At 41.4% G+C, this 288,358-nt stretch overlaps 1 protein-coding gene across 1 annotated transcript; it reads left to right on the top strand.

The window, feature by feature from the left end:
• Nucleotides 1-71,671: 71,671 nt before the first annotated feature.
• Nucleotides 71,672-284,755, top strand: FBN2 (fibrillin 2). Its single transcript, XM_075272282.1, has 65 exons — nt 71,672-72,243; nt 75,874-75,956; nt 88,483-88,581; nt 89,580-89,675; nt 94,277-94,372; nt 112,842-113,039; nt 121,559-121,684; nt 144,238-144,363; nt 159,293-159,445; nt 160,651-160,842; nt 164,838-164,975; nt 167,305-167,424; nt 168,798-168,923; nt 172,769-172,891; nt 172,993-173,115; nt 173,537-173,689; nt 174,057-174,110; nt 176,487-176,612; nt 180,687-180,812; nt 186,898-187,017; nt 189,734-189,871; nt 190,968-191,018; nt 192,805-192,930; nt 193,206-193,433; nt 193,602-193,727; nt 193,822-193,950; nt 194,494-194,619; nt 195,230-195,355; nt 195,686-195,808; nt 197,828-197,953; nt 203,303-203,428; nt 206,214-206,336; nt 206,595-206,717; nt 209,114-209,239; nt 209,585-209,707; nt 212,493-212,615; nt 214,971-215,132; nt 215,773-215,841; nt 217,072-217,197; nt 217,705-217,830; nt 218,620-218,772; nt 230,182-230,250; nt 230,338-230,463; nt 231,782-231,907; nt 234,274-234,399; nt 234,693-234,809; nt 237,017-237,145; nt 239,239-239,358; nt 256,478-256,603; nt 258,226-258,372; nt 259,624-259,689; nt 260,065-260,190; nt 264,145-264,264; nt 265,286-265,408; nt 265,496-265,627; nt 266,286-266,411; nt 271,116-271,322; nt 272,266-272,391; nt 274,771-274,893; nt 277,401-277,517; nt 278,222-278,350; nt 279,879-279,998; nt 282,089-282,317; nt 282,979-283,150; nt 284,188-284,755. Exons 1-65 carry the CDS (start codon nt 72,038-72,040, stop codon nt 284,557-284,559), a joined length of 8,637 nt encoding a protein of 2,878 aa, XP_075128383.1. The 5' UTR covers nt 71,672-72,037; the 3' UTR covers nt 284,560-284,755.
• The last annotated feature ends 3,603 nt before the right edge of the window (nt 284,756-288,358 follow it).

Raw genomic sequence — 288,358 nt, 5'->3', positions numbered from 1 at the left:
TTCCTTTGTAGATCCCCCTTGTATAAATATATTGAGGGTAAGGACACATGTTTTTATGAACACTTTGAAACGAAAACTAGGAGTGGATTGAATAAAGAGGAGATGTACCATCTGTCCTTTACAGGTTCTCACTCTTTATGATCCACACCTGGTTTTGGCTTCATAAACTATATGAAAAGAACTAAACATTTGTCCTTACCCTAGAAGACTATAAGTACCTGTGATAAGTGGCAGCCCTTGCTGACTGATGCTACTCAATCTCCAAAATTTTATTGACAGCAATGACTTACTTGTGGTATTGCTGAAAAATACAATGAAATGTTGTGACTTAAATTTCCAATTTACCTGAAATCTGACATTTTACCCATTAGTATAACTTCTGTAGTATATACAAGAACTCATAGCTGGTGATAGCTTTGTGAGTTTTGTTAAAGACCTCCATTCTCCAATATCATTAGCACAGACAGGACATGGGTGCAGAGTATTACCAATGTCAAGCTCAATGAGTTTGCACTTTAATTTAAAACTTTTATGCACTTTTGCAACAATTTTTTAAAATAAAAATTGTATGTATTTTGGGATAGATTACATATTTGTAATTGTTTTTTAATGAAAGATTTTGCATTGTTCTTGCTTTTACGCTGCGTATGTGTAAGCACTACAATACAGGCTGTAGAGCGCCATTTATTATCCAGTCCATCAGACTGAGTGCATAATTGCCTATCCTTTAGGGTCTTCTCTGACTTTTCCAGAAAGATCTCTCTTGGTCATAGATCAGCCTAAAAGTTGCTGTCAGTCTGAATGTTAACTCATAAATGGAATTCTACAGTTTGTATTGTAAAGCACATAGAGGCAACCTATAGAAACCTAGAAAAGCTACATTTTTAATTAAACTCAATTACAAAACTTTTTAGTCTGAAGCACAAAAACCTCCATAGGCCAATTCTTCTCCTGCACAGTATTATTTACTGACGGCTGACTTTTGGTGAACTATATAGAGATCAAATAATACAACCACATAGTGTTAAAATAATATCACTATGACGTGCCCATATAACTCAATAGCTAGATAGTATGTTAATATTAATGCCCAATCTAGCTATGGAATGTATCTGCAGTTTCAGTGCACTTGCCTTTCTATAAGTTTGGGCACAAAGTGTGGCATCATTGGTACATACATGATGGGCCACAGCATAAAATATTGTTGTGGTCGAGGAGTCATTAACAATATAGCATATGAGCATGGTTAAGATGGGGATGAGCCAAGTACAATAACCAGCACATGCTGCAAAAAATTGAAGCCAGAATGATAAAGTGGATTAAATTTATTCAGTGTCTCCTGAGACTGATTCAGAAAACTTCACTTATATATAGTACCGGCAGTAATCCAATGGGGCCAAAATAATTACTATGTCAGTGTGATGGATCTTGCCCGAGAAAGACTTGATCGGTACTGTAGTAGGGAGAGAGCATCTTAGAGCGTCGTTGAGAGGGAAACGAATTGTCACTGTTGGCTACATGACAGTCGACCTATGTTTCTTGCACACTATCTTTTTGTCAGTCTATTGTTCTGATTTAGGTGATACATTTTGAAAATTACACCTAAGTAATAATTTTATTTTCATTTGTGCCTTATATTCATATAGGTAAAAATATTACCGTATATACTCGAGTATAAGCCGAATTTTTCAGCACAGTTTTTGTGCTGAAAAAGCCCCTCTCGGCTTATACTCGAGTCAAGCAAAAAAGAAAAAAAAAATTATGACCAGCCGCAATAGTAATGTATATAATCTCCCATAAAATAGTGAAAAAAAAAGCTTTAAAAAAATATAATAAAAAATATAGTAAATAAAAGTTTCCCTCCTTTCCCTAGAATACATATAAAAGTATAAAATGACTGTGAAACACAAACACATTAGGTGTCCCTGTGTCTGAAAGTGCCCGGTCTACTGAATATAGGGTAACTGCAGTGCTCCTGTTCCGTCGGGAAAGGGTTAATAGGAGAACTGCAGATACCCTATAGTCAGCCAGGCTGAATTCCAAGTGGGGGAGAAAAAAAAACAGTCCTCAAGCTCAGGGAAGGGGCAGACAGACAACCAAAACACCCCCTCCCCTTTCCCAGCACCCAGCATCTACTGCACCCAAAATCTCCAACCATTTTAATTTTTGAAATTTTCCAGTAGCTGCTGCATTTTCCCCCCTCGGCTTATACTCGAGTCAATAAGTTTTCCTAGTTTTTTGTGGTAAAATTAGGGGCCTCGGCTTATATTCGGGTCGGCTTACACTCGAGTATATACGGTATATACTATACATTATAATGCAGATACAGCAATGAGAGGAGTATTGGATAAAAGTACCTGGAGTATCTGGCAGAGACTTTGAACGTTTTGAACAATTAAACTTTATATTATTTAAGGTAAGGTTTCTGCTATTCCATTATATCAGGATTTCCATTATTGTTGGCAGGACATTCTAAAAATGTGCTACATTTAGTACGGAAGCATATGCCAGCGCTACATTTTCTACACGACACCACAGACTTGCTGTAAAATGCAAACACAAAACTGAAACTTATTAGAAACTAAATGGTGCTCCGTGTCTGGTCATAGTTTGCTAGGGCCTGCAATTTAAATTATACACAGTGATGTGCAAAAGTTTTAAGCAAGCGTGGAAAAACACTTTAAAAAATAGAATTGTTAATGGAAAAAACTAAATGAATGAACAAAAGAGAAATCTAAATCACATCAATATTTGGTGTGACCACCCTTTGGCCTCAGAACAGCATCAATTCTTCTAGGCACTTGGGGACTTCCAGAATGGTGCTTATACACATTAAAAAGCAGTTACTTCCAGGAAAGATGCAGACCCCATAGATTACAGTATAATGGGTCTGTGTGGTTTCCGCTCGGTGTCCACATGAAACACGCGGAGAGAAAAGTACTGCAATTACTTTTCTCTCCGCATGTTTCATGCAGACATTGAGCGGAGACGACATGGACCCCATTATAGTCTATGGAATCCGCGGGTTTCCCAAGTGATTTCTTACATCTTAGAAATACCACAGTTCTTGTATGAGGTCTTCTGCCTCTTCATGTAATCTCAGACAGACTTGATGGTATTGAGCTCTGAACTTTGTGAGGGCCATATCATCTCTTCCAGGACTCCTCCTTTTTCATAATGGAGTCCCTCTAATGCGCTCTAACCCACCCCTCCTACCCGATTAGTCTGACACCTTGAGGGACTCCATTGTACTTGACATTGATGCAACTTCTTGTAGCACAAGGGGAGGAGCTGTGCCACCATTTATAAACCAAACTAAGGGAGGGTTCACACGGTGTAACGTGCCGTGTGATGTGGCACGTCTACGCCGCGGGAGCCTTTGCGGCCCGTACACGCTCCCATTGATTTCAATGGGAGCGGGGATCGTATGCGCCGCGCTAGTTTGCGGCCGCAAAATCACGGCCACAAACTAGCGCAGCGCATTCGATCCCCGCTCCCATTGAAATCAATGGGAGTTTGTACGGCCCGCAAAGGCTCCCGCAGCGTAGACGTGCCACATCACGTGGTACGTTACACCATGTGAACCCTCCCTTATGCTTTTTTGGTGTTGTGACTGATCAAAACACGAGGAGGTAAGAGGCTAATCAGCTTTTCTTACCCCACTGTTTGATTTACAATACTACACCATATTGGCGCTCGGTTCTCTTCCTTTTTTATTTTCCTCCTTTTTCATGGTCACACCAAGTATTGATTTGATTTTGATTTTTCTTTTGTTTATTCATTTAATTGTATTAGTTAACAAAATTAAACACATTTACATTTCTGTTTTTGAAAGCATTTTTAACACATGCCTGAAGCTTTTGCACAACGCTGTACATAATGTATAATTTAACCTCTTTTATAATGTTATTAGAATAACCAGATTAGAGCCCTTATTATATAAAATAGACAATAAAGGCTATAGACAGAGTTTAAGATGTATTTTTGACATAATTATTTTTGTAACAAATTTTCAATGTTTTGGCTTATGTAGCTTCTATGTTACAGGACATAGCAATCTGCAGACTTCTATTCACTAGCAATCGGTCAGATTGGCTGTCTGATGGCTCAGTTTCCAGCTAAGCTTTGATTCTTCATAAATCAGCTTTGAATATCATTCAGGAGAAGGAAGAGGGGGCTGGAGACCAAGTCATCTGATAAGTTTGCTAGTGAACGTCATTCTGTAAAAAGTAGGATCTGAAACAGAATTTGTAATAAAACCTAATTACAAACATTTTTTTTAACCCATGTAACCCCTGCTAGGGGTAAAGTAACAGCAGTAGGCAACACTGTACAGACACCCTGGATTACCTATCTCAACCCCACCTGCTTCTCTGTGCCCCTGCCACCTAGGGGAGGAGCTGCAGAGGATTGGGGGAGAAGGGGATTGTGGGTCAAGGAAAAGCAGGAAGGAGATGAGGGGACCGCATGGCTGGGAGAGCAGAGTCCAGCACCTGCAGACACAGGGCAGAGCTCCAGGGACAGTCCTGCCAGCACAGCACCTAAGACCAGGAGAGGAGGTCACCCTGCAGCTAGACAGCTCTACAACTTGGCTCTGGAGAGACCCCTTGTCTCATCACACAGGCGGACCCTGCCCCACTCCACCAGGACTTGATTGCTGCAGAGCCCATCAGAGTTCTGGAAATGGATGCACCTATGTGTCTGGGAGTTGTGAGTAAAACATAGAAAGGTTTCCTCAAAAAAACGGGCCTATAAAGCAAACACCAACTATATACAGGGCCGCGTGAAAAACCAATACACTGTATATATGTAAAAATTACTAAATATTTTATTATAAATCATACATAAAAAACATAGTAATCAGCAGATGAAGATGGAAAAATGAGTACACAGACATACACCATGAACAACCAAGGACAACACTAATAGATAGGAGAAATGTGCAGAATATACTGAAGGGTATAGAATACATAAATATTCATATTCATATATTGATAATATGTCAATCAAATAAATAATGCCAAAATAGCATCAACAATACCCTTACAATAATATAAAGGTGCAACTCCTAAACTAAAAGACTGCAGGAACCAACAGGAACAAATGATTAGTTAAAGTTGCACAACCAAAAGGAGGGCAACCATACCAACAGCAGAATACAATATAATTAAGTATCCCAATACTGATAAATGTTAATCTACAGAGGGTTTATACTTGTCAAGGATGATACCGATTTAAAGTAATCATAAAAGGACCAACACCAAAAACAATCCTACACAGCCAATGCTGGGGGGAGGGGCTAAAATAGCCTATTAAGTGAGATACATTGGAGAGGTCCAAATAAATACAACAATATCCTATGACAAGAGAAAATATACCTCCAGCGCATGAAGATGTAATCAATTCAAGGATATAAGAATAATAAACAGTATGCACCAACAATGAGCAAATAGATGGAAATATGTCAGCTGTGGTTATAAGTATAGAGAAGTCCTGTTACCTGAAGACATGTTGTCCAGGGTGTTCTAGTGAATACAGAGCCCTTTGGCCACGCCTCAACGCGTTTCGCCTACTGCTAGGCTTCCTCAGGAGGCATAAAGGGAGTTGTAAGAGTAGCCACTGCTGAACTGTGTTATAGAGTTGTTGTGGGAACTATTTCTGAGGACAGTAATCCTAAGTGCACCAACGGTTCCAGGAAGCGCGCCAACACCCGCGCCAACAGGGCCCCAACTGATGGACTGAGTTATTTATGTTGCTGCAGCTTTATTAGGGGAGATTTGGTACATGCAGCTAGCTATGTGGAGTGTGTGAGCCAACTCATGTGTGAGAGAATTATGTACTATGTGTGGGTCATTGTACATTAACCCTGTGTTCCCCAGAGTTTAGAGTATTAGGGGATCCATTTATACTATTATATCTGCCAGGCCTGGCATGCATTTATAGCTCATGGTTACAAAGGAGCAGCCGCTGGATTGTTTATATGTTATGTTATATGCTATCTTACCTTTCTACTTTTGCAATTTGCTCTCCTGAGCACATTCCTATTTAATTCTATCCCAATAAATATTCCCCAGTTGTTCTACCCCTATTTCTGTGAGTGTGCACTGAGCTTAGGCAGGGGTTTCCCGAGTCAACCCCTGGCAGAAGAGGACAAACCTCCTGCCTTCCTACAGAGCTCCAAGAAAGATTCGGGTGGAGGCACTGCGCCATAGCGAATTTAAAGAAACACACGCTCTTCCTATAGAGTGAGGTATGAAGGGGTGTTATACCCAAAAGTACTTTGCAAGTGTCTATAGCCTCAGGACTGGGAGTTGAGGTCTGGTTGCTGAGGCCTGTGTGCTAGTGTGTAGATATGACGTCTAGGTTCTGGACAGTAGTAATGGGGGAGTGCTAGTATAATGTGGGATCCAGGAGATGTCATCTAGCTGTCCATATCTTCTGGTATAAATTCATATACAGTTCTCATACGTCAAAGATTATTGGGAAACTTTTTGGCAGAATGATCTGTATAGTAAGGGTCCATGAAAATAAGGTATGCTGTCCACAATCTCTCCCTGCAGACAAATATAGAAAGGAGCAAGTGTAAATACTGTACTAAATAGTCAAAAAATAAAAAATTTAAGAAGGGGTTGTCCAAATCAGACAACCATTGTAAGAAGTATAATATTAAAAAAAAGTATTATTAGGTAAGAGATTTAATAGAAAAAATGTAATTTTAACCAAGGGCAAAATTGGTATGACCTTCAAGTGGCTAAACAGCCAAAACTTAACCCCTTCCCGACATGCGCCGTAATAGTACGGCGCATGTCGGGTCTGTAACTATGGCGACCGCCCGGGAGCCGGGCGGCCGCCATAGCCGCCGGGTGTCTACTGCTTTAAGCAGTAGACAACCGGCTCTAAAGCCTCCGATCGGTCCCCGGACCGATCAGAGGCATTAACCCCTCCGGCGCCGCGGTCAGAGGTGCCGGAGGAGCCATTTTCCCGGCGGCGCATGGGCGCCGCCATTTTGGCCGGGATCGCCGGCTCCTGGAGCATGCTCCAGGGCTGACGTCCCGTTGCCATGACAGCCGGGAGCCTTGTACAGGCTCCCAGGCTTGTCTGCAAATCCTCTCGTTTGCAGGCTGGTCTATGCAGCCTGCAAAAGAAAGGATGCTTTTTTGCAAATCATTGCAATGCATTAGCATTGTAATGCATTGCATTAATGATCAGACCCCCTGGGGTTCAACACCCCTAGGGGTCTAATAAATGCAAAAAAAAAATAAAAAAAAAGTTAAAAAAATATAAAAAAATATAAAAAGAATTAAAAGTTCAAATCACCCCCCTTTCCCTAGAACACATATAAAAGTAGTTAAAAACTGTGAAACATATACATGTTAGGTATCCCCGCGTCCAAAATCGCCCGCTCTACAAATCTATAAAAATATTTTTCCTGTTCGGTAAATGCCGTAGCGGGAAAAATAGTCGAAAGTGCCAAACCGCCGTTTTTTCACTGTTTTGATTCTGATAAAAATTTGAATAAAAAGTGATCAAAGCAATAACATTTCCCGAAAATGGTAGAACTAAAAAGTACACCCGGTCCCACAAAAAAAGACGCCCTATGCATCCCCGTACACTTACGTATAAAAAAGTTACGGCCGTCGGAATATGGCGACTTTTAGAAAAAATTTTTTTTAACACAGTTTTGGAATTTTTTTTAGGGGTCAAAATGTAAATAAAACCATATAAATTTGGTATCCCTGGAACCGTACCGAAACACAGAATATAGGAGACATGTCATTTTGGCTGCACAGTGAACGCCGTAAAACCAAAGCCCATAAGAAAGTCGCAGAAATGCATTTTTTCTTCAAATCCACCCCATTCTGAATTTTTGTCCTGCTTCCCAGTACATTATATAGAATAATTAATGGTAGTATCATGAAGAAAAATTTGTCCCGCAAAAATTAAGACCTCATATGGCTCTGGGAGCGGAGAAATAAAAAAGTTATGGGGTTTAGAAGGAGGGGAGTCAAAAACGAAAAACGAAAATCAAAAAATGCCATCGGCGGGAAGGGGTTAAAGACTTGCAGACATTTGTCATAGTCTACAGCCTGCGAATGAACAGTAAATGATCTGACCTAGATAGGACATGTGCTGTAGTTTACAATGCATTCATACTGGGAAATGGCACCAATATAAGTATAGAGGGAAATTAGAAAAGGACATATTTAGGATTTTTATGGGGTTACTTTTTCCAGCTAACTATAGGTCTGTGCTCTATAGTTTAGGCTCATTTAAAATATTGGAGGAGCCCAAACGAATCATTGTATGATGTAAAAATTCATGATTAGATGATTTTGTCAAAGCCAGGAAAAGATGGTAAATACTTTCACACACCATATAAAACATAATCTATGCTCGCAAAGTCACTTGAGCACATACAGTCTGTCTGCTAACCAGAAGCTATGTCTACAATGGACCTCGGCACCATATCTCTGACTACTTTCTCTCTAGTGTTCACACATTGGAGTCCAAGGTCTCGCTTATAACCTAGGCTTCTGCTACCTGACCATGCTAGAAGACATAGGCATCAGCACCATTCTAGTGTATACAACAAAGACCTGTCCTTTTAATGTAGACTCTGTTCTCAAAAAGCAAAAATGTCTCAAGAACACTGTTCCCAATAACGTGCGCGCATGGGCGGCCGCTCACCTATTGCAGCCGCCCCGCTCAGCCAGAATTAATGGCCATGCACTCAACTCAGATCTGCGTCCGGAGGACGCGACTAAAACAAGTAGCTGTCACAGGTCAGCTCCTTGCTTTGCCGCTAGTCGCTGTGTAGACGCGATGTGATGACGTCACATCGCGCCTACAACTGTATACGAGAGAGAGAGGCGCGGAGAGAGCGGCGGGGGAGCGAGAAGGAAAGTGTAATGTGTACACTGAGGTGGAACGTGAAACTGGGGCAGATGAAGGAGGGGGGACATGAATATGGGGGCAGAGATGGGGGACTTGAATCTGGGGGTAGAGATGGGGGGACATGAATCTGGGGGCAGAGATGGGGGGGACATGAATCTGGGGGCAGAGATGGGGGGACATGAATCTGGGGGCAGAGATGGGGGGACATGAATCTGGGGACAGAGGTGGAGGGACATGAATCTGGGGGCAGAGATGGAGGGGGGACATGAATATGGGGGCAGAGATGGGGGACTTGAATCTGGGGGTAGAGATGGGGGGATATGAATCTGGGGGCAGAGATGGGGGGGACATGAATCTGGGGCAGAGATGGGGGGGACATGAATCTGGGGGCAGAGATGGGGGGACATGAATCTGGGGGCAGAGATGGGGGGGACATGAATCGGGGGCAGAGATGGGGGGATATGAATATGGGGGCAGAGATGGAGGGGGGACATGAAACTGGGGGCAGATGAAGGGTGTATATGAAACTGGGGGAGAGATAGAGGGGGGGACATAATTTACGGTTGACTGTAGGAGGATTATACTGTGCGGGAAAAATGAATGAGAATAGGCAGAGTCAACATAAAAGTAGGCGGAGCTAAATTTGCCACGGCGCGTTCCACTTTTCAAAAGTTGAGAGGTATGCACTCAGGAGGACAGGCAGCAACCAACGGTTGTTTAATATGGCACCCGCCATATTGCTGTCTGTCCTCCTGAGTGCCGGGTCGGCCCGTCACTTTCCTCAGCACCAATCTGTGTGTGGGGGAGGGGGTGACTAAGGAAGGATCATTATACTATCTATACAATAGATTAGCGTTTTCTTCTTTACTACTGGAGGTACTGTTTGGCCATCAAGTCGCCCATCATTGACGGAGCCTTGCCCAGCTCACTAGCTGTTCCGTTCAGCAGCTTCCAGGCCTTAGAGGGAACATTGCTCAAGACACTTGCTTATTTCGAGGAAACAGCCACTCTTCAGAGTCAAAGCCCTACCCTACTAAAAACCATCCAGAAAGATCTGACGTTCTCCTGAAATATAAAAACATGCAGAAGTAACGCATATCATATGGAGGAACCAGAGGTGTAACTTGAAACTTCTGAGCCCCGATGCAGAATATGTAATTAGTGCTGTCTATAATATTGGCATCCTCTTATGTTGTAGAGAGACCTCTGGGCCCCCTGGGACTCTGAGGCACATTATCAATTGCTACCTCTGCACCCCTATAGCTATGCCCCTGGTGGTAATAAACATTAAAGTAACTATATTTTAAATTAACCTATATTCCCTACTCTCCAAATTTTGGCAACTTCTGCTGGAACATCTAGACCACATCCTAATAACCACTTTTCCTTGCATGTGCTGAAGTGGGTATTTGTTTCACATTGTTTTCTCGTCCTGAGTTTTGCACCAGGATTGGTAAAGCATGTGCCCACACAGACTCTGGTAAGGGCCTTGAACTGCTCAAGGTTGCAGGATTGATGGGTTTTCCAGGTCTGATGAAGCAACTAAGCCAAATATTTTCTAGAAGCAGAGCAATCCTGGACCATTTCCTAATGAAAGAAACTGTACTGTGAATTTAGGAAAGCCATGGGGAATACTGATGTATTCAGGGACTGTAGGAGAGCCAGCCAAAAGTTCATTGCCAGGTTAAGTTAAAGGGGTTGTCCAGTTTCAGCAAATACTTGTTTGTATAATGTGAAGTCATTGTAATTCACTGTGTTTTTTAGACCTCTGTTTGCTGTTATTTATTGTTTAACTCTAGTGGATAAAGATTAGTAATCGGTTATGTGAGAGACACACAGGTGTATGGCTCACAACAAGACAGATGTATGGTTACTGAACTGTGACTGTAACAAGTCATGCACCTGTATGCCCATCACGTGACCATAGACTGATTTTAATACACTAGTTGGAAACAATGAATGAATGACAGCAAGCAGGATACAGACTACAGGATATAGAAAGCATAGTGGTAAATTGCAAAACTTCATTAAATTATAAAGCTTCATTATACATACAATAACATTTATTTCCTGAATAGAGATGAGCGAACACTAAAGTGTCCGAGGTTCGAAATCCGATTCGAACAGCCGCACACTGTTCGAACGGATTTCGAACCCCATTATAGTCTATGGGGGGAAATGCTCGTTTCAGGGGTAGGCAACATTCGATAAAATCATACTTACCAAGTCCACGAGTGACGGTCGGGCTGGATTCTGCTTGAAGTCTTCTCCCGGAGCAGGGTCCCCGCATTCTCTTCCGGGTGGAATTCACTCTGCCTAGGCACCTGGCTTAGGCAGAGCCGACTGCGCATGCGCGTGCGGCTCTGCCCAGGCCACCCGGAAGAAGACGCGGGGACGCAGCGCAGAGAAGACTTCGGAAAGGTAAGAGAAGAAAGAGCGTTGATTGGCAGAATGTATAGCATTCTGACAATCAACGCTGGTTCTGCATCAAACATTAAACTTCGAACAGCTAGTAGTGTTCGATGGAGTACGAGTATTTTGAATACCGTAGTATTCGATTGAACACCTACTCGATCAAACACTACTCGCTCATCTCTATTCCTGAAACCCCTTTAACGGGAGTCAGTCTTGAAACCTGTTGAACTTATTGATACTATAACCAATTTGCTGTGTGCCCTTTGTTAGAAGCTGGTCCATTGCCTTTAGTAATCACCAGTTCTGCGACTTTAAGAAACTTGGGAGGGGCCCTGTAGTAAGGGTCAGAGGTCTCACATAAAACCTATCCTCTTAAAACCTGCTCTGGGGATAGAGAGTGATGTAATTGTTAAGAAATGGATTAAATTCACCCACAATGCATACTTTATGGATAGATCTCTTACATTATGCATTTAGTATACAGCTCATTCATAGATTTCAGGTAATAAATATTAAATATGAGTAAAAAATTCTGCTACAATTCCGTGATCCTATGTGTTATGCACATCTTTTCCAACATAGAATCTATAGGCGTCTATGTAACGTTTTCATGTAAATATGTGACATTGGAAATATGTTCTTCTAGAGAGATTGAGATCATCCCTTGGGAGTTGTTTCACTTATATACTAAATATGATGTTTTTAATTTAAAAAAAACCCTGTAATTTGTAAGTTTCACACCTCTTATGGTCTAGCAGATTGAGATGGTTTCATAAGTTTTACATTAGGGAAGGGTTTCCTGTGTAACAGTAGACTTGGTAGGGTAGTGAGAGTGACATGACATCGGTTCTGTAACATGGGCCTCGGATACTTTAGCGCTCTCTGGGACAATCTGATGACATCACAGACACATGAATCATGAAGCACAGTCTCTGTGTGCCCAGTTCTTGCTCAGCTCATGCACACTTCCAGTTGGTTCCTCCTGGATTCCATATCCTTCTATAATTTCTTAATGAGATGCAGGTGATTTCCACTTTTCAAGCTTGTAACAGTTATTCAGGAATCCTTTTTTTCTTAAAAGCCATGTGTGCTTTTTCCACGCTCCATGACAGAGACTCAAATAAAGTTTGCCCCATTCTGGCTCATAGGAATTTAGGATTTTATGTACTGTAATATTTCAATGATAATGCTGTACCTACAGATTACCCCATTAAATTTGATTTCTGTATAACACCTAATAGATCACGTAAAACCAATTTTTAGAATGTAAAACCTTCTAAATCATATGGAAAGAGCGTTATGATGATATTGAAGAAGAAAACAATTTTTGTTCTTCTTTTGATCTATTAAAAAGTTCCATGTCTGGAATGTTGTGTTAATTAAAGGATGCATACAGCAAAATGCAATACAATGAATTCTTTGTCTCTCTTGTGGTTGAAGCGTACTGACTATACATCACTGCTCCAGTTCTTTAGATGTTCTCTCTGTCCTCAGACTTTGAATTTCATTATACTTGGATTCTTCTTAAAATCCCAGTCCCATAAATAACTGAGAACATATCTTACAATAAAGTAGCCTAGCTATAGGGGTTAGAGTGGTCATATTAGAAGCTAGGAACCAATGCCTGAGGACAGGAGAGGCAAAAGTCACATTGTAACAATAATTCAGTTGTATCAACTTTACAAAAAGACCATCATAAAAAATACAATTGTGAAAACAATCCACATCAGTCTATTGAATCAAATGAAATAATGCCATGAAAGAGTTGGCTTCCGCTATACTCCACTTTCTAAAGGCAATATTGCATTATACCATATAGCTGTTGTGTTGTAAGGGGCTCAGTAAGCTCATATTATGCCAGGTGCAGTGGCTGGTATGGCAATAACACATGGGAGGCACTTTTCAGTTTAACTGGTTAACATTATTACCAAGACACATAAGACTGACCCCCACAATCACAGGCTTCAAGGAGGCCCTGAAGACTCACCTATTTAGGAAGGTCTACAGCCTCCAATAACACTACTGTCACCACACCACCATCTGTATGGCCTCTCCCCTCATCGTCTGTCTCTATCCCTCTTCTCTCATAGACTGCAAGCCCTTGCGGACAGGGACCTCCATCCCACTGTGTCAGTTGGTCACTGTTAGTATTATATTTGTTTTGTATATTTTGTGTACTGTATGTAAACCCTGAAATGTAAAGCACCGTGGAATTAATATAATAATGTACAGCACCATGGAATTAATGGTGCTATATAAATAAACAATAATATGTTGGCTCTTCATACAAAGTATCAGCTGAACCAGTGTTCCCTCGTTGACTGGTAAGAGAAGCCTCACTTGAGCATTATCACTGTCTTCTATGTTTCATTATTGCTATTGTTTTCGTCCCAAACAACTTGGTTTTTATATACCATGTGGCATCCAAAGTGCCTGACATAGGTGGTGAAACTTATTCAGAGTCCATAACTAATTGTGCTCTGCTAGGACCTAGGGGGCATCGCCCTCAGAGACAATCTTAATTCATACTGGCCAGAGTATGTCACCTGACTGACCAGTTATATCACAAAGCAACTTTCCAGGTTCCTATCTACTGCAAACCTATGGCTTCCCCCTGCAAATGAGGACTTTGCTGTCTCAACCTTCCCTTCTCCATAGACTGCATTGTAAACTGACACTACTTTTGTAGCAAAAATTATGAAAAACAGACACATTTCCCCCTTTCTTTTTCAGTTACATTTCCGAGGATATACTGTATATACTCGAGTATAAGCCGAGTTTTTCAGCACAGTTATTGTGCTGAAAAAGCCCACCTCGGCTTATACTCGCGTCAAGCAAAAAAAAAAAATATATATATATATATAGATATGGGGGTGTGTCTATGGCCAGCCACAATAGTAATGTATAGAATCTCCCATAAAATAGTGAAAAAAAAGAAGCTTAAAAAAATATAATAAAAAAATAGAATAAATAAAAGTTCAAAATCCCTCCTTTCCTTAGAATACATATAAAAGTAGAAAATTACTGTGAAACACATACACATTAGGTATCCCTGTGTCTGAAAGTGCCCGGTCTACTGAATATAGGGTATCTACAGTGTTACTGTTCCGTCAGGAAAGGGTTAATAGGAGCCCTGCAGATACCCTATATTCAGCCAGGCTAAATTCCAAGTGGGGGAAAAAAAAAACAGTCCTCAAGCTCAGGGAAGGGGCAGACAGACAACCAAAACACCCCCTCCCCTTTCCCAGCACCCAGCAACTACTGCATCCAAAAACTCTGACCATTTTAGTTTTTGAAATTTTCCAGTAGCTGCTGCATTTCCCCCCTAGGCTTATACTCGAGTCAACAAGTTTTCCCAGGTTTTTGTGGTAAAATTACGGGCCTCGGCTTATATTCGGTTCAGCTTATACTCGAGTATATACGGTATTTCATTTTACAATATAACAAGCACACTTCTACTACCTCCAAGAAGGAGTGAATCTGACAGAAAGGAGCCTTTCTGCATTCCTGGACCTTAGAGAAGGCCTCTGATCAAGTGTAGTGCTGCATGCTTTCCAGGCCACGTGTCTTTCAGGTCTGCGTCTGGCTATCGGATACTGCGGCCCAGTAACCGTGAGTAACTACATACACCCCAAATTAGTCACCCACCGGGATCCAACCGGTGGAGATCCATCTTCTGTAACTATAATCTCGATTGTGTAAACTAGACTAAAAAAATCTGAGTATTATACATGAGAAACTGAATCACTGTGAGATATTGCTGCACTTTATGAAAGTCCTCAGTAAAGAAACTTTTGGGTAACAAAGGGCTGTGTCTTTTGCTATTCTATTTTTAAAAATTGACTTGTTGTGTCCCATGAGAGGTGCCCACAGTCAGGACCACCACTACAGCTACTATGACCATTCCAATACCTCAGCTATCAGAGGGACTACTGCCCCATTAGGTCCTACTATAACACCTGCATCCTCTGGGATACCACAGTATGATATATTAGAAGTAGTATTAGATCAGATGAACTCCAACAATACTAGATATAGACTTTATATAGGTTTCTTATGGTTTACTACTTTAAAACAGCATAAAAATTGCTTCCCACTGCTCACTGGCATATTCTAAAACCCTTAACTTTTTAAGATTGAGATTTTGCTGTGGCTTTTTGAGCCAAAGCCATGAATGTCTACAAAAGGAATGGGAAATATATAGGAAGTTCTTATACTGTACTTCTCCCTTCTACTCAATCCACTCCTGACTTTCACTCCAAAAAACACAGCAAAATCTGCAACAAAAAAAGCTGCATTTCCACAACGTGGGGCTTCAACCTAAGAGCTTTTATACAATATAGACCTAGCGGTAATTTTAACAATCAGAGTTTTCTCTAATCAGAGGCATTTCATCCTCCTAAGGCCCCGAATCTCTCTTTAAAGTCTCTGCCTGTTCTCGTCTCTGCGCCACCCTCCGCTCGCACGCTGCGGCAAGGGAGGAGTATTCAGTTTGATTCTTTGCTTAGTGTTTTTCATTGAGCAGTGTTCACACTGTCCTATTCCATCACCTTGGTAATTGATTCTCCACCACACCCGTCTGCCTTCACCTTCATTTCCCTCTGCTCCTCTAATAGTTAAGTTTAGCCTTGCCCTGTGATTGACAGCCTATCCATCTATCAACTCCAGGGCGGGTTCTTCCTCGCTATTTATTCTTGGCTCACATTCACACTGGTGCTTGCTATTGCCTTGTGCTTGCTGGCGTTTCTCTTGTAGTTTAGTTACTTGTATTCTTATCCTTGACCTCTGGCTTTTCCTATTGACTATACTTTTGGACTTCGATTTGGCACTGCATTGCTTGACTGTTACTGAACCCTGGCTAGCTGACCTCCCTTTGTTGTTGTTTGTCTTGTCTGCATTTTGTGTGTCACATATACAGGAAGGGATCGTCTCCAATTTGCCACCTATTACGTAGGATAGGACCAGGTAAGCAGGAAGGAACAGTGTGTGTGTGTGGGGGGTTCAGCTTAGGACTCACTGTCTCTTGTGCCCCTTCCCAGGGTTTCCAGCAGTTACTGGGGAATTGCTGTCCTAACAATTCCCTAAGACTCTCTTTGATGACTCCCATGATGTGAAGGGACCCAGGTCTGTCATCGGAATATGTGGCTTGCCTGTGAAAGACAATAGTAGTAGTTTAATACTGTAATTTTATCATAGCCTGCAATACAGTAGCATTCAAAATAAAGGTTGAAAGAGTGCACTAAAATCTAACTTTTATTGGTAAAATTAAAAGCCTAATAACCACACGATAAAATGGTCAAACATGTATAGGGCAATTGGGATCTGTGTGTGAATGCTGTCTGAATTGCTCAAACAAACAAATTGGTGTGAATCCCCGATTAGTTAGGTTGGGTCCCTCCGGACTTCTACCTCAGTGATAATTCTTTCTGCAGAACCTAAACTGAGGGGAACTCCTACACCTCCTTCAAAGGATTCTCACACAGTCAAAAATAAAGCATTCCTATACTGGATCCGCACTAAAGCAATTGAACCAGAGATGGTAATTAACTGGTTAACCTCACACACACACACACATACACATCCATCAACACATAATATACTAGCATGTACGGCCTATTGGAAACTGCCTGACACGTTTCACAGGTTCTTGCCGGTTCTTCATAGGCTACAAAATTCCCTAAATGACCTAATACAGTGTTACCCAACTAATGGGTTAACACTGCAGTAGCAGGTACACTCCTAGTAGCATTCAAGTGTCCGGCCAACTGTGATATATAGCCGCAAAGTGCCGGCGCTCGATCCCCTCTTGATATAAGAGGAGATCCGCCCTCAGCCGTGTCATAGGTGGGCGTGTCTTTCCGCATGGACACACCCATCCTCCGATGCAATCCTATCAGTGGTGCTCACGGGCAGCAGACCCCTCCTAGACTCTGCCCCCTCTATGACGCTGCCACTGCCAGATGACAGGGAAAAGAAAAACAGAGTTCCCTGTCAATACACAGAATGCCTCTCACTCCCGGCATTAACACAAAGATTTCGATTGCGGACCTATCTCCCTCCAAGTAAGTAATTAACTCATGACAGTGTCAACAACAACACTATTGGAACTCCACATGAAACAAAGTCACCTGATAAGGGCCACAATGACAATAGGAAGTCATATTAAAGAACTATTGCACAAAGGGGTTAACACCTATATTTCCCATGACATTCGTATCAGATAGGGATAAACCCCCTCCCCCCCCTCTAGAGCCTACCACACTGGGGGCACATAACCATACCTACAGTAAGACAAAAGATATTAACTCCTCACCAGCCACTAAAAGGGGCAATGAAGGACAGAGAACAAAATAGATCACCAGTCACAGAAATGAGGTATAGGAAATGAACTCATTCATTCCTCTTGGAGACACTGTGTCAAAGACAAAGGTCCAACGGGCCTCCCTTTGGAGGACCTTACGATCAAAGTCCCCCCCTCTCACTTGACGTGTGACCAATTCAATAGCTTGGAAACACAAATTGCCACTGTCCCCACCATGTCTCTCCCAGATATGTCGTGCTACCGATGTATCTTCCTTCCTAGCTATGTCATTAACATGTTCTCTAATCCTCCTGCGGAACTCCCTCATGGTTTTACCCACATATTGGAGTCCGCAGGAGCAAGTGATGACATAGACAAGGCCTTGAGACCGGCAATTAATGAACTGACTCACTTTGAATTTTTTCCCGGAGTTGGTACAAGTAATTTCCTTGGCTTTTTTGATGAAGTTACAGGCCTTACATGACCCATACAGTAGCATTGTAGTCTCTGAGACAAGCAATACAGGTTGAAGCCCATTAAGAAGAAAGCCCATTAAGAATAAAAAATAAAGAAATAAATATAGTTTTAGGAAGTATTACAAAAAATTGTAAAAAGGTAAATTAGAATCACCCTCCTTTTCCCAAAATCTCAAATAAAATAAACATAACCAAACAAAGAAATTAGGGATCTCTGCATCAGAAAAATATTTATCTCACACATCAAACACCATAGCAGTTAAAAAAAACAAAACAAGAACAATGGTAGCCAAATTGCCTTTTTTTTTTCATTTTGCCTCCCCAAAGAACAAAGACAAAGGACAAAGAATGATCAAAACATCAGGAATTCCCAAAAATAATATAAATAAAAATTACATCTTACACAGCTCTGTACATGGAAAAAAAAGGTACGGGTGCCAGAATATGTCAACTATGTAACTGTGAATATGTGAACTCCTCCCGCTTTCTCAAACTCAACATGGAGAAAACGGAGTTCATCATCTTCACCCCACCTCGTTTGGCCCCTCCACCTGACCCATCTATCAAAGTTAACGGAACCACAATTACCCCTGTCCCACGAGCCCGTTGCCTTGGGTTACCCTGGACTCTGACCTATCCTTCAAGTTACACGTTCAAACCCTTCACTTCCTGCTGCCTCCAACTCAAGAACATCCATCGAATCCGCTCCTTCCTCACCCCTGAAACCACTAAGACGCCCGTATAGGCCCTCATATTCTCCCGCTTAGATTACTGCTACACCCTTCTCCATGGACTCCTAGGTAACACCCTCGCCCCCCTCCAGTCCACCTTAAACTGCGCTGCTCGTTTAATCCACCTCACCCCCCGATCTTCATCGGCTGCTCCCCTCTGCCAGTCCCTCCACTGGCTACCCATAGCCCAGCGAATTGAGTTCAAGCTATTAACGTTAACATTCAAAGTGATCCACAACCTGGCCCCTCCATATATCTCCGAACTAATCTCCCGCTATCTGCCCACATGTAACCTCAGATCCTCCAATGACACAACCGTCTCCAAGATTTCTCCCGTGCATCCCCCATACTCTGGAACTCCTTACCAAGACACATAAGACTGACCCCCACAATCACAGGATTCAAGAAGGCCCTGAAGACTCACCTATTCAGGAAGGCCTACAACCTCCAATAACACTATCACCGCACCACCACCTGAACTGTCTCCCCCTCTCCTTCTGTCTCTACCCTCCTTCCCTCATAGATTGTAAACCCTCGCGGGCAGGGCCCTCTACCCCACTGTGCCAGTCGGTCATTGTTAGTATTATATCTACCTGTATATTTTGTGTATTGTATATAAAGCACCATGGAATTAATGGTGCTATATAAACAACAATAATAACTAAAATAATTTTTCAAGGTTTTAGAGTCTTCTAAAAGTTTTTAAACTTGACAAAAACTATATAAATTTTGTATTGCTGTGACTGGGATGACTCAAAGAAAAAAGCCCAGTAAACACCATAAAAACAAACCTATAATTTCTCTAATTCCACTCCATTAAGAATTTTTTTTTAGCTTCCCAATATATCATTTGAAATATTAAACGCTGCCATCGCAAAGTACAATTTGTCCTCCAGAAAATAAGCCCTCATACACCTCTTTGAATGTAAAAAGAACTATGGCTAAATAAAGACTGGGGGTGTAAAGCAAAAATCAAAAAAAGGAAAGAAAGAAACAAAGAAAGAAAAATAGATACAATGGGAAGGTAAAGAAATTATTCACATTCTGATATTGATGGCCTACCCTTACTTTAGGTCATCTATATTAGATATGTGAGGATCCAACAGTCAAGACTACTGCATATCCACTGTTCAGGGATAGCATGGTTCCCACTAATGTTTTGTAGTGGTAAACAACTATATCTGATCCTATGGTTAAAGGATAAATATGGTTCGTTGCATAATCCCTTTAAATCAATGGGACTGCAGTATGTCCATTTTTGACAAGTATTTCAAAACAGAAAATGCACCAAATCCATGGCAAAAAACACCATGTTTACATACCCTTGCAGGCATATAATAATTTTATTAGCTCTTTTTTTTTTACATATTAGGGTAGCCCAGAGACATTTAGTAGTGTGCAGGTGGCAGTACCTGGGTAACACAATGCTACACCTGCCAGTTAGGAGAACGGGTTACAGCGTTCCCCTGAAATATGACATTTTAAACAGTTCATCCAGTTCTTCATCCTGATGCATTGCAAGCTGTAAGTGATGGGGTATAATGTAGGATCAGCTCCAGGCTGGGCTTTGTACCCTGCCAAGAACAAGATCTCCTTAGTCATATACTCCATCACAGCAGCCAGGAATACTGCAGCATTAGCACTGAAGTGTTTGGCACAATTCCCTTTCCTGAGAGCGCTGTGAATATAGCCAACTGGAAACTTCAGGCCAGCTCTGGATGTTCTGCTCCCCCTGCTTTTTTCCTGTGTCCTCTACAAGACATGTTTACAACTAACAGAATGGATACTATTCAAGAGTAACTAAGAATTAGGGGAATAGATTAGGTAGCTGCTATTTATACCCAGTGCTGCTCTCTGGTGGACATCCAAGCTAGCTTGGATGGTTATATTTGGATGGTGCTGTTTACTGATTGGTGGAAATCTAAGCCAGCTTTATGACATCAGCACCTCATGGTTGGTTCTATCTGGGTGGTGCCTTTTCTGATTGATGGAAATCTAAGCAAGCTTTGTGACATCATGTTTGGTTCTATTTGGGATGTGACCTTTTCTGATTGGTAGAAATCCAAGCCAGATTGAGGACACAACCCTCAGAATATTCCCTCATTAGCTGTTCAGTTAATTTAAAGGGGTATCCCCACGTCGCATACTCACCAGTCTTCACTGCTGTAAAATCTTCTTTCTTCCTGGTTTCTTGCATCATTTGGTGGGCGGGGTTTCATGCAACCTGTCGATTAGCTCCGCCCCCAAATTAGCATGTAGCTCCACCCACCGCATGGCGTGATCCTATGGGGCAGCTGAAGGGCTTGTGATGTCATCAAAGGTCCTCAAACATCCTCAAACAACACAATATGCAAAATACTGCCTGTCTCTGCCATAATGAACACAATTGAATTAGCTAACCTGATAAATGGGAGAACAGAAGATGAGTCCAGAAATGAAAGCAGCTCCTCTCCTCTATCTGAGAGCAGGAAGGTAGGTCACATGTGTGGTGCAGACACAGGAATAGCTAGAAACACAGGCTCGCTCCCGTGCACTTAGCCCCTCCTCCCTCCCCCCTGAGAGCAGGCAGATACATCACTTGACTTTTGAGCAGATATGTCAAGGGCTGTGTCAACAATGAATTGAATACAGTAAGATAGTTGACAAACAAAGCAGTTTTGCTGAAGCAGTGTATTTAGGAAAAGTCTTACATCCACATTAACAAGCAGTATAGATAGGATCCTTGTGACAACCCCTTTCATGTGCAAGTAATATTGCCCTCTGATGGAGATTCCATCCTACTCACCCTGTAAGGATAGGTCAGCAATATCATTATCCTGGATAACTCCATTAAGACCTACTGTAGTCTGATAGCTCTACCTATTTTGGTACACCAAACATACAAACCCTCGGCGATGTAGGGCATATAGGAGGTTATGTGGAGTTTATGTGTGCTAGAATGGAAATGGTGTAGATTTCCTGTATCACTCACAGCAGAAAACTGGTGTGAGTTGTAATAAATCAGTTGATCCAAATGATCCCATGCAGGCCCTCCATGCTCTACCCATATTTCCAGAATATGGTGAGCGAGGCAGTGAATGGGAGATGTGGCACACATTTGGTACCAGAAAGGGCCCTGTGCCAAATGTGTAGCACAATATCACCTACCTACACCAGAAATCTGGTGTAAATAAATTCCCCTCAATGTACTTAAGAAAAAATACCAGTACAGAAATGGCTGTCAAATGGCCATTTTTGATGTTCATGTAAGGCTGAATTCACACGGAGTAAACTGGCGCGCAATCTGGCACGTATACACGTGTCAGAGTTTGCACACTCAAAAAGACCCCATTGGTGGGGGGCCACACGGTGGCTCAGTGGTTAGCACTGTAGCCCTGCAGCGCTGGAGTCCTGGTGCTCAAATCCCACCATGGGCAAAAAACCATCTGCAATGAGTTTGTATGTTCTCCCCGTGTTTGCATGGATTTCCATCCCATATTCCAAAAAAAGACATACTGATAGGGAAAAATGTACATTGTGAGCTCTATGTGGGGCTCACAGTCTGCATTTAAAAAAAAAAAAAGATCCCATTGATTTCAATGGAAATTACGATCGTATAACGCACATTATTTTGCGGGCGCAAAATTATGCACCGTATACGATCGTAACCCCCATTGAAATCAATGGGATCTTTTTTGAGCACGCAAACTCTGACATGTGTATACGTGCCAGACTGCGCGCCAGTTTGCTCCGTGTGAATTCAGCCTAAGGCCTCAAAAAGTCCATGTAAGACAATGTGCAATTTTATTTCCACCTCTAGATGTCTAGTATACAAAACTAGATTTTTTTTTATATGTGCAATAAAGGTAGCTTAGCCAAATAAGTGTGTAAATAATATGTACAGTATATCTAGTGATGCCTAGTACTTTTAAGTTTCTAGATTAGATCTCCTATCTAAAGTGTGTAATGGATATTTTTTCACTGTTGTGTGCATGTAGCTTTACACTAAGAGTCTATTCGCACAGAGGAAAATGACGCTTAATTTGATGCTGAATTTTCCACGCTGAAAAAAAATTATTTCAATGGGTTCTGCTAGCTTTTTTTCCGCTAGCAGAAAAAAAAATCTAACAGCATCCATTGAAGTCAAAAAGAGGCTTTTTTTTCAGCAACAAATAAAGCGCTATTTTCCTCAGTGTGAATGAACCCTTAGGCTGCGGTCACCCTAACGTTGGGTGACTTTGGGAATTCCATCCACCATTACACTTAAAATACGCAAGCAGGACTTGTCTTTCCACTGATTTCTGGCAGAAACCCAGCAGGACCCCATTATAGGTAAACACATAGAAGAAAAGGATCCATAACTTCCCGGCTCCATAAAATATAGCTTTTATTCCAAAATCATTTTAAAAGGAAGGTATTGACAAAAAAGTGGACAGGTATGAAAAAACAAAAAAAGGTGATTAAAACCAACAGCTGACGCGTTTCGAGACTACATGTCTCTCAGTCATAGCCTCTGGTGCGGTGTTCTGGAGAGTTAGTGGAAAAATCTCAGTTTAAATATCTTCTTGCTGCACCTGCAAGTCATCACTCAATCAACAAATAAAATACGGATACAAAGCATGTTCAAAATTCATAGACAAAACACATGTAATTGCTTTCCCTTTATAAGTATTAATAAATATAGTATAGGCCGAAAGCACACCAAAAGAGAATGAAAAAAATACTATATCTCTACACATTCCGGGTTTCCAAATCCCTGTAAATAACATATTCAGGTAGAGACTCACAAAAAACGAAATTAACCCAATAGAACAATATTCTATACTAAGATAGAATAGTCTGTCACCTTTTTTGAATGGATAGAACTACCGATATTCAAAGACAGTTTTAATATTCCCCATTCTAACATCCATTGCTCGGGTACTTAAAAATCATCCGCAGCAAGGTCCCATTCATAAATTTATTCCGGACCACGTGACCACAGTCAACCAATAAAAGCTCTGACACTAAATGGGATGGAAAAGTCATTCACAAATCTTTAACCCAGGTCACGTGATGCAGATTGACCAATAGAAATCGCCCTATATTATTAAAGTGCCTTGCCGATATGAGTGTTATAATTATGAACAATAGGTGATATTCCCACAAGTCTGAGTTACGTATAAACGTCAGCTCAGACAATTAGATGTGAAGACTAGAGATGAGCGAGTAGTACTCGATCGAGTAGTTATTCGATCGAATACTACGGTATTCGAAATACTCGTTCTCGATCGAGTACCACTCGCTATTCGAATGTAAAAGTTCGATGCAGAACCAGCATTGATTGGCCAAATGCTATACAGTCTGCCAATCAACGCTGGTTCTTCTCCTACCTTTAGAAGTCTTCTCCGTGCAGCTTCCCCGTGGCGTCTTCCGGCTCTGAATTCACTCTGCCAGGCATCGGGCCTGGGCAGAGCCGACTGCGCATGTCCGCTTGTAGTGCAGGCATGCGCAGTCGGCTCTGCCCAGGCCCGATGCCTGGCAGAGTGAATTCAGAGCCGGAAGATGCCGCGGGGACGCTGCACGGAGAAGATTTCTCGGAGGATCCAGCCCGACCCTCACTCGTGGACTTGGTAAGTATAATTTGATCGAATGTTGCCTATCCCTGAAACAAGCATTTTCCCCCCATAGACTATAATAGGGTTCGATATTCGATTCGAGTAGTCGAATATTGAGGGGCTACTCGAAACGAATATCGAACCTCGAACATTTTACTGTTCGCTCATCTCTAGTGAAGATGTAAACTTATGGGATAGTCACTATACAAGGAGATAACCACCATGGGAAATGAACAAGACAGAAAGGAAACAGGTAAGATAATTAATAAATAAATGCCAGGTCTGTTTTCATGCTCATGCCTTGGGGGTAACGAGTATTAAAACGCATGATCCATACGACTTTGATTAGTGCCAAAGTTGGATCATGCACCTTGAAGACTCCTGGTATTGTTGGTGAGTTGCAGCCATTCAAAGTTTTTTGGACCCCATTATAGTCTGGCTTCCATTCGTTTCCACGGGTAACCACTTTTTAAGCAAATAGGGTTTCTGTTTTTCGGGACCCCAAGCAGTCCCAAAGAACGGAATCCCAAACACAAGTGTGAACCTAGCGTAACAATGATAAGGAGTATATCTGGGATACTTTTAACTTCATCTTAAGATATTAGGAAAGCAGTATCTCATAAAATCCCAAATTTCATTGTTAAGACCAAAGAGGCCTTATTTGTATCCTTACCCAACTTTATAAAAGTAGTTTATAAGACAAGTCTACTTTTTCACATATACAGTATTCAGCTCTAGTTAGAAATAAATGACTGGTTGATGTCATGGTGGATGGTGACTTCTATATTCCCCTTCTCGCCTGCATCAAGAATAGGTATCCCATCAGACCTGTCTGAAGCATGCTCAGCTGCTTCAGTAACGTCCATAGACATGAACATAGAGAGCCGTGTGGCCGCTTCCCCATGCCCTGTCCACCTGGCTGCAGCAGATGGTATCTATCAGACATTTATGGCATATTCTGTGACTATGCCATAACTGCGTGAGTTAAGAATACCCATTTAAAATATAAAATACCAATTTTTTTTAAGCATGCACTTTATAGTCTTTTTTACACACATACTTTACTGGTTAAAGATTCCTATATCATAATTTAACGCATATGTTATCAATAGATCTTTCTGATCTCTTTTATCAGAACAGAAATGTTGTGTCTGTTAAAGATGTGGGATCACCATCATGGAATGTAAATGTTTGCCTTTGCACAAATAAATTTCTTTAGTAATGGTAGATTACTATAGAACTACAGACAGACTAAATATTTATCTGTGATTGAACCCATTTCTGCATGCAAACTAAGAAGCATTAATGACTGCAATATCACAAGTCAGCACTACTGTAATAACAATGACTGTTAAGATTCCATTTCCTACCGTACAATGGTATCCTTTCTCATTTTCTACTCCCCACCTTCCAAAAACAATAACTTTTTTTAGTTTTCTGTTCACAAGTTTATTTCTTGCAGGGAAATTGTACTTTATAATGGCACCATTTATTATTCTGTGTAATGTACTAGGAAACTGGGCAAAAAATTAAGAATGGGGTGGAAATGGGAAAAAAACACAATTGCAATTTTCTTTCACTGTGGTGGTAGCTAAATCTCATAAAAAATAAATCTTTTATAGTAATAAAAATGTTTGCTGCGCTGATTTGTCTTTGAGAGATGTAACACTAGATGACCCTATTCATTTTAATGTGGATGTCAGCCAGTCTGTCCAGAATCGTGGTGGAAATGCCTATCAGCATAGGGTAAGGCTTGGTTCACATGTCATTATGCCATCTGTCCGTTTGAATTCAGTTTGAGACTTTAAAACGGTCTGATGCACATACTGATTGCATACTAACACCCAGTGGCGTAACTACCGCCATAGCAGCAGAGTCAGCTGCCACAGGGCCTGGGACATTAAGGGCCAGGTGACAGCCACTACCATTATACTCAGGGGTCTTTTCGGACCCCTGAGTATAATGCTTGGCGGACCGAGAGAGGTAAGAAACATAAAAAACACTGTTACTTACCTCTCCACGATCCTGCCAGGCCTCCTTCCTGATGTCCTTTCTGACGTCTCTGACGTCACATGAATCCGGCCTGCGTCCCGAGTCATGTGACGTCCGACGTCATTGAAGAAGGACAGCAGCAGAGAAGACAGCGTAGGAGCCGGGTGAGAGGTAAGAAACAGTAGTTTTTTATGTTTTTATTCCCCCGGGTCTCCGATTATTATACTCTCTAGAGTATAATAATTGTTTATGGGTGTCCACAGTGTGACATAATACTGGGTGCAGGGGCCACTATTAGGGATAATACTGTGTGCAGGAGCCACTATGGGGGATAATACTGTGTGCAGGGGCCACTATGGGGGATAATACTGTGTGCAGGGGCCACTATGGGCTATAATACTGTGTTCAGGGGCCACTATGGGGGATAATACTGTGTGCAGGAGCCACTATGGGGGATAATACTGTGTGCAGGGGCCACTATGGGGGATAATACTGTGTGCAGGAGCCACTATGGGGGATAATACTGTGTGCAGGAGCCACTATGGGCTATAATACTGTGTGCAGGGGCCACTATGGGGGATAATACTGTGTGAAGGGGCCACTATGGGGGATAATACTGTGTGCAGAGGTCACTATGGGGATAATACTGTGTGCAGGGGCCACTATGGGGTATAATACTGTGTGAAGGGGCCACTATGGGGGATAATACTGTGTGAAGGGGCCACTATAGGGGATAATACTGTGTGAAGGGGCCACTATGGGGTACAATACTGTGTGCAGGAGCCACTATGTGGGATAATACTGTGTGAAGGGGCCACTATGGGGTACAATACTGTGTGCAGGGGCCACTATGGGGGATAATACTGTGTGCAGGGGCCACTATGGGGGATAATACTGTGTGAAGGGGCCACTATGGGGGATAATACTGTGTGAAGGGGCCACTATGGGGTACAATACTGTGTGCAGGGGCCACTATGGGGTACAATACTGTGTGCAGGGGCCACTATGGGGGATAATACTGTGTGAAGGGGCCACTATGGGGTACAATACTGTGTGCAGGAGCCACTATGGGGGATAATACTGTGTGCAGGGGCCACTATGGGGGATAATACTGTGTGCAGGGGTCACTATGGGGGATAATACTGTGTGCAGGGGTCACTATGGGGGATAATACTGTGTGCAGGGGCCACTATTGGGTATAATACTGTGTGCAGGGGCCACTATGGGGGATAATACTCTGTGCAGGGGCCACTATGGGGTATAATACTGTGTGAAGGGGCCACTATGGGGGATAATACTGTGTGAAGGGGCCACTATGGGGCATAATAGAATGCGCAGGAATGTGTAGGAGGGGGTCGGTCGAGGTCTTTGGCGTTGGTGTCGGTCGGGGAAGGGGGGGGGGCCATGTCAAAAGTTCGCCACGGGGCCCTGCCATTCCTACGCCACTGGTCTATGGGCTCCGTGTGCTTAACTGCACAGTGCTTGCATTAGCGTTGGTATTCCGTTTGGGGGGGTCTCCATGCGGACGGAATACAAGCGCTAGTGTGAACTAACCCTGATGTGTGAACCACACATAAGTTCAGGAGCGCATATCACCTCAGACAGACCTCTAATTTTCATGATGTACCTCCTGCTTCTGATCTAAAGGCTGTCAAGCTGTGAGAGTAGGATGTGCTCCTGGGATGCCCGACTATGATGGTGGTGTGAGAACTCACCAACTTAGGGGGCATTTACACGGAGTAATGCGGCATTGATTCTGACACGATAACTCGTGTCAGAATCAGCGCTGCAAAACAGAATCCTATTGACTTCAATGGGTTTCGGTTACTGCGCGTAACACATTGAAATCAATAGGAGGCTTTTTAACCCATTGATTTCAAAGTGTTACGCACATTAAACGAAATCCATTGAAGACAATGGGATTCTGTTTTGCAGCGCTGATTCTTACACAAGTTATCGTGTCAGAATCAACGCCGCGTTACTCCGTGTGAATGCCCCCTTACTTGCAGTGAAGAGACTTCTGATCTCAACACCTTTTAGATCTTTTCTTCATGCTGCCATTTTGTCTATGTCATATTTGATGGGTAAAAGTTCTGGAAGAATTCTATATGACTTTATGTGTTTAGTTCATCTTCTGGAGGTGGAAAGTTAGGAGATAGATGCTCCTCCATTTGCTTCACTCCTCATTGTCTAAGACTGCTGGATACTGGAGTCAATGCCAGCCAAGGTGGTCTTATCCCATAATCTTGGTGCAAGAAAGGGCCTTGCTCCAAATGTGGACCACAATATCACCCCTCTGTGGAAGTAAACTGGCCTAGTGGGGTTGATAAATTTCACCCATTGTGTACATTTGACTTGTTGATTCATGCAACTGCTGCACTACAGTACCATACACAGCACAGATTGGATTTGCGTTGGACACAAAGAATTTGTGTTTTTTTTTCCTGCAGCTCCTGAATGCTGCTACAGCTTGAGACTGAACCTGATTCTTCTTCTCCCGTCCTAAGTAAACTATTGCCCAGAACTCTCATACTGTATTATCTGTGTATTATTTAATATCTGTGTGATCCTCCCTCTAATGTCTCATTACAAAATGGACACCTTCTCCATACTGAGCCATCAGTGACCTTAGATCAATAGTAACTCATGATGGGCTGGATGAAAGGCATTATGGGTGAGCATGCTTGATCTCTAAAGGAGCGTTCACACTACCGTCATTGTCCGACAGGTAGTGTCCGCTTCTAGTGTCCGTTCAAAATCTCGCACGGACATTAGGAGCGGACACTAGCTGTGTCCGTGACACTAGCTGTGTCCGTGACACTTGTCATTCATTTAAATGGCGATCGGGTGCGTTCTTTTGCACTCCATGCCCTTCCTTCACTGTCCGCATGTAAAGATGTCTGACTTTTCAAGCAGACAGAAAAACCCGGACATCTTTACAAGCGGACAGTGAAGGACAGGCACGGAGTGCAAAAGAACGCACCGATCTCCATTTAAATGAATGACAAGTGTCACAGACACAGCTGGTGTCCGCTCCTAACGTCCGTGCAAGATTTTGAATGGACACTAGGAGCGGACACTACCTATCGGACACTGACAGTAGTGTGAACGCCCCCTTAGGTCATGTGATTATTTTCTCAATTATTTTCCAATCTCACTTGGCAGATGCTATATTAGTTGAGTCATTCCAACTAAACCACAACATTATCAAATCTAAAAAGTGAAAAATTTGGAACAAAATCTGTTTCAAAATAAACTAGTTTGCTCCTTTCTAGTGAACAGCCTTTCTGTTGGGTTTTTAATCCCTAAGTACATCATTTTTTTTAAATGTAGATTGTGAGCCCCATCTAGGGATCACAATGTACTTTTTTTTTTCTCCTATCAGTATGTCTTTAAAGAATGGGAATAAATCCATGCAAAAACAGGGAGAACATACAAACTCCTTGCAGATGTTGTTCCTGGCAGGATTCAAGCCCAGGACTCCAGAGCTGTAAGGCTGCAGTGCTAACCCCTGAGCCACCGAGTTGCACCCCTAAGTACATAATTTGAACAATAAGAGAAAATGACTAGAAACCATTTTAGTCCAGTAAAAATATACCTTTATCATATCAAAGCGACCTGAAATTTTAGTCCACCCAATACATTGAAACTGACCTTTCCTATGGGGCCTGCAATTCAGTCTCACCCCAAGCTTTGTAACATTCATAGTATATACAGACCCTTTCTTAATGAGCATTGCAGTTTTCTACCATCCTCTTGCTTTTCTGTCTGGCTCCAACACGTCTTTTCCAATGCATCCTAGTGATGTTGACATCCAGTTGGTGAATCATTGTCTCCCTTTACTATTTACAGAACCTAGGAGTTTCCAAGCTGACTTGGTCTGATCTTTAGCTGTCTCTGCTCTGTGTCTGACTTCATGAACTTTTCTTTTCCACTCTAAGATTCTTATTTTCATTACTTTAATACTGGACTCATAGTGCAGACACCTGCTATTGATCTTAAAGACAAGAGAAAATCATATAATTCTTATTCAATACAATATATATATATATATATATATATATATATATATATATATCACTCTTGAATATTTTTCTCAAATATTGTAATTGCAGCCCAGACATATATACAGGGATATTTCCAACATAGACATTTATGACATATCCACAGGATATGTACATTTTACATATGTACAGTCTATGGGAAAAAATGGGAATGTTGCTCCGGTTTCCATGGAAAGCAAAGTTCGACACATTGGATCCTCCAAGTTGAGGAAGTAGCAGGACAAGGAGCACGAGGAGGTTTTTGAATTTAATTCAATGGAATTTTCCTGCGTGGTATTTGACCGATACGAGTATTCGATCAAATCCTATCCGCTCATCTCTAATTGTGGTCCCTGTTCCTCCCATGCAGACTTCTTTACCTTCAACCTACTGCCTTAGTTTCCTTTAGGGCTTGTGATCCTTTGCCATTTCTTAACAGACCAGCATGGGTGTGCATCCAACATTCCCTGTCTAACCATAGCTATCACTATAAATGCTCTCTGCTACCAGCTCTGATCATTCACCTGACCACTGACTCCACAAGTATGCTGCAAGTGCTGGCACGACCCAGGTTCCTGACATTTCTTTTGTCGGATCACTTGGTACCCTGTATCTTTGACCTGGCAGGTCACATGTCACTAACACCAGGACTACTCCTAGAAGTATGGACCTGGTGGTTCTCCTACAGAAAGTCCAGATCCCTGAATGGTGTGGTAAAAGATAAAAACCATGGAAAACACTTAGGCTACTTTTAAGAGTATCTAAGCCAAACTGGTTTGAGTACGGACTGGGCCAACACCTGCTGATTATGGTAAAATCTCTGGTAGATGTAGAGATGTTTGAGATGAGAATATCCCTTTATGTAAGTTAGGCTGTGACTCATATATCCATCTAATCACAAGGATAATGAGAAACACAATGATATGGTGGAGCAAATGTTAAGAATTCTGAATTAAAGGTCATCCACATTTCAGCTTATATTAACCTCATTCAGTTGTGTCACCCTTGCTAAACGTAACTTTTCTTATTATGAATACTTAGCAGGGAATGCACTGCTTTAGGGGCTCACGTTTCTATTTCTTTTTATTGTGTTCACATGCAGCTTTTATAGTAGTACATGTTAATTTTTTTCACCCAAGTCTCAGAGGGGGGTGTGACTAGCATTTCCTCTTTTGTCCCAAGACTTGCAAGAATGCACAGCACATCTGTATAGAATTAGGATGGTATTTCTTCCTGTTATGTAGTCTTTTGGAGGGCTACACAGTCAAATCTTGTAATCTACACTTGCTTTTTGGCATCTTTTTAATGCAGAAAGTTGAAATATGCTGCAGATATTAAACAGCTAGGACATTCTACAGAGTGTACAAGGTATACTTCAATGTTATAAGTTTACTTACTAATATTCTCATGTCTATAGTGGGTGCCCAGAATTTCCCGTTTGTTGTTTTATCCTCAAGGCTTTATAATGTTTATGGTTTGACTAATAACTACTTTTTTTGTCCTCTTCCTCTTTTCTATTCAGGTCTTCTTAACATTAAAACATGTAGGCCAAATGTATCATACACTAGTTATATATAGAAACCTCTTAGAAAGATTTCCTCTTTAAGGAGACCACCCACCCAGATCTTATTTCCTGTGACAGATTTTCAGTTCCATCATATCTATTATGAATACTGCTTATCTTCATTGAAGGAACAATGCCCCTAGAAGACCAATTTTTAATGCAGTTTTTAGAATTTGTCTCAAATATGTTTCACTTTAGTTCTGGCGGGTTCACACCTGCGCTGGTTTCTGCTTTGCAGGTTTCCGTCTTCTGCCCAAGAAAATGGACAGGAGACGGAAACTGGCAGTCAGTTTTCAAACCCATTCACTTGTGTGCGGTTAAAAAAAATACGGTTTCGCCGTGCAGAATACGGAAACCCACAAAACGGAGACCGAGCGCAGGTGTGAACCTGCACTTACACGTATTGTGAGTAGTATGTAGAGATGGGTGATCTCTGAAGATGGATGATCTTTGAAATGCTAGCCTGGTTTTGGAGAAGGTGCTTAACTGTGTTATTTTTTGTTTTATACAGATATTATTATATTGCCTATTATATTGAAAAAGCAATTGTTTTATATAAAAATGAGCCTATTTTGGGGACTTATTGTGCAACGGCCTTATTACTTTGAAGAAAAATGTGTGACATTGCGCCTGGTTGAAACGTAATGAAGAAAAACTGGCTTTCCAAAAATAAACCATCAAATATTATCCCTTTAATATGTTGGTATTGGAAGGAGCAATGGTGGGTTTTTGTTTTATTTTGTTGCTATAAATACTATTTAAAAAAAAAACAAAAAAACAAGAAGATGAGAATTAGCACTAAAAAGTTGTCCTTGTCAGGGATTTCTCTAATAACGACAGTTATGCTTGCGGCCACAAGAAAAATGGCCGCTTACATAGTATTGTAAGCGGCCATTTTCTCGTGGCCGGTGGGCATGCGCAGTCGGCTTTGCCCTAGGCCCGAGGCCTAGAAGTTAGAAGTCACCACCGGAAGAAGACGCGGTGAAGAGCTTGTTCCAGGAGAAGAGGCGGCACTGGAGAGTTCTCTGGCAGCATTGGGGATGCTGTTTGAGCGCTGAGGCCCACCCCAGTGCTGAGAGAGAACTAATTTACATACCGACAAAAAGTTGGATTTTAGGCGAACGACGACGCAGAGAAGACAATGAAAGGTAGGAGAAGAATAGCCTTTCTTAAAGCTATTCCGACGTGTTAATGATAAAAAAAAGTGATTGAATGATAGGATCCCTTTAAGCTGGTTGCATGCGACTGTGAATGAACAGCACGGGTGGCGCACGGGCGACACATGGATATCATCTATGTTCCACCCATGTACCGGCCATGTTTCTGTGGCCCCTTTCATTCAATGAATAAGAGCCACGGAAACACAAAATCGGACAGGAATAGGATCTGTTCCATATTTGGTAGTCCAGACTGTCGTTTCACACACTGGACCATGTAATTCATGTTCATGTGTACGGGCCCATAGAAATGAATGGGATCAGTGTGTTATCTGGGAATAACCTGGATAGTACACTGACCATTCATACGTTCATGTGCAACTGGCTTTAGAGAGGAATGAGAGTGTCAATGAAATGTAGTTCATACCTTGTTTACTGCTGCTGATTATATCATACTGAAATGTTGCGGTTACTCTTTTTTCACTACTGAAAAATTACTTTTGCCAAATTGTTATGATCCTTATGTATTACATAACACATAGCTCCCAACCTTCCTGGATTCCACGGGACAGTCCCGATTTCAGACTGCTGCCCCCTGGTCCCAGGCAGCTTACCGCATGTCCCGCTATGCCCCTGAAGTGTGTCTTCATTAATAAACTTTGCCAGATCACCACTGGCTGCTATCCCCAGTGTAAAAGTTAATACTGCACTCCTGTAAAGACTTGCTGACATCAGGCGGTCACACGATTGGGTAGGTGTGTCTGTGCTTGTAATGCAATCCTTCACATGAAGAAGAGGAAAATGGAGAAATGTCAGGTGCCTGGTGTGAGGGGGCAGGGAGAGATGCGAGATGCAGAGTGTTATTAAAGGGGGGAGGGGTTATTAAACTGGGGACAGAAATGGGGGGTATTAAGCTGGTGGTAGATGAAGGGGTAAGACACTGAACTGGTGGTAAATGAAGGGAAGGCATTAAACTGGTGGAAAATGGAGGGGGTGGGGACATTAAATAGGAAGAGATTGAGAGGGACATTACACTGTGGACAGCTGGAGGGGGACATTAAAAAATATGGGTCACTGGATGGAAACATTAAGCTGGGGGCAATTGGAAAGGGACATTAAACTAGGGAAAACATGTCCACCTCTGGTTGCCCCCAGCTTAACGTCACCCTCAAGCTTACCCTACAGTTTAATGTCCCCTTCCAGCTACCCCAGTTTAATCTCCCCCCTTGTTGCCCCCAGTTTAATGTTCCACTCAGTTGACATTGATTTGTCCTCGGCCAACTCCCCCATTGTTTAATGTCCCCCTCCAGCTGCCCCAGTTTAATGCCCCTCTTCCTACTTTCCCTCACTTTAAACTGGGGCACGAGGAGAGGGACTTCTTACTGTGGGGAAATTGGGGAATGTGGGGGAATATAATGTTAGAGTGACTGTAGGCGCATTATACTGTGTGGGGGCACATGTAAAAATGGATGAGAATGGGTCAACATAGAAGTGGGTGAAGCTAAATTTGCTGCAGCGCACAGAAAACATTTGCAAAGAAAATGCTGCAATTTCAAAAATTGTCACATTTTTCAAAATTGCAGCATGTCAATTATACCTACAGAAATGCTGGCGGACTTTCTGTGAAAAGTTCTGCTGAAAAATCTGTTTCAGTCTCTCAGTGCTTTTTATCTGTGGTTTGCTATATGGGGTCTTATCCTACAATTGCGTTATTAACTGTGTTTCTGTAAAGCCGGGTTCATAAGATTCCTTTTTTTCTAAAAACATGCATGCATTATTTAAAAATTGCAAACATTTTTCAATAATCAAAAGCCTTCCTTCCTTCCTTCCTTCCTTCCTTCCTTCCTTCCTTCCTTCCTCCCTCCCTCCCTTCCTTCCTTCCTTCCTTCCCAGCAAAAACACACCATGTGAACCCAGCCTGAGATATCTGCCATAACATTACATCTGCTATGGTCAGGTGAGCATTAGCAACTACAACAACATGATCTGACTACTGCCAGACTTGTTCTATATTTTATAGCCAAAAGAAGATCTGTTCCTTACAGAAATGAAATTTGTCATTTTTAGGATAGAAAGAATCAATGGCTGTGACAGTCTCAGAGATGTTACTGTACAAATAATCTGAGCAGAGATGTCAGGAGTCAAGGCCAGGATCTCACATGCTTCCATTTAGAGCAGCCCTTTCGGAAACTGACAGAAACAGCAGATTGTCAGTCCAGGCGAGCACACTACACAGTGCGTGACTTTAGACTAATGTGGATGTTTATTGGTCGCTGCAGGGAATGTCTCATGTATTTCATTTTAGTCTCATTTATTCGCTGTAATTATGTAGAAGAGAAATAATGTGCTCGCTGTTCTGTCTAAATCTTGGAGAGATTTATTTAGGATTTCAAAAAAAGGAGACCATCTTATATTGTCTGCCTATTGACTGTTTATCATATAGGCTGTAGGAAGTGATGGAGTACAATACCCTCTCCCAGACACTAGGGTATAACAGAGGAGATGGTATGTTAAAAGTGTTGCTATTCTTCCTTATGTTAGGTTCACACTAGCATTCGTGTTTCCGCTCTTTAGGTCCACATGGAGACCAGAAAAAGGAAACCCTATCCGTTTAAAAAGCGGTTACACGCAGAAACCCACAGACCCCATATATTATTAAGGGGTCCATCTGGTTTCTGCACAGTTTTCCTCACAAGACTTTTTAAGCGGAATGTGGAACGGAGTCTTGGACAGAGACTTGAATACTAGTGTGAACCTATAGCGTTACCTGGGTAATTCAATAGAGCTGTTGTGTTCTTTTGAGCTTCTATTCCTTTGGCTCTCCACACTTTGCTGCAGCAAATCAGTGGTTAATTCTGTAATTTCTGATCTCTGTTGCTACTCAGCTGTTGTAGATTAATTTGTCAAGCTAGCTATATATAGTCTAAGCCTAAATTCACATGAACATAGATGAAAATTTTCATTAAGAACGTCCATTTTTCTTAGCTGCTTTTCACCATTTTCATGGATCCTTCATATATGCAGCGTATTGAGGGATCCGTGAAAAAAGACAGCATAATCCATATTTTGATGGTCTGTTACAAAAGACCGTCAAGGTATCTGACATGTGACATTAAGGGGCCATGTGAAGGTTCTTTAAAAAAAAAATGGCCGATATTCACTGTTGTGGAAATATAGGGTAAGACTAAGGCCCCACTTTGCAGAAATAAATATTTTTTCGCTGCTATGGAAATGCAGAAGTTTTTTTTGCAAATGTTGCCAACCATTTGTTTCAGTGTGTATTTGAGATCTTGTTCCTGACTTTGACTCGTCTTAGGCTCTCCTACTGTTTATTACAGATCTACACTTGATACTTCTTGTACTTTGTTTTTTAGTCCTGCCTTGCCATCCTGACTCTCATTACTGATTCCTAGCTAGTCTATTACTATGTTTTCCTATTACACTGGGCTATTGTCACAGAATCTGAGAGTATTAGTGGGACCACAACCTTTGGACTCTTGGAGAATCCCTTTAGACTCCCCACGCACCTTGGTTTAGCCAGCACCAGTTGAGTTTTGGCAATCCTTACATGACTAAAATGTGAGCTAAAGAGTTATCAACTTATTGTATGTTTGTTTCCAGTGGGTAAACTGGAATGGTTTGAGAGTGTTATAGTTACATAAGAATAATAATTATTTATTAACATTATTGAAAATCTAATCTAAATAATGTCATTTCTATTTAGGGAACTCTAATCTAATGTCATCTTTTTCTGACAACGTCTGAAATGTCATATACAGTACTATACATTCATTTATTCATAGTGGCTAATGCTCCTGAAAAATGGCAGGGAAGGGGCATGGACAACCAGAAAGGGGCAGGGATTGGTTAAAGTTAACTTCCATAATGAACAGAGTATGGGCATCTCTGTGTGTGAAAGGGGTATTCCCAGTTGGGTTGTGAGTGGGCCTGTAGAGGGGTTAGTCTCCCAGATTTTCTTTGGCAACCATGCCTTTAAAGGGGCTCTAATCAGCAAAATCATGCTGCTAGAGCCCCACATATGCGTGCATAGCCTTTAAAAAGGCTATTCAGGCATCGGTAATGTTATATTAAACTACCCCCCCGTTAAAAAAAAATAACCCAAAAAAGAATGTGCTCTACTTACGGATCGTGCACGCTGGGCGGGCATTCAGGGTGTGTCTTCATCTTCTTCCCCGCCTCTTCTTCCTCCGATGTCCTCCGGTCCTGTCCTCCTCCGGCGCTCGCTCGCGGACACTGATATGAAAAAACGGCCTGGGCGCATGTGCAGTAGCATGTGGCTTCTACTACGGCTACTGCGCATGCGCCCCGGCTATCACTGTCCGTTCGCGAGCGCTGGAGGAAGACGGGACCGGAGGACATCGGAGGAAGAAGAGGCGGGGATGAAGATGAAGACACACCCTGAATGCCCGCCCAGCGTGCACGTTCGGTAAGTAGAGCACATTCTTTTTTAGGTGAATTTTAAAACGAATTGAATTGATGAATTTTAAAACGGGGGGGGGGGGTAGTTTAATATAACATTTACGGTGCCTGAATAGCCTTTTTAAAGGCTATGCATGCATATGTGGGGCTCTATCAGCATGATTTTGCTGATAGAGCCCCTTTAATGGTCTTTTAACCAAAATTCCTTACTCATTCTCTCTAAGGACTTTGTTTTTGATTCAGTTGGTTCAGAACTATGATACTCTTAGGTCAGGTCGACCAAGTTTAAAAACTACAGCTTAAAACATTTTTGATGTCAACACTATAGTGGAATGTGATGGATCAGGCCACAGGACATGCCTGACAGTGGTGGTAGCTGTGGCAGCATGACTGGCTGTATGACCCCCCCCCCCCCTTTAAATAACAGAGATTTTTTTCAGATTAAGGTGGGCTGCCAGACTATTAATTTGGTGAACAACAAAAAAAATTACTTAAGAAAAACTGATATTTTTTAATATTGGCAGGCTCCATACTGTATTGGGTGAACAAAAGAAAAAAAACCTTAAATAAAGATTTTTTCAGATTAGAACAAGTGGAATCAGTGTTTTGGTGTAAGAACAGCAGGTTGTATGTTTTTAACAAAGCGAAGATTTTTCATTGGCAGGACTTTGTCAGTAAAAACTAAATTAAGCAATCTATGGACAGATCAAGCTGCTCTATTGCAAAACAGACTTAAAGGGATCCTATCATTCAAACGCCTTTTTTTCTCAGTAGCACGTAGGAATAACCTTAAGAAAGGCTACTCTTCTCCTACCTTTCGTTGTCTTTCTCCGCTTGAAATCCTGGTTTTTGTCGGTATGCAAATGTGTTCTCTCGCAGCACTGGTGGTGGGTCCCAGTGCTCAAACCTCACTGGGGGCGTCCCCAATGCTGCGAGAGAACTCTCTCCAGTACCGCCTCCATCTTCGTCAACAACAGCCTCTTCACGTGTCTTCTTCCAGCGTGCAGGGGGTCAAAATTCAACGCATGTGCAAGTCGGCTCTGCCAGCGGGCCTTGGGCAGAGCCGACTTCACATGTGGGCGGCCATAGAACTACATGATACTAGTACTGCACATGCTCACCAAAAAAAAATGGCCGCTCGCATGTGAAGTCGGCTGTTTGAGCACTGGGGTCCGCCCCCAGTGCTGCGAGAGAACTCATCTGCATACCGACAAAAACTGGGATTTCAAGCGAATGGTAGGACAAAGAAGACGAAAGATAGGATAAGAATAGCCTTTCGACGTGTTACTAAGTGAAAAAGCTGTTTGAATAATAGGATCCCTTTAAAAAAAATTAGACTAATGACAATAAAAAGGGTAACTGTCCTTTCTCTATCTGTATTATTTATGATTTCTATCAGTAATGTGCCTGTAATTGATCTGACTAAACTTTGTTGTTATTCTCCTACTGCCAAGATTGTCTAGCTTTGCTGCAAGCTTTGTGCACTGTATTATCCCATACTTCCGTTATCACTGATATGACTTATGTTCAATCCTACACAACCTGATATACTGTATACGACATCAGCGCTGTAAGATGTGCACCTACTACTAACTATTGACTGAGAGGCTGTCAGGTGGCACCAGAACGTCAGTAACTCACAAGACACACGTCTCTTCTGTATTTTTTACTGTGCAATACATTTGGCAGAGGCCATTTTAATTTACTTGAGGAATGGGTTTACCCATCTCTAGTACATCTCCATTTCTGCTGTAGAAGGCAACAAACCATTACCACCATATAATGATGAAGTGAGAAATACTTAGTCACAACTCATTTTGCATTACTGTCCAACAGGGAAGTTGTTTCCCTTTACTACCAAAGCTTCCATTTTTGGTGTCTAGATGTTCCAGCATGGCTCTCCTCCTCAGGCGCCCACTCACCGCACTGGACTCCAGTAATGTATGCGGAATTTTAATAAATGAATGTTGGTATGTTTTGTAACTTAATGGAGAAAACAGGAAACAGTGAAAATAAGTACTAATCTTTTTTCAATGCTACCACATATGGTGGAATTGATAGATTTTATTTGCTGTGACTGTAAAGGCAAGTTAAGTTCTGTGTTATAAGTAATAAGAGACTTTATAGATTGAAAACCTTGTAGTTCTACACACAATTTCATAATAATAAGCATAATAATTCCTAAGCCGCAATGTGTTTTTCCTATGGCTTGTGAGAATAAATACAGAAACTCATTGTACAGCCATGTGTTTTCCAAAAGGTAATGAGAAACATACTGACAAAAATACATTACTGTTCAATGGGGATCTCTAAAAACTATCTGTGTGTGCAATTTGCCACACATGGGGCGCCATATTCCCATGAGGTATTCGATTAAACCCACAAGCTGCCTGCACAAAAGTAAAAAAAATCTAAAGGGTAACAAATAATCCCATTCACACTGTAATATCATTGAACTTTAAAGTAGCAGGAACTTCACATGGTTTTTATCAGATCTAAAAAAAAAAAAAAGCACTATTGTAATACAGTTAAAAAGCAAAAAAGAAATGGTGTTCAGTAGTGAAATATGTACGGATTAAATACTCAGAGAAAGGTGAAATAAGGCCTCTCATAAAGTTTGATTACCTGAACATGAAAAAAAACTATGTGTTTTCCAGTAACTTTCCAAGTGAATGGGATTCTGGCTAATCCCATCTACACATTGCAGAAAAAATCTGCAGCGAAAAAACTCCATTTTGAGGTTAAAGGACAGACACCTGATGGACACCATTATAGTTAATTAGGTCCATTGAGCTCCATGGGGGTTATTTATCATCTTCTCCTCTTTTGTCCATATTTTTCATAAGTGCACCTTTTTTTCAGTTTACTGTATTGTCTATTTATGATATAGGCACATCTCCTTTTTAATGCTGTGCATGTGTTAGTTTAGAGGCGCCTTAATAAGCTATGTGTACTTTACCCTTTTGTAAAAACTTTTTTGCTAAAAAAAAAAAAAAAAAAAGGGTGCAATTGCCCCTCTTAATACTGTCTGACCTGTTGGACTTTTTTATTCTACATTTCTGTCTTATTTGCTCCTTTGTAAAACGGCTCAAGTCATAAATATAGCGTAAACTGGATCTCAATTTAGATCCCTTTTCCCAACAAAAAAGCAAAAGTGGTGAGGGAAACATAACTTCTTGAAAAAAAGATGCAAATACTTTATAAATAAAGGGCAGAGAAAGACTACAAGACGTGGTACACTAAAAAAGAAGGAATTAGCTTCATAAATGTGCCTCCGCACATGACCGCTGTCGTAGTGCTCCTTCTATCCTCCAAAGACCAGAACAATGGATAGGCTGACACTAGTATAACTATTAGGAAATCTGGCCCAGTGTCTAACTGCTTGCTCTCCTTTGGAGAATCCCAATGACTTAAAGTTGAAGAACTCTTTTGGGAACTTATTAACCCCTTAGCGACCCTTGACGTAACTGTACGTCATGGGTCGCATGGGGATGTATGGAGCGAGCTCACACGCTGAGCTCGCTCCATACACGGCAGATGCCGGCTGTATAATACAGCCAGGACCTGCCACTAACAGCAGCGGTCGGTGCCCGAGCCGATCGCTGCTGTTAACCCTTTACACACTGCGGTCAAACATGAACGCAGTGTGTAAACGGCGCCGGCGGCATGGGCGCTGCCATGTTTCGCCGATCGCCGCCCTCCTGAACGTCACAAGAGGGCGGTGATCGGTTGCTATGACAGCCGGAAGCCTATTGAAGGCTTCCAGGCTTGTCTCTGCACTAGATCTATTAGACGATGCCAGAGGCATCGTCTAATAGAAGTGCTGCGATTTTCCTATTCACTGCAATACTGTAGTATTGCAGTGAATAGTATGAGCGATCAGACTCCCTAGGTTTCAAGGTACCTAAGGGGTCTGATCATAAATGTAACAGAAGAAAAAAAAAAGTTTTTAAAAGTATTAAAAAAATAAAAAAAATATAAAAGTTCAAATCACCCCCCTTTCCCTAGATCAGCTATAAAAGTAATTAAAGAACATTAAACATAAACATATTAGGTATCCCTGCGCTCCAAAATGCCTGAACTATTAGAATATTAAAACATTTATCCCGTACTGCGAACGGCGTAGCGGCAAAAAAAATGAAAACAGCCAAAAAGCGTTTTTTTCAACACTTTGCCTCCTATAAAAAATTGAATAAAAAGTGATCAAACCATCGGATCTTTCCCCAAATGGTATCAATAGAAACGTCATCTTGTCCCGCATAAAAAGACACCACAACCAGCTCCATACATGGAAATATGAAAAAGTTACAGGTGTTAGAACATGATGACACAAATTTTTTTTTCTATTTTGCAAAGTTTATCATTTTTTTAAAAGTATCAAAAAATTTCAAATACTATATAAATTTGGTATCACCACGTTTGTACTGACACGTAGAACACAGGTAACATGTCATTTGTACCAAACAGTGAATGCTGTAAAAATTAAACCCATAAGAAAATGGCACAAATGCATTTTTTCTCCAATTGCGCCTCATTCTGAATTTTTTTCCAGCTTCCCAGTACATTGCACAGCATATTGAATGGTGCCATTACAAAGTACAATTTGTCCCGCAAACAATAAGCTATCATGTGACTCTGTGAACTGAAAAATGAAAAAGTTATGGCTCTTGAAATGTGAGGAGGGAAAAACGAAAATGCGAAACCAAAAAATGGCCTGGTCCTTAAGGGGTTAATACTGCTTTGTGACAAGTGACACTCTCTGCAACATTTACGTGACAAGATTCCAGTATTGCATTTTCCCATGACTCTAGAAAACCCCACTGCCAAAGCTAAAGATTGTAGGAAACAATTCATAAAAGAAAAATCATCCATAGCAGCGAACGTCTTGAATATTGTCCTAGCATCCAGAGGTATGTGACCAATCTGTCAATGTCTTTTGTTAATCTTCTTCCAATTTAGAACATTTTTGTTTGTGAAAAACATTTGTAAATATTATGTATCTAGAACCACAAAAATTATCAGGCTGACTTCTCGTCATGTGGAGATCATTTACCTTATCCTGATGCTGAGAGTAATTCGTTTTATCATACTGTGTTGAGTTTATACAAGTGAACATTTGTGTGAGATATGAGCAGTCCTCGCATCCACATATTGTGCTAATATAAGAATTCTGCTTAGTCAATTATTTACATTGGAAAATTCTGGCATGCGTTCACAGAAATTAATGTTCATTTCATGTATAATTAGAAAATGAGGTTACAAGCCGAGGCCTAGTACAACTATGTGATTGTGTAAATATATTGGTACATAACATCTGAAGGAGATATGAATTATCCCAGCTGCGCTCTTACAATAGAACATGTTGCATGCACTTTATTTCTTACTGGTATTCATTAGAATCAAAACAAACCCAATACCCCACATTATCTTAAAACCACTAAAGGCCCCACGTTGTGAAACGCAGCTTTTTTCGTTACAGATTTTGCTGCGGTTTTTAAGCCAAAGCCAAGAATGGCTTCAAAAGGAATGGGAATGATGTAAGAAGTACTTATATTTCTGCCTTCTGCTCAATCTAGACCTTTTTGGCCCAAAAAACAACAGCAAAATCTGCAACAAAAAAAGCTGTGTTTCCATAACATGGAGCCTCGGCCTAACACTCCATGACAAATATACCCTTCCTAAGAAATGGGCAGTTAATGCTCATTTACATATATCTTCCTCATGGTTATTGTGGGATGCTGCCAATGGGAGTTAGGTGCATATACAGCGTGTTATTTTGCGGGCGCAAAATAATGCAGCCTATACGCTCCTAACTCCCATTGAAATCAATGGGATCTTTTTGAGTGCTCAAATTCTTACACGCCGTATACGTGCCAGATCACGCTCAATTTTACATCGTGTGAACGCACCCTTACAGGAGCAGCTATAAACTGAAGTCAGTGCAAACTATCCTTCGACATTTGAATGAAAAGAAATGCGGTGGAAAGAGACTCAGGAGGACCACACTGCAGACATAGAGACATAAAAGAAGTTAGACTGCAGTTTGGCAAAATTCACATGAGTAAGCCAAGATCCTTCTGGCAAAACATCTTGTGGACAGATGAGAGCTTTTTGGTAAAGCAAATCCTTCTACTTTTTACTGAAAATGGAATGAGACCTACAAAGAAAAGAACACAGCACCAACAGTCAAATATGGTGAAGAGTCAAAGATGTTCTGCTGCCTCTGCCACTGGATGCCTTGAATGTGCGCAAGATCTTGGGAAAAGGCACCGCTGAAATAAGAGAGAGCTGAATGAATTTCTAAAAGAAGAGGGGTCCAAAATTCCAGTTAGGATGTGTAAGAAGCTTGTTTATGGTTAGAGGATGCTTATATTGATTTCAGTTATTTTTTCCTAAAGGTTGTGCAACCAAATATTAAGTTGAGGGTGCCAGTAATTTTGTTTGTCCCATTTTTTTCAGTTTTTTTTAAAGTTGTTCTAATACACACAAAAGAAAAAAAAAACATGTGTATAACAAAACATGTGTAATTGTAATTTTGATTTTCTGGAAATATTTCAGGAGTGCATCCCCAATGCTGCGAGAGAACACTCCAGCGCCACCTCCATCTTCTTCAGGAACGGATCTTTTTTGCGTCTTCTTCTGGCGGTGGCTTCAAACTTCTAGGCCTCGGGCCTAAGGGAAACCCGACTGCGCATGCCTGTCGGCCACAAGAAAGTGGCCACTAACACAGTATTGTAAGGCATGCTCAGTCGGCTGACCTTGGCCTAAAAATTTGAAGCCACCATTAGAAGAAGACGCGAAGAAGACCCATTCTTGTAGAAGATGGAGGTGGCGCTGGAGAGTTCTCTTCCAGCATTGGGGACACCCCCAGTGCTGTTTGAGTGCTGGGAACTGCCCCCAGTGCTGCAAGAGAACTCATTTGCATACCGACGAAAACCGGATTATATACCGAACAGTGGCGCGGAGAAGACATCTAAATGTAGGAGAAGAATAGCCTTTTTTAAGGCTATTCCTATATGATAGGCAGAAAAAAAATCAGTTTTAATGAGAGGATCCCTTTAAAATTATTGTAGGACTGTAGATTTTGACTATTAGGACTTTTGTTTCATGTGACAGAAAAATAATGTTGCCTGCTTCTTTGAACTCCATATTTATGACAGTATTTTCACCTAGAAACATTGCTTCTATATCTACATCTTATTTTTTTTTCCTATTTTAAACTTAAAATATAAGTAATTTATTGGATCTTGTTGCCTCTGACCATTCCCATTAAACCCCAGCCATTTTTAAGAAAGTCTCAAATATTGTTGACATGCACCATAATTTTAAACCTTTTTGTACCACAAAAGTGAAGCAAATTCCTAGACTTGATTGTAGACCACTTAAGACCAAAGAGTGTTATGACAGAGTTTATTTTACATTTGGCACCTAAATCGACGTCAGGAGTACAAAAATAAAGCATGTCTTGGTGTATATCTGTCTTCACAGAGCTTCCTCTTGTGTTACCTTCACAACTCCAGTTAATATACAGATTTACTGTATTATACAATTATACATAATAGAGAATATTGAATAACACTGTATATACAATTTTGACTTTTTCTAGAAAAAAAAAATCTCACAGTAAAGAGGATGAGCGTTATTTCATAGATAAAATCTAGTATTTTGTTGGTCTGCGTGTGAGACAGAGGCTAAAATGTGTTATTCATATTTCTTGTATGTTTGCATTTTTAAGTAAATGAGGCTTAACTGAGCAGCTTGATGGAAAAAAATGTAAAAGTGAAAATTTAGAAAAACCTCTCCAAAGGAAGTGAGTACTTTGAAGTAATGTTTTTAATTTCTAAACTATGCACATTTCGATCTGGGATCCTAATCTAGCATGTGGTTGTGTAGAGTATTAGCACATGGGAACCTTTCAAACTGGCTTGTGTGTTACACATATGTATTCAGTATCAGAGCACATATTTCATTTTCTGAGGATTGTAAACTAGCTACAAAACAGACATCAGTAAATGCTTTTTCAGTAATGATCTACTACTGGCTTCTCGCTGTACTTAAAGTGAATGTCCATCCTTACATACCATTTTGTTGTATTTAGCAGCAGTTACCTATTTTTGCCCATTAGCAGCCTCCAACATAATCAGGCTTTGCCTGTTACCTTCTGTTACTGTGTATCTCTCTATATTATAAAAATGAATTCTTGCCTGTCTGTCTGTCTATCTGTCTGTCTGTTCTCTATGCACGAAATGACTGGACCGATCTTCACCAAATTTGGCAAAAAGATACTTCAGGTGTTCGGGAAGGTTTAAGACGAGGCCACAACTCACTCGAACGTACCGTTCTGGAGATATTGCTTTCCCAACACCCTGAACCTGTTTGTCTTGTTTTTGTTCTGTGTTGTCACTTATATAGGAAGGGCCTCTCAACCTGTTGCCACTTATTGCATTGGATAGAACCGGCAAGCAGGAAGGGACAGTGGGGGGAAATCAGCTTAGGGCTCACTGTCTATTGTGCCCTCCCACCAGGGTTCACCAGCAGCTGCTGGGGAGTTGCTCCAACCCGAAAGCAAAACAAATCCTGAGTGGCTCGTCCATATCTACTCTTTTCTGTCCTAACTCCGTCATTCCAGAAACCTTGTGGTAACTTTGTAAAGAGAAGCTGCCAAGGTCTTTTTAGAAACAAGAGGCAATTCTCCCAAACAATCCATATTTGTTCATACTTTTCCTAATTGTACTGTCGTAAACTTGGACTTTACACTGAAAACTAAAAGGATAACAATGTTTTGAACTTTTTACTTTCAGGCTCCATATCTCACCATCCACTACAGCATCACACATGAAACTACCCTAATTTTATAGACAATCATCTTGGCTATCTAATACATAAATTTGACTTACAATTAGCATATGATTAGTTATGTAGATTCTTGCCATGTAACTGCATTGTTACTGCTTTTCTCTTAAAAATCTAAGTTAAATTTTTTAATATTAAATCCACCTTTGCCTTTTCACACTGCCTAAATCCATTTTGGCATTTTCTCAATAATATTCAAGCAAGTCTCATCCAAATTCTGATCCCAGGTCTCTTCTACACATTCTCAATGTTGGTGCATACTGGTCAACTCGTTTGAGTACAAATACAATACAGCTTTTTCTGGAACTCTACCCACAAGTGTTCATTTGGGTTGAAGTCTTGATACTAAAGGCTATGCAAGGATGTGCTTATCTAAAAATGACTTTTCCCAATGATAGAGCCCCTTTAAGAGGAAGTCAATTTACCTATTATATGTTTGGCATTAATATATTTTGGCAGTGATATGCCCACAATGGGGAAAGGAACCTGTTGGCGGAAGCCCAGAGACTGAAAGTAGCAGTACTTTAACTTGTCATAGTTGTCATGTGACTATAAGGGCTCATTCACACGGAGTAAACGCCAGCTTATTCTGAACGTAAAACACGTTCAGAATCAGCGGCGTATAAAGCAGTTCCATTCATTTCTATGGGAGCCGGCATACGAGCGCTCCCCATAGAAATGAATGAGCTGCTTTTTTCACTACGAGCGCTCCCATTGAAGTGAATGGGAAGCTCTGCGTGTACGGCTCGGCATGAGCTCGTACACGCGAGCACATCCCATCCCATCCCAATTCCTCCACCTATTCCTCTGAACTGATGTAATACCATGTGGGCCTGCAGTGTATTTGTTACTCGTGGCACCCTACTTGTTGTCAACCTTCCTGAGCCTGATGGTAGATGGAAGGTTAAATATTATTAGATTATAAGATATATGGCATGTAAGGGTTAATTCGATTCTGCTGACCAAACACTTCTATCTTAGAATACATGGATATATCATGGGTATATTTATTTTGGTGTATTCCATACACAGTACAGAGAGATTGTGGAGGCTGGGGTACACCTCTCCAATGACTATAAATGATTGAGAGACACACGTCATGTCTGTGTCTGTCACTCTCTGTCTTCTTGAGACCTGTCATGTGAAGAAGCACTACTTATCGATCCCCGTTCCTGTTCACAGCCACCTCTGCTTACTCTTCTGTCCTTAAAGAGGACCTTTCACGTCCTCGGGCACAGGCACCGTTTTATATACTGCTAAAGTCGACAGTGCTCTGAATTCAGCGCAGTCAGTTTTCCTGTTTTGTGCCCCAGGGGAACAGATATTGGTGCATTTACCAACACGACACTTTTTTTGACACGATTTTTACACATGTAAAAAAAGTCATTGAAGTAAATGGGAGTCTTATTTTTACACGTGTATTCTTTACACATGTATTGTGCAAAAATGAAAGCCCTGCACTCCAGGATTCTGCCATAAAAATTGTGCTGTACAGATTTGCAACATTTGGAAGTTATTTGCACCAGTTTTTTAAAATCTTTTATATATATATATTTTTTAATTCAACAATAAATCTTTTATATTTGTGCATTACTCACTCACTTTTAAAATGTGAGGTGAGTAGGAAAATTGACATGCCTAGCTTTCTAAACAATTAATTTGTCAAATTTTAAAAATTCTCAAAAATTGTCACAATCTCACTCAGTATAGTGGTAGAGTATTAAGTAGAATAACAACTGAGGCTAGAGGTTGAAGGCTAAGGCCCTACATAGTGGGCTGCAGCCAAAAATCAATGCAGGAAATTCTGTGATGAGAACGCATTGCGGTTTTTCCTGCAGCACTTTTCACCGAAAGTCTGCAGAGTTCTCCACTGAGGACTTTCTGCTTCAATTATCCCTACAGGGAATCTGCCAAAATTTCTGTATGTATAATTGACATGCTGTGATTTCCAAAAACGTATTGATTTTGGAAATCGCAGCTTTTCTGCTACTCATATTTTTCTGCAATGTAAGGATGGGATTCACGTTCACACCATGTGGGACCCTGGCGTAAGGGTTTAATCACTACAATGAAAACGGACACATCCTTCACAGGTCTGTTTCCACATCACATTGAATTTAGCGTGTCTATTCACATGGGTTTTATAATGTGCCATCTGTGCACTTGTACGGACACACACAGCTGTTTTTCACAAGCATTAGGTCCATGTAAAAAGACATGGCCATGTGCAGAAGGCTGAAAGCTATATTCACACAACAAAAAATAATGGCTGCGTGACCAATGTCACTGAATGGGGACTACTCACACGACCCCTATTTGGATGGTCCATTGTTACGGATTTGGTCATGTCCTAGTTTGTTATGTCCTATGTTGTCCATTTTCGTGGATCCCTCCATACACTGTAATGTATTGGGGATCTGTAAAAATAGCCGCCCATTGGGTGTAAAACCGCAGTGAAAATTGAAAGTTTTATATTAGATGGAAAAATGCCCCCTTATGTGATCACCATCACTTTATGGACCATGTGTAAGGTTATTTCAAAGATCAAAAAAAAGATCAAACATACTGTTACAAAGTTCGAGGGAAATTGAAGACAAACCATATTGTTATATAGGAAAGACAGGAGCAGCAGTTCAGATGCACATCCTTTTACATGCCTACAACTCAGGAGGAATTCTGGTCTGTATATTCAAACGTTCTAGGACTTATCTTTGTTCTGTGTATGCTATAAGGTCCTGGAAAATACCTCATACAGTGCTTCTGGTATAGATTCACTCATGTCCCGTTGAGGTTCACTAATATAGTGAATCTAATACTAGCTTTGACATGTTGTCCTTTGCTATCAATATTATGTATACTACAAACACACACACAGATATATATATATATATATATATATATATATATATACAGTCCTATGAAAAAGTTTGGGCACCCCTATTAATCTTAATCATTTTTAGTTCTAAATATTTTGGTATTTGCAACAGCCATTTCAGTTTGATATATCTAATAACTGATGGACACAGTAATATTTCAGGATTGAAATGAGGTTTATTGTACTAACAGAAAATGTGCAATATGCATTAAACCAAAATTTGACCGGTGCAAAAGTATGGGCATCTCAACAGAAAAGTGACATTAATATTTAGTAGATCCTCCTTTTGCAAAGATAACAGCCTCTAGTCGCTTCCTGTAGCTTTTAATCAGTTCCTGGATCCTGGATAAAGGTATTTTGGACAAACAATTCAAGTTCAGTTAAGTTAGATGGTCGCCGAGCATGGACAGCCCGCTTCAAATCATCCCACAGATGTTCAATGATATTCAGGTCTGGGGACTGGGATGGCCAATCCAGAACATTGTAATTGTTCCTCTGCATGAATGCCTGAGTTGATTTGGAGCAGTGTTTTGGATCATTGTCTTGCTGAAATATCCATCCCCGGCGTAACTTCAACTTCGTCACTGATTCTTGAACATTATTCTCAAGAATCTGCTGATACTGAGTGGAATCCATGCGACCCTCAACTTTAACAAGATTCCCGGTGCCGGCATTGGCTACACAGCCCCAAAGCATGATGGAACCTCCATCAAATTTTACAGTGGGTAGCAAGTGTTTTTCTTGGAATGCTGTTTCATTTTGGACGCCATGCATAACGCCTTTTTTTATAACCAAACAACTCAATCTTTGTTTCCAAAATGAAGCTGCCTTCTCCAAATGTGCTTTTGCATACCTCAGGCAACTCTATTTGTGGCGTACGTGCAGAAACGGCTTCTTTCTCATCACTCTCCCTGACAGCTTCTCCTTGTGCAAAGTGCGCTGTATTGTTACCGATGCACAGTGACACCATCTGCAGCAAGATGATGCTGAAGCTCTTTCGAGGTGATCTGTGGATTGTCCTTGACTGTTCTCACCATTCTTCTTCTCTGCCTTTCTGATATTTTTCTTGGCCTGCCACTTCTGGGCTTAACAAGAACTGTCCCTGTGGTCTTCCATTTCCTTACTATGTTCCTCACAGTGGAAACTGACAGGTTAAATCTCTGAGACAACGTTTTGTATCCTTCCCCTGAACAACTATGTTGAACAATCTTTGTTTTCAGATCATTTGAGAGCGGGCTGTCCATGTTCGGCGACCATCAAACTTAACTGAACTTGAATTGTTTTGTAGAAAGAAATGGTCCAAAATACCTTCATCCAGGATCCAGGAACTGATTAAAAGCTACAGGAAGCGACTAGAGGCTGTTATCTTTGCAAAAGGAGGATGTACTAAATATTAATGTCACTTTTCTGTTGAGGTGCCCATATTTTTGCACCAGTCAAATTTTGGTTTAATGCATATTGCGCATTTTCTGTTAGTACAATAAACCTCATTTTAATCCTGAAATATTACTGTGTCCATCAGTTATTAGATATATCAAACTGAAATGGCTGTTGCAAACACCAAAATATTTAGAACTAAAAATGATTAAGATTAATAGGGGTGCCCGAACTTTTTCATAGGACTGTATATATATATATATATATATATATATATATATATATATATATATATATATATATATATATTGCTCACAAAAATAAAGGGAACACTCAAATGACACCTCCTAGATCTGGCTGAATGAAATATTGTCATTGAGTACTTTGTTCTGTACAAAGTTGAATTTGATGACAACAAAATCACACAAAAATCATCAATGGAAATCAAATTTATTAACCAATGGAGGCCTGGATTTGGAGTCACCCCCAAAATCAAAGAGCAAAAACACACTACAGGCTGATGCAACATTGATGTAATCTCCTTAAAACATGTCAAAATGAGGCTCAGTAGTGTGTGTGGCCTTCATGTGCCTGTATGACCTTCCTACAATGCCTGGACATGCTCCTGGTGAGGTTGCGGATGGTCTCCTGAGGGATCTCCTCCCAGACCTGGACTAAAGCATCTGCCAACTCCTGGACAGTCTGTGGTGCAATGTGACATTGGTGGATGACATGATGTCCCAGATGTGCTCAATCGTATTCAGGTCTGGAGAACGGGTGGGCCAGTCCATAGCTTCAATGCCTTCATCTTACAGGAACTGCTGACACACTCCAGCCACATGAGGTCTGGTATTGTCCTGCATCAGGAGGAACCCAGGGCCAACTGCACCAGCATATGGTCTCACAAGGGGTCTTAGGATCTCATCTCGGTACCAAATGGCAGTCAAGCTACCACTGGCGAGCACATGAAGGGCTGTGCGTCCCTCCAAAGAAATGCCACCCAACACCATTACTGACCCACTGCTAAACCAGTCATGCTGAAGGGTGTTGCAGGCAGCAGATCACTATCCACGGCATCTCCAGACTCTGTCACGTCTGTCACATGTGCTCTGTCATCTGTGAAGAGCACAGGGCACCAGTGGCGAAGTTGCCAATTCTGGTGTTCTGAAGCAAATGCCAAGCATCCTGCATAGTGTTGGACTGTGAGCACAACCCCCATCTGTGGACATCGGGCCCTCATACCATCCTCATGGAGTCAGTTTCTAACTGTTTATGCAGACACATGCACATTTGTGGCCTGCTGGAGGTCATTTTGCAGGGCTGTGGCAGTGCTCCTCCTGTTCCACCTTGCACAAAGGTGGAGGTAATGGCCTTTTTGTTGAGTTGTTGCCCTCTTATGGCCCCCTCCACGTCTCCTGGTATACTGGCCTGTCTCCTGGTAGTGCCTCCATTCTCTGGATACTACGCTGACTATTGGACATAATACTGTGTGTAGGGGCCACTATGGGGCATTATAGTGTGTTCAGGGGCCACTATGGGGCATAATAGAGAGCATAGGAATGCGGGGGGGGGGGGGGTCAGGGTCTTCGGCAGGCGCCGGTCAGTTGTGGGTGGCCCCATGTCAAATGTTCGCTACGGGGCCCCGTCGTTCCTAGTTACACCACTGCCTCCACAAGTGTGAAAGCACAACCAACATTCAAAATTGACCAAAACATCAGCCAGAAAGCATTGGTACTGAGATGTGGTCTGTGGTCCCCACCTGCAGAGCCCCTCCTTTATTGAGTGTGTCTCGATATTTGCCAATAATTTCCATCTGTCGTCTATTCCATTTGCACAACAGCATGTGAAATTGATTGTCAATCAGTGTTGCTTAGTGTTCCCTCTATTTTTTTGAGCGGTGTATATATATATATATATATATATATATATATATATATATATATATATATATATGTCAAATTATTACATATGATCAATTAACAAAGTCTGACACATGGCAGAGGAGCATGGGAAAGGATCTGATAACTCCATATAGCATTTCATGCAATGGCAGAATGGCGTAGGCAGCTTCAGCTATGAACTGGGGTCAATAAAGAACCTTTACAGGTAGTTCACATGACCACATCTGCTAAGGTCCTCAAATCTATGCTATACATATTGCTAGAGAACATGTGCAAAGTAAGTGTGTAAATCATACCTCCCAACTTTCGAAGAACCGAAAGAGGGACAAAATCTGCGCCCCGCCCATTTTTGTGTTGACCCCGCCCACTCATTAATTTTTCATGTGCCCGCACACAGTATAATCCTCCTACAGTCACCCATAAATTATTTGTCCCCCCTCTATCTCTCCCCCAGTTTCATATACACCCTTCATCTGCCCCCAGTTTCATGTCCCTCTTCCATCTCTGCCCCCAGATTCATGTCCCCACATCTCTGCCCCCAGTTTCATGTCCCCTCCATCTCTGTCCCCAGATTCATGTCCCTCCATCTCTGCCCCCAGATTCATGTCCCCCCTCCATCTCTGCGCCCAGATTCATGTCCCCCATCTCTGCCCCCATATTCATGTCCACCCATCTCTGCCCTCAGATTCATGTCCCCCCATCTCTGCCCCCAGATTCATGTCCCCTCCATCTCTGCCCCCAGATTCATGTCCCGCCATCTCTGCCCCCAGATTCATGTCCCCCATCTCTTCCCCCAGATTCATGTCTCCACATCTCTGCCCCCAGATTCATGTCTCCACATCTCTTCCCCCAGATTCATGTCCTCTCCATCTCTGCCCCAGATTCATGTACTCCATCTCTGCCCCCAGATTCATGTCCCCCCATCTCTGCCCCCAGATTCATGTCCCCTCCATCTCTGCCCCCAGTGTCATGCCGTCCCCTCCTTCATCTGCCCCCAGTGTCATGCTGTCCTCTCCATCTCTGCCCCAGTGTCATGCCATCCTCTCCATCTCTGCCCCCAGTGTCATGCCGTCCCCTCCTTCATCTGCACCCAGTGTCATGCCGTCCTCTCCATCTCTGCCCCCAGTGTCATGCCCTCCTCTCCATCTCTGCCCCAGTGTCATGCCGTCCTCTCCATCTCTGCCCCAGTGTCATGCTGTCCTCTCCATCTCTGCCCCCAGTGTCATACCGTCCTTTCCTTCATCTGTCCCCAGTTTCATGTTCCACCTCCACATTACACTTACCTTCTCCTCCGCTCCCTTGCAGCTCTCTGCGCGCCTCTCTCGCTGACACATATGCGGCTGAAGCAAGGAGCTGACACAGGTCATCACATCACGTCTACAAGCCAGTAGCCGGTGGCAGCGGCGAAGTGAGGAGCTGACACAGGTCAGCTCCTCGCTTCAGCCGCATATGTGTCAGCGAGAGAGGCTCAGCGGCGAAGTGAGGAGCTGACCTGTGTCAGCTCCTTGCTTCAGCCGCATATGTGTTCAACTCAGATCTGCGTCCTCTGGACGCAGATCTGAGTTGAAATCGGGACATACCTCCCTCCAACCGGGACCGCGGGACATGTCACCCAAATCGTGAATGTCCCGCGGAAATCGGGAAGGTTGGGAGGTATGCGTAAATGCCAGAGAGCAAATGTAAAATAGATGTGTAAAGCTGTTGTGTGTAGATCTGCGTTACCCTACTACAGTCTCCAGTGTTCCTGTGTCTCCCGCCAAGGTCTAGTCCAGCGAAGCCCCAGTTCTTCCATCCAGAAGTCCTTGAGCACATGCTAAGGAAAATAACCAGGACGCCATTCACACACATCACTTGTAATGTCCCATGTGCTTTCCTTAGGTCACTGATTGTCCTCAGCAGTCACATACGGCAAGGACTTCCGCCAGAAGAAGACTCTGGCGACAGGATCGAACTGCAGAGGGGGAAAATCAGAGCAACTAGGTGAGGTATTTTAATATTTTTCACATTCCCAAGCCTCCTTGCCAGATGTTTTATTCTGGACAACCCTTTTAAGCAGACCCTCACTGCTATAGGCTCCATTAGAAACAATGCTTCTAGGGAAGGATAACTCCTTGATTTGACTTCTTATTGAGAATGGTATGATTCTTTTGTTAGAATTTACATGATTCTGCATTTCTACAGACTTTCTACAGTGCCTAGATTTTAGACAGACTTGTAAATTTACTGTAACTGGTTTCCACGACCATTTAGTAACAAAGTGTTTGAGTAACTATGGTATATCAGCTTAAATTCCATTATAATTCACTATATCAAGGAGGAAAGATAAAAATAGCTATGCTTACAAATTTTAGCTGTGAAGTGGAAATTAAAGTAAAACAGAGGATCGGTGGAATGTGCAATTGCATGCTTGTAGCAGATGTTCCTCTACACATTCATCTTCCTAATGCACATGCTGAAAATTAGGGAAAACACTAAAGAAGATTATAAAAATATCAGGTGTTTCACTTCTGCAGTTTCTGGACCCTTTACACTTTTAAAAGAAATTTCCAGTTGTAATTTTGTAATTATACGAGTGTAACTCAGGACTTCTGAGTAATTCTTTTCTGTCATTTTTTTTATTTTATTTTGGAGTATTTGTACACATATACTTTTAGTAAAAATTGATCAAACACCCATAGACCAAAGACAGCTTATTCCTTCTGATATAAATATTTATATATACAGTCCTATGAAAAAGTTTGGGCACCCCTATTAATCTTAATCATTTTTTGTTCTAAATATTTTGGTGTTTGCAACAGCCATTTCAGTTTGATATATCTAATAACTGATGGACACAGTAATATTTCAGGATTGAAATGAGGTTTATTGTACTAACAGAAAATGTGCAATATGCATTAAACCAAAATTTGACCGGTGCAAAAGTATGGGCACCCTTATCATTTTATTGATTTGAATTCCCCTAACTACTTTTTACTGACTTACTGAAGCACAAAATTGGTTTTGTAACCTCAGTGAGCTTTGAACTTCATAGCCAGATGTATCCAATCATAAGAAAAGGTATTTAAGGTGGCCAATTGCAAGTTGATCTCCTATTTGAATCTCCTCTGAAGAGTGGCATCATGGGCTACTCAAAACAACTCTCAAATGATCTGAAAACAAAGATTGTTCAACATAGTTGTTCAGGGGAAGGATACAAAAAGTTGTCTCAGAGATTTAACCTGTCAGTTTCCACTGTGAGGAACATAGTAAGGAAATGGAAGACCACAGGGACAGTTCTTGTTAAGCCCAGAAGTGGCAGGCCAAGAAAAATATCAGAAAGGCAGAGAAGAAGAATGGTGAGAACAGTCAAGGACAATCCACAGACCACCTCCAAAGAGCTGCAGCATCATCTTGCTGCAGATGGTGTCACTGTGCATCGGTCAACTATACAGCGCACTTTGCACAAATAGAAGCTGTATGGGAGAGTGATGAAAAAGAAGCCGTTTCTGCACGTACGCCACAAATAGAGTTGCCTGAGGTATGAAAAAGCACATTTGGACAAGGCAGCTTCATTTTGGAAACAAAAATTGAGTTGTTTGGTTATAAAAAAAAGGCGTTATGCATGGCGTCCAAAAAGAAACAGCATTCCAAGAAAAACACATGCTACCCACTGTAAAATTTGGTGGAGGTTCCATCATGCTTTGGGGCTGTGTGGCCAATGCCGGCATCGGGAATCTTGTTAAAGTTGAGAGTCGCATGGATTCCACTCAGTATCAGCAGATTCTTGAGAATAATGTTCAAGAATCAGTGACGAAGTTGAAGTTACGCCGGGGATGGATATTTCAGCAAGACAATGATCCAAAACACCGCTCCAAATCCTCAGGCATTCATGCAGAGGAACAATTACAATGTTCTGGAATGGCCATCCCAGTCCCCAGACCTGAATATCATTGAACATCTGTGGGATGATTTGAAGCGGGCTGTCCATGCTCGGCGACCATCTAACTTAACTGAACTTGAATTGTTTGTCCAAAATACCTTTATCCAGGATCCAGGAACTGATTAAAAGCTACAGGAAGCGACTAGAGGCTGTTATCTTTGCAAAAGGAGGATCTACTAAATATTAATGTCACTTTTCTGTTGCGGTGCCCATACTTTTGCACCGGTCAAATTTTGGTTTAATGCATATTGCACATTTTCTGTTAGTACAATAAACCTCATTTCAATCCTGAAATATTACTGTGTCCATCAGTTATTAGATATATCAAACTGAAATGGCTGTTATAAACACCAAAATATTTAGAACTAAAAATGATTAAGATTAATAGGGGTGCCCAAACTTTTTCATAGGACTGTATATATATTTATTTATATATATATATATATATATATATATATATATATATATATCCAACCACTGAACTTGGCTGAACCTGCAATTTTCTCTTTAGGAAGAGGGAAATTAGCCACTGGTAAAAGAGATCCCGTCAGTGGCGTAACTAGGAAACTAGGTGGGGCCCCGTGGTGAGCTGACCGACACCGAAGACCTTGACCGACCGACCCCCCCACCACATTCCTGCATGCTCTATTATGCCCCACAGTGGCCCCTGCACACAGTATTATGCCCCATAGTGGCTCCTGCACACAGTATTATGTCCCACAGCAGCCCCTGCACACAGTATTATGCCCCACAGTGGCCCCTGCACACAGTATTATGCCCCATAGTGGCCCCTGCACACAGTATTATGCCCCACAGTGGCCCCTGCACACAGTATTATACCCCATAGTGGCCCCTGCACACAGTATTATGCCCCACAGTGGCCCCTGCACACAGTATTATGCCCCATAGTGGCCCCTGCACAGCGCCGCACCTCCCATGAGGCGACCTGAAGCGAGCGCTTCAGGCGGCGCTATGCCAGGGCCTCAGGGAGGGCGGCATTTTTGCTAACCTAAGCCAGTCCAGGACAAGCTGTCCTGGACTGGCTTAGCACGGAGCGGTGGTTTGGGGAGGCCACTGGAGCAGTGCTGCTCCAGCAGCCTCCCCGCACGCTCAGGCAGAGCGCAGGCAGTCTCTGGGCCTGCTCTCTGCCGGCGAACGGTACAAAGCCCCGCCCCCTCCGCCAAGCCACGCCCCTTCGACAAGCCACGCCCCACCCTCCCCTCCCCCTCCCCCTCCCCCGGCGGGGGGGGGGGCTTTCTGCACTTTGCCTCGGGCGGCAAAAGGGGCAGGTTCACCCCTGCCCCTGAACACAGTATTATGTCCCATAATGAACACCCATGAACAATTATTATACTCTGAGGTATTTTCAAACTAGAATATCTTTTGAAATTTAAAGGATTCTATGACCATGAGAACAACACTTGGGAGGAAGAAAAGAACCTGGGTGATCCTGACGGTTATCCCTATATGCTGATACCACATCAACATCATGATCCCAGAGTGACAACTGACAGAAACTTTCAAGAAAAATCTGTGGCAATGTGCCTGGCTAGGCTGCCAGCTGAAAAAGCTGGTTTATCTTCCAAAAGTAATAATTTTGTTTATGATTTGCTGCTGCTGTGGATGCCCCTGCAACACCATCTTGTATAGTGAATGATTGACAATTAATGTAATTTCAAGAAAAAATTGGGGTACCCTGTCAGTGTACTTATTGACTAGCTTGCCAGCAGAAAAAGCTGGACTATCTTCCAAAAGTGATCATTGTCTCTGTGGTTTGCTGCTGCTGTGGGTGCCTGTGCAAGACCAACTAGTGCGATGACTGAGTGACAACTGACATAATTTCAAGAGAAATTTAGGACACACTATTATTGGGCCAACTGCCTAACTTGCCAGCTGAGAAAGCTGGAATTTTGGACTATCTTCCAAAAGTGATCTTCATGTCTCGTGTGCTCTTCACCTTATGGTCATGAAATGAGGGAGGGGGAGTGGAACCAATGACTTGTCATGGTGCAGTTGGGGGTGCAAATTGTCTAGTGTGAAGGTACTGGAGGAGGTGAATGGGTCTCACCTCGTGTTGAAACTGTGCCTGCCCTGTGAGGTGATGTCAGTATGATAAAGCACCAGACCTTGCTGTGTTTCTAGACTGTGGGCCATGACAGCTAATGTATTGTTCCCTCCAATAATTGATGTTCCACATAATGAAATCGACAAGCACCTTTCACCACATGGACATTTACAAGGAGAAATGCCCAACGATGAATCCAGCAAACACCTTCTTAGTATAAAACTTAGCCTTTAATGTATAACATCTAAGATAAAACAAACATCGATATTGGTATATCAGGATTTGTCCATAATGGCAGATGGAAAAAATAAGCGTCTGGCTGACGCGTTTCGGAGCACTACAATGGCTCCTTACTCATAGCCTGTATATATTATATTATTATTATATATTTATATTATTATATTATATATTATTATATAATAGTATATATTTTTTCTTTATTTACAAGGAGAGTCCCATTTGGCCATCAAACATGGAAAACTTTCCTAGATATTCTCCAATGAGACAGTGTGCTGCCATCTGTTGGTGAAACACAGTGGATTCCACTAAGTGGCACAGTAATGACTGCACTGCCAGTAACTTGGCCAGGTGAGAGTTAAACTTGTAGACCAGTGGGAGGACTGATTGCAGATTGCATGGCTGAGGAAGAGCAAGAGTGGAAGCAAATAGAGATGATAATGAATAATAATGTGACAATGACCACCTTGTTCTGGGTGCAGAATGGCTGTGATCTGCCTACAAAGATGATCATGGGAAGAAGGAGTGGAATGGTTTTGTTCACTTGGTGCCACTGCTAATTTGAATTTTCCAGTTATGCTGAAAACATCATTTCATGTGAGTACAGAGAGACTTAGTTTCCATATGTGTGCCTGCATTCCCATGGCTAACTATCCATTTGCAATTCTTGTACTTGGCTATTGATTTGTCATTCGGTAATGGACAAAAAATTTCCAGGCGGGAGAAGACAACACCTAGCATCTGCCACCAAAACCAGAAATGTGTCTACCAGTGCCACAATCACCAGAGCTTGCCTGAGATCTACCCTAGGCAGATCTTTTGAATGTTGGGTGAAAGTTGCCAGGTCTGATCTGCAATAGAATCATCATTGGACTCACTTACTCACTTTTTTGTGACTCATCATGGCAATGATATTCCTGTATGCCCTCATAATTCCTATCAGATTTACCCCTAGTGCCCCTACCAGCCATACCACCAGTATTGGCTCACTCCCTGTCCCTACTACCTACACCAACACTCATGTCTTCCACCTGTACCTCCTGTACATAAAAAAAACACTATCAGTTCTCAGGCAACTACAGATTGCACACAAGTCAAGACCCTGTGGAAAAAGGAACATCAAGATCTGTGGAGATGGATTTTTAACTTTTTTTTAATGTAGATTGTGAACCCCATATAGGGATCACAATGTATATTTTTTTACCTATCAGTATGTCTTTGTAGAATGGGATGAAATCCATGCAAACACAGGGAGAACATACAAACTCCTTGCAGATGTTGTTCCTGGCCGGATTCAAACCCAGGACTCCAGCACTGCAAGACTGCAGTGCTAACCACTGAGCCACCGTGTCGACCCCTGGAACTTTTAACTGAGATTTTTGTAATTTTTCCATAATTTTGATTCTCAAGTCCTCAGACAACTCTGTTCCTCTTCGGCTGCATGCACAAGGAGTTACGCCGGGATTGTAAAAATACTCATTCACAGCCGTACACGTGAGCGCTGCGGACGGCTCCCAAATACTTCCCATTCACTTCAATGGGAGCGCTCGTAACGCCGGCGTTAGTAGGGGGACGCAAAGACTCCTGGACAAAACATATTTCTGGCCTGGCATGGCCCATGATGTCAGGAAATTTGTGTAGGCATGCGTGCCCTGCGCCCGTAATAAGTCCGTGGTAAGGGAATGGGCCGCGGCTGACACTCATCAACGTCCTGGTCCCTCTTTCCAGCCCAAGAATCGTTTTTGGGAGCAAGCTGAGGACATTGACGCACCAGACCTTTTGAAGGGGGGGGGGGGGGCGCTAGGAGGGGGGGTAATGTTAGGATCGTGTCCCACAGGCTTCCTGTCCAGCACATAGCGCCACCTGCGGGCCAATCCAACCCTCGCCCTTGGCGTCGTGCAGTGAGGTGTCTGGAATCTAAGTCCAGCTTGGCATGCTCGGACCTTTTGGAGCCGCTCAGAGGCTAAGTCCCATTTTTTCCCTACTGAGCATGCTCAGACCTTTTGGAGCCGCTCAGAGGCTAAGCCCCATGTTGCCCATACTGAGCATGATCGGTGAGGTCATGGCCACCGCCCTGTTGGGCAGGGGACTAGCCTTTATATAGTGTGAGCCGACACCCGCCCAGTGCTCACACTTTGACTACAAATACTTGAGACAGGAGGTCAGGGCTAGGTTCCTGTTAATGGCAGGTTGTCAGTTCTAGGGATCTAGTTAGTATTCCTTGGCTCTGCCAATTTGTATTGTGGCTCCAAGCCGTTGTGGAGTCCTTTGTGTTGCTGACAGGGGTGACGTTTAACCCCTGGCAGCCTTTCCTGTGAAGCAGGTGCTTGAGTCTAGCTCTCTGCTGAAGGTTCGCAGATCTCTATTGCTAGGCCTCAATTGGCTTCATCCCACAGGTATACGCAGGTCTACTTTCCCAGTAAAGTTAACTGGTGAGAGTTTATTTCTGTCAGTTCACACCAGAACCGCACAAACACCACTGCCAGTGCAGTTAACTGGTAGTGCGCATTTAGGCAGACAGCTGCCCACCTGAGCCTGTGGACCTCACTGCAGGTTTATGCAGTCTAGCGGTTCCGTCTTGGTTAAAAATTATTTTTCATATATATAGACAGAACCGTAACACTATGTCTGATTTCCATTGCACCCAGTATGGCCCTATGGCATCATCATGAGCAGGATATTTAGATAACTAATACTTTGTAGACCTCATCTGACCTTTTGTCTTGCTATTTCTTACTTATTTCCACACTTATTTCCAAATGTGAAATTTGCAAGTTTTGTGCTCCATCATTGTATTCATCTCTGTGTTCCAAGGATGTAAATGGAGCTATTCACATGACATCAGCCATGTGAAATGGCATGTCCCACTTTTGCCCATTTTCACAGGTTTCTCAGTACTCTTAAATCTGTGAGGGATCTGTGAAAGTGACTGCCTCACAAATTCAAAACAGTGAAAAATGTCCCCTTTTCAATGCTTTTTTGCACATCAATCATCTGAGTAGAGCCTTAAAGTTGGGGTATTAGTATAACACTGATATCAGGCTCAGCATGGCACAGCAGGACTACTTTGAGCCCGAAATTCAGGACTGTGTGAAATCTAGCAGGAGTTGCAAGGGGGCAGCTTTAAACCATGAAAGCATACCTTAAATATACCCTTGACATCAGTAATGATAAGTGAAAAGTGATGAAGAATTTTGGAGTTTTATGGGAGCTGATGTTAAATCAAAATATTTTTGATATTTTTAAGCCATGACTGTGGCATCAACAGTGTGCTACAGTGGAATGTGATGCCAGGATGCAGGACATTTCTGACTGAGTCATGATAGTTGTGGCAACATGATTAAGGGTCATATATAACATCATATAAGGGTTACTAATATGTGAGACACATGAGGGTACTAATAAAGGACCTTAATTATGAAGATACCAAATTATTACTTCCATATGTCCCACATATCAGTAACTCTTATGTGAGGCACACTGGGGGTTAATGTGAGGGACATGATGGGGTTAACTGCTATTACTATGATCCCCATGAAGTTACTAAGCTGTAATACACATGACCAGACTTTTTATCTGCAATAGTGGAGTTCCCCCCCTCGGCTTATACTCGAGTCAATAAGTTTCCCAGTTTTTCGTGGTAAAATTAGGGGTCTCCGCTTATATTCGGGTCGGCTTATACTCGAGTATATACAGTAATTGGATATTCAGATAAATATAGTGTCAAATCTCTTATAGTAACAAAAACAGGGCTGGAAAACACACATACATTACACTGAAGCTATGGCACTGGAAGAGGTGGTAAAATGCTTGCAGTGAGGTGCACTGGGAGCAGGCAGAATCCGCCTGGGTATGCATACAGTTGGCAGTTGCAATGTTCTATCTAAACACTGTGATAATCAGGGTATACAGACTATCCTGATAATATTCCAATTTTTATTTCCGTTGGGAGGCAAGGAAGAATTCTCCCATTTTTGCTGTGCAAATAACAGAGCATACAGTATGCCATGCTTGCCATGGTATTCTTGGCGCAACATGGTGGTTGCCATCATCATCATCTTGAAAGAAATAAAGGACAACTTCCTCCCCTGGCTGTGCCTGTGACATATCAAGGGCCCTCTCTACATCCAAAAGATAATTTTTATCCTCCTTTTCATCCAGTCTAGGAGTCTCTGTTCCTTGACCATAATGTCTTTGACCCAGATGCTCATCCTTATCCATCAGGATGATAACTTTGACTAAGAGGTGGAAACTGTTCCTCCTCTAATGCGCCCTGTTGTTTGTGTGTTACCTGTAAGATATACAATAAAAGGATCACATTGCTGATGTTGCAGTTGTCCCTGCTAGCAAATTTAGTGGCCTCTTCAAAGAGCTTGAGAAGTCGGCACCCTTCCTACATGAATCTGCAAAGACATATCTCAAAATAGCCCATTATCTCTGTGGTCTGCTGTATACCATAATAGTTTACTGCCTTCTGCTGCTCACTCAGCAACTTAAGAACGACTAAAATGCACAAAGACTTTTTTAACCATAAGGGTAAGTTCACACGGAGGAATTTGGCGTGTAATTTGGCGCGTCATTTTACGCGCGTGGAAAAAATGACGCGCGTGATTTGGTGTGTGTTTTTGACGTTTGGCGTTTACGTTACGTTTTCTGGCGCGTCTTCAACCCGCGTTTACGGAGGCGTATCGTCAGGCGTAAAATCACCTTGAACTCATTAAAAACTAAAGGCAGCCCACTGGGCATGGCCAATAAGGACAACCCGTTATTTAATCACCATACACCTGTCAAGATGGACAGGAGAGTTTGTTTGTGCTCTGTAAACGGCATTAGTTCAGTTAACTGAAGGCAGAAAAATGACACAAAACAGGCAGCAAAACATGCAAGAGTCACTGATACCAGTACGCAGTGAAGACATGCCAGTGCTGCTGGCAGTGGCTGTCAATATGGTTCGCAGACGTCACCTTCCCCAGCAGGTAATTTATGTCATATATTGTTATGTTTTGGATTGTGTAAATGATGTTCTAAGACTTTCGGTTTTTAATGAAACTTTTTGTTTTCATAGGAGGAAGAGGGTGACCAGCAACATCATGAGCCCCCTATGGCCAAGCTAAGGCGCAAATATTGGGTACACCCCTTAAATATAAAGCGGCCATCCAGTGGAAGCTTTGCCATGCTGTACCAGGAGTTGAGGCTGTAAGTGTATTTTTTGGGGAGGTTTCGGATTTGTCTAAACTATTTACAAAGTTGGGCACAAAGTTTTGGCAATGCATTATAGTGTAGTGTAATAGTTATATCGGGGACACTGTTACTTAACATTGTGTGCAGGGGTCCATTAAATATGGCACTTTCACTGTGTGTAGTTGCAAGTGGCTCAGGTTATTTTTTAATTGTTTTTTTCCTGCAAAATCTCGAAATAGATTTCCTGACAAATTTGCTAAATTCCTGAGGATGACTCCAGAGGCCTTTGACCGGCTCCTTGGGATGTTAGCAGACCATCTCCACCGTCAAGACACCACCATGAGGAAGGCCATCAGTCCCACGGAAAGGCTGGTCATCACGTTGCGGTATGTATGAAATACACATGTAGAATTTAGAAGATTCGAACATTTTTATTTTCACACACAAATTCTGTCCACAAAACATTATCTGCCAAACAATTCACTCAATGTTAGATTAGAAAATGTCATGACCCATTTCACTACCTTGTCTTAAAATAGTAGCCCTATATACTTACAAACGAGTTTTCGGAATGTGTCTGTGTATTTCCCATACCCTTTAAACAAATGTGCCCTTATATAGTTCACACTAGTGTATACAAATGTTATGTATAGTTAACAAACTTTTGGTAATGTCAATGACCTTGCTGTTCATATAGTGTGAACTAATTTTTTTTTTTTTTTTTTCTAGGTTTCTCGCAACAGGGGAGAGTTTTGCATCCCTGCACCTCCAATTCCGGGTTGGTAAATCCACCATATCCGGAATTGTGAGGAGCACATGCCATCTGATATGGCAGCACTTGCAACCCATAGTGATGCCCAGTCCGACCTCTGAGATTTGGTTGCAGTCAGCAGCAGGCTTTCAGTCTGTGGCCAATTTCCCCAACTGCATAGGCGCCGTCGACGGTAAGCATGTACGTGTGCGGAAGCCACCGCACTCAGGATCACTGTACTTCAACTACAAGAAGTACTTTTCAGTGGTCCTGATGGCGGTCGCTGATGCCACGTACCGATTTGTTGCTATCGAAGTCGGTGCCTATGGTAGTACTGGGGACTCCCGGGCGCTACTGACATCGCTTTTGGGCCGCAGAGTACTGCTAGATCAGGTAACTCTACCTCCACCAAGACCGCTTCCGGGTACCACGCATCCAGTCCCCTTCGTCATGGTAGGGGATGAGGCATTTCCCCTCTTGGAAAACCTGCTGCGCCCTTTCCCACGGAGGAGACTGGATGCCCGGAAGAGGGTCTTCAACATGAGGCTGAGCCGGGCACGACGCTTCGTGGAGTGCGCCTTCGGGATCATGACTAGTAAGTGGAGGGTGTTCACCTGTGCACTGCAGTTGGCTCCCGATACTGTGGAGCTGGTGATCAAAGCTGCCTGTGTGCTTCACAACTTTGTATTGGAGTGTGACAGCCCCAACATTGTAGTGGAGCCACAGGCAGCTTTGGGTTACCCACTAGTCCCATCTAGGCTCTCAGGTCGGCCAGCCAACGCAGCTGTACAGGTGCGACATACCTTCACGGACTACTTCATGAGTCCCGAAGGTGCCGTGCCTTGGCAGTTTAATCGCCTCAGTGATGACCAGCCTGACCCGGACTGAAGACCTTCCTCATCGTGGTGTCTTTGATTTGTATTTAGTGTTGCCATTTGTGTGTCAACTTTGGCAGATGCATAGATATTTTGTTAAAAGCAAAAATGAAGCCTTTACTGTACCTTATTTTGGTGTTTTCAAAAACCACAACCCCAAAAAAACCAAAAAAAATTATCTCAAAAATATTTTGTGTCCGTGTTTTTTGTGTGTGTGCCAAGGTCTGAATGTTACCTTTCCATATTCCAGCATTATCCATTTTGATACTGGGAGTGTGTTCCAACTGGCAAAAAAAGACCATGGTGCAGAATATGTGACACTGAATCGCCCTGGAAGAACACCTATTGTTAAACCTGGTTTAGCAGTTCTTATTTTTCCTGAATGTCATTCTTCAAAGTGTTTTAATGACTGTGCTTTGGATTCTCTGCCACATGTATAGCACTGGACAGAGTTAGCAGGGTGTAGGAACGCACCCTCGTTGTTGTCCTTGGTCAGGTGTATGGACTTTGACAACAGGGAGGTAGGCGTTCTTGCCCCCTGACTTAATACTGTCCAGTTCTATAGGTGCTGCGGGGAAGAATTATGTTCCTCACAGGCTGGCTGGGCGTACCTATGCAACTGCCCATAAATAGATGGTCACCCGGCCCTTTACATTCTGAAAGTGGAGAGTGTGTGCAATTGTGCACACTGTCTGTTTTTCAGAACTATATAGAAAGATGATGTGTCAGGGATTGGCACACAGGTACTTCCATATACTTAGGTCAAGTAGAGAGAGTGTGCAATTTTGCACACTCTCTGCTTTTCTTAAGTATATCGAAGTTCCTTTAACCAAAGCCCTGAAACCTCATCCCGAAATGTTTTTTTTTTTTAAACAAAAATTTTACTACTCAAGTAATGTATTTGTGGAAAGAATACACAACACTAAGTGAAATAGTGGTAAAAAAACATTTTTATTCATACAAATAATAATAATAAACATTCCCCCCACCCCAAAATAACAAATCAAGAATCCGAAACTCACCCCCCCCCCCAAAAAAAAAACACTTGGTACTTGCAAGTGAAAGATAAATTAAAGCAAAACAAGTTTATTTATTCATAACAGGAGAAGGGGGTGGCAGCATTTAGGACGAAGAGGGGTAATCATCTGGGTTTAAAAGGGAAGTGAGGAATGGTCCGGGGACGTGAGTGTCCTCAACATCTGGAGCTGCCAAAACATGGAATGTGGGATTGGGGCTTGGAACTATGGGGTGTGTTGCGGAGGATCCTGAGTGTGGGCAGAATTGTGCAGGAGGAAAAGTGGCAGAGCCACGGCGACACAGCTGCCGGAACTGGGATATGAGATATCCCACTTCTGGCAGCTCAGGAGCAGACTGAAAGTCTGCCGCCACAGCATGGACATACGCCTTAAAATCCTGCTGTCTGTCATGTGGCAACTGGCGGCAGATAGCTGCCACATCATTACCAAAATAGTTGGCGTGGTCCTGGCTGTTCACCCTCCGAATAAAGGACACTGCTTCCCGCTCCACATCCAGCTGTCTGTCCTCTATCCGGGGGGTCCTTCCAGTCTGCTCCTGGGTGGAAGGTGTGCAGCGTTGAGGGGCCCGACGTCCAAGTTGCCTCCTCCGGGTGAGTGGCACCGTCTCCTCAGCTTGCTGTTCATCCTCTGAAGATAGTTCAGGCCGGGAAGAAGCTGGTGAGGATGGTGCAGAACACACCTGGAAGGAGGACTCGTAGTCGCTCTGGCCCCTCACCGGTTCATGCGAGCAACCGGCAGGCGGACTTTCGGGGTGGGGGTCCTCTCTGGGCTGCAGCTCCTGTGGTACTGGTGCAGGGGAGAGTTCCACTCTGTCGGTGAAACTGCCAGAAGATCTGTGAATGTTTTAAAAAAAAAAAAAGTGTCAAAGAAATGACAATCAAATGTTTTTTTTGTTTTGTTTTGGGGTGACATAAAATGGCTACTTACGACTTTTCTCCCATGCCGGTGATCAGGAACTGCAGCTCATTGTGGTAGGCAATTTTCTTGCGCTTGGAAGGTGACGCCCCACTCCGTTCCGCCTGCCGGATGTCCCGTATGAAGCGGTCCCGCACACTCTTCCACCGTGTGCGAACATCATTTTCTGTAGGCAAAAATACACTAAAAATTACAAATGTGCCCACAACTAGTTGTATCCAAAAGCCATCAAAAGCAAAAACCCATTCCAAAATAATTTGGAAGTAAGGAAATACAAAACACTCACCACTTTGAATTTTTTGGCTGCGCCCAAAGGTTGCCCAGTGAGGGTGCAATAATTCCTGACATATGGAGATCCAACTGGCCTCATGTGCATGACGATCTGCATATAGGGCATCGCCTTTTGCCCACAGATTGGGCTTCAAATGAACCTGCATGGTTTAGAAGGGAAAGATTACAGAGATATCAATATCCCAAAAGTAGACAGCAGAATTGAAAGTTTTTTGTAGTGTTGTTTGTGGGGCTCCTTGTCCAAAAAACAGTCAATGTTAACTACAATAAATATGGCCCACATGTGAGAATTTGCTACAGGAAACAAAAAAAAAATGGATGGTGCGGCCTAAGTTTAAACTACTTTATCCACGAACTTTGAATTTTTCACATAAAAACATTATCTGACATAAAAACATGCAGCTTTTAAAAATACTATTATTATGATATTTTGGGCAGCATCTGTAGCATGCACTTACTAATTCTATGAGGCGGGGAACATTAATGTCCATCCGGTGATATTTGGGATCACTTTTTTTGGGTGTGGGGGTTTTGCCACGTCCGGACATGATTTGGCTAAATGGAAAAAAAAAATAAAAATTATTACATCTGTAAGATCAAAATTAAAGAAGTACAAAATAATCATGGTTGCCACGATTAGATTAGTATGAGATGCTATGCTATGTATGTATAAAAGCATGTGTTACACCAAAAACACAGTATGGTATCTGTGCTCCATAAAAACACATATGCTAGTGATCCGGATCCAGGCTGCTAGCTTTTAAGGCAATCCTAGAAACCTTGTATTTGAATAGAAATTCTACACAAACCCCCCAGAAAAAGGTTAAACTCAGCTTACTTCATACTTACATTTCGTATTTTTTTTTGGGTCCTCCTCAAGTTACCCACTGGGTTGCTGGCAGCTTGGCAGCTTAGTGGCTGGCACAGTATCTGCTATTATGTAGAAATGTGTAAGATATTCTGCTGTGTGTAAAGGACAAGACAAAATGAAAGATGTTTTAAAATGGCGGACAATGTTGGGGTGAGCTGCTATGCTATCTGTATATAAAGAGTGTATTAAGGGTCAATAAAACACAGCATGTGTGTCCCCAAAACAGACATACGTTATACATACACATTTCCATTAAAGCACAACTTTATCTTTAATCCGAAACACAGAAAAAAACAGACATGAAATGAAGGAAAAAAAATATACTTACATTTGTTTTGTAGGTGGTGCAGATTAGATCAGAGTGATATGTGTCTGGCAGGTTGTAGACCGTCTGGCTGTATGTTGGTATTTCACCAATCTGGCTGTGTTTTTGGCTGGCTAAAAATGAAGTTTGAAAAAAAATATTAAGGGGATTTGGCTAACAAGTAAGAAATAGTGATTAAAATGAAGTTTTCTGAGGGTTTAAAAAGATATGTAGGCAATACTTACATGGAGAATGTCTCCTGGCTCCCTGCTCCATGCACAGAGTGAAATGGAGTGTGGATGCTGATGATGCAGTAGTTATTTAAAATGGCTGCTGGGTTTGGGGTCCACCCACGGCCCAGCCCTTGTGGGCTGTGACCATGAATATGGGCGGTTTTACGCGTTCCGTATAATTACGCGCGTATTTTAATATACACGCTACGTTTACACACCCGTATACGCGGCTCCAAACGCGTCCGTTAACGGCACGTTAACCCTCATAGAACTTCGCCGTATTTTTACGCGTCGTGAAAAATACACGCGTTATAATACGCGCGCAGAATAGTACACGCGTAGAAAACACACGTGTATTTATTCACGCGCGCTCGATACGCGCGTCTAAGCCTACGCAATGTCAATTACATGAAAGTCAATGGGGACGTCATTTGACGCGCGTAAAATGACGCGCCAAATTACACGCCAAATTCCTCCGTGTGAACTTACCCTAAAGGTTAATAAAGTGGCAGACCACCTTAAGCACATGCGCCATTTAAGGACAATGTGTTACTCAACCTAACTGTAGAACAGAAACAATATTGGTGCTACTGTTGCTTGCAATACTGCCCAGTTGGAGTTGGCAAGGAGCCATCCAATGGGATACTTGCTGCATGATACAACTAAGCAGCTCCTCCATTGTGTGGCTCCTCTGAGCCAGGCTCATTAATTGTAAATTAAATGTAATTCATACATCTGTTCCAGCACAGACATGGCTATGTTTCTGCTTGCAAATCTTGCACAGTTGCTGCGGACAACACTAGCAGCAGAAACCTGCCACTACCACAGCAGTGCCACCACCCCCATCCACAAGCTTTTTCTAGGTCTGCCTTGGGCAGGCTTTTTGGATGCTGTGCACATTGGTTGGGATCATTACTATAAACACTTTTACCACCCTCTTCATTTGATGTCATCTTGTCCCCCTAACCTAGTTGCCACAACATGTAACCTCAGATCCTCCAATGACCTCCTACTCCGCTCTTCTCTCATTCGCTCCTCACACAACCACCTCCAAGATTTCTCCCATGCATCCCCCATACTCTGGAACTCCTTACCAAGACACATAAGACTGATCCCCACAATCACAGGATTTAAGAAGACCCTGAAGACTCACCTATTCAGGAAGGCCTACAATCTCCAATAACACTATCACCATACCACCATCTGTACAGTCTCCCCCTCTTCTTCTGTCTCTACCCCCTTCCCCCATAGATTGTAAGCCCTTGCGAGCAGGGCCCTCTACCCCACCGTGCCAGTCGGTCACTGTTAGTATTATATCTACCTGTATATTTTGTGTATTGTATGTAAACCCCCAAATGTAAAGCACCAAGGAATTAATGGTGCTACATAAATAAACAATCATCATCATCATCAGCAATGTCATGGTCTTCCTTGCTTTTTTAAGACACATTATGACTTTGGAATTCCTGCACACCCTCATAATTTCCACCTTTGATGCAATATCCTCCTGTGAGTGAGATGAGCAAGCCAAGTAATCAAAAACTTCATCTTAAATTCTCAGGAGGTGCAACAATCCTGCAGATGCTGGCGGTGCCACTAACATCTGTAGTGTTGCTGTTCCCAACCACATTCTTATTGTTAGTACTTGTACAAGTGTTTCCTCCTTTTGCCTGTCCCTTGCCCCTGCCCCCTTGCTCTACATCCTCCCAGGGTGTCACTTGTCTAGCCGAGGACATGCTTTTTGAGACTGTAAGATGTTCATTCCCACATTTGCCAAAAGTCTACTGTATAGAGATTGTTCAAGATCTACTATTCTGTGGAGCTTTAATTAAGTGAAATTAAAAATAATCACCACTCAGACCTGTGTTGCATGATCATTGTGGAGTTGGAGCTGTAGGCATCCAATGCACCAAATCCTAGCTGTGGATCCTATATTGGTAGAGAGAAGACCCCCTCTGTGACTCACAGGGCACTTAGGTAAGAGTCTTACTTGAAAGTAGTGCAATGTTCCTGAAGTAGGTCATAACACCTTACATTTACTACCACGGTTCTACCACAACCTCATTCCACCTGTTTTCTGTGAAATACTGTGGTTTTATCGTATAGTCTAGCCACATGCTAACTATTCTTAAAGGAAAAGGGTCATCTGTTATTAGAAAGCACATACTCTATGTATAAGTGTTAGGAAAGTGCTACAAAATACAAGGTACTGTACTAGTTTGAAAAGCTAGTGATCACCAACAGGTTAATACAAGAAAGCCCCCTCTTCAGTTTCTTTCTGCTCTCTTTTTCTCCATCCCATTTTCTCCCTCCTCCTCCCCTTACCCTTCACGTGTGTGTGACTGGTTCTGTGGTTTCCTCCCCACTGACAGGCAGCCGCCTCATAAACCCCTGGCCCTCAGCACTCTCATCCTAATCCTGCTTCTCACACACACTGAGTATGGGGACAAGCCTGCACTCTCCAGCACAGAGATTGCTTTCTTCTACAGCTTTTCACTTTTGATGCTCTTTTTTCCTGGTTTCAACCACAGTGCAAGAATCACTTCTTTGAAGCACTGATTTACTTAGGATTGAGTATCTATTATTTATGAACCCACCAACTTCTCAATATTATACTATATACCTTATGCCACCTGGGGTGCCACTGTAGTATATTTTGTACTTCGTTTTTTAACACAAGGATTAGTTGCATTCTGGATGTGAATTTTAAGCAACTTTTCACCTTCCAACTTAGAAGTGGATTCCTTTTGTCCTGAATTGCTATGTTTGACATCCAGCATCAATATATGATGCTAAGGTCAAAAAGGAGGGCTGTGCTTCTACTGGGCTACTTTCTTGTGCTTTTGGGATGCTCTGCTGGTCAACAATCTTTTAATGCAGAATCCAGACTTGGAACACAGGATGCAAAGGACGGGTCTACTGTTGTTAGTAGGACCCGAAGGAAGGGATCCCAGTATTCTCTGCACGGGTAGGTAGTGACTATTGAATATATAAAGTGTAATTATGTGTATTATCAATCAGATAATATTCCATAGACAAAATGATGATGATTAATATTATTGCAGCTATCACACATCAAACACAATATGTTATCAAGGCTTTGGTATTATGATATTCAATATTTCTTGTTTTGTCTGCTTCTTGAACTTTTGGAAGCTCCAGTTTGGCACAATTCTAATTGTACTACTATTAGGGAAAGGCATTGTGATAAATCTCCCAATCCAATGTTATAATGATAAATGCTCCTTTAAAAGTGCAAAAATACAGTTCCCCTATACATGGCTAGGGACATAGCAGAGGGGGGCAACAGGAGCATGTGCTGAATGCCAGATGGGGCACCAATATACCACTTTGTCTTGGTCAGAGTAAAGAGTTAGGGCGTCAAACTTATCCTTTGCCCCAGGCACAAAAAAGTCCAGCTCTGTAATAACCCATCTGGCTACTAACAGTACGTTCACTGCATTGTGTGATCTGCAAACCTTCATTACAGATGTTCCAAGTAACACCTTAATCCTAACAGTACTTATAGAAATTGAACTGTGGCATCCAGAAAGGCTATACTATACGTTTTTTTTCCCATTGTTTTCCATCCAATCACTGAGTTAACCTTAAGAATAAGTTGTTGCGTGTGGCACATTGCCTACTAAGGGGTTATGTAGTATAAACACATGCTTGTAATCTCCAAGTGAATTTGATCTAGTGGTGGATTAAAATTAGTCTGTACGTCTTTGCACCTACTATTGCAGGGTATTAATATATCAATTTGACAAACGATTAGAATAAACCAGTTACCTTTATGTGTGCAAGATATTTTTGTGTACAGCATGTTTTACTTTTTTGTTGTTAACTAGCTGCAATCCTACAAATGATGAGGGATCTGGAGACCAGACAGTCTTGCATAATGTGTGCAAGTCAACTGTGGTTGGTAGAAATACCCCTGACTCTGGGTAGAATTTAACCCATTACAGCTACCTTACTGGAAAATATCCTTTGTTTGGCTTCAGGTTTTTGTCCCATGAAGAGTTAATCTAACTTAAAACCCTTATATTTGCTAATCATACCATCTATATACAAAGCAGTGAAAATGAATCACCTCCTATGTAAATGACCTGCATATAGATCATCTTTCCATCTCAAAACTTCCTTCCTTAGTGGCTCTCTCTTATCTAAGCTTTCATCAATTGGCTCTAATGCACTGGTGTTGTATAACTTTCATTTCACTATGTGCTATTGAAGATAATGTATACATTCCATAAGTGACCCTAAATTACTGTAAGATATGGGTAGTAAACTTTTAGGGTTTTGGAGCATTTATTACATTCATTATCTGAACACTAGGGGATTCTCGAAGCCTCTAATTACTATGTCGGTGGAACTTTCAGCTATTCCTCTGCTTTCAGTGCCCTAAATCTGCAAGAGCTATTTGTGTTTTATGAATGAACTTGACTCGGACTTTGCTTATTTTGGAAATGCTGCAGGATTTCTACTGGCAAAGAAAACAGAAATCTAGGCAGCAGGATCTAAATAAGTAGCAAATACAGTTCTGGTTTCCTTTTTCCTGGTATTATTATTGACAATAGTTTCATATTTGTTACTTTCTAAGCATTTCTTTTTTATGCTTATATACTTGTATATTTAGCAGAAGAGATGTTTCTGTCATGTATATGTGAACATGGTAAAACCTACAGAAGTTAATTATTTTATTATAAGAATTGTATGTGGTTTTTCCAATTAAAAAATTCCAGTACAGATTTGGTCACATGGCCATATAAGTAAACTCCAAAAAGTTCTGCTTCAAGAATTTACAGTATGACTAGAGATAAGCGAACACTAAAATGTCCGAGGTTTGAAAACCGATTCGAACGGCCGCACACTGTTTGACTGTTCGAACAGATTTCGAACCCCATTATAGTCTATGGGTGATAATGCTCGTTTCAGGGGTACGCAAAATTCGATAAAATTATACTTATCAAGTCCATGAGTGACGGTCAGACTGGATTCTCCTTGAAGTCTTCTCCCGGCGCAGCGCCCCCGCGGCGTCTTCCGTCTGGAATTCACTCAGCCTAGGCATCGGGCCTAGGCAGAGCCGACTGCGCATGCGCAGTTGGCTCTGCCCGGCCCGACGCCTGAGCAGAGCCGACTGCGCATGCGAGGGCATACCCGCGCATGCGCAGTCGGCTCTGCTCAGGCGTCGGGCCGGGCAGAGTGAATTCCAGCCGGAAGACCCCGCGGGGACGCTGCACGGAGAAGACTTCTAAAGGTAAGAGAAGAACCAGCATTGATTGACAGAATATATAGCATTCTGCCAATCAACGCTGGTTCGGCATCGAACCTTAAACTTCGAACAGCTAGTAGTGTTCGATCGAGTATGAGTATTTCGAATACCGTAGTATTCGATCGAACACCTACTCGATCGAACACTACTCACTCATCTCTAAGTATGACCTACTGTGGCTCAATATTGTTCCCAACCTTAAATGTTGGGACCTTCCACTGTATGGACATGGCATGTTTAGTTACCCACATATCAGAACTTATGTATCAATAATCTGCTACATGGATTCACATGAGTAAATAAACATATTGTATATCTACAGTGCCAAGCTGTGATTTCATCTTGATACATAACTGAGCAGATTTGTCTTATTGAGAATTTAGAAAAGCTTGGACACAAATCCTGTAATAGAAGCCATGTTGGTTTTCCAGCATATTTAACAGAATGTATTAAAATTTAGAAATGGCTGCCAATATGGATACTTAGAGACTTAGTTTAAGCACAAACAAACCCTAAACCACTGGCCTGTAAAGATATTTGCGCCATTTTGATCACAATTTAATGTATTTATCAGTCATATGGCAACATACAACGACAAGACAAGATAATATTCTAGTGTTAGCATCACATATAATGCCAAAAGAGCTCCTGAAAGTCAAAGAAATTAAAGAAAAATATGAGGACAATGTGAATTCAACATGGCGTTCTGTAGCTCTTTACACCTATTGGTTTTACAAATACTGACATAATGCTGTAGACTGTAACTTCCTGTTATGGCTATGGACAAAATTTGTTATGTAGCCCTACAATTCGAAGACACTTTAAGGAGACTTTAGCAATATCCAAGACAAGCTTTCATTCAGTACCCATATCTATGCTGTTGGCAAGGACAGTCCATAGCCTATTGGGAACCATGCTGAAGCCTACAGAAAGTATAGGCTATGAGGGGTCTGTGAGTCCTGCAGACATTGTTGAACCCTGTAGAGCTAGCATTTCCTGGAATAGTGTGACTTCCTCTTTTTCTACTGGCACGATGCAGGCCCTAAGTAATGGTTCTGGGAACCATATGGAGTCTCTGGGAACATTAATCATTTAGGGAAAGCCTGACATTCTACGCTATTGACCAACCACCAAAAAGTAAGAAGTACGATGAGGGTGGGCTCAAAAATTGTTCAATTGCCAAGGTTTGAGTTTTGCTTATATATGCAACCAACATATTCTTGCAATGACAATGTATTAGTCTTTTTTTTTTAGTAATCTCTATGTTTGTGAATCCATTGGTATTCTGAAACTCATATTTTTTACTATTGTTATTCTCAAAAGGCCAAATGTATGTGGATCTAGATTTCACTCTTACTGTTGCCCTGGGTGGAAAACGCTTCCTGGAGGAAACCAGTGTATAGTCCGTAAGTGTGTCACTTCTTTAAGCAAATCTTTTTTGCATGACGATTTTTTATTATTATTTAAAATGCCTTAATTCTGTTTTGGTATCAAATAAGTCTGTATGACATAAGCAATGTAAGCTGCATGGCATCATTTCATCATACTGTTCTCTAAATTGAAATCAGTTTACATACTATAAATCTCTATACATTGAGAAGTATTTTACACTGCATCATGATATCATTGGTAGACTATATTATGTTAGCCAAGTTCCAAATAAATGGCTGCACAAAGGGGGATATATAAAAATTGCAAGAGAAACATATGTTGCATTTTATTCTATGATTCACTATGGCTGAATGGTCATAATGCATTGAACATACCCCAAGATATAACACTTCAGCTTCAAAATTATGAATTTATTTGACCCATCTGTTATTTTCCAAAGAATGGTTATTGTTAGGCCTGGTTCATATCTGTGCATGTTTTTCGGTTCGGGAGTCCGCTTGGGAACCCCCAAATGGAAACCTAATCCACATAACAAAGCGGTTACCTTAGGAAACTGGTGGACCCCGTAGACTATAATGGGGTCTGTGTGGTTTCTGCTCTGTTTCCGCACAAAGAGTGCGGAGAAAAAGGTACTGCTTACACAACTTTTCTCTCCACATTTTTCATGCAGAGAGGGAAACGGAATGACCTGAATGCAGATATAGATGTGAAACAGGCCTTACAGAGGGATCACTTAATTTCATGACAGAATACACTGTCATGAGCTATTAAGACAGTAATAATGTTTCTGTCCTCCGAATTCTTAATAAATTCTTAGTATTCTTAAAGAAGACCTTTCACCTCCTGGGGCACATTCGGTGTAATACAACTCTAGAAAGCCTACAGTGCACTAAATTCAGCACATTATCGACTTTCCCATTCTGTGCCCCCAGTGAAGAGCTATCAGTGCCGGTACCGTAGCTCTTCACTGTCAGAAGGGCGTTTCTGACAGTCAGTCAGGAACGCCCTTCTTCACAGTAGTGTCATCACTGGATGGTAAGGAACGCCCCCTCTCACAGTACAGTGCAATAGACGCTACTGTGAAGAAGGGTGTTCCTGACTGACTACCAGAAATGTCCTTCTGACAGTGAAGAGCTACGGTACGGGCACCAATAGCTCTTCATCTGGGGCACAGAACGGGAAAGCCGATAGTGCGCTGAATTCAGAGCACTGTCGGCTTTCTAGTGGTGTGTTACACCACATGTGCCCCAGAAGGTGATAGGTCCTCTTTAAATCTTGAACTAAATATTGAAAGTTTTAAATCTTCCCTGTAGTTATTCCATCATAATCTTCTTACCAATGTGAAAATTCCTGTTAGCAATCTGCACGTCATTCATGTATGATGATATTAAGAGGAGAGTACAGCAGTCCTTTACTTCCCATCTGCTAAGGAGAAAGCGAGAGCTCCACTGTATATGTAACCTAGCTTCTTGTTAGTAAAATAAGAGTAAGAGATCTATAGCACCAACAGCTGTGTTTTATACTTTTAGCATTTAGAATGTGTACACAGACAGACTAAACTGACACCACTGTTTGCATGTTCCAGTCCTTTCCTACTTGCATACATCTGCCATTGATATTGATAAAAAAAAAAAAAAAAAACATACTGCAGGACCTCCATGATCACCATGAAGAATGGGACTACCAAGTGCTGAAGCATAAAGTCTGTAAAATAATTCATTACTGGCTGTGACATTTTCAAAACTGTCCCTAAAGCCAGAAATAAGCACAATAATTTTTCTTCAGAAATGTAATTAATTGGTTTTCCATGTCTGAGCAGCTGCACAGAAGTCTTCGGAGTTTGTTAAACAATGCTGTTGGCCAGAGTACTGTAAAGCACACCTCTGTTGGATTATAGTCTAACATCTCACAGTGTGTCAGGTGATTGAGACTTTGGTGGATGCCAAGAGGAATGCTTTCTGCCCAAACCTGTAGTACCATCTGGAAAGCTATGTAAATGAGGGAGGATGGATTGAGGATAATTAACTTTGGTGCAGAGCCCTTTAAAGAGATCTTAAAGGGAGTCTGTCACCAGAACCCAACATATTAACTTAGCTCCACAGATACATAGGTTACCGTGACCTGAATCAAACAGTGTTTTCCCTAAGTGAATTGATGCCTCCATGACTGAAATATCAAGTTTTTTGTCAATATGCAAATTACCTCTTTGGGGCATTGAAGGCATTACTGTTCGCCTTTGTGAAGTAATGGCATCACCATATATTAACCTAAAAGGCAATATTTTGTAAATAGAGATAGCAATTCACAAAGGGAAAACACTGATTTTGTGACCCTAATCTATCTATCTGCGAGGATTGGTTTACATGCTTGGCTCTGGTGACAGACTCCCTTTAATGGTCCAGGATTGAATGACTTTCTATATAATATTTTGCTTAAAACTTTGTGACAACGGTTTTGGTAAAACTCCCAAATGTCTAATCAAAAACATATTGTTCATTTGGTTAGAGCTTGACTTACCCTACCCAAACATATTTTATGTAAATCGCCACACTAGGGGCATTCACACTACTAAGTCAGTTGCTGAATTCCGTCATAAGATGACATCAATGGACATTAAACTGTCACAGAAAACGGTCGACTGATTCTGTGTCTGTTCCCACTGACTTTAATCCTGCACGCACGACTTTATCTTCCATTACAAAAGTAAACAAACATGACGAAAGATAGTTTCTGTCTTGTTGTTTACATGAGTGTCAATGGGCATGAACACAGAATCAGTCTGTGATCATTCTCTGCAATAGTTTAATGTCCGTTGCTGTCATCCTATGATGGAAGACATAAATAGACATTAGCAACAATAGTGTGAGCACCCCCTTAAATATAAATCTTCAAAACTAATCTACTAGTAAAAAGCTTTTTTTAGGAGAGAATTGAATGGGAATAAAAGGAAGACCAGCTCTATGTTAGTGGCCCAAATTTGGAATTAAATATTCTGAATTTGGCCTTGCAGTGCTTAAGAGATATAATCTTCATCTACACCTTCAGATGTCAGCTGTACATTCTCGCAAAATTTAGAAATTGACCTGTATTGCTCAAACACCATTGTACGCCTCAACTTTTTGAAATACTGTATCAGGCTTCTTCTCTTCAGCTTCTCTATGACTTACCATCATGAACTCATGTCACATTTTGCTGCTCTGTATAGCAGTCATGTGCCTCCACTCATGTGCCCTTGATAGTCTATACTATCTGCAGATGCCAACAGTCTTGGAACCAGATGCATGTAGCAGACTTCATGTTTTACTAGCCAGACAGGCTATTGTTGGTACTTGGCAGGTGCACACAATAATGTTCTACCTATACACTGCCCTTGGAGAAAAAGCCTTCACAATGGCTGATGTAAACTATGTAGGATTAAACTTCATTTGGAAATAGAAACGGTTTATTTATATATTAATTTTTGCTAAGTTATTTTAGGACTGGATCTGAGCCCTGAAGATTTAGCGTATCAAGCGTCTTTGATATGCAGCCTTTGAGCCACTCCTTCCAGGGAAATATAAATACTATGGGCCATATCATATCTGATTTATTTGAAAATAAAATATTATACTAGGTCCAAATCAAATGGGGATGTTTATATCATTTCACTTAGACTTTGTTTTGGAAACATGAACATTATATTTGTAGTGATTCCAACTTCTTGAATTTATAGCTTTTTTAATAAACATAAAGTTTTACGTCCACCAGACATTATTTTAGAAAACCTAGGGGTTAGCTGTAACGTTATAAAAACAGATTACTTGGCGGTAATATAGTTATGGTACTTTGATATTGTATAACTTTTTTCAATAGTGCTTGCTATTCTAAAATCATGTCCTTTAACCCCTTCCTACTCAAGGCATTTTTTGATTTCTATTTTTGACTCCCTGTCTAACTGGCAGACAGTGATTTCTGCCGTCAGCACCGGGTCTCTGCTGTATAATACAGTGGAGACCTGGTGGCTATGGTGGCTGCGGAGGCTCATATTTAAATACTCATCAGCCGACATACTATTACAGTGGATGTCGAGAATGGGTTCAATCTCAAACTCAGATATTGATACTCACATATGATAAGTTTCCTGTTATGTTGTCATGTTATCTGTAGATTTCATATGCTTTGATAATAAAGTAGATGTGTTTTTCCGTACTGGAGACTCATCCTTGCATATTTATCTCATAACATTGGAAAATTATATTTACCTTAAAAAAAGAACTAAATAATTTTCCTCTGGGTAAAAGTCCTGTAGCTGAGGCCTGTGATGCCCTTGACAGTCAAGCATGACTGGAAGAGCCATCTGGGTGTTTACCTTGGAATTACATAAACTCTAGTTGTAGTGTTTCCTGCGCTGAGTCTAAAGTGGTTAATGGCAATATACTGTCCACTACCCAAAAGAACATTTCTGTATACTGAGCAATTTCATTGCGTAGGAAAAAGTTGCATGATGTGATATTCCTATACAGAATAGCTGTTAACTTATGTCATAGGCATGTGACTCTGAAGATAGGAATATAATGATAACATACTGTAGAATAGATTGGGTGAATCCATGAATAGAAGACTCATGCTCATGTAAGGCTAGGTTCACATTTGCACCCGATCTCCATCTGGGGATTCCGTTCCTCATTCCGCTTGAAAAATTCATTGCAAGCAGTGCTTTGCTCTCTTCATTTTTTGCCCTTTTCAGGTGGAAAACCCGGCGGACCCATTATAGTCTATTCGGTCCATGGGTTTCCAAATGTAACTGCTTTTTTAAGCAGATTGAGTTTCTGTGGGGCGGAAAGGGGGCACACAAGCGAACCCCCTAAATGGAAACCTGAATGCAGATGTGAACCTAGCCTTGATTAACAATAGTTAAATTTTTTATGTGACTATATGAAAAACAAAAAGCTACCACTGCAGTATAATCTAAACATAAGTGTTAGGGAGCGTTCACACTACCGTCGGTGTCCGACATGTAGTGTCCGCTCCTAGTGTCCGCTCAAAATCTGTCACGGACACTAGGAGCGGACACTAGATGTGTCCGTGACACCTGTCATTCACTTTAATGGGCATCGGGTGCGTTCTTTTGCACTCCGTGCCCGTCTTTTCCTGTCCGCAAGAGAAGATGTCCGACTTCTCAAGCGGACAGAGGAACCCTGCATGCAGGGTTTTTCTGTCCGCTTGAGAAGTCGGACATCTTCTCTTGCGGACAGAGAAGGACGGGCACGGAGTGCAAAAGAATGCACCCGATGCCCATTAAAGTGAATGACAGGTGTCACGGACACATCTAGTGTCCGCTCCTAGTGTCCGTGACAGATTTTGAGCGGACACTAGGAGCGGACACTACATGTCGGACACCGACGGTAGTGTGAACGCCCCCTTACTCCAATATCTGTGGTGGACATATTAAGTTGTTCCAAGGTAAACACCAGTGCCTTAATAAATTGAGCATGGATATCATGCTATGAGGGGAAGCAAAGTCTTTGTTTGTAATCCTATGCATTGTAAACTATGCCGATCTAGGTGACCAATGGTGAATCTGGCCATAACCCTTAGATACCTGATGGATGAACACTTGTTCATTAATTCAGTTCAATCATGCATATATTCTTAATAGAAAGAGGTGGATAAGTCACTGACATCCAACAAGCCCAATCCTTCCTTTCCTCAGTATTGGGACATTGAATCAGGACATTTCTATACACCTATTAGATTGCCCGTCACACCGAAATCAGCATATCTAATTGGTGCCCATTCTGGGTTTTATATGTCACTTATTAGAGAAAATAGAAATGTAATATATAATATACATGCAGTGGTGTAACTAGGAATGGCGGGGGCCCCGTGGTGAACTTTTGACATGGGGGCCCCCCTGATCGAAGCTGAAGACCTTGACCAACTGATCCCTAACGCCGCCACGCCCCCCCCCCCCCCTGCGCGCATTCTGCGCACACTATAATATCCCATATTGGCCCCTGAACACAGTATTATGTCCCCATAGTGGCCCCAGTACACAGTATTATGTCCCCATAGTGGCCCCAGTACACAATATTATATCCCCATAGTGGCCCCAGTACACAGTATTATGTCCCCATAGTGGCCCCAGTACACAATATTATATCCCCATAGTGGCCCCAGTACACAGTATTATGTCCCCATACTGGCCCCAGTACACAGTATTATGTCCCCATACTGGCCCCAGTACACAGTATTGTGTCCCCAGTACACAGTATTATGTCCCCATACTGGCCCCAGTACACAGTATTATGTCCCATTGTGGACACCCATGAACAATTATTATACTCTGGGGTCTTTTCAGACCCCAGAGTATAATAATCGGAGACCCAGAGGGATACAAACAACAAAGTACTGTTACTTACCTATCTCTCAACTCCCCATGACTCCGTCTCTGTCGGCCATCTTCCCGGACGTCATGTGACCGGGGTCCTGCGTCGCGGGTCATATGACGTGACGCAAGTAGGCCGAAGCCTGCCTGGAGAGCTAAGTAACACAGTTTTTTATGTTATCTTACCTCTCCCCAGCATCCGATCGTTATACTCGGGGGTCCAAAAGGGGCCCGCGTCTTCACTTACCGATCCCGGTAAGTATATAGTATATGTAACTCCAGCCAGTAACGGCCTACTAAAAAAGAACAAAAAAAACAACACGCAGTGGCTGTCACCGGGCCCCTAATGTCCCGGCCCTGTGGCAGCTGCCTCTGCTGCTATGGCGGTAGTTACGCCACTGTATAGATGTAACACCTGACAATGAATACTATGATAGAAAAAACTTTAAATTGACATTTAACACAACACGTGTTAAATGTCAATGTTATATTTATGAGTGAAGGTAAAAGGATATTTCCATCTCAGCCTGTTATTGGGGCTCTAAGTCATGGCTACAAAGAAGTAACAAAATGACCGTGGTATGCTGTTCCGTGACTCCCATCTAAGTAAATAGGTCATAAAAATACTACCGGTATGTTGTCTGTGTAACACAGGTGATACAGAAGCAGTATAGCTTGCTCTACCATGCTGCTTGCATAGCTACAATGGGACAAGTGGAATAGCAACACACATAGTAACACAGCAATGTTTGGCTGTTTCTGTAACTTCTGACCACCTCAGGATGCTGTAGGCACAGCAAAGCTATTAAAGTCAGAATTGCAAATACACGCTACATGTTTGCTGCATTGTGATATGTAACACATACAAATCTAATGGTGCATTGTATAGTCTACTAGATGATTCAGCCACTGAACATCAGAGTGTTGTAGTCTCCTCATTGTTTGCAATGGTCTTTATATCTGTACATTGTCAACTTAGTAGTGGCTGAGCAGAGTATTACAGCTTTGTCTCTTTTTAGACCTCTACTAATCTAATATTACTCCTCTCCCCTTTTCACCTTTGTTATGATAGCTGGCTGACTGTAGTATAGCCACTATCATAGCGCAGGTAGCTATGGGAGGAAAGAGGAGGCAGAGAGACCCAGACAATGGGGGCTGGCTCCAATTGCGTCACCAAGGGTCAGAACCTGTCCTGACCAGAACCCTCAGGCCCAGTTTACACAAATTCACTGGGGAAGTAAGGTTAAATCACAGTCCCTAGATAACCCGTTTAAGTTTTTTGTGACCTGCTTCATAGGACAAGATAGCGATGTTATGTCCATGAGTCCCTGGCTTTGGATTTATGCCATTACAATATGTTCTTGTAACTGTTTAGTTATAATGTGATTTCAAGTACATACAATGTGTCCTAATTATTTCTGTAACTGAATCTCCATAGCAAAAACTGTACATAGATTTTAATCTGTTATATTGAGACTTTGTTTATCCAAGGTTAAAATGGAACATTCCACATCAGGTATAAAATGGATTTCTCAGGTTGGCTCTGACAATATTTACAGGTTCATCATGGTTTGATGTGTTCCAGACCGACGTGACTAATAGTATAATCCTTTCCTCTACCTTTCATGTCGCTAAGGGACCACTAGGAATAAATCTATATGTAGACTGTGCTAGCGATGGCAAAGCCTACATTATGTTAAAGCTAGAAATAAGAAAGCTGTAGATTTATAATAGATTTCTAAATTAAAATGATGTGATACATTTTAGGAAATTAGAGGAACAGGAACAAACAGTATTTATGTTACTTTGCAGATAGATGACAAAATATTTTTCCAACCCTTATACTTACTACGGGTAAGCTGAAATGGTGGAAAATGAAGAGGAATTGTTCTTTATTTCTTGATGCCATATTCAGTTGCCGGCTACCTGCAATGGGATGTGGATGCAGGGCATCTGCTTTAGGAGACTGAGTAGGACTAGATGAATGGACGTAATCAGGAGGGAGTCTGGAGCCGGTGAATCTGTGGCAGCTGTGGAATCCATGTAAACTCTGCCTCACATTGAAAAAAAATAGCAGGCATAACCTGGGCAAAATGTCCCATGGATTCAGGGGCAAAATCCACCTCCAAATCTGTGGCAAATTCCTCTATGTGAGGATGCTCAGGTTGCAAGGTCTAGGCATAGTCAAAGAACAGCTTAAACAAGGGCAATAAGACCTTATTCTCACATGGGTTCCATCTTATTAAACCATGTACTATATAACTTTTTTGCACATTTTATGAATGCCATAGGCAGTAGCAGTCAGTCTGCACAATATCCACAGTACTTACAATATCTGTCACTGATAAATCTAGCAGTATTTGGGCCATAGGCACAATTTGAAACTCCTTTGCCTCCTTTCTACCATATGCCATGTGCCTGGTGTCTTATATGGTAAAGGCCTTAGAGCTTTCTCATGGACCAGAACATGGAAGTGACTCGTACGTTGCATCCCCTATTGGTTCAGCACTGAGTGGTAGCCACTAAATGGAGAACAGAGTTGTCTGCTTTATGTCCCTGTGTATCAGCTGATGATCAGTATGATCAATGGGGAACCTTGTGTTGGAACCCAGCATTCTTTTATATTGCTTCCTATTCCTAACATAGGTCATTTATGTTTTTAGCCTAGAAAAATGCTTAAAGTGTAACTAAACATTCAAACAACTTTTTATGGCATTATTTCTTTCGTTAATATATTTTGTAATATATTGTATTAAGGTTTTGGCTCCTTTCTGAGAAATCCTGTACTTCTTTATTTTTTTATTGGATTTTTCATTGGATTGGATTTTTCATTGTGCTCTGCTTTCACTAAGAACATGGGGGTAGGACTCTTGTGTAATGCAGGTAAAATGAGGGTGGGGAAGGTTAGGTAAAACAGTAATATCTTGGGCATTATAAAATGCACAAATGGGCAAAACAAAACTTAACTCTTAGAGGAGCAGAGGGAAATGAAGGTGAAGGTGGAAAATCAATCAACAAGGTGAAGGAATAGGACAATGTTCAGTCAAAGCAACCAAAAACTCTAAGCAAGTTATCAAACTGCACACGCCTCCTGCGCCGCAGCATGCAAGCAAAGGGTGGCGCAGAGACCTGAACAGGCAGAGATATTACAGTACAAACATACTTCTGGTATCATATGTAAGATGGAAGTTGCAGTTCTACCTATATTATTGACGGAGATATCATCAGTTGAAAACACAGTCAGATTTACTGTATTTAAATGCAACTAACTTCCCAATCCCAAATGTGTTTTGCATGCTAATATCTCTGGAGATAGCCCAGATAGAATTGTGAAGCTATATGGTAGATGAAAATCTATATTTTCATATGACAACAGAAGCAAGTTTCCACATTTTATAATGATGAGATATACAGTAACTGTTTAAAGTGACCCTACCCCATGTTCCTCTCCCTACCCCACACAGTTCAAACAACAATAATAATAATCAGTGGCGTAACTAGGAATGGCGGGGCCCCGTGGCGAACTTTTGACATGGGGCCCCCCCTCCCCAAACCGATGCCGAAGACCTCGACTGACCCCCTCCTCCGCACTCTATTATGTCCCTTAGTAAGCCCTGCACACAGTATTATCCCCAATAGTGTCCCCTGCACACACAGTATTAACCCCTATAGTGTCCAATGCACACAGTATTAACCCCTATAGTGTTCAATGCACACAGTATTATCCCCCATAGTGTCCCCTGCACACACAGTATTTACCCCTAGTGTCCCCTGCACACACAGTATTATTATAGGGGCCCGTAACGGACTTTTAAAAAAAAAAAAAACGCAGCGGTAGCGGCTGTCACCGGGCCCCCTAATGGCCCGGGCCCTGTGGCAGCTGCTACTGCTGCTACCACGGTAGTTACGCCCCTGATAATAATACATTTTATTTATATAACGCCAACATATTCTGATGCACTGTACAATTTGTAGGGTTCAAGTACAGACAAAAGATACATTACAAAGAAATACTTCACACAATAGGAATGAGTGTCCTGCTCGCAAGAGCTTACAAACTATGAGATAGAGGGGGTGACACAAGAGGTGGCAGGGGTGGCATCGGAGGTAGCATTGCTAATACAGTGGTCAGACAATTTTGTGATAGAGGTTACTGTCATTACACAAACATAAAACTGTATGAGGGGGCATTCACACTTGCGCCCGTGTCTGCCTTCTGGGCTTCCATACTATTCGAGAAACTGCACAGGGGACGGCTTCCCGGCAGTAAGTTTTAAAACCCATTTATTTGAATGGGTTTTAAAAGCAAACCGCTGGTGCCCGTATGCAGCCTCTACTTGGGGGAAACCTTTTTTTTTTTACCAGACACAAAGTTGGACATGCAGGACTTTGTGTCCGACCAAAAAACATGGTTTCCCCGCAGAGAGGCTGCATATGGACACCGGTGGTTTGCTTTTAAAACCCATTCAAATGAATGGGTTTTTAAGCTGACCACCAGGAAGCCGTCCCCTGTGCAGTTTCTCTGGGGAATAGAATGGAGACCTGGCGGGCGGACACAGGCGCAAGTGTGAATGCCCCCTGAGCCATTATCAGCCGTATCCTTTCACATGAAGTTGGCGCCTGCACATACACAAAGTTAGTCTGAAACGGTATCCTATCATGTGGGGTAATGTGGGAGCATGACCAGAGGAGGGTTTGTTTTAGGGATTCTAATTACAGTATGGAAGGGGTTACATTGGGAATTGTGATAGGCCTGTCTGATGAGATGTGTCTTTAGTTTGCGCTTGAAGCTCTAGAAATTGGGAGTTAATCTGATTGTCCGGGGTAGAGCATTGCAGAGAAGTGGTGCAACTCAGGAAAAGTCTTGTATACGAGCGTGGGAGGTTCTGATAATAGAGAATGTAAGTCTTAGGTCATTGAGTGAGCGGAGAGCACGGGTTGGGTGATAGACAGAGATGAGGGAGGAAATGTAGGAAGGTGCGGCATTATGGAGAGCCTTGTGGATGAGGGTGATAAGTTTATATTGTATTCTGTAATGAATAGGCAGCCAATGTAGCGACTGGCACAGACTGGAGGCATCGCTGTAGCGTCTAGCCTGATAGATGAGCCTGGCCGCTGTATTCAGAATAGATTGTAGAGGGGAGAGTTTAGTGAGGGGAAGACCGATTAGTAAGGAGTTACAGTAGTCGAGGCGAGAATGAATCAGAGAGACAATAAGTGTCTTTAATGTATCTCTGGTAAGGAAAGGGCGTATTCTGGAGATGTTTTTGATGTGGACATGACATGAGCATGTGAGTGATTGGATATGGGGGAGGGTGAAGGAAAAGTCTGAGTCAAACACAACCCCAAGGCAACGGGCCTACTGCCTAGGAGTTATAGTAAGGCTTGAGACTACAATGGATATATCAGGGACAAATCTATTAGATGGTGGAAACAGTAGTAGTTCAGTCTTTGAGAGATTCAGTTTCAGATAGAGCGAAGACGTGATATTTAGTGTTCTTCAGTAGTGCAGGGGTAATGTCACGGGAAGATGTGTACAAAGGGTGTCATCAGCATAAAGGTGGTACCAGAATCCAAATCTGGTTATGGCTTGTCCAACGGGGTCTGTGTAGAGAGAGAAGAACAGGGGGCCTAGGAGCGAGCCCTGAGGAACCCTAATGGCAAGGTGAAGAGGGGAAGAAACAGAGCCCTCAAATGATACACTGAAAGTGCGGTCTGAGAGATAAGAGAAAAACCAGGAGAGCGCAGTGTCCTTGAGGCCGACTGAGTGAAGCATATTGAGGAGGTCCAAAAGAATAAGAAGAGAGAAGTCACCATTAGATTTAGCCGTCAGGAGATCATTGGAGACTTTTGTAAGGGCTCTTTCAGTAGAGTGCAGAGTGCGTAAGCCAGCATTTTATAATGCTGAGATATAATTGTTTGAAGTGACCCTACCCCACCTTCCTCTCTCTGCAGAACACACAGTACAAACAATAGTTCTCAATAGAGAAAAAAAAGGTAAAGAATAAAAAAAATGCAACAAAAAATGATGTCTTGTCAGGAAGTTATAAAGCTGTGATGCTATAAGTTATGAGCAGTATTCACTGTAAATGAAGAGCCAATTGGATATGTTTTACATGTATAACTTAATATTATATTTATATTCAATATTACTTTTTTTTCTCTTTATATAGCAATTTGCAGAAATAGCTGTGGTGATGGATTCTGCTCCCGTCCAAACATGTGCACATGTTCCAGTGGACAAGTTGCGCCAGTCTGTATTACTAAAACCGGTGAGTCTGAGAACAAGATTTTTAATGGCCATAAAATATTTGGGCTCAAGAAATTTCATAAGGGATAAGAAGGTCTGCTGCCAAATCATCAAAACTAGAGATGAGCGAGTAGTACTCGATTGAGTAGGTATTCGATCGAATACTACGGTATTCGAAATACTCGTACTCGATCGAGTACCACTCACTATTCGAATGTAAAAGTTCGATGCAGAACCAGCATTGATTGGCCGAATGCTATACAGTCGGCCAATCAACGCTGGTTCTTCTCCTACCTTTAGAAGTCTTCTCCGTGCAGCTTCCCCGTGGCATCTTCCGGCTCTTCATTCACTCTGCCAGGCATCGGGCCTAGGCAGAGCCGACTGCGCATGTCCGCTTGTAGTGCGGGCATGCGCAGTCGGCTCTGCCCAGGTCCGATGCCTGGCAGAGTGAATTCAGAGCCAGAAGATGCCGTGGGGACGCTGCAAGGAGAAGACTGCTCGGAGGATCCAGCCCGACCCAAACTCATGGACTTGGTAAGTATAATTTTATTGAACGTTGTCTAACCCTGAAATGGGCATTTTCCCCCCATAGACTATAATAGGGTTCGATATTCGATTTCAGTAGTCAAATATTGAGGGGCTACTCGAAACGAATATCGAACCTTGAAAATTTTACTGTTCGCTCATCTCTAATCAAAACTATAAAAACCATACTTTTGAGATTTTTGAGAGTTGTCAGAATAAATATCAGAGATGTCAGAATATTTAAGGTTTGTTAAGTACAGAAAAATAAACCCCTTATGAATGTCTCATTCACCAAAGTCACCATTCTCGGGGTATTTCCTTAGAATCACTAAGTACAACCACTTTCTTTGACATTTGGATGTCCCAAGTGAATGAAGCTGTGCCACCATGTTTTCATATTACAATAATAAATTTATTACTCGGTATATAGTTTTATTATAAGATACTATATATTCTATGATGTAAAGTAATCTCTGACTAAACTTAATTTTATAGTTTCTCAGTGTAACATTCGATGCATGAATGGAGGAACGTGTTTTGAGGATCAATGTCGCTGTCAAAAGGGTTATGTTGGAGCTCATTGTGGGCAGCGTAAGTACAACTTAAGTTTTTCTTAATAGATGTTATCATATATTCTGCTTACAGCCAGTGATCATTTATACCGCTGGGTATATTTTAAAAAACTCTATGCAATACATCACCTTAAAGAGGACATTTCACCACCTCTTCCATCTCCAGTTCTTAGCAACTGTTAATAGTTGCTGTTCCACTGATTCCAGTATACTTAGAATTTTTTTCTCTAGCCTCCACTATTCCCAAGTAATCAATGCTGTTAGTTTTGGGGCCTGATATACTATGTAGGCTTTGTACTGTCAGCGGGATGGTGAAAGGTAGGAGCTAGATGTGATACAGATATATCACACCCTTTGTCTTCTGATGCCTACACATTGGAAACAAGGGAGGCTAGAGAATAAATTCCTTTAGTGAAAGTTTCTCTTTGGAGGAAATTTATCAGTTGCCTCTAGTAAATCATGTTTTCATATTCAACTACCGTATATACTCGAGTATAAGCCGAGTTTTTCAGAACAGTTTTTGTGCTGAAAAATTCTGCCTCGGTATATACTCGAGTCATTTCGGCAATATTATAGTTAAAGACCCAGCATCCAGACGCAGCTTACAGACACCGGGGCGGGTTCCGGACCCGCAACATCGCCACACTGCTGTTCATTTCAAGCTGCAGAAGTACTTACGGTACTTCTGCTAGCATGCTTGGAATGCAGACTCCGCCCCCACTGCTCTATCACACACAACACATAACCTCAGGCCTGCACCCACGTGTGTATGCTTTCTGGGCCTTCCCCAGAATCTACTGCACCCAAAAACTCTGGCCATTTTAAGTTTTTTAAATTTTCCAGTAGCTGCTGCATTTTCCCCTTGGTTTATACTCGAGTCAATAAGTTTTCCCAGTTTTTTGTGGTAAAATTAGGGGCCTCGGCTTATATCTGGGTCTGCTTATACTCGAGTAATTGTCCAAGTCACTATATGTAATTACTCCAGATTTTACTCTGGCCAATGAGCATTTACCAGGTTTAATATTCTAGGAATATATTATTATTCATATGTCAAAATGGTGTACAACGTCAGCATGAAATCCTACATTGGTGAAATATTGTTTGCTCCACAAACTATGTGACATTTTTACATGTTACTTTTCTGAGAACTTGGCATATTGCTGTGTGGTTTAGCAGAAGGGGGCATGACCTGGCCTCTGCAGCCCAAAAGATTTACTATAGTTTATGCCAGAAACTGAGGTTCTGGCACATGGAACGAATGAGATATGGCTAATCTAAAAAGAGGCATTAACCTCTTAGTAAATTAGGCCTATATCACTGTGGCACAATGATGTAGGAAATTGCAATCTTGATATATGTCCTCTACTCTGTTCTATAGAGATTACATTTAGCAGTCAAATCATTGTCATTCTAGACAGGACAACAATAATATAAACCTGGATGTGGGAACACAGGATCATACAATGGTCGAAAGTTGAGGAGATTCTCTTTTCACTACTTGTATCACAAAGCACATCACTGAGCATACCCACAACACTAATATATAGGCCATTTTACCTATATTTGTGTGGTTGGAACCAATAAAGTGCCTCTGCTTTAACTAAAGTTCTTCAAGTTTTTCATTTATCGATCAGCAGCGCTCTAGAATTTTCCCAGTTTTTTTCCTCTGTTTTTACCTTATATATGCCATATTGTAGCACAATGCACTGGGGATCGGGCAGATGCCAGTTTCAAGTTCCCTTGTGGGACAGGAAAAAAGTATAAAAACTAAACAAATAAAAAGTTAGAGGAAAAACCTTTTAAAGAGGACCTTTCACCACTTTTGGGCACAGGCAGTTCTATATACTGCCAGAAAGCTGACAGTGCGCTGAATTCAGCGCACTGTCGGCTTTCCCGATCTGTGCCCGGTGTGAAGAGCTTACGGCCCGGTACCGTAGCTCTTCTATGGTCAGAAGGGCGTTTCTGACCATTAGCCAGGAACGTCCTTCTGCCTCGCGGCGCCAATCGCGCTGTGCTGTGAGAGCCGGGAGGAACGCCCCCTCCCTCTGCTCACACAGCTTGTCCATAGACTAGCATTATCAGGAGAGGGAGGGGGCGTTCCTCCCCGCTCCACAGCACAGCGCGATAGGCGCCGCGAGGCAGGAGGACGTTCCTGGCTAATGGTCAGAAACGCCCTTCTGACTGTAAAGCGCTACGGTACCGGGACCGATAGCGCTTTACACCGGGCACGGATCGGGAAAGCCGACAGTGCGCTGAATTCAGCGCACTGTCAGCTTTCTGGCAGTATCTAACACTGCCTGTGCCCAGATATGGTGAAAGGTCCTCTTTAATTTGAAAAACACAATAAATAAACAAAATAAACACACATGCTAGGTATCCTCATGTGTCGAGTCCACACTATCCAAAAATAAAGTTATTTATCCCATACAGTGAACGCTTATATATATATATATATATATATATATATATATATATATATATATATATATCCTGTGATGTGCAAATATATTTATTTTGGTCACCTCAAAAAGTAGTAATAAAAAGGGATTAAAAAGTAATGCATACCAAAAATTGGTATCAATGCAACTAAAACTGGCCCCACAAATAAAGAGCCATTACAACAGAACAGTGAAGAGGTTCTAGGCATCAGAATACAACAACACCAGGAAAATCGTTCATTATTGAGTAAATGTGGTAAAACATAATAAAACTATGGTATCCCCACAATTATAATGACCCGACAAAGTTGCCATGTAATTTTTAATGTATAATAAAGGAACAAAATATAAAAAATAATAATATAATTGTGTTTTTTTCATATGAACCCTCCATAAATATAACAGCAAACTAAAACATATGAACCCCAAAATAGTGGCAAACACAAGTAAAACTTGTCATGCAATGAATAAACTCTCATAGCTATAGAAAAATGTTAAAAAGTAATGAACTTTGAAAGGTGGGGAAGGAAAATTTGAAAAAAGTCACCGAGCATTAATGTCCAAGCTACCCTGCGTACTTAAAGGGTTCATGCCTATAAATGTGCGATCTATTCTGTAACATAATAAAATGGACAATCATTTGATAAGATACAGTAACTCCATCTTCACATCTGTAACTTGCTGAAGCACCTGCATTTGATTCTGTTCACTAATATTCACATGTGATTTATCATATCTGGAAAACCTTGACGGTTATTATTAAACTTTAATTTTTTTTGTTATTTTTATTGCCTTTAAACCACAATTATAGTTTATCTCTCAGCCATCTAAGCAGGTTCATTTATCTTGTGTGTAGTTTTTGGCCAAGTGTTTGATGTCTTACAAGCCCAGAGAGTTAGACATAAAACTGTTCCTTTTATAACAAAAGCTCCTAACATACAGCTGGAGGAAAGGTCACAGCCTTTCTTATATCTTCACATGTTTCCATTACTATACACTGCGTATGTGTGAAACTGGGCTCAATACTGAGATTTTTAGTGAAGGACTTATACTCAGCATGAGCAAAGCTAACATTGAATGTCAAACACAACTGTAAATCTTTAGAAATGAATCCATACAATTTATATGGAAATACTGTATGGCTGTCTAATGAGAAATAAACACTGCTATTTTATTGACCACACCATATATTTCTTTAAAATTTATATGCAATAAAATATTACTACCCCGCCATTTGAAGTCTTCTTAGGACTGGTTTGGCCTTAAAAGGAGTCTCCTACTATCAAAATTGCTTTCAAACAACTTACATGCCAGTTAGTTAAGTAATTGATAAAGATAAAAGAACCTCCTAAGATTTGATTCGTTTCAGGTCAAAAAAATTTGGGTAGAACCAGAAGTGAAATTATTATAATGTGGAGTCTCTTTAGACCCCAGAGTATAATGGGTGGAGTCCAAAAAAGCAACATAAGCAAACAGCCCAGTATTGTAATGAAGTTTAAGAATAAGAAGATAAATGAATAAATATCTTGAAGTTCACTTACAGTACTGCAGATAACAGAAAATGCAACTTTGATTGCTCCATTGATTTGTTTTGGTGAGTGCACGGAATGTTTCCCACGGTAGAAACAATATAGCCAATGTAAGAGTAAAAATCTGGGATTTTTACTCTTACATTGGCTACAATGGGTGGAGGTCTATATATAGACACCTTATAGACACCTTATCTCACCTGTTTTGGGCCTCCATGTCTGGTGCTCTCTCTCTCTGTCTTCTCGGTACCGCCATGTGCCCAGAGTCTCCACTGAGGTCAGTAATTGGGCCTCAGAAATCACTTGTGCACACAGAGCATCATGACATCATGACCCTGCGAAGAAGCCCAAAAGAGGAAAGGGAAGATTAGTATAAATGTTTTTTATTCTTTTCATCTGCCTTGGGCATTCACCTATACTCTGGTGTCTGAACCCTAAAGTGTAATAATTTACCGCAGTGCTTTTAACAGCAGACATTTTAGTTCACCAGGGATGAATCTCCAATAGTTTTGTAAAAAAAAATTAAAAAAAAATTCAAAATATTGGGTGTAACGCAGCTCAGAACAAATCTCTAATAATGAACATATCTTTACTGTTTCAAAGTACATTCTTGCCACTGAGATGCTTATTTTCGTATAAATCTATTTTCCTAGCTGTCTGTGAAAATGGCTGCCAGAATGGAGGCCGTTGCATTGGACCCAATCGATGTGCCTGTGTCTATGGATTTACTGGACCTCAGTGTGAAAGAGGTTAGTGTCATTTTTTTTCATTGCTTAACTTTTTTACCATTAGCTATGGTGGACATTATTTGTTTACTGTAAAGGGGTTGTCCTATTCACATACATGCTTTTCCTTTACATGGTCTTATTATTGGGCTAATAATCACAAGTGGTTGTATGAACACAAGTTTCTGTTCATTGCCCATGTCTACAGGACAAAAAACAGTGAACGTTTGATCAAACACTACTTTTTTGACTGATCTAATTTTTTATGTAGCACAAAATATGTACGAGCTTCACCAGATCATCTACTGTATGTGCATAAACAGGGGATGTTAGTCAGAAGTAATGTAGATGGGCAGGCACACCAACCACCATCCACTGAATAAACGGGATGTTAGTCAGAAGTAATGTACATGGGCAGGCACACCGACCACCATCCACTGAATAAACGGGATGTTAGTCAGAAGTAATGTACATGGGCAGGCACACCGACCACCATCCACTGAATAAACGGGATGTTAGTCAGAAGTAATGTACATGGGCAGGCACACCGACCACCATCCACTGAATAAACGGGATGTTAGTCAGAAGTAATGTACATGGGCAGGCACACCGACCACCATCCACTGAATAAACGGGATGTTAGTCAGAAGTAATGTACATGGGCAGGCACACCGACCACCATCCACTGAATAAACAGGGGATGTTCGTCAGAAGTAATGTAGATGGGCAGGCACACCGACCACCATCCACTGAATAAACGGGATGTTAGTCACAAGTAATGTACATGGGCACGCACACCAACCACCATCCACTGTGAAGGATTGCTAGTGCAACTGTTCATTAGTGATCATTATTATGTTTAAAGGCATTTCAATGAGATCGACTTACTATGTTTAGGTTATTGACACCCATAGTGAGCTTATTAATACACCATGAACATGCCCATTGCTACAACAGTGTGGAGCTCTTTTAAAAGCGTCATTTTTTATTTTAGATTTCGTTAATTTCTGTTGCACAATTTTTAAGTAAACATTTTACTTTTGCTAATAAATATAAGTGGTTGTTGAAATCTCATGATGGTTTACACTCAAACAGTGCCCATATAGTGTGGATTCTTTATAGTTCACTTTAATGTCTGTGCTATTGATCCGTATTACAAACCAATGACATTCGGTTGGCTTCCTCATTTGTGTAAAAATAGAGAAGAGCATATAAAGTATCAATACCTTTAACTTCTTATGTGTCCCGGGAGTCTAATGAGGTCTCGAATGATAAGAATATTTAAGTCCAATTCTGTCAGATCCAGTTACTCCAAGTATTCCTCTATTCACAAGTATCACTCCAACCAAACTCGCTGCATTAGAATTAAAGGTTTTTTTGGGGGGAATAGATCACGAATTAAAGATCAAAAGGCCAGGCTGTTCACCAATCATCAGTTTTAAGGGACTGCAGCAATCATTTGAGGGCTGCAGCCTCTTCAGTACTTACCAAGCGCAGTGCCGTACATTGTGTGCTTGGTATTACAGCTCATCCCATTCACATAAATTGGATGGAGTTGATCAGGCCATGTGATGAATATAACTTTGCATAGCCTGTTAAGCGAGCACCATTATCACTTTGTACAGCTGACAAATGTGGTGCCTGGTGCCAGTTCCTCATGGATCTTCAATTGATAACTTATTCTAAAGATAGATCATTTAAAAGTTCCAGAAACCCCTTTAAGGTGCATGACTACAATATGGTTGCACTGCAAAATATTGGGTCACAGAACTTTACAGAAATTTTATTCATCTTAGGGGGCATTCACACGGAGTAACGCCCGGGCGTGTATCACAGCCGTATATGCCGGCGTTACGGCAGACTGCCGAACACTTCCCATTCACTTCAATGGGAGCGCTCGTAAACGCCGCTGTTATGAGCGCTCCCTTAGGGTGCATTCACACAATGTAACGTGCAGCGTGATCTGGCACGTATATGGCGCCGTAAAAGCTCCCATTCATTTCAATGGGAGTTAGGATCGTATACGCCGCGTTATTTTGCGGCCGTGATTTTGCCAGATACGTGCCAGATCACGCTGCACGTTACATCGTGTGAATGCACCCTCACAAAGAAACTAAAATTTCATGCATATCCTAAGTAAAAGCAGGTCACACACCATGCTTTCTCTGTGGGACGTGGCATGACCTTACTCCAGACTTAATGCAAGAAGTTAAAGATATTTATCCATACTGCACAGTTTTCTATTTTTTGCACTGTTGAATTTCAACTTGGCAGCTCCTTAGAAGGGGCAGCTGTGTTTGGACATTCCATGTCTGAAATGTACTTAGATGTAGGCTTGCTCATTTGGATAGAATAATCAATACATGAAATAGTTAGACTATCCTAATAGTCAATCCTAATATCATCGGATTATCATCGAATTTGAAGATGCTGTTTAGAACATCTTTTCTCCATTGTTCCTCTTTGCAATAAACTTCACCAGCAACATCCTCCTTGCCAACATTGCCTTCGTCATCTCAGCAGCAAAATCAGTTGAATTCTAAGCATCACAATTCTACGCTTTTATACTATATGGCCAGCAAGGTAATAACACCAGGCAAGACCCTATAGAATGTATCCTTAAAAGTTGTAATTTTTAATGATTACCAACCTGTAACTTGTTGTTTACCATGCTATACTGTATCTTCTCATCACTAAATATTTGTATCTGACCTGGATTGACTGAATATCATATTAGATGCTGAGCTCGTTGCATCTCGACTGGATTCCACCACTCTACATATAATAACCACTTCAGGCCGTGATGTTCATGCAGCAGCAGTTTTATGATTTTGAACACTGCACCATGACATTGCTGTATTAGGAGGACCAATAAGAGGGCATATTAGGTTTAGGAAGGAGAAGGTGAGGTGCAGTGTAGTTGCGCCAGAGGAGCAAGCATGTTTAGAATTAGTTGTATGATATGTAATGTGAGAAGGTGACAGGCAGAGTGTTGGAGTCCCAGTATATAAGCCCCAGGTTTCTGATATATGTGTGGTCCAGAGTGGGTCTTGAATAGGCATCAGTCCCAGGTGTGAGTCCTGGGCTTGTTACTGGGCCATAAAAGGCTGCAGAGCCTACACTTCAGGGCAGATCCTGGGAGTGGGAGGAGGAGCCTGGGTCTTTCCTGAAACATTGAGATTCTGCTGAGACTGTACTGTGCTACTTTGTTTTGTTCTTGTGATTTGTAGTAAGCCACATGTATAGTTAGTTCTTTAGTGTTTAATTCTCAGACGAGCAGAGTTTTCTTTGACATTTTTGCACAAAGTTAAGGCTGTATTTTATTTTGCTTATTCTATGTCTAACGTGAAGGTTTAATTATTTTTTGCTGTTTTTTCAAATAAACCTGTTTGTTCCAGACATTGTGTCCCTGTCTCTGACTGATTGGATCCAAGTCATTGCTGCTACCGAGCTAACTTCCCCACAGTAGATAATGATTCTTAGTGAGAGTGTTAAGTTGCACATGAACCTCCTATAGATGTTGAATAATGGTTTGGCTGGCAGGTATTCCTCCTCACTCCACAGATTTTGACTGACCCACAGATGAATCATCCAGTGGGTCCCTGAGCCAAGTGCCCTCCCCCAGATCACCCTGGCATGGCATAGTGCATTCACTGTACTACATACAGATACTTTTCATATAGAATCTTTACCAGGCTATGCATTGGTATAATGTACTGCATATATTAATTAAAAATCTAACCAGTTTATTTTCTATACTGTAGACATATTGGGTAACTGAGTTGGCATCTAGGTAGAGAATCAAACTAACTTCCTTAATGGGCTCCATCTTCATCTTGTACCATCTTGCTGCTGCTTGAGGTCTGCAGCTAGATGGGCACATATGATGGTCCTACAGGCTCATTTGACATAATCATTATTGATAATAAGGGTTATTATAACCAGTGTTTCCTTGTAACTTGGCTCTTGGCTGATCTTTACTGAGTAAAAAGCAAATAAATCAGCTATTGTTTGAAAATAGTATAGTCTGCCTACATATAAAGAATTACGGTGGATTAGACATTTCATCATCTATCTTGCTAACTGGAATAGATAGCTTTATTTATTTGCTTATTCATACGTGAAGACATACAAACAGGCTGCAGCAGGACAGATATTCTCTGTAGCCTAAAGGTACAGCTTGCAAAGACATGCTAATGCTTGGAGTTGCCATATCTTACACACTTTGTTTGGCTTTTCATACAGCTTATTTTTGCAGAAAGAACTTTTTTGCACTCCAGTGCACCAATTATTTATGAAGGGAACGTATAATTGACCATTAATGTTAGGTCTTGCTTAGACTAAAGCCCCACGTAGAGAGTTTCAGCCAAAAAGCATTTCGGGAAAAACTGCAGTGGAAGCTCAGCACAGTTTTCACACAGTTTTCCACTTTTTGCTTCCATCATACTTATAGGGAAACTTCCAGTATTTCTGTAGGTATGATTGACATGCCATGATTTCCAAAACTGCAACAGTTTTAGAAATCATAGCATGTCCATTGTGCGTATTTTTCTGCAGGGTGGATGGGATTCACTAGAATACTAAAATACGATTAAATAAACAGATGTCTAAAACATTCATGATACACTTATTATGTCCTGATTCCAGTTTTTTGGCATGAAAAACTTTTTAAAAGCTATTTGTGCAAAAACTTTGCACTAACGGAATTTGACTGTAATGAGGTCCATATCATGTTCATCTTATTTAAACTGAAACCAGCGGAGTTTTCCATGCATAACTTTTTCCTACTCTGATTTTTTGATAGACACTGTGCCGGAGTCTCCGAAGCACAGATGTGAACATAGCCTTAGGCTAAGGTCCCACTGGACGATTTGCAGCGCCAAAGCGCTGCAGGAAAAACCGCAGTGGGAACGCATCACAGTTCTTCCCATAGTGCTTTAAACAGAAAGTTCATGGAGTTTTCCCCTGTGGACTTTCTGTTACAATTACATATATGGGAAAGCCACCGGCATTTGGCACGTGGAGCCCCAGCCTTAGGTTAAGGTCCCAGTGGCTGGAAACACTGAGCTAAAGTTCTGCGGGAACAACAGCTGCAGGAATGCATCAGTTTCTTCCCACAGCGCTTTGAATATAAAATTCACAGAGTTTTCCTCCGTGGACTTTCTGTTACCATTATACCTAAGGGGAAGCCGCTGGTGTTTCTGTAGATATAATTGACATGCTGCGATTTCCGAAACCGCGCCGGTTTTGGAAATCACAGCGTGTCCGCACTGCGGTTTTTACCGCAAAGTGGGCATGGGATTTGCATGAATCCCATTCACTTTGCAAGTACTGTAAAACGTTGTGATTTTTTTCCGCTGCGTTTCTGTGGGGCCCTGGCCTTAGAGTCACATTTTTTTGGCCACATTTTGCCACATTTTTCATGCAACATGGTATATTTAAACCACACCCTATATTTGTAAAAATCCAAACCCATATGCAAGTGAAAAATTTTATTCCAAGCTAGATTTGCCACACTGTGCCAAAGATTCACCGTGTTTATTCCAGTGTCTAGTCGTAACCACAGTAGTAAATTTGAGACATTGTATACATACCTTATGGGTCTACATATGGAGACTTCACTTTTTAAATATATTTCTTCAAACATCAACTATAATGTTGAGCTGTGTTTATAAATTAGGATTTTATTTTATTTTTTAAATTAACCTATTGTTTACAATCTCTCTGTTCCCTATGGGAAATCATATCCTGGTCTGCACAGAGATGAAATACTAGTGTGACCTTCATAATCTCACTGACACTGTGTAGACGCTGTCCTCAGTCTACCTTAGCTTTGGATTGTTTGGGATAGCTTGTTGTATACACTAAATCCTAGATAATCATCTGTTGATTGAACATCCATTGTTTTGCTGTCAATGTCTACTTAGCAAAGCCCTGTTTATCTCTATCTCTGGATTGTGAAATTGTATAATCTACTCTCTCTTTTTAGCGGAGGATTTTTTTTCTTAATTTTGAACATATGTACGGTAATTTCCCTGCAGAAGGCCTCTTCTCCTTAGCTGTATGATAAATCCTGACTAGTTTCTCAGCTATCTGAAGTCCTTGCAGACTAATTTCCGGGCTGGAGACAGAGGGCTGAGCAGTAACTAATGACTGGCAAGATTACAGAAGCTGCAGACTTACCTCTTTTTAGCATGAAAACAGTGCCTGCTTTTCAGCTATTAATATTTTTCGGTGACCCACAGTCACTATTTGTGTTTAATGTGAAGGGACTTACAAAGGTCAGAATTTAATTTCTACCAAAAGTTGCCAGATTATCCTAATATTGAACAAATATTTATAAGGAAATGTAATAAAGCCTCTGATATTATATTACCCTAGCTAAATTTTTAAATATTTTTTTTTCTTACAAGAATTGACGAGGTCCAGAAAATAAGGGAATTAAATGGTTATTGTATTTTACCACTTTATCATACTTTAGACAACTCTAGACAATATCTAGACAACTCTAGACAATATATAAGAAAGGCATTATGCTCAGTACTCTGTAGTTATATATAGTTATTTCTAATAGTACTTTACTTGTTATTTAATTTTTTTTACGAAACAATGGGAATTTTTAATTGAAAAAGTGCTAAAAAAAATTGTTAAGGCTAAGGTCACATGTTGTGGAAATGCAGCTAAAAAAAGATGCTGAAAAAACTCCGCAAAAATGCAAACATATTCTGCAAAAATACTTGCATTTTTCATTCTTACCTTTTCCAACCCCTATAAGTATATGCGAAAAACAGTCTTGCTGCAGATAAAACCAATATGCCGCATTTCTCAAAAAGCTTGCCTGTTTTCGTAAACGCAGCTTTTCTGCATTTTTTTTTCCTGCAATGTGTGTGAATGAGATTAAACTAAATCTCATTCACTATGCAGGTACTGTAAAATGTAGTGCTAGATTCTGCTCTGTTATCACAGCAGCCAAAAATACAGTGTTTCTGCAATGTGGAGTTTAAGGGGGTTGTTCAGGCAATAATGGACAACCCGTTTAAGTTTTAAGTAGGCCGGGGCAGTGGGAAAAAAAATCATATTCTCCTTTCCACAGTGCTCTGGTGCCTCCCTGCGCAGTACAGTTTTCTCTGTCCTGTGCTAACATGTAGCGGAAGTCTCAGCCAATCAGTGACCTCAGCGAAGAGCATGCGGTGTCATTACCTGTGACATCACGGGTCTCTTGGTGAGGCAGCTGAATGACCTCAGTGGTCAACTGACTGCTGAGGCCAATTGGCAGCTTCAGCGGAACTCAGGAAGACACCCGTGAGAAGCTGCCAGAGCAGAAGGACCTGAATATGTACGGAGGACACCGAAGCACTGAGAACATATGAGTATGAATCCACCCATTGCAGAAAATAAACTGTGGAAAAGCATCGCTTTCAAAAACACGGAATTGCAAGTAATTTACCGTATATACTCGAGTATAAGCTGAATTTTTCAGTACAGTTTTTGTGCTGAAAAAGCCTCCCTCGGCTTATACTCGAGTCAAAATTTTTTTTTTTATTTATTTATTTTCTAAGGGGGGGGGGAGGTCTATGACCAGCAGTAACATCAATGTATAGAATCTCACTCAACCCTAATTGTATATTATATATACAGTAGGGTTGAGCCAACCTTGATATTTCAGGATCAATTTTAAAATCTGATTTCTGATCATTTTCCACCCAATCCCGATCCTGATCTTGAAATTTGCTCGATCGCCGATCGGCATCCGATCTTTCCCAATCCCGATCGCTCAATCCTAGACCACACACATTATTGTATTATAAGTTACTATTTTCTTAATGGCAGCTCCTTCCTTTAAACTGTTTACTGATATTCTGTATCAAAACTGTTTGTTTAACAAAAAGAAGTGTCACTGTGATAATTGTCTTAGATATTTTTTTGTACAATTATTAGACAAATAAAATATAGTTTACTATAGTTTTATATTGGCTTTTGTATTAACAATAAAATTCATGTCAAATTAAAAATAGAGTTTTATATAAAACAATATACAAGCAATTAAAAAAAACACATTTGGCCAATATGACTTCTCGTCTTTTCAATAACATTCATTATGCTTCTATCCATACATTGTGCAGAGGGAATGTAATTTTTGCCCATTTTAGCTGCTTTTGGAACTTTATGTAGTGGAAAGGTAGAGAATACAGACTTCTATCATCATAGATAACTATAATGCTAACAGTCTCCCAGAATAATGAACGGTCCTCATGAATGGACCGAGTCTCAAGTCTAAGACTCAGTTAGTGTAAAACCAGTCTTGCTTTATGAAAAGGAGCGTTACACAAACTATATACTGTGCAAGTAATTATAGAGCAATGTGAAACATTCAATTTTGGGTCACTATTAGAGATGAGCGAGTAGTACTCGATCGAGTAGGTATTCGATCGAATACTATGGTATTCGAAATACTCGTACTCTATCGAGTACCACTCGCTATTCGAATGTAAAAGTTCGATGCAGAACCAGCATTGATTGGCCGAATGCTATACAGTCGGCCAATCAACGCTGGTTCTTCTCCTACCTTTAGAAGTCTTCTCCGTGCAGATTCCACACGGCGTCTTCCGGCTCTGAATTCACTCTGCCAGGCATCGGGCCTGGGCAGAGCCGACTGCGCATGTCCGCTTGTAGTGCGGGCATGCGCAGTCGGCTCTGCCCAGGCCCGATGCCTGGCAGAGTTAATTCAGAGCCGTAAGATGCCGCGGGGACGCTGCAAGGAGAAGACTTCTCGGAGGATCCAGCCTGGCCCTCACTCGTGGACTTGGTAAGTATAATTTGATCGAACGTTGCCTACCCCTGAAATGAGCATTTTCCCCCCATAGACTATAATAGGATTCGATATTCGATTCGAGTAGTTGAATATTGAGGGGCTACTCGAAATGAATATCGAACCTCGAACATTTTACTGTTCGCTCATCTCTAGTCACTATACATCAGTTTGCCTTCTTGATATTAGCAATGACTACTCTATCATAACCCTTCTCTTTTGGCAGAAAGGTTTCAGCATCAGTAAATGGCGGCACTGCTGACCACATCATTCCTAACAGTTAAATACTTTGATATTTTTTATACTTACTAATATAATGTCAGTTGTCTGAATGTCGTCTTAGTGGATAATAGAGGCCTGGCTGAAGTCAGTTGATGGGATGGAAACCTATTAATTTCAATGACAAATTTTTGCAGGTACCAACCATACAAACCCCCACAAAACACATTCCTGAAAATGACTTCATTTGTCTGCCCCTGTGTTGCAGAACTTTTATATCAGTAAAACAGATCACTGTATGTGCTGTTTCTATACTTCCCCAATGTAGTCTATTTTTATGTATTGGCGTGATTGGATGAAATTTACGAGAAACTCCATCATATCTAGCTTGGCAACTGAGCAATAATCAGTAGTAAATGTTGTGCGTAGTTGATTGATTGCGGTAAAATAACTTGGCGATCTGTTTGTACAAAAGATAAAAGAACATGTAATGCCAGAAGAAATTTAGACGTTGAATTTTTTAGAGTAAAAAAATGGAAATCAGGAAATTCCCTTCCATGTGGGTCCCTTTTAAGCATATTTATGACCAAGATTGGCGTCATTCCTAGCTTAGAAATGTAAAAGTTTTCCATATTGTACATGTGTTGTGTTTTTAAGGCATATGGAATACAATATAAGTCACATTGGTAAATTCTATGATATGTGACAGCTGTTCTGTTTTTTCTCAAGGCGTACCTCTCTATATTTGTAGTGTTTGTACCAAGATTTAGCTAGCCCTCTTACCTACCCTATAATCTATATTGGCTTTTCCCCAATATGGTGGAAAGTTGAGCTACCATAACCCTTTATGCTAAACTACTATGTTACGTGATCAACGGGATGACTAATAAGAGCCAATGGCATAGAGATGCAAGCAGAACAATTAACTTAGGGCTCGTTCACATCTGCGCCCGGTCTCTGTTCTGCAGGTTTCCATTTCCTGCATAAAACAGAGGCAGAAGACGGAAACCTGCAGGACTCTCTCACCCTTTCATTTGAATGGGTGAGAAAGCTGTCTGGCCATGAGTAGCGGTGAGCGTTTTATGCGCTCCGCCGTGAAACCGGGTTTTTTCATCCGAACACAGAGTCGGACATGCAGTACTCTGTGTCTGGATTTAAAAAACGGTTTCGCGGCAGAGAGCATAAAACGCTCGCCGCCGCTCATGGCCGGACCCAGTCTGTGGTTTCTGTCTTGTTGCATGCAGAAGACAGAAACCACAGAACGGAGTGCCGAACGCAGGTGTGAACCTAGCATTACTAGTGAGAGGTACAAACCACTGAATGACTAGTAGGGTGGAGGAAATGTGAGCACAGCTCACCCCGATGTGTCAGTGTCCATAATGGTGTCAATAGAATTCCTGTTTAAGGCTAGGGCCCCACGTGGCATAAATGCAGTGGACCTGTTGCAATTTCCTGAACCGTTGCCGGAATTTCCCCATAGGTATAATTGAAGCAGAAAGTCCACCGAGTAAATCTCTGCAGACTTTCTGTGAAAAGCGCTACGGGAAAAAATGCAATGTGTTTCTGCAACCATTTTGGCCACAGTGCTTGGCTACGTGGGACCTTAGCTTGACAAAGCACAATGTACTGTAATGGGGTAATAATTCTGCCCCATTGTGCTTTTCATTTATATGATTGTACTGTATGTTGGTATAAATGTTTTTAACCCTATTATGGATGTTATTATATTTACTGATACACATTTATATCAATATCTGTGATCGTATATTGTATATCAATTTCGGATTGGTTATAAGGCTACATTTACAGAGTCGATGGTCAAAACGGCCATGAAAAGTGGAAAATTTCAGGTTTGCTTTGCTCCCAAGGGGCGTCCTTTTTAATCCCTCATGTATTTCAGGGTGTGGAGCGATCCATAAAAATGGGTAAAAATAGAACATGATCTATATTTTTACAGACTGTCAAAATAATGCTCATGTGAATATATGTGACATGGCCGATATTCATTGTATTGTGATATAGTGCTAGTCCTATATCTGCCAGGTGGATGTCTATCTCTGCACTTGAGAAAGATCCCTGTGAGGGCTGATATGTGGTGTCATTTGACCTCAATAAAGAAAAGCCCTGTCCCCTACCAGACAATTAAAGAGATTGGGAAAGAATTTTGAAGCTAGTGAATAGTAAAAGTGTTGTAGTTGACGATTAGAAAATGAGTTTCTTAAATTGAATGGTTATCAGTACAAGTAATTTGACAGGACATTACGATGTGGAAAACTACAGGAAGAATTCTAGAACAATATCACCTAGAGCATTTCAATCTCAATCTGAGTTCAATCTTTAGATCATTATGGTTTAGATACACTTAGACAACCAATATCTGTGCGGATGTGGAATTGATGTTTGTGACAATTTCACTGTCCATTTCACTGTCAGCATCTTTCATCCCTTATCATACATATAAGTATCCAGTTCTGTTACTATTAAAGGTTGTAGAGAAGATTTTTCTAAGCCATTGGAAAAGTGGTGTATTGGGCCATTAGGTTACTATTTCCATATTCCTAATGGAATCCAAAAAAATAGTTTTTAAATGGACTGGTTGTCATTTGCAACCAATTTGTCAGACCAGTACAGTATGTACAACTACAGAAGCTAGTCTAGAACAATATCTTCTAGAGAGTATCCTTTGCTATATCACTGTGGTTTAGATACACTCAGGCAACCAATTTTGGAAGGAATTGGTGTTTTGTGTCAGTTTCACAGTTCAGTTCGCTTTCTGCATCTTATATCCCTCATCATCATGCATATAGCTAGGAGGTTCTGTTACTATTATAGTATTAATTGAGATCTAGACATCACAGAATTGTTTCAATACAGTCTGTCTGCTAGAAGTTGGCATAAACACGTAGAAGAAATAGATGTTCACATTTTCGAATATTTATGCTTGGAAAGTTTTCGATTCAAGCCATCTGCAAAGAATATTATATTTACATTTGGAATGAAATGCACTGCAAATGGAAATACTGCCATTTCTAGGAGCTGCAATCATTTTGTTTAAGGATCTTTTTGCAAGAAATTCATAAGTGTTTACAAGAAGTGTAATTGAGGATCATTACACGTCATGGCTATATTAATCACTTCAATGATAATGTAGCTGATGCCGGTAGCCATTACATATGTCTTTAGCTGGTTAATGTTAACATTGTCATTTGCCGTAATGCTATGTAAATACATTCAGGATATTACAAGAATATTTTAATGGCAGTTTAAACAATTGGTTGAATATTAAAAATTATTCCTGTTTAATGTGTTTATTATATCCTTTCTAATTTCAGGGTTTATAATGTAATATTCTGTAATTTATTTTAATGAGAAAAGTAAAAAACTCAATTTAAAACATATCAATGTAAGAATAAAATTGTCAGAGCTACCATGTATTTTATTAGATTTATACATAAATGTAGGGCTTCACTCAACACTATGTTTCTTCAGGCTGGCTCCATTTTTTACAAAATTGCAACATATTCTACCTGTGGCTTTCTTGTAGGAATTTTTTTCCATTTACATCCATTTACTGGAAGATAGCTGTAATGTGCAAAACCACACTCTAAAAACTTTCATGTTTGAGTGAGTTTGGAGGTTGGAGTATAAGTGAAATCTTTTGGTTTGTGTCTTTTATAAAATTAGTCTTGCTGAATCAGACAAAATCAAAAAAAGGTTTCAAAAACTCTAGGTTCTGGATGGTTGTACCTGCCAACATCATCAATGTTGTAAGGTAATCCTTCCTAAGTAGTTCTCTGGGTTTAACTAAACAGAAGTAAAAGCAGATCTAGTATTCCAGTTATCTTATTTTGAAACTCTTTCTCTGAATGTTGATCACAGAGACCTCGAGTTCAGGGGAAAGGAAGGGAGATATATTATGTCTTGTGCATTGTCTGATCTGAAAGATGGGAATATGCTATATTAGCCTTCTGTAAGGCACTGACCTGGAGTTCATAGATATCCATGCCAAGAAGAGACCCTAACGTCCCTGCAACCACTGACCTAGATTGGTTACGGCTGGGTGCAAATCCAGGAATGCGGGAAAAAATGGATAGGAAAACTTTCCCTAACAGACTCCCTGACTGAACCTGCCTCACCTCAGAGTAACGTCCTTGCAAGAACGCCCCTCACTGGAACCTAAAATAGATTCCCTATAGTTACCCGAACAGTGGGATGAGATGTAAAAAGAAACAAACCGAGTATTACTAGTAGTGGCAGATAACAGAGAACAATAGCTGTTAAGCGTAGTCGGGCAAGACCAGAGGTAGGTATAGGTGAGCAATAGAATACAAAAACAAACAAGGAAACTAAACAGGCAAGGAACAGGAAGGGTAAAGGAAAACAAAGCCAAACAGCTATAGCAAGAGTACAGAAAAAGTTATATAGAACCTGGAAGTTGCAAACAAGTCTGAATGCTATAGCAGGCACATGAACTTGGGGGAAGGGACCAAAATAGGAGCAGAGATACAAACCCCACCCTTCACAGATAGGAATGACTGGCCAGACAGTCTGTCAGTCAAATAGACACCAAGGAGGCAATTTAACCCCTTAATGTACTAAATATAGCCAGAGGAGTCTCTGGCACACCTCCGGGGCATGCACTGCATAGCAGGAAGGCCACAGCGTCCCCGAATCCTGACACCTTCTCATCAACTCAACACGATAAATGGCATGTATACCAGAAGTGTGCTCTTGCCTTCTCCAGAATATTTAGTAAGTTGACATTGGTAGCCTGCTGCTTACACATTATGCAAATTATCATAATAAGCAGGATCAATAAAAGGTAGTTGTAATAATGAGTTGTAATTGAAATTTCCTTAATGGGGTTTTCCGCGATAATTGTTTCTATAACCCCTTAATAACACAGCCTGTTTTGGACTTCAGGACTAGGTATGCTTTTTGCTTCTTTTGATCCCATTCTTCTGAGCATAGCTATTTTAATAGATTTGTGAGTCCCGTGGAAAATATTCCTAACTGGTACTGCCTGGGCTTCAATTTTTTAGCTTTTTGTTTTGTGTTTTGTTTTTATGTCACTCACCATAATAACGTATAAATGACATGTTAACTTTATCCTTTGGGTCACTGCTATTACAGTGATAACTTGTTAGGGAATTGCCTGTTGAGCAATTCCCAAGTGCTAATGATGAAACCTAGGAGGAAGGAATGACAGTGAGTCCTAAACTTGACCCAGCCCCTGTCTCTACCTACTTGCCTCAACTATCCTAGGAAGTAGCGGACAACTGGGCAACAGTCCCTTCTCTAGATAAGTGTTACAAAAAACAGGACAAGTCAAAATAACACAGAAGAGGAGTCAGCAAGCTGAGGTCAAACCAAAGAGACAAAACAGTACCAAATCCCAATCCAAAAGAGTAGTTAAAAGCCAAAGGGCAGGAGTCAGTAAATACAATCTAAGAGCAAGGACAAACACTTAGCAATGTCTGAGACCCAATAGGCAGCAAACATGTGTGGGCTGATGACCTGTTTATAGGAAGTCCAGAATCCACCCCAGGCTTGTTTGTTAGATAAGTTATCAATCACAAAGCACAAAAAAGTAACCTTAACTGTACCAACAAAAAATGACCAGAGTCATAAGTAGATAATCATGAGCGGACACACCTCCTGCGTCGTACAATGCGGCAGGAGTACAAACGGGTGAGGACATAACATGACTATTATACAGTGATGCCTAATTTACTTTTGCACAATAAATACTTTAATTAAATAAATATATATATTTTTTTTGCATCGCCATATTCGAAGACCCACAACTTTTTAACAATTGATCTAACCGTGTAGGGGAATATTTTTTTGTGGTAAAAGTTGTACTTTTCTTATGGTGTTCACTGTGCGGTTCAAATAACATCATAGCTTTTTATTGTTGGTTGTTTCTGATGTGGCAGTACAGTCATGAGCCGCTTTATTTATTTTCTTTTTAACATAATAAAGTTATGTTTTAGGAGAAAATTGTGAAATGTTTTGTGCTTTTTTTTTAGAATATTTTTTATATATTTTTTATATTTTTGTTTAGCCCCACTAGGAGACTTGAACTGGCGATCTCTTACTTACTTTTATAATAGTCTGCAACACTTCTGTATTGCAGACTATTACACATGTCAGTGTAGCACTGACATCCAGTCTATTAGATCCAACCTCTGCCTGGGCCTAATAGTCTTCCGTACATGGCAATGCAGGAAGCCACATGCAGGGTTGGTTGAGGGATGGAGTTATTGATCTCTGGCAGGTGCAGCAGGAACCTGGATATGTGCATCAAATACCCCATGTTCTTGACAAATATATTCATCATATAAAATTAAGAGGTTGATACAGCACACCCACAACTTCTGCTGTGAAATTTACTAATATGCTTCTATTACCTATAACTTCCCCAGCTTTCAGAAGTGGCCACATGACCTTCTTTAACTTGATTTCAGAGTTTCTGTCTATATTACGTTCCTCCATAGCACCATGCTCTTTTTGCCGTGTGACATCACCTATGAGTCAGGTGGCTGGGTCAAGTAGAGGCATTCTCTTTTCTGTGGTCTGCTCCGATGTGTACACAGGATAGAAAGGAGTGGGTAAAATCAGGTGCTGCCAGGTTTGCTGTGGAGCCAGTAGGTGGCGCTGCCACCTGTGACTGTTAGTATGAGGCAACACCTACTGTAACCGATTCAAACCTTGACAAGATAGGGTTAGGGTTGTACGTAGGAGAGAAATAGTTAGCCTCTACTTCAATAATTCAACACCTGAAAATGCATGGATAAATGACACGCCTGTTTTAAACCACAATCTAGTCTTAACTTTATGCAGAGTGAAGAGAAGAGACACACTACAGCCAAAATGGTGGGAGCATCATCAGTGAAGCACCCTGTATGTGGGTGGGCTGGAGATAATCTGAGAAAAAGAGTTGGGAAATCCAATGGGCTAGAGGAACAAGACTAGCTAGTGGAGAAGGACGGGAGTAGGACAGGGGAGGTGATGCATACTACTGCTGGCTTTAGAGCTAGCCCAATGCATTGTGCGGTTGGTTTGCTAAATTGGAGACAACCACAACCAGAAGTGCAGTATGTAAACCAATCAGGCTACACAGACTGCGACTTTCAGAAAGTGTTCAGAGATAGAAGAAAATTATGAAATAGGTTTTTGGAGAATATTTAGTAGTGAGACAAAGTGTGCAGCAAAGTTTTCCAAATGTTTTTTTTTTTTTTTCCTCCAAAAAAACCCTTAAGGTTTATATATTTTAGTATGACTATACTAAGTCTATGAGGCTAAATATCTCAATAATTTACTGAGAAGGTATACCAAATAAGCAAAAGAGAACTGATAAAGCAACATTTATATGAATTAGGTAATATGAAATCTTCACATGTTGTGCCTAGTAAGCAGGTTTATTTACATCTAATGATCTGTTCATTATCAATCATTAATAGCGTCCAAAATCTGCATTTTATTTCTTCAAACAGTCAAGCTTAGGTTAAGGATTATCGTGTATATATTGGCTTCTTCTCCGTTTCCCTGTTTGCTTACATCGGGATCAGCATAATAATTAAAATGGAGTAAACTCAAGTAGAGTCTTCTCGTTGACCTCTCTTCATCTTTCCTTGTTACTGAACTAGATCATTTTGTAAAGTTTATTTGCCATATGTCAGGGAAAGAAATTTCAATATGCCTGTTCTTTTTACTTAAGGTAGGGCAGTTGCTGCCAAAGGTGTCTGGTAGCAGTTTTTTTTTTCACTCTTCCCTATTGAAAATACTTGGATGATTGACTGACGTGAGCCTGCACATGGATAAGGGGTTCAGTAGGAAAAGTGGCTGACATGAAAGATCATTCAGCTAATAGCTATTGAAAATATACCGTATGTCCAGCTCGGCCTCAAGGCTAACTACTAAACCACAATGCTACTCTATAAATGTATACAACGAAAGTTTGTATTCATTTTTATAATTGAATGCAAAGATATATGTACTCTCTTTAGAAATACCACCATTAGAAGTGCAATACTGAATCATGATCATATGTAAGAACTGAAAATATCAATATCTATCAATATCTGTTATGGGAAATTGTGTTTCAAACTTTATTTCATTAGGCAGACTCCTGCCAGCTCATTTATATCATCACTTTCTTTCAAAATAGTGGAACAGGGTCAGATGTGTATATATGTACTCTCTACTGTATATGTTGTATTTTAGTAGGTCGATTTGAGATATAATCTTCAGGTCAATCACCATGGGGAAATTTATTAGGATCAGATTTTCGTACTGTATTCCAGCTGAAGTTTGTCAGAGTGCAATGTGCCAAATTCATTAGCTTAATTTATACAGTTATTATAGACCGGGCACAGGGAGGCAAAGACAGAAAATAAAATATACACCTGCTACGAGTCTTAGATTTACAGTATTATTTGTATTGCGTTCTGCCTTTAAAGGGAGTATGTTAGCAGTAAATTATAGAGGTGATTCTACAGTTTCAAACTATGTCTTAGTTATTCAGCTTTGGAGCCCCATTTTCATGGAATTTGCCATTTTATACATGAGCTGTAACACTGATTTGTAAAGAGAGAACATTCTACTAAACAAGGAGGGTAAAGGTGAAGTATCAGAGAGTTGCCAGGATTTGGTGGGTGGAGATGTAATCATATAGTTCACAGGAAGTCTTTTCCACATTGAAAATTGACTTTTGCTATACACAGAAGGCTAAGGTCTGGAGTGGCAGACAGGCTGAGGATCACATGACACAACTGTAATGAAGCGTTAAAAGTATATGGATGCGACCAGGCTAGAATGAAATAAATGACACAGCTAGAATATGACTTCTTTTCTGGAGGACTATTATATTGTGCTCACCAGGTACTTTGTTACCCACACTTTCCTCATGGAGTGTGGTAAAACATCTGGCTTAAGAAGTGGAAGATTCTTTATTTGTTCAAACAAAAGATATTCACTATTGTGGAAACCTCACATTTCCTAAGGAACGTCTTGTTCCTACTTAAGTGTGTTTTAAGTCCACATGCCATTCTGAATAAAAGAAAATGATTATTTTGTAGTTAATACCATGCGGTGGTTTGTCACTTTGTATGCAATTCTGCAAGAATTTCAAATGTGGCCACTGCATGTGGAATATAGAAAAATAACTCCTAATATTTTGCAAAGGATGGACACCAGAATGAATATTTTATCTGTTCATCCATTTTCTGTAGTATTTTAGTATATGATGTGTATACCGTAATTAAATGAATGTTCTGTAAATGTAATAAAATAAAAGAGAACATATTTACAAGTACACGCTAACAATCCAAATGTATCATCTGGGTTTCCAATTTGCTCATATTTCTGTTTTCATAGTAGTTTTGCTGAATTAGAGCTTTTAAGATCATCAGATGTTGCTGACCGGATTTGAATATTTTCTTTTGCTGTTTTTACTTTCAGACTACAGAACAGGGCCCTGCTTCACACAAGTCAGCAATCAGATGTGTCAGGGTCAGGTGACTGGTATCGTGTGCACGAAAACTCTCTGCTGTGCAACCATTGGACGTGCCTGGGGACATCCATGTGAGATGTGCCCTGCTCAACCACAACCCTGCCGTCGTGGCTACATTCCCAATATACGCAGTGGAGCCTGCCAAGGTAAACAGCTTCATACTAATGTGTATTTGTAATAAATTCATTTCCTGTACATAGCATAAATCAATAAATTTAACCATGAATGCAACGTTACACTATTTAACAGCCCCTGCCAATCAACCCTTGAAACTCGGAGAAATTGTAAGCTTTCATATTGTATCACCTACTAAGATCTATACTTTGTTTTCAAAAGTTTACTGTATATATACACTATATTCATTCATTTAAAATGTTATATGGTATGGTATCGGTTGAGAAATGCTAATGTGTAAATAGATAGGAATAATTCAACGATTTGGGCAGACTAAGCATACAAGAGAATTTACTAAGGAACCTTTACCTTACAGTCAGCATTGGCCATATGGCTTGGAATGTACCAACAATATACAGTAGATATATTAGCCACAGGGATAAAGAAGAATTGTTTGTTGCAGTAGTATAATGTCTATATGAACTCTGTTATTAAATCAAGAAGCTGTCCATCAAATTACAAAAACATTAAGCATCAGACATAAAAAAATACAATATAAGGGTGCATTCACACTACGTAACGCCAGCGTGTATCACAGCCGTACACGCCGGCGCTACAGCAGGGCTGCCGAACACTTCCCATTCATTTCTATGGGAGCCAGCATGCGAGCGCTCCCCATAGAAATGAATGGACTGCTTTTTTCCATTCATTTCTATGGGGAGCACTCGCATGCCGGCTCCCATAGAAATGAATGGGAAGTGTTCGGCAGCCCTGCTGTAGCGCGGCGTGTACGGCTGTGATACACGCTGGCGTTACGTAGTGTGAATGCACCCTAAATAATCCCTAGACTATTAAAACATAAGCTTGAATATTAACATTAAAGAAGTTGTCCAAATTTTTTAATAAAATCTAATAGTAGAGAATATCCTAAAACTAAAATAAACCTTCTTCTCCGGCAATGCTGTTTCAGTGGAACAATAGGTCTTTGTGTACTGCTGCAGCAATGACATGCCTGTACATCAGTGTGATATATGCAACCAATTGATATATATGCAACTCTGCAGTCTCATGCCATTGGTACAGGCATAAGCATAGAGACCATTGATTGGCTGCAATGTTATGGTGGCCTTTTTGCATTTCATTGCGGCAACAAAGTAAATAAAGACCATTGGTGAATACCAAAACAGCAGCGGCGTTACCAGGAGAATATTATATTCGCATATTCTCTGATGTCAGATTAATCCTGGACATCCCTTTAAAATATCAACCACAAAAAAGCCAGGGCTGTGGAGTCAGAGTCTTAGAGTCAGATTTGTGCATTTTTGGAAAAATGTTTCCATCTCCGACTCAAGCTTCAAAATAAAATAATGAATTATTTTTGATTATATTATACAATTATTGGTATTATATAATTAATTAGATGAGTAGTTTGTTGTATTTTTACATTCAATCACTAGCTGTTCAGTGAATTAAAGGAGCCATATTATAACTCAAAGTCAGAGCAGAAATTGGAGTTGGGCTGTGGAAAAATAGAGGAGCCAGAGTCAATGTTCTGGCCTTCCAACTCCACAGCCCTGAAAAACCTCCAGAATAGGCCGTTTATACATCCAGGGTAATATGTGGGTAGCTTCATGGTTTAATGATTATATACTAGCTCTTCACTCCTTATATTGTAAACACTAGTAGTGGGAATGACAGAAGACAGTGATGACATAATATATTGGCACTCTATAATAACTCAAAATAAATATATGTCTAATAATTCCATTGTGGAGGTCTAAAGCTGTTCAGGCACATTAGTTGTATGTCTTCCGAACCTGTCAACTTTTTTAATGTGCACTGGGATCCCTAACTCTCCCCAATAACAGAAGTTGGGTTAAAGAGTGATTGGGCATGTTAAATTTCAACATCCTTGATCCTATGTTTTTATGGAAGATAAGCTATTGCTAGAGTAATATTCTTTATTATATGAATAGGGAAAACTATTAGTGTAAAGGACATCATTGTCACTTAGACTGCAAAGCAATACAATTGTTATTGAATTGTCTGTTGAGCAATTGCCCAGTGGCTGCTGCTAAAACCAGTAAGCAAGAGAATGACAGAGACAGTGAGTTCTAAACTTGACCCAACGCCTGTCCCTGCCTACTTGCCTCAACTACCCTAGACGGTAGCAGGGCAACTTGGTGACAGTCCCTTCTCTGGATAGGTGTTACACAGAACAAGACAAAACAAAACAGAGCAGAGTGAGCAAGCCAAGGTCAAACCAGTGAGACAAACAGTACGAAATTGAAATCCAAAAGAATAGTAACCGCTTAGCAAAGACACAATAGCCAGCAAACATGTGTGAGCTGATGACCTGTTTATAAGAAGTCCAGACCCGGCCCAGACTGGCTCAGCTGTCAATCACAAAGCACGCAACGGTTAACCCTAACAGTGCCAACACAATATGACCAGAGTCCAGGAGCAGATAATCATGTGCGGACATGCCTCCTTACTTTCACCATATTGACACTAGAGAATTATTTTAGTAGCTACAGGCACAACTTATGTTTTGTGCCCAAAATGCTGAGTGTGATTGAGTAATTATTAAAGCTGCGCTACAGTCAGATCTGCTGAGATTTCTGTATTTTACATGTTTATTTTGAACATAGTCAGTATATTACAACAGAGAACAAAGGCATAACTAAGTGATAAAGCAACAAGCAGGGGGTGGACTGGTCAAAGGCTATAACAGACATAAATAACTATTCCCCAGTGACATTACATTTGGCAAGAGCCTTTATTCTCCTTTAAAATGACAAAAACTGGCCTTCCATTAGTTACGATAATTAAAGTCAAATGAATATTCCTATTGTATAATATATAACATATGAAGTCATTATACAGTATTTAATAAACATGCCATTATGACTAAGATGAATCTGTTTGCACGTGCTGCCACTAAACCACTAACCCTGGTGATTAACTTTGAAGTCATTGATCTGGGCACCTCCTTCTACTCCTAAACAGCCCCCAATAATAGACAGTTGTGCTTTTACATTATTGGTTGTAAACTGTTGAAAACATTGTAACGCAAATCACAGGAAAAGAAACCTTAGACAATTATAAGTTGGATTCTCCACTCTGGCTAATGGAGCTTGAAGGTGTTTCTACCCATCAAAATCCCCTAATATAACATCTGAAACTTATTATTACTCAAACAAAAGTACAAACACTACAATAGAAAATAGAAAATGTACAAAAAATAATATACTTATCTGTGATCTTCATCCTGTCATCCCCTCCTAGGGGGCGTTCACACTACCGTCTGTGTCTGACAGGTAGTGTCTGCTCCTAGTGTCCATTCAAAATCTTGCACAGACATTAGGAGCGGACACTAGCTGTGTCCGTGACACTTGTCATTCATTTAAATGGCGATCGGGTGCGTTCTTTTGCACTCCTTGCCCTTCCTTCACTGTCCGCTTGTAAAGATGTCTGACTTTTCAAGCGGACAGAAAACCCCAACATGTAGGTTTTTTCTGTCCGCTTGAAAAGTCGGACATCTTTACAAGCGGACAGTGAAGGAAGGGCACGGAGTGCAAAAGAACGCACCCGATCGCCATTTAAATGAATGACAAGTGTCACGGACACAGCTAATGTCCACTCCTAATGTCCGTATGAGATTTTGAACGGACACTAGGAGCGGACACCACCTGTCGGACACAGACGGTAGTGTGAACGCCCCCTAAGTCATACAGTATTTGTCTCATATTACAAGTAAAACTGAGAATCTGGCGTGACTTTGCATTTAAAACAGCACCAATGATCCATATTGTTTCAATTGAAGGAAACCATTTCACTCGCTATCTGATGTTATCTAGTGCATAGACACTGTCATGCTCCATGAAAAGATGAATGCCACTGTTTTGGATACTCGCTCACTTTTTGATAAAGTCTGGGCTCCTTGGGTAAATAGGTCTAGTACACTAGGCTTGCCATATTGTTTTCAGCTTTGTCACATTGGACTGAGTGTCCCTCTCACTTCCTCTCTCTCTGGTATGATCCAATCCCCATCCACCTCTTACCCATTTTCACTATAGCTCAATACCCCTTTCCCACATCTTTCCTATGTTAGTCTTGGTAGCCTTTTACCCTGCTTTTCTTCATGCTACCCCCGGCGGCTATACAGCTCTTACACGTTATTTTTATGTTATTTTGTACTTTTGTAATGGTTACTTTGATTGTCTTTTTTCCTTCCAATGTTTCCTCTTGATGTTGTATTTCAGTAAATATTTTTTTAAACTAAAACAGCAGCAAATCTTCTAGGTACACCTTCACACAGTGGGGAGAATTCATAATTCCCACTACATCAGTTATTGGGAGTAGAGGGATCATATTGAGACAAACGTTTGGCGCAAGGCCCTTTCTTGTGCCAAATGTGTGCAATAAGCCTCCAATCCATGCCTCACCCACCATATTATGCGCACATGGATAGAGCAGGTGGAAATTGCTCAACTGATTTATTAGAACTCACACCAGTTTTTTTGTTTGATTTAGAATGAAAATCTACACCAGTCCCTACCTGACATATATTTCCATTCAGGTGCTGGGATGTCCAATATATTTATGAAGAGGACACAACCTCTTCATAAGTCTCCTTGTCCCTGTGTTAGTTGGGCAGTTTTCTAAAAACTGGCATTTAATATGATAGTCAATAAATGTGCCCCAGTATTTGAAGGTACTCAGCAGGGAGTTTCTTCCAAACATCTTGAAAAACTAACCACAGATCTTCTGTAGCTGTAGGCTTCCTCAAATCCTAAAAATCTTACCAAGGAGAAGGTTGCTGAAAAGACAGACAAAAAATGCAGTTGTTAAAGAGGACGTTTCATGTCCTTGGGCACATGCAGTGTTATATACCGCCAGAAAGCAGACATTGCTCTGAATTTAGTGCCCTGTCGGCTGTCCCATTATGTGCCCCGGTGGAAGAGTTATTAGTGCATTTACTGATAGCTCTTCACTGTCAAAAGGGCTTCCCTGACAGTCTAGCTGGGAATGCCCCTCCTGACTGTACTCGTCCATAGCTCTATACTGTGAGGGGGCGTTCCTTACCGCCCAGCGATGACGCTTAGCGGGGAACATAATGGGAATAGCACACTGTCGGCTTTCTAGTGGTATTTAAAACTGCATGTGCCCAAGGACATGAGAGGTCCTCTTTAAATTGTGCTACACTGTGAATGAGAGAGTTGTTTTCGAAACAGTTGTATCTTCAAGAAAAGACCACTGCAGAAAATGTCCGCCCTCCCCTCTCTATAGACATTTGGGCTGAGTATGGAGATGGATTCTACACAAATAAACTGACTGAGTGAAGGAAAGCAGCCTAACAAGTGGAAAAATATTTCTTAAATAAGATATATTACCAAAGTTTCTAATATTCATCTGTACTATTAATTTCTGAAAAGTTTTTTTTATAATTGGAGGTTCGCTTGTGGGATTAGTGTTTTAATGATTTGGAGTTATACATTTATTCATTTGTATTAATTTTCCATATATAATTGTGTTATAAGATATGTATGTTGTAGGAAATCTGTAAATCATGAATACACGGATAAAAAATAATTTTAGCTATCCTACTATATATACTATAGATGTAGATGTAGTGATACTTTTCTATATAACATGGAGATAGCATCATTGGTTCAGTAATGACAGAGAAAAGCTTTGCTACTTATGTTAAAGTTTGGAGATGGAGCAGTCATATGACTTCAAGTCTGAAGTTGTGATTGTAAGTAACGCTTTCTTCCAAAAGAATTTCTTCATACAGTAGTTGTTGCTTTTTCAGCATATTGTAACAGTCAGTCGATGTTTTCACTTAGTGCAAGATGAAAAAGTACACAGAAGAATCCAAAAGCCTTCTTTCATGTAGGAAAGCCAAGTTCAGCACATGTTTTTTTGTACAAAAGATTTAAGGATATTTATACACAGAAAGATGATAAGGATTTGCTGGTAATCTTGAAAGCCTTATTTCATACCAACCATGTCTATCTATTTGCTATAACAGATAGGAATATGCCATACTTATAATGGTTATCCCATATCTATTCACAGTAATCTCTGCCAGTGCCTGTGTGGAGCAGTGGAGTATACATCTATCACATATTACCTACAATATCCTATGGATACATGATACATATCGTATGCAGGTTAAGGCTAGATCTCCGCTTAGGGTTTCCGCCCCTGAATCTGCTTAAACAATGTGGAAAGCAAGCAGGACTTTTTTTCTTCACATTTTTCTGCCTTTTTTGGGTGGAAACCTGGCAGACCTCGTTATAGTCTATGGGGTCTGCAGCTTTCCACGGCTAACCGTTTTTTTTTAAGCGGGTCGGGTTTCCGTTTGTGGAGTCCTCAAGTGGATCCCACGAACAGAAACACGAACACAGGTGGGAACCTAGTGTAACCCATTTAAGTGAACATAATAGGTACAGTATATGTTTTTAGAGGACAACAAAGAATCTGGGCAATTTTTATTTTTTGTTGCTGTTATTTACATCTTGCAATTTAAGCATATTGTTCCACTAGTTCCAAAAAAGTACCTGATAATATCAACCCTTTGTGCATTTTTATAATTATAATGATTCTTGACATTATTTTCTGCACACTGATCCTTTGTGGTAAGAGATATGTACTGTATGTAGAGCACAGTTCAGACAAATGCCTTACGAAACATCCCATGATATGCACTTTTTATTCACCTGACACAAGAATGTGTAGTGCTGTTACCTACCTGTACAATATTTGGATTGGCAATCCATGTGGTCTCGCGTACACTGGTTTTGGCGCTGGTCCTTTCTAAATATACATACTGTATATACAGTGAAGGAAATAAGTATTTGATCCCTTGCTGATATTGTAAGTTTGCTCACTGGCAAAGATATGAACAGTCTATAATTTTAAGGGTAGGTTAATGTTAACAGTGAGAGATAGAATATCAAAAATTAAATCCAGAAAATCACATTGTATAGATTTTATTAATTTATTAGCATTTTGCATACAGAAATAAGTATTTGATCCCTCTGGCAAACAAGACTTAATACTTGGTGGCAAAATCCTTGTTGGCGCGCACAGCAGTCAGATGTTTTTTTGTAGTTGGTATTGAGGTTTGCGCACATGTCAGGAGGAATTTTGGTCCCTCCTCTTTGCAGATCATCTCTAAATCATTAAGATTTTGAGGCTGTCGCTTGGCAATTCAGAGCTTCAGCTCCCTCCATAAGTTTTCTATGGGATTAAGGTCTGGAGACTGGCTAAGCCACTCCATGACCTTAATGCGCTTCTTTTTGAGCCACTCCTTTGTTGCCTTGGCTGTATGTTTTGGGTCATTGTCTTGCCCAGCCACAATCCAATTTTAATGTCCTGGCGGAGGGAAGGAGGTTGTCACTCAGGATTATACATGGCTCCATCCATTCTCGCAATGATGCAGTGAAGTAGTCCTGTGTCCTTAGCAGAGAAACACCCCAACACATAATGTTTCCGCCTCCATGACAGTGGGGACGGTGTTCTTTGGGTCATGGTCAGCATTTCTTTTCCTCCAAACACGGTGAGTTGAGTGAATGCCAAAGAGCTCAATTTATGTCTTATCTGACCACAGCACCTTCTCCCAATCACTCTCAGAATCATCCAGATTGGTCAGATGAGACAAAAATTGAGCTCTTTGACATTAACTCAACTCACCGTGTGATTTGTGATCTGTCCATTATTTTCACAAACCCAAAGATTTAAATGGAGTACCATGGTCTCCAAAATGAACCAAAATATGCATGTCTTTTTTTTTTTTTTTTGTTCTTATTTGTATGTTCCCATTAGAAACAATGTATATGCTTGAAGTATGTGAATTACTCAGAAAACTCTCATCCACCAATTACAGACTTGTAAATTAGGCCTGGTCATTGTCAGCAACACATCTATGGTTCCCTGGGTAGCTTGGTATAGGTTATCAGTGGTACAGCAAATGTCTGTATCCTTGTGCTCTTCCACATTTTTCATACGGATTCGGGGACGGAATCCCCAAACGGACTGCAAGCACTGGTGTGAATCCAGCTTTACTGTGTGAAAAGTCACTGGTCATATTGGTAATTGTTCCTGTATGTGCTTTGTAAAGCTGGATATGTGTTTTATGTATGTGGTGATTAGTTGAATTCCACTAGACCATAGGGATCTGTTTATTCGGAGATCTAGATTGGCTGCACAGTAAAACTTTGTGTAACTTTTATACTTGCCAAATACTTACATCTCACTATTCGTGATGACCTTTCTCCTTCACTTTTTCCTATGAGATCAATCTAGTATTCATCTAAAGTGTTCTATCTTTCACCACCACTGTATGTGTACTATGTTGTAATAAATAACATTAAATGGTCATTATTCATATCTCTATAATGTGTGTACAGTGGCCAAAGTCTTGCAACAACAACTTAATAATAATTTATCTTTTTGTGGCTTTTTCATTATTGTTATTTCTCTATTATAAAGTGTTAGTATGTAATTTTCTAAAGCAAAAATGTATTCTCAAACTTTCCAGATATTGATGAATGCCAAGCAATCCCAGGACTCTGCCAAGGAGGAAACTGCATTAATACAGATGGGTCTTATGAATGCAAGTGCCCTATTGGTCATAAGCAGAGTGAAACAACACAAAAATGTGAAGGTAAGACATATCTATTGACAATAATAATTTGCAATACTACTACAAAATGGTTCTACAACAATTAAAAGCAAAAGAGGGAATTCTCATTTAGGACTTTTTATGTGTATTGCTTGTCGCCTATTTTGGAAGTCCTATAGAAGTAAACAGATAGAGCCATGGATGTGCGAGGCATTCTCCATTCACTGCAACTACAGCACAGAGTTTGGAAATTTTATTCTTGGCATAAATGTGGATCCTGCGGCACCGAGTATCAGGCAGGGACACTACATGCATGAGAAGATAACCCGGCCACAATAAAAAAAATGATTAATGGGTTTCTGAAAAAAGTCTGCAACAAAAAACACTGCATTTCCATAATATGGGGTCTTTCCCTTACAGGATTTTCAAATATAAATCATTCACATACATGTTGTGTCCCTGCCTGATAACCTGTACACAATAAGAAAATCATGGCTGGGTTTATGACAAGTCTCAGGCCATAGAATGTTCCTGCATTTATGATCACATCCAATGGCAACTGAAAAGTGACCGTCACCACTAAGGCCTCGTTCACATCTGCGTTGGTAATCCATTCGGGGAGTCCGCATGGGGACCCCCCCCAACAGACTATCGAACACATTTGCAAGCGGTGTGCAGTGAAAGCACACGGACTCCATAGACTATAATGGGGTCCGTGTGCTTGTCGCAAGATCTCCGCATGGAACATGCGGACTGGAAAGTACTTCACAATCTACTTTAAAGTCTGCATGATTCATGTGGGCAGCGCGCGGAAAGCACACAGACCCCATTATAGTCTAAGGGGTCCGTGTGCTTTCACTGCACACCGCTTGCAAATGCATTCGGTAGTCCGTTCGGGGGGTCCACATGTGGACTCCCTGAACGGATTACCAAACGCAGATATGAACCAAGGATAAGATGGTTGGAGAAAATCTTAAAAACACTGGCAATTACTTTTATTTACAAAAATATTTTTGAATGTCCACAGATTTATATATGGTTATGTTTGTGGGAAAACCAGTTTAGGCTGAAGTACACATTGTGGAAACGCAGTGTATTTTGTTGCAGTTTTTACTGTGGTTTTTTTTGAGCCATAGTCAGGGATGGATTTATCAGAAACATCTAAAAGCTTACTTTATATGCTTCATTCCTTTTCAAACCACTCTAGATTTTAGCTAAAAAAATAAAAGCAGCAAAATCCACAACAAGAAAACGTGTTTCTGTGATGTGAGACCTCAACCTTAAAGATTAGGTCATTTATCCTAAGGCCTCACATTGCAAAAATTCAGCAATTTGGCCACAACTTAAACACCACTGCAAAAACTACAGCGTTTTCCATGAAGGTATAACAGAGACAGAAAGTCGACATGGGAAAACTCTGTTTCCATTGCATTTTTTTCTTTTTGGCTGCGCCAAATGTGGCGCCTTAGCCTTAAGCATAAAATCATGCTGAATTTCCCCAATTCTCTAATAAGGCTAGTGCAGATTTCCATTATTGTTCTTGTTTATGGATATTAGTAACATTCTTTTATGGGGGAACAGTCTGTATTTTGTATTCATATTCCCTTAAATGAACTGCAGTGTAATTCTGAGTCAGATCTAGTGGATGAATTCAGCAAGTGTGGTCCAGGCCAGTTCTCTGCAAACAGAGCTGGTGTACACAGTAAACATGTCACTTTACTAATGCCAAAAATGCTGCATGAACACAGCTGAAATCTGTTAAGTGTTCGGGGTTTGGAGATTATAACAAGTTCATTTGTTACAGACAAATTCTATTTTTGGGTCAACAAAGTTTAAAGTCTATCTTTCAGAATCTTTGTTCCAAGTTGTCTGTTTCATTTATGTGTATGCTGCACGGCACTATTAAAATACATACATTATAATACACCTGCGGCCAGGGGATAGCCAAGTGTTAGACTATACTCTCAATGCTAAGAAATAAGCTATTCTAAAACTTATAAAGTGTCTTTGTATTCTGTTTAGGTTTAGCCATTACATTGCAGTATAGTGTACATCCACAAAAATCATTTGCAGATTTCATTGTATAAAGTGATATCCAAATGAAAATCCACCGAAAGAATTTACATGGAGCAGATTTAAGATCCTCACACACCACAGATCAATTTCCATGCTTTTTTTTTCTGCAGTGTGTAAATGAGATTTTTTAAAATCTGCTATGTTGTTACTGACTAGAGATGAGCGAACGGCGTTCGATCAAATTGATATATTCGATCGAATACAGTCGAATACCACGAGGCAAACAGACTGAGACGGAGATGTAGCAGAGCTTTCCATGCGCTGAGCTCTGCTACACCAGAGATGTAGTAGAGCTGAGTGTGCGCTGAGCACTGCTACATCCAGAGATGCATCTCTGGTGTAGCAGAGCTCAGCGCACGGCCAGCTCTGCTACATCTCTGGTGTAGCAGAGCTCAGCGCACTTTCAGCTCTGCTACAGCTCTGGTGTAGCAGAGCTCAGGTTTCAGCAGTGCTTTTTTCCTGCTGAAACCTCCTTCAGTGCAGCACAGGGCATGCGCAAAAGCGTTCATGAGCCGATCGCTGGCGTTCATGACCCTATTGCGCATGCGCAAACTGCCTGGCAATGTCATGAATATGTTTGCTGGCCTGTGTATGTGCAATAAACAACAGAAGCTGGCATGTCTTACATATTGAATGTACTTGCAATTTCCTGTGCATTGCCTAACTTTCTTCACAGGGGGACAACAAGTATAAGTAATATGTAAGACATGCCAGTGTTTGTTATTAGAGATGAGCGAACACTAAAATGTTCGAGGTTCGAAATTCGATTCGAACAGCCGCTCAATGTTCGTGTGTTCGAACGGGTTTCGAACCCCATTATAGTCTATGGGGAACAGATACTCGTTAAGGGGGAAACCCAAATCCGTGTCTGGAGGGTCACCAAGTCCACTATGACACCCCAGGAAATGATGCCAACACCTCTGGAATGACACTGGGACAGCAGGGGAAGCATGTCTGGGGGCATCTAACACACCAAAGACCCTCTATTACCCCAACATCACAGCCTAACAACTACACACTTTACACACTCAATACCACCTCTCTGACAGTAGGAAAACACCTTGAAACGTGTATTTGGCACTTGCAGTGAGGAGAGCTTGTCACCAGCAGTGAATTTGGCCCTTGTAGTAAGTTGAGGTTGGCACCAACATTTGTTTTGAAAATCAGGGTGGATTGAGCCTCTAACCAGCAGAGTTTGGGCAAATTCATGGTGGAGGGAGCCTCTAAAAACCCCAGTTTGGACCAATTCATGGTGGAGGGAGACTCTAAAAACCCCAGTTTGGACCAATTCATGGTGGAGGGAGACTCTAAAAACCCCAGTTTGGACCAATTCATGGTGGAGGGAGCCTCTAAAAACCCCAGTTTGGACCAATTCATGGTGGAGGGAGCCTCTAACCACCCCAGTTTGGACCAATTAATGGTGGAGGGAGCCTCTAAACAGCCAAGTTTTGGGAAATTCATAGTGGAGGGAGCCTCTAACCAGCCCAGTTTGGACCAATTCATGGTGGAGGGAGCCTCTAAACAGCCCAGTTTGGGCAAATTCATGGTGGAGGGAGCCTCTAACCAGCCCAGTTTGGACCAATTAATGGTGGAGGGAGCCTCTAAACAGCCCAGTTTGGACCAATTAATGGTGGAGGGAGCCTCTAACCAGCCCAGTTTGGACCAATTAATGGTGGAGGGAGCCTCTAACCAGCCCAGTTTGGACCAATTAATGGTGGAGGGAGCCTCTAACCAGCCCAGTTTGGACCAATTAATGGTGGAGGGAGCCTCTAAACAGCCAAGTTTTGGGAAATTCATGGTGGAGGGAGCCTCTAACCAGCCCAGTTTGGACCAATTCATGGTGGAGGGAGCCTCTAAACAGCCCAGTTTGGGCAAATTCATGGTGGAGGGAGCCTCTAAAAAACCCAGTTTGGACCAATTCATGGTGGAGGGAGCCTCTAATTAGCCCAGTTTGGACCAATTAATTGTGGAGGGAGCCTCTAACCAGCCCAGTTTGGACCAATTAATGGTGGAGGGAGCCTCTAACCACCCCAGTTTGGGCAAATTCATGGTGGAGGGAGCCTCTAACCAGCCCAGTTTGGACCAATTAATGGTGGAGGGAGCCTCTAAACAGCCAAGTTTTGGGAAATTCATGGTGGAGGGAGCCTCTAACCAGCCCAGTTTGGGCAAATTCATGGTGGAGGGAGCCTCTAACCAGCCCAGTTTGGACCAATTAATGGTGGAGGGAGCCTCTAACCAGCCCAGTTTGGACCAATTAATGGTGGAGGGAGCCTCTAACCAGCCCAGTTTGGACCAATTAATGGTGGAGGGAGCCTCTAAACAGCCAAGTTTTGGGAAATTCATGGTGGAGGGAGCCTCTAACCAGCCCAGTTTGGACCAATTCATGGTGGAGGGAGCCTCTAATTAGCCCAGTTTGGACCAATTAATTGTGGAGGGAGCCTCTAACCAGCCCAGTTTGGACCAATTAATGGTGGAGGGAGCCTCTAACCACCCCAGTTTGGACCAATTCATGGTGGAGGGAGCCTCTAACCAGCCCAGTTTGGACCAATTAATGGTGGAGGGAGCCTCTAAACAGCCAAGTTTTGGGAAATTCATGGTGGAGGGAGCCTCTAACCAGCCCAGTTTGGACCAATTCATGGTGGAGGGAGCCTCTAAACAGCCCAGTTTGGGCAAATTCATGGTGGAGGGAGCCTCTAACCAGCCCAGTTTGGACCAATTAATGGTGGAGGGAGCCTCTAAACAGCCAAGTTTTGGGAAATTCATGGTGGAGGGAGCCTCTAACCAGCCCAGTTTGGACCAATTCATGGTGGAGGGAGCCTCTAAACAGCCAAGTTTTGGAAAATTCATGGTGGAGGGAGCCTCTAAAAAACCCAGTTTGGACCAATTCATGGTGGAGGGAGCCTCTAATTAGCCCAGTTTGGACCAATTAATTGTGGAGGGAGCCTCTAACCAGCCCAGTTTGGACCAATTAATGGTGGAGGGAGCCTCTAACCACCCCAGTTTGGGCAAATTCATGGTGGAGGGAGCCTCTAACCAGCCCAGTTTGGACCAATTAATGGTGGAGGGAGCCTCTAAACAGCCAAGTTTTGGGAAATTCATGGTGGAGGGAGCCTCTAACCAGCCCAGTTTGGACCAATTCATGGTGGAGGGAGCCTCTAAACAGCCCAGTTTGGGCAAATTCATGGTGGAGGGAGCCTCTAAAAAACCCAGTTTGGACCAATTCATGGTGGAGGGAGCCTCTAATTAGCCCAGTTTGGACCAATTAATTGTGGAGGGAGCCTCTAACCAGCCCAGTTTGGACCAATTAATGGTGGAGGGAGCCTCTAAAAAACCCAGTTTGGACCAATTCATGGTGGAGGGAGCCTCTAATTAGCCCAGTTTGGACCAATTAATTGTGGAGGGAGCCTCTAACCAGCCCAGTTTGGACCAATTAATGGTGGAGGGAGCCTCTAACCACCCCAGTTTGGACCAATTCATGGTGGAGGGAGCCTCTAACCACCCCAGTTTGGACCAATTCATGGTGGAGGGAGCCTCTAAACAGCCCAGTTTGGGCAAATTCATGGTGGAGGGAGCCTCTAACCAGCCCAGTTTGGACCAATTAATGGTGGAGGGAGCCTCTAAACAGCCCAGTTTGGGCAAATTCATGGTGGAGGGAGCCTCTAACCAGCCCAGTTTGGACCAATTAATGGTGGAGGGAGCCTCTAAACAGCCAAGTTTTGGGAAATTCATGGTGGAGGGAGCCTCTAACCAGCCCAGTTTGGACCAATTAATGGTGGAGGGAGCCTCTAACCACCCCAGTTTGGGCAAATTCATGGTGGAGGGAGCCTCTAACCAGCCCAGTTTGGACCAATTAATGGTGGAGGGAGCCTCTAAACAGCCAAGTTTTGGGAAATTCATGGTGGAGGGAGCCTCTAACCAGCCCAGTTTGGACCAATTCATGGTGGAGGGAGCCTCTAAACAGCCCAGTTTGGGCAAATTCATGGTGGAGGGAGCCTCTAAACAGCCAAGTTTTGGGAAATTCATGGTGGAGGGAGCCTCTAACCAGCCCAGTTTGGACCAATTCATGGTGGAGGGAGCCTCTAAAAACCCCAGTTTGGACCAATTCATGGTGGAGGGAGCCTCTAAACAGCCCAGTTTGGGCAAATTCATGGTGGAGGGAGCCTCTAACCAGCAGAGTTGGTGGAAATCAGGGTGGAGGGAGCCTCTAACCAGCAGAGTTGGGGGAAATCAGGGTGGAGGGAGCCTAGTATTAGCAGAATTGTGCAACGCTTATGGTGGATGAGTATGAGGATGCGGAGGAATTGGAGAGGTTGAGTACAGACATGGAGTTTCATGTTGGGGTGCTTTACACAGGTGGGCACAAAAATGACGGCTCTACCCAGTGGTGGTTCATTTTTATCAAAGTGAGCCGGTCGGCACTCTCAGCTGACAGACGGGTGCGCTTGTCAGTGATGATGCCACCGGCTGCACTGAACACCCTCTCAGATAGGACGCTGGCGGCAGGACAGGACAGCACCTCCAAGGCATATAGGGCAAGTTCAAGCCACAGGTCCAACTTCGACACCCAATACGTGTAGGGCGCAGAGGGGTCGGAGAGGACAGGGCTGTGGTCGGAAAGGTATTCCCGCAACATGCGCCTATACTTCTCACGCCTGGTGACACTAGGACCCTCCGTGGCGGCACTTTGGCGAGGGGGTGCCATCAAGGTGTCCCAGACCTTAGACAGTGTGCCCCTCGTTTGTGTGGACCGGTGAGAACTTGGTTGCCTACTGGAGGAACTGCCCTCCCTGCCGCCAACGTCACATGCTGGAAACATCTCCATCATATTCTGCACCAATTGCCTGTGGCAAGCATTGATGCGATTGGCCCTCCCCTCTACCGGAATAAAAGACGAGATGTTGTTTTTATACCGGGGGTCAAGGATAGCAAAGATCCAGTACTGGTTGTCCTCCATGATTTTGACAATACGCTTGTCGGTTGTAAAGCACCCCAACATGAACTCAGCCATGTCTGCCACAGTGTTAGTTGGCATGACTCCTCTGGCCCCACCGGAAAGTTCAATCTCCATTTCCTCCTCATCCTCCATGTCTACCCATCCGCGCTGCAACAATGGGACGATTCGAAGTTGCCCGGAAGCCTCCTGTATCACCATCACATCATCGGACAACTCTTCTTCCTCCTCCTCCTCCTCCTCCTCCTCCATTAAACGCAGTGAAGCGGACAGATGTGTGGACCTACTCTCCAGCTGTGACGGATCGGATGCTATCCCTAACTCCTCTGTGTGATCTGAGTTATCCCTGATGTCAATCAGGGATTCTCTCAGAACACACAAGAGCGGGATTGTAAGGCTCACCATCGCATCCTCAGAGCTCACCCTCCTTGTGGACTCCTCAAAGACCCGTAGGATGTCACAAAGGTCTCTCATCCATGGCCACTCATGGATGTGAAACTGAGGCAGCTGACTTTGTGGCACCCTAGGGTTTTGTAGCTGGTATTCCATCAAAGGTCTCTGCTGCTCAACCACTCTATTCAACATCTGAAACGTTGAGTTCCAGCGTGTGGGGACGTCGCACAAAAGCCGGTGTTGTGGCACATGCAGGCGTTGCTGGAGAGATTTTAAGCTAGCAGCGGCTACTGTCGACTTGCGAAAGTGGGCGCACATGCGCCGCACTTTCACCAGTAGCTCTGGAACATTGGGGTAGCTCTTTAGGAAACGTTGCACCACTAGGTTGAAGACGTGGGCCAGGCATGGAACATGTTGGAGTCCGACAAGCTCCAGAGCTGCTACCAGGTTCCGGCCGTTATCACAAACGACCATGCCTGGGCCCAGGTGCAGCGGCTCAAACCATATTGCCGTCTCATCGAGGAGGGCATCCCTCACCTCGGAGGCAGTGTGCTGTCTGTCCCCCAAGCTGATCAGCTTCAGCACAGCCTGCTGACGTCTACCAACGCCAGTGCTGCAACGTTTCCAACTCGTAGCTGGGGTCAATCTAACAGCGGAGGAGGAGGCGGTGGCGGAGGAGGAGGCGGTGGCGGAGGAGGAGGCGGTAGAGGAGGAGGAGGAGGGGGGTGTTCTTCTCGTGTCCCTGCCAGGAATGTTAGGCGGGGAGACGAGGTACACCGGGCCAGTTTGGGAAGCAGTCCCAGCCTCAACTACATTCACCCAGTGTGCCGTCAGTGAAATGTAGCGTCCCTGTCCGCATGCACTTGTCCACGCGTCGGTGGTCAAGTGGACCTTTGTGCAAAGCGCGGAACTAAGGGCCCGCCTGATGTTGAGTGACACGTGCTGGTGCAAGGCGGGGACGGCACACCGGGAGAAGTAGTGACGGCTAGGGACGGCATAGCGAGGTGCCGCAGTTGCCATCAGGTCCAGGAAGGCGGGAGTTTCAACAAGCCGGAACGCCAACATCTCCTGGGCCAGCAGTTTAGCGATGTTGGCGTTCAAGGCTTGCGCGTGTGGGTGGTTAGCAGTGTATTTCTGCCGCCGCTCCAATGTCTGAGAGATGGTGGGTTGTTGTAAAGAAACGCCTGATGGTGCCTTTGATGGTGCAGGAGAAGGAGATAAGACAGGACCAGGGGAGGATGAGGTAGAAGTCAACAAAGTGGCGGAGGCAGATGAAGTGGTGTCCTGGCTCGTCCTCTGGAGTGCATCGCCAGCACAGTCAGCAGTGGCAGTGGCAGAGGCAGAGGCAGAGGCAGTGGCAGTGGCGTGAACGGCAGGCGGCCTTTGTCCTGCCGTTGCTGCCTGCCACTGATTCCAGTGCTTGGATTCCAAATGACGGCGCATTGAAGTGGTGGACAGGTTGCTCTTCTCAGAGCCCCTAATCAATTTCGAGAGGCAAATTGTGCAGACAACACTATATCTGTCCTCGGCGCATTCCTTGAAAAAACTCCACACCTTCGAGAAACGTGCCCTCGAGGTGGGAGTTTTTCGGGGCTGGGTACGAACTGGAACATCTTGGGAGATTCCGGGTGTGGCCTGGCTTCGCCTAAGCTGCTGACCTCTGCCTCTGCCTCTAGCTACCCTTTTTGGTGCTGCACCTGCCTCAACATCCACACTACTTTCCCCGCTTGACATCCCCCCTGTCCAGGTCGGGTCAGTGTCCTCATCATCCACCACTTCCTCTTCCAACTCCTGTCTCATCTCCTCCTCCCGCACAATGCGCCGGTCAACTGGATGCCCTGACGGCAGATGCGTCACATCATCGTCGATGAGGGTGGGTTGCTGGTCATCCACCACCAAATCGAACGGAGATGGAGGAGACTCTAGTGTTTGAGCATCTGGATACAGATGCTCCTCTGTTAGGTTCGTGGAATCGTGACGTGGAGAGGCAGGTTGAGGGACAATGAAAGGAGCGGAGAACAGCTCTGGGGAGCAGGGACAGTTTGGGTTATTGTTCTGTAAAGCTTCGGAATTTTGGGAGGAAGGAAGACAAGACTGTTGGGTAATAGGAGGAGAGGAGGCAGAGTCTGACTGGCTGCTGGACAATGTGCTGTAAGCGTTCTCTGACAGCCATTGCAAGACCTGTTCCTGGTTCTCGGGCCTACTAAGGTTTGTACCCTGCAGTTTAGTTAATGTGGCAAGCAACCCTGGCACTGTGGAGTGGCGCAATGCTTGCTGCCCCACAGGAGTAGGCACGGGACGCCCTGTGGCTTCACTGCTACCTTGCTCCCCAGAACCATTCCCCCGACCTCGCCCACGGCCTCATCCACGTCCCTTTCCGGGAGCCTTGCGCATTTTGAATTCCTAGTTAGAAATTGGCACTGTATACCAGTAGTAAAAATTGTGGGTGCACGTAACCCCAATATATTCTTTGAATTCCCAGTCAGAAACTGGCACTATATGGCAGTAGCAAGAAATGAGGGTATTTGTATTCCCAATATACTCTTTGAATTCCCAGTCAGACAATGGCACTGTATACCAGTAGTAAAAATTGTGGGTGCACGTAACCCCAATATATTCTTTGAATTCCCAGTCAGAAACTGGCACTATATGGCAGTAGCAAGAAATGAGGGTATTTATAACCCCAATATATTCTTTGAATTCCCAGTCAGACAATGGCACTGTATACCAGTAGTAAAAATTGTGGGTGCACGTAACCCCAATATATTCTTTGAATTCCCAGTCAGAAACTGGCACTATATGGCAGTAGCAAGAAATGAGGGTATTTGTATTCCCAATATACTCTTTGAATTCCCAGTCAGACAATGGCACTGTATACCAGTAGTAAAAATTGTGGGTGCACGTAACCCCAATATATTCTTTGAATTCCCAGTCAGAAACTGGCACTATATGGCAGTAGCAAGAAATGAGGGTATTTGTATTCCCAATATACTCTTTGAATTCCCAGTCAGACAATGGCACTGTATACCAGTAGTAAAAATTGTGGGTGCACGTAACCCCAATATATTCTTTGAATTACCAGTCAGAAACTGGCACTATATGGCAGTAGCAAGAAATGAGGGTATTTATAACCCCAATATATTCTTTGAATTCCCAGTCAGACAATGGCACTGTATACCAGTAGTAAAAATTGTGGGTGCACGTAACCCCAATATATTCTTTGAATTCCCAGTCAGAAACTGGCACTATATGGCAGTAGCAAGAAATGAGGGTATTTGTATTCCCAATATACTCTTTGAATTCCCAGTCAGACAATGGCACTGTATACCAGTAGTAAAAATTGTGGGTGCACGTAACCCCAATATATTCTTTGAATTACCAGTCAGAAACTGGCACTATATGGCAGTAGCAAGAAATGAGGGTATTTATAACCCCAATATATTCTTTGAATTCCCAGTCAGACAATGGCACTGTATACCAGTAGTAAAAATTGTGGGTGCACGTAACCCCAATATATTCTTTGAATTCCCAGTCAGAAACTGGCACTATATGGCAGTAGCAAGAAATGAGGGTATTTGTATTCCCAATATACTCTTTGAATTCCCAGTCAGACAATGGCACTGTATACCAGTAGTAAAAATTGTGGGTGCACGTAACCCCAATATATTCTTTGAATTACCAGTCAGAAACTGGCACTATATGGCAGTAGCAAGAAATGAGGGTATTTATAACCCCAATATATTCTTTGAATTCCCAGTCAGACAATGGCACTGTATACCAGTAGTAAAAATTGTGGGTGCACGTAACCCCAATATATTCTTTGAATTACCAGTCAGAAACTGGCACTATATGGCAGTAGCAAGAAATGAGGGTATTTATAACCCCAATATATTCTTTGAATTCCCAGTCAGACAATGGCACTGTATACCAGTAGTAAAAATTGTGGGTGCACGTAACCCCAATATATTCTTTGAATTCCCAGTCAGAAACTGGCACTATATGGCAGTAGCAAGAAATGAGGGTATTTGTATTCCCAATATACTCTTTGAATTCCCAGTCAGACAATGGCACTGTATACCAGTAGTAAAAATTGTGGGTGCACGTAACCCCAATATATTCTTTGAATTACCAGTCAGAAACTGGCACTATATGGCAGTAGCAAGAAATGAGGGTATTTATAACCCCAATATATTCTTTGAATTCCCAGTCAGACAATGGCACTGTATACCAGTAGTAAAAATTGTGGGTGCACGTAACCCCAATATATTCTTTGAATTCCCAGTCAGAAACTGGCACTATATGGCAGTAGCAAGAAATGAGGGTATTTGTATTCCCAATATACTCTTTGAATTCCCAGTCAGACAATGGCACTGTATACCAGTAGTAAAAATTGTGGGTGCACGTAACCCCAATATATTCTTTGAATTCCCAGTCAGAAACTGGCACTATATGGCAGTAGCAAGAAATGAGGGTATTTATAACCCCAATATATTCTTTGAATTCCCAGTCAGACAATGGCACTGTATACCAGTAGTAAAAATTGTGGGTGCACGTAACCCCAATATATTCTTTGAATTCCCAGTCAGAAACTGGCACTATATGGCAGTAGCAAGAAATGAGGGTATTTGTATTCCCAATATACTCTTTGAATTCCCAGTCAGACAATGGCACTGTATACCAGTAGTAAAAATTGTGGGTGCACGTAACCCCAATATATTCTTTGAATTACCAGTCAGAAACTGGCACTATATGGCAGTAGCAAGAAATGAGGGTATTTATAACCCCAATATATTCTTTGAATTCCCAGTCAGACAATGGCACTGTATACCAGTAGTAAAAATTGTGGGTGCACGTAACCCCAATATATTCTTTGAATTCCCAGTCAGAAACTGGCACTATATGGCAGTAGCAAGAAATGAGGGTATTTGTATTCCCAATATACTCTTTGAATTCCCAGTCAGACAATGGCACTGTATACCAGTAGTAAAAATTGTGGGTGCACGTAACCCCAATATATTCTTTGAATTCCCAGTCAGACACTGGCACTATATGGCAGTAGCAAGAAATGAGGGTATTTGTATTCCCAATATATTCTTTGAATTCCCAGTCAGACAATGGCACTGTATACCAGTAGTAAAAATTGTGGGTGCACGTAACCCCAATATATTCTTTGAATTACCAGTCAGAAACTGGCACTATATGGCAGTAGCAAGAAATGAGGGTATTTATAACCCCAATATATTCTTTGAATTCCCAGTCAGACAATGGCACTGTATACCAGTAGTAAAAATTGTGGGTGCACGTAACCCCAATATATTCTTTGAATTCCCAGTCAGAAACTGGCACTATATGGCAGTAGCAAGAAATGAGGGTATTTGTATTCCCAATATACTCTTTGAATTCCCAGTCAGACAATGGCACTGTATACCAGTAGTAAAAATTGTGGGTGCACGTAACCCCAATATATTCTTTGAATTCCCAGTCAGACACTGGCACTATATGGCAGTAGCAAGAAATGAGGGTATTTGTATTCCCAATATATTCTTTGAATTCCCAGTCAGACAATGGCACTGTATACCAGTAGTAAAAATTGTGGGTGCACGTAACCCCAATATATTCTTTGAATTACCAGTCAGAAACTGGCACTATATGGCAGTAGCAAGAAATGAGGGTATTTGTATTCCCAATATATTCTTTGAATTCCCAGTCAGACAATGGCACTGTATACCAGTAGTAAAAATTGTGGGTGTATATAGCCCCAATTCTATTGCTAGGGGACTTGCAGGGTATTTCTGGGGTGAAGGTGGGGGGGCACACCGTTGGAACGGGTATCGGGGTATATATCGGGTATACGGGAATACACTGACAGTGTATTCCATTCAGGATCCTGGGAAAGCTGGGTTGCGGCGATTGAGCCCGTCAGTGCCACGTTACACTGACAAGCTTCTCCCTGGAATTTAGCTCTTACAAGAGCTGTTGGTTGTCTTCTCCTTCCTATCCTAGCCTGTCCCTGCCTACCCAGAATCTAAGCCCTAGCTAGCTGGACGGAAACCTCCGTCCTCGGTGAATTGCAAGCTCAGAATGACGCGAAGCTGGGCGTCGCTGTTCTTTTAAATTAGAGGTCACATGTTTTCGGCAGCCAATGGGTTTTGCCTACTTTTTTCAACGTCACCGGTGTCGTAGTTCCTGTCCCACCTACCCAGCGCTGTTATTGGAGCAAAAAAGGCGCCAGGGAAGGTGGGAGGGGAATCGAGTAATGGCGCACTTTACCACGCGGTGTTCGATTCGATTCGAACATGCCGAACAGCCTAATATCCGATCGAACATGAGTTCGATAGAACACTGTTCGCTCATCTCTATTTGTTATCTATTGCAGGTCTTATTTTAATTGGATTTTGGTATAATGCTCCTTAATGCCTCCCAAACAGTATAAAGCTCATTTGTACCTCCTTACTAGTTTGTGACATTGACCTCTTGACTCCTTTTGACCGCAAAAGAAATTTAAATTATTCTGAAATGTTTTTCCTAATTTGTCTGGTCTGAACCTGGCAACTGGACATGCTCAGATCAGACCCTCACCTGATGGCAGACGATAGCCAGTGGACCTTTACAAAGCATAGTTAAATACCCTGTCTTATAACATAGCAACTTAAAGTGTCTCTGTTATGGCTGTTATGCTATCCTGTCTGATATTGTCCATTTCAAAAAGAAAATCTAAATGTATCCTAAGAGGAATGTGTAACCGTTTTATTTCTTACTAAATAAAAGCATTTATGAAATGATTTACTAATTCAGTAACTCAGCTGAGAAATCCCTCAGTTCCTCAACGCGTTTCTTTCCAAGTTTGTGGGTTCATCAGGAGTAAAAGAATGTTCTAAAGCAGATTGGGAACAAATAGCAGTGATGAGTTGCAGTAAAATCCACAACCAAAAGCCCTATACATTTCCCCGGGCTCTGGTATTTATAATATCTGGCCCAGCATAGGGTGAGTTCCTACGCAGTTTGATACTGTCATCACTGATTGGACAGTGTGATATTGTGTAGAGATGCGTCACTAACTGGTAAAGCCCATTTGTAAATTTCTTTATATATTTCTATTAAGAATTAAGAAGGAAGGGCACAATTCAGATTTTTACAAAAAGATACTTCAGAATTATCATATTATGGGGAATACAATTATTTATTATTTAGTTATGCGCTTGTGTTTTTTTCTGCAGCATTTTTCATTGTGATTTCACAGTTTTCCTCCATTTACGTAAATATACAAAACACAAAAAACATGGCCAAAGAGTTGACCCAACCCTGCATGTTACATCTCTAATAGATGGGGTTAGGGGAACAATCATTCGTACCCTACCAAAGATGCGTACCTCACAGAATATAAGGAAAGCAATCCACAAACATTAAACCAGAGGTACACCATTTTAGAAAATAAAAAATGATAAACTTTATTAATACTTTTAAAATACGAGAAGAGAAGATAATACAGTAAGAAAGCTAAAGTGCCAGGCAAGTGGAATCCACCAAAAATGAGCCTGATAATAATAGTATTAGCTACAACGGTCTGTAATAGTAATGCTATGGGATACACACATAAACAGACAGTCATTAACCACACAATCTACATCATAATAAGACAATAAATATATTCAGGATACATAATTTAATTATTTAATGATAACACAAATAACCTATCACAAGAAAGAATAGATAGAAATATCCCAATGAAACCCAGTAATATGTTAGAGGATTAAGTACTGCCCCAACAACATTCACTAAAGTGCTGCTCCTAGTGGTATAGGACCAGAGATCAGTGTATCATGAACAGGCTTCTAGCTATCAAGTTGGTATAAGTATGCATCCCCATTAGAGATGAGCGAGTACTGTTCGGATCAACCGATCCGAACAGCACGCTCCATAGAAATGAATGGATGCACCTGGTACTTCCGCTTTGACGTCGGCCAGCCGCTTAACCCCCCGCGTGCCGGCTACGTCCATTCATTTCTATGCGAGCGTGCAGTTCGGATCGGCTGATCCGAACAGTACTCGCTCATCTCTAATCCCCATGTTAAGGTCCATTCACAGGGAGGAAAATGGTGAGGAATTTGGTGTGGAATTTCAGCACTGAAAAAAAGCCTCCCATTGACTTCAATGGGTGGCTTTTTTGAGCTCTGAATCTGACGCGGATTCCAGACAAAACTCCACACTATTTTCCTCCGTGTGAATGTACCCTTAGAGATGTAAGACACAGACCCAGGTGCACACCACCAGTTGCCTGGTACTTTAGCTTTTTTACTGTATTATCTTGTTTTATGGTGTTTTAAAAGTATTAATACATTTTAGCATCTTTTATTTTCTAAAATGGGGTTTTCATTCTGATTTAATGTTTGTGTGTACTCCATTTACGTACCGTATATACTCGAGTATAAGCCGAATTTTTCAGCCCAGTTTTTGTGCTGAATTTTTTTTTTTTTTTTTTTTTAGGAGGGTGGGGGGGAGTCTATGACCAGCCACAATATCAATGTATAGAATCTCCCATAAAATAGTGCAAAATTAAAAAAAATAAAATAAAAATAAAATAAAGGTTCTTAATCCCTTTCCCTAGAATACATACAAAAGTAGAAAATGACTGTGAAACACATACACATTAGGTATCCCTGTGTCTGAAAGTGCCCGGGCTACTGAATATCTGCAGTGCTCCTGTTCCGTCGGGAAGGGGTTAATAGGAGCACTGCAGATACCCTATATTTAGCCAGGCTGAATTCCAAGTGGGGGAAGAAAAACAGTCCTCAAGCTCAGGGAAGGGGCAGAGAGACAACCAAAACACCCCCTCCCCTTTCCCAGCATCTACTGCACCCAAAAACTCCGACCATTTTAATTTTTGAAATTTTACAGTAGCTGCTGCATTCCTCCCAACCCCCCCCCCCCCCCATTGGCTTATACTCGAGTCAATAAGTTTTCCCAGTTTTTTTGTGGTAAAATTAGGGGCCTCGGCTTATATTCGGGTCGGCTTATACTTGAGTATATACGGTAAGTAGAATTGACATGATGTGATTTTCAAAAACACAATTGTTTATGAAAATAATTTTTTTTCCGCTGCTGATTTTTTTTCTGCAATGTGTAGCTAGAGCCTAAAGAATTTTTGGTGTATTTTAAAGATGTTAACCTCTACTTCATGCTTTTGCACAATACCCTGAACCATGACAGATTCTTATTAACCCTGGCCTGATACTGTTTCTATTGCTTTGATGCAAAACCTACTCATGTTTCCCATATGCATGTTATAGCTGAAAACTTGATAAAAATAGAATTAATGCATTACAAAGAAAGAAAAGACTGAAGAGAATAGCCAAAGGAAGTTTAGATGTAATGGCTTTGTCCCACTATAGATAACACAGAAGAACCTTCCATTGGGGACCCCTACTCTTAACTGCTAGTCTGTTTTAGTAGACTCAGCCCATCCATGTTCTACTGTACCTAAAAGAACAAATGGGTGGCATGACTAAATCCCTTACACTGTCGTTGACTTTTGTGATTTATCTAAGTTTACTGCCACAAATGAGAATGTCTGCATAGTTCTCCCATATAAAGACCCTGCAGAACTTTACAGTTTAAAGAGTATGGATGGTCTTTGTGAATGTATAGGATTATGATCCTATTTTCCTTCTGTAATATATAAACAATGTATCTTTGTGTTCCAAACAAAGAAGAGGCAAATGACAACTGTGTCTTGTCTAATCCGCCGCTTCCCAGACATGACGTACTAACATACAGCAGTCGCCAAAAGCAGTATTTCTGTTCTAATGTAGTCTCCAATTAATATAAAAATCACTCAGCTGTTCCAGATCATTCTTGGCATGACACAAATAAACAATCTGAAACATGGATATGAAAGATATAGATGTGTTACTGTGGTTTTGGACTCAAGATTTCTCATCATTATCTGAGAATGTCAATGAGAAATGTTGACATGGATTGTCCAAGTAGCTTAACCTCTTCTAATTGGGACACACAGGGCTCCCATTTTTCTCATAATTGACGACTGAGTCACCAGTGTGAAGAAAAAGTTTGTTCAGTAAAACAATTTATTGCCTTTACAAGCCGTTCTTTAAATGGGAAAAGACACATATGTTTATTGCTGCTTTTTAACTGTAACCTTAAAGGGGTTTTCCAACTGTCTAAAAATGTCATTACATGTTTCTAAAATATATATTCCACTTACCAATGTATTTCTATTACCAATGGTGCTCACATCTACAATGATTATTGGTATCCAAGGCCCAGCACCTTCACTTTTGTCCTATGCCCAACTGCGGAGAAAGTTTCATGTATCTGTCATCACTGCAGTCTGTCTTGTTGACAGCTAAGTCAGTTATCTTCTCTATATGAATTCATTATAACAAAAGAAAGGGTGACCTTCAGAGTTGGTCAGAAATCCCAGATGAAAAAGTCCTATAAGCCCAACTTTTTTTTTGGTGATGTCTGTAAAAACGTAACAGATACCCAATGGTCAATGAGGTCTCTCTGGATCTGTTGTCTGTCAATAGACTGGCCATTTTCGCTATTCTTCTAGTCTTGTCACAGATCAGAAGAACCCACACAATGATGCTGATGTGAACGCTCCCTTAGCTTTTACATCTAGACAATTAGACAACTTCCTTCACAGACAGAACTAATGACTTGTCAACACAGGAAACTCTCTGCTGTGATAGGCACAAAACCAAAATGTCAAGTCTAAGACACAAGGACATTGTTATTCATACAAATACATTATTAAGTGTCTTATCTATTGACTTTAGATACATAAAAAACTCTTTTAATTGTGATCATGAAACAAACAAACCATTGGGTTACTCTCACCCACTTTGGTTTTCTATCATTCCAAAAACACAATGGTAGCCATTTGGAAACAATTAAATTTTTAATTTGACTGGAAATAAGTATTATGAATGGATGAGGTGAACATACGATCTGTGACTGTTAGAGCAACGGAAAGGTCACTTGATGCCCTCTTTCTAGCATGAATAAGTGGGGGCTTTACACAAAGTACAGAGAATAAGAAGATTAATGCACCAGAAAGAATATCACTCTATGCCATGTTGCCCCTAACATCAGCGTTGGACTGGTATATATTTTAGTAGGTTGCAGGGCAGAAATCCAAAGCATACTTATAAGCTTTGTTGAAGAAACATGGAGCCAGACATCTGGATAAAAAAATAGTGTTTTGTCAGACAAATCAAAGGCCACTCATTGAGTTGAAAGTTCCTCTGAAACATATATATATAAACATCATTAAAAATTTATTGCAATTAACTGTAATTTACGTGAGTAATGCCCAACTGGGACTGGTCATGGCTCTCATGGTCCAGATGAGGCTAGGTATTCAATGTATATTTATAGTAATTTGCTATTTTGCATTTACATATAGCAAATCTTTTTTAGGCTAAGGCCCCGTGTGGCAAGCACTTTACAATACAACTTTTTGTATCCTTCCCCTGAACAACTATGTTGAACAATCTTTGTTTTCAGATCATTTGAGAGTTGTTTTGAGTAGCCCATGATGCCACTCTTCAGAGGAGATTCAAACAGGAGATCAACTTGCAATTGGCCACCTTAAATACCTTTTCTTATGATTGGATACATCTGGCTATGAAGTTCAAAGCTCACTGAGGTTACAAAACCAATTTTGTGCTTCAGTAAGTCAGTAAAAAGTAGTTAGGGGAATTCAAATCAATAAAATGATAAGGGTGCCCATAATTTTGTCAAATTTTGGTTTAATGCATATTGCACATTTTCTGTTAGTACAATAAACCTCATTTCAATCCTGAAATATTACTGTGTCCATCAGTTATTAGATATATCAAACTGAAATGGCTGTTGCAAATACCAAAATATTTAGAACTAAAAATGATTAAGATTAATAGGGGTGCCCAAACTTTTTCATAGGACTGTATGTATGATACATGTGTATAACCAGTCCCATTTTTTTCAGTCCAATGTTATCCTTTAAAATTACAGGAAAACCTGCCTTTCCGGCCTCATGACATGTATGATTCCTTGTTAATGGCCTTATACAATTATATATACATAGTACAGGGCTGGGAATTTTGTAACATTCGCTTAGTAGTTGAGTTCCATGGGATTAACTAAAAAGGCATTTCCTTCAACACATTATATTTCTGCTCTTAATGTGGTTTGTTCATGGAAAGGTTTAGGAATTCCTGGACATTGCAAGGTTTTGGAATTTACAACTATTAGCTTTATTTCAAGTGTTTGGTTTTTCATCCCACAATCCAGATTGCATTTCAAAGAATGTTTTTATTTGGAAGATTGGATAGCATTTTACTAGAACAGGCATATCCTGTAGTTTCCAAATGACAAATAATGTATCCACAATTTGTATGCTTTACCAATTTTAGAAAGATACAAAATGCCTTGAAATTATTCAAAAAGACCTAAACCATATCAAAGTAAACATTAAAACAAGGAAAAGGTGTTCTTCCTTGCTTTAAGTTTTCTTTTCTTTTCACTCCTTCTGTTAAGTTTTATCATGGTATTTTATTGCTACATTTTATTGTTACATCTAGTCAACCCACCCCAGCCTGCTGAGCATTATTACTTCAATTCCAGTCATTGCTGTCCTTTTGTAAAGGATTAAAATAGTTGAACATTCATCACCGTTTAGTAGCTGTTTGTACTAGGGTTGAAATATTGCCAGCCATTTGATCCTCCTTTGTAGGTTGCTAGTGTTATGGAATTGTTAGGACAACAATTCCCCAGTAGCTGCTGGAAACCCTGGGAAAGGGCACAAGAGACAGTGAGCCCTAAGCTGAAACCCCCCACTGTTCCTTCCTGCTTGTCTGGTCCTATCCTATGTAATAGGTGGCAACTGGGCGACGGGCCCTTCCTATATACGTGAAACACAAAACCCAGACAAGACAAACAACACAAAAAGGAGGTCGGGAAGCCAAGGGTTAAGTAACAGTTGAGCTATGCAGTGCCAAATCAAAATCCAAAGAATAGTCAATAGAGAAAGCCAGAGGTCGGAAGTCAGAAATATAATAGTAGAAGAGAAGCTTAGCAGGGACAAAGTCAATAGCCAGCATGTCTATGTGGGTTGATGGCCTGTATATAGGAAGCTAAAACCAGCCCCAGGCTTGATTGGAGGACAGGCTGTCAGTCACACGGCAAGACTAGAATTAACCACTTCATGAACAGAGGCAAAGAAGGTGCAGGAGATGGGTGTGGTGGAAATTTAATCACAGAACTAGAGCCATGTTCACACAGTGCAACCAAAACTCTAAGCAAGGAATCAAACTGCACATGCCTAATGCACCGCAGCATGCAAGCAGAGGGTGGCGGAGTGACCCGAGCAGGCAGAGGCATTAAAGCTAGTGTTGAATACCGTCTAACACTAAACTTTAATGTTGTGTTTTAGACCTTATTCACATCTGCATTTGGGTTTCTGTTCAGGGAGTCCACTTGGGGCATTAAAAAGCGGTTCCTTGGGAAACCCATGGACCCCATAGACTATAATGGGGTCTGTGTGGTTTCCATTCAGTGTCTGCACGAAACATGAGGAGAGGAAATTCCAGCAAGTAGCACGGAAATCACAAAGACCCCATTACAGTCTATGGGGTCCTTGTGGTTTATTTAGCTAACCGCTTTTTAATGCGTATAGGTTTCCATTGCAGAAGTCCCCAAATGGACTGCCTGAACAGAAACCCAAATGCAGATGTGAACCGGACCTTAGTTCTCAAGGTTTGAATGTTTTCCAGGAAATAGAAAGAGAGAATATAATACAATAAATCTTGTGGATCAGCACAAAGTAAAGTACCGTATATACTCGAGTATAAGCCGACCCGAATATAAGCCGACCCCCCTAATTTTACCACAGAAAACTGGGAAAACTTATTGACTCGAGTATAAGCCTAGGGGGGAAATGCAGCAGCTGCTGGAAAATTTCAAAAATTAAAATGGTCGGAGTTTTTGGGTGCAGTAGATGCTGGGGAAGGGGAGGGGGTGTTTTGGTTGTCTATCTGCCCCTTCCCTGAGCTTGAGGACTGTTTTTTCTTCCCCTACTTGGAATTGTCTGACTGAATATTGGGTATCTGCAATGCTCCTATTAACCCCTTCCCAACGGAACAGGAGCACTGCAGATACCTTATATTCAGTAGACCGGGCACTGTCAGACACAGGGATACCTAATGTGTATGTGTTTCACAGTCATTTTCTACTTTTGTATGTATTCTAAGGAAAGTGAGAGTGATTTAGAACTCTTATTTTTTTTTTTTTTATCTTTTTTTTTTGCACTGTTTTATGGGAGATTCTATACATTGATATTGTGGTTGGTCATAGACCCCCCTCCTAAAAAAAAAAAAAAAATTTTTTTTTTTTTTTTTTGCTGACTCGAGTATAAGCCGAGGGTTTTTTTTTCAGCACAACAAACTGGGCTGAAAAATTCGGCTTATATTCGAGTATATACGGTAGATGTAGCAGGTCGGTGCCGTATCCAAAAATAGTATCAATGCTGTGTTTCTAGTAAACCTTCTCGTGAAGCTAAATAAATAGTCCAAATGTTCCCATATTATCTAATAACTGTTGCCAAATACCATTCATGTCATTAGTTCACCAAGGGCTACTGCTTGAAAAGAAGATACCCCTGTCATCCATTGCTTCCTTATCAATCTCTCAATAATTCATTGCTTTTCTGCTGCCATTTCTACTGGTGCATACCTCTATAAAATGACATGCAATGACATGAATATATTGTTTCTTGTGCATTACAAAGGAAGTAGAGGTAACAAAGACATAATGAAATAAATTGAACACAGAAGTACAGTTTGGAACCATAAATGGTGCTGTAAATGCTGTCTATATTCAGATACCATGGACTTCTGTAATGTCATAACGGATCTTTTGTCTGTAAAATTTTATCTAAAGGAAGTGTTCACAAAGATGCTCCTCTGGGGTTTTTTGTGAACTTAGTAAAATAGATAAAAACTGTCTTTGAACAAAAAAATGGTTTCAATTTAAAGAGAAATCAAACTTTACTACTTCTAAACCTGCTTCTTTCTAAAGTTTTACATGTAATGATGATGTTTATTTGGTAAATGCTTCAAGCAGCAAAATGATTTTATTCTAATTTTTCCATGCGTTTTATTTAAACCAACAGACATTGATGAATGCAGCACTATTCCTGGTATTTGTAGTGGAGGAGAATGTTCCAACACCATTGGTAGCTATTATTGCATATGTCCACGTGGATATCTCACATCCGTAGATGGCTTACAATGTATTGGTAAGAACATGTTCAATTGTAATAAGAATGGGAGCGTATTTGTAGAAATATCCTTTCTCAACACTGTTAGTGGCAGGTACAAGGTTTTGTGAAACAATTGGTTACATGGAGTCAGGGGTGTAACTTGAGGGGGTGCAGAGGGTGCAGTCACATCAGGGAGTCCATAAGTATTGGCATCAGTATTGAGATTGCAGCTTTCAACTGGTGCATAAGCCAAGGGGACCCATAGATTACTCTAACCACACTAAAGTGGATTAAACTCCTTAACACCCATAACCATCACTATCAAGAATTCACTCTAGGGATGAGGTAAGGGGCCCAGGAAAAGGATCGCACTGGGGCACTCAAGACTTTAGTTATGCCACTGCATAGAGTTGAACATGCTCACGGCCCCATACATGTACCTATGATAATATACAGGCTTATGTATGCAGCCATAGAAATATGGCTAACCGTGTTTTTAACATTGTGTGCATGTAGCCTAAGGTTGCAAAAGGTTCAATGGGGACATCCACTTCATACTCGTGCTTCATAATGTGCCTAACATATAATGAAACCAGACTGGGAAAATCTCAGAATAGACCTCCTGTAGATGCCAGGGCCTTCATCTGTTTGGAGAGTCTTACTTTAACTAGCGTACCTGATATTTATAATACATTTATACTTTGAATCATTTTTATACATCTTGATTCTCATCGTCATCTCCTTATTAGAGATGAGCGAACACTAAAATGTTCGAGGTTCGAAATTCGATTCGAACAGCCGCTCAATGTTCGTGTGTTCGAACGGGTTTCGAACCCCATTATAGTCTATGGGGAACAGATACTCGTTAAGGGGGAAACCCAAATCCGTGTCTGGAGGGTCACCAAGTCCACTATGACACCCCAGGAAATGATGCCAACACCTCTGGAATGACACTGGGACAGCAGGGGAAGCATGCCTGGGGGCATCTAACACACCAAAGACCCTCTATTACCCCAACATCACTGCCTAACAACTACACACTTTCCACATTCAAAAAAACCTCTATCAAAGTGGGAAAATACCTGGAAACCTTCTTTACTCCCCAAATGGATGGACACAAACCCCAATTTAAGCTCAACAAACAGTAACAACCACCCCTTTAAATCACGTTCCCCATGACAACCACAAATGGAATAGGCAATGGGAATTCCAAAAGCCCTCACCCTTAACTGTCATTTTGAGTGTGTGTGTGTGTGTGTGTGTGTGTGTGTGTGTGTGTGTGTGTGTGTGTGATGTGGTAAGACCTTCCAAAATTCACTTTTCTAGCCCTTAACATGAGCCCTTCCAAACAAAGTTACATGACCTTAAGCTGAGCTACCAGCAGAGATTGAGGCCCTTGGCATGAGTAGAGCCTTGCACCAGCAGTGTTTTTGGCACTTAGGGTGAGTTGAGCCTTGTACCAGCGTGTGTCCCTTAACATCAGGCGGGCCCTAAGTTCTGCGCTTTGCACAAAAGTTCCACATTAACTAGGCTGAATGGTACAAAGATTAGTAGGCCCGAGAACCAGGAACAGGTCTTGCAATGGCTGTCGGATAACGCTTAAAGCACATTGTCCACCAGCCAGTCAGCCTCTACCTCCTCTTACCCAACAGTCTTGTCCTCCTTCCACCCAAAATTCCCAATCTTCTCAGAACAATAACCCCAACTGTCCCTGCTCCCCAGAGCTGTTCTCCCTTCCTTTGACTGTACCGCAACCTGCCCCTCCATTTCGCGATTCCACGGACCTAACAGACGAGTATCTGTGTCCAGATGCTCAAACACTAGAGTCTCCTCCATTCCATCTCCGGTCGATTTGGTGGCGGATGACCAGCAACCCACCCTCATCGACGACGATGAGACGCAGTTGCTGTCAGGGCAGCCAGTTGACATGCGCATTGTGCAGGAGGAGGAGGCGAGACAGGAGTTGGAAGAGGAGGTGGTGGACGACGAGGACACCGACCCCACCTGGACAAGGCAGATGTCAAGCTGGGAAAGTAGTGTGGATGTTGAGGCAGGTGCAGCACCAAAAAGGGTAGCTAGAGGCAGAGACATGTCCAGAGGCAGAGGTCAGCTGCTTTGCCGAAGCCAGGCCAGACCCGGAATGTCCGAAGATGTTCCCTTTTGTACCCAGCCCAGAAAAACTCCCCCATCGAGGGCACGTTTCTTGAAGGTGTAGAGTTTTTTCAAGGAATGCGCCGAGGACAGATATAGTGTCGTCTACACAATTTGCCTCTCGAAATCGAGTAGGGGCCCTGAGAAGAGCAACCTGTCCACCACTTCAATGCACCGTCATTTGGAATCCAAGCAATGGAATCAGTGGCAGGCAGCAACGGCAGGACAAACGTCGCCCGCCGTTCATGCCACTGCCTCTGCTCACAGTGCTGGCGATGCACTCCAGAGGACGAGCCAGGACATCACTTCATCTGCCTCCGCCACTTTGTTGACTTCTCCCTCATCCTCCCCTGTTTCTGTCTTATCTCCTTCTCCTGCACCATCAAAGGCACCATCAGGCGCTTCTTTACAACAACCCACCATCTCTCAGACATTGGAGCGCCGGCAGAAATACACCGCTAACCACCCACCCACGCAAGCCTAGAACGCCAACATCGCTAAACTGCTGGCCCAGGAGAGGTTGGCGTTCCGGCTTGTTGAAACTCCCGCCTTCCCGGACCTGATGGCAACTGTGGCACCTCACTATGCCGTCCCTAGCCGTCTCAACTTCTCCCGGTGTGGCGTCCCCGCCTTGCACCAGCACGTGTCACTCAACATCAGGTGGGCCCTTAGTTCCGCGCTTTGCTGCAAGGTCCACTTGACCACCGACACTTGGACAAGCGCCTGTGGTCAGGGATGCTGCAGTGCTTATCTTTAATGACAGGCAGGGTGAATGTGGTGGAGTCTGTTCCTTGGGTGCAAACTGGGGTGGCCTATCTCCTCTCCCAGGCCAAAATTCATGGCAGGAGTAGACTGAAACCCTACGACGCTGCAACCTCCACCACAGCTACTAGCGGCAAACGCTAAAACACTGGTGTGGGGAGACGTCAGCAGGCGGTGCTGAAGCTCATCAGCTTGGGGGACAGACAGCACAGTGCCTCCGAGGTCAGGGATGCCATCCTGGCTGAGATGGCATTTTTTTTTCCCTGCTACACCTGGGGCCTGGCATTTTTACGCCTGTGATAATGGCTGGAACCTGGTAGCGGCTCTGGAGCTTGCCAGCCTCCAACACGTTCCATGTTTGGCCCACGTCTAACCTAGTGGTGCAAAGTTTTTTAAAAACATACCCAAATGTACCGAAGCTACTGTTGAAAATGCGGCGCTTGTGCGCCCACTTTTGCAAGTGCACAGGAGTCGCTGCTAGCCTAAAAACACTCTAGCAAGGCCTACATCTGTCCAAACACAGGCTGTTGTCCGTCATTCACACACGCTGAAACCCTACAATACCATATCTTGAGCAGGGTGTGTGAGCTGCACAGACCTTTGATGGAGTTCCATCTACAAAACCCAAGGGTTCCTCAAAGTCAGCAACCAAAGTTTCTGCACCATGAGTTTCCAGGGGTGGCAGAGTTATGGCTAGGGGAAGAGGCATGGATAGGGATGATGTCTAGGGGCAAAAGCAGTGTGGATGTGGAGGCAAGCTAAGCAGGAAAAACTGGGGGTACAAGCTAAGGCATGGACTGGGGTGATGTCTAGGGGCAAAAGCAGTGTGGATGTGGAGGCAAGCTAAGCAGGAAAAACTGGGGATACAAGCTAAGGCATGGACTGGGGTGATGTCTAGGGGCAAAAGCAGTGTGGATGTGGAGGCAAGCTAAGCAGGAAAAACTGGGGGTACAAGCTAAGGCATGGACTGGGGTGATGTCTAGGGGCAAAAGCAGTGTGGATGTGGAGGCAAGCTAAGCAGGAAAAACTGGGGGTACAAGCTAAGGCATGGACTGGGGTGATGTCTAGGGGCAAAAGCAGTGTGGATGTGGAGGCAAGCTAAGCAGGAAAAACTGGGGGTACAAGCTAAGGCATGGACTGGGGTGATGTCTAGGGGCAAAAGCAGTGTGGATGTGGAGGCAAGCTAAGCAGGAAAAACTGGGGGTACAAGCTAAGGCATGGACTGGGGTGATGTCTAGGGGCAAAAGCAGTGTGGATGTGGAGGCAAGCTAAGCAGGAAAAACTGGGGGTACAAGCTAAGGCATGGACTGGGGTGATGTCTAGGGGCAAAAGCAGTGTGGATGTGGAGGCAAGCTAAGCAGGAAAAACTGGGGGTACAAGCTAAGGCATGGACTGGGGTGATGTCTAGGGGCAAAAGCAGTGTGGATGTGGAGGCAAGCTAAGCAGGAAAAACTGGGGGTACAAGCTAAGGCATGGACTGGGGTGATGTCTAGGGGCAAAAGCAGTGTGGATGTGGAGGCAAGCAAAGCAGGGAAAATGGTGGCTAGAGGCAAAGGGATGTCCATAGGCAGCAAGGGCAAAGATGCAAAACTCTCCCGTTTCAAGAATTTTCCTGACTTGTTTCCCCACAAAACATTCCTGGGAGGAGGGCTGAAACACCACCCTCCTCCTCCTCCGCTGTTAGATTTACCCCAGCTACGAGCTGAAAACGCTGCAACACTGGTGTGGGGAGACGTCAGCAGGCTGGGCTGAAGCTCATCAGCTTGGGAGACGGACAGCACACTGCCTCTGAGGTCAGGGATGCCATCCTGGATGAGATGGCAATTTGTTTATCCCCGCTGCCCCTGGGGCCAGGTTTTTTAGCTTGTTGGAGGGCTCTGGAGCTTGCCAGCCTCCAACACGTTCCATGCCTGGCCCACATGTTCAATGTAGTGGTGCAATGATTTTTAAAAACATACCCCAAATTAGCTGAGCTAAGGGTGAAAGTGCGGCACTTGGACACCCACTTTCCCAAGTCTACAGTACCTGGAGCTAGCCGCAATACACTCCAGCAAGGCCTACATCTGCCTGAAGCACCTACTGTTGTGCGAGGTCACCACACGCTCTAACCCTAGATACCGTATGTTCAGCAGGGTGTGTGAGCAGCAGAGACCTTTGATGGAGTACCAGCTACAAAACCCAAGGGTTCCTCAGAGTCAGCTCCCTCACTTTCTGCACCATGAGTTTCCATGGGTGGCAGACTTATGGCTAGAGGCACAGGCATGGATAGGGGTGATGTGTAGGGGCAAAAGCAGTGTGGATGTGGAGGCAAGCTAAGCAGCAAAAACTGGGGGTACAAGCAGCCGGTGACATCATCACTGACAAGCACAGCTGTCTGTCAGCTGACAGGCTGACTTTCACCAAAATGAACAGACAATGGATAGACTCATCATATACATGTCAGTTACATGACAAATTTAGTGCAATTTGCAAGTCCAAGATGGTTTGGAGATCTGTGGAGAGGAATCTCACCACCTCTTGCGGGTGCCATCATTTGGAAGGCAAGCCCTGGGCTGGGGTGAGAGCAAGCGCAGGATAATCGTCGTTTGGCCTGGCGGCCACTGCCTCTTCCACTGTTGACAGGGCTGGCGCTGCAGTCCAGACCAGGAGCCAGGACACCTCCACATCTGCCTCTGACACTTTGGGGAGTTCACCCTTATCCTCACCTTTTCCTGCCATTTCTCCTTTTGCCCGCGCCATCATGCGCCTCTTCCCAGCAACTCCCCATCTCCCAAGCCTTTCATTTCATGCTAAAGTACAGCGCAACCCACCCACATGCCCAAGGCTTCAACGGCCTCATCTCAAGAAATCTGGCCCAGGAGATGTTGGAATCCCGGCTGGGGGACACTCTGCCCTTTTTGGGCAGAGTGTCTACTGCGCCACCGCACTGTGCCGTCCACACCAGCACTTTCCCCCAAACATGAGGCGGTCCCTAAATTCAGCGCTTAGCCCTAAAGTTCCATGTGACCAGTTACGAATGGACAAGTGCATGCGGACAGGGACGCTACCTTTCAATTTGGGCACAGTGGTTGAATGTAGTTGAGGCGTGGACCGGGTCGCAAAATGTGGTGGCCTGACTTGTCTCCCCACACAACATTCCTGGGAGGAGGGCTGAAACACCACCCTCCTCCGCTGTTAAATTGACCCCAGCTACGAGCTGGAAACGCTGCAACACTGGTGTGGGGAGACGTCAGCGGGCCGTGCTGAAGCTCATCAGCTTGGGGGCCAGACAGCACACTGCCTACAAAGTGAGTCATGCCATCCTCGATGAGACGGCAATGTGGTTTTTGCCACTGCACCTGGGCCCAGGCATGTTGTCATGTGTGATAATGGCCGTAACCTGGGATTGGCTCTGTAGCTTGGCAGCCTGCAACATATTCCATGCCTGGGCCACGTTTTTAACTCATTGCTGCTAATCTTTTGAAAAAGGTACCCCAATGTTCCTGAGCTACTGGTGAAAGTGTGGCGCTTGTGCGGATAGTTTTTAAAGTGTATAGTTGCCGCTGCTAGCCTCTATGCACTCCTACAACGCCTGTACCTGCTGGAACAACGGCTGTTGTGCGACGTCTCCACACTGCTGGCACTAAACATATCATGTGTTGAGCAGAGTGTGTGAGCAGCACAGACCTTTGATGTAGTTCCAACTCCAAAACCCTCGGGTTCGTCAAAGTCAACTCCCTCAGTTGCTCAACCATGAGTGGCCATGGGTGGCAGACTTATGTGAAATCCCATCCCATCCATTGCACTGGACACGAAACATTAGCATGCGCTCAGCACAACTTCGGATATGGCAGATGCGTTAAGCAGGGTGCAGGGTACAACACAGACCAGGCCCGAGCACCAGGAACAGGTGTTAGAAATACTGCAGCATCTGCCATTTCCTTCCAATTTTGGGGTTTTGGACCCGCCACCGACTTGTCTGGACCTAAGTGGGGATCATGAGACACAGTTGCCATCAAGGCAAGCTGTGGTCATGTGCGGTTTGCAGTAAGGGGGCAGTGCGCAATTGGAAGAGGAGTTGGTGGATGACGAGGCCACCGACCCCACATGGACAGGGGTGATGTCTAGGGGCTAAAGCAGTGTAGATGTAGAGGGAAGCTAAATCAACAAAAAACCTGGGTAGAAGCAAAGGCATAAACTGGGGTGATGTTTAGGGGTGAAAGCAGAGTAGATGTGGAGGGAAGCTAAGCAGCAAAAACAGTGGGTAGAAGCAAAGGCATGCAAAACTCTACCCTGTTGGAAGACTTATTCCTAGGTCTGGAACACGTTAATGGCCCCCCTGGACAAATTACTGCCACTCAGGGGCCTAGTGTCACCAGGAGGGACAAGTATAGGCGCATGTTGTGGGAATACCTGGCCGACACCAGCTCTGTCCTCTCCGATCCCTCTGTGCTCTACAGCCTAAACTTATTTTCTCATCTTTTTTTCTGAACTGCACATCTCTTGCCTGCTTCCTTTGGGATCTTAGAAATGGTGGTCCACTTCCACAGATGGTAACTTCAATAGACAGTGTAACGGGAGTAGCTGAGGGATCGCTGTCTTAACCACTTTTTGGCACAAAATTAACTTCCAAAGCCAAATATGGTGCAAGTATATGATGCAAGGACACCTACACACCTATCTCTGACACATTGGGGAGTTCACCCTCATGCGCCCTTTTGGCCTGCACCATCATGCGCCTCTTCCCAGCCACTCCACATTTCCCAAGCTTTTCATTGCAGGCAGAAGTACAATACAACCCACCCCCATGCCCAAGCCTGTAACAGCCTCATCGATAAACTGCTGGCCCTGGAGATGTTGGTGTTTGTTTATGCTTCTGGAGACCCAGGCCTTCCGTCAGCAGATGGCAGCTGGGGCACCTCCCTATGCTGGGCCTAGCCGTTACTACTTCTCTTGGTGTGCTGTCTCTGCCTTGCGCCTGCATGTGTCCCATAACATCAGTCGGGCCCAGAGCTCTGCGCTTTGCTGCAAGGTCCACTTGACCACCGACACATGGACAAGCGCCTGTGGTCAGGGATGCTGCAGTGCTTATCTTTAATGACAGGCAGGGTGAATGTGGTGGAGTCTGTTCCCCGGGTGCAAACTGGGGTGGCCTATCTCCTCTCCCAGGCCATGGCAGGAGTAGACTGAAACCCTACGAAGCTGCAACCTCCACCCCAGCTACTAGCGGAAAACACTGTAACACTGGCATGGGGAGATGTCAGTAGGCCGTGCTGAAACTGATCAGCTTGGGGGACAGACAGCACAGTGCCTCCGAGGTCAGGGATGCCATCCTGGCTGAGATGGCATTTTTTTTTCCCTGCTACACCTGGGGCCTGGCATTTTTGCGCCTGTGATAATGGCTGGAACCTGGTAGCAGATCTGGAGCTTGCCAGACTCAAACACGGTCCACGCATGGCCCACGTTTTCCAACTTGTTGGTGCCATGTTTCTTTGAAACCTACACCATTGTGCCTGATATACAGGTCAAAGTGGGGCCATTTTCGTAAGTGAGAACTAGCCTCTGCTAGGCAGAAAACATTCAGAGCACACTCCTCTCATCTTCGCACCGTTGGCTGGCGGAGGAAGACGAGGGGGTTGGAGTGGCATCTGATGTCCCTATCCCACACGAGGCTAGAGGGTGCACTTCAGTGCATCCCATTGCTTCACCACAAATGGTGTGAAGGGGAGTGGAAAATGGAGGAAATGGAGAGTGACCCTTACAGTTGGGGCCAGCAAAGGCATGCCAAGTAACACACTGGCACACATGGCTGACTTCATCTTGGGTTGCTTTTCAACACATATTTCACATCATGAAGAACAAATAATACTGGATTTTTTCAAGCCTCGAACCCCGGTCTAGGTCTAATGTCTGTTCCTTTCTTATATTAGGGGAGAGGGAAAAAAAATTACTTCAGTGATACGTTTAGCGTACATAGACTGACTATTAATGTGTATCCCACTTAGTGTTGTTAGGGTTACACACCGTCACAACCTGGCTAAAGCTTCTATAGCTGTTAATAAAGTCAACATAACTTTACGGTATCCAAAAAGACAGCTGGTACCGACAGAGAGCAAGACAAATGTCACCTAAAGCTGTGAGCTCTGAACACCCACAGTGACTTTGGCGTCATCATCATTATAAGGGAGTGGGTGGTAATAAATAACTTGGCAGTGCCTAAAACCCAAAAAGCTTATACAACTATATTTACATTAAGATACACAAATGAAACTTTTCAGTAGCATGTCATGAGACAAGCTGATAAGCTCTTCCTTTGTGCAGTGCTATTTGAAAGTTAAACGCTGCCTTTATTTTAATTCTGGAGAAGGTGCAGACATTAGATTTAGAACATGTTGTCTTCATTGTCCAAATCCTCTATATAGGTAACGCGTTTTTCGGGCCGAGCTGTCTGGGAACGAGCTGGTGCAGCACTGACAACCTGGGTGAATATGGCAAGAGCCTGAGATGTAGGGTGAATGAATCCCCAAATTATTTGTGGAATTCCCAGTGAGACAATGGCACTGTATACCAGTATTAAAAATTGTGGGTGCACATAACCCCCATATATTCTTTGAATTCCCAGTCAGACAATGGCACTGTATAGCAGTATTAAAAATTGTGGGTGCACGTAACCCCCATATATTCTTTGAATTCCCAGTCAGACAATGGCACTGTATACCAGTATTAAAAATTGTGGGTGCACGTAACCCCCATATATTCTTTGAATTCCCAGTCAGACAATGGCACTGTATACCAGTAGTAAAAATTGTGGGTGCACATAACCCCCATATATTCTTTGAATTCCCAGTCAGACAATGGCACTGTATACCAGTATTAAAAATTGTGGGTGCACATAACCCCCATATATTCTTTGAATTCCCAGTCAGACAATGGCACTGTATACCAGTATTAAAAATTGTGGGTGCACGTAACCCCCATATATTCTTTGAATTCCCAGTCAGACAATGGCACTGTATACCAGTAGTAAAAATTGTGGGTGCACATAACCCCCATATATTCTTTGAATTCCCAGTCAGACAATGGCACTGTATACCAGTAGTAAAAATTGTGGGTGCACATAACCCCCATATATTCTTTGAATTCCCAGTCAGACAATGGCACTGTATACCAGTATTAAAAATTGTGGGTGCACATAACCCCCATATATTCTTTGAATTCCCAGTGAGACAAAGGAACTGTATAGCAGTATTAAAAATTGTGGGTGCACATAACCCCCATATATTCTTTGAATTCCCAGTGAGACAAAGGAACTGTATAGCAGTATTAAAAATTGTGGGTGCACGTAACCCCCATATATTCTTTGAATTCCCAGTCAGACAATGGCACTATATACCAGTATTAAAAATTGTGGGTGCACATAACCCCCATATATTCTTTGAATTCCCAGTCAGACAATGGCACTGTATACCAGTATTAAAAATTGTGGGTGCACGTAACCCCCATATATTCTTTGAATTCCCAGTCAGACAATGGCACTGTATACCAGTAGTAAAAATTGTGGGTGCACATAACCCCCATATATTCTTTGAATTCCCAGTCAGACAATGGCACTGTATACCAGTATTAAAAATTGTGGGTGCACATAACCCCCATATATTCTTTGAATTCCCAGTGAGACAAAGGAACTGTATAGCAGTATTAAAAATTGTGGGTGCACATAACCCCCATATATTCTTTGAATTCCCAGTGAGACAAAGGAACTGTATAGCAGTATTAAAAATTGTGGGTGCACGTAACCCCCATATATTCTTTGAATTCCCAGTCAGACAATGGCACTATATACCAGTATTAAAAATTGTGGGTGCACATAACCCCCATATATTCTTTGAATTCCCAGTCAGACAATGGCACTGTATACCAGTATTAAAAATTGTGGGTGCACATAACCCCCATATATTCTTTGAATTCCCAGTCAGACAATGGCACTGTATACCAGTATTAAAAATTGTGGGTGCACGTAACCCCCATATATTCTTTGAATTCCCAGTCAGACAATGGCACTGTATACCAGTAGTAAAAATTGTGGGTGCACATAACCCCCATATATTCTTTGAATTCCCAGTCAGACAATGGCACTGTATACCAGTATTAAAAATTGTGGGTGCACATAACCCCCATATATTCTTTGAATTCCCAGTCAGACAATGGCACTGTATAGCAGTATTAAAAATTGTGGGTGCACGTAACCCCCATATATTCTTTGAATTCCCAGTCAGACAATGGCACTATATACCAGTATTAAAAATTGTGGGTGCACATAACCCCCATATATTCTTTGAATTCCCAGTCAGACAATGGCACTGTATACCAGTATTAAAAATTGTGGGTGCACGTAACCCCCATATATTCTTTGAATTCCCAGTCAGACAATGGCACTGTATACCAGTAGTAAAAATTGTGGGTGCACATAACCCCCATATATTCTTTGAATTCCCAGTCAGACAATGGCACTGTATACCAGTATTAAAAATTGTGGGTGCACATAACCCCCATATATTCTTTGAATTCCCAGTCAGACAATGGCACTGTATACCAGTATTAAAAATTGTGGGTGCACATAACCCCCATATATTCTTTGAATTCCCAGTGAGACAAAGGAACTGTATAGCAGTATTAAAAATTGTGGGTGCACATAACCCCCATATATTCTTTGAATTCCCAGTCAGACAATGGCACTGTATACCAGTATTAAAAATTGTGGGTGCACATAACCCCCATATATTCTTTGAATTCCCAGTGAGACAAAGGAACTGTATAGCAGTATTAAAAATTGTGGGTGCACGTAACCCCCATATATTCTTTGAATTCCCAGTCAGACAATGGCACTGTATACCAGTATTAAAAATTGTGGGTGCACGTAACCCCCATATATTCTTTGAATTCCCAGTCAGACAATGGCACTATATACCAGTATTAAAAATTGTGGGTGCACATAACCCCCATATATTCTTTGAATTCCCAGTCAGACAATGGCACTGTATAGCAGTATTAAAAATTGTGGGTGCACATAACCCCCATATATTCTTTGAATTCCCAGTGAGACAATGGCACTGTATACCAGTAGCAAAAATTGTGGGTGTATATAGCCCCAATTCTATTGCTAGGGGACTTGCAGGGTATTTCTGAGGTGAAGGTGGGGGGGCACACCGTTGGAACGGGGATTTGGGGTGTATATATGGGGTATACGGGAATACACTGTCAGTGTGTTCCATTCAGGATCCTGGGAAAGCTGGGTTGCGGCGATTGAGCCCGTCAGTGCCACGTTACACTGACAAGCTTCTCCCTGGAATTGAAGTTATATGTAAGCCCAATATATTCTTTGAATTCCCAGTGAGACAATGGCACTATATGGCAGTAGCAAAAATAGTGGGTGTATATAGCCCCAATTCTATTGCTAGGGGACTTGCAGGGTATTTCTGGGGTGAAGGTGGGGGGGCACACCGTTGGAACGGGTATCGGGGGTATATATCGGGTATACGGGAATACACTGACAGTGTATTCCATTCAGGATCCTGGGAAAGCTGGGTTGCGGCGATTGAGCCCGTCAGTGCCACGTTACACTGACAAGCTTCTCCCTGGAATTTAGCTCTTACAAGAGCTGTTGGTTGTCTTCTCCTTCCTATCCTAGCCTGTCCCTGCCTACCCAGAATCTAAGCCCTAGCTAGCTGGACGGAAACCTCCGTCCTCGGTGAATTGCAAGCTCAGAATGACGCGAAGCTGGGCGGCGCTGTTCTTTTAAATTAGAGGTCACATGTTTTCGGCAGCCAATGGGTTTTGCCTACTTTTTTCAACGTCACCGGTGTCGTAGTTCCTGTCCCACCTACCCTGCGCTGTTATTGGAGCAAAAAAGGCGCCAGGGAAGGTGGGAGGGGAATCGAGTAATGGCGCACTTTACCACGCGGTGTTCGATTCGATTCGAACATGCCGAACAGCCTAATATCCGATCGAACATGAGTTCGATAGAACACTGTTCGCTCATCTCTACTCCTTATCAGAAAGATAATAATATAATACAATAATAATACTGCATTAAGCAATCATCATACGATATCTTTAAGGATCTCTTCTTTTCCTTAAAGTTCAGTTTCTTGATATATTGAAATTAAATATTTTAAATGTTTGAATATGAAATATTATTTATTTAAACACAAGATCAACCGGGCGATAAATATAGGTTATATTTATCTATGAAATCAAAGGCTATAAATGTTAAATATATATTGTCATATACATGGTTTTATCTGCTGTGTCCTTAGGTAAACCTTATATTGTTCCTCTGGGCTTCATCACTATGCAGGTCAGATGAGGTTATTCCTACAAGAAAACCCTTCGTCACCATGATTTGTCCAATATACAAATGCATTAAATGAATATAAACAGCTTAAAGGAACATTCTAAAGGAACCTGAATATTTTATAGCCAGCTAAGTAGGGGAGATCTGAAAACAAGAACAAGGAGCCTTCGTTTTCAGCTGTGGTTGTATCTGTTTGTCTGGGGGCTGCTATTACACACCACTTTGTTGAAAGCTGTCTCCTGTAATAGGGATGGTCTGGAAGCCAACCAGAATGATTTTATAATATGCAAACATTCAGATGCTTAAGACTAAGAATAAGCATTGTTACAAATGTCCTGGTGTTGACAGATGGAGATCTTAAACACCAGGACATGATACCATGTGCTGACACAGAGATATATCACACGTGGACTCATAAATTGCTGTCAATTCTTTCCCTTAAATAATGTAAAGCATGATTAAGTATGAAACATTGTAATCTTGGTTTCTTAGCCAAGAATTTTTATACTATGCTTATAATTTTGGGTCAAGCACAAATGCTAAGTACATATACAGAAGAACACGTAACAGAGAGAAGATATGATTTATTAAAACATGTCCAGGATTTACCAGTGTCCACATAAATAAAATGTCTTTCTTATACGGAGATGGTTAAGAGTCCCAAGTATTCCTTCTTATGGTCTGCTGTTTCCAAGATCAGGCAAAGGGGCACTGCCATTCACTGTAGTAAACCCAGTAGTTTCTATAAGAGTGAGTGGCGATATCACTACATCAGCTTTTCTCTATGAATAAAATACTCCTTTGAGAGTCATTTGTAAGAGATTATATAGCAAACACTAACAATAATTTCCACTCACAGATGTTATTTTAAAAGGATACTATCCGGAGACAGAAACAGACTGCTTTACAACATGTAAATGTTGTTAAATAACCATTACAGAAAGTAAAATGACCTGCTTAGATTAACAATATAAAATGGCCTTCAAGAATACTCATTTACTTAACATGCTGGAGGTTGCGATCAAGCCAAAAATGTCTGCAGCCAAAAGGTTGCTTTGAAGTTTTTACTATTATTAATTTTTTTTCTCCCACAAACAGTGTTATTATAATCCAATAAAACTTACTGTATCATAAGACTCTGATTGTTGTGGTATCATTTCTAATTTCAAAGAGAGTATGACCAAACATGCAAAACTTATTAACGTGGCAGTGCAAAAAATCTGTGGCACACCCTTTTCATGAACTGCGTGAATAAGGCCTTACGTCCTTTAGATGGCCTCCACTAAAACTGGTCTCGTCTGCAACAATAGCTTTGGCAAGTCAATACTATTGATAAGCCCATTTCACGTTTTAATGGTAGTGGATCAGAAAGTGGGCAAAAGACTTCTGTTTGAATTCTTGTATTAAAAGAGTAAAAAATATTTCCACTTAGAATCCCTTTGTCCCTGTTTGAATCCATCACACTCAAAAGTTAGAATATCTAGGACATGTTTTTTGTGTGACTCCTGCCAGTTGTGATTCATTTTTACAGCTGAATTGATTTGGTTTCAAGTACACTAGTTCCTCAGACCACATGTATGTCATGCACAGTCTGATCGGATTAGTAGTAGTAAAATGCACAAATGAGACAAGTCTCTAGTAACTATACAATGGACTTATTTCTTACATGATTTTTTTTAAATAAAAATAAAACATTTGTACTTTATTGATTTTTCATAGATCAGAGATCTGGTTCATGCTTTTCCAGCCTTGTGAATGGACGTTGTGCACAGGAGATGACAGGCAGATTTACAAAGATGCAGTGTTGTTGTGAAGCGGGTCGTTGCTGGGCACTGGGTACCATACCTGAGTTGTGTCCTGTCAGAGGATCGGGTAAGTGGGAAAGCCTTTTTGAAGTAAGTTATTAAAATTTGTGACCACATATTTAAAGGTTAGTTTTTATATCAGGACGATCACCTAAATATTGGCTATTGTTGAGACTGTCCTCTAGGAGTATAAGACAGTGTACAGTAGATAAAAACTAATATATTACAAATATTTTCCTGCAAAATGTGTGGCATATACTACATTTAGAATAGATAACCTAATATTAAAAACTAAAATATGGACTCCATTATGATGCTTGGTTTTGTCATCCAAGACAAAAGAACTTCCCCTTCCCTTTATTTTGTGATACCATTTAGTGCAAAAGCTATAGCTGGTCAGGGAAAACCTGCTTTAGGACCCAATCCCTGATCTCTCTATAACAGAAAATTATTCAATCGTTTGTCCCCATCAAAAGAGAAATGTGCAGCCATATCACTACAGCTTCACAGTTCTCTCCAACCCCTGTGTGCATTCAGGATTATAAGTGAAAGGAGGATACACGAAGCTGAACAATCCGTGTTCATCTTCCTGTTACAACCAGGACAATGCTGGACCTATATAGGTATCCACTAGCAGAATAGATGAAAAAAACTAGTGTTGGTCCTCACGTTTTACGACAGCAGCAGGATTTTGGAACAAACAGTACTCCTTGGTAGAAAACTATTCAGTAGCCTGGACAGTATATCTAGGATGTAAACTACAAATATACTGTAATTTATTATTATTCATTCATCCGTCCAAATAATTATTGTTGTCAATTAGCAGCATTTTTGAAAGGGAGTATACATATTTCATGTATGGTATGGTATTAATTGTGTCGAGCTAGCTACCTGCTGTCTTTTTTGTTGTTACCGCTTGTAGTCTTTATATATATTTAATGTAATTCTTACATCTGACATACATGTAAATCCAATGGCAGATGGGGAGTATAAGAAGGGCTCAGAAGCTGAGTATTCTCCATACATGGTGAATTCCCCTTGCTTTTATACAGCAGGCACCGACTGCTAACAGCCCTGAATGCTGACTGCACAGTTCACAGCTGTTAACCAATTATATGCTGTAGTCAATTATGGTCATGCCATCTGCATCATTGTGTGGCATGAGCGCTGCTATCTTGGTGCCAAGCTGGGTAATAAAATCATTACTTGTATGTATCTGTAGGGTTAGAAAGCAAAAACCTCTCAAAAACCTATTTGAATTTTCCTTCTCAGATGACTACCGAAGGCTTTGCATAGATGGTGTTCCATTTGGGGGTCCAAGGCCTGGAGGTCCAAATGGATTTGGCCCCAATGGATTTGGTCCTGGAAATGGATATATTCCTATACCTGGTGGCAATGGATTTCCTCCCATTGTAGGGGGAACTGGAGTAGATGGAGCAGGCACTGGTGGCGGTGGAGGTGTTGGTGAGTTTGACTATTTTGAATAAATGCTGGTTAATATATCAGACGGTTGAGAAACTTAATCATTATATAATCCTTATGATGTGAGTACTTGAATTTCCAACACATATTTGGACACATATGTAATTAGCAGATTATATATGTATGATATGGAACTTGGAAGGTAAAATGATACTTCGTGTGTAATTATAGTATTTGCTATTTCTTATAGCTATTACTTTTTTTTTTTTTTCAATTCTTATTTTATTTGATTTTTCAATTTTTTACAATTTATACAACAATTAAGTTCATTAACAAGCTATTACTTATATAGATACTGTATAAGTAGATAAATGTTACCAGCTCTTGGCTTTAGGCCTGATGTTAATGATATTAACAGTAAAGAATAAGTTTCCCTAAAAAGTGAAGAGTGGTAATATATAGATAATTGAAATATACACGGTAAATTTTTAATTCCTGTCCATAAACATTCAATATATAGCAAGGTATATAAACATCAGAGGGAGCCATCCATTCTAATGGCCAGTGTCAAGAACTGCTGATGAGAGGGGCTTTTGCTTTAGTGGATTTGGCATACGGACAATATACTAACTCTAGCCCAATGTATAGGTAATGTCTATTGGATAGTAGTCTAACCTGGCAGTTCCAATGATATATTTATAGTCTACTACTTTTTGAGAAAGTTGCGTACAGTTCACCTATACCCCATAAACATATTTGTAATTGGTGGGTAAACCAAGCATAGGTTTTAAAGTGTATGTTATTTTTTCTTAGAAATAAATAGTGCAGATAAATATAAGAAACTTTGTAAGGGTATGTTCACACAGAATTTTTTGGCAGTGGATTTTCTTTTTTTTTTTTTAAATGTAAATTGTGAGCCCCACACAGAGCTCACAATGTACATTTTTCCCTATCAGTATGTCTTTTTGGAATATGGGATGGAAATCCATGCAAACACGGGGAGAACATACAAACTCCTTGCAGATGGTTTTTTGCCCTTGGTGGGATTTGAACACCAGGACTCCAGCGCTGCAAGGCTGCAGTGCTAACCACTGAGCCACTGTGTGGCCCCTGGCAGTGGATTTTCATGTGGAATACAACTCAGAATCCGCTGCCAAAAACATCCCCATTGATTTCAATGGTAGGCGCTCACTTCTTTTTACCACTAGCCAGAAACGGAAAAATGAAGCGACATGCTCTATCTTGCCACTGGCTCAGCTGAGGCGTCCGCGGCTTGAGACTCCCTCCCGATTAGGCTCATTCATTTGGGCCTAATCTGGAGCGGAATGCCGACATGGCTAGTCATGCGGTATGTTTACGCATAGAATCCATTTTCTGCCGTGTGAACATACCCTTAATATTTATTATTTAAGAACTATGTTTCCTTCTCTATTTATCAAGCTCACTTACATATTAGTTTATGAAATGTGGAGGAGGAGAAGAAGTAGAAAAAGGCAAACTAATAGCTGCAGATGCTACTACTCTGTGAGTGAGGGAACCCTTCTACCACTGCACAGAATAAGGCAGTAAATCAATTATCAGCCTCTTCTCCCTTCTCCTTAGAGATGTATGTGTGAGCTGGATATGGGGACTCTATGTAAACCAACAGTCTGAGTGAAGATAAGGAGGAGGAAGCAGCATGGAGAAGGAAACAGATTTCTTTAAGATATAATACAAGATTTCCTATATTCACATGTACTACTCATTAGTGATAAGTTGTTTTATACAGTAATTTAGGTACACTTTAATCATATTAACTATTATAACATACTAATTATGGCCATCTACATGATACATGTAGATTTTTTTAATGCCTTACTCTGCTTATGATACAGTTAGGACTCATGCAAACAACTGTAACCTTTTGTTTGCCACAGAGGTACTCAAATATCTCTAACTTAATTCAATTGTGTAGGTGTTTTTTCTTAGATTCATTACTAATCTGACATAAAAAAATAATTTCATACTCTCTTAAAGCAAATTTATTGTCTGATTGTTGGGGACTAGAACTTTCCTTGAATGCCCCATGAGAACGGTACTGCTGAACACATACAGTCCTATGAAAAAGTTTGGGCACCCCTATTAATCTTAATCATTTTTAGTTCTAAATATTTTGGTGTTTGCAGCAGCCATTTCAGTTTGATATATCTAATAACTGATGGACACAGTAATATTTCAGGATTGAAATGAGGTTTATTGTACTAACAGAAAATGTGCAATATGCATTAAACCAAAATTTGACTGGTGCAAAAGTATGGGCACCCTTATCATTTTATTGATTTGAATACTCCTAACTACTTTTTACTGACTTACTGAAGCACAAAATTGGTTTTGTAACCTCAGTGAGCTTTGAATTTCATAGCCAGGTGTATCCAATCATGAGAAAAGGTATTTAAGGTGGCCAATTGCAAGTTGTTTTCCTATTTGAATCTCCTCTGAAGAGTGGCATCATGGGCTACTCAAAACAACTCTCAAATGATCTGAAAACAAAGATTGTCCAACATAGTTGTTCAGGGGAAGGATACAAAAAGTTGTCTCAGAGATTTAACTTGTCAGTTTCCACTGTGAGGAACATAGTAAGGAAATGGAAGACCACAGGGACAGTTCTTGTTAAGTCCAGAAGTGGCAGGCCAAGAAAAATATCAGAAAGGCAGAGAAGAAGAATGGTGAGAACAGTCAAGGACAATCCACAGACCACCTCCAAAGAGCTGCAGCATCATCTTGCTGCAGATGGTGTCACTGTGCATCGGTCAAAAATACAGCGCACTTTGCACAAGGAGAAGCTGTATGGGAGAGTGATGAGAAAGAAGCCGTTTCTGCAAGCACACCACAAACAGAGTCGCCTGAGGTATGCAGAAGCACATTTGGACAAGCCAGCTTCATTTTGGAAGAAGTTCCTGTGGACTGATGAAACAAAGATTGAGTTGTTTGGTCATACAAAAAGGCATTATGCATGGCGTCCAAAAAAAACAGCATTACAAGAAAAACACATGCTACCCACTGTAAAATTTGGTGGAGGTTCCATCATGCTTTGGGGCTGTGTGGCCAATGCCGGCACCGGGAATCTTGTTAAAGTTGAGGGTCGCATGGATTCCACTCAGTATCAGCAGATTCTTCAGAATAATGTTGAAGAATCAGTGACGAAGTTGAAGTTACCCCGGGGATGGATATTTCAGCAAGACAATGATCCAAAACACCGCTCCAAATCGACTCAGGAATTCATGCAGAGGAACAATTACAATGTTCTGGAATGGCCATCCCAGTCCCCAGACCTGAATATCATTGAACATCTGTGGGATGATTTGAGAGAGGGCTGTCCATGCTCGGCGACCATCAAACTTAACTGAACTTGAATTGTTTTGTAAAGAGGAATGGTCCAAAATACCTTCATCCAGGATCCAGGAACTGATTAAAAGCTACAGGAGGCGACTAGAGGCTGTTATCTTTGCAAAAGGAGGATCTACTAAATATTAATGTCACTTTTCTGTTGAGGTGCCCATACTTTTGCACCAGTCAAATTTTGGTTTAATGCATATTGCACATTTTCTGTTAGTACAATAAACCTCATTTCAATCCTGAAATATTACTGTGTCCATCAGTTATTAGATATATCAAACTGAAATGGCTGTTGCAAACACCAAAATATTTAGAACAAAAAATGATTAAGATTAATAGGGGTGCCCAAACTTTTTCATAGGACTGTATAAGGCTCCGTTAACTTCTAAAGGACTGCCTGTGATCTCATAGAAATCTAATAGAAGTGAATGCAGCAGTGGCCAGGCACGTGCACCATGGTTCATTCATAAGGTGCACTCAGTAAAACTTGTGACCCATATTCTCCTAATAATTGAAATTCCCAGCAGTCACACTGCCAGGGCTCAGGCACTTATTCCCTACCCCGTGGATAAGGGATAAGTGTCTACAGTGGGAAAATCCCTGTAATATAATGCTTTTCTATGAAATGGATATATCTGAAATGGGTTTTTATATCTTTGCAGCAACATTAAATCAAACAATAGACATATGCAAACAGTACCCAAATCTTTGCCTAAATGGACGATGTATTCCCAATCTTAATAGCTATCGTTGTGAATGTAACATGGGATATAAGCAAGATACACACACAGAATGCATTGGTAAGTAACATTAATGTATGAATTTGGTTGAAATGTTTTAACCAATATTATTCAATGTAAGTTATTATGTGTATTATTTATACATATTACACACCTCATCAATGAAATTACAACACCAAATAGAACAAACCATAAGGTTATTGCAGATCAAGAAAATAGCATATGTCACCAAGATCTGCAAATGATAACATTTGCACCAAGCACCCAGTTCCAATCTGTGGCATGTGGGAGGGCATAAAAGGCAATTGAAAGCAACACTGTGATCCAATCTGTACTGCAAGTGAAGTTGGACATCACATCCTAAGCCTAGATGGGGAAAACAGTGTCGACACAAACCATCAAAAGGCATTTGCACAACACTGAGCCACGAGCCAGACATCCAGCTACACTACTGGAACCATTAATCTCATGTTGCTGTCAAAGGCTATCATGGTGCACAGCAAGATGGTAATACAAACTGGAATGGAGGGCTATCCTCTTCTGTAATGAGTCCAGATTTTTCTTTGGATGCAATGATATTTCGAAATTGGTCTGGAGACCACATGTTCAATTCAATGCAGAGGCCTTCATAAGGGACTGTCACACTAGTTCTTTTCCCTGGATTATGGTGTGGTGTGGAACAATGTATGGTAGCAATACCTCTCTAGTCTTCACTTCCGGTAAAGCAGACTACCAGCATTGAGCACTGGGTGTAGTAGTACCGAGAGGACAGAATCTAACAACAAGGGTACCCCCCAACAAGAAAAACAAAAATAAAACGTAGCTTTTAATAAATACTTTTAAAATAACGTGTCCCTCTAAAAACTACAGGAGGCCTCCCAATGTGATTAACTCGGACATCAAAAGGATTCAATGTAGGAGGGGATTTCATTTAGTGTCGAGTCTACCTAGGTTTGACAACTTGTCTGAAACTGCCATCTGAGAATGTGCTAGGGACTCATGTGAACCTAATCCGTGACTCCTCAATGTCTCTCATTCAACGATGAACACGGTGTCTACCCCTGTGTTTGTCTCCAGACCTAAATGTTTTAAATCAGCATAGTTATTAGAATAGTGCCAGATGGTAGCAATATTCATAAGCTGCACTGCATAGAGCTGGTTGGACAGAGAACAGTGCAGCCAGCTACCATTCCATATCTCACTCGCAGCTCAATGTCTACGGTGACTACTATAGCAAGTTCAGCATGAGGACAGCTGTGGATCTCAGCCCCAGGGGATAGGGTAACCACCACTAGCACACAAGCTCTCTACGCGTTTCGCTACTCATGTAGCTCCTCAGGAGAGTCTTAAGATGTTACAAACGCAGAGAGATGCTGGTACGGTTAAAACCACATTTCCTGGGACCTTTGTAGTAGGTCCCAGTACTTCAGAAGGTCAGAGTAGACTACCAGCTCAGTGATACATTCATATGGTTGTGGAACCAGTGGCACAGCCATTACTGCAATCTGTCCCAGGAGCTGTTTTTCAACAGGACTACAAGAGACCACCTGTTGCTCATGCTACTGTGAGAATCCTGTGTGGCCTAAACATTCTACCATGGCCTCTAGCAATGCCAAATGTCTTCCACTGAGCACTTCTAGATCATCATTGGTCGGTAAATGCAAATGGAGCTGGCAGCAACCAATCTTCATGATTTAAGGTTGCATAACATTCCTAGCATTAATAACCTCATTAATATCATGCCAAGGAATAGGTGTATTTATGCAGGTGGTGCCCATATTTGATACTCAACAAATCAAGATGTTTCAAAATTGTGTTTCCATCTTTTTATTATTTGCATACCATTAACATGTATATCGATCCTGTGATTTCCATAATTCTAAGGCTTTTCTTTCTTGGTATTGCAACTTCAATATTGTATATGCTCTTGGAGTCGTGTGTGCATCGTAAGTGCTCGTATTAGCAAATACCAAATGAATTTGTTTACATAAAGCATTTCCACTTTCCAAAATGTACTTACTGAAGGGCAAGAATAAACATACAAGAGAGGATTTTTATACATAGTAAGTCTGTACTAATGCGTGCTCAGCACCCCAGGGTGTCATTGATAGCAGTTTAAAACACAGGACATGGAATTCTTACTATAAGCCTTTACAAAATTAGTCAATGAAAAAATTATATTTTGATTATTTTTTAAATTACACAATAACCTTAAATATGAGGAAATGTTCCACATGGAAATAAACAAATTTAGATTTTGGGCTATGAAGTAATTGTATTGTCTGGATACATAGTTATCCAAAAATTTTGCTGAAGTGACCTGCCCTCAAAAATAACATCATCTTAATTAGAGATTGAACTAAATATGCTATTTTATTACTGCAAACAGATGTCGATGAGTGCACATCAAATCCATGTACTAATGGTGACTGTGTTAATACGCCTGGATCATATTACTGTAAGTGCCATTCTGGTTTCCAAAGGACTCCTACCAAACAAGCTTGTATTGGTAAGTATAATCAATTTACGATTGTAGCTTTCCCCTTCAGTCAAAGAATGCATAAGATAATGTCTATGTATTGTACTAAATAATGTGCTAAATATAAATCTTATTTTTAAAAAATAGAAAAGAAAGCAAAATGCAGAAAAGTGTAAGTTTCATCTACAAAGATGAAAGGGGAAAGTAATAAATTGATGGCATGTGGTCAGGCCTGCAGATGTGTCATTCAGGATAAAGGCCCACCAGCACTATAATGACTCACTACAAATATAATCTGGAACATGAGGTTCATTCAGCAATGCATTAAAAGACAAAACCACAATCATCCTGTGTGTCAAATAAAGGTTAAAGGGGTTTCCCACAAACATAATCGTATTTAGTTTTGTAGAAATCTAAAAGTGTAATATTTTTGCAAATATAATTAACAATTGTGTTGAGTTTTAATAATTTCTCGAACCATCTTGGTGGTGACAGTCATTTGTCTTGGTCCGTTGCCAGTGGTTAGACACAAGTCAAAAACCCAGCAATGATTTCCTTATTGTGGACAGAGGACATTACAAGTATGAGAAGATAAGCCAGCCACAAGAAGGCAATCATGGCTGTCACTAGAGATGAGCAAGTACTGTTCGGATCAGCCGATCCGAACAGCACACTCGCATAGAAATGAATGGACGTAGCCGGCACGCGGGGGGGTTAAGCGGCCGGCCGCCGTCAAAGCGGAAGTACCAGGTGCATCCATTCATTTCTATGGAGCGTGCTGTTCGGATCGGCTGATCCGAACAGTACTCGCTCATCTCTAGCTGTCACCGATAAGATGGTTTGAGAAATTGTTTAAAACTGCCTTTTTTTCCATTTATATTTGCAAAAATGTTTAACTTTAATTGTCTACAAATTGAAATATGGTTATGTTTTTGGGAAAACACCTTTAGGCCGGCGCCTCATGTGGTGTAAACACCACCTCAATTTGCTCGCGACGGAAACGCCACAGGAAAAATCCTGGCATTTTATAGTCAAGGCAAAGTGGATGGGATTCTAGTGAATTCCATGCCTACTTTGCTGTAAAAACCGCGTTGTGGACATGCTGCGATTTCCAAAACCGACGTAGTTTTGGAAATCGCAGCATGTTAATTATACCTACAGAAACGCCGGCAGTTTCCCCATAGGTATTATTGAAACAGAAAGTCCACAGAGGAAACCTGCTATTTTTATTTTTGTGCACATTACTTGAGTGTATTATATTCTGGTTTTTTTTTTAAGACATAAGGGCCTCCATATTTAAAAAAAAAAAAAAAAAAAAAAAGTAAAATAATTAAATCCAGTTCAGATCAGATTTTAGTTTGATTTGTTAAAATATAAATGCTTTTGTTTTTCATGTCACACAGATATTGATGAGTGCATCCAAAATGGTATTCTCTGCAAAAATGGTCGGTGTGTAAACACTGAAGGAAGCTTCCAATGTATTTGCAATGCTGGGTTTGAGCTCACCGCTGATGGAAAGAATTGTGCAGGTAAAAATTATTCATCTGTGAAATGTAATAATTATGTACAAGAAAAATGTGATCAAGAACTCCACAAAATACAGGCAATCTGGCTATTGGCTGTAATAGTAAATCAACCATCATAGCAACAGTCTTTTATATTAGTGTCTGAGTAAAATGTTGACCATGAAGCAATTCTTCAGACTATACAGTTACTTTCAGGAAAACAAGAGCGTCTAAAGGAATATATGACACCAACTTTTTCTGCATACTAACCGTCCACAAAGCTGCTAGGAAAGGTGAATTGGTTATTATGGCAACAGATGTTACCATGACTTTACCCAACTGCTTCTTCCCAAGGGAAGTGGAGATGGTGGTAGTGTAAATATTGCTGTATACCTCTGCTTCAACAACTTTCAACCTGTTCTTTTTAACAAGAGCCATTCCTTTTTTTTTTTTTTAATGTAGATTCTGAGCCCCACACAGAGCTCACAATGTATATTTTTTTCCCCTATCAGTATGTCTTTGGAATATGGGATGGAAATCCATGCAAACACCGGGAGAACATACAAACTCCTTGCAGATGTTTTTTTGCCCTTAGCGGGATTTGAACACCAGAACTCCAGTGCTGCAAGGCTGCAGTGCTAACCACTGAGCCACCGTGTGGCCCCTAAGAGCTATTCCTATTGACCCTCCCCCCATACACATATACAGTTGAATTTGCCAATCCTCTTACAGCTTTGAATGGAGACACTGCCAGACACCTCTGGCAACTTACAATGTCTTCCCTGAGAACAAGAGTTAAAATGGAAGATGCCCAAACCTTTTATCTCTCCCTCCAAATCATCTGTTGGTCTAGAGCACTGGTGCTCACACTTTTTCAGCATGTGAGCTACTTTATAAACTGACCAAGGCAAAAGATCTACTACCCACTTCTTGTGGGCGGGGCCGGGTGGGCTTGTAGGCGGGCCCAGGGAGGGCCTGTGGGCAGTGCGGGGCGTGTCTGTTGGTGGGGCCGGGCATGTGGGCGGGGTCGGGCAGACCGTGAGAGCAGGAGACAACGGCGTTCTGTGGCCACCCAGGGATCCCTGATGTCTGCTTGTTCACAGCGCAGGCTGAGAGTTATCTCTGGACACTGGTAGGCTCGGGTTGTGGCAGCCCCGCCTGCCAGTGTCTGGAGATGAATCTCAGCCTGCGCTGTGAACAAGCAGCACCCCGGCTCCCTCCATCCCTAAGAGCGGGGAGCGTGTCATCCCCCGGAGCTGCTGCTGCCCGGCCTGCAAGTGTCCGGAGTGCTTGTTCACAGCGCAGGCTGAGAGTCGACTCTCAGCCTGCACTGTGAACAAGCAGACACCGGGATCCCTGGCTGCATCAATCGACCCATACGTCCTTTGCGATTGACCGGTAGATCGCGATCGATGTATTGGCACCCCTGGTCTATAGTAAGAACCACCCCATTCTCATCAGATAGTTGGTCATCCCCATACACATTGTCAAGTCTGGCTGACATTTATGCAGTGTCCAAGTTCTATATAAGCCAGTGACAGAGCAGAAAAGCAGACGGACTTGACAGTATTCACATTTATTAGTCTGACCATCCATTCTACACTGTAGCACCAGGATAAGAAAGGAGCTAGATCAGGGAGTGAGCATGCTATAAGTGCAGTATAAAGCTCATTCCAGTACTTACAACCCAACCATATCTCGAATGCCTAAACCTTGATATTATTATTTAGACATTTTTGAGGATATTAAACAGATCTTCCCTGAAATGACCTGATATCTGGCATTATCTAATCTTGCACTGTTGATGGCGTCATGTATAATATGTTTTTATTATTAAATAAGATTGTATCTGGGGTTAAAAGGCAACTATTAATAAGGTTTAAAGTTTTTTGTATATAGATCATATCAAACATAAAAGAAGGGAACAAATGCCTCAATGCTTTTTGTGCGGGATACATGATAATTATAATCAGAGTCTGTTCACATTACATAAGTATAATGCTTACTTCACAACTGACCTGTGCTGTGCTAACATAAGCTAAAAGAAATTACATTCGGCATCTGTCCAATATCAATTTAGTATCAGGATTGAACATTACATTTCTCTTATATATAACACAAAACATAACTAGTTTTGTAAGTATGTTATTAAAAAAACCATCTATGCAACTAAAATATCAAAAAAGATACAGACGTGCATCTATACAAGGACAGCATGAGAAAAGGGGCCTATCCTTAACTCATCTTCATTTTCTTGTGAAATCAATTCAATGCAATAGCAGGACATGCTAGCAAAAGCTTTGAAAGGCTGCAATTCACTCCCTCACCTACTGTGTAGCTACACATAGCCATATATAGGATAGATTGAATATCACTCCATATGAATATAGAATATGACTCCATTGAAGTACAGATCCCAGAATAGAGAGAAAACAGGCATACAGAGAGAACAAGATCAGAATATTAGACTGTTGAAGGAAATGCACATGGCAAAACAATATATTTGACAACCTGAATGGACTAAAACCCGGATATAAGTAAGCTCAACCAAAAGTAACTCCACCCTAATATATTATGGAAGGCTAAACGATAACCAAATCCAGATTAGGCAGCTGCCTAAATAAAAATGGCAACTATAAATATAAAACACTAGAAAAATTAGAGATTAGGCTTAGTTTTATTTGACAACTGTGGGCAACTTCACCCAAGGTGGTAAAGCAGAGAGTCAAGGACAACCAAGTGGTTCAACCAAGGAGCCAAGTGGCAGAAAAAGGAAATATACTTGTTCTGAATGTAAACTACCATCATATTTTCCACCTGCAATATGTAATGCGTCCTGTCCTCTATGGGCACACCTACATCCAGCCTGTCTGCAGTCAGGCTGAATTCAATATGGTGGGATTGGTTGGGATCTCTACAGTCAGACCCCCACCAACCAGCTTTCTATCATCTATACTATGGACAGACAATAAATATTTTCTGTTGTAACACTCCTCTCACAACTTTTCATAGTGACAATTTGGGACCAACACAATACTTTATACCCTATTTCTTACCAAACCCAATAGTTGTTAATGTTCATCCATTGTAATATTAAATTGGGAATGCAGTAGAAAGGGAAAGCGTACACTTTAGAGAAATTCTTTGGTCACAGCAGACACATTTCTCCAGCTAAACAGTCTAACTAAGCTAAAATGTTATTTCTACTTATTGACTCAACATTTTGGTTGGCTATTATACAATGGAATTGCTCTACTATCCAATTACAGCACATCTTTGTTCTTTTCTGTGTCAGCAAAAGCCAGGTTTGGGATTTTACATGACAGTAGGGGAAAAAATTCCACACTAAACTATTATTCTTTCTGGAGCTTGTTCACATTTTATATTGATATTGTTAATGTCATTTCTAACGTACATAGAGGTGTATATGTGATCCTTTATTATTGCTACAATTGTGACAACATAATGTGCTGCTACACATTGATCTTCTGTGATTATTAATTCTATAACTTAAGATTTTGATACAGATTCAATCACTATTGTCTTAACTTGAGATAAGAACTTTGAAACTCATGAAAGCAACATGCAAGCGTAACACTTGGCATGATCCAAGGCACAATACAATCACTGGGTGGTCATACATAGACACATATAGGTTAGACATCTTGTGACAAAAGTTGTGTTTTTTTTTTCTTCAAAAAGCTGGCCATGTTGTGTGATACAGATCTTTACATGTCCAACCAATATGACTCATAAGGAAGGAAACATCTGCCTGTACAGTATGTTGTATGCATTAACTATATATGATTAATTATATAGACCTAAAGTTTTAATATTTTCCAATATTATGACCTTACTTGTATCACCAGATCATGATGAATGTGCCACTACAAATATGTGTCTAAATGGAATGTGCATAAATGAAGATGGCAGCTTCAAGTGTATCTGCAAACCAGGATTTGTCCTAGCATCCAATGGTCGATATTGTACAGGTATAACTTATAGTTACATAAAAATTTATGATTCAATATTCTTTAAACATTCTTTTACTTTCCATTACATTTCTATTTTTCAATAATATCTGCTTTTGTAGACGTTGACGAATGTCAAACACCAGGCATGTGTATGAACGGACATTGTATCAACACAGAAGGGTCTTTTCGCTGTGAATGCCCTCCTGGTTTGGTTGTTGGGGTCGATGGCCGTGTTTGTGTTGGTAAGTTTAGTAGCTATCTGAAGTGTACCATATTACCCTTATTTTAGACATTATTTTAGTTCTTTTCTTGTTGCATTCCAGTTAGAAGGTATTATCTATCATGTAAACCACAGATATTTATATGAATATGCTTACTAATAGAATAGATTTAGTGTATATTAGGAATTCCTCAGTAGTTCAGCTATTATCCTTCATAAGATACTGTATATAGATGTTTTGAAAAATTCTATGGACTGTCTCTTGTTTGAAGGCTTCTTTAAAAGATTGTAGCCATCATTATTTAATAGCGTAACCAACTTGTCCATGTATTTCAATTTTGATACATTATCACAGCTCCAACAACTTCATAAATGAAGGATAGTTTTAAAAGTTCTAGTATGCAGTTTTCTTATATCATTTTACATTTGTTTTCTCTCTATAGATACCCACATGCATAGCACCTGTTATGGAGCCATCAAAAAAGGAGTTTGCGTAAATCAATTTCCCAGAGCTGTTACCAAGTCCGAGTGTTGCTGTGCCAACCCCGACTACGGGTTTGGGGAACCATGTAAACCATGTCCACCACGTAACTCAGGTAATAACACCCTGTACCACAATAAAAAAAACATGAAAGATAACATAATTCCGAAATATATTACATATATGGTTTATAGTCAAAATCATTTGAGATAGTATTGGTTAAGTGCATGATACCGCAATTTCACTTAAACTGTGATTAAAAATATTTGACTGTGATAAAACAATTAATGAGCCTAAAATATAAAACGTGTTAGTCTTTGTTGCATGTATAATTTAGTCATCAGTTTTTCTTGGTTTATATCATAAACTAATAAATTTGTAAACATGATTAAAACATAACAGATGAAGGATGACTGCAGTAATTAATGCGCATGTATAATTAAAATTCAATATTCATGAAATTAATGTTTTGTACAATGCAGCTGAATTTCAAGGACTCTGCACTGGAGGAATAGGAATTACTGTTGATGGAAGAGGTAATAAAATCCATATATCTTCTTAGAAATCTGAATCTATATTAATACAGTTAAATGAAAGAATAAAATATAACTGGCTCACCATGAATATGTAGCTCTTCCAGAATTGGATGGATTTTAATATAATTCAGTTTTGGAATCAATGAGGTTAAGAAAATTGCTCTGAATGTTTTATGGATGCTTTATGGAAGAAGATACAATGTAGCATATAGCAGCTAGTTAAATATGGCAGTAGGTGTCCATATGCCACTTCATAGATGGTGCTGCATATAGCTGCTAGACATATGATATCATAATAGGCACTGCATGTATAGTGGTTCAAAGTGTATAAGAATTATTCCATGTAGCAGTTATAATTTCATAACTAGAGATGAACGGACAGTGAAATATTCAAGATTCGATATTCGTTTCGAGTAGAGCCTCAATATTCGACTACTCGATCGAATATCGAATCCCATTATAGTGTTAGAATGGGGTCCCGCAGCTTTCCTTCCAGCGCACAGCGCCACCTACGGGTCAATCAAACTCTCGCCCTCGGCGTTGTGCAGTGAGGTGTGTGGAGTCTAAGTCCAGCTTTTCACCTACTGAGCATACTCGGACCTTTTGGAGTCGCTCAAATTCTAAGTCCCATTCTTCCCCTACTGAGCATGTTCAGTGAGGTCATGGCCACCCCCCCTGGGGGCGGGAACTTGCCTTTTTTTTTTTTTTTTTTTTTTTTTTATGTAGATTGTGAGCCCCACATAGAGCTCACAATGTACATTTTTCCCTATCAGTATGTCTTTTTTGGAATATGGGATGGAAATCCATGCAAACACGGGGAAAACATACAAACTCCTTGCAGATGGTTTTTCGCCCTTGGCGGGATTTGAACACCAGGACTCCAGCGCTGTAAGGCTGCAGTGCTAACCACTGAGCCACCATGTGGCCCCTGGAACTTGCCTTTTTATAGTTTGAGTTGACGCCTGACGGGTGCCCACACTTTAACTAAATGACTTTAAGACAGGAGTTCAGGGCAAGGTTCCGGTGAAGGCAGGTTGCCAGGCTAGGCTTCTAGGATAGGATTCCTTGGCCCAACCAGAGCACCGCCGGTAGGGACCAGAAAGCTTACTGAACTGTCTTTTCTAAGTCAAGGAGACCCGAGTTCATGTCTGCTGCAAGGCATGTTGCTTGTCTAAGGGCTTCTGAGCAGTAGTTGCTGTTCCAGCCCGGGGGCGCTGCCGGCAGGGATCTGATGCGGTACGGCTACGCCTTGATAGTTTCCAGGGTAGTCCGCAGTATAACCCTCTATCTCTATAGGGGTCTGTGAGTACACTGTCTTCCGTGTATTGACACTGTAGCTCCGAGCTTTTGTGGAGCATTTTATGTTGCTGACCTGGGGTGACGTTTAATCCTTGGCAGCCTTTGTTGTGTAGCATGGTGAAGCATTTGTTAGTGTCTACTCTCTGCTGAATTTAAGTAGATAACTATTTCAAGGCTTCATTTGGCTTTGGCTTCACACAGCATCTATACACAGGTGCAGTTTCCCAGTGAAGTTAACTGGTGAAAGTTTATAGCAGCCTGTTCACACTAGAACTGCACAAACACAACTACCCAGTGCAGTTAACTGGTTGTTCATTTTTAGCCGCATATAGTAACCGTACCTGTGAGATAAACTGGTTCAGTGTGTATTGCGGCTTATAAACTGCGGCTTTGCTCAGGCAGACGGCTGCCCTCCTGGGGCTTGTGGAACTCAACTGCAGCCACTACTGCAGTCTAGAGGTTATTTCGGCGTTTATGCTTTTATTTATATATATATATATATATATATATATATATATATATATATATATATATACAGAACCCTAACATATAGTCTATGGGAAAAAATGCTCATTTCAGGGGAAACCACTATTCGACTAAAGGAGAGTCACCAAGTCCACGAATAGCAGGAGGAGAGTGTTTAGGAGGCGCGCTGTGCAGTTAAAGTGCACGGACCCCATTATAGTCTATGGGGTCCGTGAGTTTTAACTGCACAGCGCTTGCAGTTACGCTGATAAAAAGTCCGCTCCCTCGTAACATCAAGCTGCCAGCTCTCCTGACTAGCAAGGAAGAGCCTGCTGCAGAACCAGCGTTGATTTGCCACAGGCTCGTCCTTGCCAGTCAGGAGAGCTAGCAGCTCCAATAGTGCCATTTTTGCTAACAATATATGTTATACTTACACTTTTTATGTCTATGCCCCATTTTTCTAATAATCCTTGATTTTTTTTCAAACAGCTGACAGTATGTATTGCTCAATGTAAGGACTCTACAGTTCGAGTCAATACTGTTCTGAAAATTCTATATTTCTTTGTATCCGTTAAAAAAAAACGTTCTTGACAAATTCTTTGTAACTTGTAGACATCAATGAATGTGCTCTCGATCCTGATATCTGCTCTAATGGAGTTTGTGAAAACCTGCGAGGAGGCTTTCGTTGTAATTGTAATAGTGGCTATGAATCTGATTCTTCAGGAAGGAATTGTATTGGTGAGTTTAGAGCATTTTTCTTTATCTGTTTGTCAGTTATAGTTGTCTTCCTGTTTATGTTGAAACTATCAATACCATTGACTTGTGTACCTATTGTCAGCAATGAGTCATTTGGTAATGTTATGAATGAAAGACAATGTTGCTTTGTTTAAATTATTTTATTTATATTTTAATAGCACTAAATAAAATTACAACAATTAAATAGTCTAATAAAACCAAACTACACACAAGTGAGAGGAGTAGGGTTGAGCCGATCGTGAGATTTTAGGATCAGTTTTAAAATCTGATTTTCGATCATATTGCAGCCGATTGTGAAATTTGCTCGATTACCAATCGGGATCTGATCTTTTCCGATCCCGATCGCTCAACCCTAAAGTTAGCTTTTCCCACAATGTTTGGCCAGTAGCTAAGCATTGTGGGAAATAACCTCCGACATCGATCCCGCCGGAAAAGATCTGGATCGGAATTCCGATTGCGATTGTGAAATTTACTCGATTGCCAATCCAATTCGATCTTTTCCGTTTCTCAACCCTAGGGAGGAGATAATAGGAAAAAAAAATATAATCTAACCCAAAGTGGACAAATGACCTAATCAGACCAATAATCCTCAGACTGTAAAAATATTCTGTCTTCCTAAATTTTTCTACTTGGCAAGGGGGACTTAGCAGAAATCCATAAAGACATTACACGCTTACACAAATAGCTATCTATAAAACAAGGCCTTAACTGGAGATTGCCTATTAGGAGAATTTTATGAATTTTCCCCCAACCCCAAGGATTCAGACTATACCAACCAAAACATTTTGAGCATTCATTCACATCTCTTCTTCCAATTGAATACAGAAGCTTGGGAGAGAAATGTACTTTTGCAAATTATTTTATACTTTACCAGTCTATTTGGATAACTCATCAAATAAAGACGTGAACATTTAAAATATCTTTCCCAAGTAATGTCCGATCTATTACATCCTCAGGCCAATGATCCCAGATCAAAATGTGATCTCTTTTATTGCAATCCCCTGTACTGTAATAACTCAAGTTAAAACCTTTGCACATTTGTATATTAGGTAGCTGCCCTAGCCAGTTATCCCAAACCATTCTTAAACAAAGATATTCCGTGTAGACAGGTAAATAATACATCTTTTATGCACTTGTAACCCCATACAAGGAACAAATCTCCTCAAATGATGGCAATCTCTTACTCTTTTGTTTTCAAAATCCTTAAGCAGATGAACTAAAAATCGGTCTAAATAATAATTACTGTATATACTCGAGTATAAGCCAAGATTTTCAGCACAGTAATATAGAACACAGATTGTCCCCACTATTTTGTTTCTGTTGGCAAAAATCCTTAAGATTTGAAATGGACACATAATGCAAAACGACCTTTGTCAGGATACATTACAGGGGTTAATGTTGCAAGACATTATAACGTAAAATGTCTAGGGGCCACTTGTGGGGACAAGTTAATGTCTGAGGGACCACTGGGGTGAGACAGGTTAATGTGTCATGGGCTATTGTATTTTAAGGGGCCACTGCAGGGGCATTTGACTGTGTGATGGGCCACTGAGGGGCATTATATTATGTAATGCCACCAAGGAGGCCACTGAGGGAGCATTATAATTTGGGCAGGTCAGGTAGGTCTAAGTGGTATTGATGAGGGAGCTCACTTAGGAAACCTGCGGAGATGTTGTACTGTCATGGATGACAACGTCTTCTAGAGTGCCGGGGCAATTATTCACAAGATTTAATACACACACAAAGTAAATAAGGAAATCAATAAAATGTGGAACGCAGGAACTTAGTGGGATTTCATGTAAGTGATTCATGGCAACGACAAAACACTTACAAATAAAGTCAATGTGTCTGTAAGTGTATGAGTGTATGTGTATCACATGAGGGTGGTTGGGCTTTATTCTCTAATCAAAGAGCTAGTATATAGAACATCTGTTTACCCTGGACTCCATCCATAGTGGGCAGTTTGGCTTGGACTCCACAGGAAATTGTTGTGTATAATAATCATTAGTTACACTTTCTCATGAAATGAGATGACTTTATTTTTTTTACTTTTTACATAAACGAAGTATGTTAACCTTCATGTCTTTTAGAATGAAAATGATAAGAAATTAGTGTGCATTCTGTACATTCTTCCCCTACTGTGACTTCATTAACATTATCAAATATTATTTTCTTTTCCATGGCATAGACGATAGTATCATTTTAGCCGGAGGTAAAACATGAAGCTCCTTTATCCCAGCACAAAATTCATAACCAGGCATCAAATTATCAATGTGCTATCTGTAATATTGGTGTCTAGGGTTGAGCGATTGGGATCGGAAGAGATCGGATCCCAATCAGCAATCAAGCAAATATCACGATCGCGATCGGAATAGGCTGGAAAATGATCGGAAATTGGATTTTGAAATCGATGCTGAAATCTCAAGATCGTATCAACCCTACTGGTGTCTTATTGTATTATAGAGAGAAATTTAGGCCCCCACAGGCTCCGGGGTCTGGAAAGGAATTGATACCCCTGAACCTCTATAACTATACCCCTGTTTATTGCTATAGGGCTACTGAGATGACAATCTTGGCCGCCACCTAGAAGTAAATGGAGAACCAGACAAAGATACTTTTATTCACAGAGAGAATGCAGGAGAACTTTAAGTTTCTAGTTCTCCTGATCACTGGGTGACCTTAGTAATCTGACTCTTAAGGGGTACCAGATAGGGGATAAGTGCCGGAGATGGGACTACCTCTTTATGAAATACGTCATATTGGGGATAAAAGACAAAAGGGAGATTTGCCCTTGACATTATTAGAATGCTGCACCAATTGGAGTGAAAGGATTTCTATATCTAACAATATTATATAGTATAAACTTAATTTTTTTCTGATGCTGTACAAATATTAAAACTTATATTCAGTAACAGAATTTGTATTCTTACAGTTTTCATTGTTCAGCTCTCTTTTCATTTAGTAAGTGACAGAAATGTCCAAATCTTAAAGATTGAGACCCAAAAGAATAGTATATATGAAATATCTAGAAGTAGGTGGGGTTTTATCAAAGCTATATTTCCAATTGACTTAGCATTATATGTTAATTATTGTTGTTAAAGCAGTTGATACAAATGTGAAAATATATGACTTTTAGAAATTAATTATAAAATGAATATCTTGAAAGCACAACAAGCCATTAAATGAATCCAGATACAGCACACAATAAAACAGTAAATGTATAAGAACAGATAGATGCAGCCTGACACCTGAGTTTATGTTGGCTACAAATCTTTTTATGGTCTTTTGTCCTAACTGAGCTTTTTGTGGTGAATAAAAAGGAAGATCAGTAATTGTGGTTTTTTGTTAATTCCAAACATTCCTTGTGGTAGTGCAAGCAAACATATGTTTTCCAGACATTTCTTTACATATGTTTAGGTTTTGTTGAACCTTTTTGATGCTTGGTTAGTAATTCAGAATTGTGCGTGAATTGATTTTACTGTTATGCTTTTATTTATGAATTTGCTATTATTCTATTTCCCATATTGGTAAGTGACGGCATATTACATGGATATGGTACAACGTCCTGATCGGTGGTAGTCCAAGGTAGACGGAACTACAAGGACCTCAATCAGTTATGAAAGTAAAGAGACCAAGTCCTATTTGGAAATATCACAAGAGAAAGACACTGGCACTGACCCTTCAAATGGGTACAATGAAGGATTTGGATGGCTACATTTTGAAATACTGTATCATAGGTGGATTGTCAAAGATGTTGGCTGTATCTGATTCACACATTATTATTATTATTATACAGTTAAAGGGGTTGTCTAATGAAAGCATATATCCAACCAGGGTATATGAATATCATAGACAGAGGTCTTCTATACGATAGGCCCTCTTTGCATCAGTATGGAAAGCAATTTCCCTTTCAGTAGACAGTATCATAGAGAAACTTATCCCCAGTCTTGTTTTATCTGTGTAAATCCTTCAAGAAACCCACAGAGTTATCTAATTTTTTTTTTCTTTTTCAGCTGAAATGGCATTATTATTAAATGCAGAATATTTATTTTACAGACATAGATGAATGCTTGGTGAATAGACTTCTGTGCGATAATGGTCTCTGCCGAAACACTCCAGGAAGTTTCAGCTGCTCATGTCTTAAGGGGTACTCCTTTAGATCTGATACCGATACCTGTGAAGGTAAATACCAGTCTATGATACATATTTGTGGATTGTTATGCTTTTTTGGTTTACAGGTTTGTTTTTTGTTTACAGGTATAGAAGCAGTGTCATACCCCTTACATTTTTATCTATCAGATCTTCTCCTTCTAGAAAAAAAGTTTATTCTCGTTACAAAACTGAACCATTCTTGTCCAAGGGATATGTCCGGTGATACATCTTAGTCCAATTCAATTGAACGTGGATGAATAGCAAGCCCATTGGCATTCTGTATTTTTTCTAACCCTCAACAATCCCTTTAATGTAAAAGGTTATATAAATGAAAGTCAGTGAGAATATAGGGTACACATTCTGTGGGAAAAAACAGAAACAGAGTTCGCTATTCTCATATTACGCTGAAATGTTGAAGGAGAGGATCATTGTTTACCTCTGACTTATATTAGTGTGTTTGAGAAAACACTATGCAGTAGGCAATATGAGCACATGAAAAACTTGGTGTTACTAATCTACTGTGTCTAGCTCTGTATTTAAAGGAGCACTCCAAGTACAACTAATAACCAATCTAGTGAGGACACATCATACATAGATTCAAAGAATACTAAAATAAAAATCTCTATGTAACGTCTGTGTTTTCCGGAGTTCGGGATGTACTGGATGTACCTATGGATAAGTCCATGAGGCTGCAATGGGAAAATAAGATAGAGGGGGCCAATCCTGTGCAGGACTTCCCGTTACAGAGCAACTGCACTGCTAGCAAACAAGAAAGTAGAAAATTGGCCTTATATCAGAAGATGCATTTTTCATACTGAATGAAAATCTACAAGAAAATCCAATGCAAAAATCCAAGAATGTCCCTGGATTTATGCTGCTGAGTTGTAGTTTGTTATATTGTGGATCCACACACTAATGTCACATGGATTTCACATGAAATACTTGCTGAACTGTGTACAAATTTTCTGTCTTGTGAATATGCCCTAATGCTGACAAAGGGGACTCCAGATTCTCATGGCAGCTTATCTCCTTAATAGGAGTATTTCCATCTCAAGGATCCTATCCAAACTTCTAGTTTATGTAATTCAAGACTTTTCGTAAATGCATTTCTTTAACAATGCTGTTTCATTTGCCTCGGATGTGAGATTATTCCTCGCATTGTTTACAAAATGTTTCCTTGGTCCAGCCTGTTGCATTTTGCAGATAAAAGATCAAGAAAGGTCATTCTTGTTCCTGTTATCTCACATGGATAAGTGTTTCGATTAAAGCAATCCCACTCTCTGTCCTTGATTCTGGCAGCATGAAAGATTTTTTTCTTTAAACCTGTTTAATGTAATATACACTTACTGTGCATATGTGATCTGTATAACCATATTCAAGCAATCATAATAAATAATCTTTCATGGTAAAGGTAATATCTATATCTACTGAGGTGCCTTATATAGTGTCCTGTCCATCAAACAATCAAATTTGCTCAACAGTTTGCTGAACAACACAGGACGTGAGAAAAATAAATAACTGGCAAACTGGAGAGCTGCAAAATCCCCTTTAAAAACAAAAGGATTGGACAAATTAAAATCCACACCTGCGTTCATGACTCCATTCTATGGTTTCCGTCTTCTGCATGGCAGAAAACGGAAACCATAGACCGGGTCCGGCCATGCGCGGCGGTGAGCGTTTTAGGCTCTCCGCCGCAAAACCAGATTTTTTTATCCGGACACAGAGTAGTGCATGTCCGACTCTGTGTCCGGATTATAAAACCCGGTTTCGCGGCGGAGAGCGCAAAACGCTCACTGCCGCGCACGGCCGGACAGCTTTCTCACCCATTCAAATGAATGGGTGAGAAAGTCTCCTGCAGGCTTCCGTCTCCTGCATCTGTTTTATGCAGGAAACGGAAACCTGCAATAAGGACAGTGAACGCAGATGTGAACGAGCCCTAAATCCTTCTGTTCCCACTATCTCCTGGTCCTTCCTCTCCACCATCTTCCATTATTGGAGATTCAGGAGTTGGGTTTTACTAACATTCATTTAATGTGTATGCTCACTTTAAGGGTCAGGGAAAAGAATTGGGTTGGAGAACTGAGTAGCAAATTCATTACCATAAGAAAAAGCCCAATCTCTGCTACTGGCCCCTTTAAGAACATCACTGCCCAGACAATGCAATTGCAGACCCAGTGGAAAAAACAGCAAGCGTCTCTTTGCATATACAACTTGCTGCTCTGTTGAATGTGAGATCTGAACAGGAAAAGTTCTCCAAGACAATTAGCTGAGATTATGGAAACATATACATTACTGCCAAAAGCCTCCATTATATGTTAGAGTAAGTCATTTTAGTGTTAGATCTTATTATGTTATTATCACACAGCTCTGTTCAAAAATCAATTGTAGTAACTAGAGATGAGCGAACACTAAAATGTTCGAGGTTCGAAATTCGATTCGAACAGCCGCTCACTGTTCGAGTGTTCGAATGGGTTTCGAACCCCATTATAGTCTATGGGGAACATAAACTCGTTAAGGGGGAAACCCAAATTCGTGTCTGGAGGGTCACCAAGTCCACTATGACACCCCAGGAAATGATACCAACACCCTGGAATGACACTGGGACAGCAGGGGAAGCATGTCTGGGGGCATAAAAGTCACTTTATTTCATGGAAATCCCTGTCAGTTTGCGATTTTCGCAAGCTAACTTTTCCCCATAGAAATGCATTGGCCAGTGCTGATTGGCCAGAGTACGGAACTCGACCAATCAGCGCTGGCTCTGCTGGAGGAGGCGGAGTCTAAGATAGCTCCACACCAGTCTCCATTCAGGTCCGACCTTAGACTCCGCCTCCTCCGGCAGAGCCAGCGCTGATTGGCCGAAGGCTGGCCAATGCATTCCTATGCGAATGCAGACTTAGCAGTGCTGAGTCAGTTTTGCTCAACTACACATCTGATGCACACTCGGCACTGCTACATCAGATGTAGCAATCTGATGTAGCAGAGCCGAGGGTGCACTAGAACCCCTGTGCAAACTCAGTTCACGCTAATAGAATGCATTGGCCAGCGCTGATTGGCCAATGCATTCTATTAGCCCGATGAAGTAGAGCTGAATGTGTGTGCTAAGCACACACATTCAGCACTGCTTCATCAAGCCAATACAATGCATTAGCCAGTGCATATTGGCCAGAGTACGGAATTCGGCCAATCAGCGCTGGCCAATGCATTCTATTAGCCCGATGAAGTAGAGCTGAATGTGTGTGCTAAGCACACACATTCAGCACTGCTTCATCAAGCCAATACAATGCATTAGCCAGTGCTGATTGGCCAGAGTACGGAATTCGGCCAATCAGCGCTGGCTCTGCTGGAGGAGGCGGAGTCTAAGATCGCTCCACACCAGTCTCCATTCAGGTCCGACCTTAGACTCCGCCTCCTCCGGCAGAGCCAGCGCTGATTGGCCGAAGGCTGGCCAATGCATTCCTATGCGAATGCAGACTTAGCAGTGCTGAGTCAGTTTTGCTCAACTACACATCTGATGCACACTCGGCACTGCTACATCAGATGTAGCAATCTGATGTAGCAGAGCCGAGGGTGCACTAGAACCCCTGTGCAAACTCAGTTCACGCTAATAGAATGAATTGGCCAGCGCTGATTGGCCAATGCATTCTATTAGCCCGATGAAGTAGAGCTGAATGTGTGTGCTAAGCACACACATTCAGCACTGCTTCATCAAGCCAATACAATGCATTAGCCAGTGCTGATTGGCCAGAGTACGGAATTCGGCCAATCAGCGCTGGCCAATGCATTCTATTAGCCCGATGAAGTAGAGCTGAATGTGTGTGCTAAGCACACACATTCAGCACTGCTTCATCAAGCCAATACAATGCATTAGCCAGTGCTGATTGGCCAGAGTACGGAATTCGGCCAATCAGCGCTGGCTCTGCTGGAGGAGGCGGAGTCTAAGGTCGGACCTGAATGGAGACTGGTGTGGAGCGATCTTAGACTCCGCCTCCTCCAGCAGAGCCAGCGCTGATTGGCCGAATTCCGTACTCTGGCCAATCAGCACTGGCTAATGCATTGTATTGGCGTGATGAAGCAGTGCTGAATGTGTGTGCTTAGCACACACATTCAGCTCTACTTCATCGGGCTAATAGAATGCATTGGCCAGCGCTGATTGGCCGAATTCCGTACTCTGGCCAATCAGTGCTGGCCAATGCATTCTATTAGCTTGATGAAGCAGAGTGTGCACAAGGGTTCAAGCGCACCCTCGGCTCTGATGTAGCAGAGCCGAGGCTGCACAAGGGTTCAAGCGCACCCTCGGCTCTGATGTAGGAGAGCCGAGGGTGCACTTGAACCCTTGTGCAGCCTCGGCTCTGCTACATCAGAGCCGAGGGTGCGCTTGAACCCTTGTGCACACTCTGCTTCATCAAGCTAATAGAATGCATTGGCCAGCGCTGATTGGCCAATGTATTCTATTAGCCTGATGAAGTAGAGCTGAATGTGTGTGCTAAGCACACACATTCAGCTCTACTTCATCGGGCTAATAGAATGCATTGGCCAGCGCTGATTGGCCAGAGTACGGAACTCGACCAATCAGCGCTGGCTCTGCTGGAGGAGGCGGAGTCTAAGATCGCTCCACACCAGTCTCCATTCAGGTCCGACCTTAGACTCCGCCTCCTCCAGCAGAGCCAGCGCTGATTGGCCGAATTCCGTACTCTGGCCAATCAGCACTGGCTAATGCATTGTATTGGCGTGATGAAGCAGTGCTGAATGTGTGTGCTTAGCACACACATTCAGCTCTACTTCATCGGGCTAATAGAATGCATTGGCCAATCAGCGCTGGCCAATGCATTCTATTAGCGTGAACTGAGTTTGCACAGGGGTTCTAGTGCACCCTCGGCTCTGCTACATCAGATTGCTACATCTGATGTAGCAGTGCCGAGTGTGCATCAGATGTGTAGTTGAGCAAAACTGACTCAGCACTGCTAAGTCTCTGCATTCGCATAGGAATGCATTGGCCAGCCTTCGGCCAATCAGCGCTGGCTCTGCCGGAGGAGGCGGAGTCTAAGGTCGGACCTGAATGGAGACTGGTGTGGAGCTATCTTAGACTCCGCCTCCTCCAGCAGAGCCAGCGCTGATTGGTCGAGTTCCGTACTCTGGCCAATCAGCGCTGGCCAATGCATTCTATTAGCCCGATGAAGTAGAGCTGAATGTGTGTGCTTAGCACACACATTCAGCTCTACTTCATCAGGCTAATAGAATACATTGGCCAATCAGCGCTGGCCAATGCATTCTATTAGCTTGATGAAGCAGAGTGTGCACAAGGGTTCAAGCGCACCCTCGGCTCTGATGTAGCAGAGCTGAGGGTGCACAAGGGTTCAAGTGCACCCTCGGCTCTCCTACATCAGAGCCGAGGGTGCGCTTGAACCCTTGTGCAGCCTCGGCTCTGCTACATCAGAGCCGAGGGTGCGCTTGAACCCTTGTGCACACTCTGCTTCATCAAGCTAATAGAATGCATTGGCCAGCACTGATTGGCCAGAGTACGGAATTCGGCCAATCAGCGCTGGCCAATGCATCCCTATGGGAAAAAGTTTATCTCACAAAAATCACAATTACACACCCGATAGAGCCCCAAAAAGTTATTTTTAATAACATTCCCCCCTAAATAAAGGTTATCCCTAGCTATCCCTGCCTGTACAGCTATCCCTGTCTCATAGTCACAAAGTTCACATTCTCATATGACCCGGATTTGAAATCCACTATTCGTCTAAAATGGAGGTCACCTGATTTCGGCAGCCAATGACTTTTTCCAATTTTTTTCAATGCCCCCAGTGTCGTAGTTCCTGTCCCACCTCCCCTGCGCTGTTATTGGTGCAAAAAAGGCGCCAGGGAAGGTGGGAGGGGAATCGAATTTTGGCGCACTTTACCACGTGGTGTTCGATTCGATTCGAACATGGCGAACACCCTGATATCCGATCGAACATGTGTTCGATAGAACACTGTTCGCTCATCTCTAGTAGTAACATTTTTATGGTACATAAATGGAGCAGACATGTATTGATATTTCTACTTCTTCTTTTAAGGCTTTAGTTTCTTATATAATCCTGATCTAACCAAAAGTATGCTGTATGTTTTCCAGACATAAATGAATGTGAAAGCAGTCCATGTGTTAATGGGGCATGTAGAAATATTCTTGGCTCATTTCACTGCGAGTGCTCTCCTGGAAGTAAACTGGATTCCACTGGTCTCATATGTATAGGTAAGTAATATTCTTATATTACATGGATAGTTTTGCCTTTTCTGTGTTGTAATAGATATTAAGAATATACATAATAATTATAACATGATAGCAGTGGATATAGGCAAATAAGACATTTTAAACTTCATAGTTCATAGCGATACCTAAAATTGGAAAGGCTTGCTTGAAATTGGATGGTCTGTATGAAAGATGGACTATATCACCTGAATTTATAGTAGTTAAAGCATACCTCCAGTTATAAACAATCTTTCATAAATGAATAGTGCATTTAAATATGTGAAATGACGTTCTTTGTTATGTATCTGTCTGTATTTGAACCCTACAAATTGTACAGTGCTGCAGAATATGTTGGCGCTATATAAATAAAATGTATTATTATTATTATTATTAATAATTATTATTATTATTATTATTATTATTAATAATATCAGAAACGTTGTGATATGTCTTACTAAGGAGATGACACATTTACTGAAAACATCTAGATACCATCCAAACAACAACAAAATAGAAGTATATGGTGCAACAATGCATATAGTTTATATTACTTGTTAAATTGATTTCCCAGTTTAGGCAAATACATGTTATTATTTGTATAACAAATAGTTATACAATTTTCCAAGGTAGAAAAACATAAGGAATGTATACATAAAGTATATCAGAAAATTGTATAACGTTTCATTGTATTCATTCAAGGGGGTGGCTACTATTTAATAACTGAGTGTAAGTCTTTTTCTGGAAGTAAGTCTCTTTCTGGAATCCCCACAGTATGGAATTTACTGCTAACTAGTCATACAGTGGTCAGAGCCAATGGCCTTCTTTCATCACTCAATTGCAAGTTTGCTTTCACCAGTATTTTGGCTGTATTATGCGGTAACATTGCAATATGGCTGCTGATGGGCGGTCATATGATCCAACTCGTCCATCAGCAGCCTCTATTGAATAACATTGATGTGGCACTTGCACTTACTCCAGTTTTGCTTGTTGGGTCACACTGCAGAATCGCCTAATACTAGTGAAGCGTGCAGCTGAATAATGAATGCATGAATGCTAAATCCTTTTAATCCCCCCGCCCCCAGCTCTTTACATGACCCCTCAAAGCGTCATGACCCACACTTTGCAAAACCACTGCTTTAAGATTTTCCTAGTCAAAAATTTTGCCAAACACCTCCTTTCCCTGAGCCACAATGTGTAATGGGTGTCTCTCTGAGAGTGTCAGCCACAATGTGGCCCTAAACATTAAGTCAACTTTGGTTAAATATGAGGTGTTTGACTTTCTTCTCATGTCAGATGTCCAGGAATAGTAGGATCTGGCAAGTTGGATTTTGTAGAAATAATAGGATACTTTGCGTGGCATAGTATGGCATCAGAATACATTACATCATTTCTACCTTCATTATTTACAGAAATGCCAATGGGTAAGGCAAATGAATTGTAATATACCACAATAAACGTTCAACTCTGATATGAGATTGTGGTTGGCAAATAATACAATACCTAATATAATGGTTAGTTTGTATTTGTGCTTTATCCTTTGAAAATGATCCTTCTTATGTGTTTTCTCCTTCCAAAGTATCTACTCATTTCTGCCTTTTAACTCCCACATTGTCTGTTTTTTCATCCAAGCATTTATACTGTATGTTGTGTAACCAAATCTTTGTTGCCAACCATCACACCAGCAATGTTGATTTTCCCTGCTAGAAACCAGTTCTTGCCAGCAGGCACACATCCTTCTCTAATAACATAATTAAAGAAAAAACATTTATGTTTGAGATGTTAAAAGTCAAGTTAATAGACAGTCTAGACAAGCAGAAAAACAGCCACACTTTATCTTAAAGGGAATGTCCAGGAAATATTCTTATAACTGATTGTGGCAGGTCGAGAGACGACCCCCCGCAATGATCAGCCTCTTTCAACACTCGTACTATACACAGCGCGGGGCCAAAAGCAGTTGTTATGTGTGTAGTGATCGCTGCCGATACTGCAGTTCAGTTGGAATTGTAGTCAAGTCCCAATGGCGTTAGCGGTCCTGTACTGCTGATTAATGTGGGAGCTGCCTGTTGCCCCTCCAGTGGTCATATGTGTATGGCCTAAGGATAGCCCAAAAAACTAAATCCTTTTCAACCCCATTAACCCATTGGTCTCTGACCTGTGCTATAGGTTCCCAAAGCTGGCAAGCCACAGGTAAACACTACCTTTAGCAAAGAACAAAACACTCAACTTCACTTTCTCTGCTAAGTCAGCACCCTTCTCAAGGGAAACGCTACTTTATTAACGTTCCTATTCAGTGAATAAGATAAGCCTTCATGATGATGATTTGAGACCAATCTTACTCAATGTCACTGTGACTAAGATGCCCATATACCTTCAATAGCTAGTGGCCGATACTTGCTTGGCCGACATTTATTTCTCCTGACCTCCCCAAACATGTGCACACTCAGTAAAACGAACATGTGTTATAAACAGGAGAGGAGAGTAAGATGTTCCCGGACACCTCTGGTGGTGGCTTATCTCCCAAGGAAAGTGAGAACATTGCCATACACATGAGATAGTCTGCTTATCCCGCAGAAATCAGCAGGTTCGGCTGACTTTTCTCTTATGTGTATATATTCGATTATATCTATGTATCTATGTCTTTCCCCTCCACCAGTGCCCCAGGAATCTTCAGTCTTAAAACACCCCTGATTAAGAAAAGAAAAATTCTTATACATTGCAGACAGCCTGAAAGGAACCTGCTGGCTTAATGTTCAAGATAATCGATGTGAGGTGAACATAAATGGAGCAACTCTCAAGTCAGAATGCTGCGCTACTCTGGGAGCTGCGTGGGGAAGTCCTTGTGAAAAATGTGAAATAGGTATGTTGTTGGTAGATGTGTGTATAGTCCTATCTAGTTTACAGCTCTATATACCTGAAATCCAAATGGTGCTTTTTCCTAAGATGCAAATTTCTGATTTCCCTAATCTTTCTAAAGTTCAGTGTGCACATAGAATATTAAAATATTATATTCAATCATCCATGTCTGAAAATACAGGTATGCATTTTTGTCAGGAAGTTGCTTCTATTACTTTAGTTGAAATTCTTGAACTAGTTTGAGTGAATGTACAAAAACTCTTTGGAAAACTTGTTACGTACTTAAAGGAATCTACCACTTCAAAACTATTTTCTAAACTATTTATATGATGTTGCAGGGGTGGTTCTGTGGTGTAGTGAACTTACCTTTTCTGTGTTAAAGTGTAGAGATGAGCGAGTAGTACTCGATCGAGTAGGTATTTGATCGAATACTACGGTATCAAAATACTCGTACTCGATCGAGTACCACTCGCTATTCGAATGTAAAAGTTCGATGCAGAACCAGCATTGATTGGCCGAATGCTATACAGTCGGCCAATCAACGCTGGTTCTTCTCCTACCTTTAGAAGTCTTCTCCGTGCAGCTTCCCCGCGGCATCTTCCGGCTCTGAATTCACTCTGCCAGGCATCGGGCCTGGGCAGAACCGACTGCGCATGTCCGCTTGTAGTGCGGGCATGCGCAGTCGGCTCTGCCCAGGCCCAATGCCTGGCAGAGTGAATTCAGAGCCAGAAGATACCGCGGGGACGCTGCACGGGGAAGACTTCTCGGAGGATTCAGCCCGACCCTCACTCGTGGACTTGGTAAGTATAATTTGATCGAATGTTGCCTACCCCTGAAACGAGCATTTTCCCCCCATAGACTATAATAGGGTTCGATATTCGATTCGAGTAGTTGAATATTGAGGGGCTACTTGAAACGAATATTGAACCTCGAACATTTTACTGTTCGCTCATCTCTATTAAAGTGCAATCTTTCCTCTGAAAAACCTTAGCATTGCTAAGCTAATGTTTAATGAGAATTTTGAGTTTATCATGAAGACTTGTTCATGAACATAAAGCATACTTAACATTATCAATATTATGTAATTTATTTCATAACAGACCCATCCTGTCCACGTGGGTATGCAAGAGTGATGGGAGTTTCATGTGAAGGTGAGAGTATTTTTCTTGTTTTTTATGCTGATATTACTAGTAATATGTCTTATTTGATGCTTTACAGCTCAGTCTTAATATTAGCTAGTGAGCTCCACAAATCCCTCAGGCTCCCTTCATATGGCTCTTTAAGTTGGCAGCAAAAAAACACTGTTGTGTACTAATGAGATCAGGGATGTCATAGCATTACTGGCACATGGCACCGGGATGAGAGACGTATCCATATAACCGGCACTTGGATGTTGAATATGGGCACATCACAACCTTATGATACTATTGTAAGCCCTGTAAAATTCAACTAGCCAGTGTTTCCGTAGGTATAATTGACATGCTGTTATTTCCAAAACCGCAAAGGTTTTGGAAATTGCAGCATGTCTGCTGCGTGTATTTTTTGCTAGAATCCCATCTATTATGCAGGAACTGTAAAACACTGTGTTTTTTCCTCCACGGCTAAATTGCAGCATTTATGCCACATGGTGTTCTGGTCTTACACAGTAGGACAAGTTTAACAACCCTCTCTAATCTTTAAAGGGATCCTATCATTTAAAATGAATTTTTTCTGGGTACCACATAGGAATAGCCTTAAGAAAGGCTATTCTTCTCCTACTTTTAGTTGTTTTCTCCGGGCCGCCATTCGGTTAAAATCCCGTTTTTCGCCGGTATGTAAATGAGTTCTCTCACAGAACTGGGGGCAGGCTCCAGCCCTCAAACAGTACTGCGGGTGTCCCCAATGCTGTGAGAGAACTTTCCAGCGCCGCCTCCATCTTCTTTAGGAATGGAATCTTGACGTGTCTTCTTCCGGGGGTTGGCTTCAAACTTCTAGGCCTTGGGCCTAGGGCAAAAACCAACTGTGCATGCCCGCCGGCCACAAGAAAATGGCCGCTTACACAGTATTGTCTAGGAGAAGAATAGCCTTTCTTAAGGCTATTCCTACGTGATAGACAGAAAACATTTCAGTTTAAATGATAGGGTCCCTTTAAACGGTGTAAAACTGTAGTGTAAGACTGAACAGTCTTAAAGTGCACCAGATTCATTTGTGGGTGATACTTCATGATAAATCTGATAAATCTTTGGACTGTCAAGTCCTAACACCTATTAAGCTTACTCTCCAACATAAATTTGCACCACAATTTTTATGCAATTCTAGTGTACATTGCCACATTATGAGTTGTGCCCCTATTCCTTGCAAACCCTGCACTTTATCCGCATTTCCTCTCTATCCTGCCACGCAGACATCACACATGGCCAGTCCACCAGAGGTTTTCATTGGAAAAACATTCTGATGCAGACCTCTTTGTGAAGAGTGTATGTGTTTTCAATTGGAAGAGAGGAATAAGCTTCTGCTAAGGACTAGAGATGAGCGAGTACTGTTCGGATCAGCCGATCCGAACAGCACGCTCGCATAGAAATGAATGGACGTAGCCGGCACGCGGGGGGTTAAGCGGCCGGCCGACGTCAAAGCGGAAGTACCTTGTGCATCCATTCATTTCTATGGAGCGTGCTGTTCGGATCGGCTGATCCGAACAGTACTCGCTCATCTCTACTAAGGACCTCTCACATGAGAACAATGGATTGGGTATATTGAAATCCAACATGCCTGATACTCTATACTCACCATATAGCAATTTTTTTTTCTATCAAGTTGACTGCAAACTGGTATTTTTTTTAATCTGTAGTTATGTGCTACATATTATTGAGTACTGTCCACTGTTCCTCATACAAAAGCTATTCAAATTTTGAATTTCAATGCATTTCATCCAGTTTACTGTTTTGTATGATCCTCCAGATGTCAATGAGTGCGACGTGTTTCCTGGGGTATGTCCTAATGGGATTTGTGTAAATACTATGGGATCCTTTTCTTGTAAATGCCCTGATGGACTAACTCTGGATGGAACAGGCAGAATTTGTCTAGGTAAGCATTTGGTTCTGCATTACTATGGTCATTACGGGGTAAGTAAAAAGTTTACCATTTGTCACAAAGGCAGGGGGAAGCTGTAACCAGCAATACAATGTAGAATTACATGTATGCCATTGAAATGAATAGTTGTCCATCCAATGTATGGCTGTGTACATTGGACTGAGAATCGCAAATTATAAGAGATGTTTTAGTTTTTGAAGCATTAAAGTATTGCTTTGGTCTGGACTTTTGATAATTGACATAATTGACAGTGGCTTTCGCTTTTGCAGATCTACGTATGGAGCAGTGTTTCCTAAAATATGATGAAGATGAATGTATTCAACCAGTTCCTGGCAGGTTCCGTCTAGATGCCTGCTGTTGTACTGTAGGACAAGCCTGGGGCAGTGAATGTGAAGAGTGTCCAAAGCCTGGTACTGCCGAATATGATATTATCTGTCCAAGAGGTCCTGGATTTACTAATAGGGGAGATGTTTTATCAGGAAGACCTTTCTATAAAGGTAAACTTCTCAAATAAAAGTTATAAATAGAACTGGAATATCAATATCAATATTTAATTATTAAACATAAATTCATATTTCCAATGTATTTGTTTCATATAAACATTTATCTGATACACAATGATATAGATGGAAATGGTTTAAGTTATATTCTTTGCCTCTTACCAGATATTAATGAATGTAAAGCATTCCCCAAAATATGTACCAACGGAAAATGTAGAAATACAATTGGAAGTTTTAAGTGTAAATGTGACAATGGATTTGCTCTGGATACAGAAGAAAGGAACTGCACAGGTAGATGTATATTCCTTATTCATTATAGATGTGAGTGAGGTTTGATTTCTTGGTTTCTTTGACTAAATATATTGATTTTATCACCTATACTCAGATATCGATGAATGCAGAATTTCCCCTGATCTATGTGGTAGTGGCACTTGTGTGAATACACCAGGAAGCTTTGAATGTGACTGCTTTGAAGGCTTTGAAAGTGGCTTCATGATGATGAAGAATTGCATGGGTAAGTTAATGGCTTTAATGATGACTGACTTTTCAATAAACTTTGCATAAATCAATTGTAAAATCAAACCTAAGAAACTTTGTAATGTGAATATTCACTCTGAAATCTCTTTTCCCAAGATAGACTGAAAGCTTACTGAAGTGATGAACTACAGCTGATAATAGAAGTCTATGGAGAGGAGAGGGAAGAGGGTGGAGAGAGATGGGGTCAAGTAAGAATAAAGGAAAGACAAAGGCATACACAGGCAGAGAGGCTGCTGAATCTAAAAAAAAATAAAAACTGCATACCCATTATTGACCAGATATAGGTGAACAGGAAGCTAGATTGGGTCACCTGAATAGTTCTGTGACTTAGCCTTTAATATGGTGTTTGGCCTAGTCCACTCCAAATCCTAGGCATGTACTATTTCTATATGTCTCCTCTCTACCCACTGTACTCTCTCTAGTTGTGCATTTTATGATTTGTAGTTTCAATAAACCAATTTAATTGTAGACAATTATTATATCATGTTAATGCAAATCTCTCTTGACTGTTTAATTCTAGACATAGATGAGTGTGAACGCAACCCTCTATTGTGCAGGGGAGGAGAATGTGTCAACACAGAGGGCAGCTTTCTGTGCAACTGCCCCCCTGGACATGAGCTTACACCAACAGGAGATGCCTGTGTAGGTATGTTCAGATACTTTGCATATTCCATATGACATCTTATGCTGAAATGTTTATTAATAGATTAAAAGGAAAGAGATGTTTACTTATAAAACAGTAATGTCCCATTAAATATATGCGGCAGCAAAAAAGTGTAACTCTAAACTAGCAGAGTATCTGACACTAACATTGGGATTCAGTGTGCGCTAAGTTGTTCATCTAAACGTATGGGTGCTAAAAGTATAAAACATAGCATTTATTCATTCGATGAAATAAAATATATCATAAAACAATGGTCCCTTGATACATGTTTTTTATGAATAAAATCTGTGTTTTGGATGTTTAGCACTCGTGATTTTTGATGTCTAGTTGGTGAGTGCATACCTGGCCTTCAGAGACTTAGGGGCAACCGCTAGCTGTTGCTTACACTCTGTATGTGAAGTTTCTGTTATTTCTAAGTTACTCTATACTGCACATGGTTTTTTCAATATCATGTGAAATGCATTTATTACTATACAGACCAGCAGGACTAACAGAATTGTCAATGTAAAAAATCCTATACCATAGATAATGCACATGATACTAGACACCCTGTATATACAGTTCTAATAATTTGTTTTTCTGTTTATTATAGATGTCAATGAGTGCTCACTTAGTGAAAACCTGTGTAGAAATGGAAAGTGTGTTAACATGATTGGCACCTATCAATGTTCCTGTAACCCTGGGTATCAATCCACTCCAGACCGCCTGGGCTGCATTGGTAAGTTCAGAAGAGATGTGCATAATAATAATAATAATAATAATAATAATAATAATAATAATAATAATAATACATTTTATCAAATAGATTGTGATCTGTACCATAGGCAAATTTGTGTTTGCAGCATATCACAGTATACATATATATATATATATATATATATATATATATATATATTTATAACGCACCGCTTTCTTTACAATTATCTTTCCCTACTATATAGTTACATAGTAATGCGCTTAGAAATATATTACTAAGATAACACTGATAAACTGCTATAAATAATGGATGACACTGCTTGTCTCATACATAATATTCTTCTTGTTTCAGATATTGATGAATGCAAGATAATGAATGGTGGATGTGATACACATTGTGAAAACTCAGAAGGAAGTTATCAGTGTAGTTGTCTTGATGGCTATGCTTTACTGCCGGATTCCAGAACCTGTGGAGGTAACTAAAGAACCTTTAATGACTTCCATGCACACACATATACTCATATAGATACAACGGGGATGTGATGTAAGTCATGATAAACGTGAATAGCTGAGATTTGTAGCTATCCCCATGTGTAAGAAAGAATGTGAGTCATATAGTTGTATTCTGACTCATCAGACCATGGATCAGATATTTTGCCAGGCAATTATAGAGATCACTGAGATTTTTTTTTTTATGGAACGATCATTTCCCCTGCACAAATCCAGCTAAGTGAGATTTATGTGAAGTGATCTCATCCTACTCATTTCCTGATAACAATGGCGAAGCCAAATCCACCACAATTATTTTAGGGCTATGTTTCTTGGGAAAAGGTTGAAACATTAGCTGGATATAGGATGACTGGTATTGTAAGTCTTTCTAGGAACCAATTACTAGCATGCAAATGACACATTTATTACCAGAACTTACATTAGTCTATCATTTTCCCATTGCTGTAAAATTTCATGGCTGTACATTATATTTGATGCTAAACCCTATGTACATCTAACAATTGGAATAAAATTGGTATGTTCGTTCAGATGATGCCACAAAATAAAATATATTTCAAACAGTGTTATTCGTATAGTGCAAATATGCCTGATACAAATGGTTCTTAGGCTGGGGACATACGGGGTTAGCTGCAGTGGACTCACCCTTAGCTAAGCCATTGCAATGTACAGTAACAATGCAGCAGATGGGATTTAAACAAATCCCATCCACACACTGCAATACACAAAAAATGTCTTACTCTGCATTTCGATTACTGCTGCAGGTCGGTGGTGATTTTCTACTTTTGCAATGCAAAGCTGCCTTGGAATTGTGACTGAAAGCAGCAGTGAAAAGCAGCCAATTTCGGGCAGTTTGCAGTAGACCCATCCTGTTTAGCCTTAACCTCAAAAGGAGCTTTTTGGGATTAACAATTGATGACCTATCATTTAGAATAGATAATTGTTTGAAGAATGGTGGGGGTCCAACACTCTGGCCACCCGCCTATCAACCATTTGAAGAGGCAGAAGTGTTGGAAAGAGTGCTGCGTCCTCTTCACACAAAACCAAACACAGAGCGCAACCGCTACTTCAAATAGCTGAACCGTGTGAGTAACAGATCTGCCTTATAGGATAGGTGATCTGGAAAAACCAGTTAGGCCAAGGTCCCATGAAGTGAGTCGCAGCCAAAGAAACGCTGCGTAAAAGACATAGGCTGATGACGTAGAATGTACGCAGAGTTTTCCTATTACACCTATTTGGAAAACTCCAGAATTTCCATAAGGATCATTGACATGCTGCGATTTTCAAAAACACAAGCTTTTCCACTGCATATTTTTTTCTACAATATGTGGATGGGATTAGCTAGAATCCAATTCACTTTTCAGGTAATGTAAAACGTAGCATTTTTTTTGCCATGGCGTTTCTGCCATGGCCAAAACGCTGCGTTTTCACAACATGGGACCCCAACCTTTAAGCATTTTCTCAGGATCAGATTGCACAGTTACAAAGATTGTCTCTTGCTTTGGAGTACTTGACCTGTCCTGCAATACATATTACGTCACAATATGAAAGTAGAACCATTGTCTTTAATGGATTTATTGCCCATAACTATGAATTAATTAGAACTATAGCTAATATTGACTTCCATGGTTATTTCATGAGGTGGAGCACAATGCCATGAGGCTGTCCAAGCAGAGGTGTAACTTGGAGCTTCATGGCCCCAATGTGAAATCTATTATGGGGCCCCTTCTTATAATGGGCTATTTAGAATAGTGGTATATTTTATGTGGCAGAAGATCCAGTGCCCGATAGCGACTACTACCGCTGCACTACCTATAGCTGAGCTCTTGTGCCCAAGTCAATACCCGCTGTAACTTACTAAGAACTACAGGTCTTGGAAATTATTTTAAAGCATTGACAACTCTGTCACACATAATATCACTATATCACATACTTCATATTACATCTGATATTATATGTAACAACCATATAAATTTCTGCTTTCTAGATATTGATGAATGTGAAAACAACCCTGAAATTTGTGATGGAGGACAGTGCACCAATATTCCAGGAGAGTACCGCTGTCTGTGCTATGATGGATTTATGGCGAGCATTGACATGAAGACATGCATAGGTAAATGAGTGCTACTAATACAAGACGAAAAATCTTTCTATCCTAAAATGACACAATAGTCTGGGATAGGCACTGCCCTCCTCCTAACTTTTAAGGTACCATAAATTTACTCTTATGTCCTGCAACACTAAAACAAGACAAGGTTATACTGTTTTGTTGTTTTTTTAAGTAAATGGCCTCAGTGAAAATACATTTTCCTTTATTTCCTCTGTGTATCTGTCTAATATTAATATCACAGAGTATGGTATACTGATATTAGTTTCTTAACAAATAGAGTTTCTATGGAGTGAAATGGATATAAGTCCTCTCTTCACAGTATTGTAGGATGTGTAAGTAGTTAATAGTCCCCACTTATATTTCAGTGAACAATAAAAACTCACAAATATTCAACAAACAATATTTTAAAGATATATGCATTGGTAAATAGGGAGAATAAGCTTTGTTGCATAGTATCTGCATGTTTACGGCATACTACGGGTTTATAAGGAGGGCACACTGGGCACATGAATTGGGGCCTCCACCATCCTCTCCTATAATCCCAGGTTCGTTCTTTTGGTTTGTTCCTTGGGGCATTCCCCTATCTAGGCTGGTTGCCTACTTATTAAAAAGAAACCTTTGATTCCCTGCCTCAACATTTACCCTATAGGCGAAAGGAGTTGTTCAATTTCATCAAATAACTGTTCTATAATTTCCCAATATACTTTCTGTATCAATCCGTAATGTTTTCTCTGCTTCCTGTCATTTCTTGCTGTCAATCCATTGTCATGTGATGTACAGTCCATTGTCCTGTGATGTACAGTCCATGGTCATGTGATGTACAGTCCATGGTCATGTGATGTACAGTCCATGGTCATGCGATGTACAGTTCATGGTCATGAATGAGACAACCCAGGTGCACAACTCACTACAGTCACAGCTCAGCAGTCAGACATATGTCTTGTAATAAGCCGTGCACCTGCGTGTCACATGACCATGGACTGTTAATCACATGACCATAGACTATTTTTTTATCCACTGGAAGTAAACGAATAGTTAAGGCAAGGAGAGATCTATAAAACTGTAAACAATAACATATATTTGCTGAAACGGGGCAAACCCTTTAAATCATCCTTATAGGCTGTTTCTTTTAAGGTCTCCTCGCTCCTCTCATCTTACATCAGTATTTTATCTAGGGAGTCCTAATAAACGTCTTCTACAGGCCGCAGCATTCATGCGCCTATTCGCAGGTATATATAGGGAGTGTAGAATTGAGTTGAGAGTGTTATGAGTATAGGTGGCCATCTTCCTTCATGAGACAATGAGGTCCAAGTCCCAGATCCTTCCAACGTTAATCTAGCAAAAAATAGTCTAAGAAATTGTTATCAATAATGTCTATTAAAAAAAAACAAATTGCAGTTCTCTTTGCTTTATTTTGCTTTATTCATCCTTTTATATTTCTCAGAATTCAATGTGCTGTTAAATTTATTATTATTTAATTGAAAAAGAGCTTTGAAGAATGTCTGTATACTTGTGACAGACCCAAGTGCGACATTATGTTACTTGTAGATGTTACTAGAGCAAAGTTGACTAGTAATTGAAAACGACTGTTGTGCTCTGTGGCTATTAGTCACGTCCTATTAGTTTATTATGACTGTCGTCACTTGACTTCCCCATAATTGCCATATGTGAGGGTTGACTTGCTGCCCTTTCAGTGGTCTCGATGATGTATACTAAAATCCTTAGACAATTTTTAAGTGGCCCATCTTTGTACTAAGGAAGGGATGGTATAAATTATCCCTTGTGCAAGTGCATGATGTACTGGAAAGTGTACAGGTATAGAAATCCCCTGGCGGCTTGGACATTGGATCTTTTCCTTTCAGTCTTTTCCTTGGAAAACGTCTTGTCACCTCCGTGGCCTAGTGTTTATCCTATTCTTCACTTGACTTACAGTAATCCAGATGCTGGTGATGTCATGGATTTATGAGAAGCCCTGAATGCACTTAACCCCTTATAATAAGATCAACACCCACGCTAACCAGCCAGCTTTAACTATTGCAGAGAATTTTCTCAGCGCTGTTCCAAATGAAGAGAATATACTGCCTTGGCACTCCACTGGATATTCCATCCGCAGTTAACCATTAGTTATGCTACGCTAAAGATAAACACTTCCTGTGCTTTATGCTTATGTATACTTTAGACCAGTGGTTCTTAACCTTGTTTGAGGTACCGAACACACCAGTTTCATATGCACATTCACCGAACCCTTCTTTAGTGATAAATCAAATATGATTTTTTTTCCAAATTCAAGACATAGGTATATGATTTTTTTACTGGTACACAAAATGAACCGTGCATAGGGCCTAGGGTTCGATCGAATCCTGGTTAAGAACCACTACTTTAGAGCAATGGTAAATCCTCCTTGAAAATGTACACATTGTCTGGGATTGGCATAAGACAGCTTTCTTAAAGGGTTATATAGAAATTGGTGTTAGTGGCCACAGGTGAGTTTAAAAAGGGAAGAGGCATATATTCTCTTCCCTTCCGTGGCTTAGATGGGTCACCACTGTGACCAATGATTGTTGGAGTGGGCTTTTCCAGCCATTTTCTGCTTAATTCGGATAGAAGCAGGAAGAATGAGGAGCTTAGTGGCTTCCTGGGTACCAATGAAGCAGCAGCTTTTTTAAAAAAAAAAACAAAAAAAACAAAAAAAAACCCTGTTTTCAGCCTATTTACACCACATTTTGATAACATAACTGGAAAACCCCTTTAAAGTTATATTTGATTTATAGAAAAAAAAGAGTACCAATTATAAAACAAGGTTAAAAAAAGAATAGTGCAGGTGAATATAAAAAAACTTTACCTTATAAGTAATATATCTTACTTAAGAAATATGTTTCCATCTCCATTTATGAAGTTATGTTTTACATTCAGTGTTAGTCTATGGAGAGGGGAGGAGATTGCTAGAAAACTCACACTTAGGCCGGGGCTACATGTAGTGTAAGTGCTGTGTTTTCACCGCAGCATTTTACGGTCCCTGCAAAGTGGATGGGATTCTTGGAAATACCATCACACACTGTGGAAAAATACATGCTGTAGACAGGCTGCAACTTCCAAAACCATTGCAGTTTTGGAAATCATAGCATGTCAATTACACCTACGGAAGCTGGTGGTTTCCCTGTAGGCGTACAATGGAAGCGCTTTTTTGCTATGGCCTGCTTTGTGGGGCCTTAGCTTTTATGGGGTTGTTCAAGGGAGGTAAAAAAAATAAAATAAACCATACCTGTCCCCGGATGCTCAAGTGCAGTCTGGTACTACTGCTCTGGTGTTTTCTTCTGCCGAAGTCCCCTCTGCACATGACCGCTGAGGCCCCTATGACATAGCAGGTCCTTTCCTTAGACTGCTGAGGCCGCTGATTGGTGATCCAGTGTCATCTGTTTTGCAGTTTTTAACTGTCAGTAAAAAATACAGATGCATTTGGTTGGTCTTTTCTTTTTTGAACCAACCCATCTATCTGTTTTATATCAGTGAAAAACAAATTCTTTGATTCCTATTGGGTCCTGGTGGCCATGAAAAACACAAAGGTGGCAGGTTTTCTTAGCGGCTGTGAAAAACATAGCTTCAAAAAATCACAACATATAAACAGATGTATTGAATTCAATGTGTTCTCATAATGATTGTTGTCAAAATGAATGTCCATTGAATAATAATAATAAATTTTATTTCTATAGCGCCAACATATTCCGCAGCGCTGTACAATTTGTAGGGTTCAAATACAGACAGAAAGATACATTACAAAGAAAGTCATTTCACACAATGGGACTGAGGGCCCTGCTCGCAAGAGCTTACAATCTATGAGGTAGAGGGGGTGACACAAGAGGTAGCAGGGGTGATATTGCTTATGCAGAGGACAGACACTTTTGTAATAGAGGTGACTGTCATTACACAAACATAAGACTTTATGAGCTGTCAACAGTCGTGTCCTTTAACATGTGGATGGAGCTTGGACCTATAAAGTTATCCTGAGATGACATCATATCATGTGGGGAAATGTGGGAGCAGGGACAGAGGAGGGTTAAGGGTTTACGTTAGACATTGTGATAGGCCTGTCTGAAAAGATGCGTCTTTAGTTTGCGTTTGAAACTGTAGAAGTTGGGAGTTAATCTGATTGTCCGGGGTAGAGCATTCCAGAGAAGTGGTGCAACTCGGGAGAAGTCTTGTATACGAGCGTGGGAGGTTCTGATAATAGAGGATGTAAGTGTTAGGTCATTGAGTGAACGGAGAGCACGGGTTGGGCGGTAGACAGAGATGAGGGAGGAAATGTAGGGAGGTGCGGCATTATGGAGAGCCTTGTGGATGAGAGTGATAACTTTATATTTTATTCTATATTGAATAGGCAGCCAATGTAATGACTGGCACAGACCAGAGGCATCGCTGTAGTGTCTAGCCTGATAGATGAGCCTGGACGCTGCATTCAGAATAGATTGTAGAGGGGAGAACTTAGTGAGGGGAAGACCGATTTGTAAGGAGTTACAGTAGTCAAGGCGAGAATGAATCAGAGAGACAATAAGTCTTTAGTGTATCTCTGATAAGGAAAGGGCGTATTCTGGAGATGTTTTTGAGGTGGAGGTGACATGAACGTGCGAGTGATTCAACATGAGGGGTGAAGGAAAGGTCTACGTCAAACATGACCCCGAGGCAGCGGGCCTGCTGCCTAGGAGTTATAGTAAGGCCTGAGACTGCAATGGATATATCAGGGACAGATCTATTAGATGGTGGAAACAGAAGTAGTTCAGTCTTGGAGAGATTTAGTTTCAGATAGAGTGAGGACATGATATTTGAGACAGCAGAGAGACAGTCACTGGTGTTCTGTATGAGTGCAGGGGTGATGTCACGGGAAGATGTGTATAATTGGGTGTCATCAGCATAAAGATGGTACCTGAAGCCAAATCTGGCAATGGTTTGTCCAATGGGGGCTGTGTAGAGAGAAAAGAGGAGGGGGCCTAGGACCGAGCCCTGAGGAACCCCAACAGCAAGGGAAAGAGGGGATGTCCATGTCATGTGAATAAGCCCAAAAGGAGATTTGTTGTTGCCAGACATGTCTGATGTCACCATGGTGGAAAAGGTGCTGTCAGGGAAAATCGAGCCAACAGTAGACATGTACTATTGTAATAGATAGATAGATACTCGCATTTCCATGTAACAATGATGTCCTGCATAGTATTGATCGAAGTCAAATAAGGTGCAGTATAACCAAATACATTATATTCTCGCAGCATTACATCTTTATAGGTCATTCACCTACACAAAGCTGATAGTAGAAATGAGAAATGTATTGACATTTTATATAATCAACTTTCTTTTCATTCACAGATGTTAATGAATGTGACATCAATTCCAACATCTGCATGTTTGGTGAATGTGAGAACACCAAAGGATCCTTTGTATGTCACTGTCAGGTGGGGTATTCAGTGAAAAAGGGAACAACTGGATGTACAGGTATACCATGAATGAACTGCTTGGTGTAAACTCCACGTGTTAGCACCACACACCTATTTGGACATACCTTTTGTCTTTGCCATATTCTGTTTTCCATCTGCCCTAATAAAATCTTTCTAACCTGACCTTCGTGTTTTGCTCATTTTTTTCTTACTTGCATGGGGTTGCATGCCATGAGCACATAGGGAAGAAGCTTGTATGTGATATATGTAGCTTGCATGTGCATGGTGGTGGCATTAACTGCTTACTGGTTTGCATGACTATGGGCAAATTCACAAGCTAAAAGTCAAAATTAGTTTGAGAAATAACCTAACTTAGGTTAAGTGAATGTCTTATATATTGATGTCTTATATATTGAAAGAGGAATTTTCACCTCCTTCACCAACCTCAGTTCTGTGTATCATATAAAAATGCTGCTCCACTGATTCCAAGACTGTTGGAATTTGTTTCTCCAGCCCCCACCTTTCCTGAGCAACAAATGCTGGTAATTTTGATGCCTCATATGCTATTCAGTATTGTCAGGTGGGCAGTGTTAGGCAGGAGAAGGTAAGAGAAGGTAAGAAAATTGATTTTAAGCTCTGATATTGTCCATCTCTGATTGGACACACCCCCTTGCCTGCTACTAACTGACACTGCCCGTCTGATAACTGAGCCTAAATAGCACATCAGACAACCAAAACTAACTGCATTGATTGCTCAGGAGTGGTGGGGGCTAGAGAATAAATACCATCTATGCTGAAATCAGTCAAGCACCACTTATTAACAAAAGCTAAAAAATGGACTTGGAAAGGTCTACTTACTTTTAGTTTAATTCAGAAGATCCGAAAGATCAGTTTATTATTTTTCTAAATTCTCCTCAAGGTCAGCCATATTGGTTAGACATAACACTTTATGCATTATCTGTATACAAAAATCCACAGTGTTTGTTCTTTATCATAGCTGTGATGAATGCTAGCGATAGACCAACGCTGGCCACATCTCAAGTAGTTATGGTCAGCTTTCTCTCCTGACCCCATATATATACATTCCTGACTCAGCTGAGCATGGACATATTCTCAGTAGGAAGAGGGAGACTAGGCGGCACATCTCCATAGGGATCAATGAGTCGCAGAAAATCTAAATGCAGATACTTGTGTATGTGTATAGTATACAATTTTGCTATCAGGCTTTGTTTAGGCATCAAGCAGCACAATGCAGTTGGCATTAACTTGTTCTCCCCAAATAACAATGACATTCCTGACCGTGACTCTATACAGCTCGCATGATAATAGAAAATATGCAAAAAAATAATGATTTTTTTTTTGTAAAAAGTAGGTCTGTTACAAGTAAAAAAAAATAAAAATACAAAAAGCCACTATTTCTAATTTTAGCCAAACCTTTTTAAGAAAATAAGGGTTTTATATAACTGGACTTAAAATATACCTCCAATTATAAACAACTTTTCATAAATGGTGAGGTTAATATACGAAGCTTTGTAATATATCCTATTCAGGCAGAGTTACATTGTACATATTAGTCTATGAAGAAGGGAGTTCAGATAGAAACAACATTCATGTAATTGTGACTGTTATACTCAGCTACTCTGTACTCTCATAATGCTGTTAGGTTTGTAGATAAGAGGCTACTAGTGCACAGAAAGAGGCAATAAATCAATTAAACTACTTCCTACTACACCCCTGCCATCTCCATAGAGCGCTGTGTGTGAGGCTGAATACAGAGACAAATTTGATGTAAACAAGCAGTCAGGCTGGAGATAAGAAGCAGGATAAAAGGTTAATAAGTGGTGAAGGAAATAGATCTCCTTAATAAGATATATTACAAAGTTTCATATATTCATCTGTACTATTCATTTATGAAAAGTTGTTCAAAACTTTAAAGGAAACCTATCACGGGAAAAATGCTGTTTACTCTGCTAAGAATTAAAGGAGTTTCCCTGTATGACTGTGCATACAATGACAGCTTTCAATCACTGATATGACCACCCCTTAGAATTTTCAGCAAAAAACCCTGCAGATTTCTATGTATAAATTTCCATTTATACTGAATATTTTCATATAAAACTACGGTATATATCCATCTGCTGAGCACTTCTCCTCTCTGTAACATGTTGCTTGCAGATTAGACTGCATTTCCCATGTGACATGTTCCTTTTAAGGGGCTTAATGCATTTTACTAGAGATCACATGTACATTAGCGCTCTGAGTTAATGGTAATGCAAATAAATGTAGCTGAGTCCAACTCTGTGTGTAGTATATAATATTCATTGTATGCAGACTCACCTGACTCTTCTCACCATGTCTACAACATATTTTAGTCATTGCCTGAGAAAAAACATTATGGTAGTACAAGGAGTAGTTTAGTAATTAAATGAAACCTTTCCAAACAGTACATTTGGAAAAAACATCAAACATGTACGGAAAATGGTTCTCCAGCTTATTCATGGCTTATGCATATACTTTTTGCAGGGAATTTTTTCCTAGATTTTATTACACCGTTTTTTCATCCTCTGCATATACTATACAGGGAATTATAGGAAATATAATCATTGCTTTTTTGATGATCTTCTGTACAAGATGGTCTCCCTTTTAACATCTGAGTATTGGTATGATAGACATTTGTCTTTATGATTTTCACAGTATAAAGATTCCCTATAGACATAATATTAAATCAGGACAGCTTTAGCACCATGACTTTGTGTCATGAACCTAACCCATCCATAAAATCTTAGAACTCTAATTGCTACCTTTGACAAACTCATATTGCTTTGTTCTAAATACTTTTTCAGATGTGGATGAGTGTGAGATTGGCGCTCACAATTGTGATCTACACGCTACATGTCTAAATGTACCAGGAAGCTTTAAATGTTCTTGCAAAGAAGGCTGGATTGGCAATGGGATAACATGTCACGGTAGGCATGATTACCAAATGTATCATATATTGGCAATGCAGAAAGTCTTCAAATGATCAATTCTATTTCCACCCACTGTGCATATAGCTCCACAGGAACATTAGTTTTCTCACACGCCATTTTATAATTATATGTGTACATTGAACATACTGCATTAAGTCTGATTTGGTGCCAGAAACTCAAGATATAATAAAATAATAATGGGAAATTATACATGGAGTTCTGCATGGTCCAACAAATCTCTATGCTTGTATGTAGACCTTGACGAATGTGCCAATGGAACTCACAGCTGCAGCATTTCTGCCAATTGTCTAAACACCCCTGGATCGTACAGGTGCTCCTGCATTGAAGGGTACACTGGAGATGGATTTTCGTGTTCAGGTAAAATTAATAGTTATTTCTTAGTGTTGTATTTTTTTCTTAACATATGGCAATCAATCTTACAATACTAATAGAACTTTTCCATAGAAAATGATGGTATTATATACAGTACTTTTTGGTTTGTCTAATAGAGTGAAACACTACCTGATAAATGTTAATCCAAGTGGATTACAATCCAGGCATTTGAATAGTGCCTGGAGAATCCTGTCCAAATCAAAAGCAAAATTCAGTAAAACATAAAGGGGTCGTCTAGGATGAAAAAACATTTTAACATTAAACTAAACACCCCCCTCCCCGCACCCTCATTTACTTTCTAAACTACTTTCATAAGCTAAACTTCATATTTACCATTATCGCTTGGACACTCACATGACTGCCCCAGGCACATCTTCATAGTATCTGGGGGTAACATACTACATCCCCCCTCTCTCTCCTCCCCCCTCCCTTCCCATCTCTTCCCCTCACTACACTGCTCCCCATCATACTTACCTTCCTTCCTGCCTCTTCCTGTGGTGGCATCATCAGCGACACGCAACCAGTAAATCTTTAATTCTAGCATGCACAATAGACTTACCAAGACATTGTGGGCTATTGCGCATGCACAACCTGCCTGGTGACATCACAAAAATGGCTGCAGGTGGTGAAGTGGGCAGGTTAGCTAGGGAAAATGGGAGGGGGAGTGTTTTGAAATTGAGGGGGACAGTGAGTGTGAGAGAGAGGTGTAATATGGAGATCTAGGACACTAATGATGGCTGCTGAGGGTTTAGTGGGTGGGCTAGCTAAGGAAACAGGGAGGGGTAAGTGTGTGAAAAAGGGAGGGGGTCATTTAGTGAGAGAGGGAGAAGCGAGGCATCATGGAACTTGTAGGAAACACAGAAGAAGAAATTAGGGATGTAAACAAATGCAGAGGATGCAAAGAGCTCTCTGAGAATTGATAAGGTATGTGGGGGCATTTTTTAACCCATTAGCAGCAACAACAGACCTTTTTAAAAAAAAAAAAAATTGCCCATAAAACCCATTTAAGGGTCATCAGGACTATGATATTAAGTTTCACTTCTTCCCATGAACAGATGTAATGTCACTTCCTGAGAAGTATAAGACAAACATAAAGATAGCCTTTCCTTAGATCAGCTGAAGAGTCTGTAACACTTGCAGGGCTGCAGCCTTTTCCCTGTGATGATGATATCACATTCATTGGTCTCATAGTACAGCAGCAGCTGAGTGCCATTCAAGTGAATGTAGTTGAGCTTCAATACCAAGCAGAGACCCTATGTAATGTACAACACAATTTGTACGCAATTTGTACAAGCTGTACAATTCAGTTGATAGGTCCCAGTGTTTACTTGAATTTTGAAGTTTAAACAGTTGATCTGTGGGTGTCCTGAGTGTCGGACCTCCACCAATCAGATATTGATGACCTCTCCTAAGTATAGGGCATTAATAGTTAACTCTCAGAAAATCCCTTTAATATTTTGAATACATTATATAAGTCTAAAGGATGCCCATGTAAATGAGTTTAACTTCAGCCAAACCCACCAATTTTTACAACAAATTTTTATAACAACAATTTTTACACAACTGTGATGTTTATAGGGGTACCCTAACTGTAATCCAATAGATATCTGGCAGTGGTGTACTCTCTTCTCCCAATTTAGAACGCATGCATGCTCTGTCAATTTTAGAATGCATAGGTATGAGTGTTGGGAGGGCTTGGAAGGAATGGTTGTCAGTTTATATCATTAAATGGAATATGGGCACCTTTAGGCAATAAATAGGGTTTGTATATGTGGGCATAATTTGGATGTACAGTTCATAACGAGTAGTTGTCAAAGCCAACCTTTTATTTGGGGTGCCCTATGCTGTAAGATGTGTTGCCTTCCCCAGTTTGGTGTTTAGTCTAACAATGTAGAAACAGTCCCATTACGGAACCTGAATAACAGAGGCAAACATTGGCCAAATAACCTTTTCATACAGTTGGTTGTCATCTAATAATCGATGATTTAGACCCCCAAGAACTTCACACTAGTGCATCAATGTCTACTCTGTTTACTCTGTAGATCAAAAAGATTTATCACTTTCATTAAAAAGTATAAAAGAAAACTTTACCTGATATCTATCAACAGAATCATTACTTTAAATGATGGGATTAGCTGTCACACTAGCTTCCTTTATGTAAAACCAGAGCCAAACCGGCTGCCAAAAAGAAATTGTTGTTGAGGATCAGATTTACTATACAGATGTACAGCAAGAGGTGTTGTGTTTCAGGTCATGGTGTCTAGTCACTGGCCATTTGCCTTAATCTTCCTGTTGAAAGCTGAAAGAAAAATGTCCTTTATTATTACACAATATTTGAGGGTGGAATGTAACAGGTCACCGTATTTTCTTGTCACGTACAGATGTTGATGAGTGTGCGGAAAATGTTAATCTGTGTGAGAATGGACAATGCTTGAATATCCCCAGCTCATTTCGATGTGAATGTGAGATGGGCTTCACTCCAGCTCCCGACAGCAAATCCTGCCAAGGTAAGTCCATGACTTTTTTTTATTCCAGCTACTTAACATTTGGATTGACCTTGTTTAAATAGAAGTTATATGAAAGACTTGGAAGGACATCAACCTGGGAGCAGTAGGTAGAGTAATACAATATCTGATACTTTCCGGTTGACTACAATCATTTAGATATTTGCAAAAGAACAACAAAGTACGTTTGATCTCTAAAGTAATTTTCCAAATTATTATTTGCTCACATCTTTTTTAGCACAATGCAGTTTTGTGTGTGAGAGGGTACATAAAGGGCAGTGCTTAAAAACTTGAATTTTACACAATTGCAGTAACACAAGTTTCTTTATTTTATATTGCTACTTTTAGATATTAATGAGTGCTATTTCGAGAATATTTGTGTGTTTGGGACCTGTCGAAATCTCCCAGGAATGTTCCAATGTGTTTGTGATGATGGTTATGAATTGGACCGTTCCGGAGGAAATTGCACAGGTATGTACCGTAAGAAATGGTTCATTTTGTAGGATGATGTTATTAATAAAATGGACTGAATCCTGTTGAGACAAATCTATTAGTTATATACTGAGGCCTGCGCATAATTATTATGTCTTTATGTTATTTCTCTGCCCTTAGTACCAGATTAGAATAAATAACGCAGGTATATTGTAATATTTGTTAATTTGTTCATTACTAAAGGGTTTGTCTGGTCAGACAAAAAGTTGTAAAGCAGTGAAGAACAAAATAAACAGCATTTACTAATATACCTTAAGTACCGTATAGTTTTTTATGGCTGGACAATGCCTTTAATTCTTCTTCTCGGTTCGTCTAGTTAAATCAAGGTACGTAAAAGTAAAAACTATGAAATATAAGCAGTATCATACACAATGATCAGACAGCTAGGCACCTTACCTGAATGTCAAACAAACACGAGAACCAACAGATTCCTCTTTTCTGTCCTATGCCCTTAAGAGGATTCCTACTTAAAGGGACTCTGTCATTGGGAAAAGTCATTTTTAATTAATCACATCCTTGCATAGCCTTTAGAAAGTCTATTCCACACCTACCTTTAGTATGTAAATCGTCTCAGTAGTTTCTGAATAAGTCCATTTTTATTCATATGCTAATTAGACTGGTGCACAATGCATCATGCACCCCCTTTTCTATTGTTTCCTATGGGAGTATACAGCACAGGCTGCTGATGATGATGACTCAGCTTCCTGTTTGCACACACACATAGGAGATAATAGCAGAGACGAGTGCTGCTGGGAACTTCCTGTGCTGGCTGGAAGCTCATTAGCATATAAATAAAAACAGACTTATTCAGAAACCACTGAGGCAAACTACATACTAAAGGTAAGTGTGAAATAGCATTTCTAAAGGCTATGCAAGAATGTGATTAGTTAAAAATTACTTTTCAAAGTGATAGAGCCCCTTTAATTCTTAATACTGATGTTGAAACATGAAGAACGGTATAACCCCCGTATAGATGGTCAATGTTATCTTTAACTAGAGATGAGCGAACAGTAAAATGTTCGAGGTTCAATATTCGTTTAGAGCAGCCCCTCAATATTCGACTACTCGAATCGAATATTGAACCCTATTATAGCCTATGGGGGGAAAATGCTCGTTTCAGGGGTAGGCAATGTTCGATCAAATTATACTTACCAAGTTCACGAGTGAGGGTCGGGCTGGATCCTCCGTGCAGTCTTCTCCTTGAAGGGTCCCCGCAGCGTCTTCCGGCTCTTCATTCACTCTGCCAGGCATCGGGCCTGGGCAGAGCCGACTGAGCATGCCTACACTACAAGCGGACATGCGCAGTCGGCTCTGCCCAGGCCAGATGCCTGGCAGAGTGGATGAAGAGCCGGAAGACGCTGCGGGGAAGCTGCATGGAGAAGACTTCTAAAGGTAGGAGAAGAACCAGCATTGATTGACCGACTGTATAGCATACGGCCAATCAATGCTGGTTCTGCATCGAACTTTTACATTCGAACAGCGAGTGGTATTCGATCGAGTACGAGTATTTCGAATACCGTAGTATTCGATCGAACACCTTCTCGATCGAGTACTACTCGCTCATCTCTATCTTTAACCTTCAGACTCTACAATAATGCTGTATGGATTCTATAACTTTGTGGGCTACAATGATAGTTGGGCAAGATCGTATAGTGGCTTGATGTAGATACTATTGAAAGATATGTTTATAACTAAGGCCTGGTTCATATCTGTGTTCGGTAATCGGTTCGGGGAGTCTACATGGGGATCCCCTGAACGGACTAACGTATGCATTGGCAAGTGGTGAGCTTATGAAAGCACACAGACCCCATAGACTATAATGGGGTTTGTGTGCGTTCTGCTCGGTACCCGCATGGAACATGTGGACAGAAAAGTACATCATGATCTACTTTCCTGTCCACATGACTAGTGCGGAGACCTCACAGAAAGCACACAGACCCCATTATAGTCTATGGGGTCCATGTGCTTTCACTGCTCTCTGCTTGTCAATGGATTCAGTAGTCCATTCGGGGGGGTCCCCATGTGGACTCCCCAAATGGATTACCAAATGCAGATGTGAACCAGGCCTTGCTTTTCATGACAATGACATGGATGACATGGAAGTCTGAATCAAGACCACAGAAATGATCACCAGATCGCCAAAATTCCTTAAAATTAGAGCATTCTTGATTCTTGGTGTTATTGGACCTTAGGGCCTACTGTAGAGCATCAAAAACATAGATACACAGGAAAATAGAGTGTCTGAAACACAGGTCTTAACAGACACAGATGTGTAAATAAGGAGGTTAAGGAACGCAAAGCCATGGAACACAAAACTTGAGCTGGGCACAGGATCACTGACACATAATCCTCAACCTTAGTAACTTGGAACTACTGAATTGCAGGGTCTATATGCATATCTTCAGGAATATGAAGCTACAGATTGGTTGGACACACAGTATCCAGGCTTTGCTCTACTTAACACCTGGCTTATATTGCTGGTGAGGACTGCAGCCAATAAACTATAAGTAAGACGACTATCAACAAATCAGCCAGAAAGACACCAGATACTAAAGATACAGGACAAAAACAATATATTTCCTGACAGGGTGGAGGGAAAACATTAAAGGCACTTGTTTTATTTAATCCTTGCGGAAACCATTGCATGTGCCAATTCAGAGGACAATGGGAATTTATAATTTGGCAGCGACCAAAAATATATTATAGAATTTATATGTTACTGTATATTCATTATTCTAACAATATCTATCATTGTTTTCTGCAGATGTGGATGAATGTGCAGATCCAATCAACTGTGTTAATGGCTTCTGTGTTAATACTCCTGGGAGATATGAATGTAACTGTCCACCTGACTTTCAGCTTAACCCCACTGGTGTGGGCTGTGTAGGTAAGATGAAAAGTACTTAAAATTCCAAATACCATGATGCCTATAAAGCTTACTCACAGGGTTTCCATCTCTTTTAATGGAAGCAATTGTCAAGTAGAAAATCATTTATAAAAGCAAAATGCTTATAGGGGAAACATAGCCTTGGGCATCAAAACGCATGAAGGCGACAAATTGCAGAAAAGCTATGTTTTTGTGTTTTTTTATTGCCAATTTTGATTCAGTTTTTTGAGTGACTTCAAAAGGAGTAGGAAATATAAAAGATTAATTTACACTTCTCCATTCTGTTAAATCCATTTCTAGCTTTGGCTCAAAAACCCTCCACAAGATTTGCAGCAAAAAAATATTTAAGGCTGTGGTCCAAAGTTGCAGAGACGCAGCGTTTTTTGGAGCAGATTTTGATGCAGTTTCTTGAGCCAAAGTCAGGAGGGTATTTAACAGAAATGAAAGTCTGAGAGTTTCCTATATATTTTTTTATTTGTTTTTCAAGCCACTACTGGCTTTGGCTCAAAAAAATGTAGCAAAATCTGCAACAAAAAATAAAGCGTTTCTGCAATGTGGGGCTTGGTTCACATTTGCATTCGGTATTCCGTTTGGGGGGAGTCTGCTTGGAGACCCCCTGAATGGAATACCGAACGCATTGACAAGCGGTGAGCTTATGAAAACACACGGACCTCATAGACTATAATGGGAAAAATAGAAAAAGTTCCACCGGCAACTCTCCATCTTACAATAAAATATAACTTTTAATAGTGATCATAAAATGACAAAAAAATGACACGATTGAATGAAAAAAATGAAAAAGAAAAAAAAAAACGTGTTGGAGTTTTTTTAGGTTTTTTTTTTTATTTTCCATTTTTTTCATTCAATCATGTATCATTTTTTTGTCATTTTATGATCACTATTAAAAGTTATATTTTATTGTAAGACGGAGAGTTGCCGGTGGAACTTTTTTCTATTTTTCTGAAATTAATGGCACTTTAGGAGTAAAGTGCATGCCGTGCACCCCAAAGATTATCATCGTCTATCATATATACCAGAGGTGAGCAGAACTATTTTTTCTTTATCTATCTAGATATAATGGGGTCTGTGTGTTTTCTGCGTGGTGTCCGCATGAGTCATGCGGAGAGGAAAGTAGTTCATGAAGTACTTTTCTCTCTGCATGTTCCATGGAGACATCGCGTGGAAAACAAACACACCCCATTATAATCTATGGCATCCACGTGCTTTCATAAGCTCACTGCTTGTCAATGCTTTTGGTACTCCATAGGGGGGTCCACAAGCAGACTCCCCGACAGAATACCAAAAGCAGATGTGAACCGGGCCTAAGCCTTGTTTACAAGAATGTATCATGTTTAACCTCCCGTTTTCCAATGATGAGGCTGGTGGATATGTGTAACACTGGCATTGTATAGGATGATCTGTGTACATAATAATATATATGTTAGGCCTTCCATAAACACATGGGACCATACTTATTAATAGTTGTGGATTTTACACCATATACAAAATATATGTACATATAAGAAGACTCTTAATAAACCTGGTGCATTTGTCAGTTGTCAGCTTAATAATCTGTTAAAGATAGGCTTAACTTTACACTGTAGTCATATAGTTGTGACTGTAAAATGTTACATGTCAGGATTCTGTGTAGCCTCAGCCTTAGGCCCATGTCTGCTTCTAAATATAATGTATGTTTTGTATTAGGCATATTTAGTGAAACTGGTAGAAAATATAATAAAAGTGTTTCTATTAAAGGGAAATATGCACACCTGCTTTTGTTTAACTAGTCATTCTGCAATGCCACGACGTACAAAAACTTTCCAACACTTGAGGAATCGTATTGTAGCCAATTTGTTTGTCTTCCTAAATTCAGTCTTTCTGGTTTGCCAGCTCTGTTTTTGGAAGTATTCGCTCTTAATGACTGATCTCTTGACCTGTCCAGATGCCATAATTTTTAGGCTAAGCGCTTTAAGTCTGCAGGGAGGCAGACGCTGAGCATTTGGCTTCCTTTGAAAGCTTCAGATTTAATTAGAACATTGTTCAGAAGTTGACCTGGAGTAAAACCAAACTATGACAAATACTTTAGTACAGTAATATTATTTATACTCCTACTTTCAAGCATTACGGTTAGCCTGCAAGCCCAAAAGTCATACAGTAAGTGGAACTTGCAGACAATCACACCTATTCATTCACTATGGTGTCTAATAAAATGTTCTCCTAATCCTGAAAAAGTATAGATGCCAAATATTAGCTGCAGAAAGGAGGCAATAATTCAGAAACAGTGCAGCATTCAGACACAGTCAGCTCTTTATTCCTTCATTCATTGCACAATAGATCATCTCTGTTTCTCCTCAGATACAAGAGTGGGCAATTGTTATCTAAACCATGGACCTCGTGGCGATGGAACCATCTCCTGCAGTACAGAGATTGGTGTTGGTGTGAGCAGGTCATCATGCTGCTGCTCTCTTGGAAGGGCGTGGGGAAACCCTTGTGAGATATGTCCACCGGTTAACAGCTGTAAGAACTAATCTCATTCTTATTTCTTTAGTGACACTTAAGTCAGTTCATTATTTTGGTGCAGATTGTCTGAAATTGATCCACTCCCCCTTGTAGGGCAATGTAAAGCAATGTGATGCAAGTCTTGTGCACCAATTGTTTGTTACCAGATATAGCAGAATTCTGGTCCGTGTTCATTAGTAAATCTCTCTGAATATGTTTTTCACAGATAGATTACTATATAGCTTTCACTTGGCCAGGTCTGTTTATTTGGTTACAACATACTGTACATACTGTATTATGTGTATGGGTGCCTCCAAACTTTCCTCTGAGATATAATGATGAAGATATAAGAATCGGCCATTTTGTATTTCAGCACTCATCTTTTTGTTCTGTGAGAACATAAACATAAACGAATCCTAGAATTGTCTTACAGGGATTTATTCACTTCCCCCCACTGACAACACATTCACAAGTATGGGGAAGACGGGAGGAACAATTGTCAGATAAGGCTTCACCTAACAGCTATTGTAGGTGTATGCACACATTTAGTATGCAACTATATCCTAGTCAAATAATAGCGATCCTTGAAGAGGCTAAAAATAATGTATAAGATATTTGAAAGCTTAACTATATACTGAACCTCGGTGTTTGTTTTCAGCTGAATATAATACTTTGTGCCCTGGCGGAGAAGGTTTCAGACCTAACCCTATTACCATTCTTTTAGAAGGTAAGATTTCTTATAAAAGAGCTGGTGAGCACTGATTCATTTTAAGAAACAGATCATTGAGAGCATTTGATATGTTCACACTACTGTTACTACAGTCTGTTACTGTCACCCATCATAGGATGAGGCCCCTCCATCTGGGTCTTTTACCATTGACTACAATGTAAAAAAAACATGACAGATAATTTCTTCCGTTATGTTTGTCTACTTTTATAATGGAAGAAAACATCTTGCATGCAGGACTTTTTGTTCCATCAGAAAAGTAAAAACCATGACTGAAGAAAGCTTTTACATGGACGTGAATGCAGATGGACGCCATACAGAGCGAACCCTGTCTGTAGCTGTCGTTTAATGTCCATTTTTCTCATCTATTGATAGATAAGAACAATGGACATTAAATAAAAGTAGTATTTGTCCATCCTTAGAGTTTATGTATTAAAACTGGAATATTAAACTATGAGTACAAATGTGAATTGAGATAGCGATAGCAATTTATTCTTTTGTATGTACAAAGTTGTGAATATTGTAAGTCGACCTCAGAGTAATTTCATGATAGAAACTTACTATATCCCTACCCTTCTCCATTTAAACTACGGAGGAATGCTATGCAGCATGGAAAATCAGCATTAAGCTTGACTAGACTTCTTGGACTGTGTCAGCCTACTTGTGGAAAGAAGAATTGAATCCAAAAAAGCTGCAAAGTGTATCCATGAATTGTGTTTGCATTTGGGTGGAGTAAAGTATCTGCAGTCTGTAGCCGGGAGGCTTTCATTTTTTATGTGTAGATCTTTATTTTATACAGAGGTGAGAGGTAAGGTGATAAAATTTGGTTTATGATGTGTCTTAGGTTCGTTTCACACAGCCATAATAAGATCTATGTAGGGTTGTGACCTAAAGTCTTTGTGGTTCTATTGAACTAAGCTTAGATTATCATTAGATTCCATGGTGGTCTAAGTTCATGTAATACTATTTCCATAATATATATATAGTTACAGAGTCATTACATTGCACTTCTTGTAGAACCATGGGGTGGTACAGTACAGTATATACTTTGTTAATAATAGTAAAAAGCTGTACAATGAACCTGTACAATGTTAAATTATGCCTAAGGATTCAGCAAGATATAAAGCTATAAAATAGAAATAGAATAGAAATAATTACGTTTTTTCAGAAACATCCTTATACTAACACTACACATTGTTTTATAATTAATATTGTTTTTTCTTACTTTAGATATCGATGAGTGCCAGGAATTACCAGGTCTATGCCAGGGTGGGAACTGTATTAATACATTTGGAAGCTTTCAGTGTGAATGTCCGCAAGGTTACTACCTCAGTGAGGAAACTCGAATATGTGAAGGTAACTGCATATAGAAATGAATAAAGATGATAGATGTTGGTGTAGTCATACTTGAAAATTTACAGCTCCCTGCAACTACTATATTACACCCTTTTCTTAATCTACAGTATTGTACAGACAGTATGCTATCAAAATATTTACAAAATATCAATTTCTGCACAAATTTTTTGTAATATGTAAAGATCTATTCAAACATGATAAATGGCTGTATGGTGGTTTTTAGCCGCTATCACGTGGTTGCATTAAATTCAATTAATTACAAAGGGGCTAGTCACAGAAATGTTTATTTGAGATTGTTTTTTGTTTTTTTTAATGGGGCATCAAATATTAGAAGATGTCCTATTTTTGCCTGTTTCATAGCTTCAAATCTATGAGAGAGCCATGAAAATAGGTGCAAAACTTCTCTGGATAAAGCCTAAATTTCAGTATTTATTGCACATCTTTATCCTATATTTTTATCCCTTATCTTTTTTACTAAATATTGATTGACTCTTGGGTTACTTTTAGATATTGATGAATGTGTCACCAATCCCGGAGTCTGTGGTCCAGGAATATGCTACAATACTTTAGGAAACTTTACATGCATATGTCCTCCAGAGTACATGCAAGTCAATGGTGGGCACACCTGTATGGGTAAGTTCCTCAGAATTAGTCTTTGTTTCAATAAGCTAAATGTATTGAAATGTAAACTTTTTGACAATCAACATCAAACGGAGAACACAAGAGAAGTTATATAGTTGATCATAGATCATAAGGCTCACCACTTTTCAACCATAGTTGGATTTATGGTCTGTATGCAACTTTCCAATATTCATCAATTTGATGTAGGTAACAATATCAATGAATATCTATTCAATATCTGCTGCATCTGTACAGTATGAATGACCCCATATATTACCTAATTCTTACTAATTTGTAATGAAGGGGTACAAGGCCCATGGCCATCTGGAGATGGGGGGGGGGTGTTAAAAATATCAAATATTCACCTTTCATGGGTTTCTGACAGTCCTCAGCATCTCTTCCAGCGTTTGAGTAAAATCATGTGTCCCAGACATCATTGCTGGGGCTTGTGACTGGGATAATGATGTCATTGTGCCCACATGACCTCAGAGGACCCAGTAGTGATGCCTGGGGCACATGACCTTGATAATAGGCAGAAGAATACCAAAGAAGATTCTGAAGAGAGCTGAATGGAGCAAGGATGCCCAGGAGAGGTGAGGTAAGGTGAATATAAGTGTTTGTTATATTTAATCACGTCCCCTGGGCCTCTACTTATTTTACTCATGGGCCTAAGGATAGTGTAAGAAGCAAAAAGTGTAGGTAAAATATTGATGTGGTGAATCTGTTTTTGAACAAGTTTATAAACTGTTGCTAATTTTTAAAATTTGGTTCAATGCAAAAATGTGTTATAATATGTTACAGATATGAGGAAGAGTTATTGTTACAGGACTTACAATGGAACCATGTGTGAAAATGAACTGCCTTTTAATGTCACAAAAAAGATGTGCTGCTGTACATATAATATCGGCAAAGCCTGGAGTAAGCCTTGTGAACCGTGTCCAACTCCTGGAACAGGTACAGAACATGATGTAATTCAGCTCCTTCTCTATATCTGCCTTCACATTTCCACTGTTCATCATCTTTGTTCTGGCATTGTCTATTCCCCCTTCCCTTCCTATGTCTATTAATCATGTTCTAATAACCAAGAAAATAAAAATCTATTTTTATGTCCTATGATATACAGCATAGTATATCCAAGTCTACCAAGTTATAGATAGATTATGACCATGCTCAACAGTTGTAAATTCACCGTTTGTGGACTGGTTTTATGTGCCTTCTTAGTACAGTACAGCACAGCCTCCATCCACTGCTGTACAGGCTCTTTTAGGAGAGATACACTCTTTTAGAAGTAGTATTTTAAGGGGAGACCTTCTTACATATGGATTAAGCATACCACAATCTTTATTTTCAGATTTCTATGCAATCTAACATAAGAAGGTCTGTATGAGTTGTTGAGAAGTCTCTGTAGAGACTTTATTGACCTTTGGTTATTATTTATTTATTTATTTAGCTTGCTTATATAGCGCCATCATATTACAGATGTCAATCACTGTCCCATAAAGGGCTCACAATCTACATTACTTATCAGTATGTTTTTGGAGTGTGGAAGGAAACTGGAGTACCCGGAGGAAACCCACGCAAACATCGAGAGAACATACAAACTCCTTGCAGATGTTGTCCTTGACAAGATAAATAATACACAACACTTCATCTTCAACACTTACTGCAAAACACATTGCTAAGGCTAGGTTCACACCTTCGCCTGCTCTCCATTCTGGACTTCTGTCCCCGAATCTACTTAGAAATGCAAAGAGAAAAGTCCTGCAAGAAGGACTTTTCTCTTCGTATTTGTTTGCATTTTTAGGGTGGAAACCGGGTAGAAACCCAGTGGACCCCATTATAGCCTATGGGGTCCACAGATTTCCACGGGTTTCCATTTTACGAGTCCCCAAACGGACCCGATAAAAGGAAACCTGAACGCAGGTGTGAACCTAGCGTAGGTATTAACTGAGCAGAGGAAAACGTCAGGAAAGATGGCAGCCCCCATAATAATGTACAGGAAATAGAATTAAAAAAATCTACAATCAGAAAATAAAAACAGATAAGGAAAAAGTTTTATATTTCTCTATCTGGTTTTGATACAAATGTAAAAAAGGGTTACACTTTCCTTTTAAACAAGTGTTTATGAGTAGAGATGAGCGAACAGTGTTCTATCGAACTCATGTTCGATCGGATATTAGGCTGTTCGGCATGTTCGAATCGAATCGAACACCGCGTGGTAAAGTGCGCCATTACTCGATTCCCCTCCCACCTTCCCTGGCGCCTTTTTTGCTCCAATAACAGCGCAGGGTAGGTGGGACAGGAACTACGACACCGGTGACGTTGAAAAAAGTAGGCAAAACCCATTGGCTGCCGAAAACATGTGACCTCTAATTTAAAAGAACAGCGCCGCCCAGCTTCGCGTCATTCTGAGCTTGCAATTCACCGGGGACGGAGGTTTCCGTCCAGCTAGCTAGGGGTTAGATTCTGGGTAGGCAGGGACAGGCTAGATAGGAAGGAGAAGACAACCAACAGCTCTTATAAGAGCTAAATTCCAGGGAGAAGCTTGTCAGTGTAACGTGGCACTAACGGGCTCAATCGCCGCAACCCAGCTTTCCCAGGATCCTGAATGGAATACACTGTCAGTGTATTCCCGTATACCCAATATATACCCCGATACCCGTTCCAACGGTGTGCCCCCCCACCTTCACCCCAGAAATACCCTGCAAGTCCCCTAGCAATAGAATTGGGGCTATATACACCCACAATTTTTACTACTGGTATACAGTGCCATTGTCTGACTGGGAATTCAAAGAATATATTGGGAATACAAATACCCTCATTTCTTGCTACTGCCATATAGTGCCAGTTTCTGACTGGTAATTCAAAGAATATATTGTGGTTATAAATACCCTCATTTCTTGCTACTGCCATATAGTGCCAGTTTCTGACTGGTAATTCAAAGAATATATTGGGGTTACGTGCACCCACAATTTTTACTACTGGTATACAGTGCCATTGTCTGACTGGGAATTCAAAGAATATATTGGGAATACAAATACCCTCATTTCTTGCAACTGCCATATAGTGCCAGTTTCTGACTGGTAATTCAAAGAATATATTGTGGTTACGTGCACCCACAATTTTTACTACTGGTATACAGTGCCATTGTCTGACTGGGAATTCAAAGAATATATTGGGAATACAAATACCCTCATTTCTTGCTACTGCCATATAGTGCCAGTTTCTGACTGGTAATTCAAAGAATATATTGTGGTTACGTGCACCCACAATTTTTACTACTGGTATACAGTGCCATTGTCTGACTGGGAATTCAAAGAATATATTGGGAATACAAATACCCTCATTTCTTGCTACTGCCATATAATGCCAGTTTCTGACTGGTAATTCAAAGAATATATTGGGGTTACGTGCACCCACAATTTTTACTACTGGTATACAGTGCCATTGTCTGACTGGGAATTCAAAGAATATATTGGGAATACAAATACCCTCATTTCTTGCTACTGCCATATAGTGCCATTGTCTGACTGGGAATTCAAAGAATATATTGGGGTTATAAATACCCTCATTTCTTGCTACTGCCATATTGTGCCAGTTTCTGACTGGTAATTCAAAGAATATATTGTGGTTACGTGCACCCACAATTTTTACTACTGGTATACAGTGCCATTGTCTGACTGGGAATTCAAAGAATATATTGGGGTTATAAATACCCTCATTTCTTGCTACTGCCATATAGTGCCAGTTTCTGACTGGGAATTCAAAGAATATATTGGGGTTACGTGCACCCACAATTTTTACTACTGGTATACAGTGCCATTGTCTGACTGGGAATTCAAAGAATATATTGGGGTTATAAATACCCTCATTTCTTGCTACTGCCATATAGTGCCAGTTTCTGACTGGGAATTCAAAGAATATATTGGGGTTATAAATACCCTCATTTCTTGCTACTGCCATATAGTGCCAGTTTCTGACTGGGAATTCAAAGAATATATTGGGGTTATAAATACCCTCATTTCTTGCTACTGCCATATAGTGCCAGTTTCTGACTGGGAATTCAAAGAATATATTGGGGTTACGTGCACCCACAATTTTTACTACTGGTATACAGTGCCATTGTCTGACTGGGAATTCAAAGAATATATTGGGAATACAAATACCCTCATTTCTTGCTACTGCCATATAGTGCCAGTTTCTGACTGGTAATTCAAAGAATATATTGTGGTTACGTGCACCCACAATTTTTACTACTGGTATACAGTGCCATTGTCTGACTGGGAATTCAAAGAATATATTGGGAATACAAATACCCTCATTTCTTGCTACTGCCATATAGTGCCAGTTTCTGACTGGTAATTCAAAGAATATATTGGGGTTACGTGCACCCACAATTTTTACTACTGGTAGACAGTGCCATTGTCTGACTGGGAATTCAAAGAATATATTGGGGTTATAAATACCCTCATTTCTTGCTACTGCCATATAGTGCCAGTTTCTGACTGGGAATTCAAAGAATATATTGGGGTTACGTGCACCCACAATTTTTACTACTGGTATACAGTGCCATTGTCTGACTGGGAATTCAAAGAATATATTGGGGTTATAAATACCCTCATTTCTTGCTACTGCCATATAGTGCCAGTTTCTGACTGGGAATTCAAAGAATATATTGGGGTTACGTGCACCCACAATTTTTACTACTGGTATACAGTGCCATTGTCTGACTGGGAATTCAAAGAATATATTGGGGTTATAAATACCCTCATTTCTTGCTACTGCCATATAGTGCCAGTTTCTGACTGGTAATTCAAAGAATATATTGTGGTTACGTGCACCCACAATTTTTACTACTGGTATACAGTGCCATTGTCTGACTGGGAATTCAAAGAATATATTGGGGTTATAAATACCCTCATTTCTTGCTACTGCCATATAGTGCCAGTTTCTGACTGGGAATTCAAAGAATATATTGGGGTTACGTGCACCCACAATTTTTACTACTGGTATACAGTGCCAATTTCTAACTAGGAATTCAAAATGCGCAAGGCTCCCGGAAAGGGACGTGGACGAGGCCGTGGGCGAGGTCGGGGGAATGGTTCTGGGGAGCAAGGTAGCAGTGAAGCCACAGGGCGTCCCGTGCCTACTCCTGTGGGACAGCAAGCATTGCGCCACTCCACAGTGCCAGGGTTGCTTGCCACATTAACTAAACTGCAGGGTACAAACCTTAGTAGGCCCGAGAACCAGGAACAGGTCTTGCAATGGCTGTCAGAGAACGCTTACAGCACATTGTCCAGCAGCCAGTCAGACTCTGCCTCCTCTCCTCCTATTACCCAACAGTCTTGTCTTCCTTCCTCCCAAAATTCCGAAGCTTTACAGAACAATAACCCAAACTGTCCCTGCTCCCCAGAGCTGTTCTCCGCTCCTTTCATTGTCCCTCAACCTGCCTCTCCACGTCACGATTCCACGAACCTAACAGAGGAGCATCTGTGTCCAGATGCTCAAACACTAGAGTCTCCTCCATCTCCGTTCGATTTGGTGGTGGATGACCAGCAACCCACCCTCATCGACGATGATGTGACGCAGTTGCCGTCAGGGCATCCAGTTGACCGGTGCATTGTGCGGGAGGAGGAGATGAGACAGGAGTTGGAAGAGGAAGTGGTGGATGATGAGGACACTGACCCGACCTGGACAGGGGGGATGTCAAGCGGGGAAAGTAGTGTGGATGTTGAGGCAGGTGCAGCACCAAAAAGGGTAGCTAGAGGCAGAGGCAGAGGTCAGCAGCTTAGGCGAAGCCAGGCCACACCCGGAATCTCCCAAGATGTTCCAGTTCGTACCCAGCCCCGAAAAACTCCCACCTCGAGGGCACGTTTCTCGAAGGTGTGGAGTTTTTTCAAGGAATGCGCCGAGGACAGATATAGTGTTGTCTGCACAATTTGCCTCTCGAAATTGATTAGGGGCTCTGAGAAGAGCAACCTGTCCACCACTTCAATGCGCCGTCATTTGGAATCCAAGCACTGGAATCAGTGGCAGGCAGCAACGGCAGGACAAAGGCCGCCTGCCGTTCACGCCACTGCCACTGCCTCTGCCACTGCCTCTGCCTCTGCCACTGCCACTGCTGACTGTGCTGGCGATGCACTCCAGAGGACGAGCCAGGACACCACTTCATCTGCCTCCGCCACTTTGTTGACTTCTACCTCATCCTCCCCTGGTCCTGTCATATCTCCTTCTCCTGCACCATCAAAGGCACCATCAGGCGTTTCTTTACAACAACCCACCATCTCTCAGACATTGGAGCGGCGGCAGAAATACACTGCTAACCACCCACACGCGCAAGCCTTGAACGCCAACATCGCTAAACTGCTGGCCCAGGAGATGTTGGCGTTCGGCTTGTTGAAACTCCCGCCTTCCTGGACCTGATGGCAACTGCGGCACCTCGCTATGCCGTCCCTAGCCGTCACTACTTCTCCCGGTGTGCCGTCCCCGCCTTGCACCAGCACGTGTCACTCAACATCAGGCGGGCCCTTAGTTCCGCGCTTTGCACAAAGGTCCACTTGACCACCGACGCGTGGACAAGTGCATGCGGACAGGGACGCTACATTTCACTGACGGCACACTGGGTGAATGTAGTTGAGGCTGGGACTGCTTCCCAAACTGGCCCGGTGTACCTCGTCTCCCCGCCTAACATTCCTGGCAGGGACACGAGAAGAACACCCCCCTCCTCCTCCTCCTCTACCGCCTCCTCCTCCGCCACCGCCTCCTCCTCCGCCACCGCCTCCTCCTCCGCTGTTAGATTGACCCCAGCTACGAGTTGGAAACGTTGCAGCACTGGCGTTGGTAGACGTCATCAGGCTGTGCTGAAGCTGATCAGCTTGGGGGACAGACAGCACACTGCCTCCGAGGTGAGGGATGCCCTCCTCGATGAGACGGCAATATGGTTTGAGCCGCTGCACCTGGGCCCAGGCATGGTCGTTTGTGATAACGGCCGGAACCTGGTAGCAGCTCTGGAGCTTGCTGGACTCCAACATGTTCCATGCCTGGCCCACGTCTTCAACCTAGTGGTGCAACGTTTCCTAAAGAGCTACCCCAATGTTCCAGAGCTACTGGTGAAAGTGCGGCGCATGTGCGCCCACTTTCGCAAGTCGACAGTAGCCGCTGCTAGCTTAAAATCTCTCCAGCAACGCCTGCATGTGCCACAACACCGGCTTTTGTGCGACGTCCCCACACGCTGGAACTCAACGTTTCAGATGTTGAATAGAGTGGTTGAGCAGCAGAGACCTTTGATGGAATACCAGCTACAAAACCCTAGGGTGCCACAAAGTCAGCTGCCTCAGTTTCACATCCATGAGTGGCCATGGATGAGAGACCTTTGTGACATCCTACGGGTCTTTGAGGAGTCCACAAGGAGGGTGAACTCTGAGGATGCGATGGTGAGCCTTACAATCCCGCTCTTGTGTGTTCTGAGAGAATCCCTGATTGACATCAGGGATAACTCAGATCACACAGAGGAGTTAGGGATAGCATCTGATCCGTCACAGCTGGAGAGTAGGTCCACACATCTGTCCGCTTCACTGCGTTTAATGGAGGAGGAGGAGGAGGAGGAAGAAGAGTTGTCCGATGATGTGATGGTGATACAGGAGGCTTCCGGGCAACTTCAAATCGTCCCATTGTTGCAGCGCGGATGGGTAGACATGGAGGATGAGGAGGAAATGGAGATTGAACTTTCCGGTGGGGCCAGAGGAGTCATGCCAACTAACACTGTGGCAGACATGGCTGAGTTCATGTTGGGGTGCTTTACAACCGACAAGCGTATTGTCAAAATCATGGAGGACAACCAGTACTGGATCTTTGCTATCCTTGACCCCCGGTATAAAAACAACATCTCGTCTTTTATTCCGGTAGAGGGGAGGGCCAATCGCATCAATGCTTGCTACAGGCAATTGGTGCAGAATATGATGGAGATGTTTCCAGCATGTGACGTTGGCGGCAGGGAGGGCAGTTCCTCCAGTAGGCAACCAAGTTCTCACCGGTCCACACAAACGAGGGGCACACTGTCTAAGGTCTGGGACACCTTGATGGCACCCCCTCGCCAAAGTGCCGCCACGGAGGGTCCTAGTGTCACCAGGCGTGAGAAGTATAGGCGCATGTTGCGGGAATACCTTTCCGACCACAGCCCTGTCCTCTCCGACCCCTCTGCGCCCTACACGTATTGGGTGTCGAAGTTGGACCTGTGGCTTGAACTTGCCCTATATGCCTTGGAGGTGCTGTCCTGTCCTGCCGCCAGCGTCCTATCTGAGAGGGTGTTCAGTGCAGCCGGTGGCATCATCACTGACAAGCGCACCCGTCTGTCAGCTGAGAGTGCCGACCTGCTCACTTTGATAAAAATGAACCACCACTGGGTAGAGCCGTCATTTTTGTGCCCACCTGTGTAAAGCACCCCAACATGAAACTCCATGTCTGTACTCAACCTCTCCAATTCCTCCGCATCCTCATACTCATCCACCATAAGCGTTGCACAATTCTGCTAATACTAGGCTCCCTCCACCCTGATTTCCACCAACTCTGCTGGTTAGAGGCTCCCTCCACCATGAATTTGCCCAAACTGGGCTGTTTAGAGGCTCCCTCCACCATGAATTGGTCCAAACTGGGGTTTTTAGAGGCTCCCTCCACCATGAATTGGTCCAAACTGGGCTGTTTAGCGGCTCCCTCCACCATTAATTGGTCCAAACTGGGCTGGTTAGAGGCTCCCTCCACCATGAATTGGTCCAAACTGGGTTTTTTAGAGGCTCCCTCCACCATGAATTTGCCCAAACTGGGCTGTTTAGAGGCTCCCTCCACCATGAATTGGTCCAAACTGGGCTGGTTAGAGGCTCCCTCCACCATGAATTTCCCAAAACTTGGCTGTTTAGAGGCTCCCTCCACCATTAATTGGTCCAAACTGGGCTGGTTAGAGGCTCCCTCCACCATGAATTGGTCCAAACTTGGCTGTTTAGAGGCTCCCTCCACCATTAATTGGTCCAAACTGGGCTGGTTAGAGGCTCCCTCCACCATGAATTTGCCCAAACTGGGCTGTTTAGAGGCTCCCTCCACCATGAATTGGTCCAAACTGGGGTTTTTAGAGGCTCCCTCCACCATGAATTGGTCCAAACTTGGCTGTTTAGAGGCTCCCTCCACCATTAATTGGTCCAAACTGGGCTGGTTAGAGGCTCCCTCCACCATGAATTTGCCCACACTGGGCTGGTTAGAGGCTCCCTCCACCATGAATTGGTCCAAACTGGGTTTTTTAGAGGCTCCCTCCACCATGAATTTGCCCACACTGGGCTGGTTAGAGGCTCCCTCCACCATGAATTTCCCAAAACTTGGCTGTTTAGAGGCTCCCTCCACCATTAATTGGTCCAAACTGGGCTGGTTAGAGGCTCCCTCCACCATGAATTGGTCCAAACTTGGCTGTTTAGAGGCTCCCTCCACCATTAATTGGTCCAAACTGGGCTGGTTAGAGGCTCCCTCCACCATGAATTTGCCCAAACTGGGCTGTTTAGAGGCTCCCTCCACCATGAATTGGTCCAAACTGGGGTTTTTAGAGGCTCCCTCCACCATGAATTGGTCCAAACTTGGCTGGTTAGAGGCTCCCTCCACCATGAATTGGTCCAAACTGGGTTTTTTAGAGGCTCCCTCCACCATGAATTGGTCCAAACTGGGGTTTTTAGAGGCTCCCTCCACCATGAATTGGTCCAAACTGGGCTGTTTAGCGGCTCCCTCCACCATTAATTGGTCCAAACTGGGCTGGTTAGAGGCTCCCTCCACCATGAATGTGCCCAAACTGGGCTGTTTAGAGGCTCCCTCCACCATGAATTTGCCCAAACTGGGCTGGTTAGAGGCTCCCTCCACCATGAATTGGTCCAAACTGGGTTTTTTAGAGGCTCCCTCCACCATGAATTGGTCCAAACTTGGCTGTTTAGAGGCTCCCTCCACCATTAATTGGTCCAAACTGGGCTGGTTAGAGGCTCCCTCCACCATGAATTGGTCCAAACTTGGCTGTTTAGAGGCTCCCTCCACCATTAATTGGTCCAAACTGGGCTGGTTAGAGGCTCCCTCCACCATGAATTTGCCCAAACTGGGCTGTTTAGAGGCTCCCTCCACCATGAATTGGTCCAAACTGGGTTTTTTAGAGGCTCCCTCCACCATGAATTTGCCCACACTGGGCTGGTTAGAGGCTCCCTCCACCATGAATTGGTCCAAACTGGGGTTTTTAGAGGCTCCCTCCACCATGAATTTGCCCAAACTGGGGTGTTTAGAGGCTCCCTCCACCATGAATTTGCCCAAACTCTGCTGGTTAGAGGCTCAATCCACCCTGATTTTCAAAACAAATGTTGGTGCCAACCTCAACTTACTACAAGGGCCAAATTCACTGCTGGTGACAAGCTCTCCTCACTGCAAGTGCCAAATACACATGTTTCAAGGTGTTTTCCTACTGTCAGAGAGGTGGTATTGAGTGTGTAAAGTGTGTAGTTGTTAGGCTGTGATGTTGGGGTAATAGAGGGTCTTTGGTGTGTTAGATGCCCCCAGACATGCTTCCCCTGCTGTCCCAGTGTCATTCCAGAGGTGTTGGCATCATTTCCTGGGGTGTCATAGTGGACTTGGTGACCCTCCAGACACGGATTTGGGTTTCCCCCTTAACGAGTATCTGTTCCCCATAGACTATAATGGGGTTCGAAACCCGTTCGAACACACGAACATTGAGCGGCTGTTCGAATCGAATTTCGAACCTCGAACATTTTAGTGTTCGCTCATCTCTATTTATGAGTCCAAATTAAAATGTCTCTTGACATATTATTTCCAGAGGAAACAACATCTCATTTTCTATTTCCATATTGCAATTACGGCTCTCCATGTTGTACATGAACATGTTAAGTCTAAAGCAGCAGACCCCCTGCTATGATATCCATTAGTCTGAATATTCTTTTCAGACATATGCATTGCAAATATTGTAATTTATTAAGAAGCAAAACTAGTGATCGATGAGAATATCATTTTCCTCACTTTCAGCTTTCAAAGACCATGTGAGTCATTTATTACTAATAAGAGCCCTGTAAATGTGTACAGTATATGTACATAGACTGAATTAGACCAAATGAATGCATTTATGGTCATCATTTCCATACATGTACACATTCTGTACATTGAATCTATTAACATTCCACAGAAATGACTTTGCAGCTGGCAATAAACCTTGGGCTGTAGGATGCTCTTGCAGCCATCCATAGAAATTGAAAAATACCCCTATATAGAAAGCACATTCTTCATGTAATTCAGATTAAGACATAATTCTGTAATTATAGTAATGGATTTTTTGAATTAATTGTCCTCATGGAGTAAAGGAGCGTTTTGGAAATTGTAATGATCAGAGGCAAAATGCCTGCCAACTCTTTTTAGGAAAAAAAATCAACTTCTTAGAAATTAAAACCAATGGCGGCCTGGAAACATTTTGTGTTGAAGTCTTTAAAGATCCCTGTGGTGCAGACACTACTTCATTCTGTCAGACGGCTTTAAGAGGCCTGTTTATTAGTCTATAAAGATAATTTAGGATGTGAAAAGGAAGTTATAATTTCATGAAGGGGAGGACGTTCCAATTTTACTCTTCGTATTTTTAAGTGCCCCTTATATACACAATATTCTGCACATTGGATAAAAATTATATTCAGAAATTTCTTTTTTATTACGTTTCTGCAAAAGGATTGTGACAATTCAAGTGATCAGCAAAGACTTTAATTCCAGTTTTCCTGGCTCCAGAATATGGGATATGCCAGGCAAATGGTAAGATAGATTTATCATTTGGGATTATAAAGCTGGCTATACACTTGAGATTAAAAAAAAAAAATCCACCAATAAGATCAGCCAATAACCACATGATTTTTAGGCCTCCCGATAGTCACCGACATCAAATACTGAGGAAGAGGATTATGACATGTTGGATTCTAAGATGCCCAATCTTTTTTACTGCCTGTTCTATCCATTGACTAAGCCAAGCATGCATGTTTATAATGGAGTTGGAACAAATATCTGTTGGCCAAATGAGCATTCTGCCAATATCTGTCTCAACTATGCTGTTGGCTTAAGAGAACTGAGTGACAAACCATGCGAAATTTGCAGTGTTGGCCATATTGGTTATCTGTAATCCTTCTTTGGAACCAATAAAATTAGGAAATCGCTAAACAGAATTTAACAACTGACCACTGAAGACTACAGAAAAATAAAGGGGCACGTGACTTGTTTTCTACACTGTTAACCTTTCCTATTATATTTATAATGCGAAAAAAATAATTGAATTTCTAAAAAAAAAATTTCAATTTATCTAACCAGTTAATTTCAGAAACCTTTGCGGAACAATCCCTGGATTCACCTTCGACATCCACACTGGTAAAGCTGTAGGTAAGACATTCACATAGATTCTATCGAAGCTAATTTTGCATGTTATCAGATTCTATTTCCTTATTTGTTTCTACTTTTATTTTGTAGACATTGATGAATGTAAAGAGATCCCTGGAATCTGTGCAAATGGCGTATGCATTAACCAGATAGGCAGCTTCCGTTGTGAATGCCCAACAGGGTTTAGCTACAATGATTTACTTTTGGTTTGTGAAGGTAAGTTTAACAATGAAAGTAATATGGCTTATAAGAAGGCCACACTTTAATATGCATATGGCGATTTTTTTTTTGTAATTTATTGTAATCCTTAGAAAAAAGTAAGTTTAGTTTCAGTCCATACAGAGTAAAGTTCAGCGAAGTGAAATTAAAATTGGACAATGTTGAAGCATGAAACTGAACCATGAATGACCTCTCAAGTACAGTACATGCCCCCAATTTCATAAATAACATGGCATAACCCTTTAGACTCCATATTTATAGTGCGCAGTATATTACACACAGAATTCACTGGAATCTCCATTGCAATGCACAAAGGCGGCTGCCATTGCCTTGAAGGCAGCAATTTGGCCCTAAACAGAGAAAAAGATATAATACATTCATATCATGCTACAGGGATACTAAACACAACAATTCTACAATATTAGTATAATAAATACAGTGATGTCATAATAAAGAGATAACCAGCAGTGCTAAATAATATAGTGAAGTCACAATAAAGATATAATAAACAGGCATAAAGAATATAGGAGGTCACAGTACGAATCAAAATCACAAGACAGAACTCCTAGTGACAGTGTATCAGAATACAAGTATAATACACAACATGATATCACAAAACTGGAAAACAGAGTGATGTCACAGTACATGCTTAATAGACATTGTGACGCTAGGTTTCCATTCTTCGGGTCCACTTGGGGGCCTGAAAAATGGAAACCTGTTCTAATGCAACATTATGTGCCTAAAAAATTGTTACAAAATTTTGCCAAATTTTTTGTTGAAAAGTTAGACTAATTTACACTGTCTAAAATTTATACATTTCTAGTTTATCTGCCCCACTGAGCATTGTGGTAAAGATGAGTATATAGGTAATGAACACAGCGATGTCACAACACAAGAAATATGAACAGGCGTGCTACAGTACAGAAAACAAGTGGTTTTCCCCTATTTGGCCATTGCATCCCTTAAAGTTAATGGATTCATTTTTATTAAGATTTCTTTCTAAAATAAGATATTATATCATTGTGTCTGTGCTAAATACATTGAAATAATTTTGTGTTGCAAAAAATAATATGAAAAGTAGAAGTTGATGAGTGGAGCCCTGTCTTATGGCCACTCAGGCCTGTCCTGTTTGTTATGATAGTTCCATTACTGCAATGTACACATAGCCATAGACCTAGAAGAGATCTACAGTAGTTACCTCTAAATTGTAAAAAGCTTAACTGAGTACTGAATAGTGTCCCCACTGATAGTGTTGATATGACTGGAGTACTTGTATATGTGTCAGTACTGAATGTGCTGTTATTTGACATTGTAGACATCGATGAATGCTCCAGTGGCGACTATTTCTGCCAGAGAAATGCGGATTGCTTAAACAGTCCTGGGAGTTACCGCTGTGAATGCTCGGCTGGGTTTAAGCTTTTGCCCAATGGTGCTTGCATTGGTAAGACAGGTTTTTCATTATTACTTTGTATAAAGCTTGTGTGCAAATACACATCTCGCAAGGAATGCTATAGCTGAGGGCAAATGATATAGCAAGGAAAATGTGAACATGTTCTAAATAATTTATGTTCTAATGTGTATATATATTTATAGCTCTCTAGCAACCTTGTCTGATATCCTACTTGGCGTCAAAATGGTTCATACAAGTCTCTCTCAGTGTCGTTTTCTGTCTTTATTTACTGTAGCTTTGTGCTATATGGTAGCTATAACTGCTTTGCTGATGAATACCATTGACTTGAAAGGGTTTTCCCACATAATAGAAGTTGAGTGTATAATCACTGGTGGCTGATGGGAAACCCTGAGTCTATCATTTACTTTTATTGTTTAACCCCAGTTAGGAATGTTTGAATGAAGCAGTGATATCACATACGTCCTGAATAGAGATGAACCCGTTTTGAAATAACTGGATTCAACCTGGATTTTTCAGACGTTTTGGATTTGCCCCGAACCTGAAACTTTTGGATTTTGCTATCCAAGAAACAATATGATACTCTGGAATCTCTTTAGCCACCAGAGTATAATAAATGGAAATCCAATGAAGGTGCAGAAACATAGCAAATACTTACACCCACCTTTCCTGGGCTTCCTAGCGGTTTCTGGCACTCACTTGTAGTCCTCTTCCAGCCTCCTAGGTGATATCATGGGCCCTGAGAGACCACTAAGGCTCAATCACAGGCCTCAGCCACTACCAGGGGCCCATGAGTTCACCTAGGAGGTTGGAAGATGACCCAGAGGGAATACCAGATGCCACAAAGGGGCCCAGAATAGGTAAACAAAGGTCAGTATATATAATAAGTGTTTATTTTGTTTCTGAACCTTCCACTTATTATACTCTGCGGTTTGTTTTAAAAAATGTAGTGCATCGGCAGCGTGTTTTTTTCTTGCAATGTGTGGAGGAGATTGCACAGAATCATATTCACGTCATTGGTACCGTAAAATGCAGCATTTTTTTTCTGCAGCAACTAAAATGCTGCATTTCCACATCCTAAGATTAAGGCGCAATGTAGCGAAATGAGGCTACAAACAAAGCTGATACATTTTTCTGTGCACACTTTCTTCTCCTGTTAAATATATAGGGAAAAAGCTTCCAGTCCTGCACCAATAATTAACTTGATGCAGTTTTCAAAAATGGTGGTGTTTTTTTTTTTAAAAAGCAGCTCTTTTTTTCCACAGTGTGTAGATGGGAGTAGCCAGAATCTCATATACTATGTTGCTAATGTAAAATGCAGTGTTTCTTTCCACTGTGTTTTGTACAGCAGCTAAAAATGCTGTGTTTCCATAAAAAATGAGCAATTTGAGCAACTCTGAACTAGGCATGGTCTTAGGGTGCCTTCACATGGCGTAGCGCGCCGCTCCTTTAGACACGTATACACATGTCCGAGCGCGGCGCTTCAAAACAGAGACCATTGATTTCAATGGATGCCGATATACGCATGCTACCCATTGAAATCAATCGGAGGCTTTTTTACCTATTGATTTCAATGGGTAGCATGCGTATATCGGCACTAGAGATGAGCGAACACTGTTCGGATCAGCCGTTCCGAACAGTACGCTTCCATAGAAATTAATGGAAGCACCTGGCACGGCGACCGGCCGCCGGCAAAGTGTACGTGCCAGGTGCTTCCATTCATTTTTATGGGAGCGTGCTGTTCGGATCGGCTGATCCGAACAGTGTTCGCTCATCTCTAATCAGCACCCATTGAAATCAATGGGCTCTGTTTTGAAGCGCCGCGCTCGGACACGTGTATACGTGTCTAAAGGAGCGGCGCGCTACGCAGTGAGAAGGCATTAGGTACTAGACTAGATGGGGCCAGTATTACAAAAACAGTATTACAGTATTACAAAAACTGACAACCTTTTGAGATTTTCTCGCAATAGTTGTTGAGAGTATACTGAACGTGATATGATCAAGGAAAAGCATCGAGCGAAAGATGATCCTTTGGTCCTAAACATCTTTCTGATGAACAGTCAGTGTACAGTCCTATCATGTGAATATAGGGCAATGGTGTTTGGTTGAAAGTTTTCCTGGAATACCCTAGGTATTCCGATACTAGTGGATAAATCAGTACTAGACTGTAAAGTGGCTATTCACTGTATATAGGTATGCAAAAAATCTGTCCAAAATTTCCAAACTGCCATAACTAATCGCAGGCTATAGCTCGTGACATCGTGCAGCTCTTGTAGGGAGCAATACCGGGAAAGTCACCATTAATAACGTATGTTTCCATTAGCTCATGTGACCCAGAGGGTCGTTGGAGTATCACATTATTTTGTAACATGTGTTTTTGATGTACATCCATTTTGCAGATCGTAATGAATGCTTGGAAATTCCCAATGTTTGTAGTCATGGCACATGCGAGGATACGCTGGGTAGCTATCGCTGCAAATGCAACAATGGTTTCAAGGCCTCTTCAGATTGGACAATGTGCATGGGTATAACTCTATTTACTTTTTTATTAATATTTATGGGTCTATCGAATATAAGTTACAGCATATTGACATGCATGTTTTATAAGTGAGTGTGTTTGTGACTATAGACTTTTTAAGTGCACCCTATGGCAGTCTAGTAGCAGTAGACAAGTTGTAGAGAGCTGATAATTCTTAGGCTACGACTTCTTTCATGTTAGCCAACCAGGATTTAGTAAAAAATATCCAGCTGTCAAGAAACTGACTTTAACCACAGCAGAAGAATGTTTCCTCCTGTTTCATGTGTATCTCTTTGGCAGATATTGATGAATGCGAACGTCAGCCATGTGGAAACGGAACTTGTAAAAACACAGTGGGATCATATAACTGTCTCTGCTATCCTGGATTCGAGCTTACTCATAATAATGACTGCATGGGTAAGTTATTTAATACACCAATGTGTCTGAATGGCGTTAATGGCGTCCTGATGGATTTTCATGTGGCTAAAGTTAGCAACCGATATGCTTGTAAGAGAAACATAAATCAAAGTGCATTATCGTAATTGCAAGTGTTGCTAGGATTTTTAGAGAAAATATCATCAATCCAATATAAACAACATTGTTAGAGCATTGTGCTAAAATACACTGTAACTCTGTAGTCAAAAGGCAACATTTATGCAAAAGAAGATGATTAGTTTACATTCTATAAAAATAACAAAGACCATCCAATCCACAGTATTTCAAGATGGAAAGAAAAGTTCAGATCCGCGCTTACCCTCACACCAGTAGTTTATTCAGCTTTACATATACACAACGCGTTTCGGGACGCAGTTCGTCCCTTTATCAAGTGTCCGTTTCTGTCATAAAAACATTAGTGGTATACATTCCTTTTTATACACCCAAATACCGGAAGTGATACCTCTTCCATCGCTTCCGGTGATATAATCCATACACTCATTGACTACTCATAATAATTACGTCACTAGTGTACAACTTAACGTTGTACCCTACCTTTACCGGCAGCCCCACACGGATCTTCCAAAATATCTTGTATGTGGGGATATAGTCCGGGATTCGCGCGTACCCGCGCTATTGAATCCGCAGTGGAACGCATATGCAATTCAAAAAATTAATTATGCTGTCAATACAATATCTTCCTTGATTATAATGATTGCCTCAAATAATAATCAATCATCAATACTAACATTCATATTCATTAATGTTAAACTAGAACTATATAAAAAATTAATACATATAAATTCCTAATAAAATCTAATGCAAAATAAATTAACATGTACAATTAGATACGAAATATATATATATATATATATATATATATATATATATATATATATATATATAGGTAACATACCTGTGAATTGTCAGCATAATTAATTTTTTGAATTGTCTCTCTGTTATTACCTATTTACACTGATCTAGCCTTGTTCTTTCTGCGCATGTGCGGTAGGTGGAACACATGGAAAGATCTGAGCGTTCCATCTTACGTTAGTAAAATAGGCCGGATAGGTATTATCCATTCCCGGCATACATGCGAGGTGCAGTTCCGGTCTGGTGGAACGCATATGTGTTCCACTGCGGATTCAATAGCGCGGGTACGCGCGAATTCCGGACTATATCCCCACATACAAGATATTTTGGAAGATCCGTGTGGGGCTGCCGGTAAAGGTAGGGTACAACGTTAAGTTGTACACTAGTGACGTAATTATTATGAGTAGTCAATGAGTGTATGGATTATATCACCGGAAGCGATGGAAGAGGTATCACTTCCGGTATTTGGGTGTATAAAAAGGAATGTATACCACTAATGTTTTTATGACAGAAACGGACACTTGATAAAGGGACGAACTGCGTCCCGAAACGCGTTGTGTATATGTAAAGCTGAATAAACTACTGGTGTGAGGGTAAGCGCGGATCTGAACTTTTCTTTCCATTTTGAAATACTGTGGATTGGATGGTCTTTGTTATTTTTATTCTGTGACGTGCTGGCACGCTGATTCCTGCTGCTGTTTAAGCCCTATTATCATAAGGTGTATCTATTCACCTGAAAGGTGATTATTCTACTAGCTCCTTTGTTATGTGTGTAATTACTTTCAAAGGATAATGCGCTAGGTGTTGCGCGGTACTGTTTTTTTGTTTTTTTAGTTTACATTCTATGTCAGTGACCTCTGGAAGTGACTGATCTCCTTTATAAACAATGATTTGGCTATGTTAAATTCCATTATGCCCTGTATTTGTAGTCCAACCATATAACAAACACCTTATACATAGGAGATGGTTGGCGGGTCTCACCAACATCAGCAAATGTATCCGACATTAGTTTAACATGTAAGGCCTCCATTCAACATTACACTGTATATACACAACAAAATGGAGTGGGGATGATCTCTTAAAGAAGAACACCAGGAAAAGAATGATCATGTTAGAAAGCTTAACTAATACAGTTAACAATAATTCATGGTTTAGTAAAAGTGACATAACTAGATAACAGTGATAGACCATGGCGGGATCAATTATAATGAAACCTTTGGATCTGCCTTAGGTAATCCGTTACAGGATTCTGATATAAAGTTATTCATAGAAATGCCCATAATAACAAATGCTATCAATTTCCTTTTCACTCACAGATATTGATGAATGCAGCTCCTTCCCTGGTCAGGTGTGCAGAAATGGTGGTTGCCTTAATAATATTGGCTCCTTCATCTGTTTGTGTAATGAAGGTTATGAACTCACTGTTGATGGCAAGAACTGTATTGGTAAGTCAAGGGATTTTTTTATATTTTCTATTTATTGTATATTTATCAGCTAATGCTAGGTTCACACTAGTTCTCGGGTCTCCATCACCTTGTCCTGATAAAAAGTGGTTACACATAGAAACCTGTGAACTTCATAAACTATAATGGGGTCTGTTGGGTTTCCGCCGGTTTTATACTGAAACCAGCAGAGAGAAAAGTCCTCCTTGCAGGACTTTTCTCTCCACTAATTTTGAATGGAATCTGCAACAGACATATACTATAATACTGTAGAACTCGGAACACCCAGTATGTAATTGTCACATCATTACAACGCTTAGTTATGATTATGGTTTATGATTCAAACATTGTTATTTCAGGCTGTTTCATTTAATCAATTTTCCATATATAAAAAATTGGATACACATTGCTACTAATATAGCCACTAATATTAAAAGGGTTGTCCAGGGTTGTCCAGGATGGTGCTCCGATGTCTCCTACCGCAGTCCAGTTCTGCTGCTGCAATGTTTTCTTCTGGCAGAAATCCTTCCTACACATGACCACTGAAGAGAACACTGGATCAGCAGGACCAGACCATGCTGAGAGACATTGGGGCACCAGGGACAGGTAAGTATGTTTTTTTTCACCTAATATAAAAAAAATGTTTTCCTGGACAACCCCTTTACAGGGATTCTATCATTGAGAAGACTCATTTTAACTAAGCATATATTTACATAGCCTTTAGAAAGGCTATTCCAGACATACCTTTTATTTGCTAATCCTCTCAGCCATTTTTAAATTAGCCCGCTTTTATTGATATGCTAATTAGACAGCAAGGTACACTGGAGGTCTCAGTGAGCACTGTCTGCTGTGTGTTCACAGGGGGAGGTGAGAGCAGGGAGGCTGCTGCTGCTGATAATGATGATGACTCATCAGCCTTCCCTGTTCTCACCTCCCCCTGTGTACACACACGACATAGTGCTCACTGAGACTTCCGGTGCACCTTGCTGGCTAATTAGCATATGAATAAAAGCGGGCTAATTCAAAAACGGCTGAGAGAATTAACAAATAAAAGGTATGTGTGGAATAGCCTTTCTAAAAGCTATGCAAATATATGCTTAGTTAAAAATGAGTTTTCCCAATGATAGAATCCCTTTAATAATAAATTCCAATTACAGTGCTTTTACACTGTATGCACAAAAGAAGTTAAGTTTTTACATTACCTACGTGTATTCCCCTGGAGCTGTATGTTGAAGGTTGTGACTTCCATTCCAGCATTATTAGCTCAGATCTATGTGTCCATGCATTTTTCTTCTGTCATTAATAATGATATAGTCTTTCTTTTGGACCTTGCATACTTTAAACATATGGTGTTAGTTATATACTTTTCCGACCATAAGTTTCGAATAGTGACTAATATTAAGTACAGTCTCAGCTTTGGTGCTTGAGTGGTACAAGCCATGAACTGCCTTCATTCATTGTAATTTTTTTCATTTATTTTATTGGATCTGCTTGGGTTTTGGATTTCATCTAATATATTATCATTTACTTAATTTTTCTTGTGGTTATTTTTGTAGTCATCATCTGTAGGGGATATATGTAGGTATAGTGTTGTAATATTGAGTAACCCCCGTATTACAGAGGCATAATTGCAAATTTGTGGGAGATATTTAGCTACAATTATAGGCTGAAATTAAGTATCCTTTTTTTTCTCTTTCACTGAACGGTTCAATTTAGTTTTTGATGGGGATTTAATCTAAAATTAGATAAATTGGTTCCCAAGAAGAGGAGAATAGGAAAGCATTCGTGCAGTATGGATTCATACATTAAGAGTTTATCATATTCAGCAACATGGTGGAGGAGTGTGAAGATGATGGGAGTAGTTGTAGTCGGTCACAATACAAAATTGTACAATATTGGGAAAATTGCCCCTTACAGGATGTGGCAAGCATTATGTAAATCGTATACATCTATGTGAATATTGGAGTGTTTTTTATGTCATTGCATTAGTATGGTAATCAATACATCCATTTGCTTCTGAAACTATGCACATGGAGCAAATAATGGAATAGATTTTACAGTACATTACTTATAATGATGTGTTCACTGTTTTAAAGACATCAACGAGTGCGTTGCTTACCCTGGATCATGTGCTCCTGGAACCTGCCAGAACTTGGAAGGCTCCTTCAGATGTATTTGTCCTGTGGGGTATGCAGTCCAAGGTGATAACTGCATAGGTAAGTCTATGTAATAAAATCTTACCTTAGAGAGAGCTCTCTGGATGTGACTGCTGTGTATTTTGGAGCGTCTTTATATTGCCTGCAATATATTTGTCTTGTTATACAGTGAGATCTCTGGGAACGGTAATGAAGTTTACATGTCCACAAAGAACATCTGATATTTTTATCAGTTACAATCCCATAACTTTATTTTGGCATGTTCAAGGACACAAAAACACTAGAAAAAGGCAAACTCGTTTATGAAGAAACCTTGATCTTAGTTTTTACGAGCTTCTTGATGTTCACTTTTATTATGGCAAATAGTAAGCAAGTCATCTGTTGATATTTAGTGATCATTGTTTTATGTTAGTGAAGTCACAGCATAGACGTATAGATGCGTTCCCCCCCACCACCACCACCACCACCACCACCTTTCCTCTTGATTGGACAAGTCCACATATATACACTGTCAGGAGATAGAGATTCAGGACAATACTTGTCTCTATGTGTGGTTAATAGAGATGGGTGAACCAAGGTGTGTGTGACTAGAATATTCCAAACTGTTAATTTTTTGAAACCGAATAAATGTCTTGGATGAACTAAACTTGCCGCGACCACATGTACTGCACAATAAAACTACAGAAAGGACACATGTTTAGTTAGTTGCTATGACATTATGATAGCCTCTCAGCAAATCTCTCTCTCAGTGCTAGGTGGACACGTTACAGTGCTGACATTGTATACACTATATAAGTTTGTGCAGACTGGAACATGAGGCACTTCAGTGATGGTGGAAGTCGGGATGGATGTCTTATTCATCACTATATGATACAGAGCACTGAGTTCTGCAAAGCTTGCAATAGAGCTAGACAATCTTAGGAGAATGAGAATTACACACTTTTGTCAGATTTACTCAATTATAGGCAAAGTAGTGATAGAAACCATAGATAGGAGTGAGGTGTGTGTGAGCCTGATGGCAATAGTAATACAGGAAAAGGAAAGTTAACTCTTTCATTGCCAAAAATCTAATTTAGTCTTAGTCCATCACTAGAGATGAGCGAACAGTGTTCTATCGAACTCATGTTCGATCGGATATTAGGCTGTTCGGCATGTTCAAATCGAATCGAACACCGCGTGGTAAAGTGCGCCATTACTCGATTCCCCTCCCACCTTCCCTGGCGCCTTTTTTGCTCCAATAACAGCGCAGGGTAGGTGGGACAGGAACTACGACACCGGTGACGTTGAAAAAAGTAGGCAAAACCCATTGGCTGCCGAAAACATGTGACCTCTAATTTAAAAGAACAGCGACGCCCAGCTTCGCGTCATTCTGAGCTTGCAATTCACCGGGGACGGAGGTTTCCGTCCAGCTAGCTAGGGCTTAGATTCTGGGTAGGCAGGGACAGGCTAGGATAGGAAGGAGAAGACAACCAACAGCTCTTATAAGAGCTAAATTCCAGGGAGAAGCTTGTCAGTGTAACGTGGCACTGACGGGCTCAATCGCCGCAACCCAGCTTTCCGCGGATCCTGAATGGAATACACTGACAGTGTATTCCCGTATACCCGATATATACCCCCGATACCCGTTCCAACGGTGTGCCCCCCCACCTTCACCCCAGAAATACCCTGCAAGTCCCCTAGCAATAGAATTGGGGCTATATACACCCACTATTTTTGCTACTGCCATATAGTGCCATTGTCTCACTGGGAATTCAAAGAATATATTGGGCTTACATATAACTTCAATTCCAGGGAGAAGCTTGTCAGTGTAACGTGGCACTGACGGGCTCAATCGCCGCAACCCAGCTTTCCCAGGATCCTGAATGGAACACACTGACAGTGTATTTCCGTATACCCCATATATACACCCCAAATCCCCGTTCCAACGGTGTGCCCCCCCACCTTCACCTCAGAAATACCCTGCAAGTCCCCTAGCAATAGAATTGGGGCTATATACACCCACTATTTTTGCTACTGGTATATAGTGCCATTGTCTGACTGGGAATTCAAAGAATATATTGGGGTTACGTGCACCCACAATTTTTGCTACTGGTATATAGTGCCATTGTCTCACTGGGAATTCAAAGAATATATTGGGGTTACGTGCACCCACAATTTTTGCTACTGGTATATAGTGCCATTGTCTGACTGGGAATTCAAAGAATATATTGGGGTTACAAATACCCTCATTTCTTGCTACTGCCATATAGTGCCAGTTTCTGACTGGTAATTCAAAGAATATATTGGGGTTACATGCACCCACAATTTTTGCTACTGGTATATAGTGCCATTGTCTGACTGGGAATTCAAAGAATATATTGGGGTTACAAATACCCTCATTTCTTGCTACTGGTATATAGTGCCATTGTCTGACTGGGAATTCAAAGAATATATTGGGGTTACAAATACTCTCATTTCTTGCTACTGCCATATAGTGCCAGTTTCTGACTGGTAATTCAAAGAATATATTGGGGTTATAAATACCCTCATTTCTTGCTACTGGTATATAGTGCCATTGTCTGACTGGGAATTCAAAGAATATATTGGGGTTATAAATACCCTCATTTCTTGCTACTGGTATATAGTGCCATTGTCTGACTGGGAATTCAAAGAATATATTGGGGTTACAAATACCCTCATTTCTTGCTACTGCCATATAGTGCCAGTTTCTGACTGGTAATTCAAACAATATATTGGGGTTATGTGCACCCACAATTTTTGCTACTGGTATATAGTGCCATTGTCTGACTGGGAATTCAAAGAATATATCGGGGTTACAAATACCCTCATTTCTTGCTACTGGTATATAGTGCCATTGTCTGACTGGGAATTCAAAGAATATATTGGGGTTACAAATACCCTCATTTCTTGCTACTGGTATATAGTGCCATTGTCTGACTGGGAATTCAAAGAATATATTGGGGTTACAAATACCCTCATTTCTTGCTACTGCCATATAGTGCCAATTTCTGACTGGTAATTCAAAGAATATATTGGGGTTACGTGCACCCACAATTTTTGCTACTGGTATATAGTGCCATTGTCTGACTGGGAATTCAAAGAATATATTGGGGTTACAAATACCCTCATTTCTTGCTACTGCCATATAGTGCCAGTTTCTGACTGGTAATTCAAAGAATATATTGGGGTTATAAATACCCTCATTTCTTGCCACTGGTATATAGTGCCATTGTCTGACTGGGAATTCAAAGAATATATTGGGGTTATAAATACCCTCATTTCTTGCTACTGGTATATAGTGCCATTGTCTGACTGGGAATTCAAAGAATATATTGGGGTTATAAATACCCTAATTTCTTGCTACTGGTATATAGTGCCATTGTCTGACTGGGAATTCAAAGAATATATTGGGGTTACAAATACCCTCATTTCTTGCTACTGGTATATAGTGCCATTGTCTGACTGGGAATTCAAAGAATATATTGGGGTTACAAATACCCTCATTTCTTGCTACTGCCATATAGTGCCAGTTTCTGACTGGTAATTCAAAGAATATATTGGGGTTATAAATACCCTCATTTCTTGCTACTGGTATATAGTGCCATTGTCTGACTGGGAATTCAAAGAATATATTGGGGTTACAAATACCCTCATTTCTTGCTACTGCCATATAGTGCCAGTTTCTGACTGGTAATTCAAAGAATATATTGGGGTTACGTGCACCCACAATATTTGCTACTGGTATATAGTGCCATTGTCTGACTGGGAATTCAAAGAATATATTGGGGTTACAAATACCCTCATTTCTTGCTACTGGTATATAGTGCCATTGTCTGACTGGGAATTCAAAGAATATATTGGGGTTACAAATACCCTCATTTCTTGCTACTGGTATATAGTGCCATTGTCTGACTGGGAATTCAAAGAATATATTGCGGTTACAAATACCCTCATTTCTTGCTACTGGTATATAGTGCCATTGTCTGACTGGGAATTCAAAGAATATATTGGGGTTACAAATACCCTCATTTCTTGCTACTGGTATATAGTGCCATTGTCTGACTGGTAATTCAAAGAATATATTGGGGTTATAAATACCCTCATTTCTTGCTACTGGTATATAGTGCCATTGTCTGACTGGGAATTCAAAGAATATATTGGGGTTACAAATACCCTCATTTCTTGCTACTGCCATATAGTACCAGTTTCTGACTGGTAATTCAAAGAATATATTGGGGTTATAAATACCCTCATTTCTTGCTACTGGTATATAGTGCCATTGTCTGACTGGGAATTCAAAGAATATATTGGGGTTACAAATACCCTCATTTCTTGCTACTGCCATATAGTGCCAGTTTCTGACTGGTAATTCAAAGAATATATTGGGGTTACGTGCACCCACAATTTTTGCTACTGGTATATAGTGCCATTGTCTGACTGGGAATTCAAAGAATATATTGGGGTTACAAATACCCTCATTTCTTGCTACTGGTATATAGTGCCATTGTCTGACTGGGAATTCAAAGAATATATTGGGGTTACAAATACCCTCATTTCTTGCTACTGGTATATAGTGCCATTGTCTGACTGGGAATTCAAAGAATATATTGGGGTTACAAATACCCTCATTTCTTGCTACTGGTATATAGTGCCATTGTCTGACTGGGAATTCAAAGAATATATTGGGGTTACAAATACCCTCATTTCTTGCTACTGGTATATAGTGCCATTGTCTGACTGGGAATTCAAAGAATATATTGGGGTTACAAATACCCTCATTTCTTGCTACTGCCATATAGTGCCAGTTTCTGACTGGTAATTCAAAGAATATATTGGGGTTATAAATACCCTCATTTCTTGCTACTGGTATATAGTGCCATTGTCTGACTGGGAATTCAAAGAATATATTGGGGTTACGTGCACCCACAATTTTTGCTACTGGTATATAGTGCCATTGTCTGACTGGGAATTCAAAGAATATATTGGGGTTACAAATACCCTCATTTCTTGCTACTGCCATATAGTGCCTGTTTCTGACTGGTAATTCAAAGAATATATTGGGGTTACGTGCACCCACAATTTTTGCTACTGGTATATAGTGCCATTGTCTGACTGGGAATTCAAAGAATATATTGGGGTTACGTGCACCCACAATTTTTGCTACTGGTATATAGTGCCAATTTCTAACTGGGAATTCAAAATGCGCAAGGCTCCCGGAAAGGGACGTGGACGAGGCCGTGGGCGAGGTCGGGGGAATGGTTCTGGGGAGCAAGGTAGCAGTGAAGCCACAGGGCGTCCCGTGCCTACTCCAGTGGGGCAGCAAGCATTGCGCCACTCCACAGTGCCAGGGTTGCTTGCCACATTAACTAAACTGCAGGGTACAAACCTTAGTAGGCCCGAGAACCAGGAACAGGTCTTGCAATGGCTGTCAGAGAACGCTTACAGCACATTGTCCAGCAGCCAGTCAGACTCTGCCTCCTCTCCTCCTATTACCCAACAGTCTTGTCCTCCTTCCTCCCAAAATTCCCAAGCTTCACAGAACAATAACCCCAACTGTCCCTGCTCCCCAGAGCTGTTCTCCGCTCCTTTCATTGTCCCTCAACCTGCCTCTCCACGTCACGATTCCACGAACCTAACAGAGGAGCATCTGTGTCCAGATGCTCAAACACTAGAGTCTCCTCCATCTCCGTTCGATTTGGTGGTGGATGACCAGCAACCCACCCTCATCGACGATGATGTGACGCAGTTGCCGTCAGGGCATCCAGTTGACCTGCGCATTGTGCGGGAGGAGGAGATGAGACAGGAGTTGGAAGAGGAAGTGGTGGATGATGAGGACACTGACCCGACCTGGACAGGGGGATGTCAAGCGGGGAAAGTAGTGTGGATGTTGAGGCAGGTGCAGCACCAAAAAGGGTAGCTAGAGGCAGAGGCAGAGGTCAGCAGCTTAAGCGAAGCCAGGCCACACCCGGAATCTCCCAAGATGTTCCAGTTCGTACCCAGCCCCGAAAAACTCCCACCTCGAGGGCACGTTTCTCGAAGGTGTGGAGTTTTTTCAAGGAATGCGCCGAGGACAGATATAGTGTTGTCTGCACAATTTGCCTCTCGAAATTGATTAGGGGCTCTGAGAAGAGCAACCTGTCCACCACTTCAATGCGCCGTCATTTGGAATCCAAGCACTGGAATCAGTGGCAGGCAGCAACGGCAGGACAAAGGCCGCCTGCCGTTCACGCCACTGCCACTGCCTCTGCCACTGCCTCTGCCTCTGCCACTGCCACTGCTGACTGTGCTGGCGATGCACTCCAGAGGACGAGCCAGGACACTACTTCATCTGCCTCCGTCACTTTGTTGACTTCTCCCTCATCCTCCCCTGTTCCTGTCTTATCTCCTTCTCCTGCACCATCAAAGGCACCATCAGGCGCTTCTTTACAACAACCCACCATCTCTCAGACATTGGAGCGGCGGCAGAAATACACTGCTAACCACCCACACGCGCAAGCCTTGAACGCCAACATCGCTAAACTGCTGGCCCAGGAGATGTTGGCGTTCCGGCTTGTTGAAACTCCCGCCTTCCTGGACCTGATGGCAACTGCGGCACCTCGCTATGCCGTCCCTAGCCGTCACTACTTCTCCCGGTGTGCCGTCCCCGCCTTGCACCAGCACGTGTCACTCAACATCAGGCGGGCCCTTAGTTCCGCGCTTTGCACAAAGGTCCACTTGACCACCGACGCGTGGACAAGTGCATGCGGACAGGGACGCTACATTTCACTGACGGCACACTGGGTGAATGTAGTTGAGGCTGGGACTGCTTCCCAAACTGGCCCGGTGTACCTCGTCTCCCCGCCTAACATTCCTGGCAGGGACACGAGAAGAACACCCCCCTCCTCCTCCTCCTCTACCGCCTCCTCCTCCGCCACCGCCTCCTCCTCCGCCACCGCCTCCTCCTCCGCTGTTAGATTGACCCCAGCTACGAGTTGGAAACGTTGCAGCACTGGCGTTGGTAGACGTCAGCAGGCTGTGCTGAAGCTGATCAGCTTGGGGGACAGACAGCACACTGCCTCCGAGGTGAGGGATGCCCTCCTCGATAAGACGGCAATATGGTTTGAGCCGCTGCACCTGGGCCCAGGCATGGTCATTTGTGATAACGGCCGGAACCTGGTAGCATCTCTGGAGCTTGCCGGACTCCAACATGTTCCATGCCTGGCCCACGTCTTCAACCTAGTGGTGCAACGTTTCCTAAAGAGCTACCCCAATGTTCCAGAGCTACTGGTGAAAGTGCGGCGCATGTGCGCCCACTTTCGCAAGTCGACAGTAGCCGCTGCTAGCTTAAAATCTCTCCAGCAACGCCTGCATGTGCCACAACACCGGCTTTTGTGCGTCGTCCCCACATGCTGGAACTCAACGTTTCAGATGTTGAATAGAGTGGTTGAGCAGCAGAGACCTTTGATGGAATACCAGCTACAAAACCCTAGGGTGCCACAAAGTCAGCTGCCTCAGTTTCACATCCATGAGTGGCCATGGATGAGAGACCTTTGTGACATCCTACGGGTCTTTGAGGAGTCCACAAGGAGGGTGAGCTCTGAGGATGCGATGGTGAGCCTTACAATCCCGCTCTTGTGTGTTCTGAGAGAATCCCTGATTGACATCAGGGATAACTCAGATCACACAGAGGAGTTAGGGATAGCATCCGATCCATCACAGCTGGAGAGTAGGTCCACACATCTGTCCGCTTCACTGCGTTTAATGGAGGAGGAGGAGGAGGAGGAAGAAGAGTTGTCCGATGATGTGATGGTGATACAGGAGGCTTCCGGGCAACTTCGAATCGTCCCATTGTTGCAGCGCGGATGGGTAGACATGGAGGATGAGGAGGAAATGGAGATTGAACTTTCCGGTGGGGCCAGAGGAGTCATGCCAACTAACACTGTGGCAGACATGGCTGAGTTCATGTTGGGGTGCTTTACAACCGACAAGCGTATTGTCAAAATCATGGAGGACAACCAGTACTGGATCTTTGCTATCCTTGACCCCCGGTATAAAAACAACATCTCGTCTTTTATTCCGGTAGAGGGGAGGGCCAATCGCATCAATGCTTGCCACAGGCAATTGGTGCAGAATATGATGGAGATGTTTCCAGCATGTGACGTTGGCGGCAGGGAGGGCAGTTCCTCCAGTAGGCAACCAAGTTCTCACCGGTCCACACAAACGAGGGGCACACTGTCTAAGGTCTGGGACACCTTGATGGCACCCCCTCGCCAAAGTGCCGCCACGGAGGGTCCTAGTGTCACCAGGCGTGAGAAGTATAGGCGCATGTTGCGGGAATACCTTTCCGACCACAGCCCTGTCCTCTCTGACCCCTCTGCGCCCTACACGTATTGGGTGTCAAAGTTGGACCTGTGGCTTGAACTTGCCCCATATGCCTTGGAGGTGCTGTCCTGTCCTGCCGCCAGCGTCCTATCTGAGAGGGTGTTCAGTGCAGCCGGTGGTATCATCACTTACAAGCGCACCCGTCTGTCAGCTGAGAGTGCCGACCGGCTCACTTTGATAAAAATGAACCACCACTGGATAGAGCCTTCATTTTTGTGCCCACCTGTGTAAAGCACCCCAACATGAAACTCCATGTCTGTACTCAACCTCTCCAATTCCTCCGCATCCTCATACTCATCCACCATAAGCGTTGCACAATTCTGCTAATACTAGGCTCCCTCCACCCTGATTTCCCCCAACTCTGCTGGTTAGAGGCTCCCTCCACCCTGATTTCCACCAACTCTGCTGGTTAGAGGCTCCCTCCACCCTGCTTTCCCACAACTCTGCTGGTTAGAGGCTCCCTCCACCCTGCTTTCCCACAACTCTGCTGGTTAGAGGCTCCCTCCACCATTGGTCCAAACTGGGCTGTTTAGAGGCTCCCTCCACCATGAATTGGTCCAAACTGGGGTTTTTAGAGGCTCCCTCCACCATGAATTGGTCCAAACTGGGCTGTTTAGAGGCTCCCTCCACCATGAATTGGTCCAAACTGGGGTTTTTAGAGGCTCCCTCCACCATGAATTGGTCCAAACTGGGCTGGTTAGAGGCTCCCTCCACCATGAATTTGCCCAAACTGGGGTTTTTAGAGGCTCCCTCCACCATGAATTGGTCCAAACTGGGGTTTTTAGAGGCTCCCTCCACCATGAATTGGTCCAAACTGGGGTTTTTAGAGGCTCCCTCCACCATGAATTTGCCCAAACTGGGGTTTTTAGAGGCTCCCTCCACCATGAATTGGTCCATACTGGGGTTTTTAGAGGCTCCCTCCACCATGAATTGGTCCAAACTGGGGTTTTTAGAGGCTCCCTCCATCATGAATTTGCCCAAACTGGGCTGTTTAGAGGCTCCCTCCACCATGAATTTGCCCAAACTGGGCTGTTTAGAGGCTCCCTCCACCATGAATTGGTCCAAACTGGGGTTTTTAGAGGCTCCCTCCACCATGAATTGGTCCAAACTGGGGTTTTTAGAGGCTCCCTCCACCATGAATTTGCCCAAACTCTGCTGGTTAGAGGCTCAATCCACCCTGATTTTCAAAACAAATGTTGGTGCCAACCTCAACTTACTACAAGGGCCAAATTCACTGCTGGTGACAAGCTCTCCTCACTGCAAGTGCCAAATACACATGTTTCAAGGTGTTTTCCTACTGTCAGAGAGGTGGTATTGAGTGTGTAAAGTGTGTAGTTGTTAGGCTGTGATGTTGGGGTAATAGAGGGTCTTTGGTGTGTTAGATGCCCCCAGACATGCTTCCCCTGCTGTCCCAGTGTCATTCCAGAGGTGTTGGCATAATTTCCTGGGGTGTCATAGTGGACTTGGTGACCCTCCAGACACGGATTTGGGTTTCCCCCTTAACGAGTATCTGTTCCCCATAGACTATAATGGGGTTCGAAACCCGTTCGAACACACGAACATTGAGCGGCTGTTCGAATCGAATTTCGAACCTCGAACATTTTAGTGTTCGCTCATCTCTATCCATCACATTATTCCACATATGCTTCCACAGTTACCACCACTGCTACCGCTCAGCCAGACATGACCTGCAGCCTGTTTCACTACCTGGTCCACATTCTACTTCCACTGTTGCTTGCCACATTGTTGGCCTAAAAATAAATAAAATAAAAAAAAACATTTTTAAATTCACGTCTGCTCCAATAGAGGAATCATTTTTGTGGATTTTATTTATTTTTGAAAATCCAATTCTTCACTTTTCATCTGGGCACAAATTTGTTTCCCAAATATCAACAAGCCTGTAGCACTTACAAGTCACTAAAAGGGGCTAATTTTGGGATAAAACTATTGCTTTTTGTAGTACAACTACCATGTGTATGTAAAAAACTACAGGCAAGCACCTTTTACTTTTTGGAATGTTTTAAATGTTAAAATGCATAAAAGTGAGTGTTAGCGCAGTGTATGGTTACACTTTGAGTTTGTATCCACTACCATCTGTTTTTCCATAGACATACATGTTTCTAAGAGTTCTGACATTGTTGTACACTATATTTTTAGCCATTTTAAGCTTCAATTCGTACCAAACTTGTTGGACCCAAACTGAATCTTGGTCACATAATGCCCGGACTAGTGGTTATTCATAATTTGTGTTGTAAATTGCAGTTTTCAACGGCTCTGTTAGCACCATGTCATATTGTATTGAATTGGATTCATGAGAAATTGAACCATAAGTAGACACTTGTGTATGTCTGTATATCAAGCTAGTGCTCACTGGGTTTATTTTGTTCAGTTCATTTAGAATTTTTTTCAGTTTTATTTTTCGTGGCTGCAAAATTCTTTCCTTTTTAAAGATGAATGGATAGCAGGTTAAGATTATAATTTTGGAGCATTGTCTCAGAGCGCAGCATTGTTTCTTTTCCTTGTTATTGTCCCTGGAAATGTATTAAAGATGATTTCTGGAACTAAATATTGATGTCCTATGTTCAGAATAGATCACCAATATCAGATAGGTGGGTGTCCAGCACCTGGCACCATTATGTCCTATTGTATGAAGTTTTTAGACAAGCGCTACGGTCTTTTTGCTATTTGCCAAACACAATGTTGTACATTGCATAGTGCCTGTGTTTGGTATTGCAGTTCTGACCTATTCATTTGAATGGGACTGAGGAGCAAACAAACTGTGTGACTTTACATGGCCTGTGAAGCAGAAGCAGCACTCACTGGGCCATGGCTGCCAGTTTCATCAATTGATCTGTGGGGGGTGTGGGCAGTGGCATAACTAAAGTCTTGGTCTGGGCCTGGGTACAGTCTTTGGACCGGGCCCTCTACCTCATCCCTACAGTGAATTCTTGATAGTGATGTCACGAGTGCTAGGAAGTTTAATGAACCTTAGTATGGTTAGGGTAATCTATGGGTCTCCTTGGCTTATGGGCCATATGGAATACTCAATATTTAGGGGACTCAATACTGATGCCAGTATTATGAGTCCCCTAAGACTCCTGGGCCCAGTGCGACTGCACCCTCTCACCCCCTCAAGTTACGCCCCTGGATGTGGATGTCAGGCTCCTGCTGATCTAATATTTATGACCTATCAATATTTTAGTTCTACAAAACTCCTTTAACCCCTTCCCGACATTCGCCGTAATAGTATGGCGCTGACGGGAAGGGCTTCCCGCAAACCGCAGTACTATTACTGCGGATGCATGGTGCGCACACAGAAACTGTGTGCGCACCATGCACTGCGGGTGACAGCCGTAATACACGGCTGGCAATGCTCCGTAACACCCGCGGTCGGAACCGGGTCCGATCGCGGGTGTTAACCCCTGATATGCCGGCACCTCCGGGGTTTCGTTCTAAAATGGTGCCGATCGGCACCCCCCGCGCCGGTTTCGGGGGGTGCCGGTGTTCGTAGGGGGCAGCCCGGGGTCTGATCAGTGACCCCGGGTCTGCCCCATCACTTACCCCCTTCACGTACCTGGTTGATCCTGCCTAAAAAGGAAGCTGTCAGCCTGTGCGTCTACACAGGCTGACAGCTTCCTATACAATGCAATACACGTGTAACACGTGTATTGCAGTGTATATGTAGTGAAGCGGTGATCAGCCGATCACTGCTTCAATCCCCCATGGGGACAGAAAAAAAAAGTTGGAAAAAAGTAAAAATAAAAAAGTTTAAGTAAGTTTAAAATAAAATAGAAATAAATAAAGCCCCAAAAATCCCATTTTCCCCATAAAAATGTTTTATTATGTAAAATAAAGAAAAATAGAAAAAAACATTATATATTTGGTATCGCCGCGTCCGTAAAAAAAAACCCGTAGAAAACCGCACAAAATAATGATTATTCACCATCTTTCCCTTACAAAATGTCCAATAAAAAGTAATCAAATGGTCAGATGAAAACCAAAATGGTACCAATAAAAGGTCATCCTGCAAAAAATAAGCCCTCAACCAGCTCTGTCTAGTGAAAAATAAAAATGTTATGGCTTTCAGAAGATGGCGATGCAAAAATAATTGATTTTTTTCCCTGAATTGAATTTTATTCTGCACAAATAGCAACGCATTAAAAAATAATATAAATGAGGTATCGCCGTAACCGTAGCGACCCGCAGAATAAAGGTAACATGTTACTTATGCTGTATACTGCACGCGAAAAAAAATAAATGCTAAAAAGCAATGCCAGAATTGATGTTTCCTTTTACATCCCACCCAGAAAGAGTTAATAAAATGTAGTCAATAAGTTACAGGCCCCAAAATGGTGGCATTGAAAAGCACATCTAATACCGCAAACACCAAGCCCTCATATGGCCACATTGCCAGAAGATAAAAATCTACCTTGTACAATGTGAAGACAAAAACCCCAAAAGTCGCCAAATCATTAGGACATAAGTGGCTGCGACTAGAAGGAAATGTGTAAGCTGTGCGAGCGTTTTCAGGGGACACCCCATATTTAGAGCTTATGAGAGAGAATACACCAGCGCTGATCCCCCAGAATGCTCCTCTTCCCCATCCGTGTCATAGGAGCTAGTGGGAAAATAGAATTGAATTTGGTGTACCCAATTTACTCCGCACAACTTACGCATTCACTTCTGGGTTACTAATGCTCACTATATCACTTGATAAATTCTTTGAGGGTTGCGGTTTTCAAAATGGGGTCACTTTCTAGAGGTTTCCACTGTTTTGACTCCTCAAGGGCTTTGTAAATGCGACATGGCTCCTAAAACTGATCACAGCCGGATCTGCCCTCTAAAAGCTCCTCGGCGCGCCTTCCCTTCTGCTTCTCGCTGTGCGTCCATATATTAGTTTACACCCACAAGTGGGGTACTATGGTAGTCGGGAGAACTTGCCTAACAAATTGTGCGATGCGTTTTCTCCTTTAACCCCTTGTGAATGTGCAAATTCTAGGGCTAAACGAAAATATTAGTAAAATAAATTCAAATTTGAAAATTTCACCTCCATTTTGTATTAATTCCTGTTAAGCACTTAGGCTGCATTCACACAGAGTAACGTCAGGCGTCACTTGTGTGTAATTTGTGTGTCTTTTACGGCCGTCATAAAACGTTTACATAGAGTTCTATGGGAAAAGACGGCCGTCTTTTCCTATAGAACTCTATGTAAACGTTTTATGACGGCCGTAAAAGACACATAAATTACACACAAGTGACGCCTGGCGTTACTCTGTGTGAATGCAGCCTTAGGGTGCATTCACACTGAGTAAACGCTAGCTTATTCTGAACGTAAAACACGTTCAGAATAAGCGGCGTCTAAAGCAGCTCCATTCATTTCTATGGGAGCGGGGATACGAGCGCTCCCCATAGAAATGAATGGGCTGCTTCTTTCACTCCGTGCAGTCCCATTGAAGTGAATGGGGAGTGCCGGCGTATACGGCAAGCTCTGCTCATGCCGGAGCGTACACGCCGGCACTCCCCATTCACTTCAATGGGACTGCACGGAGTGAAAGAAGCAGACCATTCATTTCTATGGGGAGCGCTCGTATCCCCACTCCCATAGAAATGAATGGAGCTGCTTTAGACGCCGCTTATTCTGAACGTGTTTTACGTTCAGAATAAGCTAGCGTTTACTCAGTGTGAATGCACCCTTATAGGGTTAAACTAATAGGTGTATATATAATTATGTACAGTACTATATACCTTTCACCATGTTTATGTGCTATGTACTAGGGGTTTGTTGTGCATCTCCATACATCTCCAGGTGTATCTCCATGTGCATCTTGGCTGCAGTAAAGCATTCTGGGATTTGAACAGCAGCTGGCAAGCAATGACAATATCTGTTTTATTCTTCCCATGCCGTGCACAGGACAATAAACATGTCTTTCACCACATCACTGTCTGTTAAATGTCCATTGACAAATGAAATAAAACAAGATATAACATTACACATCAGGGCTAACATCAAATACAAAGCCCCAGCAATTAAAACCTCTCACAAATAGAAACGGACACTTTAGCATTTTTTTTAGATAATTGTTTCTGCACATGTCAGAAAGCAGACAGTCTACTTAATGTCAGTGTCTACAGAACTGTAATGCTTGGCAAACACATGGTAGGCCATTATTAGCTGTGTCTGTATGTTATTCAGAATTGTACAAAGTCTCAGATCTTTCATCTCTGAGAAGTCATCACATGTCTGCAGAGTAGACATTAATAGAAGCTGTTAATATAGTTTATACTTCTATCACACTGTACATATAGAGTAATCTATAACCTATAAGCCAAGAAAGGTTTAATAACTGTCCTATAGCACTTTCAGTGAATTACCTATAAATCACTGGATACCTTACATATAGCACATATGTTCTGAGGTTTCTGGTCTCCATTCTGAGGTTTCTGTCTTCTGCAGACAGAAGACGGAAACCTGTCATGCCGAATCCGGCTGTGAGCGCCGGTGAGCGTTTTATGCTCTCCGTGGCGAAACCGTTTTTTTTTTAAAACCGGACACAGAGTACTGCATGTCCGACTCTGAGTCCGGTTAAAAAAAACGGTTTCGCCGCGGAGAGCATAAAATGCTCACCGGCGCTCACGGACGGATACTTTTCAAACCCATTCAAATGAATGGGTTTGAAAGATGCCGACAGGTTTCCGTATCCCTCCCTGTTTTGTGCAGGAAACGGAAACCTGCAGAACGGAGTCCAGGGCGCAGATGTGAACAAGCCCTTACAGTGACAGTAGGTACAGATAAAAAATAAAGGAAAGACGATAGTAGGAGGGATATCACAGGATCTTTCAGTACTCTATATGGAGTCATGTACACTTAGCCCAGTGTTGGTTGTACAGCCTAACCACAGCGGAGAGGAAAGACTTCCGATAGCGCTCCTTCTCACACTTCAGGTGAAGCAGTCGGTCACTGACAGTCCTGCCCAGTGCTGTCATGCACTTTCTTGAAGTCACCATCCAGCACACATTTTTCAAGTTTAAATAAAACTCAGCCTTTATTTTTCCATTTTAAAGTAGGGAAACATCCATTGCAAAATTTAAAAAGCGTTCAGCATGGCCAGCATAAGAAGGAAAAACGCAGCGTCCGGCGTGCTGTCATGGTCTCATATATGGGATGGGAGTTATTCTCCAGCCTGGAGCTCACCACGGGCATAAATTGTTGACATAAATTGTAGCTCTCCGGTTACACATAGATGGTCAAAGCTTTAAAATCATCTTTTTGTCACTTCTTGCTTTTTTCTTATATACAATTTTGATGCAACTCTAGTAAATTTTGTATTGAGTGAATTCCATGTTTACCTGGCCTGTAGTTATCAAATATCTAGAACTTATGGTAAGATGAGTTTCCTATAATGCATTTCCTATACTACATCTTAATCAGGTTAGAAATGTTAAAGAAAATGGTTGCTGTATTTTTACCAGATGTTTTAGATCCCTTTATGACATCATTTCAGCAAAAATATGGAAAATGGGAAAAGTAAAGTAGAGTTTCAATGTGAAACTATTCAAAAAGAAGCCAACTTGTATGAATGATGAAAAGTGTCAGACACCACAATGCACCATTGATTTTGTAGAAATACACTGATACACGCAACAAGGTCATAGCAGTGTGTGTGTGTGTGTGTGTGTGTGTGTGTGTGTGTATATATATATATATATATATATATATATATATATATATATATGCTGTATATATATATGAGTGTGTGTATGATATGAATTCCAGATTTTCTGTGTATCAAGAAGTTTCATAATTCTTGTATAACTCACAACATTCACAGAAAGTGGCAAGTGAGTCCCAGAAGAGGGAATATGATGTATCTTTGGCGCAAGAAACAGCCTTGCGCCAAAGATGCACCACCTGATTACATATCTATGCCATAAAACTGGGGTAGATTAATTCCTCTCAATAATCTCAATGTGTCTAATTACATGTCTGCTTATGGACCCTAAAAAAATAGGACGTACTATTTCTGGACATTTTTTATGGATCCCCATAGATTCAAATGCACGAGGGATTAGTGATGGCTCTTGAATGCAAAAATGCCATAATTTTTTTTTACTTTTTTCCATGAATTTAGCCTTAAACTGTGTCAGATTCATCAATGCTGATATGTTTGTGTGATGCTGATTGGTAAATGTGACACATCTTTAGACTGTCTAGACTAATTTTACACAAATTAGTTGGCTTACCTTCCATCAAAAAAATGTGCAAAAATTTTGGCATATGATGTACTATCCTAAGCCTATTTCCCTTCTCAGGAAACCATAGCCATTTTCTAATAAATGCACGTCCTCAGTCAAGTCTTAGAAAATATCAGAAAGTGTCTAAGGCTATGGCCCCATGTTGTGGACACACAGCTTTTCTACTTGTTTCACAGATTTAGCAGTTGTTTATTGAGCCAGAAGGGAGCAGTATAAGAGCTTCCTATATAATTCCATTTGCAGCAACTCTTGGGTTTGGCTAAAAAAAAAAACACAGCAAAATCTGCAACAAAAAAAAAAGCTGCTTTTACGCAACATGGGGCTTCAGCCTAAAACAGGTAATAAATGTGATGTAAAGCATGTAGTCTACTCTTCAGCAAACTGTGCCAGAACTCTGGTATATTTCCAATCTACCTCTATATTCTGAGTGTAAGTTATCCCTCCTAAAACATACTGTACATGTGTATTATATATAATATTTTTAGCATAATATTTACCATCATAATTTTACTTTTTACTAAAAGGGTACAACAGTGAGTTTAATGTATTCTGTTTCTATTTATAGACATTGATGAATGTACTGAAGAGCCTAATATTTGCCTTTTTGGAACCTGCTCAAACACTCCAGGAAGCTTTCAATGTGTTTGTCCACCTGAGTTTGTTTTGTCAGATAATGGGAGAAGATGTTTTGGTATGTACTGCATCTGTTCAAAATTTCTATAGGAAATAATAGACAGATATACATGGAATGCAGCATGCTCCTATGTCACCCACTTTACATTCAAATAGGACCTCAAGTTCAAATTATTAGCTCATGAGCAGCAATAGTGCAGATCCAACCAGAGACAGGGGGAAAAAAAAAAAGCAAAATAAATAAACCTTCACATCAGGCAAAAATGGGCAAAATAAAATACAGCCTTGACTTCAGGCAAAAACAGTATGAAACAAAATCCTGCTCGTCTGAGCACTAACTAACAATAAAGACTAACTGTACACGCTGGGCTTACGACCAGCCACATGAATCAACCAAAAAGAGCACAGTACCATCTCAGCAGACTTTCAATGTATTAGGACAGACCTAGGCACTTCCTCTTGCATTCAGGATGTGCCCTGAAGTGCAGGCTCTGCAGCCTTTTATGGCTCAGTAATGAGCCTATGATCTGTGCTGAGGCCTACTCAAGACTCGCACTGGACCACACATAAGTTAGAAATCTGGGGGAGATATACCGGGACTGCAGCATTCTGCCTGTCACCTTCTCACAATACTTACTGTATTTTCTTACTACTAGTGGTGACTACATGCATAGGCTTTTTGCAGACGATTGTGGCATTCAATTCTATGGGGCCCTACACATGACTGTGAATTATATGGTGACGTGTCGGGCCGACAGTCCAGGCCACAAAATATAGAACTGGTCTTATTCCTGTCTTAAAGTCCATTTACACGGAGTAACGTGAGGTGTTTATTGTGCTTAGGGGGCATTCACACGGAGTAACGCCGGGCGTGTATCACAGCCGTACACGCCGGCGTTACAGCAGACTGCCGAACACTTCCCAGTCACTTCAATGGGAGCGCTCGTAAACGCCGCTGTTACGAGCGCTCCCATTGAAGTGAATGGGAAGTGTTCCGCAGTCTGCCGTAACGCCGGTGTGTACGGCTGTGATACACGCCCGGGCGTTACTCCGTGTGAATGCCCCCATTTTGTGCTTATTTTTACGGCCGTAAAAAGACGTTTCCATTGAGTTCTATAGTAAAATACGCCTGTATTTTTACATCCGTAATTTTACGTCCGTTATTTTACGGACGTAAAATTACGGACATAAAAATACAGGCGTATTTTACTATAGAACTCAATGGAAACGTCTTTTTACGGCCGTAAAAATAAGCACAAAAAACGCCTCGTGTTACTCCGTGTGAATGGACCCTTATTTTGTGTCCTTGCTTCCATGGTTCCTACTCATTTAATCAAAGGGGCCATGAAAGCATGGCTGGTGCGTGGGAGGCACACGGGTGACATTTGAGTGTCTTGTGCGTTGCCCATTTCTTTAATTCACGTCCGGCCAGTCGCATGCAATCGGCCTTAGTCTGAAGATATTAATATAATCATTACAGCATGAAGAATATTCACCAAGATTGAGAAAAAGAAATTGTGTGATTCAAGAAGAAAACAAGAATAAAATATCCTCATAGAAATGTTTTTAGAATTTTTTTCTTCTAATTTTCAATGAAACAGACATGAGGATGGAGATTCTAATATATTTTGTTGAATGATCAATTTAAGAACAGTAATACAAGAATAACTTTTATTTCAGATACTCGCCAAAGCTTTTGTTTTACCAAATTTGAGAATGGTAAATGTTCGGTGCCCAAAGCCTATAACAGCACTAAAGCAATCTGTTGCTGCAGCAAAGGAGAGGGCTGGGGAGATCCTTGTGAACTCTGTCCAAAAGAAGGAGAAGGTATGTGAGACCCACCCCCCACTTCATTAATGTCATCTCGCCTTCATTTCATTCCTGAGGTAAAAAACTAGATGTTACGACCTGAATTTGCTCTCTAATGCTAAAAGCTGTAGATGCTAACCAGATGATGACAACTGACCAGAGAGGACATTCTTGTGGTTGTTGAGCTGCCAAAGCCAATGCCCTGACTGTTATATAGAATATTTGGAAAGAAGATAAAGAGATGAGACGATAATGTTTTTTTGGCTTTCCTGCCTTGTATTTTGTCAAACCTCTTTGTTTTGATAGGATTTGTCATATTTTGTCTTGTCTATATTTAGTCTAGAATTTTTATTAGCACATATACAATATAAAAAAAATTAACAAAGACTTAGAGCCGGGGTTGGATTGGCCACGTGTTCACTTGCCATACATAGTTTAGAGTTGGGTTTAGGTAGTGCAGTGGTGCACATCATATGGCGGCATGGTATTGTTATTACTTGTAGCCATGCTGTGTTGGTACAGCTGAGCTGCAGGGGTGCTGGCGGTGGGTCCTACAAACAGTTCCACTAAAGGGCCCTAGACATCCCTGTCCGACACTGCATAGAGTTGTCTGTTATATATGGAGGAAGAAGGTGAATATATATCGATATGTTATATATAACAATATTAACATATATCACATAGCTTTGTTAGGCATTAAAGGCATATGCTCTTAATAATACAATAAATTTACAGACAGACTTTACTATTGCACTTTAATAGCTAGATAAATGTGTGATATCTCCTCATTCACATTTTGAATACATTTTGTCCGATATGAATTATTTCTAAATGTATCACATTACTAAGAGTATATGCCAGTAATACCTAACGGAGCTATGTGATATATGCTAATATTGTTATATATAACATATCCACCTTATAAGGGACAGCTCTATGTCTTTTATTATATGTATTATTTACTAAATGTGCTAATAAAAAATAATTATATGTATTTTTTCACAACTTGGGAAAGAGCGTCTTTATTATGGTATGCAACTTTGCTTCTATCCATTCATTTCTTAGCACTATTTAGCATACAGGAGACAACCCCCCACTTAATAATATTATGGCGCCCACTATATTCTAACTTATCATTTGTCTTATTAGTTTCTGATGTATTTCTCTCTCTGTTAACTATATTTAACTCAGGAGCTAGTGATATAAGAAAATGTCGTTGTGTGAAATTAATGCTATTGTTTATATGTTTTTGGATTTTCTTATTTTTAGCGGCTTTTCAAACTTTATGTCCATTTGGACATGGAACCATCACTGGTCCTGAAGGTGACAGAGAAGGTAAATATAAACCCAAGAATTAGAGAAACACAGAAGGTAACACCAAATGTAAAGCACCATGGAATTAATGGTGCTATATATATAAATTAATAATAATAATAATAATAATAATAATAATAATAATAAAGCTTAGAAATAAGACAGGTTTGGAATAGCAAATGCAAATATACTAATATCATTGAGAAAGTGGTTAGTGTGTGAATTGATGCTAAATTCAATTATGGTAATTGAATGCATTAGAATATAGATGTAGAGATGATTCATGATAAGAGTAATTTTTTGCCCTTAATTTCTTTAAATGTAAAGCTTTGTATACAATATATCACACATAGGAACAGAAGTAAATGTTATTGTAATTTTTTGTGCTTGTTGTAGATGTCAATGAATGCATAGAAAACCCAGGAATTTGTTCGAATGGTCTCTGTATTAATACGGATGGATCTTTCCGATGCGAGTGTCCCATGGGCTATAATCTGGATTATACAGGAATCACTTGTGTGGGTATGTATCATTTGTTAATGGTTATCACTTTAGTTTATGTATGTGCCAGCTGATCAGGTATGCAGTTTTTTTCCCCATTGCTGATATAGAACCGATGTATTCCTTATCTCTGAATATCATTTTTGACAAAAAGGCATAATGTAATGATAAATCAGCCACAATAAGTTTTTACAAGTGAGAATATAAACCAGATCACTCAGAGGAAGCCAAAGCAAATATGATAAGAAGAAACATCCCTATTAGAGATGAGCGAACACTAAAATGTTCGAGGTTCGAAATTCGATTCGAACAGCCGCTCACTGTTCGAGTGTTCGAATGGGTTTCGAACCCCATTATAGTCTATGGGGAACATAAACTCGTTAAGGGGGAAACCCAAATTCGTGTCTGGAGGGTCACCAAGTCCACTATGACACCCCAGGAAATGATACCAACACCCTGGAATGACACTGGGACAGCAGGGGAAGCATGTCTGGGGGCATAAAAGTCACTTTATTTCATGGAAATCCCTGTCAGTTTGCGATTTTCGCAAGCTAACTTTTCCCCATAGAAATGCATTGGCCAGTGCTGATTGGCCAGAGTACGGAACTCGACCAATCAGCGCTGGCTCTGCTGGAGGAGGCGGAGTCTAAGATCGCTCCACACCAGTCTCCATTCAGGTCCGACCTTAGACTCCGCCTCCTCCGGCAGAGCCAGCGCTGATTGGCCGAAGGCTGGCCAATGCATTCCTATGCGAATGCAGACTTAGCAGTGCTGAGTCAGTTTTGCTCAACTACACATCTGATGCACACTCGGCACTGCTACATCAGATGTAGCAATCTGATGTAGCAGAGCCGAGGGTGCACTAGAACCCCTGTGCAAACTCAGTTCACGCTAATAGAATGCATTGGCCAGCGCTGATTGGCCAATGCATTCTATTAGCCCGATGAAGTAGAGCTGAATGTGTGTGCTAAGCACACACATTCAGCACTGCTTCATCAAGCCAATACAATGCATTAGCCAGTGCTGATTGGCCAGAGTACGGAATTCGGCCAATCAGCGCTGGCTCTGCTGGAGGAGGCGGAGTCTAAGATCGCTCCACACCAGTCTCCATTCAGGTCCGACCTTAGACTCCGCCTCCTCCGGCAGAGCCAGCGCTGATTGGCCGAAGGCTGGCCAATGCATTCCTATGCGAATGCAGACTTAGCAGTGCTGAGTCAGTTTTGCTCAACTACACATCTGATGCACACTCGGCACTGCTACATCAGATGTAGCAATCTGATGTAGCAGAGCCGAGGGTGCACTAGAACCCCTGTGCAAACTCAGTTCACGCTAATAGAATGCATTGGCCAGCGCTGATTGGCCAATGCATTCTATTAGCCCGATGAAGTAGAGCTGAATGTGTGTGCTAAGCACACACATTCAGCACTGCTTCATCAAGCCAATACAATGCATTAGCCAGTGCTGATTGGCCAGAGTACGGAATTCGGCCAATCAGCGCTGGCCAATGCATTCTATTAGCCCGATGAAGTAGAGCTGAATGTGTGTGCTAAGCACACACATTCAGCACTGCTTCATCAAGCCAATACAATGCATTAGCCAGTGCTGATTGGCCAGAGTACGGAATTCGGCCAATCAGCGCTGGCTCTGCTGGAGGAGGCGGAGTCTAAGATCGCTCCACACCAGTCTCCATTCAGGTCCGACCTTAGACTCCGCCTCCTCCGGCAGAGCCAGCGCTGATTGGCCGAAGGCTGGCCAATGCATTCCTATGCGAATGCAGACTTAGCAGTGCTGAGTCAGTTTTGCTCAACTACACATCTGATGCACACTCGGCACTGCTACATCAGATGTAGCAATCTGATGTAGCAGAGCCGAGGGTGCACTAGAACCCCTGTGCAAACTCAGTTCACGCTAATAGAATGCATTGGCCAGCGCTGATTGGCCAATGCATTCTATTAGCCCGATGAAGTAGAGCTGAATGTGTGTGCTAAGCACACACATTCAGCACTGCTTCATCAAGCCAATACAATGCATTAGCCAGTGCTGATTGGCCAGAGTACGGAACTCGACCAATCAGCGCTGGCTCTGCTGGAGGAGGCGGAGTCTAAGATAGCTCCACACCAGTCTCCATTCAGGTCCGACCTTAGACTCCGCCTCCTCCGGCAGAGCCAGCGCTGATTGGCCGAAGGCTGGCCAATGCATTCCTATGCGAATGCAGACTTAGCAGTGCTGAGTCAGTTTTGCTCAACTACACATCTGATGCACACTCGGCACTGCTACATCAGATGTAGCAATCTGATGTAGCAGAGCCGAGGGTGCACTAGAACCCCTGTGCAAACTCAGTTCACGCTAATAGAATGCATTGGCCAGCGCTGATTGGCCAATGCATTCTATTAGCCCGATGAAGTAGAGCTGAATGTGTGTGCTAAGCACACACATTCAGCACTGCTTCATCAAGCCAATACAATGCATTAGCCAGTGCTGATTGGCCAGAGTACGGAATTCGGCCAATCAGCGCTGGCCAATGCATTCTATTAGCCCGATGAAGTAGAGCTGAATGTGTGTGCTAAGCACACACATTCAGCACTGCTTCATCAAGCCAATACAATGCATTAGCCAGTGCTGATTGGCCAGAGTACGGAATTCGGCCAATCAGCGCTGGCTCTGCCGGAGGAGGCGGAGTCTAAGGTCGGACCTGAATGGAGACTGGTGTGGAGCGATCTTAGACTCCGCCTCCTCCAGCAGAGCCAGCGCTGATTGGTCGAGTTCCGTACTCTGGCCAATCAGCGCTGGCCAATGCATTCTATTAGCCCGATGAAGTAGAGCTGAATGTGTGTGCTTAGCACACACATTCAGCTCTACTTCATCAGGCTAATAGAATACATTGGCCAATCAGCGCTGGCCAATGCATTCTATTAGCTTGATGAAGCAGAGTGTGCACAAGGGTTCAAGCGCACCCTCGGCTCTGATGTAGCAGAGCTGAGGGTGCACAAGGGTTCAAGTGCACCCTCGGCTCTCCTACATCAGAGCCGAGGGTGCGCTTGAACCCTTGTGCAGCCTCGGCTCTGCTACATCAGAGCCGAGGGTGCGCTTGAACCCTTGTGCACACTCTGCTTCATCAAGCTAATAGAATGCATTGGCCAGCACTGATTGGCCAGAGTACGGAATTCGGCCAATCAGCGCTGGCCAATGCATCCCTATGGGAAAAAGTTTATCTCACAAAAATCACAATTACACACCCGATAGAGCCCCAAAAAGTTATTTTTAATAACATTCCCCCCTAAATAAAGGTTATCCCTAGCTATCCCTGCCTGTACAGCTATCCCTGTCTCATAGTCACAAAGTTCACATTCTCATATGACCCGGATTTGAAATCCACTATTCGTCTAAAATGGAGGTCACCTGATTTCGGCAGCCAATGACTTTTTCCAATTTTTTTCAATGCCCCCAGTGTCGTAGTTCCTGTCCCACCTCCCCTGCGCTGTTATTGGTGCAAAAAAGGCGCCAGGGAAGGTGGGAGGGGAATCGAATTTTGGCGCACTTTACCACGTGGTGTTCGATTCGATTCGAACATGGCGAACACCCTGATATCCGATCGAACATGTGTTCGATAGAACACTGTTCGCTCATCTCTAATCCCTATGCATGTCCTGAATTGTATTGAAAACTAGGACCCCAATGCTGTCACTGTGCCAAGCAGTGAGCCACCAACCTGTCTATGTTTCAATTCTGCTATTTGGGTCATTGTCCCTCTTGACCACACAAGCCCATGGAGGATTAGATAAACTCTATTACACAATTTGTCCTCAGTGATAATATCACTTTAGGCATCACTTAAATTGTATTAAGAAAAGTGTGACCGCAAATACTTTCCTTATAAGCCACAATATCTTAGCATGTCTGTCTATGCTGTTATGTAGTTGATGTACTACACCATTTAAATTTCAGTATAATATGTGGAATTTATCTCGCATTTAGATACCGATGAATGTTCTATTGGCAATCCCTGTGGGAATGGAACTTGTACTAATGCCATTGGTAGTTTTGAGTGTTCCTGTGATGAAGGATTTGAACCTGGACCTATGATGAACTGTGAAGGTAAACTACTACTTCAGCTCAGCCACACAGGGATGTGACCCTGACTAGTAAAAAAAATTAATCATTTTAAAGGATATTTAATATTCATTCCATAGTTCATTGATATATAATACTCGTAAGAATCTAGTCAATAGAATCTAACTCACATTTCCCCTTTGAAAGAGCATGTTTGGCCAAACCGAGCCGGCATGTGTATGAGTGTTTCGTGGGAAATACCTGTCATCCACCAGTTATAGAAGATCTATTGCCACCTTAAGGCCAGTATATATTGATATTTTATATAGATAATGTAGGACTTGGCCGTTAATGAATGATCTTGAATAATTTTCCATTTCAATGAAGCATGATATCAATGCTAGCATCCATCCAACCCGCCCCAGTAACTGATATTCCACGTTGGTTTTCTCCTCCCACTGCAAGACATGTCAGAAGTATTTTTTCAATATTTGGCTAGTAGAACTGTATCAAATATATCTTACTCCTACCCACTGTGCCAGCTCACTGAACTTGTTTTAGTTTCTTAGGCAAAAACAAGAAAATCAATATTAAAACTGAGAAACTGAGAAAACAGTTCCAATCAGGACTGCGTCAAAATTGGGACCAATTTTGGGTAGAGTTGGAGTCAAAATGGGGAAAAAAGTTACCTACTCAGGCTTCTAAATAAAATCATTAAAGTTTTTTCCACTTTCTAATAGTGATGGCATAAGCTTAGGATCGGACCATTGCCGATCTAATATTGATGGCCTATCCTAAGGAAAAGTATAATGCCTTTAATTATTTTAAATCATATTACACAATTATTGCTATTATATAATTATTTAGATACATAGTTTACTTTCCTAAGAATACAATCTGTATTGCTCCTGACTGACTATGGCAGTTTATGAAGGAGTTGTAGTCAGTGCAGGAGCAGGAGTTGGAGTCGGAATCAGACTACCGGAGTCAGCCATGGTTCCAATAAGTGTCCAATAGTACAATGACTATAACGGATAATGTATTTGGTTGTATTTCCTCCTTGCAGATATCAATGAATGTGCATTAAACCCACTGATCTGCGCATTCAGATGTATGAACACTTACGGTTCATATGAATGTACATGTCCTGTTGGATATGTTCTGAGGGAAGACCAGAAGATGTGTAAAGGTCAGTAAAATATTCATTTGTGGTTAAGTGAAAACAAGGAAATGGCTAAACCTGTAAATGTTAACCATCTTGTACTATCTTCTATAGATCTGGATGAGTGCTTAGAAGGATTCCATGACTGTGAATCCAGGGGCATGCTGTGCAAAAACCTCATTGGAACATTTATGTGCATTTGTCCTCCTGGAATGACTCGAAGACCAGATGGAGAAGGTTGCATGGGTAAGGACCTGGGCTCCAAATCTAATGGGTACTTGGAAAGGCTCCATGTCACAGGCATGCTGTGTAAAAACCTCACTGGAATATTTATGGACATTTTTCGTCCTGGAGAAACTTAAGGCTAAACAAAGAATTTTTCTTAGGTGAAGTTGTATGTATTCCATTTTTGGTAGTTGTTTACACTGAGCTTTTCAACCTATTGCGCTACATACATCAGACACATTCCTTCAGCTGTATTTTTTAATACTTTTATTTATACATGTTTCCACTAAAAGAATGATAGAAAGATGTATGAATGACTGTCTAGTACTATGGAAAACAGTATATGAAGGTTCTCTGTTGTTGTGTCTTATATAGAACCATTTTAGCCTGGAACTAACCGAGTGACGGCCACTGTAAATGAAGTTCTTAAGTCCAAGTTCTTAAATCTTAGTTGATATGTATTACATATTGCTTTGTATAGTGAGGACAGGGACAAAGGGCAACTAGAAAAAATATTAGTTCTCTACTATCATATAAATATCTATATCAATGTATATAACTGTATAACAAAGAAATATATCAATCATGCATGGCAATGGTGACCTAAAGCAAAGGAATTATGTTTTTGAAAACACTGCTTAATATTTCACTTTATTAATATTTTTCTGTCCTGGTCAAGATGAGAATGAATGTCGCACAAAACCAACCATCTGTGAAAATGGCCGTTGTGTCAATTCCATTGGCAGCTATCGATGTGACTGCAATGAAGGATTCCAACCATCACTTACAGGAACTGAATGCCTTGGTAGGAACAAATATTAAACTTATGCTGCTTGTATTTCAGCATATTATCAACATTATATAGTCCCAAAATATAGCACTTTACAGTCCATAGGGTTCATGTACAGACAAACTTATAGGAAAAACTCAAAAATTAAAATAGAATTATTATTATTATTATTATTATTATTATTATTATTATTATTATTATCATTATCATTATTTTCCTAATTTGTCTAGAAAATAACAAAATAAATATTGGGCAAAATTAGATCCAATAAAAGCACCTTTAAAAAATAAATTGAACATTTTGGTTTTGCCTTTACCATTGTGTAACGGTCCTGGTTATGCAATAGCCAAGCTAATAATATTATGCAGGGCTAAAAGAAATAGGACTCCACAATAGTCAGCTGTAACTTCATTACTCATAAAACTAACAGCCACAATAAAGTTGCCTTTGGAAACAAATCAGACCAAGTGATCCCTTGTCTAAATAATATTTCTAAATTGACATAATGTGAATATTGTGCTAAAGAAGTGGGGCAAATATTCTTCAACTCTGTTTTACTGAATGGTTAAGAAATAGAGATGAGCGAACAGTGTTCTATCGAACACATGTTCGATCGGATATCAGGGTGTTCGCCATGTTCGAATCGAATCGAACACCGCGTGGTAAAGTGCGCCAAAATTCGATTCCCCTCCCACCTTCCCTGGCGCCTTTTTTGCACCAATAACAGCGCAGGGGAGGTGGGACAGGAACTACGACACCGGGGGCATTGAAAAAAATTGGAAAAAGTCATTGGCTGCCGAAATCAGGTGACCTCCATTTTAGACGAATAGTGGATTTCAAATCCGGGTCATATGAGAATGTGAACTTTGTGACTATGAGACAGGGATAGCTGTACAGGCAGGGATAGCTAGGGATAACCTTTATTTAGGGGGGAATGTTATTAAAAATAACTTTTTGGGGCTCTATCGGGTGTGTAATTGTGATTTTTGTGAGATAAACTTTTTCCCATAGGGATGCATTGGCCAGCGCTGATTGGCCGAATTCCGTACTCTGGCCAATCAGCGCTGGCCAATGCATTCTATTAGCTTGATGAAGCAGAGTGTGCACAAGGGTTCAAGCGCACCCTCGGCTCTGATGTAGCAGAGCCGAGGCTGCACAAGGGTTCAAGCGCACCCTCGGCTCTGATGTAGGAGAGCCGAGGGTGCACTTGAACCCTTGTGCACCCTCGGCTCTGCTACATCAGAGCCGAGGGTGCGCTTGAACCCTTGTGCACACTCTGCTTCATCAAGCTAATAGAATGCATTGGCCAGCGCTGATTGGCCAATGCATTCTATTAGCCTGATGAAGTAGAGCTGAATGTGTGTGCTAAGCACACACATTCAGCTCTACTTCATCGGGCTAATAGAATGCATTGGCCAGCGCTGATTGGCCAGAGTACGGAATTCGGCCAATCAGCGCTGGCTCTGCTGGAGGAGGCGGAGTCTAAGATCGCTCCACACCAGTCTCCATTCAGGTCCGACCTTAGACTCCGCCTCCTCCAGCAGAGCCAGCGCTGATTGGCCGAATTCCGTACTCTGGCCAATCAGCACTGGCTAATGCATTGTATTGGCATGATGAAGCAGTGCTGAATGTGTGTGCTTAGCACACACATTCAGCTCTACTTCATCGGGCTAATAGAATGCATTGGCCAATCAGCGCTGGCCAATGCATTCTATTAGCGTGAACTGAGATTGCACAGGGGTTCTAGTGCACCCTCGGCTCTGCTACATCAGATTGCTACATCTGATGTAGCAGTGCCGAGTGTGCATCAGATGTGTAGTTGAGCAAAACTGACTCAGCACTGCTAAGTCTCTGCATTCGCATAGGAATGCATAGGCCAGCCTTCGGCCAATCAGCGCTGGCTCTGCGGGAGGAGGCGGAGTCTAAGGTCGGACCTGAATGGAGACTGGTGTGGAGCGATCTTAGACTCCGCCTCCTCCAGCAGAGCCAGCGCTGATTGGTCGAGTTCCGTACTCTGGCCAATCAGCACTGGCCAATGCATTTCTATGGGGAAAAGTTAGCTTGCGAAAATCGCAAACTGACAGGGATTTCCATGAAATAAAGTGACTTTTATGCCCCCAGACATGCTTCCCCTGCTGTCCCAGTGTCATTCCAGGGTGTTGGTATCATTTCCTGGGGTGTCATAGTGGACTTGGTGACCCTCCAGACACGAATTTGGGTTTCCCCCTTAACGAGTTTATGTTCCCCATAGACTATAATGGGGTTCGAAACCCATTCGAACACTCGAACAGTGAGCGGCTGTTCGAATCGAATTTCGAACCTCGAACATTTTAGTGTTCGCTCATCTCTATTAAGAAACCCTTCAATTCATGAGTAAAATTTTAGAATAGTAGTTTGAGAAGATGGTGGTCAATATATAATAATGAAGAGGGAATGGGAATCTGGGGAACCATGCTAAAGAGATTAAAAAGGAAAGCATGAGGGTTTTTTTTACTTTTGAACTATACTTTTGATGTCAGATTTTTATTGTGAACCTTGAAAATTTGCTTTAATATAATTTAGGTAAAGTTAGGTAAAGTTATACAATATGCAATGTGCTTATGCAGTGTTGGCCCTGAATTCTTTGGGCCCACCTTCCTCTATAGAGAATATGTACAAGTCCATGAGTCCAGAAACGTAAAGGAAATAAAGCCACTGTCAGGGTCCATTCACATGGAGGAAAATGGTGAGGAATTTGGTGTTGAATTTCAGCGCTGAAAAAAAGCCTCCCATTGACTTCAATGGCTTCCTTTTTCTGCTAGATTTTTTTCAGCAATGAAATTCCACACCAAATTCCTCACCGTTTTCCTCCGTGTGAATGCACCCTCACACTCTAACAGCAACTTATTTGCCATGGAACAAAAGGCTCATTATTAGAGATGAGCAAACAGTGAAATGTTCGAAGTTTGATTCGAGTAGTCGCTCAATACTCGACATCTCCGGTGTAGCAGCGCTGGCCGTGCGCTCAGCTTGGCTCATCTCTGGAGTAGCCGAGCTGAGCCCACGGCCAGCACTGCTTCATCTCTGGTGTAGCAGTGCTGGCCGTGTGCTCAGATCGGCTCATCTCCGGAGTAGCCGAGCTGAGCGCACAGCCAGCACTGCTTCATCTCCGGTGTAGCAGTGCTGGCCGTGCGCTCAGCTCGGCTCAGGAATCCTGACCAGATAGAGCCCCAAAGAGCTGTGTGAGTGACTTTCCCACCTAAATAAAGGTAATCCCTAGCTAACCCTGCCTGTACATCTGTCCCTGTCGCACAATCACATAGTTCACAGTCTCATATAACCGAATATTCAATCCACTGTTCGTATAAATTGGAGGTCACCTGAATTAGCCAGCCAATTACTTTTTCCGATTTTTTTGCAATGCCTCCGTTGTCATAGTTCCTGTCCCACCTCCCCTGCGCAGTTATTGGTGCAAAAAAAGCAACAGGGAAGGTGGGAGGGGAATCAAATTTTTAGTGAGTTTGTCACCTGGTGTTCGACTCGAATCGAACATCTCGAACAGCCTGATATCAGATCGAACATGTACTCGATCAAACGCTGTTCGCTCATCTCTAATCATTATTATTACCCCATATAAATTTGATGGTGCTGATCTTGGTGCAGCACCCTGTTTTGTAAATGAGAAAAGATGAGCAAACCAGTTGACAACAAACTGGATTCTGCAGAAACGTTTCAAAAACTGTGGGTTCAAATGAAGTTGAACCTTTTCCATATTGCCAGCTTAAATGGTGACTGCAATGTAAAAGCATTAAGAAAGCATAAAAAATGGATTGCATGGCTTCAGGGATCAGGCGGGCTTGCATCATAACACCAAAAGCAATTCTTAAGACAGGAAACAGGCAAGGATGAGGGACGAATATATACGTCAGAGGTCACTAATGATTAAAGGCATTTTAGAAAGCACAGGCAAAAAAAAAAGTCAGAGTTAATTTTGTGGTAAGAGATTAGAGAGATGGGGTCTCAGTCAGACTGAGAGAGATAGGAAATATTACACAGATAACACATTAATAGGACCGAGAAGAGCAGCCAGCAGCACAGACTGTGTATGTCAGTAAAGTTTTGTGCTGGTGTTGTTGTGCTGAAGCAAATACATCAATCTCAATTCTCAAAAATTTAAATTGAACCTGCACTAAGTGTTTAAGACCAAGAAAGAAAATTTTGTCACGCCACATGGCTCTCTCTCTCTCTCTCTCTCTCTCTCTATATATATATATATATATATATATATATATATATATATATATATATCGTGTAATTTGGCTAATTCTTACTTGACAAATGCCAAAATTGAGTGAAGTTATATACAATATCTCTCTTCCTATTATACTGCATACAATTGGTTCAGTAAAATTTGATCTGTTTTCCTTGACAAACGCCAAAAAAACTATCAAATTTTAAAAATTGTAAAATTTTGGAAAGTGCAGCATGTTATCAAACTGGCTACCATCTGTTATCCCATATCTGTTGCTGTCACTTTTGACATTTGTTTGTTCTAGAGCATTAGAAGTGGGTTAGACAGAGTCTTAGGAACCCTCATCCATGAATTTTAAATCACTTCCAAATTGAAACCAATTCAGAGAAAATTGAACTTTTAATCCAAAGCAGAACAAATTTTGAAAAATGTATTTATTTCTATAAATGTTATGTGCTTAATATATTATTTTTATGTTCTGCCTTCAGATACACGCCAAGGTTTCTGTTTCTCTGAAGTTCTACAAACAATGTGTCAGATGTCATCCAGCAGTCGTAACCATGTTACAAAATCTGAATGTTGCTGCAATGGAGGAAGAGGCTGGGGAAATCAATGTGAGCTCTGTCCTCTACCAGGCACCACTCAGTATAAGAAACTTTGCCCACATGGTCCAGGGTACACAACAGATGGCAAAGGTAATAAGTCACATTTTGTACATAAGTGTCACATTGGCATACACCTCCATTCATGAACAAATTGCCTTGTAGTCCCAGTGGTACAGCGCCGTAGGCATTCCATACTCAATTGACCACATTATTTTTATTCTGGCTCCATACAAATTGGAAGGTTTACAGAGTCACAAAACAGTATTTTGCCTGAACCATTACAGTCTGTTCACACTTCCAATTTTTCATTTTTTTAAGAATGTTTAATTTTTGTGAAAGTGATTGACATCAGATCTCATAGGAGCTACATTTACGCACAGTTTTTGCCAGATTTGTGAATATTCCTGACATGTTTTGTAGAAGTCTTACAGAGAATAGAGCTGTCTAAAGCCAAGGCCCACCGCGTTTTATAGTTCCTGCAAAGTGGAACCCATCCACACATTATGGGAAAATACACGCAGTGGACATGCTGTGATTTCCAAAACTGTTGCAGTTTTGGAAATCACAGCATGCCAATTATACCTACAAAAATACCAGCAGTCTCCCTATAGGTATAATTGAAGCAGAAAGTCCACAAAGAAAACTTCTGGGGACATTCTATGGAAAACCCCATTTAGCAGTCTCCTATAGCAAACTCCTATGGCACACAGAGCAAAGGGTGGAATTTCTAACTTTTTTAATTTTTTTTTTTTTTTTGTATATTAGGGTTCTTATTCTTTTACTGCATTTTATTTACACTAATAAAGCGCCATCACGTAATAAGTAAAACTGAAGAATGTCTTTTAAGATAAAAATAATGTTTGCAAATGAGAGTCGTATCTCTCTAGATATCACTTATTACTTTGTAAAATGTTTATATTTCCTATCTCTATTGTCTTTATGTGCAGTATATTGACATTGATTACTTATAACATAGGCTGTAATACGTCCTAAATGTACAATCTCATTTGTATGATTTCATCTATTTGTACAGATATTGATGAGTGTAAAGTGATGCCAAACCTGTGTCGCAATGGACAGTGTGTCAACAACATTGGCTCTTTTAGATGCTTTTGTAATTTTGGCTACACGACTGATATTGGAGGAACTTCATGTGTTGGTAAGATGCTTGCGAAATTGCACATAAGGCAGGGTTACAATGACTGGTATCATCTATACATAGATAAAACATGGACCGCCATTCACTGTAATTGATATGCACGCTTGTCTACTCCCTTTCACTGCACTATGACCTCTGCCCAACTCACAGAGCATGAGTAGAAAACTCTCCTATAGGCGTCATCTCCAGACTATTGTTTGTGTCTTTGGCTTGTGTGGATGATGTAAGAAATATCTCTAATTTCAGCTGATCATACAAGATGACTACCCCTATACACATGTACATAAACTAGAATAAAAAATGAACAATGAGAAAGTAAAAAACTATTATAGAAAAAAGAATATGTAAAACAATACATACTCAATGTACCACCAGTCTTTGTGAATTCCTTATATTTTTCAGTAAGGCAATAATTTAAGAGCATCCTCACAGTGAGTCCTATAAATTTCCATGTACAAAGTAACAGTTGAGTACGACCAACATTAGTTCATCTATAAAGACTCTTCAGGGCGAGAAGACATTAATATATTGCAAATATAGATGTAGCAAAGATTAAAAGAGCTGCCAATGTGACAATGTTTCAATGTAGTGAGCCATGGCCATTCTAATAAAGAAACAAAGAAAAATAATGGCAGAAAAAAGCCACATTGTTCAACCTTTTCTGCACTTGTATTATTCCCTTTTTATCTTAGAATAGACATATGCATATCACAGGCATATTAAGGTCACTTGCTGTAGATTTCCCAACTACATCTGCTGGAAGTTTGTTCTGAGCTTTAGCTACTCTTTCATTGAAATAATACCTCTTGACATTACTTCTGATTTCCTCCCCAACGACTCTCAGATTGTGCCCCCTTCTTCTGTTTAGTTTTTGTTTTAAATGAAAAAAAATCCTTCTTGATTTTATTTATATCTTTAACATATGTGAAGGTTTCAATAAGTTCTACCCTTTCCTTTCTTTCCTCAAAGCTATACAGATTATACAGATTACTGATATATTTTATATTTTATTTTAGACCCCCCAACACACACAATTTTTGTAGCTCCCCATTGCACCCAGTAGTACTAGGAGTGGTCTAAAGAACATTATTCCAGAGCTGATCTGTAGCGGCATCACGATAGATCTTCTTACTGCCTATATCGCCTATATAGCTGCACTGTTAACTCAATATGAAGCTGTCCAATATAAGAACCCCTACATCATTCTCTTCTGAAGTCCTGGTGAACACAGAACTGCCAATATAATATTCATACATTTGGAAACATTGAACTGCAATTTCTATTATTTAGACTATCATTCAGTAAAAAAGAGACCTTTTTTCACACCACAAACTCCTCCAGGTTTATCAACACTATCACACTTTTGCATCATTGGAAAACAGTCCTTTCCTATAAAACCTTCTTATTAGAGATGAGCGAACAGTAAAATGTTCAATATTCGATATTCGTTTCGAGTAGCCCCTCAATATTTGACTACTCGAATCGAATATCGAATCCTATTATACTCTATGGGGGAAAAATGCTCGTTTCAGGGGTAGGCAACATTCAATCAAATAGAACTTACCAAGTCCACGAGTGAGGGTCGGGCTGGATCCTCCGAGAAGTCTTCTCTGTGCAGCGTCCCCGCGGCATCTTCCAGCTCTGAATTCACTCTTTGACTGTAAGTCGGCCATTTTCTTGTAGCGCGGGCATGCGCAGTCGGCTCTGCCCAGGCCCGATGCCTGGCAGAGTGAATTCAGAGCCGGAAGACGCCGCGGAGACGCTGCATGGAGAAGACTTCTAAAGGTAGGAGAAGAACCAGCGTTGATTGGCTGACTGTATAGCATTCGGGCCAATCAACACTTGTTCTGCATCGAATTTTTCCATTTGAATAGCGAGTGGTACTCGATTGAGTACGAGTATTTCGAATACTGTAGTATTCGATCGAATACCTACTCGATCGAATACTACTCGCTCATCTCTACTTCTTATATGTCACCTACAAAAATGTCAAAAAAGAACACAACCGAGCACACATCCTTGAGGTACACCACTTGTGACTTGTCTACTACTATGGTATCTATTCATCAGCCAACACTTAGTGAGTAAACAGGTTATATTTACTTATTAAGTGTGTTAAGGTGATGTAATCTCATTAAGTTTACTCATTAGTATGTTTACAGTTTAGCTAGCATGCCATGGCAGTTCTTTTAAACTTTATTAGATCAGTATGCTGCATCTTTGACTCATTTGTGAAGCCCTAGACCTAAAGTAATTCAGCTAAGAGTTCCCTAAATAGTCTGCAAAAGTAAAACGATATGGGCATCTATCCAGCACAACCTGAAACACATTAAATGCCAAAATTACATATTAGTTTAATTTCTTTATACTGTTTTATAGACCTGGATGAGTGCTCACAATCCCCCAAGCCATGTAATTTTATCTGTAAGAACACAGAAGGCAGCTACCAGTGTTCCTGTCCTCGAGGTTATATTCTTCAAGAGGATGGAAAAACATGTAAAGGTGAGTACAGAAGATGCAAGTTACCAGGATTGCCAAATTAATAGGGCTAATAGTGCAACATTAATATAAATCACTACTATTACTATTCACTACTGATCAATGTTTGGGTGACACTGTTATATAATAACTGGTACATAGAAGTTTGCTTGCTTTAGTTTATTACCTTGTGGATTTCTTTTATCTTACTTACCACTGCTACCACTACTACAACATTACGCTTTGGGTTGATTAGAATTCAGCAGATTAAGAAGTAATTTTAAAGCTTTTTTAGTCCTAATTCACTTAACACTGAAGAGAAGAAGGCTTAATGGATGCTTGCTATGCACTCAAGGGATGTTTCTTATTATTATAGCAATATGCTTAGATATTAATTTAAAAAAGAAAAAAAGAAAAATATGCAAATGTAAAAAAAAACATATAAAATGGCATATATATAAAGAATTGTGTATAAAAAAAGCAAAGAAAAAAAAAGCAAAGATTATTTGAATAACCTGAAAAAAGGTTATAGCTTTCAGCTTCTGCACATGATCTGTGTGCATACTGCTATGCATGCCCCTTCTTCATACGGACTCTGCCGCGGGGTCTGTGGTGCAAGACTCCCTCCCGATTTGGCCCATGCATTCGGGCCTAATCCAGAGCGGAATGCCGAGATGGGATGCTGGTGCACTTCATTGGCATTCCATCGCAGCTAACTGCACAATATATTCACTCACGGAATCCATTTTTCGCCGTGTGAACATACCCTAAGAGCTGCTCTTCATTGAGGGTTAAGAAGCTGTTTTTCTTCTGTAACTGGAGCTAATATGTTAAAATGCCTATTATGGTCTTAATTGAAGGTCAGTTATGTATAAGAAATACTAAAATAAAGCTAAGGAAAAAAAATAAAGAAAAAAAGAAGGACACTACCATAACCAAATCACTAACCTGGCCCCAGCAACACAAAACTATTTTTGACCTACATAAAAATGACTGTAACAGAAAAAAAAGCATGCTAAAATAAAAAATTACATAAAATTAAGCAAAATTATTTGAATCATCTGAATGAAAAAAACCAAAGTGGTGAAAAAACCAAGTGGTTTAGAAATGAAGTGGTTAAGAAGATGAGTTACAAATGCTGCAGCAAGAGTAATACAATAATGACATCTCTCAGTAAGTGTAAGGCCTCATAGACATAACACTAGAGATGAGCGAACACTGTTTGGAACAGCCGTTCCAAAAAGCACACTCACAGCACGCTCCCATAGAAATGAATGGAAGCGGCCGGCACGCGGGGGGTTAAGCGACCGGCCGGCGGCAAAGCGTACGTGCCAGGTGCTTCCATTCATTTCTATGGGAGCTTGCTGTTCGGATCGGCTGATCCGAACAATGTTCGCTCATCTCTACATAACACTATTATACTTATAGCTCTTGGCAAGTTCTGATTTGCATAGTAATATGGCACCAGTAGAATTCATCTCTACCAGAGTTCAATGCCAAACAGAGGCATAGAATTCTTTCTTTGTGGCAGGTTTTGGATTATGCCATACTATGTAGATTTTCTCCACTAGAAGTAGGGAGGCAGACTTACTAATAAACCTGGCCTTACTCCACGTTTATTGATTGTGTTAGACACATTGTTATGGCTCTTTCCACAAGTGGATGTAGTAAAAAGAGGGTGGAGCAAAGACGGTTTTAACCATAGGGCAAGCGGCATACTTGCACCAGGCCTATGGCAGGCAGGGGGGCTCTCAGTGGGACAGTAGTGGTGCATCCAGATTTCAACCTTTTTTGCGTCCTCAGGATGCAGATACAGTTGAATACAATGGTGGAGTACAGAGATATAGCTGCCCATAAGGGGCCTAGATATATTTTAAAATGCATTAAAACATGTGAAGAGGAACAGAAAAGTGGTTAGTTTGGGATGCAAAACTTTGTCATATTTTTGGGTATGTATTACACCAACAAATAGATTGTGTAAATTGGCCATATAGGACATGCCATATTTATCATCTGGCATTAGACATTTTGCTAAATCTGTACCAGTTTTAGACAGTCTAGTCTAATTTTGCATTGTCTAAATATTATAGACTGAGTTGGTAAATCTGCCCCATTGTTTTAGGAAGGATTACTTGCATAATATAGCACCAAACTGTGTCACATAAAGAGTCAGGGGCATTAGGAATCAGAGCAAGTCAGAGAGCATGTGACCCAGTGGATTCCCAGAATGGTGAATGTTTAGCTGGGAGTAGCTGTAATCTGTGTGAACGTTTCCTATTAGCATAGACATTGGGAATGGATTGAGCATCTTTAGAATCAGTGATGTTCTTGGCTCCAACTCAATACATTATCACATCCCACAAACATCTCTAGATCCCTGTCTGTCATCTTCAAAGAGGAAGTTCGAAGGAAGCGCTTTGAATGTTCAGATGTGTAATAGTAAAACAGCTGCAACACTTCATGTCGCCAGCACGAGCGCACCTGCTGCACCAACGGAAACTGCTTAACCGAGACCTTTGTATTTATTTTAGATCTTGATGAATGTCAAACCAAGCAGCACAACTGCCAGTTTCTCTGTGTCAACAACATTGGAAGTTTCAGTTGTAAATGTCCTCCGGGCTTTACCCAACATCACACGGCGTGCATCGGTGAGAACTTACTAACAAGTACAACACTGAACATCTGGAAGAAAACAGCCATGTTCTTTGTCAACTTTAAAGAGAGAGCTTTATTTTAACTTGTCATTATGTCATGTGCATCCATTGCCGTCTGGCTTGCTTAATTCCTTGAGTTTATTTCTCTTTACACTGCAAAATCAGTTTAGGCATAAACTATACAAAATCTGTTTCCATTTTCTTGCCTGACCTTGTAAGCTGCCAATTGATTGTTTTGGAAGCAGTGGAGTCACTACTGGATTAATATACATAATATTCATTCGGGTCAGAACGGATATTTTGGAAGCACTCCTTCTCCTTGTCACTATAAACGTATCACTTTTCCTTAAACAAAATCCTTTAAATGGATCCTAGTCTGATAATATTTACTTAAGAGAGGTATGCTAAAACTTTGCAATATACAGAACTGTGAGATTTGCTTCAGTCCATCTCTGGAGCTGTCCACTATTTCAAAATATTATAAAGGTTCATGAATATAAATTGCCAGCAAATGTCGCTGACACGGAGTTCTGTCACCAATGACATTTTTCAGAAGAGGTGCATGGTAAAGACTCGTGAATATTGTGAATTTGAATAATGCATTGCTGTCACTCAGTAATATTGCACAGAATTATAAGGACCATATGGCGAGATCTATATGTTCCAGTAAATTATTTATTATATAATATGTTTTACAGATAACAACGAGTGTGGTTCACAATCCAACTTATGTGGTCCTAAAGGAGTATGCCAGAATACCCCGGGCAGCTTCACTTGTGAATGCCAAAGAGGATTTTCCCTGGATTCGACTGGCTTAAACTGTGATGGTACGCATTTGTTGGGATGGTTATTTTTATTCTTATTTCATTACAGGCATTTATAGTTATATAATAGTACATAACCCCGGCAACAGACATTTTTTTTTTACTTTGCAACACTTTATGCAAAGACAATACAGGATAGTGATCTTGCAAATAACAACCTACACATACAATAAAGTCTAAGTCCACTGGCAGCACACATGCAGGTAAGAAGACTCCCTCTCCTCCCGTGTGTCATCTACAGTGGTAATAGTGGTTGTCCTGGCAACTGGTCCTAAATAGAGATGAGCGAGTACTATTTGTAACGGCCGTTTCGAATAGCACGCACCCATTGGAATGAATGGACGTAGCCTGCGTAAGTCTGTGTGCCGGCTGCTTCCATTTATTCCTATGGGTGCGTGGCCGTTTTGAATAGTACTCGCTCATCTCTAGTCCTACACTCTGCAATCAAAGAGGGCATGTATAGACTAGTATCAGTCTTTCGTCAATAGGAAACAAGGTCTTAGGCTAAATGCATACAAACGTGTGCATGTACAGGTCCATGAGGAAACACCATGGATGGCATATGGATGGAATTTTTGTGCTATCTGTGTCCTCCACAGACCCATATGTTCCAATGGATTGCAAAGCAGTCAAGCATAGGACCTGGCCCGAGCTTTGCCTCTGAACTCATGGTCCCCTACACGGACCTCTGATAATTAAATATCATTTGTAAGAGGCCATAGAAAACACTGATCGCGCATTGAAAAAGCACAAGGTGTAGCCATTACTATATTCAACTACTTGCAGCCACAGGGAACAATAACGCACCAATATGGAATAATGGTTTAGCCATGTGTAATTTTCTGCAAGAAAGGAATTATTGATATTTTGAAGCAACATCAACAATCTGGGGTATTAGACTCCCCAGGGGTCCTGTTTTTACTATCACAGGTTTGCTTGGAGAAGAGGTGCAGTAATGGTGCAGTTTGGGCTCCTTCTCCCTCTCTGTCATCTGTGGTTGACCAGCTTGCTCTCTCTGTGCACTTTTATGCTGGGTCTAAGGATACCAGTATTCACAACTTATATACTCTGTCCTCTCATGTCTCTTTTTGTTGAGGTTCTGGGTATAGCTCCCACACAGAAGCTTCTGGCTCACATTCTCTCTGCCCAGGTTGTTCCCATATGTGTGTGTCTCCACTCTCTCTTCTTGGAAGGACTGTGCACCTTTCCTTGCTATCTTGACACAGGGTACTGATACCCTTTTGCGCTGTTTTGTTGGGGGTTGTTGCTACATTTACTCATGTATTATATTGTACTCTTTTGTGGAAAAACAACTGTGGGACAAATCCCCCCATCTGAAGTGATGACATATACTTTGTTGCAAGCTAGACTTTTAGCCAATATCATTATAAGTATGCTATATACCATATTTATCCTATTTCCATCACACATTTTCACAGTCAGAAGTACAGAAAAGGTATCAGATGTTGGCTCTACATTTAATATGTACTTTTACAAACAATGACTTTATCATTCTCCTAAATTTCTGCAGATGTTGATGAATGTGATGGAAACCACAGATGCCAACATGGATGTCAGAACATAGCTGGCGGATACCGCTGTAGCTGTCCACAGGGCTTCGTTCAGCATTTCCAGTGGAACCAGTGTGTGGGTAAGAATTTTACTTGCTGTAAACTGCAGGCCTAATGTACTCTACCTATTATAATTGAGTTTTTATAGAGTAATAGAGTTATAATAGAGTTAATGTAGCACATTTTTGTCTCACTGCAATGTTTTCTCCACCCAGTTTGAAACAAACTGAGCAATCTGCAATAGACTTCATGCTGGGGACATGCAGGCAGGGCCGCCGATAGGCCAGTATTACCGCTACTGGCGTCAGCTGCCCGGCCAAATTGAAAAATGGGGGGGGCCCGGTTTTGGCCGGCCCCCTGGCGCCCGCAGCAGCAATTGTGCTCTTGGCCGGCGTCACTGTAGTATAGTCGGGTAAGTGCCGGGGCCCACAGAGCCTCTTGGGGCCCCCGGCACTTGCCTGTCCCGATTTCAGCTCCGTCGGACGCCGATGAGCTGAATACACAGGCAATTAAAGCAGGAGCTCAGCTCAGCTCCTGCTTTAATGCTGCGCCCGGCTTCGGCATGTGTAGGCGCGATGTGATGACGCCACATCACGCTTACACCTGTCAGTGGAGTGAGAGGAGAGTCAGAGAGAGGAGCGGCGAGGGAGCGATGGAAGGAAGGGTGAGTGTAAATAAGTGTTTGTTTTGTGTTTAACATAATGAAGGGGGCCCATGAAACTGGGGGGCAAATGAAGGGGAGGGAGGGAACGGCATGACACTGTGGAAGATGAAGGGGGTGGGGAGAGAATGGCATGACACTGGGGCAGATGAAGGGGGGGAGAATGACAATACACTGGGGCAGATGAGGGGGGGAGAATGGCATTACACTGGGGCAGATGAAGGGGGGAGAATGGCATTACACTGGGGCAGATGAGGGGGAGAATGGCATTACACTGGGGCAGATGAAGTGGGAGAATGGCATGACACTGGGGCAGATGAAGGGGGGAGAATGGCATTACACTGGGGCAGATGAAGTGGGAGAATGGCATGACACTGGGGCAGATGAAGGGGGTGGGGAGAGAATGGCATGGACACTGGGGCAGATGAAGGGGGGAATGGCATGACACTGGGGCAGATGAAGGGGGGAATGACATGACACTGGGGCAGATGAAGGGGGGAATGACATGACACTGGGGCAGATGAGGGGGGGAATGACATGACACTGGGGAAGATGAGGGGGGGGAACGGCATGACACTGGGGCAGAGATGGGGGACATGAAACTGTGGGCAGTTGAAAGGGGGAGAACAGCATGAAACTGGGGGAAGAGATGGAGGGGGGACATGAAACTGGGGGCAGAGATGGAGGGGGGACATGAAACTGGGGGCAGAGGAAGGGTGTAATGAAACTGGGGGAGAGATGGAGGGGAGGCATATAATTTACAGGTGACTGTAGGAGGATTATACTGTGTGGGAGCACATGAAAATGAATGAGAATGGGTGGAGTCAACAGAAAAGTCGGTGGAGCTAAATTTGTTGCGCCGCACAGGGCCACGAGAAAATGGCCGCTTACAATACTGTGCAAGCAGCCATTTTCTCATGGAGTGTGGGCAAGTGCAGTCTGCAATGCTCGAGGCCTGAGGCCTAGAAGTTACAAGCCACCGCTGGAAGAAGAGGCTGAAGGTGACTCTCCTGATGAAGATGGAGGGGGCACTGTAGAGAGTTCTCTCACAGCATTAGGGATGCCCCCCAGTGCTGTTTGAGCGCTGAGGCCCACCCTCAGTGCTACAAGAGAGCTAATTTGCATACCGACAAGAACCAAGATTGTAGGCAAACGGCAGCACAGAGAAGACAACGAAAGGTAGGAGACAAATAGCCTTTCTTAAGGTTATTCCTACGTGGTACCTAGAAAAAGTAGTGTGTCAATGATAGGATCCCTTTAACAAAGGGATTTGGTAGCTAAGATTGCAGCAAAGTACCTACAAAATGTTCATTGCGAAAAGCCTACACAGCAATAAAGAAAAGACCTCCACAGGTCTGATGTCGTAGTCTGGAACTACTACTCATGAGGATAGTATTGAAATACCTGTCCACAAAAATTATTTTAGTTTTCAAAATTTGGATATGTGTCTATCTTAAAGAGAATGCTAATGAACGTTGACTATGTGTTTTTTTTTTTTTCCTCCGGCAGATGAGAATGAATGTGTTGCAGCAAACACATGTGGCTCTGCCTCTTGTTACAATACTCTAGGCAGCTACAAATGCGCTTGTCCACCAGGATTCGCCTATGACCAGTTTTCATCTTCATGTAATGATGTAAATGAGTGTTCATCAAGCAATCCTTGTAATTATGGCTGCTCCAACACAGACGGGGGATATCTCTGTGGATGTCCTCCTGGATACTACAGAGTTGGGCAAGGGTAAGTTGCCCTTCATAATCTTTATAATGTTATTACCATTAACATGTATAATGTCTGATAGGTGTCAAATATAACAGGGACACCTATAAAGGCCATTCCAAGTCCCCCATTCCCACTTGTGTCTACAGGTAAAAGACTACCCAGTACTCAGTGCTTTAGTATATTATAGTTATACAGGTGTGTCCTTCCTAACTCTTTCTCTTGAATGCACAGTCCCCAATGTGTGTAATGACTAGCTTTTCAAAACAGCATGATTTTGCCATATTGTATCATGCCTGATATATGGACTTGCAGCTGGTCAAGGATTTGGCGTGCATGTTTTGATATTGTGTTGAATAGGTTTCATGAGTTAAAGTTGTACACAACAGTAGGTATATCTCAGGTAAATCCTTTAATCCACATGCAAAGTATAACTCTTTTTTCGCTATTGTGTGGGGATGCGGTGAAATAAAAAAAAAAAAGTGAATGAAATGGGAATTTAACTTTAAGGAAGTGTGAAATACCTTACATTTCATTTTCTTATCATATCAGTAAACTAAATAACTATCTATTGTCAAGTAGTGATTATTTTTAACCAATATACCCTTACATTACATTTAAGAAGATCAGTCATATACTGGCTAATGACAAGGTTTATATGAAAGTACCACTTTTGTTGCAGACACTGTGTGTCCGGCTTGGCATTTAACAGAGGCCAATATTTACCTGCTGCCAGAGAGGAACGAGAGGAAGATGCTTTGTCCCCAGAAACATGTTATGAATGTAAAATAAACGGCTATCCAAAGAAAAATGGAAGGACGAAAAGAAGTTCCAATGACACAGATTCTGCAGTGGTAAGAGCAATGGCTATTTATGTCACATACAGTATATTGTTATGTTGTCTTTAGTGGTTTGATTCATTCAAATGGACTTTCCAGTTTTTATCTACTTTTATACATCTTTTTAAGGGGTAATATTGAGCACACTTTTACATTTTCATTTCAGTCTCAGATTTCAGGCATAGAATCTGGCATGACTAAAATACAACAGTATTTCTAACCATTTCTAGGCACCTCTCACAACACTTTCATCTCATTTAATGTTCGTCAGTCTAAGTATCATAAATGCTTCCCCCTGTTTAATTTGCTGAGACAGTCTGACCGTCTGTCTCCCACCTTGTCGGAAATTCATTCAGCTTTGAATGAAAAAGTAGCTGCAGGTCAGTACATGCATAGTGGTTAGCACTGCAGCCTTGCAGCGCTGGAGTCCTAGGTTCAAATCCTGCCAAGGGCAACATCTGCAAGGAGTTTGTATGTTCTCCCCGTGTTTGCGTGGGTTTCCTCCGGGTACTCCGGTTTCCTCCCACACACCAAAGACATTCTGATAGGGAATGTAGATTGTGAGCCCTATATGGGACAGTGACTAACAATCTCTATAAAGCACTGCAGAATATGATGGCGCTATATAAGTAAGCATAATAAATAAATAAATAGAGCACACATCATATATATATATATATTAGATGCATACAACACATGGTTCTTATATTACCTGCATAGAACATAAATTACATGCATAACGCACATGTCATGCATATACTACATGCATGAGCACACGTCACTCAAATATTCACTGCATAATACACTCACCTAAATAGTGACTTGACTTATGTCTCAATTCCTTAGTTTCGTTCAGCTTACTCACATATGCATAATATCTGCATTATTATGTTTTATATGTTCCATAATCACCAAAAAAATCTAAATATGCATAAATTGTAGATGTCAGAAAATACTTAAGAGAAAATACTGTAGAACTGCAGATACATATATTTTTTGCATTCATTTGTGTTTCAAAACTGAAGTTAATTTTTGGGATTTGCTTTAAACAGAATGAAGATATAAGTCTGAAGAGTCTAGATATGGAAGAGCCACTGAAGATAATGTTAAACATCTCAGAATTAAATAAGAAGAAACACATACTGGAATTTGTGCCAGCAATTCAGCCTCTGAATAACCATGTGCGCTATTTTATCTCCAATGGCAATGACACTGTCTTCCGCATTAATCAGAAAAATGGGCTCAGTTACCTCCATATAGCTCAGAAGAACATTTTACCAGGAACTTACACACTGGACATAACCAGCATTCCCCTTTACAAGAAAAGTGACTTTACGAAACTGGAAGAAAAACATGATGAAAACTACCTCTTAGGAGAACTTGGGGAGACTCTCAAAATGAGACTGCAAATCGATATCTCTTAACCTTTGTCACCAATGCAAACTCTAGCCAGTTTTATCACGTCCACCTCTTTATTTATCTATCTGAGCATGTTCTCTTTTTGAAAGCTTTATGGAGTCAGTGACCATTCGTAACAGACCACTTTTTGTATTGCACCTGCACAATGACTTTTTTCAGGAAGTATCATATAGTATTGACAGTGTTTTACATGATAAGACATGTCATCGAAGGTTATATCAATTCAAATATAGCCTCAAGTTTTTACTTAGGTAAAGTCCAAATATCTCTGACCCAAAGTCTTGTGCCAGACTTAAATTCAAATATGTAATAATAATTCAAATTTGAATTAAAATCTAATTTTAAATTACTTAATTTAAAATTACATTTCACTAAGTTCAAGTTAAAACCAGTTTTACTAAAACTTTAAAACGTAACAACTTTGATATCACATTGGTTTCAATGTTTATTATGATGTAAAGGGGTGGTCACATTCATTGCATTGATCCTGGCAGATCAGGACATCTTTTATGGGGCACAAAAACTTGGGTCTAGCAGTACATGTTGATTTTTATTTTTATTTTTTTATTTTTTAAACAAAGGGTATATCCCAACGTTAGTGACTATAACCAACTCTCTGAGTGATGCAATAAAACTGGACTCAGGGATCTGACAAAGAAGCTTACAAATATTAATTATGGATTGAAAATAATGCTTCCTATATACATAGAAAAGGCCTGGGCATTCCAATTTCTGATGAGTTTCTAGGTTTTTTTAGATCCTGTTCACACTATCATTACATCTTCCGATCTTTACAGAGCAATGACAGCTATTTTTATAAAAGATCCCTATAAATCCTGATGGATCATATTTATTTATAGTTGGTCTGCCTGGATTCTGTTGAATCGATCAAGAATAGCGCCGTAGACTACAACATTCTTGATGTCAAAAAGGACTGTATTGTGAATAGGGCCTTAAACAACCAATTGAAACAAAGAAAGATCGCAATATCTTGTGCACACTGAGATCATTATTCTGTTAGACATCTGCAACTTTTTGAGATATTTTGCTATTGTCCATAGTAAACTGTTAATGTATATTTATTTGCTGCAGTAATATATGGGATACATAATGAAAATTAATTTAAACAAGCGCCGAGCCTTTTTTGTTTGCTCATCTATTTTGCCATAATTGAGCCATTTTTTTTTACACAGTTACGAACTACTCTGGTTATTTTACCTTATGATGTTGCATAACAGCAAATAGGCTATTTTAGCTATACTGAATGTTTGATGGACATTTTTAAGTCTAAAGAAACCATCAAGCACTGGATCTTTTTCCCAATAGTGGATTATAGGCACTGCAATGGGGACAAGCCTCTCCAACACAATGGCTTCTACCACAAAGTCTCCGCTATATAGATTCCACATATGCTTGGCAGTGGGGTTTTAACGCCATGGGTGCTATTTCACATGTTATGCAGCTCTCTTAGCCAATCAGCAGCTGCCATATTGTCCACTGGTAACATGTAGTTAGGAACCCCCGGAAAGGCCGAATCTCCTACTTATGGCCATTTATGTTTGGAGGGGTTCAACTTAGCTGAAAATGGCTGTTGCATTTTCTATACCATAGGAAGGGAATCTACACCAGCTTTATAGCCATAGGGATTCCACCATCCTTGATCCAGCTCTGAATGTATGAGTTACAGTTTTGGTATACAGTTATATTCTTTATCTACTGTAGTAAAATGAAAGCTTCATCATAACAATTTCTGACATTTCATATATGTACTGTAATTCTCTAGAAGTCTCATCATTTTCTGTACAATATGGTGCTCTAATATCTATTTACTGTAGGCATTGCAATTGTAAGATTGTTGTATTTTTATAATCAAATGGCATTGGCCAATATCACCAGTAAACAAGAAAGTCAGTTCAGTTCTATGTAAACTTTATACCATACAATTCCACCATTATGTGGGAATCGGTGATAAAATAAATATCTTTGAATATTAAGAATTAATAAAAACTATCCCTTTTACTTTAAAGGGTATACAGATATGGATTTCCTTAGACAACTGGGCCCATAAGAAGTTAAAGCAAACATGACCATGCAAATTTGTACCAATTCATTCCCATATAGATACATTTTATTACACAGGTATAGACCAAAAAAATATTTTTAAAAAACAGTATTTTAATAAAAATCAAATCAGAACTTGACAAGTTCTGATATGTAAAGCATTTGTTGCATTTTATAGTCCATTCAGTGTGTATCTGGTTGACATCTGTTTTCTTACAATAAACATATTTTGGGGTATGTCGTGTTTTTTGTCTTCATTCTGAATTTCTTACATTTCTCATCATGACAGTCACAATTTCCCCCATGCCAGTAATAAAAACCACATAAAAATCATACAGTCTCCCACTAAATATGAAGGTCACAATTCCATAATGCCGGCCACAATACCCCTGCCAATCTCAATGCTCCTATAACAGCTGTAATACCCATCTTCATACGGCCAGCAGCCAGTGATGACCTCTTTCCAGTTGTATGTGTGGTGCTCACATCCAGGCCTCAGATGTAGTAAGTGATGTTGGCTCTAAAATCGAGTTATTTCGAGGCAGGAATGGGGAATATTTTATCTGTATCACAAATGAACTGGGACACTCTTCAGGAAAGAGAAGCATCTTATTATCCAATGAAAACTATAATATTGAGAAATCCCATTAAAGTTTTCCACACTGGTAAGTAATGAGTAGAGATGAGCGAACAGTGTTCTATCGAACTCATGTTCGATCGGATATTAGGCTGTTCGGCATGTTCGAATCGAATCGAACACCGCGTGGTAAAGTGCGCCATTACTCGATTCCCCTCCCACCTTCCCTGGCGCCTTTTTTGCTCCAATAACAGCGCAGGGTAGGTGGGACAGGAACTACGACACCGGTGACGTTGAGAAAAGTAGGCAAAACCCATTGGCTGCCGAAAACATGTGACCTCTAATTTAAAAGAACAGCGCCGCCCAGGTTCGCGTCATTCTGAGCTTGCAATTCACCGAGGACGGAGGTTTCCGTCCAGCTAGCTAGGGCTTAGATTCTGGGTAGGCAGGGACAGGCTAGGATAGGAAGGAGAAGACAACCAACAGCTCTTGTAAGAGCTAAATTCCAGGGAGAAGCTTGTCAGTGTAACGTGGCACTAACGGGCTCAATCGCCGCAACCCAGCTTTCCCAGGATCCTGAATGGAATACACTGTCAGTGTATTCCCGTATACCCGATATATACCCCGATACCCGTTCCAACGGTGTGCCCCCCCACCTTCACCCCAGAAATACCCTGCAAGTCCCCTAGCAATAGAATTGGGGCTATATACACCCACAATTTTTACTACTGGTATACAGTGCCATTGTCTGACTGGGAATTCAAAGAATATATTGGGAATACAAATACCCTCATTTCTTGCTACTGCCATATAGTGCCAGTGTCTGACTGGGAATTCAAAGAATATATTGGGGTTACGTGCACCCACAATTTTTACTACTGGTATACAGTGCCATTGTCTGACTGGGAATTCAAAGAATATATTGGGAATACAAATACCCTCATTTCTTGCTACTGCCATATAGTGCCAGTGTCTGACTGGGAATTCAAAGAATATATTGGGGTTACGTGCACCCACAATTTTTACTACTGGTATACAGTGCCATTGTCTGACTGGGAATTCAAAGAATATATTGGGGTTATAAATACCCTCATTTCTTGCTACTGCCATATAGTGCCAGTGTCTGACTGGGAATTCAAAGAATATATTGGGGTTACGTGCACCCA

Source organism: Leptodactylus fuscus, chromosome 1 (assembly GCF_031893055.1).
Source record: "Leptodactylus fuscus isolate aLepFus1 chromosome 1, aLepFus1.hap2, whole genome shotgun sequence".
NCBI lineage: Eukaryota > Metazoa > Chordata > Amphibia > Anura > Leptodactylidae > Leptodactylus > Leptodactylus fuscus.
Note: the sequence above shows the minus strand (reverse complement) of the source record. Positions and strands in the feature narration are given on the sequence as shown.

Coding starts and splice junctions, on each gene's coding strand:
- FBN2 (XM_075272282.1), top strand. CDS start 72,038: ATGTTTGACATCCAGCATCAATATATGATGCTAAGGTCAAAAAGGAGG. Junction 266,412..271,115: donor TACAGGAACTGAATGCCTTG/GTAGGAACAAAT, acceptor TTCTGCCTTCAG/ATACACGCCAAGGTTTCTGT. Junction 274,894..277,400: donor GGATGGAAAAACATGTAAAG/GTGAGTACAGAA, acceptor TATTTATTTTAG/ATCTTGATGAATGTCAAACC.